Genomic DNA, 243,793 nt, shown 5'->3' with positions numbered 1-243,793 from the left:
TACAGGAAAAGGAGGGCCGAACGCCCCCATTCACATTGACGGGGCTGTAGTGGAGCGGGTCGAGAATTTCAAGTTCCTTGGTGTCCACATCACCAACAAACTATCATGGTCCAAACACACTAAGAAAGTTATGAAGAGGGCATGACAACGCCCTTTCCCTCTCAGGAGAAAGAAAAGATTTGGCATGGGTCCCCAGAACCTCAAAAAGTTCTACAGCTGCACCATCGAGAGCATCCTGATCGTTTGCTTCACCACCTGGTATGGCAACTGCTTGGCATCCGACTGCAAGGCGCTACATTGTGTACAGCCCAGTACATAACTGGGGCCAAGCGTCTTGCCATCCAGGACCTATATACTAGGCGTGTCAGAGGAAGGGCCAAAAAATTGTCAAAGACTCCAGTCACCCAAGTCATAGACTGTTCTCTCTGCTACCGCACGGCAAGATGCACCGGAGTGCCAAGTCTAGGTCCAAAATGCTCTTTAACAGCTTCTACCCCAAGCCATAAGACTGCTGAACAATTGATAAAATGGCCCCCCGGATTATTTATACTGACCCCCCCACACCTTTGTTTTTACACTGCTGCTACTTGCTGTTAATTATCTATGCAGTCACTTTACCTCTACCTACTTGTACAAATTATCTCTTTAGTAAATATTTTGTTAACTATTTCTTGAACTGCATTGTTGGTTAAGAGCTTGTAAGTAAGAATTTCAATGTAAGGTCTACACCGGTTGTATTTGGCACGTGTGACAAAAAACATTTGATTTGAATTCAACACAAATACAACAAACTAGTCAAGTTTTACACATTTTATTTCACCTGTAACAAAACAATGAAAATTTATGTAATTTAGTCAAGTTAAATATACAAACTTTTCTATAACATTCTTTCTTTGGCCAAACAATTCTCATGAATATTAAATATACAGTGTATTGAACACATTCACTAGGTAGAAAAACAATTAATGTACAAGATCTAATAGTTAAGCATAGTTTTGCAATCCATAACGGTTATTGACTTATTTGGTAGGCTCAGAGATTCAGAAAGAGTCTATCTAAGCCTCTAGTTGTTCACAGATTTGACTTCTACATTTCTGTACCTTGCTCCACACTTTGGAGGTTGCCACAGAAAGATCGGACAGTTGCCACCACTACAACCACATGCAAAGAGGTTGATCTTGTCTTGTCAGTAGTTTAAAGCACAGTTGTAAACAATAATATTAGCATAATCTTCAACAAGTAAGAGTTGATCAAACGTAATGTAAATGAGTAAAAACCCTGCTATCATTCATCACACATTAAACTGCCAATAACAACGTAATCTCAAGTGGACCTGAATGAAATATGAAACTGTAAGTCAAGAAACTTTAAACATGTCAAACAACTTTAGTTTTTAAAGAATTCAACATGTAATTAATTGCATTGATGTGCATTGAAGTCTTCAGTGAACAGTATCACAGTGAATGAGTTCCCATCTAATGACGAAATAGCTTATTCTACAGTGTCTTTGAGGCAAGAGTTTATTCTGGGCAGAGGACGAAGGAACGGTGCGGAAAACACTGCATGTGTAACATCACCGCTGTGACAGACTCCCATCTGCCAACAGGGCACCTTCTTGGTGGCCAGGTGTCGACGGGCGTGCTTGGCCAGGTGGTCGCTACGCATGAAACGGCTGTGGCACATGGGGCAGGCGAAACGCTTCTCTCCCGTGTGGGTTCTACGGTGGCGTGATAGCTCATCGGATCGAGCGAAGCGTCTCTCACAGCCGTCCCACCTGCATTTGAAAGGTTTCTCACCTGAGCAGAACACATAGAGGAAAGACTAGTGTTACAGCAGGACACACACACAGTCAGCCATACAGGCTAAGAGGGTGATTACCTGACCTTGTTGTTACGGTATATAAGGAGGTCTTTGAACGTTGTGGCTTTAGTGCAATTACAGCACCAATAAGGTAGCAAGAGGAAGCCAAAGAAAAGAACACCAACTTAAAAAAAAAACCTGAGATAAACTCTGTTGTTATTCCTACAATATGTAATGCTTGTGTTACTTGTAAACAAAAAGGCCACTACCTGAATTTGTAACATTTAAACCACACTCGCCACAAGCCCTGTCTTACCTGTGTGAGTCCTCATGTGAGCCTTGAGGTGGGAGCTCTTAAAGTAGGTCTTGCCACAGTCCTCGTGGGGGCAGATATGGCTGCGGACTCTGGACACCTCAGCAGGCTGCAGGCTGCTCCGCTGGACCACTGAGGTGAAGCCTGGCGCTGGGGCGATGGCTGGCAGCTTGGTGCCACCAGATGTCAGCACTGACGGCTGGATCCCGACAACTGGCCGGGGAACCAAGAAGATGATAGGGCCCTTTGTCACCTGGTCACCCATGAAGAAGAATGAAGGAGGACCAACTGCTGCTGACTGTTGTTGGTGACTGGTTGCCGCCACCATGGTGGTGGTAACCATTGGAATATGACTGTTCGTTGCAATTGGCACAACAGGTAGTATCTGGCAATAAACCGGAACAGGAGAAACCCTACAGTTGACAGGGGACACCGATGTAGGTTGGTGGAATTTACCAACAGAGGCTGGCAGAGTTACAGTAACCGGAGCCTGGATGGCAGCCGGTTCAGCAGAGGAGTCAAGGGGTGTCATGTTCCCTTTGGAGCCCCTGCCAGATAGCCTATCTGCCAGGGGGTTGTTGATGCTGTCTGGGCTTGGCTGGGGCTGGGGAGGCAGGGGTTGGTTTAGTCTCTGCTCCAGGGGGGCGGCTGGACAGATGCTCCAGCTGCAGTGTTGTGCGTCTGCAGTGTGACGGATCACACTGGTGGCCTGTGATCGGGGCTGGCTGACCATCTGTGGCTGTGTCAAGCCTTGCTGTGCTGGCTGTGGGTTATGTCTCTGGCACCAGGAGGTCTGTACTGTCTCTGGAGCAGGATGACTGTGAATGGCCTCAAAGTTTGGCGGGCTGTATGGCGGGGTCATACACTGAGACAGAGGGGGGAAAAAACCTGAAGTGGTTACGAAACGATATAGTCTCTACATTGTGTGAGGTTATATTTATTACATTTCACTTAGTATGGAGGATTATCACAGTGAATGCATGTGACAGAACTTGAGAGAACACACACAAAGTAACACAGGAAATTTACCAGAGACTCACAAACCTCAGCCGGGTCAAATGAGAGATGAGAGTCATCCTCTGAGAAGTCAGGGGAAGGGGTCAGAGGTCGGAACTGTCTATGCTTGAAGCTCCTGGAAGTCCTGGCTTTCCAGTGGGTGTTCATAAACATAAGAGCCTCCACCGCCTCCATGTCTCCCACGGCCATAGGGTGACACTGGGACTCTTCATGGTTCTGACTGCCAGGATAGTACAGCTCATCAACTTCCACAGTGTCACTCTGTTAGCAGATAAAGGAATATACACTGAGTGTACAAAACATTAAGAACACCTGCTCTTTCCATGATATTGACTGATCAGGTGAATCCAAGTGAAAGCTATGATCTCTTATTAATGTCACTTGTTAAATCCACTTCAATCAGTGTAGATGAAGGGGAGGAGACAGGTTAAAGAAGGTTTTTTAAGCCTTGAGATAATTGAGACATGGATTGTTTATACAGTGCCTTGCGAAAGTATTCGGCCCCCTTGAACTTTGCGACCTTTTGCCACATTTCAGGCTTCAAACATAAAGATATAAAACTGTATTTTTTTGTGAAGAATCAACAACAAGTGGGACACAATCATGAAGTGGAACGACATTTATTGGATATTTCAAACTTTTTTAACAAATCAAAAACTGAAAAATTGGGCGTACAAAATTATTCAGCCACTTTACTTTCAGTGCAGCAAACTCTCTCCAGAAGCTCAGTGAGGATCTCTGAATGATCCAATGTTGACCTAAATGACTAATGATGATAAATACAATCCACCTGTGTGTAATCAAGTCTCCGTATAAATGCACCTGCACTGTGATAGTCTCAGAGGTCCGTTAAAAGCGCAGAGAGCATCATGAAGAACAAGGAACACACCAGGCAGGTCCGAGATACTGTTGTGAAGAAGTTAATATAGAAAATATAACATTTGGGAGAGACAATCCTCCTTCCATCTTGGATTTACAGAGGTGTTTTTTACCTATCCTGTGTGTTCTATAATTGAGTCCAGTTGTTTATGAAAGGATTTAGGTATGAATACTGGGATGTTCTGATATAGGTAGAGCAGTTGTGGGAGGAAGACCATTTTAATGGCATTAATTATTCCGAGCAGAGAAATTGGGAGAGTTCTCCAAAGTAGTATGTTTGCTTTGAGTTTTTGTATCAGAGAGGGGAAATTCTCTTTAAATAGTAAGGAGTATTGTTTGGTAACTACAATTCCTAGGTAGGTACATTTTTCTGAAGATAACTTACATGGGAGATGTTCTAGCCAGGAGGTATTTTGCGACCGTATGGGCATTAATTCACTCTTGTTCCAATTTATTCTGTATCCCGAGAAGGTACCAAACAAATTGATCACATCAAGAATAGCTGGGATACTAGCCTGGGGTTCTGTTACATAGAGGAGGATGTCATCTGTGTATAGGGAGATCTTATTTAGAGTATCTTTAGTATTATAGCCGTGTATTGCTGCATGAGATCTAATCGTCTGAGCGAGCGGTTCGATAATTAGGGCGAAGAGCATAGGCGACAGCGCACAACCCTGCCTTGTCCCCCTGTTGAGGTTAAATCGGGGCGACAATGATTGGTTAGTGAGTATTCTGGCACAGGGGTTCCTATATAAAAGCTGGATCCAATTTATGAACCTATCTCCAATATTACATTTCTGTAGGACCTTGAATAGATAGGGCCACTCAACTTGGTCAAAGGCCTTTTCGGCGTCAAGAGATATGACGGCAAGGTCCACGTTGGGTAACCTCTGAGAATACATAATATTGAAGAGGCGCCTGAGATTGAAGAATGAGTTTCTGTTAGGGATAAAGCCGGTCTGATCCGAATGGACCAATTTGCCAAATAAAGTGCTAAGCCTGTTAGCCAGAGTTTTTGCTAAAATCTTTTGGTCTGTATTAAGGAGAGATATTGGTCTGTATGACCCTACCTCTTCTGGATCTTTACCCTTCTTATGTATAACTGTAATGAACGCTTCGTCCAAAGTAGAAGGGAGAGCTCCATCCTCATTGGCCTGAACCAACATTTTGTGCAGATAGGGAGAGAGCATGTTGCTGAATGTTTTATAGAATTCACCAGGGTATCCATCTGGGCCCGGGGTCTTGCCACTCTTTAGAGATTTAATTGTTTCTCGAATTTCATCAAGAGATATTTCCTTATTCAGGAAGTAAGAATCATCCTGGTTCAGGGCAGGAAGATTACAGTCCTCCAAAAATGTTTGCATAATTAAGGGGTTAGGATCCGCTTCAGATGTATATAGAGTCTCATAAAACTGCCGGAATCTGTCATTGATGTCTTTGGGGGAAGAGAGTAATTCCCCAGATGCAGATTTAACCCTGTGAATCATTCGGTCACTCACATTTTTTCGAAGTTGTCTGGCGAGTAATTTGTGTGGTTTGTCACCAAACTCAAAATATTTTTGCTTGGCATAGAGAAAAGATTTAGCAATTTTAGCTGAGAGAATCTGATTATATTCAAATTTTAAAGAGGTAATTTTTGTTATGTTTCTCCATAGATGGGTGGCTAGCATTCTCCCTATCCAGTAAGTGAATTTGTCCCTCCAGTTCTTCCAGTTTTCCTCTGTTTTGCCTACTCCTGGCAGCCTGAAAGGAGATGATACAGCCTCTCAGATAAGCCTTCAGTGTTTCCCACAATAATGCTGGGGAGGTCTCTGTGTTATCGTTGGTATCAAAGAAAAATGTAATTTGGTCTTTAAGATATTCACAGAATGTTGGTTCTGTGAGGAGCTGAGGATTCAACCTCCAGACCCTCTCGTTTGGTACAATGTCACCCAATCTCAGGGAGAAGGTGAGTGGACTGTGGTCCGAGATTATAATATCATGATACCTCACATTACAGCACATATGTCAGAGTCAAGGCCCGCGGGCCACATCCGGCCCGCAAGAAGGTTTTTTACGGCCCCTGGGATGATCTTGATTTATTATTAGAACCGGCCCGCAGCAAGCCGGCAGCCCGCAGATCTTTTACACGCACCAATACTACATTTCCCACAATGCAAAGGTGACGCACCGAGCAGTAGGCTGCTTCATTTCAATATTTATTGGCACAGCAGTCGTCAGCATCACAGTAAAATTAACTTTCAGATACCCATCAAAAATGGCAAAACGGAAGGTGGATACTGAGAACCGGGGGTTTCAAACAAGGTGGGAGTCGGAGTATATGTTCACGAAGGTAGCTGGAAAACCTGTGTGTCTTCTGTGTGGAGAAAGTGTGGCGGTACTGAAAGAGTATAATCTGAGACGACATTATGAAACGAAACACGCGGACAAAAACAAGAATATGGACATGGAACAAAGGCTACAAAAGGCAGAGGAATTAAAACGAGGCCTCAAATCTCGACAGGCTCTGTTCAAAAAAGCCAAATCACAAGGCCAGGCTGCTGTCAAGGCCAGTTTTATTTTGGCAGAAGAGATCGCTAAATCAGCCCGGCCATTTACGGAGGGGGATTTCATCAAAAACTGCATGATTAAAGTTTGTGACGAAGTTTGCCCAGAAAAAAGGCAACTCTTTTTAAATGTGAGTCTGAGCAGAAACACCATTGCCGAGAGAGTAGACCAGTTGTCCATCAATCTAAAAGAGCAGCTTGTGAAAAAGGGAAAAGATTTTATTGCATATTCCTTGGCTGTGGATGAGAGCACCGACATTTCTGACATTGCCCAGTTGTCAATTTTCATCCGCGGAGTGGACTCCAACCTAAGCGTGACAGAGGAGTTTTTGGCTTTACGTCCTATGCATGGCACAACTACGGGGCATGATTTGTATGAAGAGGTGTCAAGATGTGTAAATGAGATGGAGCTGCCTTGGGAAAAACTCGTGGGTTTGACAACCGACGGAGCACCTGCGATGTGTGGACACAGGAGCGGACTGGTGGCGAAGATACGGGAAAAGATGCAAGAGGAAAACGCGACAGGTGAGCTGACAGCTTATCATTGTATCATACACCAGGAAGCGTTGTGCGGTAAAGCCTTGAAAATGGAGCATGTAATGAGCATCATCACGCGCACAGTTAACTTTATCAGAGCCAAAGGTTTGAATCACCGCCAGTTCAAGGCATTTCTGACGGAGTTAGAAACGGAGCATGGTGATTTGCCTTATCACACAGAGGTGCGATGGCTAAGCCAGGGAAAGGTGCTTCAAAGATGTTTCGAGCTTCGTGAGGAGATTTGTCTGTTCTTGGACAGCAAAGGGAAAGACACAACACAACTCCGAGACGAAATGTTTCTGTGTGAAATGGCTTTTCTGTGTGACATTACGAGTCATCTGAATGCAATAAACTTGCAGCTGCAGGGTCGGGATCGTGTCATCTCTGATATGTACAGTACAGTGAAGGCATTTAAAACCAAACTGACTCTGTGGGAGACGCAGATGCGGAAAGAAAATTTGAGCCACTTTCCCAGCTGCCAGACCATGAAAGAGAAGCTCTCTACCAGTGCGTTCCCGAGCACACAGTTGGCTGATAAAATAGGTATGCTTGCCGCTGACTTTCGACGCCGATTTGCTGACTTTGAAGCACAAAAAAGCAGGTTGGAACTGCTCGGTAACCCATTTGCTGTTGACGTGGAAAGCTCACCACCAAACCTCCAAATGGAGTTGATTGACCTCCAATGCAATGATGCACTGAGGGCAAAATATGCGGCAGTGGGTGCTGCGGAGTTCGCCCGTTTCCTCCCCGGCACAATGCCCCAGCTGCGCATCCAGGCTGCTCAAACGTTGTCTATGTTTGGCAGCACATACCTGTGTGAACAACTGTTTTCTTTGATGAACCTGAACAAAACATCACACAGAAGTCGACTTACTGCTGAACACCTCCACTCAATTCTGAGGATTTCTTCAGCTCAGAGCCTTACCCCGAACATTGATGAACTTGTGGAAAAGATGGGACACCACCAAGTATCACCCTCAACCTCAAACAAGTGAACATTACTGTGCAATCACATATTTAGAGTTTTTACTCAGTTCAAGTTTAAAAGTTAAAATTTAATATTTGTTTTCACTGCATGTTACTTCTCCTTAAACAAAGTGTTGTTTTTGATTAATAGATTTTTGCACTTTATTTTTTTGTATTTCAATCCAATTATATTTTAAAAATATTTCAGTTGAGTGGATGATAGAAAATTGCTATTATTGTTTTTTCTTTGAAGTAAATTTAGCCCACTTTTGCTAAAATAGAAAATATAGTCTACTGATGGTGCCTTGAATACCGGTTTCTTTCATTTAATGTTCATGTTATGGGGATATTTATATAAAGGAAATTTGTCTTTTGTGTCTGTTGAAAATTAAAGATTACTGACAGAGCCATAAGAAAATATTGCTTTATTTATCTGATCATATTGTAATATATTTGTTAGGTTTTCAGTAGGTTCAATTAGGTTCACTAGACTATATGCGTCATTTAAAATTTTTTCAATGAACATTCGAACAGTCCGGCCCTCGTCTTGTAGCTGATTTTTTTATTTGGCCCTCCGTCCATTTGACTTTGACACCCCTGCATTACAGGTATAGGGGAGTAGTCTAGCATCCAACAAAAAGTAGTCAATTCGAGTGTAAACCTTGTGAACATGAGAGTAAAAGGAGTATTCCCTACCCGTAGGGTTAGCGATCCTCCATATATCAAATAAGTTTGAATTTTTTATGTAGGTATTCAAGAATTCGCTTGAATAGGAGGTAGGGGTTCGCCGGGTAGAGGATCTATCCAAATATTGGTCTAGCACACAGTTAAGGTCCCCTCCAATGACCAGGTTAGTATGGGAGATATCTGGAATCAGGGCAAGGACTCTTTTGAAAAAAGAGGGGTTGTCAATGTTTGGCCCATAGATATTTAGTAGAGTTACTGAGGTAGAGTGGATTTCTCCTATTGCGATCACATACCGACCCTCTTTATCCGCAATAGTGGTTTTATGTAGAAAGGGAATTCCTTTCCGTACCAGAATCGCTGTGCCTCTCGTTTTGGCAGAGAAGTTAGTGATACACTTGCCCCACCCACCTACACTTAAGTCTGCTATGAGAGTTATTCTTCAGATGGGTTTCTTGCAAAAATATAATATCAGACGAGAGTGCTTTCAAGTGGGCTAGGACCTTGCCCCTCTTAATTGGTTCGTTTAAACCCTTGACATTCCAGGAAGTGAATGTAAGCCCCGCCCTCCTCTCGTTTGTAGTTCCTATGGTGGCCTGCATACCATGTAACTTGATAAAAAGGTAAGAAAGCGCACCAAACCATCACGATCAGCATATGTAGCACCTACACCCGAGCAGTATCCAACCCACCCCTCCCCCCCTGCAAGCACCTTTACTTCCCACCCTGTTCCCCTAATTTCCCCAACATTTACCCCCCCATCAACCCACATTTAACAGGCATGTACAAACAGGAGAGAAAAAAAAGGAAAAATAAAAATAATAAACACATTGTCTGGCCGATGCCAAAAAAGCACGGCGTGACCTCGAACAAGAGGTAAAACAAAAATAAAATCCCAACAATACGTTCACCTCTCACTATCCTAGAACTTCTACTAACATATGAACTGAGGAGGCTCCCGCGAGTTAAGTGTTCAGTTAGCATCTAATAAACCTAAACCGAATAAGTTGCAACTTAAACATATTGCGCATTTAAGCGTCATCCTGGGTCAATCCCAGAGTTAAGCAAGATATAGCCTCAAGATTATATTGCTGAGCACTGCCGGTCAAAACATAAACCATCCGCAACCGACATAGTCAGCCGTACCTTTACATACTATGGGTCAGGAGATCGGAACAAGGATTTGTTAAATTAAACGTTCCCCCCATAAACAAAATATGTTTAATAAAAAATAAATACATATATATACATTTTATATATATATATATATATACAGTGCCTTGCGAAAGTATTCGGCCCCCTTGAACTTTGCGACCTTTTGCCACATTTCAGGCTTCAAACATAAAGATATAAAACTGTATTTTTTTGTGAAGAATAAACAACAAATGGGACACAATCATGAAGTGGAACGACATTTATTGGATATTTCAAACTTTTTTAACAAATCAAAAACTGAAAAATTGGGCGTGCAAAATTATTCAGCCCCTTTACTTTCAGTGCAGCAAACTCTCTCCAGAAGTTCAGTGAGGATCTCTGAATGATCCAATGTTGACCTAAATGACTAATGATGATAAATACAATCCACCTGTGTGTAATCAAGTCTCCGTATAAATGCACCTGCACTGTGATAGTCTCAGAGGTCCGTTAAAAGCGCAGAGAGCATCATGAAGAACAAGGAACACACCAGGCAGGTCCGAGATACTGTTGTGAAGAAATTTAAAGCCGGATTTGGATACAAAAAGATTTCCCAAGCTTTAAACATCCCAAGGAGCACTGTGCAAGCGATAATATTGAAATGGAAGGAGTATCAGACCACTGCAAATCTACCAAGACCTGGCCGTCCCTCTAAACTTTCAGCTCATACAAGGAGAAGACTGATCAGAGATGCAGCCAAGAGGCCCATGATCACTCTGGATGAACTGCAGAGATCTACAGCTGAGGTGGGAGACTCTGTCCATAGGACAACAATCAGTCGTATATTGCACAAATCTGGCCTTTATGGAAGAGTGGCAAGAAGAAAGCCATTTCTTAAAGATATCCATAAAAAGTGTTGTTTAAAGTTTGCCACAAGCCACCTGGGAGACACACCAAACATGTGGAAGAAGGTGCTCTGGTCAGATGAAACCAAAATTGAACTTTTTAGCAACAATGCAAAACGTTATGTTTGGCGTAAAAGCAACACAGCTGAACACACCATCCCCACTGTCAAACATGGTGCATCATGGTTTGGGCCTGCTTTTCTTCAGCAGGGACAGGGAAGATGGTTAAAATTGATGGGAAGATGGATGGAGCCAAATACAGGACCATTCTGGAAGAAAATCTGATGGAGTCTGCAAAAGACCTGAGACTGGGACGGAGATTTGTCTTCCAACAAGACAATGATCCAAAACATAAAGCAACATTTACAATGGAATGGTTCAAAAATAAACATATCCAGGTGTTAGAATGGCCAAGTCAAAGTCCAGACCTGAATCCAATCGAGAATCTGTGGAAAGAACTGAAAACTGCTGTTCACAAATGCTCTCCATCCAACCTCACTGAGCTCGAGCTGTTTTGCAAGGAGGAATGGGAAACAATTTCAGTCTCTCAATGTGCAAAACTGATAGAGACATACCCCAAGCGACTTACAGCTGTAATCGCAGCAAAAGGTGGCGCTACAAAGTATTAACTTAAAGGGGCTGAATCATATTGCACGCCCAATATTTCAGTTTTTGATTTGTTAAAAAAGTTTGAAATATCCAATAAATGTTGTTCCACTTCATGATTGTGTCCCACCTGTTGTTGATTCTTCACAAAAAAATACAGTTTTATATCTTTATGTTTGAAGCCTGAAATGTGGCAAAAGGTCGCAAAGTTCAAGGGGGCCGAATACTTTCGCAAGGCACTGTATATATATATACATACATACACACACACATACACACACATACATACATAAATATATACACATATACATACACATACACACACATACACACATATACACACATACATACATAAATATATACACATATACATACACATATACATACACACATACATACACACATATACACACATATATATATATATATATACACATACACACACATATACATACATATACATGTATGTATACATACCCACACAAAAAAATCATATATAAAAATATATATTTAAAGAATATGTATATACATCCATATGCACATATACACATACAAACATTCATACCCCAGAATAACAATCTACACTGATTTAAAATATACACATACATAATACTAAAATGCTAAGAGAAAATAGTAATAAAGTACAAATAGTAATTATATGTACGCACACCTACACAGACATAAGCACTACAGAGGGCTGGTGGGACTCTAGTCGGGAGAGAGGCCCACGGCCAGACAAAGGCAGAACGGCACAAAACATCAACTTGCTACCAGGTGTCTGCCCCCTCCCAACCATCACCCACAGTCCCCTGCAAGCAATAAATAAATGGTATGGTAGTAAGAATAATGTAAGGATTGTAAAATAAATAACGAAACAAAAACAAAAGTGGGGGAGTATAAGTATATCCGTCCGAAGGTGTCAGTGATCAAACCTGGAAGTAAAAAATATGCATCGCTGGGCACAGCCGGGATGAAAGTGAATGTAACGTTAATTGAGAGCTCTGACCGCCATCCATTGGTCTGCTCAGCGTCTTACATGTTCGGTAGCCCTTCTTGAGCCCGTTTAATACGTTTTCACCCAATATGGTATAGTATGGATTCGAGTCCATGAGCAGACCCTAACACGCAATAACAAGGCACTCTAACCTGTACGGGGGATTGGTGTATATCCCCGGATAAACTTCTCTGCGTCCAAAACCGAGGAGAGCCAAATCTTCTCACCGGAAGGCGGGGTAATTCTTAGTCTTGCAGGGAAGAGTAAGGCTGGGCGAAGATGGAGTTTGTAGAGTTTGGTCATGACATCTCTGTAGTCGGCGCGATGCTTTGCCACATCGGGCGCATAATCCTCATAGACACGGAATGGATGCCCTTTATGTGACAGGTTGCCCATCATTCGAGCTTCACGCAGGATAAGATCCTTGGTCTTGAAACTGTGACAACAGATGATTACTGGGCGAGGACGTTTGCCCGGTCCAGGCACTGGGACAAGGGAGCGATGTGCGCGGTTCAGCTGGGGATCCGAATCCAAAACATCCGATCCCATTGCATCCTTCAATAGCTTGGCGAAGAAGTCGGTGGGGCGAGAGCCCGCCTCTACCCCCTCTGCCAGACCAACAACGCGAAGGTTATTACGTCTGGATCGGCCCTCCAGGTCCACCACTTTCACAGAAAGCCTCTGCACAGTATCCTGCAATGACGTGCATAGCTTCTCTAACTCGTCGATCCTACCAGCGTTGAATTCAGAAGCTTTCTCAAGGTCCACAATACTCTGGCCATGCGAAGCGACCGTTCGAATGATGCTCTCGATTTTGGTGTCCAGTTCAGCAATAGTGGCCTTAAGATCCTCAGCTATAGCAACACGTAGCTCCCCCAAAGCCCGAGTAAGTTCTGTAAGTGTCACATTGTTGCATGTGCCTCCCGCCATGTCTGTCTCGTTGTTTAGTGGGGAGTAGGCCTCCGCTGTGGATTTATTGTCTTTTGGTCGCTTATTACTCGGCATTTTCATATAAAAAGTTACAATCTTGTATTAGAAAGAAACGTTTGTTGTAAAAAGTGCCATAAAGTAGGTTAAATGAGATTATTTCGCAAAAAAGTTGCAGGAGCCTCTCACGCACAGCCGTTCACTCCAACATGCTAGCTCTGCCATCTCCTGCCGGGCCTGCTTTTCTTCAGCAGGAACAGGGAAGATGGTTAAAATTGATGGGAAGATGGATGGAGCCAAATACAGGACCATTCTGGAAGAAAACCTGATGGAGTCTGCAAAAGACCTGAGACTGGGACGGAGATTTGTCTTCCAACAAGACAATGATCCAAAACATAAAGCAAAATCTACAATGAAATGGTTCAAAAATAAACATATCCAGGTGTTAGAATGGCCAAGTCAAAGTCCAGACCTGAATCCAATCGAGAATCTGTGGAAAGAACTGAAAACTGCTGTTCACAAATGCTCTCCATCCAACCTCACTGAGCTCGAGCTGTGTGCAAGGAGGAATGGGAAAAAATGTCAGTCTCTCGATGTGCAAAACTGATAGAGACATACCCCAAGCGACTTACAGCTGTAATCGCAGCAAAAGGTGGCGCTACAAAGTATTAACTTAAGGGGGCTGAATAATTTTGCACGCCCAATTTTTCAGTTTTTGATTTGTTAAAAAAGTTTGAAATATCCAATAAATGTCGTTCCACTTCATGATTGTGTCCCACTTGTTGTTGATTCTTCACAAAAAAAATACAGTTGTATATCTTTATGTTTGAAGCCTGAAATGTGGCAAAAGGTCGCAAAGTTCAAGGGGGGCGAATACTTTCGCAAGGCACTGTATGTGCCATTCAGAGGGTAAGTGGGCAAGACAAAATATTTCAGTGCCTTTGAACAGGGTATGGTAGTAGGAACCAGGCGCACCGGTTTGTGTCAAGAAATGCAACGCTGCTGGGTTTTTCACGCTCAACAGTTTCCCATGTGTATTAAGAATGGTCCACCATCCAATGGACATCCAGCCAACTTGACACAATTGTGGGAAGCATTGGAGGCAACATGGGCCAGCATCCCTGATACAGGACCATTGAGGCCCAGTTTGCTACTTTTGTGGTAAAATTATATATATTTGTTTTATTCTGATTTTTCAGGCGGTGCTGCAGCACCCTCAGCACCCCTACTTACCGCGGCTTTGGTTGTGAGGGGAAAAGGAGGGGTGCAACTCAATATTAGGAAGGTGTTCCTAATGTTTGGTATACTCATGTATGTCATCATAATGTCATGTACCTAGTCCCTGTGATCCATAATTATCCTTTCTCCAAAGACATACAAGCTCATTAGACATTAGTTGAAAGGTGATATTATAAATATCAAAAGTTTAAAGTGAAATATGAAATGATTTTTGTCAATTACTTTTCCGTCCATAAAGAAGCAAAGAAAATTATGATTGGAACAACTCTCATTATTCTTCAGCTGGTTAATAAACACAATGCTCATGCTGTGTCAGTAGCTTTTCTCTATACACTTCAGTAAATCTTTAGATACCTTACATAATTGATTTACTTGTCAACCAATACTAACAGAATATGTAAATCAGGGATTGTCAACTGGCCTATTTGTAGGCTTCAGGATCATGGTAAAATTTCTAAATTTGGTTGTGCATCAGCAGTTTTTCTCTTGATATGTCAGTCACTGACAGTCACTCAATTAGCAATGTCTGCTAACAATTTTTTGAATGCTAATTTAGTCTAGCCAACTATCTAAACATAGTAATCATGGCCGAATACCAACTGGGTACAGAAGGCACGTGCCCTAACCTCCAGGGGGCCCCCATTGATTTTGTTAGTCACTCTCACTCAGAAATCATATAAACATAGCATTAGTCATTGCAAACTGTGTAGAATTGCAGGAAATTCACTTTAAAACTGCTCAAATCTCTCTCCGCCCCATTGAAAAATGAGTAGAATTGCATGAAATTTGTTAGAAAATGTTGACATTTTCTCTCTGCCCTATGAGAAATGTGTTGCAGAAAACTTGCTTTAAAACTGAAACATTTACTCTGTTTTTATTTAACTAGGCAACTCAGTTAAAAACAAATTCTTATTTTACAATGACCGCTGGGCCAATTGTGCACCACCCTATGGGACTGCTGATCACAGCTGGTTGTGATACAGCCCAGGATTGAACCAGGGTCTGGAGTGACGCCTCTAGCACTGAGATAGACCACTGCGCCACTAAGGAGCCCCTTTGTGCAACGGCAAACGGTATAGAATTGCAATAAATTAACTTTAAAACTAAAAAAATGTATCTCTGCTGTCAAGTAAACAAGTAACATGTTTTGCTCGCATAGGGCCCCGAAAAGGCTAGGGCCAGCCCTGGCTACTGGTATAATACATTTACTATAGTGAAGAGAGTTCAGTCATTTAACTTCACAAATGGATTGATTGCTCAAATCAGTTGACTGCATGTGTGGGTATGGATGTGGTTACGCAGAACCGCCAGCCACTGCGGCCCCTCATGAGGAGTTCAGAATTTGTGCCCCCCCTCCAACAAATTCAACTAAATCTCAACATCCACTTATTATTACTAAACAGATCTCAAAAAGTTCTGTTTACATTCTAGACGTATTTCAAAGAGATAGATGCACTTTAAAAAATAAATAAACAACATTTCATCATCTAACATCACCCTAACGTTAGTGATTTCCTAAAAGCCTTCAGTGAGAATGAGGATTGTAGCTACTTACATTGTTGTGGCGCTCGACAAAGGACGACATACATTTTCTCATATTCGAAGACAATGTATCGAATGTAACTTCACTGTGTTAATGAAGTGATGTGTGACAGTCGGACTTGTGGTAAATGTTACAATAGATGTTTCCCTTTTCCTTTTTCTAGTTCCATTCAGCCATCATTTCAAATACAGTGGATACAGAGGGGCCGGTCTCTACTTTCAGCCAATCAGACACAAAGGTGTGCAAGACAGGAACCAATAGGAGAAGAATCAACGCGTGATCAGGGGCTGATGTGGTCCGTGGAAACAGCGTGGTACACAACAGCATCAGCGTGTGAAAATAACGCTGCGAATCCTCCTATCCGGAGTTGAGTGAGGGACATAAAACCCCTAACATGACTAATTGCCGAATTTTGGAAGATCTCAGTTTTTCCAGTCTACTGAACTACATCTGATGATACTTTTGTTGTTATATTATATTACATCCGTTTACACACATTATATTGTTTTTACTTCCTTTTTTTTAAACATTCCTTTTTTTAAAGTCAAGAAGACTTTACTTTTAAAGACTAAATGAAAATCTAGCAACTCAAAGATTGTGTGTTCAAAACCAATGTTGGATCTCTTCAGCATTTTAGCTAATTATCAACTTTGCAACTACCTACTACTTTTTAGCTACTTTGCAACTACTTAGCATGTTAGCTAACCATTCCCCTAACCACAACCCTTTTAGCTAACCCTTTCCCAAACCTTAACCCTTTTAGCTAACTCCTAACCTTAACCCCTAGAGCTAACGTTAGCCAGCTAGCTAACGTTGTCCTTAGTACCCACCTAGCTAACTTTAGCCACAACAAATTGGAATTCGTAACATATCATACTTTAAGCAAATTCCAAACTTTGTACATTTTGCAAATTCGGAACATGTTGTATGAATTGCAGTTCATAACATTACATGTGAAGTGTAATTCATAACATATCGTTTGAAATGGATGATGGACATCCACAAATTAACACATACCATACAAAATATAAGATATCATACTAAATGGATTGTCTCAGATTTACAAACAGATACAGAATAATACTAAATGCTCTGAGACCACATTGCATATACAATATCTGATTTGGATATCTGGTTTCCAACAACAGGAGAGTTGCTGGTTTGAATCCCAGCTGACAGGAACAATCTGGTGGGAGTTCAAGTGTTCCTGTCATTGTCCCCTTGAGCAAGACACTTAACTCTACCTGCTACAGACAAAAGCTCTTTTACATTATTCCCTTTAACCTCAAGGGATTTAAACATGGATAGATAAAGGCTAAATTGTATTTATCTAGGCAAGTCAGTTAAGAAAACATTTTTATTTACAATGACGGCCTACCGGGGAAGGTTAACTGCCTTGTTCAGGGGCAGAACGATATATTTTTACCTTGTCAGCTCAGGGATTTGATTCAGCAACCTTTCGGTTACTGGCCCAGCGCTCTAACCACTAGGCTACCTGCCACCCCAATGTGGCTGTGTACAGAGAGAGACATCACCCTATTAAGTGTCTGCAGTTTTTGGACTGCTGCCCTCAGTAGGTCTGGTAGAGTGTTCTATCTTGCCAACAGAGATGGGGGGGGGGGGGTTATCTGTTCCCTGTATGGATAAGGTAAGTGTCAGATGTCTAGACGTTCCTCCACGGGTCAGAGACTGGGAACAATGGGAGGCTGCAGACAGAGACAATAGTGACACATACACACAGACTGCCTCCCAAAAGGCCCCCTGTTCCCTTAACAATGCACAACTTTTGACCAGGGCCCATAGGCTAGTGCACTATACAGAAAATAGGGAGCTATCTGGTACACAACCACTGCCAGGCTTCACGGCATCTCCAGGCCTCTGGGTGGTGGTACTGTCTATCTGACACTGAATTATACATTTTAACATCTTACCTCCGTTAAAATAACTGACTATAAATCAAATAATAAAATATTTGATTCAGTCCAGTCAGTTGTGACTCACTGAACTATTTCCATCAAGTACAGTGTTCCTTAAAAGAGTTAACTCCATTACAGGTTCACCGTATCACAGTATCATGTAGTGTCAATGCACGGTCTCTAGACGGCCAGCGGTCTCTAGCTCTGGGTGCCAAGCTTATGTACTGTACATCTCTGCCAAATAGTGTGTCCTAGATTCAAGTTGTAATGCATATAGATGGGGACGTATCTGGAGTGTTGGGCTAACTTTGAGGCTTGAGGCAACTGTGCCAGTACAGTATCTTGTGATCAGAACCTTATAGGCTATCTGAGCTGCTGCTGTTCATCTGAGATTATTGCTGGAATGGAGGCGGGGCAAGAGGGCCTGGGCACAGTCCCTGAATGTATCCCTTTTTCTCAGAAGAAGAGACCAGGAAAAGCCCAGCAGCGTCCATCCCTCCCCCTTTCTCACGTATATGCCAGCAGTCACACTACCCTGAACTCTGAAGCTGGGTTGCTTGTGAGATCGTAATGCATGGGGGTAGAGTAGTGAGAGGTGGTTGCATGCCTCTAGACCTAGACAGACCCATACTACTACTAACATTAACACTAGACGCAGACTTATTCCAGTTTATCCCACACTGACCGATCCTAAACTAAATATTTTTTTTAAAGTCCCAGCTAGCAGTACAGATCAGTTATTTTAAAGCCTCACTCCTTAGTGAGCTATCTTATTACTGAGCTGGAAATAACTCATATTTGTGCTGGCCTGAGTGACAAGAGCTGGTGTCGTCACAGCTGATGTGGGCTTGTTTAGTGGTGGTGAAATAGCAGTGGAGAGAGGCTCAGCGTTTGGTCTTCAGAGTGTGCATTGGAGGACTGTAAAATGTAAATATTAAATCCTGGAGACATTGGCACTGTTTACTGATGCCTTCCCCCTGTGTGAATGGGTGAGACCTCGTTTCAAATAGTATTAGTTTTCTTTCAAATACTTTTGAGAATTTCAATTAGTCCACCTGGAATGCCAGATGGGTGACGTTTGTACTTTTGGGGCTATTCTATTGGTTCCATTGTGCAAGGCAAGCTCAATCAAGTGCAGCTAAAGTTGTTGTCTATCATTGTAAACAAATTATTTGAAACCAAGTGTGGTGTGAATTACTTTAAGTAAAGGACACCAGGGTTTTACTCCAAACACTACCCCACACAATATGGCTCTAACTACAGTATTCCTCCACTTCTTTACTGCCCCATCAAATTAAATCAAATCAAAATCAAATCAAATTTATTTATAAGCCCTTCGTACATCAGCTGATATCTCAAAGTGCTGTACAGAAACCCAGCCTAAAACCCCAAACAGCAAGCAATGCAGGTGTAGAAGCTTTTAAGTGGCTAGGTTGTAATCTGATCTAAATTGTATAACCAATGTGAATATGTGAGGTGAAAGTTGAAGGATGTGCACTACATTACTGCATTGTATAATGCAGTGCATCCATTGCAGTGACACAGCAAGTTTCCTGCTGTTTATTTTATTAGCAGTATGTCCATACTGATCCCCATTTTAGGCCATTTGATAACACATTGACCCGTAATCTAAAAATAACAGTGATACTTCTATGTTCTTGTTTGACTTGGCTCTGATAAAGGGTTACATTTAGGATTTTGACTTGGCTCTGATAAAGGGTTACATTTAGGATTAGTGGCAACAGAGTGGTACTGGCATGGAGTTCAACCACCTCAGGATAGGAATACACAGAGGCACACAGTGGATTTCTGGAAGAGCAACATGTTTTGACGACAGTTCCACCAGCTATACAATCTCAGTTAAACTCCTGGAAATTATCCTGCAGGTGATATTTTTAGGAAAATGTCTTGTCCAACAGTTAGCAAGCATAATCTGCAAAACATATACACTACCGTTCAAAAATTTGGGGTCACTTAGAAAATATCCTTGTTTTTGAAAGAAAAGCATGTTTTTTTGTCCATTACAATAACATAAAATTGATTCGAAATGCAGTGTAGACTATCACGGTCGTCGTAATGAGTAGACCAAGGCGCAGCGTGGTATGCGTACATTCTCGTTTAATGAATGCGCATCGAACAACAGAAACACTATACAAACTAGTGCTGACTGTAATGCTCCGGGTATGGAGTCAAATGCAGGAGACAGAGAGTTCAATGCTGCGCGTCTTTTAATCGCACCAACGCACCACATGGTGCTCACAAAAAAGTTACGTTCCCAAAACACAGGGAATCAAAATGTACAATGGGAAACAATCCCAACCGGGCACTAACACGTGCCTATACCACAGAGCCGAAGGTTACATAGAAATAATCCCGCACAACAACCAGGCGGGCCGTCTGTCTAATAAAGACAAACTAATTAAACATCCACAGGTGCTACCACTCAACATACAAGGAGGGGGAGGAAAAACAATCAGTGGCAGCTAATAGGCCGGTGACGACCACCGAGCGCCACCTGCCCGGGAAAGGGAAACACCCTCGGTCGGACTCATGACACTGACTGGCAACTACACATAGTCAAGATCCCACAAACACAAATGAGGAAATGGCTACCTAAATATGATCCCCAGTCAGAGACAAAGACAAACAGCTGCCTCTGATTGGGAACCATATCAGGCCACCATAGAAATACAATTCACTATCACGCTCCAACCAACATAGAAAATAAACAGCTTTCTTTGGTCAGGGCGTGACAGTAGACATTGTTAATTTTGTAAATTACTATTGTAGCTGGAAATGGCAGATTTTTTATGGAATATCTTCATAGGCGTACAGAGGCCCATTATCAGCAACCATCACTCCTGTGTTCCAATGGCACGTTGTGTTAGCTAATCCAAGTTTACCATTTTAAAAGGCTAATTGATCATTAGAAAACCCTTCAGCTGTGCTAACATAATTGCAAAAGTTGTATACAGTTTAGATAATTTTATACCCCGAGAACACAGATGTATCCTTTTCCATTTGTGTTGATTTTTAACACAGAGCATATACTGTATCTTTTCTTTTTGGAGAAATATAGAAATCTTTATTTTCTGTATTAAATGCCTTCATACATAAATTATTCTTCTGATACTGTGATCATTAAAGACAATATTTCTTGAAAAGGTACTATTTTTTAAGAAACAGGCAAATACGTGTTTGCGGTCACTTAGAAATATCCTTGTTTTTGAAAGAAAAGCACATTTTTGTCCATTAAAATAACATCAAATTGATCAGAAATACAGTGTAGACATTGTTAATGTTGTAAATGACTATTGTAGCTGGAACGGCTGATTTCTTATGGAATATCTACATAGGCGTACAGAGGCCCATTATCAGCAACCATCACTCCTGTGTTCCAATGGCACGTTGTGTTAGCTAATCCAAGTTTACCATTTTAAAAGGCTAATTGATCATTAGAAAACCCTTCAGCTGTGCTAACATAATTGCAATAGGGTTTTCTAATGATCAATTAGCCTTTTAAAATTATAAACTTGGATTAGTTAACACAACGTGCCATTGGAACACAGGAGTGATGGTTGCTGATAATGGGCCTCTGTACGCCTATGTAGATATTCCATAAGAAATCAGCCGTTCCAGCTACAATAGTCATTTACAACATTAACAATGTCTACACTGTATTTCTGATCAATTTGATGTTATTTTAATGGACAAAAATGTGCTTTTCTTTCAAAAACAAGGATATTTCTAAGTGACCGCAAACTTTTGAAAGGTAGTGTACATCATCTGAAAAATCAGTGTTTGCCTTTTTTCTGTCATCCAACTATTTTAACAACATCTTAATAATGTATTTAATTATGTAAACTAAGCCCCCATATATAATGTGGCTTGCCACTGACAATTCAGAATACAAAAATGCAGATTACCTGAAGTGAAAGTAAAAAACAAACTGTATATTTGTTATAAACCTGTTATAACCATAGACCATAGAGGTTATAACACAACATAAGAAACTAAAACATGTTCACCTCACATTTACTTTATGTGTACACCTAGTACCAGACCAATGGCCACATGAACCAAATGTGTCCTCATGTTTTTATTTTTTGTAGAAACATTGCGCAATACCGCTGAGAGAATTGTCAACCAGCTGTACCAAATCTAACTTCACTGAAGAAAGCAAGTGAGTGTGAAGCAGATCACAGCAGCTGACTCTCTGGGAATTGTGTAGTTTATGTTGATCCTGAGAGAATGAGAGAGTCTGTCAGATGAAGGAGTCTCTCTCCACTCATTCACCTCAGGGGCAGGCAGAGAGAAGTGGAGCTCTCTATTCCCTTCTTTTACACTCCTATACTCTAAGGGGCTGTACAGTCATGAATTTCAGAGTATTAGTAATTTCCTCAACTGTATATACTGATGATTAAGAAGAAAGTGATGACGAACAGACAAACCTGTAGCATTACCTGTAGCATTACCTATGTGCCTCTCTTTGTCTTTCAAACGAGGTCTCTAGGTTTCTTCCTAGGTTTTGGCCTTTCTAGGGAGTTTTTCCTAGCCACCGTGCTTCTACAACTGCATTGCTTGCTGTTTGGGGTTTTAGGCTGGGTTTCTGTACAGCACTTTGAGATATCAGCTGATGTACGAAGGGCTATATAAATACATTTGATTTGATTTGAAACGAGCAGTTGTATACAGTTTAGATAATTTTATACCCTGAGAACACAGATGTATCCTTTTCCATTTGTGTTGATTTTTAACACAGAGCATATACTGTATCTTTTCTTTTTGGAGAAATATAGAAATCTTTATTTTCTGTATTAAATGCCTTCATAAATAAATTATTCTTCTGATACTGTGTTCATAAAAGACAATATTTCTTGAAAAGGTACTATTTTTTTAAGAAACATGTGTGATTTGACAAAGCGTACTAATCATAAGGGTAGGATTTGGGCCCTGTCTCTGGGATACTCAATCAGCAGCCAACAACACACTTCTCAAAAGGTGAAAAAAATATAAAATAAAAGGTGAAAGACAAAGCCTGTCATCTGCTGGTATAAAAATCTAACTTAAAGACCATAGGTCTATACTGCTGAAGCTGTCAAAGCTGTTTCTAGATGAGTAGGTATATGCAATCAATGCTTCTGCTACATAATAGAGATATCTAAAAAACTACAGCAGGTCTATCAAAATGTTTTAATTATTTTTCTTCAAAAATATGTACTTTAACATATAACAACACTGGAGGCGTAGCGAAAGCCGGTCATCATGTTTTATTACAGTGTGGAAATGTAAAAACAGGCTAAAATAATTATACCATTGGTTCCTGCTGCCATGCTTCTTTTGGGGATTCTGCCATAATTAGGCCAGCACAGCACTCATATCCAGGGAAACATGAATCAAGCGGCACAGGACTGCCTTTTACTGTAGCGAGGCTGGCCTAAGGTTACTCTGCTTTTCTATTGTCAATTTCCCTCATTTCCAATTATTTCAGGAAGAGGAATTGCATTTATAATCTGTATTGTATTTTTAACCCACCATATCCAGTGTCCCTTTGGTTATTCTGGCTCTTTAAAATATTACATTTTCATGTATAGATATTTAAATATTAATAGGGCCGGATTACTGAACAGGAATGCAGGGCTCCGACCCCCAGGGGGCCCCCAACCTCCACAAAAAAAAAAAAAATGGGTAGTGGGCCCCCGTAGGTCGGGGGGGCCACCCAGATAACTTATGATAGCAAAATGTATAGAATTTAGAACATCAAAATTCTCTCTCAACCTCATGGTAAAATGTGAGCAATAGCAGGTTTTTCTCTCTGACCCATATAAAAATGTGGAGACATGCAGGAAATTAGCTTTAAAACTACAGCGTTTTCTCATAACTTCCTGACAAAATGTCTAGAATAGCATTATAAACAGCAAATGTTTTCAATGTGTTTAAATGGAGGAAGTAATAAATAAATAAATGCATTAAAATAGAAAACACTTTTGAAAGAAAATAGGACACGTATGATTTTGACAGTGGTTACTGAAGGTCTATAGACAGGTGCTATATCTGTGGACCTTTTTCATTACACCACTATACGCACTGGGCAAAAACTGGTTAAATCAACATTGTTTCCACATCATTTCAACCCCCAAAAATTATGTGATGACTGAATCAATGTAGAAAACTGATTGGATTTGCAAAAAGTCATCAATATAAGAGAATTTCGTATTTTATTCACACAACTTTTAACTTAAATCCTATGACAGGGTGAAATCAAGCAACATTTCGGGTTGAATTCATGTTAGTTGACAACTCAACCAAATGTAATTCAAAACTAGGCAACTAGGCGTTTAATTGAAGTCTGTGCCCGGTATGTAATTCCTCTCTTGAGCTGTGGGGATGTCAACCAGCAGAGGGAGCATGGGGATTATACATGGCATGGGATACAGTCATTGGTTAATATACACCTCCACAAAATTCATATTGGACAGTGATCCTCAATCTCCATGTTATAGTATCCACATACCAGTTTGCATAACGGAGAATGTTAATTTTTCAGAAAAGTAATGACAGAGTGGAAAGGAAATGTCTGAATGTAAGACATGATTTTGTTTGCTCTATTGACCCAGTTTTGTCATTGTCATAGGAATCAACTACTATCATTGTTTGCTAAATCCCCACAGAGCTCCCAATTTATTATGGATTACCTCAAACATCCTTGGATTTGTTGGCAGCGTTCCTTTGTGTATCCTTATCTTGTACCTGGAGGCATTGTGTATAATCTTCCTTCTTAGGGAGGAGGTCAGAGACCTGGCCGGGTGGTGCCAGAATAACAATTTATCCCTCAACGTAACCAAGACTAAGGAGATGACTGTGGACTACAGGAAAAGGAGGACCAAGCACGACCCCATTCTCATCGATGGGGCTGTAGTGGAGCAGGTTGAGAGCTTCAAGTTCCTTGGTGTCCACATCAGCAACAAACTAGAATGGTCCAAACACACCAGTCGTGAAGAGGGCACAACAAAGCCCATTCCCCCTCAGGAAACTAAAAAGATTTGGCATGGGTCCTCAGATCCTCAAAAGGTTCTACAGCTGCAAGATCGAGAGCATCCTGGTTGCATCACTGCATGGTACGGCAATTGCTCGGCCTCTGACCGCAAGGCACTACAGAGGGTAGTGCGTACGGCCCAGTACATCACTGGGGCTAAGCTGCCTGCCATTGAGGACCTTTACACCAGGCGGCGTCAGAGGAAGACCCTAAAAATGGTCAAAGACCCCAGCCACCCCAGTCATGGACTGTTCTCTCTACTACCGCATGGCAAGCGGTACCAGAGTGCCAAGTCTAGGACAAAAAGGCTTCTCAACAGTTTTTACCCCCAAGCCATAAGACTCCTGAACAGGTAATCAAATGGCTACCCGGACTATTTGCATTGTGTGCTCCCAACCCCTATTTTTCACGCTGCTACTACTCTCTATTTATCATATATGCATAGATACTTTAACTATACATTCATGTACATACTACCTCAATTGGGCCGACCAGACAGTGCTCCCGGACATTGGCTACCTACACCTGTTGTATTCGGCGCACGTGACAAATAAACTTTGATTTGATTCTAGGAGAGGAGATTGCCATAATTATCCTACCTCTTGCATCAGCACCAATATATATATATATATATATTTAAAAAAAAAACAGTAGCAATTTCCTTTAAATTGTAGTCTACTAATCCTAGACATCATATATGAACACATTCTTGTCTATTGATGTTTTGTATTATGTCATTCTGTGTTACGTTTCATGTTTTGTTTGGACCCCCAGGAAGAGTAGTTCCTGCTTTCGCAACAGCTAATGGGGATCCTAATAAAATACCCAAATAATACACACTCAAACTCTGAGTGAACCCTTGGTGTTATTTTATTGTTAATTTTTTATTTAGGGTAGATTTAGAGACCTATAATAGGGAGAGGCTCCAGACAGTGTCCCTGGGGGAACTCTTTTTGTCTTACTTGATAGACTGTTGGCAAAATTGGCAACCAATGTATATAAAGATGTTATAGAGACCATGTCTTTAACAAAACATAGATCATGAAACTATTGCTTTCTATCCAATAGACTTATCACAATCCAATAAAACATTTAAAATAGCACGAGCTAGACGTCTAGAAATGTTCATTTCCTTTCTCTTCATTGCCTTTCTTCTTTAAACCAATCCCGTTCCGTTTAACATATTCCCTGTTTCTGTTCAGGTCCAACCAGCGTCCAGTTTTCGTGTGTGCTAAGGTTAATCAACATACAGAACGAAAAAGCTTGGTAGAGTTAAGATGGCGGCATGTGGGTGAGGAGGCTGTAGTTATTAGCTCGGGATTTTTTTGTCATAAAATATTTACATGAATCCTTACATATACAGATATCGAGAAAATAACATTTCCTACACACTTGACACATTTGTGTGTTAATTTGGATTGGATCCATGACATCCATACACTTCGTGGTTCACCCGTTGCCCGGGACTGAGGACCAGCTCAATGACAGGTATTTGTTGCGGCGTGGAAAATAAGGGTTTAAATCAATATATATGTGTATGGTGTGGTACCCGACGATTATCTATTTGTTTCGAAGCAATATTCATATTGTCATGTGTATTTCAATCAAGCAATTTTCGACCACATTACCGTACTTGAAGCAAGGCCCGGCATCTTGAACAAGCCTCTTCAACGTAGCTAACGACGTTAGCTAGCCTGCTAGGCTAACAAGCTAGTTAGCCATAGCTAGCAGCAGTTAACGGAGCTGTTTCTTTCGTTCTCTGACTCTGCCTGGAATGATTGGCCGATGGTCAAAGTTGAGACGGACAATGCGGGTTGGGGGATGGGGGAAAAAATAAGGAACGTCAGTGATTAAGGCATTGTAATGATCCGTCATTGTTTTTTTTTTTGCATTTGACATTGTATGTCATGTCAACTACCCTTTGGATATCTTATTGTCGACTATCCAGCTGGCTAGCTCAATGGAACCATTGAAGATGTAGCTAGTTAGTTAAGTGGCTAATAAGCTAGCTAATGTATTAGCTAGTCATTGCTAGATAACGTTAGCTAAACTAGCCACACTTGTGCTAATATGTTTGCTTGCTAGTTAGGTACGGTTATCCAGCCAACCAATTGTAAGCTAACATTGGATTGCTTATTTGCTTCGATTTAATAATCTAGCCAACCACCAACGACGTTAGTTAGCTAACTAACGTTAGTCGTCCAACTAATATTGTTCCTCGTGAATAAACATAAACTCGTTTTCAACCTCATATTCTTAATCTACAGTATGAGAAAACAGCGTTTTTCTATGATCTGTGGTTTAAAAGTATAAAGGTCCTAAAAATGCTTCTCTGTGACGATTGCAGGTAAGATTAAAAGTAAAAAATAATGATTTTCAAAACCTGCAACGAGTTTCTAGGCCAAGGGTGTATTTTCTTGGTCCCCATGTCACCTTGAATCACTGATGTCATCGGATAGCTAGAACTTTTTAACTTTATTATTTTATAAGTACAAAACTTAGAAATGCGCCGTTTTCACATATATGCTGGACAAATAAAAAAAGTGGTGGAGTTGGCCTTTAAGTTACAACACATTTTTACAGACGTTAGTTTAAGAGAGGCAAGGACTAGCTATGAACAGTTGACTGTGAATTGTGACCTGCATTTTGCTCTGCAGGTGATTTATAGTAAACCTATTTCTATCATCCATTGAGATTGAACTGATTAATGGGCCATTCTACTTTAAGACATAGATTGGGACGTTGGAAAAGCACATCTTGAATGACCTTGAATTAAAATCCAGGATATGACATTTGAAGCAAGGATTTTGTACTTGTCTAGAGTCCAGGGTCTGTACCGTTGACCACCTGCTTGGGCCTCATTGACCAAGATGGTTCAGTGGACTTGACTGGTTCCTAATACAATCATGTTCACTCATCTTGCGATAGAATTGGCTAATGTGTAATGACAATCAATCCCCAAGTAAGCCATATCTTTTACAAGCTGCTAGCACAGGCAATGGCATGCATTCACATTTGCTATATTGTCACCATGTGCTAATATATCCTCCTACTGCTCAACTGCAGTTGTTTGTCTTACCAAAGAGGTGTTTCTTACCATGGTTGTTAAGAGGCATACTTTTATTCCAAATAAATAAGATATTTGCTTACAAGAGTAGGTTGTGACTCACAATATGCCAGTCTTATGGACTGCTCGTGCCTCGACTGTTTAGGATGTCTTTTCATGACCCGGCTGAGGACACATTCTTCTCTGACCCACATGGCTAGAACAATATTTATTATTTTTGTACAGGTTAGGAGGGGAAATTAGGTTTAGTATACACAAACACATTTCTTGCAGACTAAAGGAGCCCTTCTGTCCTGTTGATGTTGGTTATTAATGGCTCTGGATGGTGTGCCTCATATATCAAGACAGTGTTGCTGGCTCATTGTTTATCTTCTGCAGAGGGACTGGTTACTGTCGCTGGACAACCGGACGGGCCATGCCTTTTAAGTTATTGCCATCCATTGGCTTTTCCACTGGGCTTGCTTGACAGGAAATGTCATTTGGCGTAGGCCTATTACTTACATTTTCACCCCTTACAGCTTGCATGCAACTGTCTGATATCCTTTCCTCCCTTTGCAACAGGTAATATTGCATCTTTGAAAAGATTTGTCCACTTTCTGTGGCATACTTTTTGTATGATAACAGCCTTTGTGTATTGACTTGCTCCCTTGAGTAAATGGATTAATAAAATGTTTGTTCACTTCACCTGTTTCCTGTCAACAACCATTGTTGTATTTAAGCCATTAGAATTAGAATCAATACTTTTAGTAGTGTAGCCTATAGCAGTTGAAGCTCTGTTTAAACAATTGTTGACCCTATTTGACCCGTCATTTCATAGCAGGCAAAACGAGTAAGGCATGCGCCTAGTTCAGTCATTGAGAGAATAGATGCTAGAGCTGAAACAAGAAGTAAAGCTGTCAGCCTGTCATGTTTTACGTGACATGTTTTTTAAACATCGCTACAATCAAAGATTTTGCTGGTCTATGATGGTGACAGTTATGGACTTGGAGTTGTACTAAATACTAACTGCTAACTTGTACTAAAAAGAATGGTCACAATAGTACTGATGTCTCCTCTGTTGGATGTAGCTCCGCACATGCCCTGTTTCTTTGACTGGGGGAATGACCTGCCCACTAGTATCCTCTGCGTGAGTGAAGGCAACAGTCCCAATGCAGTGCATATGGTTTTACACACCATGCTCTAACTGTTTAACTTTATTGTTATTTAATGTGTTTTTTATGCAGCTGGTGAGTCATTTTGATACTGTTGTCATCAGCATTCATGTATTTGAGATTCTCATTGGACTTCTTGTTAACGTCATGTAAGCAGATGCCATGCTCGTTATAGTCTACACAGAGTACAGACTAGTAGAAATGTCCTTATTGGCCATTGATTTCCAGACCATTAATTGCACAAATTCACACCGTGAACGGAAATGAACGATCTCACTGTCAATGTTTTTTTATTTAATTTTTATACTTAACAGACTTCGTGAAGTGTCGGAGAAACTCAACAAATACAACTTTAACAGGTAAGACATTAATATTTTTTAAATTTTAACTGTGGAATTATCAGCAAATGTATTATTCAGCTATGTCTTTCAGCGGGGACCACACTCCACAGATGTATAGCGATCTTATAGCTTTTCTACATGTTAACATTCACTACATTGTCTGTCTCTAATGCAGTCATCCACACCTCAACCTGCTGGAGCAGGCCACCTTAAAACAGTGTGTAGTTGGACCAAACCATGCTGGCTTTCTGCTTGAGGTAACATCGAAGGATTTATGTATATTACAATCAATAACATTTGAGCTGTACTGCCTCTACATTTTTGACGGAGATTGTGACTTCAAATGGCACCCTATTTCCTATACAATGCACTACTTTTGGGGAAAAAAGTCGTTTTCGCTTACATTTTTTTTAATGAATAGGAGCACCATGAATTAATAAATAAATAAATATTTTAGTGCAGTCTTTTGTGTGACATGCCATCACCTTTTCTGTTTTGATAATATGCGGTAATTTCTTTCTTTCCAGGATGGACGTGTGTGTCGGATCAGCTTTGCTGTCCAGCCTGATCGTCTGGAGCTGACCAAACCAGATGGCAACGATGGGTGAGACTGTTTACACTAGGAAAATAGTTTCATCCTAATGGACTTTAAGAGAACTTTCAATACCAGGGGTTGCATTAGCTTTCAGAAATCGGCATTTTCAAAACATATACCATAACAAAATCTGCGTTTTAAACCATTTCACCTGCATTTTTATATTAAAAGTCAAGTGTTTTTTTTGCTTCAGTAGAGTGATAAGGGGTGTGCAACTATGTAGTTTTTCTTCACACAAAATACATTATTGCAACACATTCTGTATAATTTTTTCATCATATGACCACAGAAGTGCAAAGCTATTTGGCTAGTAAATTAGTTTTCAATGAAAAAGCAAGGTATTTCTTTGCAAAACACGATGGGTGGCCATCATATTTGTAAGGTTTGTCATAGAAAGAATGTAGCCAGCTACAATTCCTAATGTTTTGCTTGATGTTAATCTTGCTTTGTAACTTGTTACTGTAAATACTACACTGGAGGAAAGTACCGAACACATCACATCAGTCATAGCGCTGTCTGGCGATCCAATGAGAGAGCAAAGATATTTCATCCGAGTGGAGAAGTGCAACTGAAGCACAAAATGAGTCCTTTTACATTCTTGATTTTGAGCGAACCCTGACTGAAGCCGAGCAGAATTGACAATAAGGAGTGTTTTAGATCTGCGTTTACAAAACACGGCAAGATATTTTGTCTTCCTTGACTCCTGCATGCTGAAGCCTAGCAATGGTGAGTCCTGCGAGTTGAGTTCCACTGAGGTCTTACTAAGTACTTAGGCCTACTAGTAGAACTGTTTCATGATGTTATTACTTGGTCACTTAACACACTATGACAAATGAAAGACCAGAAAGTGTTGACTGTGTTAAGGTGTTTTGCATCATGGGAAATGTATGTTTTATAGATAAGTCATTTGTATTTTATTCCCTTTCTGCAATTTATTGTCCCCCAAAAAACGAGGCAAAACAATGCTCGCAATGGTATCTTAGCATTTAGGAAATCTAGGCCGCGTTCTGAAAGCCAATTGCATTTATGTATCTGCTCTTTGCTTTTCTTTGTTTTATTTTGTATGAGCAAGAATGCCTTTTTAGCTGTTTCTAGGGTTTGTGGTGGTGGCCAGCTTGCATTTGTGAGTTTCATTGATACCATATGTCTTACCAGCAGAACAGCGTCAAACCGTGAACTAGGCCCTCTAGTTGCAAAGCATGCAAGTGATTCAGTCTGAGAAACACTGGTGAATGTGACTGGTTTACTTTAAGATTTTCTGCAGAGCACATGCTTTGTTGCCTGGCACGGTGAAATAAGCTGAACTTTTCAAAAGAAAATGAGATGGTTTCAGATGGTAATAGCTTTGCAGTCAGCTGCATTGTGGGTTACTGGAAAGCCTTACTGTGGAAACGAGCACTGCACATTTTCAATCAGTAACTTTGACAGCTGACTGAACAAAGCTTCCACTCTGAATACTATCCAGTCACACTCCGCACTATGTATTTCAAGTTTTTACAGTGTCATACTTGTGTAATAAATAGTAAACAAATGTACATTTTTACAGGTAATTTATATTTTATTTCTGCAGAAGTCTACACAATTAATTGTTAGGTTTACTATACTCAGTTGCTAAATAAAACACTTCTATATTTTGTGTGTTGCTAAAATGCCTAATAGTAAACTCTATCTGCATTCTTTCATTGGGAAGCAATTCACAATATATTGAGATACTGTGTACAAAAGAGTCATGGGTTTGAATCTCAGACAGGACAATGCTATTATGGTCAGTCTCAGGTGTTGTTCATGATTTGATGGCAAGTATGTAATGCAATTTACTTAATTAAACGTAGACTGCAGCAAATTCATACATCTATGTACAATAGACATCACATTTAACACTACACTCCAATCATATTCTTATTGTAGGAGTTAGCAATTGCAGCCCTAAAAAAACAAAAAACAAGAACCTTTAAAAATGATGTCTTGAAGGCGGAACGAGTTGCAGCCAATTCTGATTCCCGAGGGTGTTGCCCTGCTAGCCTCTATTCCCCTGTTGTTTTAACCTTAAACATAAAAATGTAAAAGCCCTAGACATGGGCCACAACCTGGGATTTCCACTCCCAGGTTGTCTTCTTAATCTTTGGTCCCATGTGGGACTACTAGGTATGTAGTAACTGATCTGATCTCCCGTCTTCCCGTCTTTTGTTTCCAGTTCAAAGTTGAGTGGCAGTGGTTCAGGGACAGGAAGGAGCTCCAGGCCAGGCAGGACTAGTGATCCTCCCTGGTTCCTGTCTGGCTCTGACACACTGGGCAGACTGGCAGGCAACACCCTTGGGTAAGTTCTGGCAGTAAGGGCCCTCAGGAAAAACCTCCCCTAGACACTCTCGGGTAAAGTCGTTATACGGCTTCATGTGCATTAGCGCCACTTAGGCCTAGACAAAGACTGCTGCAGGAGGACAACTGAAGGCATTATTACTATCCAGGATTCAGGTATTGTCCATGTAAAATGAGATGGTGCAGTCAGAATCAGACCTTGTACCACAGAGTTGTCCTGGAAATTGGGACCTTCAAACCAAGGCAGCAGCAGCTCTGAGGTTAAAGGCATAAACATAAAATGCCTATTGAGCTTTGATAGAAATGTGCTGTGGGCTGATTTTGAATGACATTAGGTGAAAGCAATCTACCATCCTCCATTGTTTTTTCCACCTTATTTTTTCTTACTTTACTGGCCCCTTAATTATGAGATTTAATGTGGTCAAATTCATCTCTCAAAAATGACAAAAGACATTTGCTACCAAACTATACTTCCAAATTGCTGTATGCATAAATACCCTAGGACCTCTGCACTCTCTGTGAAAGCCAGCTGTCCCACGGTTAATTGCTAATCCAGTGCGCATGCAGGCAGCCGTGTGTTGATTTGAGAGAGTTTCTGCTGTGTGGCTGACTGCTGTGCCTGACCTTCGCCTTGTGCTATAACAGGAGTCGCTGGAGCTCCGGGGTGAACGGTGGATCAGGTGGAGGAGGAGGAGGAGGAGGAGGTGGTGGTGGTGGCAGCAGCAGCAGTGTAGGAGGTGCAGGGGGAGGAGGTGTAGGAGGAGCTGTCAGTGGAGGTGGTGGTGGAGGCTCCTCTGGGAGGTCGTCTACAGCTGCCAGGGACTCGAGACGTCAGACCAGGGTGATCCGCACAGGGAGGGACCGGGGCTCTGGTCTCCTGGGCAGCCAGCCTCAGCCTGTCATCCCTGCCTCGGTCATCCCAGAGGAACTCATCTCCCAGGTTAGACCCAGTGTCTGTCCTCAACTACATTGATTTAAATTCTGGTAGTGAACCCACCGTATGAGAGTTTCTTATCACTGAATATACCATTTTAAAGAAACACTTAACAAATCAGATTTGACCGATTTTTATTGCTTGACCAGAGCCCCTCGTTAATTATAACAAGGTCCTCAACACATGGCCTTCTCTTCTCTCTGGTGTTCAGTCACCACCGCCACAACATGGTTGATTTCTGGGTGGTGATCATCATGTTGCCTCCCCTCTTCCCCAGGCTCAGGTGGTCCTTCAGGGGAAGTCTAGGAGTGTGATCATCCGGGAGCTCCAGAGGACCAACCTGGATGTCAACCTGGCCGTCAACAACCTACTGAGCAGAGACGATGAGGACGGTGACGATGGCGATGACACAGCCAGCGAGTCCTACCTCCCTGGAGGTACCACTTTATTTCACCCTTGATGTGTATTCTATAGCTTTGTCTCATTTAAGATAATCTCTATTGCAAGAGACTCAGCATGGCAGCTTTGTATGAATGAGCAGAGGGCTCTTAAACAGTTTGGTCTGGTTTAAGGGGGTTATGCGAAAGCTTTATGTAGATGGTATTTGCTACATTTGTGGAACCAATGGAGTTGTCCCAAAAATTCTAAATGCAAAAGTCTCTATTAATCTATGGGTTTGACCCTTGCCTGAATGGACAGTAATAATAGTCATGTCATAAACATCCCTCTCTTTTGTGTTGGACCTTACAGAGGACCTGATGTCCCTGCTGGATGCTGACATCCACTCAGCCCACCCCAGTGTCATCATCGATGCTGACGCCATGTTCTCTGAGGACATCAGCTACTTTGGCTACCCCTCCTTCAGACGCTCCTCCCTGTCCCGTCTGGGCTCCTCGCGAGGTAACTGACCACACGGCACTCAGAGCTGCTGCCTAGGGACCATCATCCTCTTCTGTAGTCAGGAGGTTGAGATTGAAATCACATTTCTCTTCCTATATAATAATAGTTGTAGTAACAAGTTACCTAAATGGAAGTAAGATTACTTTTTACCATATATAGTATATGCTTTTAGTTCTCTGATAGTTGAGGTATATAGTTAAAGCCAATGCTAGTCTTTCCTTTTCAACCTGTCGGCAAAGCCCATGTGGATGTGGTGTTGTGAATGTGTGTGGTGTTGTGAATGTGTGCTGCATGGCCATAATACCTGTTCTTCAGTGAGCCCTCTGAGAAAGGCCCGCTAGACCCTGTCATTACAGGCACCACTTTCTACTGCAGCCGTATGCTGTAGGATAAACCCTCTCCCTTGTAATGCATGTCTATCTCTAATCTATCCTGACCTGTCTTCCTACCTCACATTTTAACATGTGAGTGTGCAGACAGACACCACTATTAACTAACTTTCACCTTTTTACTGCCAAAACCCTCTTATTTGCATAATTCTAAAAATAAATCTCTTTAATTTGTTGACGGGTCTTCCCCAGAGAGTGGCTTACTTTTATCCCACTGGTGTGACCCCATTGCCATACCAGTTCTCCTTCTTCCCTTAGAGCGTGACTCAGAGCTGTTGCGTGAGCGTGAGTCTGTGTTGAGGTTGCGGGAGCGGAGGTGGCTGGATGGGGCCTCGTTTGACACGGAGAGGGGCTCCACCAGTCGCGAGGGGGAGCCCAGCCTGGACAAGAAGAACATCCCCGTCCAGAGCCCTGTCTCTCTGGGCGAGGAGCTGCAGTGGTGGCCTGACAAGGTGGGAGAATAGGGACATTGATCGATTGGTTGATAGAATAATTTGATTAATGGGAAGGTCAACTCTTTTTGGTGTTCATTCAGATGTGATGTCAATAAAGCTTGTTCAGGGAACATGACAGCATTCATTATCACGTTAATGGATTTCCCACTTGGTTTATTTCTATCGATATGTTTTAATAGTTTTCGCTAGGTCTATATGCTCAATATTGTTTTGGGTTAATGTGCACAGATCAGGTTAGCGAATATTTCTAAGTAATGTTTCTGTTGGTGTTTTGGTCCAGGATGGTGTGAAGTTTGTGAGCATCGGGTCCTTGTTCTCTGAGCTGGTGGCAGTGAGCTCTAAGGGGGAACTCTACCAGTGGAAGTGGAGTGAACCAGAACCATACAGAAACACACAGGTAAACAGCAGTACTGTACAACAAGCCAACAGGATTGATTGCATGAAAAATGTGAAGGATTCAGCAGCAGCCTTTATCAAATAAATTCAAATGATTTATCAGAGACCAGTGCTGTACACTAAGAACACTAACTCTCCTCCTGAGGACTACTTAGCAAATAAGTGTTTAAATTCAAACACACGTTTTATTTGCAAACCCACCTTAATGTGTGTGTGTGTGTGTGTGTATATATATATATACACACACACACACTAAGGTGGGTTTGCAAATAAAACGTGTGTTTGAATTTAAACACTTATTTGCTATATATATATATATATATGAGGTTGACCGATTATGATTTTTCAACGCCGACCCTGGTTTTTGGAGGACCAAAAAAAGCAGACACCGATTTGATTTATTTGTAATAATGACAATTACAACAATACTGAATGAACTTATTTTGACTTAATGTAATACATCAATAAAATCAATTTAGCCTCAAATAAATAATTAAACTTGTTCAATTTGGTTTAAATAATGCAAATAACAGTGTTGGAGAAGAAAGTAAAAGTGCAATATGTGCCATGTAAAAAAGCTACCGTTTAAGTTACTTGCTCAGAACATGAGAACATAGGAAAGCTGTTGGTTCCTTTTAACGAGTCTTCAATATTCCCGGGTAAGAAGTTTTAGGTTGTAGTTATTATAAGATTTATAGGACTATTTTATTTCTATACCATTTGTATTTCATATACCTTTCACTATTGGATTTTCTTATAGGCACTTTAGTATTGCCAGTGTAACAGTATAGCTTCCGTCCCTCTCCTCGCCCCTACCTGGGCTCGAACCAGGAACACATCGACAACAGCCACCCTCGAAGCATCGTTACCCATCGCCCCAAAAAAGCCGCGGCCCTTGCAGAGCAAGGGGAACAACTACTTCAAGGTCTCAGAGTGAGTGACGTCTCAGAGCGAGTGACGTCACCGATTGAAACGCTATTAGCGCGCACCCCGCTAACTAGCTAGCCATTTCACACTGGTTGCACCAGCCTAATCTCGGGTGTTGATAGGCTTGAAGTCAAACAGCTCAATGCTTGAAGCACAGCAAAGAGCTGCTGGCAAACGCACGAAAGTGCTGTTTGAATGAATGCTTACGAGCCTGCTGCTGCCTACCACCGCTCAGTCAGACTGCTCTATCAAATCATATACTTAATTATAACATAACACACAGAAATACGAGCCTTAGGTCATTAATATGGTAAAATCTGGAAACTATCATTTCGAAAAAAAACGTTTATTCTTTCAGTGAAATACAGAACCGTTCTGTATTTTATCTAACTGGTGGCATCCCTAAGTCTAAATATTGCTGTTACATTGTACAACCTTCAATGTTATGTCATAATTATGTAAAATTCTGGCAAATTAATTACGGTCTTTGTTAGGAAGAAATGGTCTTCAAACAGTTAGCAACGAGCCAGGCAGCTCAAACTGCTGCATATACCCTGTCTGCTTGCACGGAATGCAAGAGAAGTGACACAATTTCCCTAGTTAAATGTTATGTTACCAGGCAATTTTTTGGGGGGTGAATTTTACCCCTTTTTCTCCCCAATTTCGTGAGGAGTCGCTGGTGCGCAATGAGACAAGAATATCCCTACCGGCCAAGCCTTCCCTAACCCGGACGACGCTAGGCCAATTGTGCGTCTCCCCACGGACCTCCCAGGGTCTCTGGTGGCACAGCTGGCGCTGCAGTACAGCGCCCTTAACCACTGCGCCACCCGGGAGGCCTGTTAGCAGGCAATATTAACTGAATATGCAGGTTTAAAAATATATACACTTGTGTATTGATTTTAACCTCTCTGGGATATGTGGGACGGTAGCGTCCCACTTGGCCAAAAGCCATAGAAAATGCAGAGCGCCAAATTCAAATAAATTCCTATAAATCAAAATTTAATGAAATCACACATGTATCAAACAGTACACATGAAGTGACACTCGTTCAAGATGGCCGTACTTCTTCATTACACAAAGGAATAACCTCAACCAATTTCTAAAGACTGGTGACATCCAGTGGAAGCGGTAGGAACTGCAAGCAAGTCTGGAATCCCAATGAAAACTAATTGAAAAGAGGGTGACCTCAAAATAAAAAAAAATCTGAATGGTTTGTCCTCAGGGTTTTGCCTGCTACATAAGTTATGTTATACTCAGACATGATTCAAACAGTTTTAGAAACTTCCGCGTGTTTTCTACCCAAATCTACTAATAATATGCATATCTTATCTTCTGGGGATGAGTAGCAGGCAGTTGAAATTGGGCATACTTAACCCACCATTCCTAGGCCATCATTGAAAATAAGAATGTGTTCTTAACTGACTTGCCTAGTTAAATAAAGGTAAAAAAAAAAAAAAAAAACGTCCACAATCGCTTTCCAAAAACACCGATTGTTATGAACCTGAAATCGGCCCTGATTAATCGGTCGACCCCTAAAATGTGTATATATATGCATACATACAGTTGAAGTCGGAAGTTTACATACACTTAGGTTGGAGTCATTAACACAAGTTTTTCAACCACTCCACAAATTTCTTGTTAACAAACTATAGTTTTGGCAAGTCGGTTAAGACCTCTACTTTGTGCATGACACAAGTAATTTTTCTAACAATTGTTTACGGGCAGACACTGTATCGCAATTCCAGTGGGTCAGAAGTTTACATACACTAAGTTGACTGTGCCTTTAAACAGCTTGGAAAATTCCAGAAAATGATGTCATGGCTTTAGAAGCTTCTTATAGGCTAATTTACATAATTTGAGTCAATTGGAGGTATACCTGTGGATGTATTTCAAGGCCTACCTTCAAACTCAGTACGTCTTTGATTGACATCATGGGAAAATCAAAAGAAATCAGCCAAGACCTCTTGTAGAAAAATTGTAGACCTCCAAGTCTGGTTCATCCTTGGGAGCAATTTCCAAACACCTGAAGGTACCACGTTCATCTGTTCAAACAATAGTACAGAAGTATAAACACCATGGGACCACGCAGCCGTCATACTGCTCAGGAAGGAGACACGTTTTGTCTCCTCGAGATGAACGTACTTTGGTGCGAAAAGTGCAAATCAATCCCAGAACAACAGCAAAGGACCCTGTGAAGATGCTGGAGAAAACGGGTACAAAAATGTCTATCCACAGTAAAACGTGTCCTATATCGCCAAACCTGAAAGGCCGCTCAGCAAGGAAGAAGCCACTGCTAAAAAAACGCCATAAAAAAGCCAGACTACGGCAGACTACAAAAATCTAACTGTTTGGCCATAATGACCATTGTTATGTTTGGAGGAAAAAGGGGGAGGGTTGCAAGCCAAAGAACACCATCCCAACCTTGAAGCAAGGGGGTGGCAGTATCATGTTGTGGGAGTGCTTTGCTGCAGGAGGGACTGGTGCACGTTACAAAATAGATGGCATTATTAGGAGGGGAAATTGTGGATATATTGAAGCAACATCTCAAGACATCAGTCAGGAAGTTAAAGCTTGGTCGCAAATGGGTCTTTCAAATGGACTATGACCCCAAGCACACTTCCAAAGTTGTGGCAACCAAGTCAAGGCATTGGAGTGGCCATCCACAGAGCCCAGTCCTATAGAAAATTTGTGGACTGAACTGAAAAAGCGTTTGCGAGCAAGGAGGCCTACAAACCTGACTCGGTTACACCAGCTCTGTCAGGAGGAATGGGACAAAATTCACCTAACTTATTTTGGGAAGCTTGTGGAAGGCTACCTGAAACATTTGACCCAGGTTAAACAATTTATAGGCAATGCTACCAAATACTAATTGAGTGTATGTAAACTTCTGACCCACTGGGAATGTGATGAAAGAAATTAAAGCTGAAATAAATAATTCTCTCAACTTATTCTGACATTTCACATTCTTAAAATAATGTGGTGATCCTAACTGACCTAAGACAGGGAATTTTTACTAGGATTAAATGTCAGGAATTGTGAAACTGAGTTTAAATGGATTTGGCTAAGGTGTATGTAACCTTCTGACTTCAACTGTATGTGTGTGTATATTTCTATATCTATTTTTAAATCAACTCTTCCAATCAGAACCCTTCTATCCGCCACCCCCGAGTGTCCTTCCTGGGCCTGACCAATGAGAAGATCACCCTGCTGTCTGCTAACAGCATCAGAGCCACCGTGGCCACAGAGACCAATAAGGTGGCGACCTGGATGGATGACACCTTGAGCAGCGTGGCGTCCAAGCTGGAGCACAGTGCCCAGGCTTACCCTGAGCTGCAGGGGGAGCGCATTGTGTCTTTGCACTGCTGTGCCCTCTACACCTGCGCCCAGTTGGAGAGCAGCCTGTACTGGTGGTGAGTTACAGTAGTTAATCCTCTCCTCTCGGACAATGGCACACCTGGGTTCAAATGGTATTTGTTTTTTGGTATTGTTTTTCCTGAAATAGTTTGCATTTTGATTGAGCTTTCCTGAAGTGCCAGATTGGCTGGATTTGCACTGGGATTGTGCCAAGCAAGCTCAATCAAGTGCAGCTAAAGTATTTGAAAAATAACAATTACTGGTTGAACTCAGGCAGTGGCTGGCCAGAGGCCCTCGCTCTACTCAAATGTCCAGTGCAAATGTAGAACTCAGTCCTTGAGAGATCTATGCGTGCAAGAAGGTTAAGATGGCTGTTAGTGGTTTATGTTTTGAAATGTTTGTGTTTCCTCAGGGGTGTTGTGCCTTTTAGTCAACGGAAAAAGATGCTTGAGAAGGCTAGAGCCAAGAACAAGAAGCCAAAGTCGAGTGCCGGCATCTCCTCAATACCCAACATCACCGTGGGAACGCAGGTGACAAAACATAACATAAAACCAAGACTATGGGAGCATTAGAACCCTGTGTATAAATGTTCCTTTCTTCATCCTGAAATGTTTTTGTTCTCTGCACCTGTGAATCCGGTTGGATGTCTGTTGCGTACACTGCTTTTGAACGAATGTGAACAGGTGTTTGTGTCCTCTCTCCAGGTGTGCCTGAGGAATAACCCCCTCTACCACGCCGGTGCCGTTGCCTTTTCAGTCAACGCTGGGATCCCCAAGGTGGGACTGCTCCTTGAGTCTGTCTGGAACATGAACGACAGCTGCAGGTTCCAGCTGCGATCACCAGAGAGCCTCAAGAACATGGACAAGACCATCAAGACACAGGAGATCAAGTGAGTTAGCTTCCATTTCAGAGAGCAGCTGGTCTCAATTTGCTCCCTGCCCCTTTCCTTTTGCCCTAACCCTTCTATGTTTGCAGATTTGCAAATATCAAAGGGTTAGGCCCAACAGGAAGGGGTAGAGGTCCAGCTGTTCCCTTTTTAAGCCACTACAAATGTAAATGAATGGCCCTCGTCTCCAACACTCATGAACTCAGTCCTACCCATTCTCTCCTTAGAACGGAGAGCAAGCCGGAGTTGGTAAAGACTGAGATGGGCCCCCCTCCTTCCCCGGCCTCCACCTGCAGTGACACCTCCTCCATCGCTAGCAGTGCCTCGCTGCCCTACAGTATGTCACATTACTAGCTATTATACTAACCTCTGTCTTGCTCTAATATTATCATGACTCATTTGCCTTTGAAATGAATGGTGTGGCAATTGCAGGTCTCTTTATATTTATATACTTTTTAAAAATTTATATAAATATATCTTGTTTGTTTGTCTCTAGTTCTCTGATAATGGAATCTGCCATATCGGCTTACGAGACCAGGGTTGAATACTATTTTTAGCTTGCCTGGTACAATGGAACCCCAATAGATTAGTGCTGAAAGTGCAAACCCTGCCCATCTTGCACAGCGGACAAGCTAAATCAAGCACACCAAGTATTTTACATGTTTGTTAACCCAGTTCTGGTCTGCTTGCTGTTGTATAAATATCCTAACGTGTCGTCTGCCCTTACAGAACGAAGACGCTCGACCCCGGCTCCCAAAGAGGAGGAGAAGGTGAACGAGGAGCAGTGGCCTCTTCGGGAAGTGGTGTTTGTGGAGGATGTTAAAAACGTCCCTGTGGGAAAGGTGGGTGTGGCTACAGGAAGGGATCAGACCCTAACACACTCTGGCAGGCTGGGGGATAGACACCATTGTTTTGTATTTATTAACACTGTAAAATATCAAGTTTTATCACATATTTGTTATTTCTTGAATCTTCTAGTCTATATTTTTTAGAGTAATTTAATATTTCTGTTTTCATTGACATGTAAAGAAATGCCTAAGAGCAGAACTCAAAGCTGTAGTAAAATATTTTGTATCCTGTGGATTGTCTGTTCGTTGTGTTATTGTGGCTTCTTCACGACGGCCCTATTTGCAACAGCTCCGTCTTTTAACTTCAGGTGCTGAAAGTGGACGGTGCGTATGTAGCTGTGAAGTTTCCAGGGACGTCCAGCAGCGTGAGCACACAGCCGAGTCAGACTAGTGCTCCAGCTCCCATCACTGACTCTGACCCCTCCTCACTGCTGCAGGACTGTAGGCTGCTCAGAATAGACGAGTTACAGGTACGACTATTGGACGCTCACTTACTCACATACTTGTAACAGTATAGTGTAGTTATTATTACTCCCAAAGAAATGTTTTCATTGATGGTTTAATGTTTGTGCAATTATTTAATGAATCTAAGCACAATTTTATAATAAAAGTATCTGTCATTGTAGTATTACATCTGTTGTATAAATGTTGTTTGTCTAAAAGCTGGTGCCTTTTAATCAACAGGTGGTAAAAACTGGTGGAACTCCAAAAGTTCCAGATTGCTTCCAGCGTACACCTAAAAAACTCTGCATCCCAGAGAAGGCTGAGATTCTGGCTGTGAATGTTGACTCCAAAGGTAAGACATTGGATAACAATACAATGTAGTAATTGATGTTGGTGCCGATAATGTTTAAGTGCGGATATTAATGAATTCTATGTGTATTTCTGACTTGCTGTGTTGTCTGCCCCTTCAGGAGTTCACGCAGTGCTGAAGACTGGTAACTGGGTGAGGTACTGTATCTTTGACCTGGCCACAGGCAAAGCAGAGCAGGAGAATAACTTCCCCACCAGTAACCTGGCCTTCCTGGGGCAGAGTGAACGCAATGTAGCAATCTTCACCGCAGGACAGGTCAGCACCTCTCTGCTACTCAATACAACCTTTTCTAATATAGCCATGCTTCATGTATTGCGAAAAGGTTGTGTAGGCAATTGCATATCCAACAATTTCTCAATTTTTCTAAGCACATTTAGATTTTCATCATTTTATTACCAGGACTCTCCAGTCATCCTTCGGGATGGAAACGGCACAATTTACCCAATGGCCAAAGACTGTATGGGCGGGATCCGAGACCCTGAGTGGTTGGACCTGCCGCCCATCGCCAGCCTGGGCATGGGGGTACACTCCTTGGCCAACCTCCCCACCAATTCAACCATCAAGAAGAAAGCTGCTATTATCATATTAGCTGTGGAGGTTAGAAAAATCATTAATAGGTCAATGGGGATTATTTAGTTGATGGTCAATTTATAACTTTCACAGGTTTCCCTAGATTGAGCTTACTTCTAGAAAAAACACGCTCAATATAGGATCTACATTGAAAGTGCTTTTTAGCCTAGCAAAATACTGTTTTTAACCCAAGAAACTGTCCCTTATTGTGATCTTTTGACAACTAAATGCTTTTGTATTTTGCATGTTTTTATTCCCGCTGTAAAGTGTATTGATACGCTGTGCTGATGCGCTTTAAATAACATTGTTCAACTTGTTTCCAGAAGCAGACGTTGATGCAGCACGTGCTGCGTTGTGACTTTGAGGCCTGTCGTCAGTACCTGGTCAACCTGGAGCAGGCTGTTCTCCTGGAGCAGAGTCCCCACGTTCTCCACTCCTTCCTGGGCCACCGCTGCGACGGCAACCGCAACATCCTCCACGCCTGCGTCTCCGTCTGCTTCCCCGTCAGCAACAAGGAGACCAAGGAGGAGGAAGGTAAACCACGGCTAGAGTGCTGGGTGGTGTATACAGCGAGATGAAACCTTGCAAAGTCAAACAAATGGAGTTCGACCTGAAAGACAATCATATCTGTTCTACACAATATATTCCAATCTGAAAGTTCTGTGCGGTTAACCCAGCGTCAAGACTCCTGAACTCTCCAAAGTCGCAGTGTCAGTTTTGAGCCATCCTCTTATCTTTCCCGTCTCCCGTTTGCCTTCCATTATTTCATCATTCTCTGTCTCCCTGTGTCTGTATATGTGTGGTAACTGTTGGGCTGGTGTTTTCCAGAAGCTGAACGGTCTGAGAGGAATACGTTTGCAGAGAGACTGTCAGCAGTGGAGGCCATCGCCAACGCAATCTCCGTGGTGTCTAGCAACAGCTCTGGGAACAGGACGGGCTCTTCTAGCAGCAGAGGGTGACTAACTTATACAAATCTAAGTGTACTGTTTTTAAGTTGACTATTTTATTTCAGGGTACATGTTCACGATGAGAAACACTAAAGAACTGGATTATATTAACTGATTGTTCCATAATGCACAAGAAGTGAAATAATATTACTGAGCCTATTGGCTTTTTTCCAATTAGAAAATCTGTCAGAATTCCTGTCAGGATGCCATTTACGACACTTGAGACCAAGAACACTATCTCGGTGCCCATTAATGTCTACATGCCAGTCTCATTGTCTTTCCACCACTCATGTAACCTGTTAAGTGTGTTTTGTCTGGCGCAGGCTGCGTCTGAGGGAGATGATGAGGCGCTCTCTGAGAGCAGCGGGGCTTGGCCGTCACGAGTCTGGCCCCTCCTCCAGCGACCACCAGGACCCTGTGTCCCCACCTATCGCCCCTCCCAGCTGGGTGCCTGACCCCCCTCCCATGGACCCAGATGGTGACATAGACTTCATCCTGGCCCCTGCAGTGGGATCTCTCACCACAGCCTCAACAGGGACCAGCCAGGGCCCCAGCACCTCCACTATACCAGGTCAGGTACCTATTTTGATACAACCACATCTAGCTAGCTACTCCACCACTATACCAGGTCAAATACCTAGCCTGTGTGATACTAAATGTCATCTAATTCTCTGTTTCTCCTCCTGCCCCAGGCCCCTCCTCCGAGCCTTCGGTGGTGGAGTCTAAAGACCGCAAGGCCAACGCCCACCTCATCCTCAAACTGATGTGTGACAGCATGGTTCTCAGGCCACACCTCCGCGAGCTGCTATCCGCCAAGTAAAGACACATTATTTTTTTCTTTCTTTAAAAAAATGGAAGTAGCATTCCATTCTTCGTTTGTTTTGTTTATGATAGAGGCAGGTGTGATTTGGATGAGATTGCGAGATAAGGCCAGTGGGTCTGGGCAAGCCTTTTTAATTCTATAACACAGTAATGCCTTGTTTCATTAAAATACTGAACTAAACTATTGCTCTCAAACTCAAAAGATGCTTTCTCTTGTTTGTCCCCCTTCCCCACTTTCTGTTGCTAAACTGTGTGTTTGACAGGGATGCCCGTGGAATGACCCCGTTCATGCTGGCAGTCAGCGGGAGAGCTTACCCAGCTGCCATTACTGTTCTGGAGGCTGCTCAGAAAATGGCCAAGGGTACATCACTACATTGTTCATGTCTTTAGTTGAGGAAGAGGAGACTTTGACTGCACTACTAATGAATATATACGCTGACATGTTGATGTAATGCCATCTGCAGTCATTAATCTATACATGAAGAAGTGATTTATATATGTGCTGTGTTTAAGGAGAGCAGAATTTTTTTTTTTTTTAAATTACGGCGATACTACCAAAATCCAGATTTTAATATTCTGTTGCAAAACCTGTTGTGTAGTGGGAGACCCCGGCATGACTGAGAAGGTGGAAGCAGACTCTGTGTTCATGGAGATGATTTGTCCCACGGGAACCAACCCTGACGACTCTCCTCTCTACGTCCTCTGCTGCAACGACACCTGCAGCTTCACCTGGACAGGAGCTGAACACATCAACCAGGTGAGGGACACACACACCAAGTGGGTCACTTGGGAGGACAATGCAACACGCACAACAAATGAGTCAGCCGTTCACACTGGTTTGCCTTTTCACAGATGGGAATCTTTGCTGAACATTTACTCTCTGTCCCATCTAGGATATCTTTGAGTGCCGGACCTGCGGCCTGTTGGAGTCTCTCTGCTGCTGCACTGAGTGCGCCAGGGTGTGTCACAAAGGACACGACTGCAAGTATGTACTTCACTCTTCATCCTGGTGTTAGTGGATTTTATTACTTACATCCCGGTTTTATACTGTTGTAATGCATCACTGCTTCTGATACAGGGGATTTGCACCAGGCCTTTAATGTCTTTCTCCCCAGACTCAAGAGGACCTCTCCCACTGCGTACTGTGACTGCTGGGAGAAGTGTAAGTGTAAGACGCTGATCGCCGGACAGAAAGCTGCTCGCCTGGACCTGCTGTACAGACTGCTCACCACCACTAACCTGGTCACCAGTCCAAACAGCCGGTAAACACACACACCGACTGACTGACTGTGGGCTGTCTTTTCTGTTCATTGTTAACACGTATTGTTTTTAAATCCAATGTTGGTTCTCTTCATTCAATATGTAAGGTGTTTTTTCGGGGGCTTTAGTAACGTGTTTTTCCTTTCCTCTCTGGCTGGCCAACAGGGGGGAGCATATCCTTCTGTTCCTGGTGCAGACTGTTGCTAGGCAGAGTGTGGAGCACTGCCAGTACCGGCCCCCTCGCATCAGAGAGGACAGGAACCGCAAGGCTGCCAATGCTGAAGGTGGGTGGAGGTTTACTACTGTTGTCAGGCCTGGTTTCACTTCAAGGAACACTGAAAGTCTAGCGTGATGGCTCAATGTTTATTTTCATTCGCATCAATTCTCTATTCTAAGAGACAATTCTAATGGTTTGTTGTCCTCCCTGTGTGTCAGACTCTGACATGCCGGACCATGACCTGGAACCTCCACGCTTCGCCCAGCTAGCCCTGGAGAGGGTGCTGCAGGACTGGAATGCTCTGAAGTCCATGATAATGTTCGGATCCCAGGAGAATAAAGACCCGTGAGTTCTCTAGCCCTGCTTGCCTTGGCCAGCTTAGTGTCACCTCTCAAACTTCTCTGTCCAACCCTCCAACCTCTTTCTTTTTATCCCGCCATCCCTCCAACCTCTGTGTCCAATTTATACTTCCATTACCTTAACTATTTTAGACAGCTGAAGCAAGCACGCACATTTTCTTCAGGAAAGGTACCATATCAGATGAGCAGCTGTTTTACCAGTTACGAGTCCTCTTAGTAGTGTCACCTTTAACTCTGGCGTCCTGGTTGTGTGTTCTAGGTTGAGTGCCAGCAGCCGTATCGCCCATCTCCTTCCGGAGGAGCAGGTGTACCTGAACCAGCAGAGTGGCACCATCCGCCTGGACTGCTTCACACACTGCCTCATTGTCAAGTGTGCCCCTGACATTACAGTAAGTCGGGTCAGTCTATCCCCCCTTAAATTACTCAGAGCTTCAGGAGTCAGTCAACTACAGTTGTAACACCTACAGAAGTCCTCTTCCTGGGTCGGATTCTCACACAGATTAAGCCTAGTCCTGGACTCCACCTATTTCATTCGAGAATTACATTTGTGTCAGAGAAACTTGCCCAGAGGGTAAACCACCACCTATCTATGTGGCAAGTGCAACATTATCCCTCTAGGTGTTCTAACTATGTGGAGTAAACCTGAAGGTGGTCTGTGTGCATTAGTTAACAGTCTCTGAATCTTCTCTGTTGTCTCCTGTAGTTTATTGACACCCTGCTGGGGACCTTGGTGAAGGAGCTGCAGAACAAGTACACTCCTGGCCGGAGAGAGGAGGCCGTCGTCGTCACCAGGAGGTTCCTGCGCTCCGTGGCCAGGGTGTTTGTCATCCTCAGCGTCGAGATGGCTTCGTCCAAAAAGAAAAAGTATGAGTGCCAAATCCAGATTGAGTTCCATTTTCCTGTTGTATAGGGCTAGTCCTTTAGTTTAGGTGGTTTTAAAGGACTGGACTAGCCCTTTAGTGGATTTAAACACATTTTATTTGTATTGTACTGCTCCCCACTCCTAGGTGAATATAAACATAGCGGCAAGGACTGATTTGATACTTCCAGTTGACATCTAATCTCTTTTCTCGTTGTTTCGTCCAGTAACTTCATCCCCCAGCCCATTGGGAAGTGCAGGCGTGTGTTCCAGGCCCTGCTGCCCTATGCGGTGGAGGAGCTGTGCAACGTGGCGGAGTCGCTCATCGTGCCTGTGAGGATGGGGATCGCCCGGCCCACTGCCCCCTTCACCCTGGCCAGCACCAGCATCGACGCCGTGCAGGGCAGCGAGGAACTCTTCTCTGTGGAACCCTTGCCACCGAGACCCTCCCCAGACCAGTCCAGCAAGTGAGTGGTTTTAATCTGCATTCGCACAGACCGACATGCAGACTGTGTTTTCCACCACAGCTCTGTTGATTTGGAGGTCTTTGTGACCTTCCTCTGGGGAAAATGTAATCTAGTGAAACACTTCTGCCGTGTATAAATTGGTTTAAAGTGGCTTGGATTTAAACATTGCATTGTTAACTCAAATGGTCTTGTTTGCCTGTATGTGTCAGTTCTAGTCAGACTGCATCGTCCTACATCATCAGGAACCCCCAGCCTCGCCGCAGCAGCCAGTCCCAGCCGGTCAGAGGGCGAGACGAGGAGCAGGATGACATTGTGTCTGCTGACGTTGAAGAGGTGAAGAGTCTCACTAGAAAAGGAACATATCACTTGGGGGGGGGGGCAGCAAAGATCAAAGTGTTGGGTGTAATCAGGGTTGCTGTCAGTTTAATGTGCTTTCTCTGTACTGATTCCCAGCTGTCTACCTCTTGTCTGTGGCAGGTAGAGGTTGTCGAGGGCGTTGCCGGTGAGGAAGATCACCATGAAGACCAAGAGGAACAGGGAGAGGAGAACGCTGAGGCAGAGGGACAGCATGATGAACATGATGAGGATGGTGAGAACCTAGACTGGACTCCACCTTTTTTTCTACCACGAATGTGGTAGAATATTACAATCTTTCTACAAATGATTAGTAATAATGAGGATGGTGGTTGAAGAGGGGGATGTCCTTTCCTCTCTAGGAAGCGACATGGAGTTGGATCTGCTGGCTGCTGCGGAGACGGAGAGTGACAGCGAGAGTAACCATAGCAACCAGGACAATGCCAGCGGTCGGAGGAGTGTTGTCACCGCAGCAACTGCCGGCTCCGAAGCAGGTATTAATAATTCACACCATTCTTTTGTTTTCACATTTTAGACTAAGTCCTGGTCATTTTAGTTGAATTGAAATCCCTGATTAATTTTCTTCTTTGAGGCCTCTGGCCAGCCACCCGTCTAAATGACCTCATTTAACGATTCTACCTGAGTTCCGGAGACTGCTAAATGGAAATTGCTTTCTGCCTCACCACCCTCTTTAATATTCAGTTGCTGTTCAGGCGAACTTTTTCTGTCACATTATCACCAGTCTTGATTGGTCCTCACACTAGCCAGTAACAGGGAAGAGGCCCTTTTGATAAAAAAAAAAAAAAAAATCATTTTAGGTCACATTGTTCTTACCACTGTTGACAACATGGCTTAAGTCTGCAGACAAACTAGTCTACTACTAGGGCTTATTACTCCACGAGGTATCATTACTCAATACTCAATGTATTTCATTTGCAGGAAGTAGAATGTCCCTGGCTTTTCAAAGTGTTGGTATGGGCTGTTTTTTACTACAATGCATAATATGTCAGGGCTAGAGTGACATTTGAGGTGCACACATAGCTTATCCTAAGGAGTTCTCACAGTATTGCCCTCCTCCATCCTTACACATCACCATGGTTCTCATCAACTAATGATGTCTTACTCCCAAGTCTGTCTTGTTGGTGTGTCCCCCTGAATAACAAACTCATCACTCTCTTTAGTCTTGCTAACTGGTGTGTGGTTCCTCCCTGGTGTCCATCTCCATTTTCCCTTTCATTCTTTGTTTGTGGTTGTAATTGCGTTTGAAATGGCAGGAAATATTTATAATTATGGTGTCTCTTCCCCTCAGACACTAAGATCACTCAGAAATAAGACAAACAATAGAAATAAAACCTATGATGGAACCAATGCCCTGGGCCCAGTGTTTCAGCTTGATCGATCTGGATTTAGCCTATCAGATTGGATTAAGTCCCCATTAAAGTCAATGATTAGTCTCTTCACTTAATTCTATGTGCTTATTCCTGTCCTATAGGTGAAAAACTGCGCCCTGGTGTAACTGGTACTTTAGCCTAATTTGAACAACAAGAAGCAGCGTTGTTTGAGTTGAGCCTCTCAATGTAGCGTGGTAGCTAGCTAGCAGTGGCGATATCTGGTCTTGTGGTGGTATGGAACACTAACCTGCACTCCCGCTACCTGGCAAGGTGAGCAGCCATTCAAAGTGATCTCTCCTCTGTTTCCCCATCCCTCCTCTCCTGTTCCTCTTCCCATCCCTATCCTCCAAGGTGCCAGCAGTGTCCCTGCCTTCTTTTCAGAGGACGACTCCCAGTCCAACGACTCGAGCGACTCGGACAGCAGCAGCAGCCAGAGCGACGACGTGGACCAGGAGACCTTCCTTTTGGACGAGCCCTTGGAGAGGACCACCACCGCCTCGCACGTCAACAGTGCTGCCCAGGCGCCACGCTCCATGCAGTGGGCTGTACGCAACACCCCCAGCCAGAGAGCCACGGGTAGCGCCCCCTCCAGCTCCTCTACCCCCGCTGGTCAGTACTAATACTACTACATGCACAATCTAGGCGGTACTCACAAGCACTTTCATATTGACACATCCAAGATGGACTACATTAGGACAGTCTTGCAATGATTTAAAATGTCCTTTGTTTATCATTCTATCACGAGCTTATTGGACTGACTCAGTGGGATGTTTTTTGGTGTCATGTTCTGCTATGTACAATGTTGGTGAGGTCTGTCTGTGCTGACGCTCATGTCTCTGTGCCCAGCAGCGAGCTCCACCGGTCTGATCTACATCGACCCGTCCAACCTGCGGCGCAGCAGTGCCATCAGCACCAGCGCGGCCGCTGCGGCTGCAGCTCTGGAGGCCTCCAACTCGTCCAGCTACCTGACGTCAGCCTCCAGCTTAGCCCGGGCCTACAGCATCGTCATCAGACAGATCTCTGACCTGATGAGCCTCATCCCCAAGTACAACCATCTGGTCTACTCCCAGTACCCTGCTGCAGTCAAACTCACCTACCAGGATGCTGTCAACCTGCAGGTGACACAGACCCTCACACAGATCAAATTGAGGGGCGGCAGGTAGCCTAGTGGTTAGTGCGTTGGACTAGTAACTGAAAGGTCAGCTCGGGGATTCGATCTTGCAACAAGGTAAAAATCTGTCGTTCTGCCCCTGAACAAGGCAGTTAACCCACTGTTCCTAGGCCGTCATTGTAAATAAGAATTTGTTCTTAACTGACTTGCCTAGTAAACAAACAAAAAAAATGAAATACAAATTTGCGTTGTTACCTACCAATTTTTATTTTACCTTTTTATTTAACTAGGCAAATCAGTTAAGAACAAATTCTTATTTTCAATGAAAATTGAAACATGTTGGTGTCAACAAAGTGGTTCTGGAAGTATTTTATATGGTAATTATTATGTTGTACCTATGGGATAAGAAGCAATACAGACACCTTTCTGAATAAAGTGAATCAAATTGTTTTGATGAGATGCACATTTTCACTATTTCACTACACAAGTGGTATTGACGTTCTGACTGAAACAAGCTGTGTGTTAAACCACCAGAACTTTGTTGAGGAGAAGCTGATCCCTACGTGGAACTGGATGGTGTCCATCATGGACTCTACAGAGGCTCAGCTGCGTTACGGCTCGGCCCTGTCCTCAGCAGGTGACCCCGGACACCCATCCCACCCCCTCCACGCCTCGCAGCACTCCGCCCGCAGGGAGCGTATGACAGCCCGCGAGGAAGCCAGCCTCCGCACCTTGGAGGGACGCAGGTCTGGGTAAAATAAGTGTAACCCAAAATAGGGGAATCGAATGCTTTATTTGCAATCAGCAGTGTTTCATAGGCCGCCACTCGTTTCTAATTGTTTATGGATTATATTTCAAGTCACTATCTGTGTTCACGTGTGTTTCTTCCTCCCAGACGTGCTGCCACTCTGCTGACAGTGCGTCAAGGGATGATGTCAGCACGGGGAGACTTCCTGAACTACGCCCTGTCTCTGATGCGTTCCCATAATGACGAGCACTCTGACGTTCTGCCTGTGCTGGATGTGTGTTCTCTCAAACACGTGGCCTACGTCTTCCAGGCCCTCATCTACTGGATCAAAGCCATGAACCAGCAGACAACTCTGGACACAACACAGATGGACCGCAAGAGGTACTGACTCCCCTGGAATGGATGGACATGTTTACACTGACTCTTTCTCTACTGTCTTTTCTCCATTCCTCACCTCTGACCTTGGCTTCTTCTGCAATGCTTTTTGAGAAGGACGTGAGGAATCAAGGAAAGCCTAATTGAGAAGGAGCCACTGACTCACTTGAGAAAATGACCTGCATGTCAAATATTCAATGTGATTTAACTCTATTCGTTTACCCCACAGGAGCCGAGAGATTCTGGAACTGGGACTGGAAAATGAAGATTCTGAACATGAGAATGATGAGGACACCAATCAAAGTAAGTTATCGAATAATGAAAAAAAATATGCTTTGATATTTGTGTGTTCTGTTTGAAGTGTTCTCATACAGGTGTCTTAACCTATTATTTTTCACCTCAGTTTGATTGATAGCCATTTTAAGAGTGAGTTACTAGTCCATTGACATGTGGAGCACTGTTAGGTTGTTTTCTGGTATTGGAAGGCAGACAAGCCAGAAGAAAGGCAGTTAGGCAGAAACGAGGCAAAAAGAAGAGGGCAGCTCCCAAAGGTACAGTTAAGTTCAGATTAGACAAACAGTGTTGCCCTTTTTGAGTCATTTAAATCTGACAAACGATACTTAAACCGTTTGCTCAATCAGCCACCTTTAGTCACTGTTAGTGAACAGTGCTGTGAAAAAGTATTTGCCCCTTTTATAATTTTCTCAGCTTTTGCATATTTTTTTATATCGAATGTTATCAGATCTTCAACCAAAACCTAATATTAGATAAAGGGTACCTGAGTGAAAAAAATAACACAATTACATATTTTATAAACAAAGTTATGGAAAACCCAATGCCCCTGTGTGTAATTGCCCCTTACACTCAATAACTGTCTGTGCCACCTTTAGTTTCAATGACTCCAACCAAACGCTTCCTGTAGTAGTTGATCAGTCTCTCACGTCACTGTGGAGGAGTTTTGTCACACTCTTCACTCTTCTATCAGAACTGCTTTAACTCAGTGACATTTGTGGGTTTTCAAGCATGAACTGCTTGTTTCAAGTTCTGCCGCAACATCTCAATTGGGATTAGGTCTGGACTTTGACTATTCCAGGTATTCCCAAACTGGGGTATGTGTACCCCCAGGGGTATATGCAATGCTGTCAGGGGTATGCCAAATAAAAGTGATTTCACACCAAAAAATATGAATTCTTCACATTTCCAAACAGTACATTTTATATTTTCCAACGGGGCTATACATCTGGGTGAGGTTTTCTCACCTGAGTAGCCTCGTTTCACTGCCAAAAAAGACTTAAACCATTAAGTGTTCAGTGAAATAACCAAATGTTAAATACAGGTCACCTAGTCAAATAATTAACATCCAATCACATTTACTGTTACTCTCTCGCAGGAAACCTTCACTCTTGCACAGACATTTAGAAATGAAACATGGCAATTTGAACAATAAGCCATGTTTTCTTGAGTGAGAATAAAGACGACTTTCGAGTAGTAAGACAACATATACCATTAATAAGAAGCTAGAAGCGTCTTTTATATGGTGAGCTACTGAGTGGCAAGGACAGGCAAGCACCATCCTATTGTGCAGGACTTCATTCTTCTTGCTGCTGTGGATATGGCTGGGACAATGCTGGGGGAAAAGGCCCCAAAAAACTATACAGACAATGCCTTCATCAAACACTGGTTCACGACGCATCAGTGACATGGCAGGAGATGTTTTGAAACAATTACTCCTTCGTTTACAAGCCAGTGAATTATATGCGTTACAGCTGGAGGAGTCAACAGACGTGGCGGGCCTGGCTCAGCTCCTGGTATTTGTCCGTTACATTTATGGGGGGTCAATTAAGGCAGACATCCTGGTTTCCAGAAGAGGATATCAGGAGAGGATATTTTTAAGGTACTGGACAACTTTGTGACATCAAATGGACTTTGGTGGTCAAGATGTGTTGGTATCTGTACAGATGGCGCAAAAGCTATGACAGGAGTGGAGTGGTAATGCGCGGGCGTTACAGTTGCTCCCGACGCCACTTGGGTACACTGCAGCATCCACCGAGAGGCTCTTGCTACCAAGAGAATGCCTGACAGCTTGAAATATGTTTTGGACACTACAGTGAAAATGGGTAACTTTGTTAAACCAAGGCCCCTGAACTCTCATATTTTCTGCACTATGCAATGATATGGGCAGTGACCATGTAACCCTTTTACAACATACAGAAGTGCGCTGGTTATCAAGGGGCAAAGTATTGACACGTTTTTTGGAAATGAGAGACGAGCTTAGTTTTATTTACTGACCATAATTTTCACTTGTCTGACCACTTGCATGAGGCCAATCGTGTTAGAAACTCGTCATATCTGGGTGATGTTTTTTCTGGCCTGATTGATCAGAATCTAGGATTACAGGGGGACTACTCAACTATATTCAATGTGCGGGACAAAATTGAGGCTATGATTTAGAAGTTGGAGCTCTCTTCTGTCTGCATTAACAAGGACCACACACAGGTCTTTCAATCATTGTTTAAGTTTTGTGTGCAAATGAACTCAAGCTTATGGAAAATGTTGAATATGATGTAGCGAAGCACCTGAGTGAGCTGGGTGCCCAGGTACGCAGGTACTTTCCCGAAACGGATGACTCAAACTGGATTCTTTTCCCTTTCATGGCCTGCCTCCAGTCCACTTAATGATATCTGAACAAGAGAACCTCATCGAAATTGCAACAAGCGATTCTGTGAAAATTGAATTTAATCAGTATCTGAATAGGGCTGCGCTCAGAGTTTCTTGCCTTGGCGAATCGTGCTGTTAAGACACTGATGCTCTTTACAACCATGTACCGCTGAGAGTGGATTCTCGGCCCTCACTAGCTTAAACTAAATACAGGCATAGACTGTGAAATTATATAATACTGACTCTCTCCAATACAATCCAACATTGCAGAGTTATGTGCAACCTTTCAAGCACACCCTTCACATTAACCTGTGGTGAGTTAGTCACAATTTTTTATGAATAAGGTTTTATGTAAGATGGTTAAATAAAGAGCAAAATTATTGATATTATTTGTGCCCTGGTCCTATAAGAGCTCTTTGTCACTTCCCACTAGCCGGGTTGTGACAAACTGACTCATTCTTATATTTAATAAATGTATTGTATAGTGTGTGGCATGCTTACAATGATGGCAAAAACCAACATTTGAGAGTGCCCTGCCCCTGATGCTAGAGGGGGTACATGGCTGGAGGTTGAATGATTGAAGGGGTACGGGACTATAAAAAGTTTGAGAACCACTGGACTAGACTATTCCAAAACTTAAAATGTGTTGCTTTTTTGCCACTTTCATGTAGACATGATTGTTTTGGATCATTATCTTGCTGCGTGACCCAGCTGCGCTTCAGCTCACAGGCGGATGGCCTGACATTCTGCTGTAGAATTCTCTGATGCAGAGCAGAATTCATGGTTCCTTCTATTAAGGCAAGTCGTCTAGGTCCTGAGGCAGCAAAGCATCCCCAAACTATCACACTAACACCACATGCTGTGCTTCTACCCTGCATCCCACTGCGGGCTTGCTTCTGAAGCTAAGCAGGGTTGGTCCTGATCGGTCCCTGGATTGGGAGCCCAGATGCTGCTGGAAGTGGTGTTGGAGGGCCAATAGGAGGCACCATTTCCTCTGGTCTAAAAAAAAAATGTAACATCCCATTGCCCTGTGTAGGGTGCAGTCTTTCGGATGGGATGTTAAACGGGTGTCCTGACACTCTGGTCACTGAAGATCCCATGGCACTTATCGTAAGAGTCCTGGCTAAATTCCAAGTCTGGCCCTCAGAGTTGCTGTATATATAGTCTTCACACAGTTCGCAATGAGCCAGGCGGCCCAAACAGCTGCATATACCCTGACTCTGCTTGCACAGAACGCAAGAGAAGTGACACAATTTCCTTAGTTAATATTCCCTGCTAACATGAATTTATTTTAACTAAATATGCAGGTTTGAAAATATATACTTGTATTGATTTTAGGAAAGGAATTGATGTTTATGGTTAGGTTCATTGGTGCAACGACAGTGCTTCTTTTCAGAAATGCGCTTGTTAAATGATCACCCGTTTGGCGAAGTAGGCTGTGATTCGATGATAAATTAACAGGCACCGCATTGATTATTTGCAACGCAGGACAAGCTAGTTAGACTAGTAATATCATCAACCATGTGTAGTTAACTAGTGATTATGTTAAGAATGTTTTTTTTATATATAAGATATGTTTAATGCTAGCTAGCAACTTACCTTGGCTCCTTGCTGCACTCGCATAACAGGTGGTCAGCCTGCCACAGTCTCCTCGTGGAGTGCAATGTAATCTGCCATAATCGGCGTCCAAAAATGCCGATTACCGATTGTTATAACTTGAAATCGGCCCTAATTAATCTGCCATGCTGGTTTTAATTGATTGACCTCTAATCTAAATATTATATGTGAAATGCTAGATAGTGTATGTGATATAAACAGAGGTCTACTTTCTTGGGGGCCTGAATATTGATTGGTTTTCATCAAGCTGTCTGCTCAAGAGGAAGCTTCTTATTGTAACCAGTGCCTGTAGTCTGGTTCAGGTTATTAATCAACCTACCAGGGTGTTTACAAACACTACAGGAACAAGATCATCCACATGTACCGTTCACATTTTTACTAATGCTGTGGAAATTTGTTCTAAAGCTATATCCGTGCCCATTGAATGCAGTGATATTGTGGCTATATCCAGGAAAGCCAAAGTTCCAACAGCTGGGCCAAAAATAGTGTATAAGAGATCATACAAAATATTTTGCTGTGATTCTTATGTGGATGATGTTAAAACATATTTGTTTTTCTGATGTGATTAATGAGGAGCATCCAGAAGCTGCACTTGATGAATTTATTATATTGCTACTTCCAATTATTGATAAACATGCACCTGTTAAGAAACTGACTGTTAGAACTGTTAAGGCTCCATGAAGAATTGAAAAACTGTATTGATGAAGAATTGAAAAACTGTATGTTTGAAAAGGATGGGGCAAAAGGAGAGGCTAAGTCTGACTGTAGATCTGACTTGCTTACTTACTGCAAATTGTGAAATTGTGACTGAACTTAACAAAGAACTTTATTATGAAGTCAAGATCAATGATATAAAGAATGATGGAAAAAACTTTGGAGTACTTTTAAATGAAATTATGGGCAGAAAGACAAATTAAACTCCCATCTTTCATCGAATCAGATGGCTTATTCATCACAACATTTGATGTTGCCAATTTATTTTAATGATTACGTCATTGGCAAAGTGGACAAACTTAGGCAGGAAATGCCCACATCAAACAGTGAGCAATTATATTCATGCAAAAAACAAAAATGATGAAAGAAAAGCAGTGCAAGTTTGGATTTTGTAAAGTTAGTTTGGGAGAGGTGGAACAATTATTTTTAATGGTCAATAATGACAAACCTCCTGGAATTGACAATTTTAGATGGAAAGCTACTGAGGATGGTAGAAGTGGCTATAGGCAGCTATCAGTCATATTTTTAATCTGAGCCTAGAGGAAAATCTTTGTCTTCGGGCCTGGAGGGAAGCCAACGTAATTACGCCTTTACTTGTTCTAACAGCAGACCTATAAGCTTGCTGCCAGAAATTGTTTGACCAAATAAAATGCTATTTCTCTATAAACAAATTAACAGACTTTCAGCATGCTTTTGGAGGAGGGCACTCAACATGTACTGCATTGCCACTGATTAGTTGAAAGAAATTGATAAGAAGATTGTGGGAGCTGTACTGTACTATTAGATTTCAGTGCAGCCTTTGATATTATTGACCATAACCTGTTGAAAAACTTAAGTGCTATGGCTTTTCAACCTCTGTCATATTGTGGATTCAGAGCTATCTATCTAATAGAACTCAAAGGGTTTTCTTTAATGGAAGCGTCTCTGTCAAACGTGATGTACCGCATGGCAGCTCTCTAGGCCCTCTACTCTTTTCTATTTTTATCAATGACCTGCCACTGGCATTAAACAAATATATGTGTGTCCATGTATGCTGATGATCCAACCATATACGCATCAGCAACCACAGCTAATGAAGTCACTGAAACCCTTAACTTCTTGACGCTACCCATCCCTTTAGCGGGATAATTGTCATCAACAACCGCTGAATTGCGTAGCGCCACATACAAATAAGATTACTAAAAATATTCATATTTGTGAAATCACAAGTGCAATATAGCAAAACACAGCTTAGCCTTTTGTTAATCCACCTGTCGTGTCAGATTTTGAAAATATGCTTTACAGCGAAAGCAATCAAAGCGTTTAAGTTTATCGATCGCTCGACAACATTATGTACACCTAGCATCAAGTAGCTTGGTCACGAATCAGAAAAGCAATCAAATGAATAGTTTACCTTTGATCTTCGGATGTTTTCACTCACGAGACTCCCAGTTACACAAATGTTCCTTTTGTTCCATAAAGATTATTTTTATATCCAAGATAACGCCCCACACAAACGGAGGTATGTTCAGAAATCCACAGGAAAGAGCGGTCACGACTACGCAGACAAATTCTGTTTTTAAAATATATCATTGATAATATAGCAACCGCGACTGTCTTTTGCAGTAGGAGAGGGAAAGGCAACGGCTGCCCAAACTCTGTTGCGCCAAACAAAGCAAAACGCCGCTGGCACCCGGCCATACAATGACACGATGTTGTCTTTCTCGCTCATTTTTCAAAAATCAAAAGCCTGAAACTATGTCTAAAGACTGACACCTTGAGGAAGCGATAGGAAAAGGAATCTAGTTGATATCCCTTTAAATGGATCAAAGGCAGGCTATGGAACATAGAGTTTTCAAAATAGAAGCCACTTCCTGGTTTGATTTTCCTCAGGGTTTCACCTGCAATATCAGTTCTGTTATACTCACCGACAATATTTTGACAGTTTTGGAAACTTTAGTGTTTTCTATCCTAATCTGTCAATTATATGCATATTCTAGCATCTGGTCCTGAGAAATAGGCCGTTTACTTTGGGAACATTATTTTTCCAAACATAAAAATAGTGCCCCCCAGCTTAACAAAGAGATGCAGTCTGTTTTGGAATGGGTGGCCAGTAATAAACTGGTCCTGAACATCTCTAAAACTAAGAGCATTATATTTGGTAAAAATCATTTCTTAAGTGCTATACCTCAGCTGAATCTGGTAATAAATGGTGTGGCTATTGAACAGGTTGAGGAGTGTCGTGGAAATGTCCTTCATTTACCAAATCATGAGAGCAAACCACACACAAGTCAGAGTTAGTTATCACAAAGTCCATCTTTAATTATATGAGCTCTATCACAACCCTGTGACTCTCAGATCAGTTCAGTGTCTATCAATGAATTCTCTGAGAGTCCCTCACACATTGTTACTGAGATCCTTTATAGCAAAGACACACATATCCAGACAGCATAGGCATAATTTATCGTTCAGCTTCGTCTCCTAAACTATGTTATTTTCTCATACTCAGAACCATAAACCAATCCTCCATATCAACAGGCATATATCAAATCCATCCTATCTTGTCAAGATCAGAGACACACTGACTGGCACACAGACATTGTGGAGCCAAGAGATACACGCTTGACCTCTCCCCTCTCTCCGGCCCAAGCAACTTAGTCTTGACATAGAACAGATACTGCAACCCCGCCACAGTATTATACAAAAATAACATTCTGATGAGAAGTAACTTACAAACATATGATGAATATAAAACATCTTACCTATGTTACCAACCAATTCTGATTATTCCCCAACAGGAGACTATATTACTTGGCGTTACATTAGATTGTAAACATTCATGGTCAAAACATATAGATTCAATGGTTGCAAAGATGTGGGGAGGTCGAGCCATAATAAAGAGATGCTCTGCTTTTTTGACACCACACTCCAAAAAGAAAGTTCTGCAGGCTCTAGTTTTGTCTAATCTTGATTATTGTCCAGTTGTGTGGTCCTGTACTGCAAGGAAAGACCTAGTTAAGCTGTAGTTGGCCCAGAACAGAGTTGCACGTCTTGCTCTTCATTGTAATCAGAGGGCTGATGTATAAATACTATGCAGAAATGATGCAGTCAGTCTCTCCTCGACTCGTAGCCAAGAGAGACTGACTGCATCACTTCTTTTTATAAGAAACGTGTTGAAAATCCCAAATTGTTTGCCTAGTCAATTTACACACAGCTCTGACGCGTGCACACACTTACGCCACATGGTCTTTTCATAGTGCCCAAATCCAGGACAAATTCAAGAAAATGTACAGTATTATATAGAGCCCTTATTGCACCGAATGTCCATCTCATATTGCTCAAATAAACAGCAAACCTGGTTTTAAAACCCCAAAAAAGCAACAACTCGCGGCACAACGCCTCTCCCCTATTTGACCAAGAGTTTGTGTGCATTGATATGTGGGATACGTGTGCCTTTTTAAAAACATATTTAGTTCTGTGTAATGTTCTTCTGTATCATGTTTTGTGTGGACCCCAGGAAGAGTTGCTGCTGCTTTTACAACAGCTAATGGGGGATCCTAATAAAATACCAAATACCATCACAGTAACCTAATCATGCCCAGCTTACAATTGGCTCATTCACCCCCCCCCCCCCCCCCCCCCCCCGTAACTATTCCCCAGGTCATTGCTGTAAATGAGAATGTTTTCAGTCAACTTAACTGGTAAGATAAGGGTTAAATAATAAACATGCTTGACCATTGCATACCACAGTAAGACCTTTAACCAGTCTTTGGTTTTCGCCAGGCATAATGGGACCCATGTCGTCCAAAAAGTTTTACTTATCTTTCCATAGAACATTCATTCTTCAGGTGCTTTTTGACAAAATTGAGTCAACTTTTTGGAGGAGATGGGTCCCATTTATGTCTGGTGAAAACAAAACTCTGCATTGCACAGTAAGAAACTCCTACCAACGGTCAAGCATTGTGATGGTTTGGGGATGCTTTGCTGCCTCATGACCTGGATGACTTGCCTTAATAGAAGGAACCATGAATTCTGCTCTGTATCAGAGCATTCTACAGGAGCATGTCAGGCCATCCGTCTGAGCTGAAGCGCAGCTGGGTCAAACGGCAAGAAAATGATCCAAAACACACAATCAATTCTACATGAAAATGGTTAAAAGGCAACAAATTGTACGTTTTGGAATGGCCTAGTCAAAGTCCAGACCTAATCCCAATTGAAATTACATTGTGGCAGGACTTGAAACGAGCAGTTCATGGAGCCACAAATGTTGAGTTAAAGCAGTTCTGCATGCAAGAATTGGCCAAAATTCCTCCACAGGTACGTGAGAGACTTAACAACTACAGGAAACATTTGATTGCAGTCATTGCAGTTCAAGGTGGCAAAACCAGTTATTGAGTGTAAGGGGGCAATTACTTTTTCACACGGCGGAATTGGGTGTTGCATCACTTTGTTAACCAAAATGTGTACTTTAATTATTTGTAAGCACAGGTTCACTTTATCTAATATGTTTTAGTTTAAGATCTGATAACATTCAATAGCAAAAATAGAGAAAATCAGAAAGGGGGCTAATATTTTTTCACGTCACTGTAGGTCATGGCTCTCCAAACCTGTTTACGGAGAGCTACCCTCGTAGGTTTTCACTCCAACCCCAGTTAAGTAACCTGATTCAGATTATCAACCAGTTTATTATTAGAATCCAGTGCGTGTGATTACAGTTGCCGTGAACCTACAGCACGGTTGCTCTCCAGGAACTGGGTTGAAGAGCCCTGATGTAGGTGATAGGTAGTTTGAACTATGTACAGTCATTTTTTTGGTCAGTCTTTCCCAGTGGTCGTTTGCAGTGTGGAGGAAGTAGTGCTGACCTCTCTCCCTCTCAGGCTCCACGCTCCAGGATAAGGAGGATGACACGGTCCCTGCTGAGATGGGACAGAACCACCCGTTCTTCCGACGCTCTGACTCCATGACCTTTTTGGGCTGTATCCCCCCCAACCCCTTCGAGGTCCCCCTGGCTGAGGCCATCCCCCTGGCAGACCAGCCTCACCTCTTGCAGGTTAGCACATTTCTTTCATTTGCACTGACCAGTAAGTAATTGCATGCTTTCATGATCAGTCAACGTCAATTGATTATGTATTTTCAGATTCGTGAGGGTAGCCTATCATTTGGCATATAGCTAGCTAGCTAAGTTTCACTCAAGAGGTTATGCTTTTGAAAGAGCTTGACATCGGCAAGTCCTTGTCATATTGTCATTCGGACTACTGTCTTCGCCTCTATAGATGCCAAGCAAATGAAACGATATAGACTTTTAGTTTATCCTCTGAAAGTTAGCTTAACTAGCCATATTGATGTCATCAGTTATTAGTTTTCCAATTTGACATGGTTCATAAATCATGTTTTGTCAGCAGCAATTGCGATTTAAATACCAAAAAAATGTTAAAGGTTTAATGTTAGCTAACTTCACTAAGTAGGTCTGTGTTGGTTGGAGAAAAAAGTACATTAGCTCTACTTAATACTACGTTTAGCCAACTGTACAAAGTTTCTACCGGTAGCTTGCAAAGTAAGCCATTATCAGTTAACAATGGGCTTACATCGGCAAATGCGCCCTTCTGCTGCTTGACAGGCAGAGCCCACCAAGGATGGTGAAGTGAACCTAAACCACTCATACTAATCAGCTGTAGTTCACTTATAATTCAATTATCAAATTAATGGTGGCCAATATTGAGATATTGTGAGTCTACCTTCACGTATCTGAAAATACAATTGTTTACTGATCATGACAAGCATGCAGTTACTTGCTGTATAACTCTGATGACAGAGCTAAATGTGGAGTAATCTGAACTGTGTAGTTCTGACTATGCTCTTCAAGGTGATGGTATTAAAACCAAATAGTTATAACATTTAACAACCCCTTAACTGTATTTTAGTTGTCAATGGTTTTTAACTGAGCTCAGGGTCTCCTTGCGCCCCAGCAGGCAAATATAACTCTGCATCTTATTGTGACATTTTATTGATAACTACCTATAAGAGAAATTCTATTAACAAAGTGGAATTCAAGTGACATGTGCAGGTGAAGTCCTAACGGGCTCCCAAAACAGCCTGTTCTGTACAATCCTTAATGCAGTGTTCTGACAGTAATTATGTTAAAACACAACTATAGAGCTTCTTTGCCTACTTATAGCTTTATGGAGCAAGCTGTGTAATCTACTCTAGAAGATCTCATTTTTTTTTAGTTTGTTACAATAATATGACACTGCAACTTATTTTAAATTTTTCTACCTCCCAGCCCAATGCAAGGAAGGAGGATCTGTTTGGCCGTCCTAGTCAGGGCCTGTACTCGTCCTCGTACACAGCAAGCAAAGGTCTGGCCGAGGCCGCCCTGGACCGCAGCTGCATGGAGGTTAACATGGGCTCCTCTCAGGTATACATAACACACTGTGTGCCCTGACAACACACCAGCCCTGCTCTAATACTCTTATCATGCATCCTTCCTTTACCCCTCATCCCTTCAATCAACATGCATCCCCCCCCCCCTCCTTTCTTGAAAGAATCCATGGTCTAACATGACTGGATTGGTGAAAGAAATGCAATGGAAACTGGAAAGCTTGCTAACGCCAATCCATGTTAGATCAGTGATTAGCACTTCATGGAAGGAAAAAGAGGAAGGAAAGATGATTCAAATTTTTGGAGCAGGGCCAGTCTTCACAGTACTTTTCCATCCTAGAAAAACATTAATTATAGCACCATTCACTATAACCACAGCTGTGTTCTGTCCCCATGGATCCCACAGATCCTACCCACTAAGATGTCCTACTCAGCCAACTTGAAGAACGTGATGAGTATGGAGACTAGTCAGCGCGGCCGAGAGGACCAGCCCATGGACCAGGAGCTAGTGGCTCCAAAGCCAGGCCCCTCACCCCACGACCTAGCTGCCCAGCTGAAGAGCAGCCTCCTGGCTGAAATAGGTCTCACTGAGAGTGATGGCCCCCCGCTCCCTTCCTTTAGGTATGGTACACATGGCTAGTAAATAACTGAAAATTCCATCTAGGTTTGCTTTCTCAGTTTGATTTGCTTCAGTAAGGAAACAATGAATATAGGTAGATTATATAAATAAATACAAATGTTCCCCACTCAATTCTCGCCCTCTCTTTGCTTATTACAACTGCATATGTAAATGCCCCTTACTCTCCTGTCTTTTGTATTAACAAGGACGTAACATTGTTGTGCCTTCTCCTGTGTTCTCCAGACCCCACTGTAATATTAACCAGGAAGTATATCATCTCTCTGTCCTCTCCAGACCCCACTGTAGTTTCATGGGGATGGTGATCTCCCATGACATGCTGCTGGGCCGCTGGCGTCTGTCTCTGGAGCTGTTCGGGCGCGTCTTCATGGAGGATGTTGGAGCAGAGCCTGGATCGGTATGCACACTCAGAGATTGGTGTTTAAACATTTATATTTACAGTATTTCTCCAACCTCAAACCATTAATACAATGAAATCCACAAAAATATATAGCTAGACACAAAATAAAAAAATACCATTACCAAGATGATGGGCTAGAAAGTTTGAATTTCCTGGCTGGGCTGTTGAACAGCGCATTGATAATTCAAATGGAACTGTTAAAAGGCTTTACCTGTGGATTATCGTGAATAACTAATGGCTATCAACCAATCAGAATCCCGGATCCAAATGTATCTTTTTATTTCAGTAGACGAGTCACTAAGGCACTACAGCTTTCTGTCCCCAGATCTTGACAAACATGTAATGAAGAAAAGTACAATTACCAAGATGAGATCAGGACTAAAAAAACAATCTGTTAAACATTTAAAAACAGTTGAAGATCTAACCAGACATTTAATCCCGTCTGACTGACCCCGTCCCTAGATTCTGACCGAGCTGGGGGGTTTTGAGGTGAAGGAGTCTAAGTTCCGCCGGGAGATGGAGAAACTCCGTAACCTCCAGTCCCGTGACCTGGCCCTGGAGGTGGACCGTGACCGTGACCAGTTGATCCAGCAGACCATGAGGCAGCTCAACACCCACTTTGGACGGCGCTGCACCACCACACCCATGGCTGTGCACCGCGTCAAGGTCACCTTCAAGGACGAACCGGGCGAGGGTAGTGGCGTGGCCCGTAGCTTCTACACGGCCATCGCCCTGGCCTTCCTTTCCAATGACAAGCTGCCCAACCTGGACTGTGTGCAGAGCGTCAGCAAGGGCATGCAGGCCAGCAGTACGTGTCATCACGATTACAACTCAAGTATGACATTGAGTATGAAACTACTAGCGTCAATTTATGAATTACTTAACTCAAATGGCAGTTTAACGTGGTGGTGGTGATAACAACTTACTACTACCACCACTCTGGGGGAAGCAAGAGGATCCATATATATCTATATCTATATCTTTCCTAAAGTCTCCCTCTGTGTGTAGATCTGATGCAGCGGCTGAGGAACAGAGACCGGGAGAGGGAGCGGAGGAGTGGAGGGCTCCGAGCCGGCTCTAGGAGAGACCGAGACAGGTGAGACATACCTCCCTGCCCACCAACCCTGTGGTTGTAGTGTGCTTTGGGCTATTAGGACATGTTGCCTTTCAGAAAACATTTGACCATCTGTTAATGTGTTAGGCTGGAGTTACACAAAGCAACCGTTAAGCAAATTTAGTTGCAGTTAGAGGTCGCAAGTGACATCTCAAGCAACTTTGCTGATACACTAAGTAACTCAAACGTGATTGAAATTGTGTGCAACAGCCAATCAAATTGAAGCTGCATTGTCATATGGTTTGAGAAGTCGTAACTCACCTAATGTCTTCTGCTGCAGTACATCAGGATTTCACTAATTAATTGTTTATCCAACCGCATGGTTATTGTATAAGAATGGATTTGGACAAAATGCTGGCTGTACAATTTAGCTAGATAGTCAAAATGAAAATGTTATTTAGCTAGCTAGCAACGAGCTAACCAAGCTCGCAATGACCTAAGCTAGCTAGTGCAGTTCATGTTGGACATTTTTAGTTGAAACTGGTCTGAGGTCTGGGTTCACTTCAAAAATTACATTTATTGACTACCAAACCATGTACCTTAACCATGACTTCCCATAATGCCAATATTTATTTACAGCTCCCGTTTGGCTAATGTCTCTTCTACCAACCTTGATCGCGGTTCCTGCAGCACTGACAGCTGTGTTGACATGACAACTGGGTCGGAGTTCCGAACCTTCAAATGGATCATGTGCGAAGCATTCATTTTGATTGGCTGTTGCTTGCAACTAGTGCACAAAGTTGAATTTTTTGGAACTTGATGCAACCACGTTGTAGATTAATTACTTATCAGTTGCTGGGGGTATTACACAAAGCAATCCAAATGCAACATAGTTTGAAAGTTGTAACTATAGCCTTATACTTCTCACCACTGAAAAAATAAAAATGTTTACACTACTGAGCTGAGCCGAGCCTAGCTGACCTGGTTACGCATCCACCATAGTTTCTGGCCTGCGCTGCATTGTCTCACGTCGGATAACATGGCGGCCGTCTGCACTGATCTGTCTGATCTCGCGCACACTCATGGGATAGCTAAAAAGAAGTCCGGCTACAATATGCTGTCCTAACATTCAAAAATGTTACCAAGGTGACATCGTTCACTGAACCCGCTTTCATCCTCGAGTCAGTTAATCTTACCAAAAACTATAAACCTGTAGCTAATGTTTTGCAAAAATGTAATGAGTAAGTCTTCACTACCTAATTCTATATCTAGGGAAGGTGTATTGTGGTGGTAGAATCCGTATTTATGAAATTCTATATGTGTACGAACATTTCTAATCAATCCATATGAAAAGACAAGGATTCTGACACCAGTTCACACACTCAATGCTGAATACTCCCTTTAGCTCTAGCAATACACATGAGTTTTCATGATATCTGTTCTGCTGTGATTAGCATGCCGAGTTCTACAGCAGAGCTGACTGCTCTCTACCACGTTATCGCGTTGGCCAAATGTTACAAAGTAGCGAGGCACAATGGCAGCTGTCAATCAGATGCATGCTGATTTCTTAGAACAGTTTATTAACTTTGGTTCTGTACTTCATCAACAAGCTGTTAAACTAGCTACCATATGACCATTCAAACAAGCTTGTACTTGGCTGTTAGCTGGAGCATGGTTTGCTGTAGTAGCCATTCTGTCATAGCTACCGAGAGCGGAGCCATTTTCACAATTAGGAACTACTGTTAGGCGGATGAGCAAAATCCAAATTGTATAGATGAGTTCCACGTCCTACAAGACTGATCGGTTGAGGGACTGGCATTGCGTAGGAGTGATGCGATCTGGCGTAAGACAATGGCCTGCACTGGCCAGTTTGGTTCGGGTCGGCACGATGGTGTAGAATGTTTGAGGGCGCTAGCTAACCTTCCCTTCTGTGTGTGTGTTCCAGGGACTCGAGGAGACAGCTGTCCATTGACACCCGGCCCTTCAGGCCAGCCTCGGAGGGAAACCCCAGTGATGAACCTGACCCCCTGCCTGCCCACAGACAGGCCCTGGGAGAGAGGCTGTACCCCCGCGTCCACGCTATGCAGCCGGTACCTACCAGTTTTACAGTCAAACGAGCGCATAAATTATAGTTAAATGATCTATAATCTGTAAATGCAGTATCCATTCTATATATATATATATATATATATATATATATATATATATATATATATATATATATATATATATATATATATATATATATATATATATATATATATATATATATATATATATATATATATATATATATATATATAGAGCTCAAAAAAAATAAAGGGAACACTTAAACAACGCAATGTAACTCCAAGTCAATCACACTTCTGTGAAATCAAACTGTCCACTTAGGAAGCAACACTGATTGACAATAAATTTCACATGCTGTTGTGCAAATGGAATAGACAACAGGTGGAAATTATAGGCAATTAGCAAGACACCCCCAATAAAGGAGTGGTTCTGCAGGTGGTGACCACAGACCACTTCTCAGTTCCTATGCTTCCTGGCTGATGTTTTGGTCACTTTTGAATGCTGGCGGTGCTTTCACTCTAGTGGTAGCATGAGGCGGAGTCTATAACCCACACAAGTGGCTCAGGTAGTGCAGCTCATCCAGGATGGCACATCAATGCGAGCTGTGGCAAGAAGGTTTGCTGCGTCTGTCAGCGTAGTGTCCAGAGCATGGAGGCGCTACCAGAAGACAGGCCAGTACATCAGGAGACGTGGAGGAGGCCGTAGGAGGGCAACAACCCAGCAGCAGGACCTCTGCCTTTGTGCAAGGAGGAGCAGGAGGAGCACTGCCAGAGCCCTGCAAAATGACTTCCAGCAGGCCACAAATGTGCATGTGTCTGCTCAAACGGTCAGAAACAGACTCCATGAGGGTGGTATGAGGGCCCGACGTCCACAGGTGGGGGTTGTGCTTACAGCCCAACACCGTGTAGGACGTTTGGCATTTGCCAGAGAACACCAAGATTGGCAAATTCGCCACTGGCGCCCTGTGCTCTTCACAGATGAAAGCAGGTTCACACTGCGCACGTGACAGTCTGGAGACGCCGTGGAGAACGTTCTGCTGCCTGCAACATTCTCCAGCATGACCGGTTTGGCGGTGGGTCAGTCATGGTGTGGGGTGGCATTTCTTTGGGGGGCCGCACAGCCCTCCATGTGCTCGCCAGAGGTAGCCTGACTGCCATTAGGTACCGAGATGAGATCCTCAGACCCCTTGTGAGACCATATGCTGGTGCGGTTGGCCCTGGGTTCCTCCTAATGCAAGACAATGCTAGACCTCATGTGGCTGGAGTGTCAGCAGTTCCTGCAAGAGGAAGGCATTGATGCTATGGACTGGCCTGCCCGTTCCCCTGACCTGAATCCAATTGAGCACATCTGGGACATCATGTCTCGCTCCATCCACCAGCGCCACGTTGCACCACAGACTGTCCAGGAGTTGGCGGATGCTTTAGTCCAGGTCTGGAAGGAGAGACCTCAGGAGACCATCCGCCACCTCATCAGGAGCATGCCCAGGCGTTGTAGGGAGGTCATACAGGCACGTAGAGGCCACACACACTTCTGAGCCTCCTTTTGACTTGTTTTAAGGACATTACATCAACGTTGGATTAGCCTGTAGTGTGGTTTTCCACTTTTTAATTTTGAGTGTGACTCCAAATGCAGCGCTCCATGGGTTGATAAGTTTGATTTCCATTGATAATTTTTGTGTGATTTTGTTGTCAGCACATTCCATAATGTGACTGACTGGTGTTGGTTCTTCCTCTCCAGGCGTTTGCCAGTAAGATCACTGGGATGCTGCTGGAGCTCTCCCCAGCCCAGCTGCTGTTGCTCCTGGCCAGTGAGGACTCTCTCAGGGCCAGGGTGGAGGAGGCCATGGAGCTGCTCATTGCACATGGAAGGTATAGTACAGTGTCCTATTCACCACTCTATCATTTTGTTCTCAAAATGGCACCCTACTCACAGTGCACTACTTTTGACCAGTGCCCCAAATGCTATATAGGGGAATACGGTTCCATTTGGGACACTTCGTCAACCTACACAATTTCAAGGATGCCCTCTTGCCCAGGTCTCCCTTGTGAAAGTGTTTTTATTTATTTTTTACCTCCAATAGGACAACCTGGTTTGATTAAAAAATAAAGGATACACTGACTAAAACCCCTCTCCTTCCACAGGGAAAATGGTGCTGACAGCATACTGGACCTGGGTCTCCTGGAGGCTCCTGAGAAAGCACAGGTAAGCTTCAGCTCTCCATCTCCGGTCCCAGCATGCCCCAGCTCTGTGGTCCAGGAACACAAGTCATTAGACATGTCTGAAAGAAAGTTCTATGAAGAATAAAAGGAATGTGGCAATCAGCCTCATGACATTAATTTACTGGTTAGATTTCTCTGAATGTGGCTGTTTTTAGAGGTTTACTATAACATAATACAAATATTCACCTCATGATCATGCACTGATATTATGCTGTAAGAGGGTATATAGGAGACTGTTTAATGTCAACATTTCAGCCTTAGCAACCTTTCTCAAGACCAGTCACTTATATTTTACTGGGTGGCACTGATTTTCATTATTTTACACTGTATTAACAATAGAATTAGTCAATTATTGTCAATTGCAAGTGCCTCATTATCCTGGTTGTAGCAGCAGGAGAACCGTAAGCGTCATGGCTCCACCCGCAGTGTGGTGGACATGGAGCTGGACGACCCTGAAGACGGAGATGACAACGCTCCCCTGTTCTACCAGCCCGGGAAGAGAGGCTTCTACTCTCCCCGACCCGGCAAGAACACGGAGGCCAGGCTCAACTGCTTCAGGAACATCGGCAGGTAAGTCCTAGCATCCCATTCCCTTTATAGTGCAACCAGGACCCATAGGAAACAGGGGGCCATCTGGAGTGCAGACAATATTTACTTGTATTCAGGGATAAAACAACGAAATTACAATTATATGTAGCCTACCTCAATTTCCAAGTATTTAAAAAAAAGATATAATAATAATAATAATAATATATTTTTTTCTTCTCCAGAATACTAGGGCTGTGTCTGCTGCAGAATGAGCTCTGTCCAATTACTTTGAACAGACATGTCATCAAGGTGCTGCTTGGCAGAAAGGTAATGAGTTCCACTGTTATATGGGCACTGTTGTACACTGCTATATGAAAACTGCTAAATCTGGACTTGTACACGGATCGAGTTCTCATCAGTATGTGTGTCTGTGAGCAGGTGAACTGGCATGACTTTGCCTTCTTTGACCCGGTAATGTACGAGAGCCTGCGGCAGTTGATCCGTCACTCTCAGGCTGGAGAGGCAGACGCTGTGTTTGCAGCCATGGACCTGGCCTTTGCCATAGACTTGTGTAAGGAGGAAGGGGCTGGACAGGTAAAGAGAACTCACGGGGAGAATGTTTCACATAGTCAACTCAGGATGTTCAATTGGGATGCATTTTCAGTCCCAATTTTTATTTCCATTTCGTTATATTTTTTAAATTGCCTCTGACTGCATGCTCTGGTTTTAATGTCACAACTGGCATTTCACTGTACTTGTGCATGCGACATTTGAAACTGCGAAGTTTTGCATTTATCAGGAGTTTACTGTTTTTTTTAAAACCCTTCTATTCTGCTGTCTAATTGTGACAGCGAATGTTATGAAGCATCACATTACATTATTAACATGTCTGTTATCCATGGCTATATCAGGTGGAGCTGCTGTCAGGTGGGGTCAACATGCCTGTGACTCCTCTCAACGTTTACGAATATGTGAGAAAGTACGCCGAACACAGGATGCTTGTGGTTGCCGAGCAACCTCTTCATGTGAGTTGTACAGTAATGTCTCATGTGGCACTGTATACAAGTGAATTACCATTTTCTATAATAAGGGGAACCAAAGTGGGACATTCTGTATTGCGTTAGGTCTAAAGTTAGCCGGGTCCCAGATCTGTTTTTAGTTTTGGCATGACATTGGCCATAAGAGTTTCCAAAACAGAAAATTGGACACCAGTCCAGTCTAAAGATGGAGAAGGGATAAACCTAGATGTGTACAGAGACCATTTTGTAGTATGTACATGTATGTACATGTATGTGAGATAAATACCTTGTTCTCTCTCAGCTAATAAGAAAGGGAGGGGTGTGTACTGTAATGTTGACGTTTAATGTTAATACTGTTTTGTGTCTCTCAGGCAATGAGGAAGGGTCTGTTGGATGTCCTTCCTAAGAACGCCCTGGAGGACTTGACAGCTGAGGACTTCAGGCTGCTGGTCAATGGCTGTGGAGAGGTCAACGTGCAGATGCTCATCAGCTTCACTTCCTTCAATGATGAATCTGGTACAAAGACCTTGGCCCGTATTCACAAAGAATCTCAGAGTATGAGTGCTGATGTAGGATCAGTTTTGCCTTTTTGATCACAATGAATAAGATTATATGGACAGGGAGACCTGATCCTAGAACTGTGAAACCTGGATCTTTTTAGTTTTCCTTTGGTTATTGATCCCTCGCCCTTACACTTTTTTCAGCTATGCAGTTGGAAGTCTTGTAACAAAAAGTTTGTACTTTTACATGACTTAAATGTGTTTGAGTTTATGGTTGATGATTGAGTCACTTACTTTTGTTATCCTACTCTGAATCTCAACAGGGGAAAATGCTGATAAGTTGTTGCAGTTCAAACGCTGGTTTTGGTCCATTGTGGAGAAGATGAGCATGACTGAGAGGCAAGATCTGGTAAGAAATTATTTTCACTACCTGATGCAGTCCCAGTTTATTACATGTAATTTTTATCTGTACAATCTGTAATATAAATTCCAATACAATCTGATTCCTCTCCCTCTCTGCAGGTGTACTTCTGGACCTCCAGTCCATCTCTGCCAGCCAGTGAGGAAGGCTTCCAGCCCATGCCCTCCATCACCATCAGGCCTCCGGATGACCAGCACCTGCCCACGGCCAACACCTGCATCTCGCGTCTCTACGTGCCACTCTACTCCTCCAAACAGATTCTAAAACAGAAACTCTTACTAGCCATTAAGACCAAGAACTTTGGTTTTGTGTAGAGGTTGACAAACATGTTTACCTGTTGTGTAATATTTACCTAGTTCCATTTTTGTAGATTTGTTTTTTGTCTATACAATTTTATGGAAATCGAAGAAAATACAAAAATGCTGTCGCTCCCCTGGCGGTTATTTTGTTTGTGTTGTGAACACAGACGGCTTGTTCTTATTTTATTTTATTCTTTTTTTAGTTCTGAAGGTAATATACATTCCTGCATTGGCTTTGTAAAGTTGAAGCCCTCTGCTCTATTGGCTTAAACCTTTTACTTCCCAGGAATTTGGCTCGACAGCAAACTGTGCCGAAGCTCAGCCAAAGAGGACCGCAGTAGAAGTATTTAAAAAGTAAAAGTATAATAAATAAAAAAAAAACACTGTGATTATGATTTTGTTCCTTGCCCTAAACAGAATACTTACTATCACTGACAGTTTGCTGCTGCCTTGGTGGAAAGTTATTATTTTTCTTGTATAAGGGGAGTAGGGAATTTCAAAATAAACTTGGATGCAAATTATCTTTTTAGTCTCTTGATTGTTGTAGAATGTATTTCTGAATATGGTTTAAATCGATGCCCTCACAATAAGTGCTAGGCATGCTGATAACCTGGCTTTGAGAATTTGACTGCAAAGATTTAGAATGTGCAAATACATCCAAGCATACAATACAACAGGCCACAAATTCCACTTTTCCAGGTGGACAGTTATGTTTCAGTTTGGTTCAAGATATGTGATTCACCGTTGAGCATAGCTTTAAATCAAATATACTGATAACTAACCCCAATTAATATTGTTCTAGTCCAGGACCACCATTTTCGTCTGTATGAGGAAAATCGTCATGACTTCAGAGGGACTCCTCCTTCCGTGACTTTGCACCAATCGTAGAGCGGGATGCTGCTAAGCACTGCCTTTTTTTCTGTTGCTCCTTAAAGTCAACCTTGCTTTATCAGTGGGCAAGAAACCGGTACATCAGTCATACGAGCTGGACAAATAGCTAGCTATACGAGGCTAACCCATTTTGACGGACTCAAATGTTACATGAGTGACAGCTAGCTAACGCGTTAGCGGCTAGGTGGCTGACAAGCTAGCGATGATCGTGGTTTTATTGTTTGCCCTGTCAAAACCGTTATTTTTAGCCGGCTAACGTTACCTTTTGCATATTCTGTCAATCATCGAGATCAACTCAAATGGCAGAGAACTGGCAGGACGCGACCTGTCAACAGGTCAAGTTGATAGCAGGTCGCCTGAATGAGCTTCTTTCCACTGGCCTAGACCTCTTGCACTCAGAACTCGGGGTGGATTTTGGAGTGAAGCCCGAGATTCCGCCATGGTTGATCTTCTTAGCAGCGTGCATTGGGCTCGTGCTAATGGTGGCTATGTGGGCCTCCGCATGTCGCAGGCTCTTCAAGAAGCGACCGACCATAGTTGAAATTGAGACCGTTGAAAGCACTAAACCAGCTTCTATCAAGGTGGCAAAAACAGAGGAACCGAAAAAAGCGAAAAGGAAAACTACAGAAAAGGTAACGTTTTCAATGTTTGCTTACTAGCTAATTTTGACAGCTCTATCACAGTAGCTAGCTAGTAGTAGCCGACATTAGCATGATTAGGCTAGCTAGATTAACGTTAACGTGTCACATGAGCCAAACTAATATTTGTTTTTAAATTCAGCCTTGTCTTTTCTTTTGCCCCACAGAAATCACAGCCAAATGGTAGTGTAGTTGCTGAGCTACAAGAGGACGTCAGAGTGACTGAAGACAACCTGCCAGTAGTGCCACATCATTCTCCTCAAATCAAGACAGAAAAGGCTTCTGAGGTAGGCCTAATGTTGCTTGTTGAGGCAAATGCTTGTATGCTATCCTGGGAGACTGTAGTGAAAGTTGAATCTGTATACAAAACAAATTCCTTTGTATGCAAAATAATTTCAGATCTGCTTGGTTATAGCTAGCTACATTATATCCTAACTTCTGCACTAAACATGCCTTGAAGATGAGAACCGGCCTTATGGCGTTTGTAGTGGAGTTTTACTAGTGATGATGTGGCTTTTAGACTAGAGGCCTGCCTCCCTTCGGACGCCTACTGTCCTGTGGCGTGCGGTGTCTGGTTGCCAGATATTAATTTGCAGATGTAGCAAATCCTAAAGGATGGGACAGATGGCTTCCTTACCTAGCTAGTGTCAAATGTGTCTCCTCCATGATCAAATACAGCTCTCAACCCAGTTGACTGTCAGTTAATACTCTTTATAGTTGTTTTTGGCATCAATCTGCTTTGAGGGGCTGACACTTAAAATGTAATACTTTTTATTTGATTTATAGCATTTGAGATTGTAAGGACTGTATAGCCTATAAATTACATGTCAAAAGGCTCTTGGTAGACAGATTTGTGATTTCATATGTATATATTTATTTTAGAACGAGCTTGACAGTGTTGACTTGATTGACTTTAATAACATAAATAACATAATAACATGTTCTAATGGTGCAGGGGGTGATGAGTCTGGTACCACTTTCCCTTTCTTTTGCCTTGTAGCATTAATCCACCATGTTGAATTCTATATGTTTAGGTAAAGAAGACCAAGAAGAAGCAGAAACAGGCAGTAAAGGAGGCTAAGACTGCTTCTTCTCATGGCAAGGAATCAGAGGAAGGTATGCCATAAAGCACCACCACTAATATCACCAAGTGTTTCAATCGTTTGTGCCTAGCAAAGCACAGTGGGGGCTTACATTTACAGATAAATATTACGTCCTTGCAGAGAAATTGAAATTATTCATATTTTAATGTGTTAGATGAAATCAATCATTCATGCATTCATAGACTATTTGACCAGGATTTTCTTTTTTGGGGGGGTGTGCACTGCCCTAGGATCAGCGTTCTCCCTTTCTAAACTTTCCTTAACGTTAGAATTATTCCACAAGACTGAGGATGGATCAGCTCCAAGACAGATCACCTATGGTTACAAATATTGAGGCAGCTTATTCTAACGCTTACCCTATAATAATGCACTAAATTCAGATTGTGCACGTTACACATGAAATATATAGAAACATGTATCGGTAGCTTACAAATAGTGTGAACTCAATTGCATTAACATGAAATTGATTTCCATATCATTAAAATATATACAGTTGAAGTCGGAAGTTTACATACACCTTTGCCAAATTAATTTCAAATCAGTTTTTCACAATTCCTGACATTTAATCCTAGTAAAAAAATCCCTGTTTTAGGTCAGTTAGGATCACCACTTTATTTTAAGAATGTGAAATGTCAGAAAAATAGTAGAATTATTTCAGCTTTTATTTCATCACATTCCCAGTGGGTCAGAGTTTACATGCACTCAATCGGTATTTGGTAGCATTGCCTTTAAATAGTTTAACTTGGGTCAAACATTTCGGGTAGCCTTCCACAAGCTTCCCACAATAAGTTAGGTGGATTTTGGCCCATTCCTTCTGAGAGAGCTGGTGTAACTGAGTCAAGTTTGTAGACCTCCTTACTCGCACACGCTTTTTCAGTTCTGCCCACACATTCTCTATAGGATTGAGGTCAGGGCTTTGTGATGGCCACTCCAATGCCTTGACTTTGTTGTCCTTAACCTGTTGAGTGTAGGGGGCAGTATTTTGATGTTTGGATGAAAAACGTACCCAAATGAAATTGCCTATTTCTCAAGCCCAGAATCTAGAATATGCATATAATTGTCAGATTAGGATAGAAAACACTAAAGTTTCCAAAACGGTCAAAATATTGTCTGTGAGTATAACAGAACTGATATTGCAGGCAAAAACCTGAGGAAAATCCAACCAGGAAGTGCCTAAGAGAAACAAATCTCCCTGTTCCATTGCATGCCTTCTCTCCAGTTAAATGGATATCAACCCGATTCCTGTCCACATGGTGTGAACAGTCTTTAGACATAGTTTCAGGCTTTTATTCTGAAAAATAAGCGAGAACAATCACATGTGTCAGTGGATGGCTGGGTGCCAGCAGAGTTTTGCATGCGCAACAGCTTGGAGCAGACATTGTCTCTCTCTCTCTCCTATTGAAAAAGCTAGGGTCCGGTTGAAATATTATCGATTATTTATTGTAAAAACAACCTGAGGATTGATTATAAAAAACGTTTGACATGTTTCTACGAACTTTACGGATACTATTTGGAATTTTAGTCTGCCTGTCATGACCTGCACGAGCCTGTGGATTTCTGAACAAAACGCGCCAACCAAATGGAGGTTTTTGGATATAAAAATAATCTTTATCGAATAAAAGGAACATTTATTGTGTAACTGGGAGTCTTGTGAGTGCAAACTTCCGAAGATCATCAAAGGTAAGCGATTCATTTTTAGTTGAGATGTTGCTTCAGTATCTCCACATAATTTTCCTCATGATGCCATCTTTTTTTGTGAAGTGCACCAGTCCCTCCTGCAGCAAAGCACCCCCACATCATGATGCTGCCACCCCCTTGCTTCACGGTTGGGATGGTGTTCTTCGGCTTGCAAGCATCCCCTTTTTCCTCCAAACATAACGTTGGTCATTATGGCCAAACAGTTCTGTTTTTGTTTCATCAGACCAGAGAACATTTCTCAAAAAAGTACGATCTTTGTCCCCATGTGCAGTTGCAAACTGTAGTCTGGCTTTTTTATGGTGGTAATTGGAGCAGTGGTTGCTTCCTTGCTGGGCGGCCTTTCAGATTATGACGATTTTGGACTCGTTTTACTGTGGATATAGATACAGTGCCTTGCGAAAGTATTCGACCCTCTTGAACTTTGCGACCTTTTGCCACATTTCAGGCTTCAAACATAAAGATATAAAACTGTATTTTTTTGTGAAGAATCAACAACAAGTGGGACACAATCATGAAGTGGAACAACATTTATTGGATATTTCAAACTTTTTTTAACTAATCAAAAACTGAAATATTGGGCGTGCAAAATTATTCAGCCCCTTTACTTTCAGTGCAGCAAACTCTCTCCAGAAGCTCAGTGAGGATCTCTGAATGATCCAATGTTGACCTAAATGACTAATGATGATAAATACAATCCACCTGTGTGTAATCAAGTCTCCGTATAAATGCACCTGCACTGTGATAGTCTCAGAGGTCCGTTAAAAGCGCAGAGAGCATCATGAAGAACAAGGAACACACCAGGCAGGTCCGAGATACTGTTGTGAAGAAGTTTAAAGCCGTATTTGGATACAAAAAGATTTCCCAGGCGAATACTTTCGCCAGGCACTGTACTTTTTTACCCGTTTCCTCCAGCATCTTCACAAGGTCCTTTGCTGCTGTTCTGGGATTGATTTGCACTTTTCGCACCAAATTATGTTCATCTCTAGGAGACAGAACACGTCTCCTTCCTGAGCGGTATGACGGCTGCGTGGTCCCATGGTGTTTAAACTTGCGTACTATCGTTTGTACAGATGAACGTGGTACCTTCAGGCATTTGGAAATTGCTCCCAATGATGAACCAGACTTGTGGAGGTCTACAATTTTTTTTATGAGATCTTTGCTGATTACTTTTGATTTTCCCATGATGTCAAGCAAAGAGGCACTGAGTTTGAAGGTAGGCCTTGAAATACATCCACATGCACACCTCCAATTGACTCAAATTATGTCAATTAGCCTATCAAAAGTTTCTAAAGCCATGATGTCATTTTCTGGAATTTTCCAAGCTGTTTAAAGGCACAGTCAATTTAGTGTATGTAAACTTCTGACCCACTGGCATTGTGATACACTGAATTATAAGTGAGTGGTCTGAGGCAGTTGTTAAATAACAAGTATTTTCAAGAGCAACTTTAGATATGATGGTTTTGGGAAACAGCTCGGAGATGTAACGGTGTTCCTAAGAAGGATCTAACGATGAACATAGTCTTGATGGTTTTGGGAAACCGGACTCAAAGCCTTGACATTCTCACAGTGGATTTGAACACGAGATGTAGGCCTATTTAACTTCCTCCCACTAACCTTCCATGTCTATCAGTATCAGGCACCTGGGAGACCAAGATCAGTAACAAGGAGAAGCGTGAGCAGCGCCGTAAAGACAAGACCTCCGGTGACGGCTCAGGGAGCCCTGGAGGAGTGGATCCTCTGCCTAGTACTCCTCCCACCGAGTCAACCAAGGCCAGCCCCAAAGCTGCATCCCCTGGGTCTGTCTCTGAGAAGAAGGAAAAGAAGAAGAAAGGTAAAGCTAGCTTGTCTATCTCCTTATGGTATACCTCTCTGCTGGCAAAAGGCTGCAGCTGAGCAGGCCTGAGCTTGGTTAAAGACTCACACACTTTCACAAACTTTCTGTAAACACCCGTGGTGTAAAAAATACTTTAAATTACTACTTAAGTAGTTTTTGGGGGTATCTGTACTTTACTTTACTATTTATATTTTTGACTACTTTTACTTCACTACGTTAAGAAAATATTGTACTTTTTACATTTTCCTTGACACCCAAAAGTACTCGTTACATTTTGAATGCTTAGCAGGACAGGACAATTGTCAAATTCACACACTTATCAACCGAACATCCCTGGTCATCCCTACTGCCTCTGATCTGGCGGACTCACTAAACACGCATGCTTTGTTTGTAACTTATGTCTTAGTGTTGGAGTGTTCCTGGCTTTCTGTAAATAAAAAAAAAACAAGAAAATGGTGCCATCTGGTTTGCTTAATATAAGGAATTTATACTTTCATTTTCACTTAAGTATATTTTAAACCAAATACTTTTAGACGTTTACTCAAGTAGAATTTTACTGGGTGATTTTTACTTGAGTCATTTCTTTTAATTTATCTTTACTTTCACTCAAGTATGGCAGTTGACCAGGTGGACAGCTAAGGTACTTTTTCCACCACTGGTAAACAGACTAATTTGGCATCCAGGGAGACTGCTACTCTGTCTTCTCCTGTTATTGAGTTCTGCTGGTTCCCTGTTGGTCAGACCTTCTGTAAGTACATACCCTGGAGGACTCTGAGCCCAGAGAGAGAGGTGCTGCTTGTCAACTGCTCTGTTAGCCTAGAATCCAAACTGACATGTGTTTTCCCACTGAAACAATAGAGAAACTGAGCATATCAGTTTGGATTCCAGGCTACTGCTCTTTTTGTGTTGACCTGCTCTCCCTTTGCAAATAGGAAATATAAATGTATATGGAAATATAGCTACAGCCTTGCCTTCAAACAACACTTATTTCCCAAGGAGAATCCTCCAAAACCAAAGCTGAGAAAGCAGATGCTGTCGCTGCTGTTGCTGTAGTCAGACCTCAAGGTAAAAAATACACATTCATTAAAATTAGCATCTGATTAAGGGTTAGGAGAGAAGTTCATGAAAGGGAGAAATCAAATCATGTCCCATTTTAAGAAAACAAATTAGCTACATTCTCTTACTTGTACAGTACTTGGTTGGAGTCATTTTCTTTGACAAACTATTTAAAGTGGTGCCAATGTGTGGATGTTCTTGAAGGTTGTTAAATGTGTGTGTGTTGGTGTCAGCTATCAGCAGTGAGGAGGCTCCGGTAGTGACTGAAGAACGGCCTGACCTGGCTGTGACAGCCCAAGAGGCCCCAGCCCTTACCATTTTTCCTGATGAGGGGCACTGGACCACTCCTGAGAGCAACCAAGACACCGCTGTCTGGGGGCAGGAGACTGAAGGTAATGATAGTAGTAATATTTCCCTGGAGTATGCACGGCATATATACAGTTGTGGCCAAAAGTTTTGAGAATGACACAAATATAAATTTCCACAAAGTTTGCTGCTTCAGTGTCTTTAGATATTTTTGTCAGATGTTACTATGGAAAACTGAAGTGTAATTACAAGCATTTCATAAGTGTCAAAGGCTTTTATTGACAATTACATGAAGTTGATGCAAAGACTCAATATTTGCAGTGTTGACCCTTCATTTTCAAGACCTCTGTCAATTAACTTCTGGGCCACATCTTGACTGATGGCAGACCATTCTTGCATAATCAATGCTTGGAGTTTGTCAGAATTTGTGGGTTTTTGTTTGTCCATCCGCTTCTTGAGGATTGACCACAAGTTCTCAATGGGATTAAGGTCTGGGGATTTTCCTGACCATGGACCCAAAATAGCGACGTTTTGTTCCCCGAGCCACTTAGTTATCACTTTTTCCTTATGGCAAGGTGCTCCATCATGCTGGAAAAGGCATTGTTCGTCACCAAAGTTGCTCTCGGAGGATGTGTTGGTACCATTCTTTATTCATGGCTGTGTTCTTAGACAAAATTGTGAGTGAGCCCACTCCCTTGGCTAAGAAGCAACCCCACACATGAATGGTCTCAGGATGCTTTACTGTTGGCATGACACAGGACTGATGGTATTTAATTGCAATTCATCTGATCACTCTTCATAACATTCTGGAGTATATGCAAATTGCCATCATACAAACTGAGGCAGTAGACTTTGTTGAAATTCATATTTGTGTCATTCTCATAACTTTTGTCCACGTCTATACATATAATCAAATCAAACTTTATTAGTCATATGCAGGGGATACAGAAAAGTTTACACAGTACAATTACATTTTTACTGGCAGGAGTTTTTTTCACTGAGGTTTGCTTTTGCGATGTGTTATTAGGAGGATGCACTGTCAATGATGCGGGGATAACATCAGGTAATGGAGTGAATGTTCGTTGTATACTCCTGGTGTAGGATCACCTTTTGGCCTCTAGATGGCATGGTTTACAGTACAGACAAGTATACTGCCCTAAAAAGGCAAAATGCACAAACTATGAATTTGGTCAAAATATTTGATCTGTTGTAATGGCCAGGTATATTATCTGATTAATATGGTATTTAGCTTCCTGACACAAGAACAAGCCAGTTAATCAGAGTATATCATGGAGTATCAGAAATTGCGGTCTGTCTAGACAGAAAAAGACAAGTCAGATTTTGCAGTAAAAAAAATACTTAGTTACTGCTTTTGCCTTTGTAGGGCAGTATAGATATTTAATCAGATTGTATAATATGAAAAAAATGATCTATTAAAACGATTTAAAAAAATCATATGGCAATATTAGTTTGAGTGTATTGATGATAGTCCGCCATGAAGCCAAGTTGATGTGTGCTCGGTCTAAAAACAATTGTGCTTTCACCCATTAGCTGTTAGGTGTTCAAGGAATTAGGTGTTAGGAATTAGCTGTTAGGTGTTCAAAGGTTAGGGGGTGGGATGACCTGAAATTCTGCTTTCACAAAATGTTATGTTTTCAAATTAAACACACTACCTTGCTCTTGTTAAAGCTTTTAGACGTGATTTGTTTTTAGAACCCCAGCTGCTATGTCCCAGCCCGCCTAAGCCCCAAGTGGAAGACGAGTGGTCTGGTCTGAGTAAGTAAAACAACTTTACACTGGCAATAAAAGTCATATAGCAGGGATTATATAACCAATTATGTGCCACGACCTGTTCTATCTTGATCACATAATGAGTAGCTATACGGGTTGCAAGGTGGTCTGTAGATCAGTGATTCTGCACAGTCCAACTGTATTGTTGTCAGGAGACTGCTGTAGGAGTGAAAATCATAATCTCTGTCTGAACCATGTGTTTTAAAGGTTGTGTATTTGTGAAGTGTTATAACTAGAGCTTTCCTCTGGATGTGTTTTCAGATGGTGATGGGTCTGCTGCTGCAGCAGACGGGTACTCTGACTGGAATGCCCCAGCGGAGGGGTGGGAGAACTATGGGGAACTCCCTGCTCCAGTACAGGCTGTCCCCCCTGCCCTCGAGGAGCCCCTGCCAGAGACTGTCAAGGTTAGTCGCCAGTTGTGACATCACTTTTTAGGTGCCCCTCACGAGAGGTTTTTAACATCAAGGGCCTGTTCCTGGTTAAATAAATAACATGCTTTATATTTAAATAGTCTAAATATAATCTAGGGAAGTTGAGGAGAGAAAGAAACCATCTCCAGTGATGTTCCTGGTTAAACAGAACATTTCATCATGGAGAGATGTCAGGGATGTAATTTAAATATTGCATTTAAAAACCTCTAACCTTATGCATATGTGAGGATAGACTGACTGGTAGTGTGCACTACATTGTTGAAATGGGACTAGTTTGACAGGAGTGCAACAGTAGCTTACAAAGAGACCATGCTCTATCCTCTACAAGGTTCTGCACGGAGTAGTAGTAGTAGTGATTTGGGGATTTTCGTTTTAAAAGCCTCTGACGAACAAAACTGCACATTTTACATTTCAGGAGCCTTCTCGTGTATAAAAAATATCTGCTGCTTACTGTACGCACTCCCCTTGTTATTATTTAGACTTTTTAAGCTCAAGTTGGGGAAAGGTTGTCAGGTTAAGTTGATTTGGGTTGAGCAGTCTAGATCTGTCAAATATTTAATTTAGTTTTGTACTTTGAATGTTGTTTCACAGCAGGTATCTGATGAAGAGAGAGAAAAGGCGGAGCCTGCCGCTGATGGGACTGGTAAATTGAAAAAGAAGAAAAAGAAGAAGAAGAAGCAAGCTGAAGATGCTGTAGTTACTGGCCAGGTATCACCGTAGACTAAGCACTAACTGGATTCCGCTAACATTATTACGATGTTACTATAGCAATTAGTCTTATTACACAGGAATAGAGAAACTTAATTTAAACTGTTACCATCACTCATTAGAACTATATTGCTGAGTCCCTCATTGAGTCATTGCTACCTGTGATCTTCCTGATTGGTTCAAATTTGGTCTGTCTGTTATTGACAGGAGTCAGAGGAGCCAAGTAAAAAGGTTGTTACTGAGGCCAAGGTGAAGAAGCAGCCAATCAAGGAGCCTGCTGCTCCTACTGTCCAGGCTGTCAACGCTGCTGCTGTGAAGGTTGGTGACACTGTTCTATTGACCTCAATGTCCGCGTCTCAAATGGCACCCTATTCCCTAATAGTGTACTACTTTTGACTTGGGCTCGTAAGGACAATAAAGGAAATAGGGTGCCATTTAGGACACAATTTCTGTCTGTTTAGTGGATCCCTGTTGGCCCAAGAGCACCCCCAGAGGCAGAGGTTCTTTACAGCCTCTTTAATCCCAAGGTTTCTTCCCGCAGGCAAGAGTGGAGCAACCAGTGGTGGTTCAGAACACAGCCCCCATCGCACAAGTGCCACCCCAACCCGCAGAGACAAAGCCTACTGCCAAGCAGAACAGTCTACCTGCTCCAACACATAGTAAGTGTATCAGAACTAAGTGTGAATCACACTGGAGTCTGGTCTAGTGGTAGTGCTGCAGACCCTGGACTACGTATCTCTGCCAGCAGCTGGGGTCCGATCCCTGCATACATCTTACTTCACTTTATACTTTCCTCTATTCTGTATCTCCACTCATTTCTTGCTATACTATGATCACAATAGAAACACATCATTAATATTAAAGAAGGAATAGCTTTACCTTGCCCTCAAACCATTCAGATCTAGACAAATTAGTGGGCTGCTTGGTGTTGTTCCTGGGCAGGGCTGCCATGTTGTGTGAATGATTGGGCCACCAAGCTGCCTGCTCACCTTCTTCCTAACCAGATGTCGTCCCCTAGTTGTGGCAACATGTAGCTATTCATTTCTGGAGACGTAGAAAGCAGCTAGGCCAGGCTATTACTACCAGATGTCCCCTCCCTCTATTCAGTCTGATTGGCTATCCCAGCTCTGAACTAGTGCATCAGCCCTTTTCTTTAATGTATCATTGCAAAATTTCTGTAAATTTCCCAAAATTCTCAGATTTTCCTGAAATCCTATTTAGAAGATTCCTGGAATTAATTTTGGAATAAGAAGGAAGTCCGGGAATCCTCAGAGGGAAAGTTACTGAAATGTTGCAACCCTAAAAACACAAGGCTGTATACAGGCAGGGCTGCAGTTCTCTCTCAGCCTCCACTCAAACTTCACTACACTGTGCATTGTTTCTCAATCCACTCCCCCACGGGGTTGCACCTTTTTGTTACACTCCAGTTAATATCCAAGCTAGAGGTCGACCGATTAATCGGAATGGACGATTAATTAGGGCCGATTTCGGTATTTTTGGACACCAATTATGGCCGATTGCACTCCACGAGGAGACTGCGTGGCAGGCTGACCACCTGTTACGCGAGTGCAGCAAGGAGCCAAGGTAAGTTGCTAGCTAGCATTAAACTTATCTTATAAAAAACAATCAATCTTAACATAATCACTAGTTAACTACACATGGTTGATATTACTAGTTTATCTAGCTTGTCCTGTGTTGCATATAATCTATGCGGTGCCTGTTAATTTATCATCGAACACCGCCTACTTCGCCAAACGTGGGGTGATTTAACAAGCGCATTCGTGAAATTAAAAGCACTGTCGTTGCACCAATGAACCTAACCATAAACATCAATGCCTTTTTTTTAATCAGTACACAAGTATATATTTTTTAAACTGCATATTTAGTTAATATTGCCTGCTAACATGAATTTCTTTTAACGAGGGAAATTGTCACTTCTCTTGCGTTCTGTGCCAGCAGAGTCGGAGTACATGCAGCAGTTTGGTCCGCCTGGCTCGTTGCGAACTGTGTGAAAACCATTTCTTCCTAACAAAGACCGTAATTAATTTGCCAGAATTGTACATAATTATGACATAACATTGAATGTTGTGCAATGTAACAGCAATTTTAGATTTAGGGATGCCACCCGTTCGATAAAATACGGAACGGTTCCGTATTTCACTGAAAGAATAAACATTTTGTTTTTGAAATGATAGTTTCCGGATTTGGCTTAATGACCTAAAGCTTGTATTTCTGTGCTATTATAATTATATCTGATTTGATAGAGCAGTCTGACTGAGCGGTGGTAGGCAGCAGCAGACTCGTAAACATTCATTCAAACAGCACTTTCCTGCATTTGCCAACAGCTCTTCGCTGTGCTTCAAGCATTGAGCTGTTTATGACTTCAAGCCTATGAACTCCTGTGATTAGGCTGGCAATACTATAGTGCCTATAAGAACATCCAATAGTCAAAGGTATATGAAATACAAATGGTATAGAGAGAAGTCCAATAATTCCTATAACTATAACCTAAAACGTCTTACTTGGGAATATTGAAGACTCATGTTAAAAGGAACCAACAGCTTTCCTATGTTCTCATGTTCTGAGCGAGGAACTTAAACGTTAGCTTTTTTCCATGGCACATATTGCACTTTTATTTTCTTCTCCACTTTTTTGCATTATTTAAACCACATTGAACATGTTTAATTATTTATTTGAGACTAAATAGATTTTATTGATGTATTAAATTAAGTTAAAATAAGTGTTCATTCAGTATTGTTGTAATTGTCATTATTACAAATATATACAGTGCCTTGCGAAAGTATTCGGCCCCCTTGAACTTTGTGACCTTTTGCCACATTTCAGGCTTCAAACATAAAGATATAAAACTGTATTTTTTTGTGAAGAATCAACAAGTGGGACACAATCATGAAGTGGAACGACATTTTGGATATTTCAAACTTTTTTAACAAATCAAAAACTGAAAAATTGGGCGTGTAAAATTATTCAGCCCCCTTAAGTTAATACTTTGTAGCGCCACCTTTTGCTGCGATTACAGCTGTAAGTCGCTTGGGGTATGTCTCTATCAGTTTTGCACATCGAGAGACTGAAAGTTTTTCTCATTCCTCCTTGCAAAACAGCTTGAGCTCAGTGAGGTTGGATGGAGAGCATTTGTGAACAGCAGTTTTCAGTTCTTTCCACAGATTCTCGATTGGATTCAGGTCTGGACTTTGACTTGGCCATTCTAACACCTGGATATGTTTATTTTTGAACCATTCCATTGTAGATTTTGCTTTATGTTTTGGATCATTGTCTTGTTGGAAGACAAATCTCCGTCCCAGTCTCAGGTCTTTTGCAGACTACATCAGGTTTTCTTCCAGAATGGTCCTGTATTTGGCTCCATCCATCTTCCCATCAATTTTAACCATCTTCCCTGTCCCTGCTGAAGAAAAGCAGGCCCAAGCCATGATGCTGCCACCACCATGTTTGACAGTGGGGATGGTGTGTTCAGCTGTGTTGCTTTTACGCCAAACATAATGTTTTGCATTGTTGCCAAAAAGTTCAATTTTGGTTTCATCTGACCAGAGCACCTTCTTCCACATGTTTGGTGTGTCTCCCAGGTGGCTTGTGGCAAACTTTAAACAACACTTTTTATGGATATCTTTAAGAAATGGCTTTCTTCCATAAAGGCCAGATTTGTGCAATATACGACTGATTGTTGTCCTATGGACAGAGTCTCCCACCTCAGCTGTAGATCTCTGCAGTTCATCCAGAGTGATCATGGGCCTCTTGGCTGCATCTCTGATCAGTCTTCTCCTTGTATGAGCTGAAAGTTTAGAGGGACGGCCAGGTCTTGGTAGATTTGCAGTGGTCTGATACTCCTTCCATTTCAATATTATTGCTTGCACAGTGCTCCTTGGGATGTTTAAAGCTTGGGAAATCTTTTTGTATCCAAATCCGGCTTTAAACTTCTTCACAACAGTATCTCGGACCTGCCTGGTGTGTTCCTTGTTCTTCATGATGCTCTCTGCGCTTTTAACAGACCTCTGAGACTATCACAGTGCAGGTGCATTTATACGGAGACTTGATTACACACAGGTGGATTGTATTTATCATCATTAGTCATTTAGGTCAACATTGGATCATTCAGAGATCCTCACTGAGCTTCTGGAGAGAGTTTGCTGCACTGAAAGTAAAGGGGCTGAATAATTTTGCACGCCCAATTTTTCAGTTTTTGATTTGTTAAAAAAGTTTGAAATATCCAATAAATGTCGTTCCACTTCATGATTGTGTCCCACTTGTTGTTGATTCTTCACAAAAAAATAGTTTATATCTTTATGTTTGAAGCCTGAAATGTGGCAAAAGGTCGCAAAGTTCAAGGGGGCCGAATACTTTCGCAAGGCACTGTATAATAAATAAATAAAATTGGCCGATTTAATCGCTATCGGCAGTATTTGGTATCGGCGTTAAAAAATCATAATCGGTCGACCTCTAATCCAAGCCCTTGATTGGATGATTTAGGTGGTAGTACTGGGCTGGAACAAAAATGTTCACTCTGGTGATCCTTTTGGAATGGATTCTACACACTTCCTTGTTCTAAAGTCTTATTTGTTTCTTTTATTTTATACAACCTGTGTCTTGTCTTAGGAGTCCTGTATTGTAAGACTTATCTCCCTGTGTTTTTCCCCATAGAAGAGAGCCAGCCTTCCAAACCAGTGATGAAGAAGAAACGGGCAAGAAGAGAAACATGAATTGTAGTCATGAACATGAAGTGTTATGCAAAATACTTTGGATAAAACAGCTGTTCATCCTGTTTGTGCAACATTTAAATACTTGCCCTTTTAAAAAAAAAAATGAAATATCAAACTTCTAAGTTCTGACCGGCCAGCTTCATGTCCAAAATGCAGCCTGGTCAAGCAGACTGGATCTAGATTAACTGCAAAGCTAAATTCTGCGATTCTGATCAATATCGTAGTGTGGACACACACATATGAAAACTGTTTTCCAATTCCAATGAATCTTTCGAACGATCATGTTTGATGATTAGACATCTAGAAAATGACTAATAAATCCTGATTTAATAGGGATTGGGATGTTGTGGCTTTGAGATTAATATTATAGAGGAAGGTTCAGCTGAGTCACGTTAACATTACTGGCCTTTATTCTGCAGTCTTTGTTTGCTGTTTATATCGTTAACCATATTGGTGCAGTGACTCATGCTCAAAAGGTCAAGTCCAACACTATAGGGTCGTGTTCAATAGGACACATGGCAGCAAACCGTTTTGAAAGGGAAAAACTAAATAAGCGATTGCTATCTGACAAGTTCAGGTAGTCCTCCCCGTTTCAGTCCATGTTGTACTGTTTGGTGCCTAATGAACACGACCCAAGGGAATCATGTTTAGCATTTGGATGCAGGTGGTGTTAGTGGTATCTGCTGTACATGGAAAAGAGACATACTTTCAGTTACTTGCTGTTATTTTGACCATCAGTGTTGTGCTCAGATGTGTAGTTGCTTCTACCATTGATGGCTGTGTTGTCCTGTCCACCCGTGGTTGATGATTCAAAAGTCCTTTACCTTTTGTAACCTCTTTGTAATAAAAACGCTTCAAGCCATATGTAAAAAATAATACAAAATAAAGGCCCTTTTCTATATTTGATTTGTCCATTTTGTATTTCTGTTTTTCCTATTAATCAGTTAACTATTTTTCAGTTTTTTTTTTTTAGCAACTGACTGGTGTGTAGTGAAAAGTAATGTTTAGTTCTGCTGTAGACGAGATGGTTTCAAACTGCTTTAATCAATGATGTACTTGTAATGATGCAGTAATCAGGAATACAATTTGATGCCTTAATTGGTTGGGTAATGTAGGCATGTGCTCTACCAACAGTTTTGATGTATTGTCTTATGTTGGACCATGTTTATTCTGCACACACACTGAACCTTTCTCCACTTGTCTGTCTTCCTCTGGAAATGTGAATTGCTTCCATTTCTCCTGATTGGGGACAGTAATGTCTGAATTATTTAAATTGTGTTTGATACTTGTCCTTTACCTCTGTCTTTATTGTCAGAATGTTCCAAATGCAATAGATTCAAATATGCCCTTTCTGTTAATTTCTACCATAAAGATCCTAAAGAAAGGCATTATTGTGACGTGTAAATATTATCAATCAACATAGCAGGCAGCTACAGCATAACTATTTAAATTTCCCGGTTTTGGTGAGGGATGATGGGAACATTATTCTCGAAACAACTAGTTACATCACCGGCTCTTGATCCTATCCAGCTCAGGTCACATGCTCCAATGTTTGCTACTTGCCTGAGTTGATCGCTAGAGCCGGCGTGAGAGTGTTATCGCTAATTGCAGACGACACCGCGCTTGCCGGAGAAGAAATTCACTTCGATCTATTTGGATTGTTTATCATTAACAGTTAGATATAGATATCTGTGAAGTGCCTCATCCTTGGATTGTAAAATATGATTTCCCCGTGGGACCGATGGCATTCCACCAGATGCTGCCTGTGCTGTCATGTCCGCACGGGCACTGTTATCCTGGGGGTTTGGTATATGGTGAGCATTCACAGTCGCTATTATTCACAACACTATTTAGATTGGCTCAACAACCAACAAAAACAGTTATTATTTGTAGGACATTTTTCCATGTTCAATGTTCATTTTTATCCAGCAGAAAGTGGTCTCATTGTGCTTGGCTGCAAGTGATAACATTTATTTAATGGATTGTTTTAATTATGGACGAATAAGTTATTCCGCTAAGGATTCCAAGAAGGGGTTAACGTAACCAAACACCAGTGGGGGAAAAACGTTAATGAATTGTTCAGTACACTCAGCCCTTCAGGACAGGTTACAGGTCTTGTGTCAGGTCTTGTCAGGACGCCTTTAGGCTATGGCAATAATGAATTTTCCATTGTGCACTTATATAGAGTTAATTCAAAAGTTAATGCACCATTGCTATCCTTGTGGACTCGTTCCATCATGTTGACATTAAATTGAATGTCAGCCTACACTGCTGAGTTAGAGGTGGTTCACTCAAATTATAGAATGACTGTTTCCTTACCTGGAACACAGCCAAATAGTTCCTAAGTAATGAATCCTATGATGAAGTAATTTGGGTGAGCAAGTTATCCCTTTATAATAAAGGCTGAGCTATTATGTATCTGTATCCTCCTGTCAGTCAGACTGGTCCTGATGTCTTTGTGTTTAGCTGATCAATGCCATCAAATGCTTGTGGAGCCTTTCCTTCATGTTGAAGTTGAAATGTCTAAATGTATCCTATTCCTATCGTGTTTGTCAGTCTAAATGTCCTTATGTCTTAATGTCCTTTAGCTGATCAATGCGGTGGTGTTACTCATCCTCGTCACGGCCCTGGGTGATCCTGACCAGTACCATCTGACCAGCGCTGAGCTGGCTAACGACTTAGATGACATGGATGACGCCAGTAAGTAGCCTATGGCTTTATGCTGGGATAGATGTGTGTGACGTTGCATAGGCCTGCCCACGCCTCCTTAGTAGCCTGACGGGCCAGTGTGTTTGTGCTCTAGCCAACTCCTCTATCTGTTGTGTATGTGATGACAACGATGGAAACTACTATGGCGTTACGCATCATTGCCAAAACTACTGGCTTTATAAATCACTTGATATCATTGAAAGCAGTCAATAGTCAGTATTTCTCTCACTTCACAATAAAGCCGATCAAATCTCTCAGTCCGTGGGCACGCATGTCTAATGTTCAGTTGTGTTGGGTATTTTCACAAACTTGCTAAATCAGCTAGGTCTTGCCCAGGTTGGAAGTGAACTGTAGCAGCATATGCTGGCCAAATTGACATGTCTGCCTTTGGTTGTCTGTACAGTAGTGTCTGATTGAAACTGACTGAGTTGACCCAGTTCCGGTCAGATTAAGCGGTCCTGTGATCTCTTTTGCCATTGGTCCAACTGGCCCTGCATTAGGCAGGCCATAGAAATATAATTACTAGAACGGCCATCCCTGTTCAAATCAATGTGCCATGATAGGTGGAACTGCAAATTTCTATGAGGTAGGCAGTGATTCAGTTCAGGCTAGTTACAGAACTAAAGCAGACTGGCTTTTGTTCTGTTCTGTTGGAGCAGACTACTGTGTTCTCTGGGCTGTGCACAGATGGACAGGATTACTGTGACGCTGACAGTCAGTGACATAGTATTTTTGTTTTCTGTGAAATCCACTCAATGTCATGGTATCAAGATCAGGTTACATCTACTCAGAGCAAGTTGGGTCATTTTCACATAATCAGTGTCAAACTAGGAATGAGCTGAGTTTATTATAAGCTTATAAATTACTGTGAGATTAATTCAATCACCACCCAAGGGTAAACACAAAGTGATTTTCCCATCATTTGCTACAGTTGTTAATTTATTTGAATGCAGACCTTGTATACAGTATGATTCCCTTCTATTCCAGACATGTGTATTGCTTCAGCGATCTCGTTGCTGATGATACTAATTTCTGGGATGGCGACCTACGGTGCGTATAAGGTAAGCAAATGTCACATCAATAGCGTTCTGCTGTTGCTCGTACTGGTATACTACGTCTGCTCTCGTAAGAATGAATAGAGATGAAGACACTAGGAGAATCGTCCAAATATAGTTTAAACGTTATTGTCCAAATGTAGTTTAAAACCAAACTTTCAAATCAAGATTTACAGACATGGTCTTGAATGGCTGGGTCCCACTGGAGTAAGTTTACCAAACCTCCCACCAGAAACACATTGATTTACGTTTAATGCATCGTTCAGAAGGTTTTGTTTGAATCATATTTTTTTCAGATAGATATAGTAGTCTTTCCTGCCGCTGCAGCTCTTCAGATGCTATTCCCTCGTGGCTAACATAAAACTGTTTTTCCTGTTTCAGCAACATGCTGCTTGGATCATCCCATTCTTCTGCTACCAAGTCTTTGACTGTGCACTGAACACCCTGGTGGCTGTTAGTATTGTGGTCTACCCCAACACCATACAAGATTACCTCCAACAGCTGGTAAGAAGGACTCCAAAGTCAAACTCTTATTCTAATAAAGTCCCTGAAATGACACTCTATTGCCTGTATAATGCACTAGATAGTGCACCATATAAGGAATTGGGTGCCATTTTGGATGTAGCCACCACACTCTTTACCCCCAATCTCACTGCAGCTGATTTTGTCTATCTATCTGGTGTCACCCTCACAGCCTGAGAACTTCCCCTACAAAGAGGACATCATGGCCATGAGCAATGTGTGCTTGGTCTTCATCGTGCTCCTCTTCATCGGATGCATTCTCACCTTCAAGGTAACTGCTACTGAACTGACACACGCACATTTCCCTACCACAGATTCCTAACACATTGTATAAGTTTTGTTACTTACTGTATCAGTGACAAAACAGTGCTTATGCTGTGTGAGAGGAAAATGGTGTTCATCTGGGGAAGTTGTTCAGGTTATTTTTATGGCAGAAACCTTTGCCGGATGGACAGAGGATTCTGCAGAGGTTCAAACGTCTGGCAGGAGCCGTTTCACAAGGCTGTTTTCATAACACCATAATGGGAGCCATTGAGGTAGTGCCCTCGTCAGTGTTGCTCTTGGCCCATCCAAGTTAGAAAGCTTTCACATTAGCTCTGACAAACTGTCAGATGATGCCAATTGCCAACGTCCCACCACACTATACAACTCTGTTTTATGGCATTGCAAAAGCCCCTCTAAATGGCCTGCTAGCTCTATTAGGCTGCTGCTACAGAGCTCCTGTGTCGTACAAAGACCATCCAGATGGAGGGAAACAGATTGAGAGAAAGAGGATGTGTTTTATTTTTTATAGACTTCAGTAAGGCTCTGTGTCACCATGTAAAACTGTGGAGATACCTTACTGAGAGCATCTTAATGCAAACATGCTATAATAATGAGGATGACCACACGTTTCTATTACTTCTGGTCCAATCCAAAAGTAAGGGTCGATACGTAGCTCAGCTGTCAGTGAGTGATAATTGTTCTGTATAGATGTTGCTACCTCTACCAGCATATCATCCACAGAGGATTGACGATTGTATGTGAGTTTAGCATGTTGAGGAATGTCTTTTGGAATTTCTTACAGAATGTCTATAGACAGTATATACCATATGGAGGTCTACAGTTTTTACTGCACATTGTTGAAGAGACCGTAAAATTGACAATTCAGGTGTCAATTCATTTAAGTGGTGTGTGCAGTGGGATATATATATAGAGCATTCGGAAAGTATTCCGACCCCTTCACTATATCCACATTTTATTCTAAAATTGATTTAATAAAACAGTTTCTTAAGCAATCTACACACAATACCCCATAATTGCAAAGCGAAAACAGGTTTTTAGAAATGTTTGCACATTTTATTAAAAATAAAAAACAGATACCTTATTTACATAAGTATTCAGACCCTTTGCTATGAGACTCTAAATTGAGCTGAGGTGCATCCTGTTCCCATTGATCATCCTTGAGATGTTTATACTATTTGATTGGAGTCCACCTGTGGTCAATTCAATTGAATGGCCATGATTTGGAAAGGCACACCTGTCTATAAAAGGTCCCACAGTTGACAGTGCTTGTCAGAGCAAAAACCAAGCCATGAGGTTCAAGTAATTGTCCATAGAGCTCCGAGACAGGATTGTGTCGAGGCACAGGTCTGGGGAAGGGTTCCAAACATTTCTGTAGTATTGAAGGTTCCCAAGAACACAGTGGCCTCCACCATTCTCAATTGGAAGAAGTTTGGAACCACCAAGACTCTTCCTAGAGCTGGCCGCCCGGCCAAACTGAGCAATCGGGGGAGAAGGGCCTTGGTCAGGGAGGTGACCAAGAACCCAATGGTCACTTTGACAGCGCTCCAGAGTTTCTCTGTGGAGATGGGACAACCTTCCAGAAGGAGAACCATCTCTGCAGCACTCCACCAATTAGGCCTTTATGGTAGAGTGGCTAGACGGAAACCACTCCTCAGTAAAAGGCACATAACAGCCCACTTGGAGTTTGCCAAAAGGCACCTAATGAACTCTAACCATGAGAAACAAGATTCTCAGGTCTGATCAAACCAAGATTGAATTATATGGCCTGAATGCCAAGCGTCACGTCTGGAGGAAACCTGGCATGGTGGTGGCAGCATCATGCTGTGGGGATGTTTTTCAGTGGCGGGGACTGGGAGACTAGTCAGGATTGAGGAAAAGATGAATGGAGCCAAGTACAGAGATCCTTGATGAAAACCTGCTCCAGAGCGCTCAGGGGCGAAGGTTCACCTTCCAACAGGACAATGACCCTAAGCACACAGTCAAGACAATGCGGGAATGGCTTTGGGAAAGTCTCTGAATGTCATTGAGTGGCCCAGCCAGAACCCGGACTTGAACCCGACCTGAAAATAGCTAAGCAGCGACGCTGCCTATCCAACTTGAGAGAGCTTGAGAGAATCTGCAGAGAAGAATGGGAGAAACTCCCCAAATGTAGGTGTGCCAAGCTTGTAGCGCCATACCCAAGAAGACTCAAGGCTTTAATCGCTGCTAAAGGTGCTTCAACAAAGTACTCAGTAATGGGTCTGAAAACATTTGTAAATGTTATATATAGAAATGTGCAAATTCTAAAAACCTGTTTTGGCTCTGTCATTATGGGGTATTGTGTGTAGATTGATGGGGAGGGGGCAATTTAATCCATTTTGGAATAAGGCTGTAACGTAACAAAATGTGGAACAAGTCAAGGGGTTTGAATACTTTCCGAATGCACTCTGTATACATACAGCTGAGCTCAGTCCTAGACTGTTTTATAGTTGCCTACTGCTTTACCAGATGATGATGTTTGCCTGGACAGGACAGAACCACAGAAAGCTACCTGAGCTTGTTTTTGTGCCACCCTCCTGAATGAGCTGTACTATACTATACCTTTCTGCAATGGACTGGACATTGAGTCTTGTAATTTTGTGAATGAATGACACCCCTCTGCATTGGGCTGGAGATTGAATCTGAATGCTTTCTGAATGAATTATACAGTATCCCTTTGGATTAAGATGAATATTTAGCCTTTGACAGATACTGTACCTTATCTTTATCAGCAGCTGACATTTCTTTTATTTGATGTCTTTGATAATGGTTTTCCCTTTGCAGGCGTACCTGATAGCGTGTGTGTGGAACTGCTACCGGTATGTGCGTGCAAGAAGCACCACAGAAGTCCTGATATACGTCACTACTAATGACACCACGGTAAGTCACAGGACACAAGCATCTATTTCAATTGCTGTGCAGTACATAAATTACAATTCCTACATTATGACATGGTGGGTTTGTTTTTTTTATTTTCTACCAGTCTGCTGTAGTTACTACAGGGTAATACAATGTAGTATATTTCCTCTGTTCAGTTAGTTGGGTTTGAAAGAAACTGATATATACTCAAGACAAACCACCTCTGTGAATGCTAACCACCTTTTTGACAGTTATATTTTTCCGCAAATATCGACATTGCATTTACTCCTACAATAATATGTTGTAATTTCCAACTCAAACAGCAGCTGAAAAAATATACTGTTTCTGTTATTCACTCTAACCCTTTGCTTGCAGAGTTGAAAACAATCTAGATGTTTACCAGTGCTGTATTATCATATATCTCATCTACTCTATAATTACCCTCCCTTCCTCATAAACTCCCTCTGCTTTGTGCTTTTCATTCTGGAGAAATCTTTAGATAAATGTTTTTTTATGATAGATTTCTCGGTGTGATGCTATTGTGTGTTTACAAAGAAAACATAGAAACCTCACATCCAATGGAAAAAAGATGAACTTATTCCAGGTCACGGATCAGGTTCCTATTATGCGTAGGTTAGGTTCCCTTCAAGACGGTGAGGGAGAGCGCATTTCAACAGTTAAGCCATCATGTCAGTATAGGAAGGAAGTATAAAGTTGTAGTAAGTTGGGCTGTAGTAAGGGGCTTTGCGTGGATGAGGCTCCAGTCCACACTGGAAAACTCATTAATATGGCTACAGTACATTGGCCACCTACTCATTGAAAAGATCTCGGTCTGTCTCTCTCTTTCTCCTACTGGTATCATGTAGCCCAAGCTTGGCCACCTGGCTGCTTATCCTCTGCTTCCGCTGCAGATATTACAACACGTTATCCACTGTTGAACCAGGGGAGGGGAGAAATACAGCCTGAAAACATGGCAAGGATCTAGTTTAGTGATCAGACCGTTGCAGCACTGCTCATCCAGCTAGCCTGGGGGAAGAGGATTACTGTGTGATGTCACAATGCAGGTGTAGGAGAGGAGAGGGAGGAGTTGTCAGAACAGTGTTTGTACCTCAACGATGAGAGTCAGAACAATACCATTATCAGGACTTTTTGTTCTACCAGTAGAATGTGTCACTATATAATGTTGTAATTGACAAGAGTTTGATATCTAAAAGGGATGGAGTAGGCTTATGTAAATTCGATTTTTATTTGTCCCCAGAATATAAACCTTAAATTCCAAGCCACTACGAATGGTTCATGATGCTCATGGTTTGTTTTGAACATGGAGAGCACGGGCCGGCTATAGATGGCCCGCAAGTTTTTAATGTTTCAGTTTAAAATGGACATGTGTAATACAATCTCTCTTTGGGCTTAGTTGTGGTCAATTTACAGCGTACAAACTATTTTTATGTACCGGCCCCCAGACCATCCCCTCCGACCAAAAATCAAAATCTAGTTTTTGTACCATGTTGTGTTGCTACTGTGTTGTTGTGTTGCTACCATGCTGTGTTGTCATGTTGCTGCCATGTTGTGTTGTTGTCTTAGGTATCTATTTATGTAGTAGTGTCTCTTGTCATGATGTGTGTTTTGTCCTACATTATTATTATTTTTATCCCAGCCCCCGTCCCCGCAGGAGGCCTTTTGCCTCTTGGTAGGCCGTCATTGTAAATAAGTATTTGTTCTTAATTGACTTGCCTATTTAAAGAAAAAATAATTGCCTACCCCTGATGTAGAGGAATGACGTGATGTTTTGGTGTAAAACACCTTAGCTATGAAGGGACTGGACGAGACTGCTCTTTTTAACCATTCAAATCATTAGTCAAATGTGCTAGAAAAACAACATACTGCCTGCCATGCTTTCCGTAGGTCTAGGCTTTTCAATTAAGGCTTCCAGTGGGCAAGTGGTCAGACAATATTCTGGTAGACCACCAGTCTATGGGAGTGTTCTGATTCCCTACTTCTCTCCTGAAGTGTGCACTCCCTTACTCCCCTCCTGAACTTAAATGCTGTTGATTGAGGGATTTAGAGGAAGTTTCCTACACCAGTCCATTCCTTTTAAATCTATCGTGGGGATTGACCGACTGCACACTTCATGTGTAAAGGTAGACTGCAGCCATCTGTGTATTATTGACAGGTTATTATAATCAGGGATACTGCATTGCCTTCCGACAGGTGGCGTCACTCCTACACGACGCTAAGCCCTCGAACAGAGCAGATGGAGTCGCGCTATCTGACGTAAGACAATATTGGGGATAGCCTACTGTAGATGTGATGTCTTCCACATTTCTGAAAGTCGGTATGTCTGGACTGAGCGGAGCCACCGAGGGGGCGGTTTTCCAGACACACGTTGCTTTTTAGTCCAGGACTCGACCTAATCTGTGTCCGGGAAACCACCCCGTGAATGAAGTATAGCTTCAGGACATCAAGCACAATGTGTAGTGTTAAATCACTGGTCTGAGATCAGAAAGGTCCACCATGACATGGACTCCAGTCTGGACTGTAATGCCATTATGCCCCTAACCAGTGCCTTACTGTTGTGTGTGAGGATGACAATGGCATTCTCTAACCATATTTTACAGTATCCTCTGACGGTGTTGTCCATCGAAAATGCATTGAATCATAGATGTTGCTTACAGTATGTCTCTGTGTCAGTAGGGAAACCAGGATGGGTTACATACATCTGAGACACACACACACGGCCAGCCATTTCCCATGATAGTATTTGGTTGGTTCCCCAGAGAGAGAGTGTAGTAGTCTGAAGAGAGGACATCTGAGACGGAGTTCTACTTTACCTCGTCAAAGACATAGAGGAACTGGCTGACTGAACCTGACTCATGTCAGTCAAATAGGATGTGAATGTGGTCTACAGTGGACTTGACTTGCTGTCTGAGAACCACAGTCACAGCCTGGAATCCAAACTGAGTATCACTCTGTTTCACTTCACTGATTTCAGTCTGGACCCGCTCCAGTAGTTTTGGACCACATTCATTCATGACCCCCTCTATAGATTTGGACCACATTCATGACCCTCTCTATAGATTTGGACCACATTCATTCATGACCCTCTCTATAGATTTGGACCACATTCATTCATGACCCTCTCTATAGATTTGGACCACATTCATGACCCTCTCTATAGATTTGGACCACATTCATTCATGACCCTCTCTATAGATTTGGACCACATTCATGACCCTCTCTATAGATTTGGACCACATTCATTCATGACCCTCTCTATAGATTTGGACCACATTCATTCATGACCCTCTCTATAGATTTGGACCACATTCATTCATGACCCTCTCTATAGATTTGGACCACATTCATTCATGACCCTCTCTATAGATTTGGACCACATTCATGACCCTCTCTATAGATTTGGACCACATTCATTCATGACCCTCTCTATAGATTTGGACCACATTCATGACCCTCTCTATAGATTTGGACCACATTCATTCATGACCCTCTCTATAGATTTGGACCACATTCATTCATGACCCTCTCTATAGATTTGGACCACATTCATTCATGACCCTCTCTATAGATTTGAACCACATTCATTCATGACCCTCTCTATAGATTTGGACCACATTCATTCATGACCCTCTCTATAGATTTGGACCACATTCATTCATGACCCTCTCTATAGATTTGGACCACATTCATTCATGACCCTCTCTATAGATTTGGACCACATTCATTCATGACCCTCTCTATAGATTTGAACCACATTCATTCATGACCCTCTCTATAGATTTGGACCACATTCATGACCCTCTCTATAGATTTGGACCACATTCATTCATGACCCTCTCTATAGATTTGGACCACATTCATTCATGACCCTCTCTATAGATTTGGACCACATTCATTCATGACCCTCTCTATAGATTTGGACCACATTCATTCATGACCCTCTCTATAGATTTGGACCACATTCATTCATGACCCTCTCTATAGATTTGGACCACATTCATTCATGACCCTCTCTATAGATTTGGACCACATTCATGACCCTCTCTATAGATTTGGACCACATTCATTCATGACCCTCTCTATAGATTTGGACCACATTCATTCATGACCCTCTCTATAGATTTGGACCACATTCATTCATGACCCTCTCTATAGATTTGGACCACATTCATTCATGACCCTCTCTATAGATTTGGACCACATTCATTCATTACCCTCTCTATAGATTTGGACCACATTCATTCATGACCCTCTCTATAGATTTGGACCACATTCATTCATGACCCTCTCTATAGATTTGGACCACATTCATTCATGACCCTCTCTATAGATTTGGACCACATTCATTCATGACCCTCTCTATAGATTTGGACCACATTCATGACCCTCTCTATAGATTTGGACCACATTCATTCATGACCCTCTCTATAGATTTGGACCACATTCATGACCCTCTCTATAGATTTGGACCACATTCATTCATGACCCTCTCTATAGATTTGGACCACATTCATTCATGACCCCCTCTATAGATTTGGCCTCTCAATAAACTTGTACCATATTCATTCACGGTCTCCCTTTCTCTCTCTTCGTCTTCTCTCATTTCTCTCGGTTCTCCCATCCAGACTATTATATAATCATTACAGATCTGTTTTGAAATCCTCTGTCATCCTCTCTATATATGACCATCGTGTCACTTCTGGGAGCTCACACTATTTTCACTTTATCCTCAAGAGTATATTTGACCAATTGCTGTTTGACCCACTACCAATATTACTGCTTGTAGTCTTTGCCAGTGACTAAATATATTCTAACCATGTCAAACAGTTTTGAACACTTTGTGTTCTGTTGTCAGTCACACGTTAGAAGAGACTGATCTTGATCACCCTTTATTCTGTATTCCCAGGTACTGTTACCCCCATATGATGACACCATGTCTATTCCATCCAAGAACGCTCCTCCCCCCTATGGGGCACCCTACATAGCATGAAGAACCTGGGCCGCTGTTCTGCTGACCAACTGGACCCCTTGTTACTACAGCAACCTGACATTCCAACCAGACCTGGGTCAACAAATAATATTTGTTTTCTTTCCAATACACTATGCATTTTATAGTTGGCATTTGATAACTGTCACACTGGGTGTGTGGTGTTAGCAGTAGTTTAATAAAGTTTACAAATATATATACTTTGACCCAGGCCCCAATACCACTGATTATTTCCAAAACATTTAACCTGCACACATTGACTTACTTACCTGTTACTGTGATACTGTTTAACATTATACTGTTTATTTGGAGTTATTTATTTTCACTGATCTACAGTTGAAACATCGAGCAGGAAAGAGTTCAAATATGAGCGCGCTAGTAGTGTGTGTAATAGAAGATATATATTTTCTTGCTTGTACTAAACTGTACTTCTACTTGTTCTCTACTGTCAGTCCTAGTCCAAAGGCCACCCACCAGAAACGGGTTTCCATGGTCTATGAAGCGAGTACTTGTGAGAGACCTACACAAATCAAATCAGGCACTGATTATATATAAAAAATATATATATTGCCCATGATTTAGGCTGGTCCCAGATCTGTATGTGCATTGTCATGTATGGCATGACGATTACAGTCAGAGAAGTTGGCTAAAGCACACACAGATCTGGAAACAGGCAAGTGGGGATTGTATCCTCGACTCAAAATATTTATTTGTTCTGCCCATGATCACTGTTCGTTGTTGGATTTCCTTTACAAACAACTTCCTTTCTGATTAGGGTGCACTGAGAGATGTATGAAGTGTTGCTATGCGCGGAAGGATCCCAAAGATTTAAAGCACCTGCCTGTAATCTAACAGATGATCGAAGAGCAGAAGTCATATCACCAAGTTACTCGTACGTTATTGTTTAGTGTGTGTAGAAAACTGTCATTATCCTGAATTATTACAACAGGACAGTGTTGAGTTTACCTTTATTTTAAAGGTGGAGTTTTAGGACTTGTACATTTGATCTTATATCTGTGTTGATTCCAATAAAGTAAAAAGTGGTGGTCCTGTTTTTTGAATTAAGCCAATGTAAGCGGACTGGTCTGCTCTGCTGGATGCAGTTATTGGCAAGCTGTTCCCCAGACGGGGGATGTCCTCTGAGGACTCCGTCACATTTAACCGTCTGCTGCTGCAGCATAAAAATACAATATTTATTTGTCCATTAAAAACACATTTAATTGACGGACAGATCTTGTTTTTATTTTGGGTTCTTAAGTGTCGTGCTGTGTGTTGTATTTACTGTGCATTTCATTTTAATATGTTGTACACTTTATCAGTTCTAGGGCAGGGGCTACGGTTCTGTTTTTTAAAAGTGGTTTGAGACAAATCCACCATAGTATTATTGTGTTACATTACATCACTGCTTGTTAGGCCTATGAGATGACAACCACAGGGAAAAGTCTAGGAATAAAAGGCCTAGTTCTTTCTTCGATTGGCACTAATTCTGTGATCCTTTCCTCATAAACCTGAATAACGGAAATACTCTAGGAAACTTGGAAACTATTTGGCTATTGACTTTAAGAGCTGTTAGGGCCATAATGTTGTCGTTGTAAGACAGGTAGTCTATTTTCAGGATGATTGACGTTAAGAGCACTGAAAGCGCTGCTTCAGACCCCTTTTCCATAAACTGCTGCCTTACTGTTTCCTTCTGTTCAATGTGGAGTTCATCCAGATGTCTTCCAGGTACAGTAACCTCCTTACACTGTAGCTTGGACCCCCAATGGACCAGGACAGTAGTTGGCAAAACCAATACGCTTGTCATTTACTTCGAAAAATGTACAGTTGAGTTGTAGACACACTTATCGCCTTTTCACATTGCTGTTTGTCAGATGTAAGAACAATAGATGGGATATCTGTTTGATTATTGGTCACTATTTCTGATCAAAGAAGATCATGTGGTTACCAAAATGCTTGGTCGGCCCCGTTGAAGATGTCTTGACTGTGATTCACAAACTGAAATGATAGTTTAAACTGATAACCTACTGTATGAAAACATGAAGATTTGATCCATACACATTTTTTTTCTCCAAATAATGTCTCCAATAGGAGGCTTCCCTCCCCAGGTTAGAGCCAGACTGAGGTAAGGCAGCTAAGAGTAAATACAGAATCAGTCAGTCCCAGAGGAGAGGGGGCAAGTCTAATGCATAGAGAGAGCGAGAAAGCTAAAGAACATCTGCATATTCTCTGACTGACTGCACGACCACAAGTCACCAGCTTGACTCACTCGCCCAGGTGGATTCCCTTTTCCTGCTTTACTTATTTTTCACAACATTTAATTTAGATTTACTGACAGATCTTTTCACAAAACTTTATTTTGATATTAAGGTAAGGAGACTTTTGATATTTTGATGTTATTTTCAATAGTTAGTGTTGTCACACTGCAGCATGAAACCCCATGACAGATGTCGTGTTTACCACACAGAATCTAAGCTCGAAGATGACAATTTAATTTTTTAATCGAAGTAAACATGATTCAGATTCCACATTAGACTGTGTTTGATTGAGATTCAACATAAGATGACAAGATACAATATGGCCATGACAAAATGTTTTTTTTTAAATACTGTAGTTTGTAATTATGTTTTTGTATATGGTCCATCTTCATTTTCAATTACAGACTGAATGAGTAATAGTAACAACTGTTGTATCCATCTCTGGCATGTGCTGGCTCTGGTTTTCACTTGTTTTTCACTTACCTAATGTTTGTGCAGCTGTGGTAGTTGAACAGGATGTTCCATGAGTGTGACCCTGCTTGCTTCTGGTCACTGACAGTCATAAACATGTCTGGTACACCTATGCAGCTCAAACCTGTGAACAGACTAAGGAACAACTCAGTATAATCAGCTTGTCACTCAGGCTCCCGAGTGGCACAGCGGTCTAAGGCACTGCATCTCAGGCCCTAAGGCATCACTACAGATACCCTGGTTCGAATCCAGGTTGTATCACAACCGGTTGTGATTGGGAGTCCCATAGGGAGGTGCACAATTGTCCCAGCGTCATCTGGGTTTGGCCAGGTGTAGCCCGTCATTGTAAATAAGAATTTGTTCCTAACTGACTTAGTTAAATGGAACAACGTGTTCTAGCATGGCTATGTCTCTTAAAGCCATGGAACACAACTACTGTATGTCTGTCAGAATGGCCCGTACAGTCAACAGCTGCCTGAGTGTTGTGTGTAGCAGCAGTATGAAGCGGTCTAAATGGGAGCAATAACAGATTGCTGACAAAGGAACAGTCTGCTGTGTATTATAGACCATTTTAAATCATTGCAAACCACCTGTAACATCTCAACTCAGAGTGGAGTTTTGTTCCATGTATTAATAACTCTATGGGAAGACACTCAGTTACATTTCAGTTCATAAACTGAATGTTTTTATATTAGATTGTGGACCTCCCTCACCGGTAGCTTGGGTCTGGAATGTGTTGTATACATTGTAGCTCTAGGCTGCGTCTTTAATGGCACCGTTTTCCCTATAAAGTGCACTACTTTTGACCATTATAGACAATAGAGGGCCATTTGGGACACAGCGCTAATCGTACTGTACGGCTGTGACATGGCAACCATTCTGGGTTAATGAGGTGAAATCTGAAGCTGTGGTTTCAGGCAGGCAGGAGGTGAAAGTGGTTCCTATTTATAATTCCTCTAGAGTCTGACTGACATCCCATCCCCAGTCTCCCTGTCAGTGACTTGTGTTTGTTGATGTGCACTCATCCTCAGGACTGGAGGTTGTTGTTTTACCAGCTGCTGTCTGTCTGTCCACCCTTTTGTCCGTGTGTCCCCCTGGTCAAGGATGAGGACTCTGGCCTTCGCGCTCTTTTGCCTGCTCTGCTGCGATGCAGTCAGAGTGGACCACAGAGACAGACCCCGTCCCAGACCATCCGTCCTGTCCAGAGGACGCAACGACTCGGCCGTCCAGTCCAACTCAGTGGGTAAGACCAGCAGAGATTACTGGTACTAAAGGAAATGTGGTGCTGGCTAAATACTGTGGTTTGTGTCACAATCAACACTATCAACAAGGCAGGTCCTACAGGTTCTAATTTTGTCACACCTGGACTACTGTTCAGTTGTGTGGCCAGGTGCCACAAAGAGGGACCTCAGAAAATTACAATTGTCTCAGAACAGGGCAGCACGGCTGGCCCTTAAATGTACACTGGGTGCTAACATTAACAATATGCATGTACATCTCTCATGGCTCAAAGTGGAGGAGAGATTGACTTCATCACTACTTGTTTTTGTAAGAAGTGTTGACAAGCTGAATGTACGAGCTGTCTGTTTAAACTACTAGCAAACAGCTCGGACACCCATGCATACCCCACAAGACATGCCACCAGAGGTCTCTTCACAATCCCCAAGTCCAGAACAGACTATTGGAGGAGCACAGTACTACATAGAGCCATGACTACATGGGAGTCTATCCACATCAGGTAACTGATGCAAGCTGTAGAATCAGATTTAAAAAACAGATAAAAATAAACTGTGAACAGACACGCACAGGCATAGACACACATACACATGATAAGACATGCACTCTACACACATGTACACATGGATGTTGTATTGTAAATATGTGATAGAGGAGTAGTGGCCCGAGGGAACGCACGAAATGTATTGGGTAAAGAGTTATGTAATGTCTTGTAATATTTTTAATTGTATATAACTGCCTTCATGTTGCTGGACCCGAGGAAGAGTATTAAATACAATTACAAATACAATGGAATATAGTGGAATGCATGGAATATAATGAAAAATACAGTACAATATAATGGGACATATAGTGCAATATAATGGGACATACAGTACAATATAATGGCACATATAGTAAAATATAATGGGACATACAGTACAATATAATGGGACATATAGCACAATATAATGGGACATATAGTACAATATAATGGAATATACAGTACAATATAATGGGACATATAGTACAATATAATGCGACATATAGCACAATATAATGGGACATATAGTACAATATAATGGAATATACAGTACAATATAATGGAATATACAGTACAATATAATGGAATATACAGTACAATATAATGGGACATACGGTACAATATAATGGGATATACGGTACAATATAATGGGATATACAGTACAATATAATGGGATATAAAGTACAATATAATGGAATATATATTACAATATAATGGGACATATAGTACAATATAATGGAATATACAGTAAATCAAATCAAATTATATTTGTCACATACACATGGTTAGCAGATGTTAATGCGAGTGTAGCGAAATGCTTGTGCTTCTAGTTCCGACAATGCAGTAATAACAAGTAATCTAACTAACAATTCCAAAACTACTGTCTTGTACACAGTGTAAGGGGATAAAGAATATGTACATAAGGATATATGAATGAGTGATGGTACAGAGCAGCATAGGCAAGATACAGTAGATGGTATCGAGTACAGTATGTACAAATGAGATGAGTATGTAAACAAAGTGGCATAGTATAAAGTGGCTAGTGATACATGTATTACATAAGGATACCGTCGATGATATAGAGTACAGTATATACGTATGCATATGAGATGAATAATGTAGGGTAAGTAACATTTATATAAGGTAGCATTGTTTAAAGTGGCTAGTGATATATTTACATCATTTCCCATCAATTCCCATTATTAAAGTGGCTGGAGTTGAGTCAGTGTCAGTGTGTTGGCAGCAGCCACTCAGTGTTAGTGGTGGCTGTTTAACAGTCTGATGGCCTTGAGATAGAAGCTGTTTTTCAGTCTCTCGGTCCCAGCTTTGATGCACCTGTACTGACCTCGCCTTCTGGATGATAGCGGGGTGAACAGGCAGTGGCTCGGGTGGTTGATGTCCTTGATGATCTTTATGGCCTTCCTGTGACATCGGGTGGTGTAGGTGTCCTGGAGGGCAGGTAGTTTGCCCCCGGTGATGCGTTGTGCAGACCTCACTACCCTCTGGAGAGCCTTACGGTTGAGGGCGGTGCAGTTGCCATACCAGGCGGTGATACAGCCCGCCAGGATGCTCTCGATTGTGCATCTGTAGAGGTTTGTGAGTGCTTTTGGTGACAAGCCGAATTTCTTCAGCCTCCTGAGGTTGAAGAGGCGCTGCTGCGCCTTCTTCACGATGCTGTCTGTGTGAGTGGACCAATTCAGTTTGTCTGTGATGTGTATGCCGAGGAACTTAAAACTTGCTACCCTCTCCACTACTGTTCCATCGATGTGGATTACAATATAATGGGACATATAGCGCAAAATAATGGGACATATAGTACAATATAATGGGACATACAATATAATGGGACATACAGCACAATATAATGGAATATACAGTACAATATGATGGAATATACAGTACAATATAATGGAATATACAGTACAATATAATGGAATATACATTACAATATAAAGGGATATACAGTACAATATAATGGAACATACAGTACAATATGATGGAATATACAGTACAATATAATGGGACATATAGTACAATATAATGGGACATATAGTACAATATAATGGGACATATAGTGCAAGATAATGGAATATACAGTACAATATAATGGGATATACAGTACAATATAATGGAACATACAGTACAATATGATGGAATATACAGTACATGGAATATAGAGTACAATATAATGGAATATACATTACAATATATTGGGATATACAGTACAATATAATGGAATATACAGTACAATATAATGGAATATAGATTACAATATAATTGAATATACAGTACAATATAATGGGATATACAGTACAATATAATGGAACAGACAGTACAATATGATGGAATATACAGTACAATATAATGGGATATACAGTACAATATAATGGGATATACAGTACAATATAATGGAATATACAGTACAATATAATGGAATATACAGTACAATATAATGGAATATACAGTACAATATAATGGAATATACAGTACAAGATAATGGAACATACAGTACAATATAATGGAATATAGAGTACATTATAATTGAATATACAGTACAATATAATGGAATATAGAGTACAATATAATGGGAAATATAGTACAATATAATGGGACATATAGTACAATATAATGGAATATACAGTACAATATAATGGGATATACAGTACAATATAATGGAACATACAGTACAATATGATGGAATATACAGTACAATATAATGGAATATAGAGTACAATATAATGGAATATACATTACAATATATTGGGATATACAGTACAATATAATGGGATATACATTACAATATAATTGAATATGCAGTACAATATAATGGAATATAGAGTACAATATAATGGGACATATAGTACAATATAATGGGACATATAGTACAATATAATGGAATATACAGTACAATATAATGGGACATATAGTACAATATAATGGAATATACAGTACAATATAATGGGACATATAGCGCAAAATAATGGGACATATAGTACAATATAATGGGACATACAATATAATGGGACATACAGCACAATATAATGGAATATACAGTACAATATAATGGAATATACAGTACAATATAATGGAATATACGGTACATTATAATGGAATATACGGTACAATATAATGGGACATACGGTACAATATAATGGAATATACGGTACAATATAATGGAATATAGAGTACAATATGATGGAATATACAGTACAATATGATGGGATATACAGTACAATATAATGGGATATACGGTACAATATAATGGAATATACGGTACAATATAATGGAATATAGAGTACAATATGATGGGATATACAGTACAATATAATGGGATATACAGTACAATATAATGGGATATACAGTACAATATAATGGAATATACAGTACAATATAATGGAATATACGGTACAATATAATGGAATATACGGTACAATATAATGGAATATAGAGTACAATATGATGGAATATACAGTACAATATGATGGGATATACAGTACAATATAATGGGATATACAGTACAATATAATGGGATATACAGTACAATATAATGGGATATACAGTACAATATAATGGAACATACAGTACAATATGATGGAATATACAGTACAATATAATGGGACATATAGTACAATATAATGGGACATATAGTACAATATAATGGGACATATAGTGCAATATAATGGAATATACAGTACAATATAATGGGATATACAGTACAATATAATGGAACATACAGTACAATATGATGGAATATACAGTACATGGAATATAGAGTACAATATAATGGAATATACATTACAATATATTGGGATATACAGTACAATATAATGGAATATACAGTACAATATAATGGAATATAGATTACAATATAATTGAATATACAGTACAATATAATGGGATATATAGTACAATATAATGGAACAGACAGTACAATATGATGGAATATACAGTACAATATAATGGGATATACAGTACAATATAATGGGATATACAGTACAATATAATGGAATATACAGTACAATATAATGGAATATACAGTACAATATAATGGAATATACAGTACAATATAATGGAATATACAGTACAATATAATGGAATATACAGTACAAGATAATGGAACATACAGTACAATATAATGGAATATAGAGTACAATTTAATTGAATATACAGTACAATATAATGGGATATACAGTACAATATAATGGGATATACAGTACAATATAATGGAATATACGGTACAATATAATGGAATATACGGTACAATATAATGGGACATACGGTACAATATAATGGAATATACGGTACAATATAATGGAATATAGAGTACAATATGATGGAATATACAGTACAATATGATGGGATATACAGTACAATATAATGGGATATACGGTACAATATAATGGAATATAGAGTACAATATGATGGAATATACAGTACAATATGATGGGATATACAGTACAATATAATGGGATATACGGTACAATATAATGGAATATACGGTACAATATAATGGAATATAGAGTACAATATGATGGGATATACAGTACAATATAATGGGATATACAGTGCAATATAATGGGATATACAGTACAATATAATGGAATATACAGTACAATATAATGGGACATATAGTACAATATAATGGAATATACAGTACAACATAATGGGACATATAGCGCAAAATAATGGGACATATAGTACAATATAATGGGACATACAATATAATGGGACATACAGCACAATATAATGGAATATACAGTACAATATAATGGAATATACAGTACAATATAATGGAATATACAGTACAATATAATGGAATATACGATACAATATAATGGGACATACGGTACAATATAATGGAATATACGGTACAATATAATGGAATATAGAGTACAATATGATGGAATATACAGTACAATATGATGGGATATACAGTACAATATAATGGGATATACGGTACAATATAATGGAATATACGGTACAATATAATGGAATATAGAGTACAATATGATGGGATATACAGTACAATATAATGGGATATACAGTACAATATAATGGGATATACAGTACAATATAATGGAATATACAGTACAATATCATGGAATAGACGGTACAATATAATGGGACATACGGTACAATATAATGGAATATACGGTACAATATAATGGAATATACAGTACAATATGATGGAATATACAGTACAATATGATGGGATATACAGTACAATATAATGGGATATACAGTACAATATAATGGGATATACAGTACAATATAATGGGATATACAGTACAATATAATGGAATATACAGTACAATATAATGGAATATACAGTACAATATAATGGAATATAGAGTACAATATAATGGAATATACAGTACAATATAATGGAATATACAGTACAATATAATGGAATATACAGTACAATATAATGGAATATACAGTACAAGATAATGGAACATACAGTACAATATAATGGAATATAGAGTACAATATAATTGAATATACAGTACAATATAATGGAATATAGAGTACAATATAATGGGACATATAGTACAATATAATGGGACATATAGTACAATATAATGGAATATACAGTACAATATAATGGGATATACAGTACAATATAATGGAACATACAGTACAATATGATGGAATATACAGTACAATATAATGGAATATAGAGTACAATATAATGGAATATACATTACAATATATTGGGATATACAGTACAATATAATGGGATATACATTACAATATAATTGAATATGCAGTACAATATAATGGAATATAGAGTACAATATAATGGGACATATAGTACAATATAATGGGACATATAGTACAATATAATGGAATATACAGTACAATATAATGGGACATATAGTACAATATAATGGAATATACAGTACAATATAATGGGACATATAGCGCAAAATAATGGGACATATAGTACAATATAATGGGACATACAATATAATGGGACATACAGCACAATATAATGGAATATACAGTACAATATAATGGAATATACAGTACAATATAATGGAATATACGATACAATATAATGGGACATACGGTACAATATAATCAAATCAAATCAAATTTATTTTATATAGCCCTTCGTACATCAGCTGATATCTCAAAGTGCTGTACAGAAACCCAGCCTAAAACCCCAAACAGCAAGCAATGCAGGTGAAGAAGCACGGTGGCTAGGAAAAACTCCCTAGAAAGGCCAAAACCTAGGAAGAAACCTAGAGAGGAACCAGGCTATGTGGGGTGGCCAGTCCTCTTCTGGCTGTGCCGGGTGGAGATTATAACAAAACATGGTCAAGATGTTCAAATGTTCATAAATGACCAGCATGGTCGAATAATAATAAGGCAGAATAGTTGAAACTGGAGCAGCAGCACAGTCAGGTGGACTGGGGACAGCAAGGAGTCATCATGTCAGGTATTCCTGGGGCATGGTCCTAGGGCTCAGGTCAGTTGAAACTGGAATATACGGTACAATATAATGGAATATAGAGTACAATATGATGGGATATACAGTACAATATAATGGGATATACAGTACAATATAATGGGATATACAGTACAATATAATGGAATATACAGTACAATATAATGGAATATACGGTACAATATAATGGGACATACGGTACAATATAATGGAATATACGGTACAATATAATGGAATATAGAGTACAATATGATGGGATATACAGTACAATATAATGGGATATACAGTACAATATAATGGGATATACAGTACAATATAATGGGATATACAGTACAATATAATGGGATATACAGTACAATATAATGGAATATACAGTACAATATAATGGAATATAGAGTACAATATAATGGAATATACAGTACAATATAATGGAATATAGAGTACAATATAATGGAATATTCAGTACAATATAATTGAATATACAGTACAATATAATGGGATATACAGTACAATATAATGGAACATACAGTACAATATGATGGAATATACAGACCATATGTGTGTGCACAAGTACAGTATGTATATTCATAATTGGTCTGTATTTCCCCTTACAGTAAAGATCAAGTAAAATCAATGTCTGACCAGGGGAACTGGTCTTCTCTAGAGGGATATATGGAGCATGTAGAAGTTTTTCTTCTTGTCTTTTCCCAGGCTTAGTTTAGTGTTGATTGATTTACAGATGATTACTGGAGACTAGAGAACTCAGAATCTTTCCCCTGCTCTCAGGCTGACTAACTGAGCACACAAAGTAATAATCACTGTCCAAACTCAAAAATAAAGAATCAACCAGACAGTGTCAGAATTATGTACTACAGTACTTTAAGTAAGACCCAGTCTGTACCCAGAAACTTTTGGTTTCTTCATACAGAGAGCCCATGTAAATATCAGTTATATACCGTATAGTAAGACTACTTCCAGTCAGATTACTGTATGTTCCTCAGAGAGCCCCTGTAAATACTATATTAGAGTTACAGTAAGCCTATATACAGTACAATACTTCCATTAAGGCTTTCTTTGTGTTCTCCCTCTGTAAATACTATATTAGAGTTACAGTAAGCCTATATACAGTACAATACTTCCATTAAGGCTTTCTTTGTGTTCTCCCCCTGTAAATACTATATTAGAGTTACAGTAAGCCTATATACAGTACAATACTTCCATTAAGGCTTTCTTTGTGTTCTCCCCCAGAGAGCCTGTGTAATTATCACATATAGTATGCCTGGCCTACTGTACCTCCAGTAATGCCTGTGTAATTATCACATATAGTATGCCTGGCCTACTGTACCTCCAGTAATGCCTGTGTAATTATCACATATAGTATGCCTAGCCTACTGTACCTCCAGTAATGCCTGTGTCTTCCCCCAGAGAGCCTGTGTAACTATCACATATAGTATGCCTAGCCTACTGTACCTCCAGTAATGCCTGTGTCTTCCCCCAGAGAGCCTGTGTAACTATCACATATAGTATGCCTGGCCTACTCTACCTCCAGTAATGTCTGTGTCTTTCCCCATAGAGCCTGTGTAACTATCACATATAGTATGCCTGGCCTACTGTACCTCCAGTAATGTCTGTGTCTTCCCCCAGAGAGCCTGTGTAACTATCACATATAGCATGCCTGGCCTACTGTACCTCCAGTAATGTCTGTGTCTTTCCCCAGAGAGCCTGTGTAACTGTCACATATAGTATGCCTGGCCTATTGTACCTCCAGTAATGTCTGTGTCTTTCCCCAGAGAGCCTGTGTAACTATCACATATAGTATGCCTGGCCTACTGTACCTCCAGTAATGCCTGTGTCTTCCCCCAGAGAGCCTGTGTAATTATCACATATGGTAGGCCTGGCCTACTGTACCTCCAGTAATGCCTGTGTAATTATCACATATAGTATGCCTGGCCTACTGTACCTCCAGTAATGCCTGTGTCTTTCCCCAGAGAGCCTGTGTAAAGGGAAGCCCCTGGATTTTGTGTTCATCATCGATAGCTCCCGCAGCGTGCGTCCCAGCGACTACGAAAAGGTCAAGATCTTCATCACCAACATCCTGGCCTTCCTGGACGTGGGGCCGGAGGCGACGCGCGTCGGGCTGCTGCAGTACGGCAGCGTGGTGCAGAACGAGTTCTCCCTCAACACCTACAGCAGCAAGGTACATTCTTAGAAAACAAGGTGCTATCTGGAACCCAAAAGGGTTCTTCAGCTGTTCCCATAGAAGAAGCCTTTGAAGAACCCTTTCTCCACAAACTACACTCTTAGAAGAAAAGGGTTCCAAAAGGGTTCTACGGCTGTCCCTTTTTGGTTCCAGGTAAAACCCTTTTTGGCTCCAAGTAGAAAAATTTTGGGTTCCATATAAAACCCTTTCCACAGAGGGTTCTACATGGAACCCAAAATGGTTCTACATTGAGACAAAAATAGTTTTTTACTTGGAACCAAAAAGGGTTCTCATATGGGGACAGCTGAAGAACCCTTCTGAAACCATTTTTTCCCCCCCTAAGAATATAGTTTGGGTAACAAGTTCTGTCTCGACACCAACAGCAACAAGGTAGCCTAGAGAACAGGTTCTCTCTCTCGATGCACTTAGCTGAATAGTCGTTGTGCCCTTGAGCAAAGTACTTCTACCCACAGGGATGTTGCAATGTGGCTGAACTTCCTTCCTCCCAAATGTGTGCCGTGTGGTGAGACTGGGAGCAGAAGAAACAGATGGACTATTCAGTACTGTTCTATTCTTTTTACAATATGTTTATTTGGTTTTCCAAGTACAGTTGCTCAGAAACAGTCTGTAACAAGAATCCCCAAAAAACTAACCCACCCACATTAACAAACACAGAACTGTTGTATTCAAGGCAGATGTGGAGCGGGCGGTGAAGGCCATGGACCACCTGGCCACCGGCACCATGACCGGCCTGGCTATCCAGTACACCATGGAGACAGCCTTCACCGAGCCAGAGGGCGCCCGACCCGCCGACCTGCACATCCCCCGCATCGCCATGATCATAACGGACGGGCGCCCCCAGGACACGGTGGAAGAGGTGGCGGCACAGGCCCGGCAGGCAGGCATCCAGATATTCGCCATCGGAGTGGGCAGGGTGGATATGAACACGCTGCGGGTCATCGGGAGTGAGCCCCACTCGGAGCATGTGTACCTCGTGGCCAACTTCAGCCAGATAGAGACCCTCACCTCCGTCTTCCAGTCCAATCTGTGTGGAGGTGTTTTCTCTCTGTTCATCTCTCAACACACTCATGTGCTTTATTCATTATATTGATGGAGATTCTAAGGATGTATTATTTGTATGTATGTGTGTATGTGTGTGTATGTATTAGGTATAACAGATCTGTGCTCTGTGATGGACCATCCGTGTGATCACCTCTGTGTGAGCACCCCAGCCTCCTACATGTGCCGGTGTAGAAAGGGTTACACCCTTAACTCTGATGGCAAGACCTGCCACGGTGAGTGAGCAACTTAGTCGACAGTGCTCAACTCTATTATAACAGGCTTGACCACATCATTTGACTAAGAACACGGAAAATATGTTGCTTTTGGACAGACACATTCACTAGAGGGGAACAAGGAAAAAAGTCAGTGGTGTAAATCAGAATCAGTGGGGCCTAGCTGGCTGGGTTAGGGTTTGCCTGTGGGACGGTGCAGTGCTAGGGCTGGTGGGATAGCAGCAGCAGAGGCATAGGGTAAGGGTTAGCTACAGCAGTAGCATTAAATCCTGTCTTTGCCTATGTTGTGGTCCTCCTGGTTCTGTAGCGGAAGACCCGTGTGATGTGGTGGACCATGGCTGTGCCCACATCTGTGCCAAGGTGCCAGGGGTACTTGGCTACGAGTGTCACTGCCGGCTTGGGTATGAACTCAACGAGGACGAGAGGACGTGCCGAAGTGAGATTCTTAGTTTTTCCTCTTTCGTTCGTTCATTTATTTATTTTTTTGTGGTTATGACTAAAGTTAGCATAGAAAAAACTATGAATTTACTCTGAAAAAATGTAATTTATCTGCTTGTGAAGGTTAACCTGAATTCCAGATTTCCATCTGTCCTTTCATTGCTCAAATCTGATGGTCTATTATACTGAAAACAATCAATCATTTGTTTTGGGTTACATTTCAGTCCATGGACTGGCTCAGTGATGCAACTATGCTTGACTATTGTAGTGTTCACAATCAGTTCTTTAAGCAGTTGAAGGGATGAATGTCCCAGATCAGTCCAACTCTAATACAGTATTTGGTCTATCCTGTTGCCAGACGGAGGTCCAAGTCCACCCACATTTGGACGTGCCCCTAGTTCTCTAGTGGAACTTCAGACTTCAGAGTAGCATAGGGGAGATCTCCAAGAGGAAGTGTGCTTTTTGAATCATCTCACTGGCTGCTGAAATATGGGGGAGTGTGTCCAGGGTGTTAGAATACAAAGAGATCATAACACAGCCAGGGTTCCATCTGGTTTGATCTGTGGAAAGGTTTCTACATGGAACCCAAAAGGGGTTCTTCAAAGGGTTCTCCTATGGGGCAGCCGAACAACCCTTTCTGGTTCTAGATAGCACCTTTTTTTCTAAGAGTGTATGTTCCGATGCAAATTGCACAATAAACATTTTAGTTAACTTCAGAAAGCACCCTGTGGGTTAATCAAAACGTTAAGTGCTTAAAAGAAATAGGCAGAAACAACTGGTGTTACAGGAAAAAAATAAAATTCAAAATTAAAGGCACCTATTCCCTCCTTTATCTCTTGTTAACATCCTGAGAATAATGTATGAATTCAAGCCAATCTATGTGTGTCTCTACCTTTCCCCCCAGGAATAGATTACTGTGACCTGGGGAACCATGGCTGTCAGCATGACTGTGTCAGCTCTCCTGAGTCCTACGTCTGTAGATGCACGAGGGGCTATGTTCTCAACCGCGATGGCAAGACCTGCAGCAGTAAGTTCATCACTCCTCTGGTTGTATGAACTGTGTTACTGTGCTATTAACAACACTGTACTCAACCTCCCCCTCCTGAGATGGCAGTGCCAGTACACCTCTAAAAATGGTTTAAAATATATAAAATCTAACAAGTAAAGCAATAGTAAACTGTTCATTCAAAATATCAGTCACTGGAGGACTCAGCAACAGAGTGCTGTGCTCACTGCGTGGGCAGTGTTGAGGAAAACATTTGTAATGTATTTATCTGTTGAATGTAGTGAATATGTGAGTCACTGTTATATTTCTATATAACAGTGTAGAAGTGTTACTTCCCTGAAAGAATATTAGCATGCGTTGTCCCTTTCGCTCTCCTGCCTTGTTTCTATCTCTGTACCCGATGTGACTAACACCTCTCAGAGATTGACCACTGTGCTCTTGGCGACCACGGCTGTGAACATGAGTGTGTGAACACTGAAGATGTATTTTTCTGTAAATGCAATGAAGGCTACATACTCAGACCTGATAATAAAGCCTGCAAAAGTAAGTCTCGCCTGCTTCACACTAGAATAGTGTATGCTCTCAGTCTCACCTAATACACAGAAATATAACTTGTATTCAACTTTTTACTTAGATTTCAACATACTAGCAGGTCTTGCTTATTGACCTCAACAACTGGGTCTGATCACTTTTACTCACGGCAGAGCTTGATCCCTGTTCCCTTGGTAACCATGGGTGTGAGCATGACTGTGTGAACACTGAAGATTCATTTGTGTGTAGATGTCGAGAAGGCTACAAACTCAGACCTGATCACAGAACCTGCCAGAGTAAGTCCATGGCCTGCTTCCATGTCTTACTATCAGCTGTGTGGTAACAGATATTTTGGACATTGCACAGTAATAAGAGGATCTTCTCTATGCATCATGCTGTTTTGGCCCAATGGATTCACATCCCTTTGAATTGGTATGTTAGAATGAATGTTACGCATTAATGCTTATGTGACTGAGGGAAGTTGGACTGCCTTCAAATATACACCTAATTGCCTCTTTTGTAATGGGCTGACTGTGACTGAGTGTTTTTCCATCCTGGTATTTATATGTTACATAATTTGGATGAGTGTGATTATGAGGTCATGGTTAATCCTGATGCTCCCTCTAGTCCAGGGTGTTATTTTCCTGGATTAAGAGGAATATTCCATACCGTTTGACAGTGACAGGCACATGTTGTGAAGGAAGAAAGAGTAGTTCTCGATAGGTAGATAGATGGATATTCATGCACATTATTACCCAATGTTGCATTGAAATGACTGTCTTTGGAACCATGAAGCCTGGAGTAGAGAACACACATTTCCATTATTGAAGAGAATTATCCTTATACTATTTCAATATGACCTGCACCAGGGGCGCAACTTTCACTGGGGAATGGGGGGACATGTCCCCCCCACATTCTGAAATTGCATTTTTGTCCCCACCCCCAGTTTTGTCATTGGAATGTGATACAAAACGAGGCAACTGTGTGCTTTAGGACCATGCTGACGCCTCCGAGCGGTCGGGTAGGCTGTTGGGAGTGTTTATCGGAATGGATAAAAAAATGTCCCCGCCACTTCTAAAACCAAAGTTGCGCCCCTGACCTGCACACAGGTCTTCATAATGTTGGGCCATTATTGTAGAATGAGCCAGTTATTAGCCTATCAGCGACCTCATTTAAGTAATGTAGGCTAGTACTTTCTGCTGCTGTCTTGCCATGGTATAGTTGATTTGGGGAGTCATGACTTGACTCAACACTATTTGTCTCTACTATGGCAGAGGCAGTGTGTGGAGATGGAGTGATGGATCTGGTATTTGTAATTGACGGCTCTAAGAGCCTGGGACCGGCCAACTTTGAGCTGGTCAAGCAGTTTGTGAACGGCATCGTGGACTCTCTGGACGTGTCCGGCACGGGCACCCACGTGGGGCTGCTGCAGTACTCCAGTAAGGTCCGCACAGAGTTCATCCTGGGTCAGTATACCTCAGGCCGGGACATCAACAGGGCCGTATTACAGATGCAGTACATGGGCAGAGGATCCATGACGGGTGCTGCCCTGCGTCACATGTTTGAGTACAGCTTCTCTGCCAAGGAGGGGGCCAGGCCCGACATACCACGGGTCAGCATCGTGTTCACCGACGGACGATCCCAGGATGATGTGTCGAAATGGGCCTCTAAGGCAAAGGATGCTGGTACGGTTTCTTTACGTTGTGTTTGCTTAACTTGATCTGATTGCAGAGCCATTTAAAGAGCCTTTAATAGAGTTCCATATTCTCTTAAAGGAGTCATTCATCCACTTCCTTCTGACCTTTGACCTGCTTCACTGTCCCCAGGTATCACGATATATGCACTTGGTGTTGGTAAAGCCATCGAAGAGGAGCTCAGGGAAATTGCTTCCGAGCCAGATGATAAGCATTTGTACTATGCTGAAGATTTTAGCAACATGGGAGAAATTACAGACAAATTGAAGTCACGGATGTGTAAAGGTACCCAATAAATAAAACACACTCTAAAATAACTTTCTTATTAAAGATCCATCACAGCTACACATTATTCATTATTTCTCACACTTTCCTGCACAGTGCACAAATCCTCTCATCTTGAATAAAATTTGAATTCTATAAATACAAATACTGAATCAAAAATGCCCCAAAACCCATCTAAAGTCTTAAAACTAATCAGATTGTTTATGAAGGTGGTGCTTAGACTTCCATATCATGATTTATACTTAAGCAATAAGGTCTGGGGGGGTGTGGTACATGGCTAATATACCACGGCTAAGGGCTGTTATTTTGCACGGGGCAACGCAGAGTGCCTGTGTACAGCCCTAGGCTGGGGTATATTGGCAAAAAACCATAAACCCCCGAGGTGCCTTATTGCTATTATCACACGACTGTCAGCCAATCAGTATTCAGGGCTCGTACCACCCAGTTTATAATGTGTGTTAGATCGATTTTCTCTCATGCACTGCATTTCAGGAAATATTTATTGAAGAGCGGGTAAGGACTTTATGTTCAGGGGGAAAATGCTGTACATCTCTGCCACCTGCAGGTGTTTTTATGAAGTACAACAGAAACCATACCATTGGAGGCCTATCATTGTACAGTATATTGTGAGGCTCTGGGAATGAATAATTGTATTGCACTTGATCTGTGTCAGTCTATTCCTAAAAGACAATCCATACTGTGTCTGTCTGTGAACAGAGAAACCCTCCCCTCAAGATATGTGTAAGTGTGAGAACGTGATGCTCTTCCAGAGGCAGGTCAACGAACAGCTTAGGAGACTGACCCAGAATAATATCCTTTACAGCCCTGTGGTGGTGTACATACTTTAGATAAGATCTTTAATATTGCCATGACATTGAATGCTTTCCAAATGGTACCCTTTTACCTGTATAGTGTGCTACTTTTGACTAGAGGCCTATCAGCCCTGGTCAAACGTAGTTCACTATAAAGGAAATAGGCTGCCATTTAGGATGCACAGAGTATCTTTAAAAATGTGTTTAGTTTAAAATAATAACTTCCTTAATGTGTAAATACTTGAGGTTGTGTCAGAAAGGATGGAGACCCTTGAGAATCAGCTTGGACACAAATGAAGGACAAAGACATTGTTTTCATCTGTTCGTCCTCAACTGGCCTGCGGTGCAAGAGCATTACTAAACTTCAAGGGATATCTTTAAGCTATTTCAACAAGCTACACTGAAATATAATATGGAATATTTTCTACAGTAACTGCTATTTATATTCTGAACAAAACTATGCATTTATGCATGTGGCTGTGGACTGGAGTAAGTGAAGCCAAAAATACTGTATATCTTTGCTACATTCAGGTATCAAAATGTGTTTATTTTTAAAAGTAAAATGTTATTTGGCAGATAACTGCAATTTATAGATACAAATATAACTCGTATAAGATACAGTACATTTTATAATGACAAATCAAAGTAAAATTACTTGTATTTCAAGCTAAATACTTTCTATTGCTGTTGTGAATAAAATCCCTGTTGATCTTGCTTGTATTGTACTTTGTGGAACACCAAAATGTGTCACAACGTTTTCAAAGATCGGAAGATCAAATCATCTGTTAGATTTGGATTGAACCCAACAAGGTTTTTGTATAAAACATTAGAAACAAACATAGTGGTCTTACTGCTGCAATTTCCAACCACACCCCCAAGACTGAGCCGAACAATAGCACACACACAGAGATAGTGAGAATAACAAGAAGAGGATTCTCTATCCAGCCCACTACAGTTGGGAGTTCTCTTTCTCCAGTTAATAGACTAGGTCATACAGACCTATCTATAAATTCATCAAGGGACCTCAATACCACACAACTCTCTACCAACTACAGTAGATGCCCCACTACTTTATCCGTCTCTGATAACTATTTGCAGGCCAGAGGAAGAATTCTCCATCTGTCCTGCTGTTCCAATAAATGTACAATGCCGATGGTGTGTTCTTTTTCAACCAGGGTAGGAGATTCATGTGAATTCTGAATAATCTAACAATGAAACGTTCTGTGTTTGTCCTGCTGCATAGATCTAGGCTAGAGTCAGTCGCTCCTTTTCCCCTCCCTGATAGATCAAGCTTCACTATGGTGTGAACCTGGCTGGCAGGTCTCTGGATAACACACCACCAGGGGTACATCCCAAATGGCACCCTATTCCCTACATAGTGGGCCCTGGTCAAAGGTAGTGCACTAAATAGGGAGCCATTTTGGATGCAGCCCGCCTGGCCTTTTGTCTTCCTCTGCCGTCCCTTTACAACGGTCATGTGTTTCCTGGACAAACACTAGGCTTTGGTGTTGCTTACAGATACAGTGATCAGAATATCAAACCAGGGTGTGAGATGAATTCAGAGAGGGTTGGAACCTGTCTGTTGAAGTAGGTACACTACACTGCACCAAGTGGACCTGTACAGGGCAGGAGCAGCGGGTGCATGGTATTAGCAAGTGGTGAGGTACACTACATGACCAAAAGTATGTGGACACCTGCTCGTCAAACATCTCATTCAAAAATCATCGACATTAATATGGAATTGGTCCCCCCTTTGCTGCTATAACAGCCTCCTCTCTTCTGGGAAGGGTTTCACTAGATGTTGGAACATTGCTGCGGGACTTGCTTCCATTCAGCCACAAGAGCATTAGTGAGGTTGGGCGAATAGCCCTGGCTCGCAGTCAGCATTCCAATTCCTCCCAAAGGTGTTTGATGGTGTTGAGGTCAGGGCTCTGTGCAGGCCAGTCAAGTTATTCCACACTGATCGACAAACCATTTCTGTATGGACTTCGCCTTGTGCACGGGGGTATTGTCATGCTGAAACAGGAAATGGTCTTCCCCAAACTGATCGAAGGCTTGTGTGCCGCTGCTCAGCCATGGAAACCCATTTAATGAAGCTCCCAACTAACAGTTATTGCGCTGACATTGCTTCCAGAGGCAGCTTGGAACTCAGTAGTGAGTGTTGCAACCTAGGACAGAGGATTTTTACACACTTCAGTGGTCCCGTTCCGTGAGCTTGTGTGGCCTACCACTTCGTGGCTGAGCCGCTGTTGCTCCTATACGTTTCCACTTCACAATAACAGCACCTATAGTTGACCTGGGCAGCTCTAGCAGGGTAGATATTTGATCAACTGACTTGTTGGAAAGGTGGCATCCTATGACAGTGCCACGTTAAGTCACTGAGCTGTTCAGTAAGGCGATTCTACTGACAATGTTCGTCTATGGAGAACGCATGGCTGTGTGCCCGATTTTATACACCTGTCAGCAACTGTTGTGTCTGAAATCCACACATTTTAAGGGATGTCCACATAGTTGTTTATATAGTGTAGAGTTGTCACATGAGAAATATCAGGGTACAAAAATACATTGTGACCAGATTTGATGCATGACGTCGCTAGTTGTGTTGGCATGTGATCAGCTCGCCTTTTGCTTTCAAACAAAAACAATACTTCCAATCAACATTGAGTTGATGAATACACACATTTTATTTAAAATCACATACCATGTAAAAGATTACAAACCAAAAATCGTTACAGAAAGTAAAGGTTATTATAATGATAGTAAAATTGAGCTCAACAGATGACAATGACAGTCAGCTGGTAAGAAATATAAAAACAATAACATTTAAAACTTCAAATGTTTTGCAGGAGACAGCCAGCAAGCCACCTAGCAACCATGTCTCTTCTCTTACTGTCTTAGTAATCACACAATAGAATTTACAACCATAGGAAAACAAAGAAAAAACTGTTAAACTAAAATCCAGAACATCAGTCCTCTTCACCAGTAGTGTTTAAGAATCCAACCCCTCGCTTAAAACACATGCACATATTATGAAACAGACTAGCATTTCAGATGAATAATCAGCAACTGAACACTATGAACATGCTTCGCTTTTGAAACACAAATGAAAATGTTGTCTACTAACCTTTTTGATCAGAGGTCATGGAGCATGGTGTTAATCACTTTGGAGCAGCCTAGAACTCAACACACAAAGCTGCTGCAGAGAGAGGAAAACTACCACTGATCTGATCAAAACAACTGTTGTTTAGCTGATAAGAGGCTGCTACCTGATTCAGTTAAATGCATGTCTCTGAAAATAATAAGTCTCCATCTTTCAACACGGCTGCATCACATACTGTCTGCAGGCATGAAGACGTTCAAACATCCCAACAACTTACACGAAACAACAATTCAAAGCTCAACTAACAAGTTGTATGGGGAAAGACTGCTCCTAAGGCCCACCAGTAAATTTTGACTATAACTAATTTTCAGGGGGTAATTTTCATCTTTAAAAGTCTAATATAATGGGAGTGTCTCCTTGCCTTGAGACAGTTGTTTGCAGGGGTTGGTTTTAATCTGTTTCAGAGTCCTATGTTAGCTGAGAATGTTAGCTACAGTGCAGAGGTTCATGATGAGTTGAGCTCACACTTCAGTACACTGGCCGTCAGGCCTTCGCGACCTCACACTGCTGCTGGAGGCCTCAGCCCCAGGGGGGGACCTGTCCTCTGGGCTCTCCCCCAAATGCAGTCTCTGCTCCCGGGGCTCCACTGCCTCCCCATCCCCCTCGTCGTCATCGCTCCAGTCCCCAGACCCATCCACAGAGGTGTTAGGACCAGATGACATGGAGGGTGTGGCGGTGGCCTCCTCTTCCCCCTCCTCTCCCTCCCCGACTTCAGCCCTCTCTGGCGCATCTGTGGGGCTGATGTGGAGCAGGGCCAGGGTGTCTTCCAGGGAGGGGCTGGTGGGGCTGCCAGGCTGGCCCCCCAGAGAGGTGGGAGGCCTGGCAGGAGCAGACAGAACTGTGGAGGTAGCTGGAGATGCTGCAGCCTGCTGCACTGAGGCTGCTGAAGTATCAGCCCCGTCTGCAGAGTTCCCTCTCCCTGCCGCAGCGGACCCCTGCGTGCCACCCTCGGTGTCCAGACGGAGGCCAGCCACCCCTTTCTTGGGGATGTCCACAACGTCCCGTTTTATCTTGCGGCGGCGGCCGTGCTCATTGCGCCGGTACTGCACCATGTTCTCCAGGTCGGCCACGTACAGGAACCCGGCTATCAGCATCTCAGCTGTCTTCTTGCCCTTGGAGAAAGCGTCCTCCAGCTCACGGCTGGTCCTCTCGTCATACTGCCACCAGCCGTTTCTCCCCTCATAGTACCAGGCGTTGTCCCCTGCGGCGGCCCGCCCTCCGGTCTTAAGCTCTTCGGGGGACAGCAGAGTGGGGTGCTCCAGGAAGTCCTCGGGAACCTCCTGTCTACAGAGAGCACAGCGCTTGCTCTGCCAGGACGCCCCTTTCACACATAGGAAACAGAAGACGTGGCGGCAGGGTAGCTGGACAGGGTGGACACAGCTCTGCAGGCAGATGGCACACTCTGGGACAGGCAGGGCAGGTGATGAGCCACTGGAACCAGAGCAGGCAGAGTCACCACTCCCCTTCTTACTGGATGGGAGCGAGCTCACAGAGTGGTCAACCTCACCGCAGCTAGCCATCCTTAGGAAGTACTTTGGGGGGGGGTGGGTTGACACAAAAGGATGTTAATGTGAACTACTAGCATCACAGTTGTCAAATTAAAATCAACCAATACACTGAACAATTTAAAGCAGTTTATTTAGATACACACAGGACAGGCAGAGATTCTGTAGTAGCTACTTACTGTAATATCTGCTAATGTTGCCGCTGTAGCATTAGGCTTATTGGTGGTTCTTCAAATGTCTCACTGCCAAAAGGAAACAAAGGTTATAGCACAGATTTGATGTTTTTTTTAATTGATAGATGAACTTCCGATTCCGGGAAACACAGTAAACAACACGGGAATGATGATATCAATAGTCAACTATCCAAAAACAGTTGAAACACTATTTTCAACTAAACCATGAAAAGAAGACTGGAACAGGGTCCCGATACCCTAGCTAGTTAACAATGACATGGGGCAAGCTTAGCTAGATAAAATGAAAAATGTGGGTATATGCTCCTAAAAACCAATGAGGAGATGGGAGATGCAGGACTTCAATAAATATAACCAATTATTATATTTTAGCACCTGTCCACGCAGACCTGCGCGAGCAGTGTGGATGAAATTATTTAATTTTTTATTTTACAACACGAGCAGTGTGGTCAGTATGTGAGCTAGCGACCTGACAATACCTGTATCGCGATACTCGTTAGTATCGTACAAGGAAACAAAAAGAAGGAACTTTCACTTATTTTGGAAAACAGCCCTAATGTTGAAAACAAAACATTGTCATCCAGTGACACATTTATTTATTATCCAGTGTAATATTTATTTTCTAAGCTACAGCTAACTATTTTATATACAGCTTGTTAGTAAAGGACCAAGAAGTTGAGTTTACTTCATGTTAATTTTTCACATAGAAAAAATATCGTGATCTAGTCCTACCAAAAACGAAGATAGCTAGCGAACAGTAGGTGTTTTGTTCTTCGATGGTAAGCCATCGTCAGCAAGGTAGCTAGCTAACGTTGGCTAATCTCCGAGCTAGAAAACTCGACAGCATTCTCCTTTTACATAACATTAACGTAGCTAGCTACGGCCATTATATTTTGATATATTCGGTGTTATTCGCATTGAAACGGAGACAAACTGACGTTAGCTAGTCTGCTAACTTTGATTTGAACTAACGTTACCCACCCCCAGGAGGAATCAAAACAATGAGACCTGTTGTATCCAAGTTTCTAGGATTGACAACATAGCTAGCTAACGTTAGCCTGCCGTCTCAGTCGAGAAAGAAAGACAGCGCTAGTCACTTCTCTCTCTTAGCCGATACTGTCATTTCGCATGTTAGATTTATCGGTCATTGTGTGGCTCTTGTATTGTTAAATATTACATTGATTATAAATCACACACATGTAACTAAATTAGCTGCATGGCGAGAAATGTTATGTTAAACTCACCGTCTGATTTCCTCCACAAAAAACAACGTAGTAAGTTTAGCCTGTTAACGTATGATGACTACGTTTATTGAACGTAATCACGCACAGCACACGCACATTACGATGTTCTCGAATCAGCGGAGAAGTGCAAAATGAAGAAATTGCAGACCGCAATTCGGGGCGTTTCTTAATGTGGGCTTTCCTTGATATTAGAAAACGCCCATTGGTGTAAAACATTGGTCAGTCTACATATTTTTTAAAAACCTTTATTTAACTAGGCAAGTCAGTTAAGAACAAATTCTTATCTATAATGACAGCCTACCCCAGCCAAAATGGTGGTCACACCAGATGCTGGCTGGTTTTCTGATCCACTCCCCAACTTAAAAAAAGGTACCTGTGAACAACAGATGCAGATCTGTATTTCCAGTCATGTGAAATCAATAGATTAGGGCCTAATTAATTTATTTCAATTGATTGATTTCCTTATATGAACTGTAAAGAATCTTTGAAATTGGTGCATTTATATTTTTGTACAGTGTAGTTACACACACAGCACTTTTACCATACAATGTTTTCAACTTGCATATTTGATACACGTTGACTTACATGATCAGACTGTGCATGTTAATTTACGTATACCTGATGATCCAAAATGTCCTCACCTGGGATTTGAACTCACAACTTCTTGGTTCATAATATTCAGATTTTCCAGCTATGCAACCATGTCTGTGTCAATTATCATCAATTAATCTGATTGATTTGATTTACTTATTTAAGCAATTTTAGATTTTTCTGTGTCTAATGTTGTTGGTGCTATGGCTCCCAAGTGGCGCAGCAAAATAAAACACAGAGCAACACATCAATAAGTATTTTTAGCGGCAAGAAGCCATTGGTTCATTGTCTTCTTTAGCTCCATGAATGCGAGAAGTTGAATGCTCCATATAAATTACATTCAAAAAAGTGAGGATCGATTGACGGATAGAGAGTGAGTGTGGAGGCTTCCATCGTGCTGCAATCATTTTTTTTGCAGGCGTTAGGCCAGCGAGAAGAATGCACTTCTGACATAGAGATAAATGAAAAACAGATACATCATTTCAAAGTAAAACAAAATGAGATGTAGGAATATGTTCTGACAACAGTGGCCAAATTCAAAGCTATTTAATCCAAGAATATAGATACCAGACGGCATTCCCAAACCATGTGTATAAAGGCACCATGTTCATTAAGATGGCACAATGTACAGGAAGCATCATTAAAATGTTTTATATGATACAGTTTACGAGGAGTTTGATAAATGCTGTGTACAAAATTATAATGGATCCGTTGGTGATCAGGATACCGAGACGATTGTTGAATATTAGACTACACCGGGTCCCAAATAAAACATTGATCCAAACCCGGAAGGTCTCTATTCCACTGAGTATAGAGAGGAAGAGGTTTATAAGAAGTTGACAGTAAATAAATTACACATTTTGGCAACCCTTTGTTTCGATCTTAAACAAAAAAAAAATGGCATAGGATGTAGCGTCAAAGCTGACTGCCAAGGAACACCATGAGCCCTAACGGCAGACCTACATTGTAGATAAAAGAAAAATGATGAGCCAGATAGATTAAAATTATCTTTAGGATCTTGGAATGAACAAAGGCAGTCATCGCCTAAAATACAGTCGAATCCGTTAACGACACAGACATGGTGTCGTGGCAGGAAGTTTGGAATGCTATGAACCAAGAGGTTGTGAGTTCAAATCCCAGGTGAATACTGATTACTGTAGAAATTAACATGCACAATGCAATCATGTATGTCAAATATGTTATTGACACAGATGTGGTGGCATAGCAGGAGAATTGGTATGCTGTGAATCAAGAGGTTGTGAGTTTGAATACCAATGACTGTTTAAATGAACATGCACAATGTAATCAGCTGTCAGATATATACATTAAAAACACTGTGCCTGTAGTTATTTCCACAGCCTCTTTCTGTTGGTAAAATAATACTTTTCTAGTTCACACATATGAGACAAAATTGAGGAAACACATTATAAGTTGACTGAATTTTTGCCTAAGTTTTCTCATGTTGGAAAATGAAAAATGAAAAGTTGAGTAAATCAACAAACAAAAAAAGGCTGTGGAACCAGTTACTTAACAATATTTCGTTACAGTGTACCCAGCCCTTGAGTTCTCAATTGAATGTATGGACAACAGCTGGATCAATGACTACAATCCCAACACTCTGTTTTAATGTTTAGAAACGTTATTAATCCTTCTAGCAATACGGTTTTATAAACCTTTGGAACTTAATTTTCATGTAAGCGAAAAATATTATTTCAATTTTATTATTATTAAATACAAAAGATACACTTACTGTGAACAGTTTTGCAAAGTTGCAACTGGCTGTTTTCACACCACCTCCGCTACCACACATCCTCTCACCTTGCGCTCTCATTTCCATTGGTCCATTCCATTCCACATTTCCGACGGATCGCATGTATTTCTCAAAATACAACTGGGTGCAACTGTCCTAAACTGCGTACAGTAAGTGTATCTTTTGGATATAATAAAATATTTCTCTATTATATGAAAATTAAATTCCAAATTTCCGAATGACCGTTTCCGAAACGGTATTTGCGTTTAGACAGAGCATTTGTCCAGGTTCGGAGCGTCGGGCCATTCCCCACACAAGGCTAAACGGAACATACTAATGGCTCAGTGTAATGTAATGGAATTGGAGTGGTGAATAAGGGTAAGTAAGGTTGTGGTGTGTTTGATTCAGCATGTCACTGACAGTTCTTTGACTGTCTATGACCATCTATTTAATGCAATTTATGTGAAGGCCTATATAAACGTACGAACAACTGTGTTGAGGATGGATATATTTTCAAAAGACTTGCAAAAACTAAGCAACAGTGAATCTGAAATTTAAAGGCAGGTCCACGGAGAGTGTTTATTGAGTAGTTGACAAATAATAAAGGCGCGATTTCATGCCAGCGTGTCCCGAAAATATTTTGGTTATCTCCGATTGTTCTAGCTTCATATGGGAGTAAAGATGTTTGATATGTTTTTTAGATTTGTAATCACAGACAATTTTGGGGGGATGAAAGTGGCCAATTCGTCCCTTTTAGACCTATAGATGTCCCCTGTAAGACCCTATGATCCATTAACTGTACATGATAAAGACAACATCGTGGTGTCATTATACTCCTTATCGAGTGCTCTAAAATATGGAGTATGTCTTGATTCTGAAATATATATATATTTTTAGAAATTGTCAAATTTTATAATGATTTACCCCCAAATGGTTTCTGATACAAATTAAACAATTTGAGAATTGCCAGAACAATCTGAGATACCAAAAATATTGCCCAAAGATAACAAATGAAAAACAAAGACAAGTACAAACCCATTATAGTTTATTTGACATACAGATGCTTTTGATTTCTGCTCAGGTGGCTTTAGTGAAAGCACAAATCCCGCTTACACAGATAGGCAAACTAGCACTTTGTCCAGGACGCTTCTGAACAAACATGACCAATAATAAGTTGTGAGGAAAACACTGAGGTCCGTCCTCATTCTGTCACAAAATCAATTCAGTCGGTTTGTCTCATGTTTACTATACATCTGGATGCAGTAACCACATCTGACTGTCTGTCTTTCTGTTACTGATATCCCATGATAATTTACTCAGCAAAAAACAACAAACAAAAACAAAAATACATTTAAACAACAACAACAATTCTACATAATGTCACAAATTAAACCTACATTGAAACCAAGACACAAAGTTTGTTTTTAACTGGGTGGGAGCCTTTTAAATAACCGATTCAACAAGCATTTACATTGTCCCGACTCCCAATGACAAACACATCATCATCCCCATACTGTCACATTTCAATGTCTCACTGCTCTCCTCTCTGTACAGTCCCATCTAATCACAAGAGCAGTTTTGTACATTCCCGTCCAATCAACAGCAGTCTTGGTTCTCTCTGGTCTGGTGAAACTAGAGGACAGGACAGGAAGGGGGAGGCGGCCTCTCAGTGGTGTGTGGTGGAGGAGGGTAGGTAGGTAGGTATGTAGGGGAGAAGTCCTTAGAGTCTGTAGTGGCCCGATCGAGTGACCCCATCTCTCTTGTGCATATACAGTATATATTTAAATAATACAGGTAGCAGCAGAACCCCATCAGCAAGGAGTTGAGGGGGCGAGGGTGACAAAGAGGGGGTGGAGTGAGAGGGCTCCTCCAGGCTCTGTTACTGTTCAGGACCTCCTCCCTCAGGTGAGACAACAGGGTCTCTGTTTTGGCCTCTCCGGCGTCTTTGCTCTGTCTTGTTCCTGTTCTCAGAGTCCTCCCGGTCACCTGCCTCCCCCCTCTCCCTCTCTCTGTCCTTCTTCCTCTCCCGCCGGCCTTCCCCCTGGCTGTCCTTGTCCCGGCGGTTGTCCCGATTTCTCCTTTCGCCCCGCCGCTCACCCTTCCTCCCCTTGCCTTGCCCTAGAGATGGAAAAAAAACACAGAACAGAAAACACTTGTTAGTCAACAGCTCAATCACTCTTTATAATGATTTCTGTTGTATTTTCAAGTGATCTACATGACTTTACACAGAGAGCTGGTTGAGGGTCATGGCAGGAGCTGCACTTTCAGATGAGGATATACAGAATAAGATGAATATGAAGAGAGAATGGGTGTGACGATGATGTTGATGATGATGACGATGTCTCTTTTGCATACCAATTTATCAGTGTGCTCTAGTCTTGGTCATATACCTGCTGGCTGTCCAGGGAGCAACTGTAATATGGCACAGTACAAACATGTTCCCCCTAGTCACCACTAGAGGTCAGCCTTGCATCACAGACAGTGGCCACACCCTGTGAGCAAGGTTTACTTCAGCTGTTGCAATTCTCCTCTGATAGGCTTTGTCAAAAATAGAAAGCCTTTAAATAAACTTCAGTTTATCTGCTCTTTCGCCATCTCATAAACAAATAGATTTCATGGAATGTTGTAGAGTTTACCACTGGAAGCCCCACATCATTAATATCAAACATCCCCCAGAGAGCAAGAGAGAGAGAGAGAGAGAGAGAGAGAGAGAGAGAGAGAGAGAGAGAGAGAGAGAGAGAGAGAGAGAGAGAGAGAGAGAGAGAGAGAGAGAGAGAGAGAGAGAGAGAGAGAGAGAGAGAGAGAGAGAGAGAGAGAGAGAGAGAGAGAGAGAGAGAGAGAGAGAGAGAGAGAGAGAGAGAGAGAGAGAGAGAGAGAGAGAGAGAGAGAAGACAGATCGACAGATTGAAACTGGCCCTATTCGTGTTGTGCTGTCGATGTGTAAGCAGCAGGATTGCGAAACTGCTGAGGTAGGCACGGAGCCTCTCTCTCCCCCTGGCCCCCCTTCAGCCTGTGACCATTAATCAGCCCAGCCGTGCTCTGACCTCCGCTCCATCCTGACCAGGCAGAGGAGGGCTCGCAGCGCACGCCAGCCCAACGCTGACCCACACATTCCTGGGGTCCAGCCAGTGCGATATAGGACCCTACCATCCTACTCTGTTTAGTCTTCCCTGGCTCTGGTCGGCAGGAATAATGAAAGCCCACCAGCCTCAAGGGTGAGACAAAACTGGTGCTGGCACTGGTGCTAGCTCTCCCCAGTCGTAATTTGTATCTGAACTATCTGAGCTCAGGGCAGGAGAGGAGGAGAGGCCCATACATCCCACAAGGCCAGGCAGATTGTAGGGTGTGTGAGAGAGGGTGACAGAGATACTCAGAGAGACAGGGTAATAGAGAGAGACACCCAGAGAGACAGGGAGACAGAGACACTCAGAGAGACAGGGAGATGGAGTTAGACACACACACAGAGAGAATCAACTATTAAAGACTACCAGAACCCACTGGATTCTCCAATTACCTTGAATGAGCTACAGGACAAAATACAAATCCTCCAACCCAAAAAGGCATGTGGTGTTGATGGTATCCTCAATGAAATGATCAAATATACAGACAACAAATTCCAATTGGCTATACTAAAACTCTTTAACATCATTCTTAGCTCTGGCATCTTCCCCAATATTTGGAACCAAGGACTGATCACCCCAATTCACAAAAGTGGAGACAAAGTTGACCCCAATAACTATCGTGGGATATGCGTCAACAGCAACCTTGGGAAAATCCTCTGCATTACTATTAACAGCAGACTCGTACATTTCCTCAGTGAGCAAATGTCAAATTGTTTTTTTTACCAAATTACCGTACAACAGACCATGTATTCACCCTGCATACCCTAATTGACAAACAAACAAACCAAAACAAAGGCAAAGTCTTCTCATGCTTTGTTGATTTCAAAAAAGCCTTCGACTCAATTTGGCATGAGGGTCTGCTATACAAATTGATGGAAAGTGGTGTTGGGAGGTAAAACATACAGTATTATAAAATCCATGTACACAAACAACAAGTGTGTGGTTAAAATAGGCAAAAAACACACACATTTCTTCCCACAAGCCCATGGGGTCAGACAGGGATGCAGCTTAAGCCCCACCCTCTTCAACATATATATCAACGAATTGGTGCGGGCACTAGAAAAGTCTGCAGCACCCGGCCTCACCCTACTAGAATCTGAAGTCAAATGTCTACTGTTTGCTGATGCTCTGATGCTTCTGTCACCAACCAAGGAGGGCCTACAGCAGCACCTAGATATTCTGCACAGATTCTGACAGACCTGGGCCCTGACAGTACATCTCAGTAAGACCAAAATAATGGTGTTCCAAAAAAGGTCCAGTTGCCAGGACCACAAATACAAATTCCATTTAGACACCGTTGCCCTAGAGCACACAAAAACTATACATACCTTGGCCTAAACGATCTGAGAGACAAGGCAAGATTGGCATTCTATGCCATCAAAAGGAACATAAAATTCAACATACCAATTAGGATCTGGCTAAAAATACTTGAATCAGTCATAGAACCCATTGCCCTTTATGGTTGTGAGGTCTGGGGTCCGCTCACCAACCAAGAATTCACAAAATGGGACAAACACCAAATTGAGACTCTGCATGCAGAATTCTGCAAAAAATATCCTCTGTGAACAACGTAGAACACCAAATAATGCATGCAGAGCAGAATTAGGCCGATACCCGCTAATTATCAAAATCAAGAAAAGAGCTGTTAAATTCTACAACCACTTAAAAGGAAGCTATTCCCAAACCTTCCTTAACAAAGCCATCACCTACAGAGAGATTAACCTGGAGAAGAGTCCTCTAAGCAAGCTGGTCCTGGGGCTCTGTTCACAAACACAAAAACACCCCACAAAGCCCCAGGACAGCAGCACAATTAGACCCAACCAAATCATGAGAAAACAAATAGATATTTACTGGACACATTGGAAAGAATTAACAAAAAAACAGAGCAAACTAGAATGCTATTTGGCCCTAAACAGAGAGTACACAGTGGCAGAATACCTGACCACTGTGACTGACCCAAACTTAAGGACAGCTTTGACTATGTACAGACTCAGTGAGCCTGTACATAGGCCGCCGTAGTCAGACTTGGCTCTCAAGAGAAGACAGGCTATGTGCACACTGCCCACAAAATGAGGTGGAAACTAAGCTGCACTTCCTAGCCTCCTGCCCAATGTATGACCATATTAGAGACACATATTTCCCTCAGATTACACAGATCCACAAATAATTTGAAAACAAACCCAATTTTGATAAACTCCCATAACTACTGGGTGAAATTCCACAGTGTGCCATCACAGCAGCAAGATTTGTGACCTCTTGCCACAAGAAAAGGGAAACCAGTGAAGAACAAACACCATTGTAAATACAACCCATATTTATGCTTATTTGTTTCCCCTTGTTTACTTTAACCATTTGTACATCGTTAACAACACTATATATGAAATTTCTGTAGGTGTAATGTTTACTGTTAATTTGTATTGTTTATTTCACTTTTGTATATTATCTACCACACTTGCTTTGGCAATGTTAACACGTTTCCCATGCCAATAAATCCCCTTGAATTGAATTGAATTGAGAGGGAGACAGAGAGAGACACAGAGAGATAGTGAGATAGATAGAACACCAAGGAGAGAGAGAGAGACAGGGAGACAGGGAGATAGAGAGAGATACACACACAGAGATAGAGGGAGACAGAGAGAGAGACACATAGAAACAGTGAGATAGATAGAGAAACAAGGAGAGAGAGAGAGAGAGAGAGAGGGATACAGGGAGATAGAGAGAGACACACCCAGAGAGACAGGGAGAAAGAGAAAATGTCAGGGAGACAGAGACACTCAGAGAGACAGGGAGATAGAGAGAGATAAACACACAGAGATAGAGGGAGACAGAGAGAGAGAGACACAGAGAAACAGTGAGATAGAGAGAGAAACAAGGAGAGAGAGAGAGAGAGAGAGAGAGAGAGAGGGAGACAGGGAGATAGAGAGAGACACACCCAGAGAGACAGGGAGAAAAAGAAAATGACAGGGAGACAGAGACACTCAGAGAGACAGGGAGATAGAGACACACAGAGAGATAGAGATGGAGACAGAGAGACAGTGAGATAGATAGAGAAAAAAGGAGAGACAGGGAGATAGAGAGAGACACACCCATAGAGACAGGGAGATATAGAGAGATACAAGGAGATAGGGAGACAGAGAGAGATACTCAGAGAGACAGAGAGACACACAGAGAGAGACAGGCATATACAGTGCCTTGCGAAAGTATTCGGCCCCCTTGAACTTTGCGACCTTTTGCCACATTTCAGGCTTCAAACATAAAGATATAAAACTGTATTTTTTTGTGAAGAATCAACAACAAGTGGGACACAATCATGAAGTGGAACGACATTTATTGGATATTTCAAACTTTTTGAACAAATCAAAAACTGAAAAATTGGGCGTGCAAAATTATTCAGCCCCTTTACTTTCAGTGCAGCAAACTCTCTCCAGAAGTTCAGTGAGGATCTCTGAATGATCCAATGTTGACCTAAATGACTAATGATGATAATGATGATAAATACAATCCACCTGTGTGAAATGTGGCAAAAGGTCGCAAAGTTCAAGGGGGCCGAATACTTTCGCAAGGCACTGTATATATATATATATATATATATATATATATATATATATATATATATATATATATATATATATATATATATATATATATATATATTATATATAGATATAGAGAGAGAAACAAAATGTAAAAAATATAAAACAATTAGAGAGTGCCATTTCCCCAAATTTGAAACCCTTATTCAAGGTTTTAAAGACCTCTTTGATGAGAGTAGGCTACCCGTCCTGTTTGGGGAGGACGCAGAGAGCTGTGGGTTGGCAGCGCACTACATTGCTGCCTGCAATAAGATGAGGGAGTGTCTGACAGACCAATCAACCTGCACATGTCCTCTACTGTATGCTTATTGTTATTGTTCAATGTATGGTTATTCTGACCCTTGGTTATTGTTGTTACTGTTGTCCCGTTGACAATTTACAGTCAGAGAGACAGGGAGTTAGAGAGAGACACACACAGAAGACAAAGAGATATATATAGAGACACACACACACACACACACACACACACACACACACACACACACACACACACACACACACACACACACACACACACACACACACACACACACACACACACACACACACACACACACACACACACAAACAGAGGCACACAGAGAGACAGTGAGATAGAGAAACAAGGATAGAGAGAGGGAGACAGAGAGAGACAGTGAGATAGATAGAGAAACAAGGTGTGTGAGAGAGAGACAGGGAGACAGAGAGAGACACTCAGAGAAACAGAGAGACACACAGAGAGAGACAGGGAGATAGAGAGAGATACACAGAGAGAGAGAGAGGGAGACAGAGAGACACAGAGAGACGGTGAGATAGATAGAGAAACAAGGAGAGAGAGAGAGAGAGACACACCCTGAGAGACATGGAGAAAGAGAGAGAGACAAGGAGACAGAGACACTCAGAGAGACAGGGAGCTAGAGAGAGACACACACACAGAGAGAGAGGGAGACAGAGAGAGACACAGAGAGACGGTGAGATAGATAGAGAAACAAGGAGAGAGAGAGAGAGAGACAGGGAGACAGAGAGAGACACTCAGAGAGACAGAGAGACACACAGAGAGAGACAGGGAGATAGAGAGAGATACACACAGAGAGACAGGGATATAGAGAGAGACACACAGAGAGAGACAAGGAGACAGAGACACACACAGAGAGACAGTGATATATATATACAGTTGAAGTCGGACGTTTACATACACCTTAGCAAAATACATTTAAACTCAGTTTTTCACAATTCCTGACATTTAATCTGAGTAAAAATCCCCTGTCTTAGGTCAATTAGGATCACCACTTTATTTTAAGAATGTGAAATGTCAGAATAATAGTAGAGAGAATTATTTATTTCAGCTTTTATTTTGTTCATCACATTCCCGGTGGGTCAGAAGTTTACATACACTCAATTAGTATTTGGTAGCATTGCCTTTAAATTGTTTTACTTGGGTCAAACGCTTCGGGTAGCCTTCCACAAGCTTCCCACAAGAAGTTGGGTGAATTTTGGCCCATTCCTCCTGACAGAGCTGGTGTAACTGAGTCAGGTTTGTAGGCCTCCTTGCCCGCACACGCTTTATCAGTTCTGGCCACAAATTGTCTATAGGATTGAGGTCAAGGCTTTGTGATGGCCACTCCATTACCTTGACTTTGTTGTCCTTAAGCCATTTTGCCACAACTTTGGAAGTATGCTTGGGATCATTGTCCATTTGGAAGACCCATTTGCGACCAAGACTGATGTCTTGAGATGTTTCTTCAATATATCCACATATACCCCCACATCCTGCAGCAAAGCACCCCCACATCATGACCCCCACATCTGCAGCAAAGCACACCCACATCATGATGCTGCCAACCCCGTTCTTCACGGTTGGGATGGTGTTCTTTGGCTTGCAAGCCTCCCCCTTCTTCCTCCAAACATAACTATGGTCATTATGGCCAAACAGTTCTATTTTTGTTTTATCAGACCAGAGGACATTTCTCCAAAAAGTACGATCTTTGTCCCCATGTGCAATTGCAAACCTTAGTCTGGCTTTTTTTATGGCAGTTTTGGAGAAATGGCTTCTTCCTTGCTGAGTGGCCTTTCAGGTTATGTCGATATAGGACTCGTTTTACTGTGGATATAGATACTTTTGTACCTGTTTCCTCCAGCATCTTCACAAGGTCCTTTGCTGCTGTTCTGGGATTGATTTGCACTTTTCACACCAAATTATGTTAGTCTCTAGGAGACAGAACGTGTCTCCTTCCTGAGCAGTATGACGGCTGCCTGGTCCCATGGTGTTTATACTTCTGTACTATTGTTTGTACAGATGAACGTGGTACCTTCAGGTGTTTGGAAATTGCTCCCAAGGATGAACCAGACTTGTGGAGGTCTAAACATTTTTTTCTGAGGTCTTGGCTGATTTCTTTTGATTTTCCCATGATGTCAAGCAAAGAGGCACTGAGTTTGAAGGTATGCCTTGAAATACATCCACAGGTACACCTCCAATTGACTCAAATTATGTCAATTAGCCTATCAGAAGCCTCTAAAGCCATGACATAATTTTCTGTGATTTTCCAAGCTGTTTAAAGTCACAGTCAACTTAGTGTATGTAAACGTCTGACCCACTGGAATTGTGATACAGTGAATTATAAGTGAAATAATCTGTCTGTCAACAATTGTTGGAAAAATTACTTGTCATGCACAAAGTAGATGTCCTAACCATGTCCTAACCGACTTGCCAAAACTATAGTTTGTTAAGAAGAAATTTCTGGTGGTTGAAAAACAAGTTTTAATGACTCCAACATAATTGTATGTAAACTTCCGACTTCAATTGTAAAAAAAAAAATATATATATATATATATATATATATATATATATATAGAGAGAGAGAGAGAGAGAGGGAGATAGAGAGAGACACAGAGAGGGACACAGAGAGAGACAGGTAAATAGCGAGAGAGACACAGAGAGAGACAGGAAGATAGAGAGACAGAGAGAGACAGGGAGCTAGAGAGAGAGACACACACAGACAGAGAATGAGAGAGAGAGAATGAGAGAGAGAATGAGAGAGGATTATTTACAGAGAGAATGACAGAGAGAGAAAGAGATGAGCAGCATTCTGAATCTGACTCTGCCCCTCATCTCACCCCACCTCTGGCTCTTTCAACACAGGAAGTCCCCTCTACACACATTGTTTTGTTTGTCATAACCATTTAAAGATAAGCGGCTTAGTCATAATCTCTGGGTTTCCTAAAACCCAAGGCACAACTTCATCTGGGCTCGTGTTGAGGTGATTACTGGGTATGTTTATCAGAGAAGGCTTTTGTCTGTCTGAACTGTGTCTATGAATTCTATAAACTGTCCAGCGATGCAGTGGACCCGAAGGAGACACTTGAATTAAAACACAGAGATTTAGCACATTCTTACCAGCATGGTCATTACCGCTACACTGCAGTGGATGACTTGCTGTGTTTTTTGGGATGGTTTGTGTGTGTGTGTGTGTGTGTGTGTGTGTGTGTGTGTGTGTGTGTGTGTGTGTGTGTGTGTGTGTGTGTGTGTGTGTGTGTGTGTGTGTGTGTGTGTGTGTGTATGGGGGTGCGGCTATTGTAAAACTAATATTTTGATGAGACGTGTGTCCACATTAAGTATGATCAGGTTCAGGCATGTGGTTTATATAAACTGTAAAATAGAACTGTGAAAAATGACTGTAAAAGTAATATCAACAGAGCTGGATTATAAGATTACTGTAACTAAGGACAGCTTTCAAAAGTGTTGCAACTTCACAAGAGTTTATGCAAGTGAACTGTCATCTGACATTGATTATTTACAATTTTAACATAGAGTTAGTGTGAAAAGGGGAGAGATAGACAGAGAAAGAAAAGGAAAGAGAGAGAGGTGAGTGTAAGAAAACAGCTGGAATTGTCTCTCGGATCACCCTCCAACACACAATCCTATGCAGTGCATTTACACTGATAATGCTACAGTGCATTGGTTGCATAAAGTACTAGACATCATGCTGCTCAGTGCTCAGCACTCTTCACTGGAGTGTTAGGGTGCCTGTGTGTGCATGCAGGGAAACAGTTTGGCCCGCTGTCAGAGAGGGGATGTGCAGGAGCATAATTAGTCTAATGACGCAGAGGGGCAACATCCTCCATGGCAGGCACACTGTCGTCCAGGGGGCTTTTGGTGGGAGCCAGGCTGGGATTAAAGGCTCTGGGCTGTCCCACAGGAGAAATGCCCGGAGCTTTGAAGGCTACGGGACGCATGTCCCGCTCCCCCTCGCTGGGGGACGGGAGGGGGCTACCTTCTAGCTGGGTTAGATAGATAGGGGAACGGTGGTTTGGAGGACAAATTAGCCAACATTGTTAACACAAAGGAGACAGCAGGCAGGTGGGCAAGGACATGTATGTAAACATTTACGACCGCCAAGCCTGTTGAAGGAGGGGGGAGGACACTGTACACTGAAATGACATGACGCCTTTGGCTACTGTAGCTCAACAGAGCTTACTAGATATGAAATGACCAAATCAGAGTTGTGTTAAAGAGGAAGAGTGAAAGTGAGGGTTCTTGCCCCCTGATTCATTCAGTGACATTCCATATTTCTCTATGTACTGGACCTGTTTAAAGTCCAGCTCCTGTTGTCATTTTTGTGGATAAGGAGCGTAAACCTCCTTGATTCATATTGAGAGTTCCTGCTCTCTGATTCATAAGGAGGGGGAGGACTGGGGGTGACATGGAGGTTACAACGTTATGTTTAAAAACACAAAAGACAGATGGAGAGAGCCAAAAGAGAAGAAGTTAGAAAACAACAGCCATTAGGGAGAGCTGGAGGGAGTGGGGAAGAGAAAGAGGCAGGGGGAGAAAAGAGGCAGGGGGAGAAAAGAGGCAGGGGGAGAAAAGAGGCAAGGGGAGAAAAGAGAAAGGGGGAGAAAAGAAGCAGGTGAGAAAAGAGGAAGGTGAGAAAAGAGGCAGGTGAGAAAAGAGGAGGGGGGAGAAAAGAAGCAGGGGGAGAAAAGAGGAAGGTGAGAAAAGAGGAAGATGGAGAAAAGAGGCAGGGGGAGAAAAGAGGCAGGGGGAGAAAAGAGGAAGGGGGAGAAAAGAGGCAGGTGAGAAAAGAGGAAGGTGAGAAAAGAGGAAGGGGGAGAAAAGAGGAAGGGGGAGAAAAGAGGAAGGTGGGAAAAGAGGCAGGGGAGAAAAGAGGAAGGTGAGAAAAGAGGCAGGGGGAGAAAATAAGCAGGTGAGAAAAGAGGAAGGGGGAGAAAAGAGGAAGGTGAGAAAAGAGGCAGGGGGAGAAAAGAGGCAGGTGAGAAAAGATGAAGGTGAGAAAAGAGGCAGGTGAGAAAAGAGGCAGGTGAGAAAAGAGGATGGGGAAGAAAAGAGGCAGGGGGAGAAAAGAGGCAGGTGAGAAAAGAGGAGGGGGGAGAAAAGAAGCAGGGGGAGAAAAGAGGAAGGTGAGAAAAGAGGAAGATGGAGAAAAGAGGCAGGGGGAGAAAAGAGGCAGGGGGAGAAAAGAGGAAGGGGGAGAAAAGAGGCAGGTGAGAAAAGAGGAAGGTGAGAAAAGAGGAAGGGGGAGAAAAGAGGAAGGGGGAGAAAAGAGGAAGGTGGGAAAAGAGGCAGGGGAGAAAAGAGGAAGGTGAGAAAAGAGGCAGGGGGAGAAAATAAGCAGGTGAGAAAAGAGGAAGGGGGAGAAAAGAGGAAGGTGAGAAAAGAGGCAGGGGGAGAAAAGAGGCAGGTGAGAAAAGATGAAGGTGAGAAAAGAGGCAGGTGAGAAAAGAGGCAGGTGAGAAAAGAGGATGGGGAAGAAAAGAGGCAGGGGGAGAAAAGAGGCAGGTGAGAAAAGAGGCAAGGGGAGAAAAGAGGAAGGTGAGAAAAGAGGCAGGGGGAGAAAAGAGGAAGGTGAAAAAAGAGGCAGGGGGAGAAAAGAGGAAGGGGGAGAAAATAGGCAGGGGGAGAAAAGAAACAGGTGAGAAAAGAGACAGGGGAAGAAAAGAGGAAGGGGGAGAAAAGAGGAAGGGGGAGAAAAGAAGCAGGTGAGAAAAGAGGAAGGGGGAGAAAAGAGGCAGGGGGAGAAAAGAGGCAGGTGAGAAAAGAGGAAGATGAGAAAAGAGGCAGGGGGAGAAAAGAGGAAGGGAGAGAAAAGAAGCAGGTGAGAAAAGAGGCAGATGAGAAAAGAGGAAGGGGGAGAAAAGAAGCAGGTGAGAAAAGAGACAGGTGAGAAAAGAGGCCGGGGGAGAAAAGAGACAGGTGAGAAAAGAGGATGGGGAAGAAAAGAGGTAGGGGGAGAAAAGAGGAAAGGGGAGAAAAGAGGAAGGTGAGAAAAGAGGCAGGGGGTGAAAAGAGGCAGGTGAGAAAAGAGGAAGGTGAGAAAAGAGGCAGGTGAGAAAAGAGGCAGGGGGAGAAAAGAGGAAGGTGGAGAAAAGAAGCAGGTGAGAAAAGAGACAGGTGAGAAAAGAGGATGGGGAAGAAAAGAGGCAGGGGGAGAAAATAGGAAGGGGGAGAAAAGAGGAAGGTGAGAAAAGAGGCAGGGAGAGAAAAGAGGCAGGTGAGAAAAGAGGAAGGTGAGAAAAGAGGCAGGTGAGAAAAGAGGCAGGTGAGAAAAGAGGATGGGGAAGAAAAGAGGCAGGGGGAGAAAAGAGGCAGGTGAGAAAAGAGGCAAGGGGAGAAAAGAGGCAGGGGGAGAAAAGAGGCAGGGGGAGAAAAGAGGAAGGTGAGAAAAGAGGCAGGGGGAGAAAATAGGAAGTGGGAGAAAATAGGCAGGGGGAGAAAAGAAACAGGTGAGAAAAGAGACAGTGGAAGAAAATAGGAAGGGGGAGAAAAGAAGCAGGTGAGAAAAGAGGCAGGTGAGAAAAGAGGCAGGTGAAAAAAGAGGAAGGGGGAGAAAAAAAGCAGGTGAGAAAAGAGGCAGGTGAGAAAAGAGGAAGGTGAGAAAAGAGGCAGGTGAGAAAAGAGGAAGGGGGAGAAAAGAAGCAGTTGAGAAAAGAGGCAGGTGAGAAAAGAGGAAGGGGGAGAAAAGAGGCAGGTGAGAAAAGAGACAGGTGAGAAAAGAGGCAAGGGGAGAAATGAGGAAGGTGATAAAAGAGACAGGTGAGAAAAGAGACAAGGGGAGAAAAGAGGCAGGGGGAGAAATGAGGCAGGGGGAGAAAAGAGACAGGTGAGAAAAGAGGAAGGGGGAGAAAAGAAACAGGTGAGAAAAGAGACAGTGGAAGAAAATAGGAAGGGGGAGAAAAGAAGCAGGTGAGAAAAGAGGCAGGTGAGAAAAAAGGCAGGTGAAAAAAGAGGAAGGGGGAGAAAAAAAGCAGGTGAGAAAAGAGGCAGGTGAGAAAAGAGGAAGGTGAGAAAAGAGGCAGGTGAGAAAAGAGGAAGGGGGAGAAAAGAAGCAGTTGAGAAAAGAGGCAGGTGAGAAAAGAGGAAGGGGGAGAAAAGAGGCAGGTGAGAAAAGAGACAGGTGAGAAAAGAGGCAAGGGAAGAAATGAGGAAGGTGATAAAAGAGACAGGTGAGAAAAGAGACAAGGGGAGAAAAGAGGCAGGGGGAGAAATGAGGCAGGGGGAGAAAAGAGACAGGTGAGAAAAGAGGAAGGGGGAGAAAAGAGGCAGGTGAGAAAAGAGACAGGTGAGAAAAGAGACAGGTGAGAAAAGAGACAAGGGGAGAAAAGAGGCAGGTGAGAAAAGAGGAAGGGGGAGAAAAGAGGCAGGTGAGAAAAGAGACAGGTGAGAAAAGAGGCAGGAGGAGAAATGAGGCAGGGGGAGAAAAGAGACAGGTGAGAAAAGAGACAAGGGGAGAAAAGAGGCAGGTGAGAAAAGAGGAAGGGGGAGAAAAGAGGCAGGTGAGAAAAGAGACAGGTGAGAAAAGAGGCAGGAGGAGAAATGAGGCAGGGGGAGAAAAGAGACAGGTGAGAAAAGAGGAAGGGGGAGAAAAGAGGCAGGTGAGAAAAGAGACAGGTGAGAAAAGAGGCAGGTGAGAAAAGAGGAAGGGGGAGAAAAGAGGCAGGTGAGAAAAGAGACAGGTGAGAAAAGAGGCAAGGGGAGAAATGAGGAAGGTTAAAAAAGAGACAGGTGAGAAAAGAGACAAGGGGAGAAAAGAGGCAGGGGGAGAAATGAGGCAGGGGGAGAAAAGAAGAGAGAGAAAAAGAGTGAGAGCTCTTTCTAGAGAAAGACGAAAATTAGCTGGAGAAATAACAAATAAACCTGGTTTGGGGATGGACGGAGGCCCTTGGGGAGCAATGGAGGGAAGATGGAGGGGTGAAGGGATAGAGGGAGGAGGATGTATCAGTGTCTGAGGGGCTGGTGGGGATTAGTGCGAGCTGGCGGAGGTCAGACCAGTGACCCCGTGGCGTATGCGGAACGTAAACACGGAGCGGAGGGGACGCGCCAGAGCAGATAATTAGCTCTGCTCACTGGATGTTCCAGGAGCCGGCAGGCCGACCCGGGGGAAGCAGCTGGGTAATCACACGCAGGGCAAGGTCGATAACCGTGTGTGTGTGTGTGTGTGTGTGTGTGTGTGTGTGTGTGTGATAACCAGGCCTCGGCCTGCAGTGTGTAACACGCACCCACCCACCTACCCACCCACAGCTCTGACCTGCCTCCACCCCGCTCAGGCCCGCCAGGCGGATCAACACAGCCCCGACTCCACACTAAGCCCCCCACTCCACCACGGGACAGTGGAACAGGAGCCCCATTCAGGGGGAAGGAGGGGTGGTGTGTTTTCTTTGGGTGTGCAAGAGAGAGTATCAGCAGGTTGGAGAAAAAGGGGAGAAAGAGAGAAAGACGACAGACTGGGGGAGGAGCAGAGGCCACATTTCACAGCCTAAATGACAGATTCAACCCAACCAGGACTCTTTACAAATTACCGCCTATGGTTTTTAAAGGGACCAGTTGATGTGGGTGTGTATTCAGATCTGTGTGTGTGTTGGCAGCTGCTGTTATTAGTCTAAACTAATGCTGATTCCCCTCGTCGCCTCATGGCTCCCCAAGGGAGGATGTTTGAGGAGTCTGTGTGTTTCTGCTTCACAGTAAACTTTTCTGCTGAATCACTACTGAGGGGTTGTGTTTGTGCTGTAAGTAAGCCTGCATGGAGAGCCTGGGGCGCTGGGGCGCAGGGGCCTGGTGGGCTGAGGAGCCGAGGGCCTGGGGAGCTCTGGGGCTGATTTCATTAGAAATCATCAGATCAATGTTTACGTGGAAAATCAAGTGTTTTGACATATTTTTATAATCCGTAAAGTCTGGATTCGAAGAGTTAGAGCAACAAAACACAGGCATTTCACCATTATCCACTAACCACAATGCATATCCTTAAAGTCAACAATTCAGGTCCCTTAAGGAGAGGAGAGGAGTGGCAGATGACTGACCAGTCATTTCAGATTATGGTGTAGGGACAAAGTTGGTTCTGGAACTCTAGCCTACAACTGTACTAACAATGGAGATAGTGACCTGTCCTACTACTGATGATCCCCGGTATAGTTATTATAGTATTTACCTGGACATCGCCTCCTCTTGAGGACACACTCTTTCTTTTCCCAGATGGGGGGACAGAGTTTTCCGTAGGCGGAAGGGAACTGGACAACTTCCCGGGTCCTCGTCTCCTCACCCCATTTAAATCCACAGGTTTTCCCTGACCGGGAGCAGGGGCTCCACTCGCCCCACTCACCCACCGCGCAGTGCACTGCACAAATAATTAAGAAAGAGGGGGAGACACAAGAGGCAGAGTCCAAATATATTCACAACCAAAATTCACGTATAGAAGGGCAAAGACACTGTAAAGCATTTGAAGTTAACACCAGTGGAGTCTAGTGCCACTTTAAATCAGAGGTTGGGCTTATTGTTTTGGCTGGATACTGAACACACCATGTGTTTGATGTGTTCCATATCTTTCCATTCCGGCCCAATGAGCCCATCCTCAGATTTCCTCACCAGCCTCCACTGGTAAACTCTCTCTCCTACTTGTTCTGGAGCTCACCTTGAAGGGAACACTCCATGAGTTTGTCATTTGGTTCAAACTCGTCTGGACAGACGTGGTGACACTTCCCCAGCAGCAAGTACAGGCCTGGTCTGCACCTTGTACATGTGTCATTGATCAGACAGGCATCACAGTCCGCAGGACACTCTGAAACACCAACACATACATAATATTACACCTGCACTGGAGTCAAATCACATCAACACACACAACAAAGACCTTTACAATTACATTTAACTGCATTCTTCCATTCTAAGAAAACCAAATGCAATACGATATGCTATTTTAACTCCACATTTTACATCATGTGATTGAGACATAGAAACAAACATGTAACGATAATACACTACACTAGCCCTCTCTTTGTAACGTGTCTAACACCAACACCGTCAGGACTTGATAATAACGTAACAGTCTAATATTCTACTCACTGGGAACACATTCCCTTTGTGTGTCGCTGCAGACCAGGCTCTCTGGGCAGCTCTCCTGGCACTTGCCCAGGTGGAGATAGTACCCCGCTCGGCACCGCATGCAAAGGTTCTTATTGAAGCAAGAATCACACTCCGGCCTGCACTCTGAAACACCCAGTCAGTTGGTCAACAGCCTGCACATTTATGTTGCTCTTGAAGTGATTTATTGAACATGCAGTATGTTAGAATGAGCAGCACTCTAAAACAGGAAAATTGTCTGCACATCGATGCACATCCCTTTATGAGATTTTAATGTACAAAATAATAGAAGATCATGTATTTGGAGTGACTGGCATGCAGTGATACCAAATGGACTTAATACATACACTAAAACACAGATTAAGCCTAGTCCTGGACTAAAAAGCACGTTCAATGGAGATTCTCAGTTGAAATAGTGTTTAAGTCTAGGTCTAGGCTTAATCTGTCTATGTAAACAGGCCCTGTAAACCACCCCTTAGTGTAAAAGTAGAGGTAGGCTATAAACGTCTTTGGTAATAGCCATGCAACTTACTTGTGCATGTGTTTCTGTCTGGTGAGCGGGTGCCGTAGAAACCACTGGGGCAGGAGGGCAGACACACCCCCATCTGCCTCATCCCATTTCTCTCCAGGAAGATAAAGAGGCGGGGCTTACAGGACAGACAGCCATTGTAATCAGAGCAGGTCAGACAGCCTCCCTGGCACCCTGAGCTTACCCCTTGGTTCTCTGCAGGTAAGACGGAGGGAGATGATGTGGCACAGAAGGACAAAAGTCAGTTTAGTCATTTTACTTCGTATGTGTCTCAAATGGCATAACTACTGCAGAAGTAGTGCAGTAGTATAGTATAGGGAATAGGTTGCCATTTGGGACACAACCATACAATCAGTTAGCACAGGGGCTTTCAACCTGTTTCGGTTACTGTACCCCCCCAATCACATTTTGATCTGCCTGAAGTATCCCCTCCTCCTGTAAAACTGATCGTTAGGAATATGGGTCCTTTCCAAGTACCCTGTGTACAGGCCAGGTTGACAGGTACCCTCACAGGGTACTGCTACCCAAAGATGAGAAGCATTGATTAAGCAAAGACTCTTACCCAGAGTGCCTTATAATAACATAAGTGTATTGAACTAAAGTAACTGAGACAACAACATGATCATTGCAAAAGGCATTGTCTTGTGGCCTCACTCCTACGTGATGCTTGTCCCTAAACTGACACGGTACTGTATCTGACTTTAACAATATGCAAAAGATGCATCATCACCCAGCCACACTAAACCAACCAACAACGGTGGAACAGAGGAACATCCCTCAACATGTTGTTACACTATCATTTACATTCAATATAGAACTAATGTGGAAATGGAGATATCCTACGTTTTTAAAAGAATCGACAATGCAAATCCAAGTTATAGTTTTAACATATTACTGCAGCAGTGAGACAGATGGTGTTAACCAACACTACAAGTCAACATATCCTCTCTCTCTCTCTCTCTCTCTCTCTCTCTCTCTCTCTCTATGCTAATTAAATAAAGAGGAACTACTGCTTACATTTAAACAAATACAGCTCTTAAGACTGTATGAACTGTTTGTAGTCTTCTGAATTGTGTGCATTAAGTTGTGTAGAATTGTATTAAAGTAATGACTTCTATCCAACTACTGCAACGAGGATACCAAATAGCCAACAAAGCGTTTGGATGGTGACAAAATGCTACAGATTTACATATTTTTCTGGGAACAATGACCATAGAAGAACTCAATAATAAACATGACAGGCAACAAGCAGGCCTGTGGACTCTCTTGGCTGGAAAAAATAATCAAATGAGACGTCAAGCATGCAAAGGTTTGCACGAGACGCCAGAAGCTGCGCACTTCTTATTCTCGGAGTACAGTTTATTCATTGTACGAAGGACGAAACAATTTGGCAAAATGTTCAATATTCAGATAGACCTCCAGCAAACTGTTTGCCATAACAATGCAAACACAGCCAAATGAGTAAGATGAGTAATCGGCACTGGCACAACTTTGCAACATGTCTCAAATTCATCTTCATTATGCTTCGTGTTGAAGATAAGCCTATCTGTCGACCCACATCGTTCACAGGGTCGACTGTGTTAGAAACAGGGAAAGGCTGAGCTTTCATTCTTTTTATTTTTTTTATTTCACCTTTATTAAACGAGGTAGGCCAGTTGAGAACAAGTTCTCATTTACAACTGCGACCTGGCCAAGATAAAGCAAAGCAGTGCGACAAAAACAACAATGTTACACATGGGATAAACAAACGTACAGTCAATAACACAATAGAAAAATCTGTATACAGTGTGTGCAAATGAAGTAAGGAGATAAGGCAATAAATAGGCCAATAGTTGTGAAGTAATTACAATTTAGCAATGTACACTGGAGTGATATGTGTGTAGATGAGGATGTGCAAGTAGAAATACTGGTGTGCAAAAGAGCAGAAAAACTAAAACAAACATGGGGATGAGGTAGGTAGTTGGTTGGATGGGCTATTTACAGATGGGCTGTGTACAGCTGCAGCGATCGGTAAGCTGCTCTGACAGCTGACGCTTAAAGTTAGTGAGGGAGATATAAGTCTCCAACTTCAGTTATTTTTGCAATTCGTTCCAGTCATTGTTGGCTTTGGGGATGACCAGTGAGATACAGTGCCTTGCGAAAGTATTCGGCCCCCTTGAACTTTGCGACCTTTTGCCACATTTCAGGCTTCAAACATAAAGATATAAAACTGTATTTTTTTGTGAAGAATCAACAACAAGTGGGACACAATCATGAATTGGAACGACATTTATTGGATATTTCAAACTTTTTTAACAAATCAAAAACTGAAAAATTGGGCGTGCAAAATTATTCAGCCCCCTTAAGTTAATACTTTGTAGCGCCACCTTTTTCTGCGATTACAGCTGTAAGTCGCTTGGGGTATGTCTCTATCAGTTTTGCACATCGAGAGACTGACATTTTTTCCCATTCCTCCTTGCAAAACAGCTCGAGCTCAGTGAGGTTGGATGGAGAGTATTTGTGAACAGCAGTTTTCAGTTCTTTCCACAGATTCTCGATTGGATTCAGGTCTGGACTTTGACTTGGCCATTCTAACACCTGGATATGTTTATTTTTTAACCATTCCATTGTAGATTTTGCTTTATGTTTTGGATCATTGTCTTGTTGGAAGACAAATCTCCGTCCCAGTCTCAGGTCTTTTGCAGACTCCATCAGGTTTTCTTCCAGAATGGTCCTGTATTTGGCTCCATCCATCTTCCCATCAATTTTAACCATCTTCCCTGTCCCTGCTGAAGAAAAGCAGGCCCAAACCATGATGCTGCCACCACCATGTTTGACAGTGGGGATGGTGTGTTCAGGGTGATGAGCTGTGTTGCTTTTACGCCAAACATAACGTTTTGCATTGTTGCCAAAAAGTTCAATTTTGGTTTCATCTGACCAGAGCACCTTCTTCCACATGTTTGGTGTGTCTCCCAGGTGGCTTGTGGCAAACTTTAAACAACACTTTTTATGGATATCTTTAAGAAATGGCTTTCTTCTTGCCACTCTTCCAAAAAGGCCAGATTTGTGCAATATACGACTGATTGTTGTCCTATGGACAGAGTCTCCCACCTCAGCTGTAGATCTCTGCAGTTCATCCAGAGTGATCATGGGCCTCTTGGCTGCATCTCTGATCAGTCTTCTCCTTGTATGAGCTGAAAGTTTAGCGGGACGGCCAGGTCTTGGTAGACCTTCCATTTCAATATTATCGCTTGCACAGTGCTCCTTGGGATGTTTAAAGCTTGGGAAATCTTTTTGTATCCAAATCCGGCTTTAAACTTCTTCACAACAGTATCTCGGACCTGCCTGGTGTGTTCCTTGTTCTTCATGATGCTCTCTGCGCTTTTGACGGACCTCTGAGACTATCACAGTGCAGGTGCATTTATACGGAGACTTGATTACACACAGGTGGATTGTATTTATCATCATTAGTCATTTAGGCCAACATTGGATCATTCAGAGATCCTCACTGAACTTCTGGAGAGAGTTTGCTGCACTGAAAGTAAAGGGGCTGAATAAATTTGCACGCCCAATTTTTCAGTTTTTGATTTGTTAAAAAAGTTTGAAATATCCAATAAATGTCGTTCCACTTCATGATTGTGTCCCACTTGTTGTTGATTCTTCACAAAAAAATACAGTTTTATGTCTTTATGTTTGAAGCCTGAAATGTGGCAAAAGGTCGCAAAGTTCAAGGGGGCCGAATACTTTCGCAAGGCACTGCAAATGGGGCTTTGGTGACAAAACTGAGAGCACTGTGATAGACTGCATCCAATTTGCTGAGTAGAGTGGAGGCTATTTTGTAAATGACATCGCCGAACTCAAGCATCTGTGGGATAGTCAGTTTTACGAGGGTATGTTTGACAGCATGAGTGAAGGAGGCTTTGTTGCGAAATAGGAAGCCGAGTCTAGATTTAACTTTGGATTGGAGATGCTTAATATGAGTCTGGAAGGAGAGTTTACAGTCTAGCCAGACACCTAGGTATTTATAGTTGTCCTCATATTCTAAGTCAGAACCGTCCAGAGTAGTGATGATAGTCGGGCGGGCGGGTGCGAGCTGCGATTGGTTGAAGAGCATGCATTTAGTTTTACTTGCATTTAAGAGCAGTTGGAGGCCACGGAAGGAGTGTTGTATGACATTGAAGCTTGTTTGGCGGTTAGTTAAAACAGTGTCCAAAGATGATGTTGTCTGCGTAGAGGTGGATCAAAGAATCACCCGCAGCAAGAGCGACATCATTGATATGTACAGAGAAAAGAGTCGTCCCGAAAATGTAACCCTGTGGCACCCCCATAGAGACTGCCAGAGGTCTGGACAACAGGCCCCCTGATTTGACACACTGAACTCTATCTGAGAAGTAGTTAGTGAACCAGGCGAGGCAGTCATTAGAGAAACCAAGGCTGTTGAGTCTGCCGATAAGAACACAGTGATTGGGCCAGTTGCTGGGGGGGTGGAGGGCTGTTGGCCGGGGTTGGGGTAGCCAGGTGGAAAGCATGGCAAGACGTAGAGAAATGCTTATTGAAATTCTCGATTATCGTGGGAAAAATCAGTGGTGACAGTGTTTCTTAGTCTCAGTGCAGTGGGCAGCTGGGAGGAGGTACTCTTATTCCCCATGGACTTTACAGTGTCCCAAAACTTTTTGGAATTAGTGCTGCAGGATGCAAATTTCTGTTTGAAAAAAATAGCCTTTGCTTTCCTAACTGACTGTGTGTATTGGTTCCTAACTTCCCTGAAAGGTTGCATATCGCGGGGGCTATTCGATGCTAATGCAGTACGCCACCGGATGTTTTCGTGCTGGTCAAGGACAGTCAGGTCTGGACTGACTTCCCTGAAAAGTTGCATGTTATGACTGATGGTAGGATTAGAAAGGGATTGCAAAACTGCCTGGCTGTAGGCCTACACATCCTACTCAGATAGCAAGCCTTGTGTCAGAGATATTTACAAAGCCCTGCCAGAATGTGAATAACATCCAATTTCTCTGTTGGTTGGTGTGGAGGTTGGCTCAGGTTGATTAACATTTTATGTACGCAGAATGTTTACAGGAAAGTGTTATTACTCAGACTTCTCCAAAATGTTGGTCTCCAGGTTAAAGTCCTGCATACATGTGTCCAGTCTCTGCTATAAGGAGGCTATAAAAGGCCCAGGGTAGGACAGTGTCTTTGAAGGAGGGATAGTGTCATCACAGTATGTGAGAAGTCTACAGACAATCGGGGAACTGAGCAGCGCTCCATTACCATAAACTGCCATCTTGGACTGGGCACAAGTGAAACCTCATGCGTCCTGACTGCTGCTGCTGCTGCTGATTTAAGCCATGTGTGACTGACTTGTAGGGCAGCATGTCAAGTGGCTTAACTCTCAACTCTTGTTGAATTACAGAGCTTGACCTCAGAGGACAGTGGAGATGAGGACAGACTGGTTGAGAGGAGAAGAGGTTGGGTATATTCTAGGACTACCAGCAGGAGCTGCAAGTGAGTACCTGACTGAGGAAATATGTTACCATGTTACCATGTCATTTCAACAACAAAAAAATCAATGTGATGATGTTGAATTAACATGGAAAACCGATTGCAAAAAGTCATCATCGCAAGTGAATTTTGACTTTATTTTACACCCATTTTTACCGAAATCCAACTATGTTGTGATTTTTGTTGTTGTGGTTGATTTCACGTTGAATTCACGTTAGCTGGCATCTCAACCAAATGTAAATCAAAACTAGACGTTGAAATGACTTCTCTGCCCAGTGGGCAGATGTATTCAGTTTTTTACCATTGTAGCATAGAAACTGCAACCAAGTTTCTATGTTCATAAGGCTAATGACTTTAATGTGTGCAGGTTTTTGGGGACCCTAAGCCCCCCAACTCGCAGGCAAAACATTTTAGTGGCCCACCTCTTGGCGGTAGAGAGAAATATTTGCAGCTTTAAAGTTAATGGCCCTTTGCCATGGGGGGGGGGGGGGGAGAAAATGCTGCAGTTTTAAAGCAGATTTTCAGCAATTCTACAAATGTTTCCATGGGGCAGAGAGGAAATGTTGCAGTTTTTTTCTATGCTACAATGGTAAAAAATGTAATACATCTGTCCACTCAAGAGCTGGGTCAAAGGCCAGGGAATGGCATGCATGGTACCTGATGCAATGACAGGGAGCACCTCTCTGAGTCAGATATTTTGAGCTCATTTAGTACAGATTGGATTGCTACTGCTAGAGCTAGACACTGGTCTATGGTCAGTTTGTAATGATTTCCCTTGATGGTTAAGGTAAGGGTTTGGGGATCCTATATCAGTTCTTAGGGGGAATATCTCAGGGGCAACTTCTGGGATTGCGACACATGGTAAGAGCTAGTCTCAGTATTCACCACTGCAGAGCTACGCAAGGAGCATTTCAGTGTGTGCAGTAGGTGTTTTATCCTCCTAGTTCTCTGGCATATCGTGCCGTGGGTGAGTTGTTGGTCTTTTCTCCCTCCTTCACTTCATGGTTAGCTGCCAGATTGCAATAGATCACAGAGATTGTGTTTGACATATCTTAGCAATCTTTACAACTGCTGTCCATTTGCCCTCATGTGTTCCTGCCAAGGCCCCCTAATTCACAGAACCCTTAACACAGAGGAATTTTGCCTTACCTACAGTAGCTCGCACTGACACAACAGGGCAACCCCATGGTAACAGAATTATGCTAATACTCCGATTTCTATCTTTAAAATGAATTGTCAAACAAAAACCATTGATTTCAAAGTTTAACAAAGATATAACTCTATGCATAATGATTTCTTTTAACAATTTACATTGGACATTTTAAAAATATACATTTTCTGGAAAAACTGTGCAGATGCAAAGTTTGGTAGCAGAATTACGGTAAAATCTCAACTTTACATCTGCACAGTTCTTACAGGAAATGGTAGTCCTTGTAGATATGATCTGTACCGTGAGGTCTACACCGTGAGGTCTGTACCGTGAAGGCTGTACCGCGAGGTCTGTACCGTGAGGTCTGTACCATGAAGGCTGTACCGTGAGGTCTGTACCGCGAAGGCTGTACCGTGAGTCCTGTACCGTGAGGTCTGTACCGTGAAGGCTGTACCGTGAGGTCTGTACCGTGAGGTCTGTACCGTGAGGTCTGTACCGCGAAGGCTGTACCGTGAGGTCTGTACCGTGAGGTCTATACCGTGAAGGCTGTACCGTGAGATCTGTACCGCGAAGGCTGTACCGCGAGGTCTGTACCGTGAAGGCTGTACCGTGAGGTCTACACCGTGAAGGCTGTACCATGAAGGCTGTACCGTGAGGTCTGTACCGTGAGGTCTGTACCGTGAGGTCTATACCGTGAAGGCTGTACCGTGAGATCTGTACCGCAAAGGCTGTACCGCGAGGTCTGTACCGTGAAGGCTGTACCGTGAAGGCTGTACCGTGAGGTCTACACCGTGAAGGCTGTACCATGAAGGCTGTACCGTGAGGTCTACACCGTGAAGGCTGTACCGTGAAGGCTGTACCGTGAGGTCTGTACTGTGAGGTCTACACCGTGAAGGCTGTACCGTGAGGTCTACACCGTGAAGGCTGTACCGTGAAGGCTGTACCGTGAAGGCTGTACCGTGAGGTCTACACCGTGAAGGCTGTACCGTGAAGGCTGTACCGTGAGGTCTGTACCGTGAGGTCTACACCGTGAAGGCTGTACCGTGAGGTCTGTACCGTGAGGTCTACACCGTGAAGGCTGTACCGTGAAGGCTGTACCGTGAGGTCTACACCGTGAAGGCTGTACCGTGAAGGCTGTACCGTGAGGTCTATACCGTGAAGGCTGTAAAAAGACGTTTGCTTTTCCAAGATGTTTTCTTCATCAAACACTGTGGTGTTGAACCTCTGCATATCTCCCCCTCCTTTAATTTCATTATCTGTCCTTCTTTCCCTTTATTAGGAATCCAATCTGTTATTCACACCTAGAGTCTATTTTAAACATGTATAGACACGCTAGAAATCATTCTGGCCTCTATTCTAGAACACCTAGAAATCAATCTGGCCTCTATTCTAAAACACCTAGAAATCATTATGGCCTCTATTCTAAAACACATAGAAATCATTATGGACTCTATTCTAGAACACCTAGAAATCATTCTGGCCTCTATTCTAGAACACGTAGAAATCATTCTGGCCTCTATTCTAAAACACCTAGAAATCATTCTGGACTCTATTCTAGAACACACATAAATCCTTCTGGCATATATTCTAGAACACCTAGAAATCATTCTGGCCTCTATTCTAAAACACCTAGAAATCATTCTGGCCTCTACTCTAGAACACCTAGAAATCCTTCTGGCCTCTATTCTAGAACACACAGAAATCATTCTGGTATCTACATTCTAGACAACATAGAAATCATTCTGGCCTCTTTTCTAGAAATCATTCTGCTATCTTGTGTTTGCTCTCAGGCATTCATATCTCTCATTTGTGGATACATCAAGGGCAGAAGGAAGTGGACTGTTTTTGGCCAGTTGATTGCATGGTCACGGTCCCTGACTGAGAGCTCATTCACCCTGCTCTCTCTGTCTGGCTATCACAGATAGTCATATGTCAGGTCGGACTCCTTCAATTAGCACCAGCTAAGTAGGCTGCCATGCACGAGGTGAGGTCCACAGTTTGCCTATCTGGAATGCACCCACAAACCAATGTGGACCCACAATTTCTACGTAGGCATGTAGGGTTTAGGTAAGAAGATGATATATCATGTTGAAGTGGTTCTTAAGATGTTAAACATGCACCCCAAAACACTGCTATTGTTTGTTACTAGCCTACCTTTCCAGATAACAATCCACCTGGCAACAGGTGATGCATGCAACACTCAACCATTCTACTAAGGCAGAAGAGCACATCTGGAAGCTCATCTGGAACTTCAATATAGTGCAGAGAGAGAATAATAAAGCAAGCTCCATGGTACTACTGACAAGATACAGGGTGAGACCTGTGGAGTTACTTGACACAGAACATGATATCTATTAGGCTTAAAGAAAGGTGCTGAACGGATACCTTCATGCAGAGTTCTCCAACTCTGGTCCTGGAGAACTACTGGAAGTGCTGGCTTTTGTTCCAGCCCAGCACTAATACACAGGACCGGGGTTGGAGAACCCTGCCATGGTCAATGCTGCTGATACTCTGAACATCTAGGGAGCAAAAACAAAATTAAAGTGTCTACTGATTTACCAGAGCTTCTTTGTTTTGTTTTGGATATGATGATAGTTTTGCTTCAGAGCTTTGAAATACTGTAAATAATTTAATGCAAAATACTACCTCTGAATTTCTAACTGAAAAATGTTTGAATTGCCTACTAAATATGAACAGTTCCCTCTTCCATTTTTTCAACACCACAAAATATTATCGCCACAGAAAGTCACAGTTATGGTAAGCAAACAAAGAACGCCCTTTGAAGATGGAAATGGCCAGGCTTTCATGTATTTTCATATTAGATGCACAATCTTATATTCTACATGTATTACAATCAAGAAGATAACTGTATCAGCATCCTCTAACAGCGGTTAGATGGCACGCGCTGCCACATGCTCAAAGCTCCTACTCAGTGTTGCACGGAGTTTGTCAAGGAAGCACAAGCACTGCAGACATTCCATAACATCAGTGAAATGCAAATATAATACACTTCACGTGAACTTTGTATGTAATGAATCATTTAGATCAGAAAGTTATAACAATCTTTTGTCGGCAGACATGCCGCGTAAAAAGTTCTCTGCTTCTGGCCGCTAGAGAGCGATGGGAACTAGGGGACGCAGCGCGCACTGCGGACGGAGCTTTGTGGAATACACTTCTAAGAAAACTGTCAGGGAACAGTGACTGGTTGAATTTTATCAGTAGAAAATGACAACACTGAGGGTCATGTAATGTTGAACACCATGCAGTCCAATTATTGACTGCGGTGTGGTTGAGGACGAAATGTGCGTAAAATTGGCCGCTGCAGAGAGTAAAGTGCGCCTATTGCTTTTGTAGACACAATATAGTGAGTTCCACAGAGGCACCCAGTCTCGCCTAGTGATTAAAATACAAGTTTATTCATTTAAATTACATATTGATCTGATAACAACACATGTTTAGATTGATCGAGTTGCCCTCGATTATAAATAAATGCAGGCTTTACTTAAAAAACTATATCATATTATAAATTATAGGCTACCCACCCTATCAACATTGTTTATATAAATTAATTTATGGGAAGTTTCATTTTTTGTAATAGAGATTGAACCACAGGACTATGTTATTACATCTCCACCTCAACCAAAAAGCATTCCACCCCAAGTAGGCATATTTCCTAAAGCCATGCTATGATCTTTCATTGCACATGTCATTGTCAAGTATGAGATGTTCAGTACCCATATTGTTATGTTATTTATATATCTACATGAATGTCATATGGCATGATAGGCACTACAACACTAAAGTAGGGTTGAATGGAACAGAGACCAGGAGCATGTGTGTGCGCGCGAGCAACTCACTGCATGCGCCGTCGCTCTTTACTCACGTTTATTTTGCCGATGCCTAGAGGGGTGCTGCTGACAATCAGTGTATTCCATGCAGTGCAAGATCAAAACAAAGTAGATCAGTTGTAATTGCATAGTAACCCGGAGATGATGACTTGAATAGCCAATGTCAATGTCCTCCAGAAAAGTGCAGCTTTGATTCCACTTTTTTGAGAGGGAATGTGTTGTCTTATTCCTGGAAAGAGCAGAATCCCCTGCTCTGCGCAGAGAGTGATGTCTGTTTTACGATGGCCCAATGACACCTGGGCCGTTTAGACAGTAACATCCTTAATAGAATCTTCATGTGTGCCACAAAGCGAGACCAAATCAGGTATCCGTAGTGAGCATATTCCCACAATCAAACCGTTAGATTATCACCCACCGCGGGAAAAGTAAAATACTAAAAGAAAGAAAGCGTAGATCATATAATCGAGGCTGGCATATTGATACAGTTTCAGTTGTCTTCCTGTATCCTCCACTGATACTCTCTCGAAGTTCGCCGCACGTCCAGGTGTGAGGGCTACTTTATTGTGCCCTGCGTGTAGGAGGAGGTCATCGCGTCATCCCCATCATCTAATCGATTAGACCAAAACTGGGAGCCGCGCGCGTCACTGGCAGCAGCAGCACCTAACTGTAATAAAGTAACACGTTTCGATGAGGTGAGAATGTGTTGGTTCTCTTGATTGTCGCGCACCTCTCATTGGTCGACAGTTAAAGCAAAAATAATATGCGCAGTTTCAGCTCTTTTCAGTTTTGCGTGCAATACTCATTCCCCCACTCCAACTCACTCTCTTATGACTTCAGCCCTCTGCCGTCTCCCTCGAAAGTTTATTTAGAGGGCAAGCCCCCCACGTCAGATTTCCTTTGCTTTTGACCCCTCGGTTGAGAAGACTTTTACTTTGCATGGTGTTGATAATGTGTCATTTGGGAAATTGCGCTGGTTTACGCACGTAGTATTTCTATGAAATTTCAGATATGCACTGTTTATGGCCAAATAGTCCTTTTAATTTCGAATTTATGATACACTTTTATTATGTTTGATTACTGTTATTTCTGGCTACAGAGAAACACACTTTAAACGTTTTAATTGTTTGTAGATGGCACTAATTGCAATCATCAAGAACACAAAAAAGGAGTGCACTTGTGCAAGAAAGCATTATTGCATGCCGTGCTGTTTAGTTTGTGTTGTTTTTGATGTACAATCACTTTAAACCTCAAGAGACAAGTCTCCCATTCTCTGCTTATATATAACACGCTAGCTTGGTCTAGTGCGCAGCGAGCGGAACCTCTGATGGGCCTGCGGTCGAGTAACTCTCACAAAGAGAGAGTGAGAGGGAGTGAGAGGGAGGGAGAGAGAGACATTTCATAGTATAGCCTAATCTGGTTTGAGGGGACCTGTCAAGTAAAGTGTGGTATGCAATTAACCCAAAGCCAGGCTCCTCCTTAACTCGCGTCTTTTGAAGATACTGAATCTATTCCATTTTAGTCTGACATAATTCTCCACGGCAATTATGGCTCTTGAGTTTGTTTATGAATTTGTGCACTTGTCAAGTATGAGAAGACGATCAGTAAGCAGCTCGAGGGAGTCAGCATGGGACCCTCTAAAATAATCTCTGTATTGCATATATATGCTGTCATTACGCGCCGTAACCAGTTGGGTATGCAGAACGGAGCGCGCATGTTTATGTAACAAAGCACTATGGACAATGGCATATTTTTTTCTGTAACCTATTTGTTATTGTATGGTGTTCTTGTTAGTGGAGGCCTCCAACAAGGGGAGCTTAACTGAACATCTGTAGGTAGGCAGTAGGCTTTCTCATTGCCGTACGGTGAGGAGAGGAGAGGAAAGGAGAGAAGCCGTTTGTCCCATCGCCTCTAGAGGGAGTCAGTGCCATAAAAGCGTCTGTCTGCAGTGATTCATATCAATGGAACAGGTTTTGGTGGCAGCGTTGTTTAGGAAAACCTTGAGAGACCCTCTTCCATTCTGTGTGGGGAAGGTCACACTAAGACAAATATATGTACTTGTATGTTCTATCCCAACAACACCACCAGCGATAGGAGAGATGATATAGGGAGAGAGCGTTATATGTATTTATTTTCACATCATTACAACACTGTACATAGCCATAATTTGACATTTGAAATGTCTCTATTCCTTTGAAACTTTTGTGAGTGTAATGTTTACTGTTAATGTCTGATAATTTATTTCACTTGTGTTTATTATCTACAGTATTTAACTTGCTTTGGCATTGTAAACATGTTTCCCATGCCAATAAAGCCCTTTGAATTGAATTGAATAGAGTGGTTCCTCTGCTGCTTGTTTCATTCCTAGAGAAGGGGTTATTTACATGTCTGGCACTATTAGCAGAGTGGATGTCTCTCTCTAACCAGCTCTAACTGTTGATGTTTAGAATAATATAATGCAGACCAATACTTCCCTCCATTGTGGCTGCTACACCAATCACACTGAAGTGCAATGTAATGTAAGCATTGTGTTGGTTGTTTTTACTGTAGGAGGGTGAACTAAAGTCTCCATTGTCAACTGCACCTACATAGAACTAGGCCATGCAGTAGTATTACAGATGGATTTGTATGATGTTGATTCATTTCTCCTCTTGTCTGAATATCAAATACTTTAACCACAGCTAAGATGCAAAGGGCCGACCTCAACCATGATATGTCCAATTGTATTTGTCACTGATAGTGTGCGGACATTGTACTCAAAATCCATGGAATGAAGGTTATAGCTAGGTCCCCAAGATGTTGAACATAAGGGAGGGTTAGAAACAAGCCCCTCTTTGTACCCCAGCCCCCCTCATAGTGTTGTCCCATACAGAGGGGTGCTGCCTGGGAGGGCAGAAGAGGGGGTGGGAGGGGGAAGGTCGCTTGGTCACTCCCTGTGACCGCCTGCGAGAGGATCCATCAACAACCTTAAATGAAGTCTGCCAGGTGCACGAATCAACCACAGAACAGTGGGCTCCAGCTGACAATGGGGTAGTAGGGAAAATCAAACTCCGAGCCAGGGAACTGGGAGGAATTATCATGTTTTATTGGATATTTCTATTTGTCTGCCCTAGTCTGCACGTCTGTTGTCATCCCATCCATTGTGATCTCTGCATGAGTGATTATTTGGACGGTAACTAAGGTTGCCCCAAATGGCACCCTATGGGCCTTGGTCAAAAGTAGTGCACTATGTATGGAATAGGATGCCTTTTAGGAGGCAGCCACTGACATTCTCCCCAATGATGATGCCCATGTGCAGTAGTTCATCTTCATTGTCTTACCATTACGATTCAGTTACCCTGGATGGCAATGGAGATGGAGATTCAAAGTGGGCCGTGATGGTGAGCCATGGAGAGCCTGTGAAAACACACAGCACCCTCTCTGTCCTTATAAGCATGTTTTCTAAGGCGGCAGCAGCGTTCCATTTTAGCAGCCTGTGTCCTGATGATAATCCCAGGTTCACACTGATCCAGGACATTCTCCGAACATGAAGTAACCAGAGTGTGCATGGATGGGATGAGGAGAGGGAGAGGAGTGGGTATGGTGTCAGCCATATTGAATGTGCCCATGAGGGCACTGTGAAGCGCTATGCCCACATTCTTATCTTGGTACATTCAGATTACCATGGTCTGAAGGGCTTTGTCTGTTATTGTAGTTCTATTTCTATGATGTCACCCTCACAGTCAGAGCCTCCAAATAAATGGATGTTACTTCATGAGATTGTCCTATCTGGAGGCAGAGGGCTTAGATCAAACCACTGCGGCATGCATGACACAGATGCTTGTATCGAGGTTGGTGGGGGGGATCATGTCTGAGTAAAGGGGATTCAGGACAGGACAGATAATCAAGGATCAGTTCAGCTGCCTGCCATGCAGAGTGAAAACACAGCTAGGTGAGGAGAGGACAGAGAGAGCCACGTCATGTGTCATTGATAGAAACACACAGAGACGCACGCACACACACACACACACGCGCGCACGCACGCACGCACGCACGCACGCACGCACGCAGGCACGCACGCACGCATACACACACACAGGGGCGTTCGGCCCTGGATTGAGCCTCCCTGCACCTGCTGCTCCTCCAAAAAAAACTCTGTTGCAGCATTGGGATCGTTTCACAAGCGTTCCCCAGGCGTTGGTCAGACGTTTTTACAGGCACTGAGCTCCGGTCGTTTTCATGATGAAATCAACCCTGGAGAAATCCCTCGGCAGGCCTAACTAATTTGAGCGTGATTGTGGCATTTAGTGCGCATTCCTTCTAAGGCGCGCCTCTTGTAGGTTGGACCAAAGTGTTTAAATAAATTGAACCTAAGATGAAAAGAAACTGGGGTCTGTGGCTGGCAGGACCTCAATTTATGTATTTCCTCCGTTTCCTCTCAGTGCATGACTGCTGCCTGTGTGACTGTCTGTCAGTTTAGACACATCATGAAATCTATCCCAACCCCCCAAAAAAGTGTTCTGAGAATTATCAGAGAAATCTGGGAAAACAAAGACAGCTACAACTGAGACGAGTTCCCACCTAATACGTTCTTCATTCTCATCATGGTTTTTCTGAAGGGATAACAACAACAACACTCCTGCACCGAGGGGTCAAACCCCCTGACCCCAGGAGATTTAATCATAAGAGTTCCAACACCTTATTCTCATCAGTTGTTGCCAGGCAATGTGTGCGGCAGCCCCATGCAGGCGTTCTGGAGGGAGCGGAGGGATCTGAGTCTGTAAAGAACCATGGGTTTGTATTCATCTGCATGGGGGTCATGGAGATTCCTTCACTTTGATTAAGCTTTTTTTTTTCTTTCTTAACAGGTGGCCTGTGCTTTCTGCCCCAACCTTTGTGTCACAGTAACCACTCTGCTCTACAGAGACAGGAGTCAGGGAGCAGGGAGGGAATAGCTCTTCAGTTTGTGTGCATGTGTGAGAGGGAGAGGGAGAGAGCGAGAGAGAGAGAGAGAGAGAGTCTGTGTGTCTGCATGCATGTACTGTATGTGTATTCTTGTGTTTTGGATGGCAGTTTCTCTACTACCGTTGTTAAAAGGTAAACATTGTGTCGTGTGATAGTTTATTTGCACCTGTTCACTAATTACAGCAGGTCTTTTATGAAGCCACACGTCATTTTATTCCCACTCTTAAAAGGTTGGAGTGAGGGTGACAAGGGACACGTGGAGACACTTACATTCTGGCAGTTCACCTTCAATGACAAGATAAATAGTTTAATCCAGACTGATGGACTGGTAGAATGTTTCAGTAGAACATTTGGGCACTGCTTCTGACCAGCATAGATGTTTTATATCCTCCCTAAGTTAGGCGATACTCTGTGCTTGAAAGTCAAACTGTAGGTCAAGCTGTGGGTCCAGTTGGTGCAGTAAAGATAGCATTATTTTACAACTGAACATTTGGTGAGAAACTGGGATTAGATCATGCTGGATGGCCAGTAGGCATTGTTCCGATGAAGTCACAATATCATTCTTCAGGATAAGATGTCATGCAGATTTAAACAGTGTACAAGTATCTAAGACCCTCGTGCTCATGTTGTTTCATACACTACTTATTCCCAAACAACTCTTTCTTTGTTTGCACACTAATTTAAAGGATGCATACAGCTAAATACAAAGCCTATACTCTTTACACAGTGATATAGGATAGTCTGAGATGGTTCTTCTACTCGCTATCAAACCAAGATGGGAGTGCTTGAAGTAAATTCAACACAAGGCAGATGTAGGGAGCTTTATTTTTGTAGTGAACAATTTCCTTTCAATCTAGGGGCTTCTAATGGAAAGTTCTTGAATTAAAACACTTGTGAAAGCACAATTTACCTTTTGGTTTCTGTTGAGGCAGAACTACTTCGGGTGCACTGCGATGAAGTAAAAAATAACCTTTATAACGCAAATTAATTCAGACTTTTTCCATTCTATAAAACTAGCCCCTTGCCCCCTCCAAACATGGCTGGTGTAAGGCACATCTGTTCTTCTGAAGTTAGTGGTGGGCAACGCACCCCTCTGAATGAAGACTGTTGAACTCTAACAGATTCAGACAGACATAACCACTCTGATCAAACCTGATTATCCTCAACACAATTTTCTTTAATCAAAAAGTCTACATTTAAATCCTGAGTGTGGAACATCTCTTTAGGAAGCCAACCAGTGATTATCAACAAATTCCAATGGAAGCATTAGCCTATGTCGTCCAAACACTGAGCTTTGGTGAATGCTTGGCATGTTCAATTAGATTCCTCTCCTTTAAAGTTAGTCCACTATAGCTACTTATTTAAAAAACACATCTAATACCTGCTTACTCACAGCAGTGAGATAAAACTTCAATGGGTTTTATTCCAGCCAAGTTAGTCATATCTAACAAAGAAATGGAATTCTGCCATCGCCACTGAGAGGCACCACTAAAACTAACTGGTGTTGATTAGACTACAAACATCCATTTAACGTTGTTTAAAAAACCCAGTCACATAAAAAAGACTCAGGACCCATAAAACAGTATGATTCAGGTGTGCGTTTAGTTTAAAGCCAAAGCTTTTCCCTGCTAATGACCACTGGAGTGGTCTCGTTGGTTGGTGTGGACCCATCTATAACAGTAAGCCAGTCTGGGCCAGAGCAGAGCTGATCGTCACAAAATAAATAGCACATGTGTTTAGCGTGTGTTTAGCACATGAAGCCTGTAAAACATACATGATTCTGCGTTGGAGCTGACTGAGAGCGTGGGGCGACTCTTGGCTGTTTATAGCGAGTGATAATGGCCCCTGTATAAAACCAACCTTGGTCTAATTGTGCCTATGGTTTTGTGACACTGTTTTAGCAGCCTGCAGTTCTATTGGACTAGAAGGCTGTAGCTGAGTAGCCCCCATAAATCTCAGAAAAATGAGGTAGCGATGGCTAGTACTGTGACACCCGAGTGTGACCAGCGTCAGGTCAATGGCAAGAAAAAAAGCCTCTATAGTCCTCACCGGAGAGACTGAGGGGAACTGATTTTTAAAAAACGGTTTCCATCTCAGTCTCCATCAAAAATCCCCCTTCCTTTTGCACCCTAGCCAGTTGGCCCTGAGCATGTCTGTCCTGTCCACATTTTAGACACGCTCCGCCATTAGAGCTTATTGGGTTTCCTTTGTTTTCATTGTTCTAATTAGAGGTAGGACAAGACGGAGCAGAAGCACGCTATCCTGTGGATCCTACATTCATCCATCCCAGCAATACAGGCTCTCTCTCTGGTTTTCTAAACCCTAGCCTGGTCCCCAATCTGTTTGTGCTGTCTTGCCAACCCCTATGCTCCTACAGATGTAGGATCTTAACTTGATCACCCTGTTGCAGGATAACATTTCTGCAATGCATGAAATGTAAAACTTGTAGTGTATTTGAGGTTTAAAAAGGGCTTCTGAAGTTTGTGATTTCCACTTTGAAATTTCAGACTTGATTTTCCCTTATGAAAAATGTATCAACCCCTACACAAATATCGATGAATTATAATAACTTACAACAGTGTTTCTTATCCTCGGGGTGATGATGCCAAAATAGTACATAATGCTAAAAGGTGCCTCAGTTTTGGATCTTTGCTATTTTTCACGTGTGCGTGCTGGTTCCCTTCTTTCTAATAATTCCTATTTTTGATACCTACACACCTGGAGCTGACACTATTTTTGATACCTACACACCTGGAGCTGACACTATTTGTTAAAAAGGACCTTTAAAGAGCACAGACGGCCTCTCATCATTTCATTAATTATAATCCACATAATAATTCACATTTCCTGCGGCTGCAGGATTATTTTCCTGCTGTAGAAAACTGGCTCAAATTAAGATCCTACATCTGTATGGTCATAATGACCATAGGAGTTGGCAAGGCAGCATAAGTAGATCTGGCACCAGGCTGCTAGGCCAAACCCTTAACTGGCCCTGGTCGCAAACAGCCATGAGACACCGGCAACATACATCCAGGGTTGTAGTTGGAGTGGGTTGTGAAGGGAAGGCTAATGCAGGGTGGTAGTTGGAGTGGGTTGTGAAGGAAAGGCTAATGCAGGGTTGTAGTTGGAGTGGGTTGTGAAGGGAAGGCTAATGCAGGGTGGTAGTTGGAGTGGGCTGTGAAGGAAAGGCTAATGCAGTGTTGTAGTTGGAGTGGATTGTGAAGGGAAGGCTAATGCAGGGTGGTAGTTGGAGTGGGTTGTGAAGGAAAGGCTAATGCAGTGTTGTAGTTGGAGTGGATTGTGAAGGGAAGGCTAATGCAGTTTTGTAGTTGGAGTGGATTGTGAAGGGAAGGCTAATGCAGGGTTGTAGTTGGAGTGGGTTGTGAAGGGAAGGCTAATGCAGGGTGGTAGTTGGAGTGGATTGTGAAGGGAAGGCTAATGCAGGGTTGTAGTTGGAGTGGGTTGTGAAGGGAAGGCTAATGCAGGGTTGTAGTTTGGAGTGGGTTGTGAAGGGAAGGCTAATGCAGTTTTGTAGTTGGAGTGGATTGTGAAGGGAAGGCTAATGCAGGGTGGTAGTTGGAGTGGGTTGTGAAGGAAAGGCTAATGCAGGGTTGTAGTTGGAGTGGGTTGTGAAGGGAAGGCTAATGCAGGGTTGTAGTTGGAGTGGGTTGTGAAGGAAAGGCTAATGCAGGGTTGTAGTTGGAGTGGGTTGTGAAGGGAAGGCTAATGCAGGGTTGTAGTTGGAGTGGGTTGTGAAGGAAAGGCTAATGCAGTGTTGTAGTTGGAGTGGGTTGTGAAGGAAAGGCTAATGCAGGGTTGTAGTTGGAGTGGGTTGTGAAGGGAAGGCTAATGCAGGGTTGTAGTTGGAGTGGGTTGTGAAGGGAAGGCTAATGCAGGGTTGTAGTTGGAGTGGGTTGTGAAGGGAAGGCTAATGCAGGGTTGTAGTTGGAGTGGGTTGTGAAGGGAAGGCTAATGCAGGGTTGTAGTTGGAGTGGGTTGTGAAGGGAAGGCAGTATATATCCAAAGTGCTGAGGGATCCCACTCTGATATTTTGTAAGCAGATTTATTACATTTGGATCCTATGTTTTCTGACATAGACATTCTTCACATCCTTGCCTTGCCTTTAATAGCTGCAGTTGGATTGCTGTAGTTATAGACAACCATTTCACATCAACAAGGTCTACTCCCTTGGCTTTGTTACTCACCTGGTATACAGTTTTTATTTTATTTTATTTTTTTTTACCTTTATTTAACTAGGCAAGTCAGTTAAGAACAAATTCTTATTTTCAATGACGGCCTAGGAACAGTGGGTTAAATGCCTGTTCAGGGGCAGAACGACAGATTTGTACCTTGTCAGCTCGGGGGTTTGAACTTGCAACCTTCCGGTTACTAGTCCAACGCTCTAACCACTAGGCTACATGCCGCCAAAAGTTTTAAGAATGACACAAATATATATTTTCACTTTGCATATACTCCAGAATGTTATGAAGAGTGATCAGATGAATTGCAATTAATTGCAAAGTCCCTCTTTGCCATGCAAATGAACTGAATCCCCCCCAAAAACATGTCCACTGTATTTCAGCCCTGCCACAAAAGGACCAGCTGACATCATGTCAGTGATTCTCTCGTTAACACAGGTGTGAGTGTTGACGAGGACAAGGCTGGAGATCACTCTGTCATGCTGATTGAGTTTGAAAACAGACTGGAAGCTTCAAAAGGAGGGTGGTGCTTGGAATCATTGTTCTTCCTCTGCCAACCATGGTTACCTGCAAGGAAACGTGCCGTCATCATCGCTTTGCGCAAAAAGGGCTTCACAGGCAAGGATATTGCTACCAGTAAGATTGCACCTAAATCAACTATTTATCAGATCATCAAGAACTTCAAGGAGAGCGGTTCAATTGTTGTGAAGAAGGCTTCATGGTGCCCTAGGAAGTCCAGCAAGCGCCAGGACCGTCTCCTAAAGTTGATTCAGCTGTGGGATCGGGGCACCACCAGTACCGAGCTTGCTAAGGAATGGCAGCAGGCAGGTGTGAGTGCATCTGCACACACAGTGAGGCGAAGACTTTTGGAGGATGGCCTGGTGTCAAGAAGGGCAGCAAAGAAGCTACTTCTCTCCAGGAAAAACATCAGGGACAGACTGATATTCTGGGGTAAGGTAATTTTCTCTGATGAATCCCCTTTCCGATTCTTCGGGGCATCCGGAAAAAAAACTTGTCCGGAGAAGACAAGGTGAGCGCTACCATCAGTCCTGTGTCATACCAACAGTAAAGCATCCTGAGACCATTCATGTGTGGGGTTGCTTCTCAGCCTAGGGAGTGGGCTCACTCACAATTTTGTGAGAACACAGCCATGAATAAAGAATGGTACCAACACATCCTCCGAGAGCAACTTCTCCCAACTATTCAGGAACAGTTTGGTGACGAACAATGCCTTTTCCAGCATGATGGAGCACCTTGCCATAAGGCTCGGGGAACAAAACATTGATATTTTGGGTCCATGGCCAGGAAACTCCCCAGACCTTAATCTTGACCTTGTGGTCAATCCTCAAGAGGCGGGTGGACAAACAAAAACCCACAAATTCTGACAAACTCCAAGCATTGATTATGCAAGAATGGGCTGCCATCAGTCAGGATGTGGCCCAGAAGTTAATTGACAGCATGCCAAGGCAGACTGCAGAGGTCATGAAAAGAAGGGTCAAGACTGCAAATATTGACTCATTGCATCAATAAAGGCCTTTGACACTTATGAAATGCTTGTAATTATACTTTAGTAAGCTGTAGTAACATCTGACAAAAAATATCTGAAGACACTGAAGCAGCAAACTTTGTGGAAATTAATATTTGTGTCATTTTCAAAACTTTTGGCCACGACTGTACAATCCTACTGATACTCTTAGCACAGCTGCAATTTTACACTTAACCACAAATCTCTTGTACACTTCCGGGACTTCCAAACACAAAATGTAGTAGGCATACATACACCCTCACCCACTCTAAACGGAATACAATGCAATGTTATTTGACAGTGGAAAAAATTGAATTGGGGTTTTGGACTGAACAGAAAGGCCACCAGGGAGGAAGCACTTCAGATGGTTAAAACACCTTTGAAGGAGAGAGAGTGAGGGAGAGGGAGAGAGAGTGAGGGAGAGGGAGTGAGGGAGAGGGAGAGAGAGTGAGGGAGAGGGAGAGAGAGTGAGGGAGAGGGAGAGAGAGTGAGGGAGAGGGAGAGAGAGTAAGGGAGAGGGAGAGAGAGTGAGGGAGAGGGAGAGGGAGAGAGAGTGAGGGAGAGGGAGAGAGAGTGAGGGAGAGAGAGTGAGGGAGAGGGAGAGAGAGGGGAGAGGGAGAGGGAGAGAGAGGGGAGAGGGGAGGGAGAGAGAGCGGGAGAAAGATACCTTTTACTAACAAGCCAGAAATCAGCCACCTCCATAATAGATGAGTAGTATTTCTCTTGTTCCTGGAACTTTACTGGATTTTCTAATCACCAACAAGTGGCAAACAGACAGAGAAAGAGGAACCAAAGGACTCAGCAGCAAAATGGCAGAAAACACAAATGTGGCAACACTCTACCATCATGGTAAACATTCTCCATGATTGCACGTGTGTGTGTGTTTGTGCGTGTGTTTGTGTGAGTGGTGTGTGTGTGTGTTTGTGGTGTGTGTGTTTAGGGATTCTGTCTACAGGGCATTTCCTCTGTGGCTTGGGCGAGCCCTCTGAACTGTGCTATGATCGGAAACACTGCGACCCCCAAAACACAGATCACTCTCCCCACACACGCTGTGGCGGCTGGAAACGCTCACACGCCACTATAACATTACAGACAGGCATAACACTGTTTGTGATAACATATCATAAGATAACATTGCATAACATAACATAGGCCTAACATAACCCAGGGGGTAACTACTGACATCAAACCAGTGGGGAAACAAACAAACCCCAAAAGTAGATCTATCTTGACAATTGAGCACATTATACCAGTTTGCACTTCACACATGAGATGCTTCACAGTTCAGTTTTGCAACCTTGCAGTAGTAGTTTCTCCATAGCCAACAACAGCTCCCTCCCTCCCAGGGTCTCTGGTCACTGTAGTTTAACTACTGTAGTGTTCTGTCAACAAATGATAGGTCGTTTTCCCCTCTCCACCTATCAGCCTAACACTGGAACAATAAGTGCTAAGCCCAGCCTGTACAAGCCTTCCAATCCTGACAGAGTGATACTTTGCTGTGTAACTATTTATCACTTTACGAAAACAAATTGCTGAAGTAGGCTTCTAGGCTTTCCAAAGGATTCTTGCGGAAAGCGTATTGGTTGACTCATGTGTTTGTTATTAGAGTTAAGTCAAAGTTATTACAGTATAATCATTTTACAAGTCAGGACAGAATAGCTGTTTCACTCTACTGACTCAAGTCTGATGTCTAACTGAGGGAGTTTATGGTCTCTGCATCGCAGGTTATTCATCTTGTTTGAGTTTTTACATCGTTACTCCTACACACAGAAAGGGTTTACAGATTGGTATTTTAAAACACACTAACTGTTTTGTTTATAAGTGCGATCCAGCCAATGTATCATCATTGGATTCACTTTATACTGTCAAACAACTGGATGTACACTAGACAACTTGTAGCAGTTGAATAAACTTCATTCTGTGTGACATTCTCACCAAGCTCTCTGTAATGGAGAAGAGAGGACCCATGACTGAGCTGCCTGCCTTCCACCCCACAGGCTATAGAATAAAACCACAGCAACAAAACACCCACAATATTCTTAAAGTAAGATCAACTTAAGTAGGTAAAAATAGATACAAGGGAAATACTGTGTCTTTATACCAATATACTATCAATGAAGTCATAAATTACTAATAGGTTGGACAATTAAAAGCACTGAATCAAATGTTCATTGCTTAAAAAAATCCCAGCCAGGTGATGAGAAGGAAATGTTCTTCATTTTGTGTTAGATCCCCAGAAAGCCTTCACAGATCTCACTAACACCCCAGATAAAAGCTGGGCCGGCCATGAAGACTTATTTTCACATTCTAACATCAATAATGTAGTCATCTTCCAACTATTTAAACTGGGACATTTTAATGTAGGTAGTTATAGGGTAGATTTACAGTTGTATAGTGAAGTGTTGCATGAGAACGGAAAAACACAGACTCACTGAACCCCTCACTGTCTCCCTCTCCTCCTCAAACTGACCAGCGGTCTCCCCTCGCTCTCTCTTAATCCCCTTCTCTGTCAGTTCCTTCTTTATTTATCTACTCACCCCCCCTCTCTTTCTCTCTCTCTATCTCTCTCTCTCTCTCTCTCTCTCTCGCCCTCACTCCCCCCCTCTCGCTCTCTCGCCCTCACTCTCTCTCTGTGTCTCTCTCTCTCTCACTCTCACTCTCCCCCCCTCTCTCTCTCTCTCTCACTCGCTTTCTCTTTCTCTCTCTCTCTCTCGCTTGCTCTCTCTCTTTCTCTCTCACCCTCACTCTCTCTCTTTCTCTCTCTCTCTCCCCCCTCTCTCTCTCCTCTCTCTCTCTCTCTCTCTCTCTCGCCCTCACTCTCTCTCTCTCACTCTCTCTTGCCCGCTCTTTCTCTCTCTTTACATCTCTCTCTCCACTCTTTTTACTGCAGAACCAAACTACTTCAAGAAGGAATATTAGCCCATCCATCCACCTTTCCCAAGGAAACCCATCTGCCCCTTTAGAAAGCCCTCATAAGCAGCTTCACCCTAGCTGACTGACACATCTCTGCTTTGGAAAAACCAGGGAACATAAATAAGTCTGAGGCCGTTTTTGTAATGACACGACCGCTCACTGTTTATATCAGCAACAGAGTAAACAAATACACAATCTATTTCACTGGGAACGGGTGCTCCCCTAACAAAACACCACAAACTACATCTGCACACACACACACACACGCACGCACACACGCACGCACACACGCACACACACACATATGCTGTCTTTGAAACCCAACCCGATAAACATTATGTATAAGGGAGTGGAGGACGTGTGTGCGTTCGGGCACGCTCGTGTGTGTGTGTGTTTGCGTGTGGGTGCGCTCGTGTGTGTATGTGTGTGTGTGTGTAGTGGAATACCCCTGGGGTGCAATGGGAAGCTCTCCACACAGGGACCCATAAACACCTCAGCATGTGAGGAGTGTCGCGAGCAGCCAAGCCCAGCAGACTCTGTTTACTCACCAGCAGCATAGGCCAGGGACCCTCCCCCCCGTGTGTCTGTCTGTGTCTGTCTGCCTCACGGCTGTTGCAGGGATTTTACTCACACACTTTAAGAGCTTTCTCTGAAAGCAAATAAACACACACCACAATCCCGCAGAGCATTTATTCAACACACTCATGCGCGTGCGTACACAGACATACACCCACACACGCACGCACACACACACACACACATACACACGTTGCAGTGCCACAAGGACAACTACAGTGTCTGAGTGACAAATGAGTGGTGTTGTAAATGCAGCAAAAAGAGGAAGAATGAATGAGAGTAAAAGAAAGTGAGACATTTAAAGAGAGGTGTGATAAAGAGAGAGAAAGAGGGAGAGAGACTTGTTGTTGATGACGATGAGCGTAGAGATGATATCATTCTAGTGATTCTATTTATTATGTGATGATGATGATTAGGCTGATTATCATCATGACAACAATTTTTGACCATAAAGTCATAGACATCCATGTTGACATCACTGTTGACGGTGACAATGGCTCTGTTATAAGTTGATGACGACTGACTGAGACTCCAGACAGATCTCGACAGTGAAAAGCCTCTTCTCTTCTTTTCCCTTCAGACGGGACAGGGGCTGCACGCTGCAGCTAACAGGCAGGTTATGTTCTCCATGGTGATTGAACATAGTGTACATTTCTCCTCACTGGAGAGGGAGGTGAGGTCAGGCAGACCTGGCTTCAAATAGTATTCGCAATCTTTCAAATACGCTTGAGTGTTTACTCTAGCCTGCCTGGAGTGCTAGGTGGGAGGGGTTTGCCCTTTTGAGACTTTTCTATTGGTTACTTGCAACAGGCAAGCTCAATCAAGCACAGATTAAACACAGAATTTAGAAATGATTTCAAATAGTATTTGAACTCAGGTCTGAGGCTGGGCTGTTGCTCTGTGGTTTAGCTCTGCGGCCGATAAGAACGGAGCGAGCGACGGAACAGTGACATCGATTGTGTACTTAAAGCCTGTGGGTTGAGTGAGGAGTCATGCAGGTATGCAAACAGCCGTCAAAACTATGAAAACAAACAACTTTTGGATGTGGTTTGGTTTTATCTCCCTCTCCTGGAGCTCTTTGACTTGACAACCTGAGTGCTTCTCTAAAGACATCAGATGCGTTACTTTGTTTTAATCCTACAGTTCTGTTCTGGATAGCCTCCTCTCTCTGCTTTACTGCTCATCACACTCAGTCTATACTAACATCTCAGACCAAACAACACAGAGAAATACATGTCAGTCTAGAGAAGAATGTTGTATATTATTATACATGTTCTCTGTGTATTAGTTTATGTATTTTATAACTGTCAATTGTAATTGACAGTGATTCCTGCCTCAGTTGAGTTTAAAACCAGTTTGAATATATCTGCAGAGGGAGATGGACCCCTGTGGTTGTGTTAAGAAGACATCTACTTGACTATTGTACTGTACGCTCCCCATGTACACATTCCACAGAGAGACAGCAATCTCTGAGTACCTTATCTGTCCAACCACTTAACCTAGGGGATGAGAGAACAGTCGCTGGGTCTGTCTCTGTGTAAATCTTCAAGAGATAAACCTCAACTGCTTCCCTTTGTGTGAAGACGAGACACCTCACCATGGGGGAGATAGAGATGAGAGATTCCCTTTCAACACAAAACAGAAACAAACAGACAGATGGCTTCCAGTTCCACGATCCTGCTACGTGCTCTCTGGGTTTCGCCATGAGGGATTCCTCTAAACTTTGAGTCAACCATTGATTGACTCTTTGGGGTTTAGGGGCAGGGTAAGTGTAAAGCCCTATGTGATAACTGCTGATGAAAAAAAGGCCTTTGATTTTGAATTTGATTGACTGAACTGTGCTTCAGTTCAGACCAGAGATAGGCAGGAACCTGAGCATTAAAATAACCTCTGCTAAATCAGTGGTGATGCGTCACGTGGGGCAGGTGGGACCAAGCCTTCCAATATCCAGGAGATTTGCATGCAATTCTGTTATTTCATGTCACAACAATGTAGCACATCAGTTAGCAAAAATGTTATTTTATTTAAACAATTGCTTGATAAAAAATAAGCATATGTGGTCGCTTTCCCATTGTATTGTTGTTTTGGTAAATTTTTATTGAGTAAGGCAGCTCCAAAATGCAGTTGTTTTAGCTTCACTCTGCTTTCTGTGGTGGAGGGGCAGACAGAGAAAGCACAGAGCGCATGCGTTGTTGATCTTCTCTGGCTGCACGTGATTGGCTCAGGGTGCTGTCACTCATGGGGACACTATGTCACCCCAGCATCTGCTAGCCAGCAAAAGCCCCTATTCTGTGCTCCATTGATTTACAGTAGAAGAGACTGCCCAAGAAGGCTCATTGTCATTGGCCACAGATAAATCAACGTCTTATGCTTTGATTGGACTGATGTGTCAACTTTATAGCTAGCTAGTTGTTTACCACACGCTGTTTCTATGTCTTCAAACTAGGTGGCTAGCTTAGCTATCTCCTAGCAAATAATTGTCAAACTTTGCATTATGAAGGAAATGTAGCTGTCACGTTCTGACCTCTATTTCCTTTGTTTTGTATGTAGTTTGTATGGTCAGGGCGTGAGTTGGGTGGGCAGTCTATGTTTGTTTTTCTATGTTTTGGGGCATTTCTATGTTTTCGGCCTAGTATGGTTCTCAATCAGAGGCAGGTGTCATTGGTTTTCTCTGATTGAGAATCATACTTAGGTAGGCTGGTTTCACTGTGTGTTTGTGGGTGATTGTTCCTGTCTCTGTGTTTGTTGTCACAGGATAGGCTGTATAGGTTTTCACTTTCCGTTTGTTGTTTTGTAGATTTGAGTTATTTCATGTATCGTTTAGTTTTCCATTAAAGAACATGAGTAACCACCACGCTGCTTTTTGGTCCGCTTCTCCTCCTACAGACGAACGTCGTTACAGTAGTGATAAAATGTCTCGCTGCTCATTAGCCACCTACACTTTAAAATATGGCCAACCATTAAAATAAAGCAAGCTGTGAAAGAAGATTCAAGTCAAATAGTTGGTGGTGGATCATGGAGCAGTGGCTAGCATCTGTTTGGAGGTAGGCTAACTATAATGTCTTATAGGCTATATGTCTTATTTTTGATGTTTAATGGCAGACAGTAATACCCATGGAACCACATGTAGAAGAAGGTTTAGTTATAAATATATTTGATGGAATTGTAACTGTGCAATAGATGAAGCAAAGGTATGATGTTATAAACATTTCATATTGTTAACCATGTCCTTCGTAACAGGCAGGCCAACACACGAAGTCTCACAATATTGCAGACTGATTCCGAGCTAGTTTTCTCTATAAAAGTATGCTAGACTACCCCTGGTCTTCTGTACAATAACAGCTAAAGTTATGGGAAGTAGCCATAAACTGATCGATACCCAAATGTTATAACGTCAAAACTCATTTATCGGATTGGCTATTAGTGCATTTAATGTGTAGCCAGTGTAGTCTACTGGTTTCGATGCATATGAGCTTTGATGATTAAGTTTCCTCCACCAATACTTCCATTTTATAATCGCCATTGTGTTCAATGTAATCATCTGAACCTGATGGCTGCTGCCCGCCGCCCCTCCAGACAGCTCTAGGAAAGTTACTGTAAGTCAAGGGAGCGGGAGGGCAGAAGTATGTTTTCAATTATATCAGCCTCTTACTCATTGTCCTCATTCATCAAAATGCATCTGTAGAACAGGTCTGTTACCTGTGTTTATAACTGTTACCTGTGTCTATAACTGTTACCTGTGTTTATAACTGTTACCTGTGTCTATCTATAACTGTTACCTGTGTTTATAACTGTTACCTGTGTTTATAACTGTTACCTGTGCTTATAACTGTTACCTGTGTTTATAACTGTTACCTGTGTTTATAACTGTTACCTGTGTTTATAACTGTTACCTGTGTTTATAACTGTTACCTGTGTTTATAACTGTTACCTGTGTCTATAACTGTTACCTGTGTTTATAACTGTTACCTGTGTCTATAACTGTTACCTGTGTTTATAACTGTTACCTGTGTTTATAACTGGCAGTGGAGAGAAACTGGACGGACGGCACCAAACATCGCTACTCTCCTAAGCTGTTTAGGGGAGGAGGGCAACGAGCGTTTTGGGATAAAGACAGAGGTTTGATGGGGGTGTCATAATCCGCTTCATTCCTTTAGTGGTGCGTGAGTGGCCCCCTGAACCACCCCCCTGTCCACCACGTCCCGCCAAACAGTCCACAGCTGCGTGAGCCACGTACCCCTAGACTGGGACGCTTCACTGGGGTCAGACTCTGGATGTGTCAGTAATGGAACCCTATTCCCTTTATAGAGCACTACGTTTTACCAGGGCCCTGCACTATATAGAGATTAGGGTGCTATTTGGGACACATGCTCTGTCTGGACTCTCACCATGTTCACAGCAGTGGAACAGCCAGGGGATTTCTATGGATAAGCAACACTGTTGTACAATGCCTCAAATAGTGTACCTGTGGAAGGGTATTGCGATGCAAAAATGCAGAAGTTTTTGAACATCATGTTGATGTACAGTGCCTTCAGAAACTATTCATACCGCTTGACTTATTCGTCATTGTGTTGTGTTACAGCCTGAATTCAAAACGGATTCAATATTTTGTTTTCTCATCCATCTACACACAATATCCCATAACGACAAATTGAAACATGTTTTTAGAAATTTTAGCAAATTTATTGAAAATGAAATATAGAAATTCCACACCTGGATTGTGCAACATTTGGCCATGATTTTTTTTTTTATTCTTCAAGTTCTCTCAAAGTTGTTGTTGATCTTTGCTAGACAACCATTTTCAGGTCTTGCCATAGATTTCCAAGTAGATTTAAGTCAAAGCTGTAACTCGGCCACTCAGGAACATTCAATGTCTCCTTGGTAAGCAACTCCAGTGTAGATTTGCCCTTGTGTTTTAGGTTATTGTCCTGCTGAAAGGTGAATTCATCTCCCAGTGTCTGAACCAGATTTCCCTCTAGAATTTTGGCTGTGCTTAGCTCCATTCTGTTTATGTTTTATCTTCAAAAACTCTCCAGTCCTTATCGATTACAAGTGTACCCATAACATGATGCAGCCACCACTATGCTTGAAAATATGAAGAATGGTACTCAGTAATGTGTTTTATTGGATTTGGCCCAAACTTAACACTTTGTATTCGGGACAGTATTACTTTAGTGCCTTGTTTGCAAACAGGATGCATGGTTTGGAATATTTTTTATTCTATACAGGCTTTCTTCTTTTCACTCTGTCAATCAGGCTAGTATTGTGGAGTAACTACAGTGTTCTCCCATCACAGCCATTAAACTCTGTAACTGGTTCTCAATAAATTCCTCTCTGACAAATGAATTAGGAAGGACACCTGTATCTTTGTAGTGACTGGGTGTATTGATACACCATCCAAAGTGTAATGAATAAATTAATAACTTAACCATGCTCAACGGAATATTCAATGTCTGTTTTTTTGTTTGTTTTTTACCCATATACCAATAGGTGCCCTTCGTGGTGATGTATTGTAAAATCTCCCTGGTCTTTGTGGTTGAATCTGTGTTTGAAATTCACTGCTCAACTAAAGGACCTTACAGATAATTGTATGTGGGCGGTACAGAGTTGAGGTAGTCGTTCAAAAATCATGTTAAACACTATTATTGCGCACAGAGTGAGTCCATTGTTTCACTTGTTAAGCACTTTTTCTCTCCTGAACTTACAGTATTTAGGCTAACCATGGGGTTGAATACTTATTGTCTTTTTATTTGAATTTTTTACAGCTTTTCATTTTTAATTCACTTTTTTGGGGGGTTTGTATTTAAACATAATTCCACTTTGACATTATGGGGATATTGTGTTTAGGCCATAAAAAAGTCAAGGGGTTTGAACACTTTCTGAAGGCACTGTATATGTTTTTTTGGAGAGCTGTCTGTTTGAGTGTTCTAGCTTGTACTATTGATAGGTTTGATCTCAGGTCAGTCTGTCTTGTATTGTTGCTGTGATGCGTTCCTCTCAGACATTCTTGCTCTGTTTTCCCGCATCAGATTCATTCTTTGCTCTATGACTCACTCATTCAGAGTGCAGGCAAGGTGTCTGCTGTGTGTTGGTTATAACATGGGGTGGGGAAGTACAAGGGATGAGATGAAAGTGACAGAGTCACTCCAGAAGGGTCTCTTTGCTTAGAAACGCACACTGCCCCATTCATAAAGAGCTTCACTTCAAAGATCAAACACAGGCATCTCCGGCATGAACAGAGGAAACGAGGAGCCTTGTTTCTCTTTCTTGGGCTGTTTGTCCTAAATGGCTCCCTATTCACTATACAGTGCATTACTTTTGACCAGGGCCCATATGGATCTGGTTAAAAGTAGTGCACTCTATAGGGATTAAGGTGCTATTTGGGACTCAGACTTGGTCTTCGATCCTCAATGGATCTCCTCTATTCATTCACAAACACACACAAACTCTCCACGCAACACTGAATTACTGAGTGATCCACCAGATCTGGAAGGTTCAACTCTCCCACTATTGACCACTGCTGATTATACCCCAAAATATATAATTACAGAGGAAAAGGCTATTAGCTGAATCATCAAACCTACTCACGTCACATCAAACCTACTCTATAATTCGCGTTCCACTGCAATTATCCCATTGGTAACAATATTTGTGTGTTAAATATAAAAGAAGGAAAAAACAATTCGGATTGGATTAACCCTGATCTACCCCTCCCACTGACTACAGACTTTCTCCCTCTCTTTGTTGATTCAGAACCCTGACATGTCCTATCCTCCTGGACCTACAGCGAGGGAAAAAAGTATTTGCTCCCCTGCTGATTTTGTACATTTGCCCACTGACAAAGAAATTATCAGTCTATAATTTTAATGGTAGGTTTATTTGAACAATGAGAGATGTTAAAAAAATGTATAAATTGATTTGCATTTTATTGAGGGAAATACAGTAAGTATTTGACTCCTCTGCAAAACATGACTTAGTACCTGGTGGCAAAACCCTTGTTGGCAATCACAGAGGTCAGACGTTTCTCGTAGTTGGACATCAGGTTTGCACACATCTCAGGAGGGATTTTGTCCCACTCCTCTTTGCAGATCTTCTCCAAGTCATTAAGGATTCGAGGCTGATGTTTGGCAACTCGAACCTTCAGGTTCCTCCACAGATTTTCTATGGGATTAAGGTCTGGAGACTGGCTAGGCCACTCCAGGACCTTAATGTGCTTCTTCTTGAGCCACTCCTTTGTTGCCTTGGCCGTTTGTTTTGGGTCATTGTCATGCTGGAATACCCATCCATGACCCATTTTCAATGCCCTGGCTGAGGGAAGGAGGTTCTCACCCAAGATTTGACGGTACATGGCCCCGTCCATCGTCCCTTTGATGCGGTGAAGTTGTCCTGTCCCCCAGAGCATAATGTTTCCACCTCCATGTTTGACGGTGGGGATGGTGTTCTTGGGGTCATAGGCAGCATTCCTCCTCCTCCAAACACGGCGAGTCGAGTTGATCAATTTTGGTCTCATCTGACCACAACACTTTCACCCAGTTGTCCTCTGAATCATTCAGATGTTTATTGGCAAACTTCAGACTGAGATTCACACTGAGATTAGGAGCACTCCCTTTAAGAGTGTGCTCCTAATATCAGCTCGTTACCTGTATAAAAGACACCTGGGGGCCAGAAATCTTTCTAATTGAGAGGGGGTCAAATACTTATTTCCCTCATTAAAATGCAAATCAATTTATAACATTTTTGACATGCGTTTTTCTGGATTTTTTTGTTGTTATTCTGTCTCTCACTGTTCAAATAAACCTAACATTAAAATTATAGACGGATCATTTCTTTGTCAGTGGGCAAACATACAAAATCAGCAGGGGATCAAATACTTTTTCCCTCACTGTACATGTCCTCTGCATTATCTCCCACATTATCTCCTCAGGCTGATTGGCACTTCTCTATGGCCATTATCAGATGGCTCAGCCAACCGGCATGCATGTGATCTCCTGCCCGCTGCTCATCCATGGTGATGATTCCGGAATGATCCATGGCATGATTCCGGAAATGGAGGCAGAATAAGTTGGTGCTGGTGGCGTCTTAGTTGTGGTACAACTCTTCCTTCTTCTTGTGTCTAGTCTCACTAAACCCAACCCAAACCACCAGTCAGCCACCCAAACTAATCTCCAATATGAAAGCACACACTGGAGACCTTCCTCACTCTATGGGAGACAGTAGGCCCTTCACCCCTATTGTAGAATGAAGAGGAACAGTCCAAGTGGGGGCAGTTACTGTAAATTTCATTTGACCTGCATTTGAAACATTTGATTCCAAGTCCAGTTCAATTTCTCCACTGAGCGGAATCCTACATTTTTTTTTACCTCTTCAGGGGTCTCAGTAGTCACCATTCACCAGACCAGTAACAGAACAGCCTTTCTCTCTCTCCCCCCTCTCTCTCTCTCTCCCTCTCTCTGTCTCTCTGTCTCTCTCTCTCTAATCTAATCTAATGTTTTGCTTTTCTTTCCCAAAGAACATGTCTTAATGGCTGACGTTGATGAATGCATGTAAGAGATCTGCTGCAGGTAGGATAGGGTTACAGGCTGAGCTAGGAGAGGGGGGGATGGGGAGGTGAAGGGGAGGGGTGTTTGTGTTGTAGGGGCAGGGGGCAGGATGTTTGTTTTCCAATGAGGCGTAACCCTGGGAGAAAGAGGCGGGGCCGCAGAGGGTTAGAGCATCCTCACAGAGAGATCCTCAGAGCAGGTGAGGAACAAACAGGACTTTGAGGTGGTCCAGGGGGTGTACTTGTACATAAAATCAATCAAATTGTATTTGTCACATGCTTCGTAAACAACAGGTGTAGACTAACAGTGACATGCTTATTTTTACAGCCCTTTCTTACAATGGAGAGTGAAAAGTATAGTCAAAAATAAACTCATCAAAAAAATAAACGTCCTTTCACCTCAACTGCATTTATTTTCAGCAAACTTAACATGTGTAAATATTTGTATGAACATAACAAGATTCAACAACTGAGACATAAACTGAACAAGTTCCACAGACATGTGACTAACAAAAATTGAATAATGTGTCCCTGAACAAAAGGGGGGGGGGGGGGGGGTCAAAATCAAAAGTAACAGTCAGTATCTGATGTGGCCACCACCTTCATTAAGTACTGCAGTGCATCTCCTCCTCATGGACTGCACCAGATTTGCCGGTTCTTGCTGTGAGATGTTACCCCACTCTTCCACCAAGGCACCTGCAAGTTCCCGGACATTTCTGGGGGGAATGGCCCAAGGCTACACCCTCCGATCCAACAGGTCCCAGACGTGCTCAATGGGATTGTGATCCGGGCTCTTCGCTGGCCATGGCAGAACACTGCCATTCCTGTCTTGCAGGAAATCACACACAGAACAAGCAGTATGGCTGGTGGCATTGTCATGTTGGATGGTCATGTCAGGATGAGCCTGCAGGAAGGGTACCACATGAGGGAGGAGGATGTCTTCCCTGTAACGCACAGCGTTGAGATTGCCTGCAATGACAACAAGCTCAGTCCGATGATGCTGTGACACACCGCCCCAGACCATGACGGACCCTCCACCTCCAAATCGATCCTGCTCCAGAGAACAGGCCTCGGTGTAACACTAATTTCTTTGACGATAAACCCAAACCCGACCATCACCTCTGGTGAGACAAAACCGCGCTTGGTCAGGGAAGAGCACTTTTTGCCAGTCCTGCCTGGTCCAGCGACAGTTGGTTTGTGCCCATAAGCGACGTTGTTGCCGGTGATGTCTGGTGAGGACCTGCCATACAACAGGCCTACAAGCTCGCAGTCCAGCCTCTCAGCCTATTGCGGACAGTCTAAGCACTGATGGAGGGATTGTGCATTCCTGGTGTAACTCTGGCAGTTGTTGTTTCCATCCTGTACCTGTCCCGCAGGTGTGATGTTCAGATGTACTGATCCTGTGCAGGTGTTGTTACACGTGGTCTGCCACTGCGAGGATGATCAGCTGTCCATCCTGTCTCCCTGTAGCACTGTCTTAGTCGTCTCACAGTATGGACATTGCAATTTTTTTCCCTGCCCACTTCTGCAGTTCTCATGCCTCCTTGCAGCATGCCTAATGCACGTTCACGCAGATGAACAGGAACCCTGGGCATCTTTCTTTTGGTGTTTTTCAGAGTCAGTAGAAAGGCCTCTTTATTGTCCTAATTTTTCCTAACTGTTTTCATAACCTTAATTGGCTACCGTCTGTAGTAAGCTGTTAGTGTTTTCATGACCGTTCCACAGGTGCATGTTCATTAATTGTTTATGATTCATTGAACAAGCATGTGAAACAGTGTTTAAACCCTTTACAATGAAGATCTGTGAAGTTATTTGGATTTTTAAGATTTATATTTGAAAGACAGGATCCTGAAAAAGGGACGTGGAATAAATACACAATGAGTAACGTTAACTTGGCTATATACAGGGGGTACCAGTACTGAGTCAATGTGCAGGTGTACAAGTTTATTGAGGTAGATAGGTACATATAGGTAGGGGTAAAGTGACTAGGCAATAGGATAGAAATAAACACAAGTGTGTGATGAGTCAAAAGAGTTAGTGAAAAGAGCAGATAGTCTGTGTAGCTATTTGGTTGACTATTTAGTAGTCTTATGGCTTGGGGGTAGAAGCTGTTCAGGGTTGGTTCTAGACTTGGTGAATCGGTACCGCTTGCAGTGCGGAAAGCAGAGAGAACAGTCTGTGATTGGGTGGCTGGAGTCTTTGACGATCTTCAAATAAAATCAAATCAAACCAAATTTTATTTGTCACATGCACGTGGTTAGCAGATGTTAATGCGAGTGTAGCGAAATGCTTGTGCTTCTAGTTCCGACAATGCAGTAATAACCAACAAGTAATCTAAGTAACAATTCCAAAACTACTGTCTTATACACAGTGTAAGGGGATAAAGAATATGTACAAAGATATATGGATGAGTGATGGTACAGAGCAGCATAAGCAAGATACAGTAGATGGTATAGAGTACAGTATATACATATGAGATGAGTATGTAAACAAAGTGGCATAGTTAAAGTGGCTAGTGATACTGTATTACATAAGGATGCAGTAGATGATATAGAGTACAGTATATACATATGAGATGAATAATGTAGGGTATGTAAACATTATATTAGGTAGCATTGTTTAAAGTGGCTAGTGATATATTTTACATAATTTCCCATCAATTCCCATTATTAAAGTGGCTGGAGTTGAGTCAGTGTGTTGGCAGCAGCCACTCAATGTTAGTGGTGGCTGTTTAACAGTCTGATGGCCTTGAGATAGAAGCTGTTTTTCAGTCTCTCGGACCCAGCTTTGATGCACCTGTACTGACCTCGCCTTCTGGATGATAGCGGGGTGAACAGGCAGTGGCTCGGGTGGTTGTTGTCCTTGATGATCTTTATGGCCTTCCTGTAACATCGGGTGGTGTAGGTGTCCTGGAGGGCAGGTAGTTTGCCCCCGGTGATGTGTTGTGCAGACCTCACTACCCTCTGGAGAGCCTTACGGTTGTGGGCGGAGCAGTTGCCGTACCAGGCGGTGATACAGCCCGCCAGGATGCTCTCGATTGTGCATCTGTAGAAGTTTGTGAGTGCTTTTGGTGATAAGCCGAATTTCTTCAGCCTCCTGAGGTTGAAGAGGCGCTGCTGCGCCTTCTTCACGATGCTGTCTGTGTGAGTGGACCAATTCAGTTTGTCTGTGATGTGTATGCCGAGGAACTTAAAACTTACTACCCTCTCCACTACTGTTTCATCGATGTGGATAGGGGGGTGTTCCCTCTGCTGTTTCCTGAAGTCCACAATCATCTCCTTAGTTTTGTTGACGTTGAGTGTGAGGTTATTTTCCTGACACCACACTCCGAGGGCCCTCACCTCCTCCCTGTAGGCCGTCTCGTCGTTGTTGGTAATCAAGCCTACCACTGTTGTGTCGTCCGCAAACTTGATGATTGAGTTGGAGGCGTGCGTGGCCACGCAGTCATGGGTGAACAGGGAGTACAGGAGAGGGCTCAGAACGCACCCTTGTGGGGCCCCAGTGTTGAGGATCAGCGGGGTGGAGATGTTGTTGCCTACCCTCACCACCTGGGGGCGGCCCGTCAGGAAGTCCAGTACCCAGTTGCACAGGGCGGGGTCGAGACCCAGGGTCTCGAGCTTGATGACGAGTTTGGAGGGTACTATGGTGTTGAATGCCAAGCTGTAGTCGATGAACAGCATTCTCACATAGTTATTCCTCTTGTCCAGATGGGTTAGGGCAGTGTGCAGTGTGGTTGAGATTGCATCGTCTGTGGACCTATTTGGGCGGTAAGCAAATTGGAGTGGGTCTAGGGTGTCAGGTAGGGTGGAGGTGATATGGTCCTTGACTAGTCTCTCAAAGCACTTCATGATGACGGAAGTGAGTGCTACGGGGCGGTAGTCGTTTAGCTCAGTTACCTTAGCTTTCTTGGGAACAGGAACAATGGTGGCCCTCTTGAAGCATGTGGGAACAGCAGACTGGTATAGGGATTGATTGAATATGTCCGTAAACACACCGGCCAGCTGGTCTGCGCATGCTCTGAGGGCGCGGCTGGGGATGCCGTCTGGGCCTGCAGCCTTGCTAGGGTTAACACGTTTAAATGTTTTACTCACCTCGGCTGCAGTGAAGGAGAGTCCGCATGTTTTCGTTGCAGACCGTGTCAGTGGCACTGTATTGTCCTCAAAGCGGGCAAAAAAAGTTATTTAGTCTGCCTGGGAGCAAGACATCCTGGTCCGTGACTGGGCTGGTTTTCTTCTTGTAGTCCGTGATTGACTGTAGACCCTGCCACATACCTCTTGTGTCTGAGCCGTTGAATTGAGATTCTACTTTGTCTCTATACTGACGCTTAGCTTGTTTGATTGCCTTGCGGAGGGAATAGCTGCACTGTTTGTATTCGGTCATGTTACCAGTCACCTTGCCCTGATTAAAAGCAGTGGTTCGCGCTTTCAGTTTCACGCGAATGCTGCCATCAATCCACGGTTTCTGGTTTGGGAATGTTTTAATCGTTGCTATGGGAACGACATCTTCAACGCACATTCTAATGAACTCGCACACCCAATCAGCGTATTCGTCAATGTTGTTATCTGACGCAATACGAAACATATCCCAGTCCACGTGATGGAAGCAGTCTCGGAGTGTGGAATCAGCTTGGTCGGACCAGCGTTGGACAGACCTCAGCGTGGGAGCTTCTTGTTTTAGTTTCTGTCTGTAGGCAGGGATCAGCAAAATGTAGTCGTGGTCAGCTTTTCCGAAAGGAGGGCGGGGCAGGGCCTTATATGCGTCGCGGAAGTTAGAATAACAATGATCCAAGGTTTTTCCACCCCTGGTTGCGCAATCGATTCAATTTAGGTTTTGTTTTGTTTTCAGATTAGCCTTGTTAAAATCCCCAGCTACAATGAATGTAGCTTCAGGATGTATGGATTCTAGTTTGCAAAGAGTCAAATATAGTTTGTTCAGAGCCATCGATGTGTCTGCTTGGGGGGGAATATATACGGCTGTGATTATAATCGAAGAGAATTCTCTTGGTAGATAATGCGGTCGACATTTGGTTGTGAGGAATTCTAAATCAGGTGAACAGAAGGATTTGAGTTCCTGTATGTTTCTGTGATCACACCACGTCTCGTTAGCCATAAGGCATACGCCCCCGCCCCTCTTCTTACCAGAAAGATGTTTGTTTCTGTTGGCGCGATGCGTGGAGATCCATTCCGTTGTCCTGGTTGAAAGGCAGAACACAGGATCCGCTTTGTGAAAATCATATTCTTGGTTGTACTGATGGTGAGTTGACGCTGATCTTATATTCAGTAGTTCTTCTCGACTGTATGTAATGAAACCTAAGATGACCTGGGGTACTAATGTAAGAAATAACACGTAAAAAAACAAAAAACTGCATAGTTTCCTAGGAACACGAAGCGAGGCGGCCATCTCTGTCGGCGCCAATCTTTAGGGCCTTCCTCTGACACCGCCTGGTATGGAGGTCCTGGATGGCAGGGAGCTCGGCCCCAGTGATGTACTGCGCCATACACACTACTCTCTGTAGCGTCTTGCGTCGGTTGCCAAGCGGTTGCCATACGATGCGGTGATGCAGCAGTCCAGATGCTCTCAATGATGCAGCTATAGAACTTTTTGAGGATCTGAAGGCCCATTAAGGTGCATCACGGTACAGGAACAGGCTCCTATCCTATGGGTCATTCTGGCTTGGACAAGGTTTACATATGATCATTAGTACTGATAATTACATTGTTCTAGAGAATTTCATTGTTTACATTGACTTGTTCTTTTGCGAGCGTATATGGAGGGGTGATCTCCATTTCCTCTTGGGTGGAGATACAGTGTGACATTACAATACAGTTCTTCTTTCAGTCATAGACAGTCATAAGACAAAGTGCTTTGTGTCTAAACCACATGAAAAGAGAGAGAGAGAGATGTCCACAGGACATCAGGACACAAGACAATAGAGAGGATCCCTATAGTTATTAGGAACATTCCCTGGATAAAGGAGAGCAGGAGACAGAAACAGAGGCATAATGTGCTTTGATATTCCCTGGATTTGGGCACAGAATCAACATGTAGCTGAACACAGAGCGAGCAGGGGTCGTCTTTGTGGTTGGATGGTTTGCATCAAACTCAAAACAGGCACTGACTTTAGACAGTACAAATAAGCAACTGCAAAATGTGTGTGGCTGGGAAAAATTGTTAGGAAAATCAAAACTGATCCCCTAGAAAGAACTAAAATTACCAAAATTAGACAAAAATACTCTCAAAGTACAGAGGTATGCAGTTTCCTTTGTGGTCTGTTGATAACTTAAAAGGATAAGGTTATGGTTCAGGTTTTTTGTAGATAGAGGTGATGGTAAATTTAATTTGTTGTTTTACTGTAATACTACACAGGCCTCTCCAATTTAAATTAATGTGGATGAATTGATGAATAGATGACTGACTGAAATTTTTCACACACATTTCATATCTCGTGTCCCATAACTGTTCCAATCCTTCCTTCCTGGAACTGTGAAGTCCACTACCCTGAAGCAGTCGACCCCCATCCCACAGACGCACCAATTTAGCCGTACATGGGTCAGCTGAACCTCTAAGAGGGGGAGATTGAAAAGTAATTCTTCACATTTCCCCTTTAAAGTAGCCTCTGTCGCTCCATGGTCCTCTGGCAACGTTACAAAAATGTCCACACATGGCCCACTCCAGAGGGGCTGGCGTTTATATGGGCTTTATATTGGATTTATCTGAAAAATGATGCGGAGTGGCTGTGCCAGCCAAGCCCAAGAACTGGAGTTTTCTGTTTCCAAAATTGCAAGCAGGTGTTCCTTCCTTCCTCCATCCATCTCTCTCTCCTCTTCCTGTACCGATCCATGTCCCCCTGGCCTGTGTAATTGCGGAGCATAAGTTCACAATGTACCAAAACCTTTTAAAATGTTTACTATTTATAATCTAAACATAGGTATGTTGTTTCTGATATGCATGTGATGTGCACACCAACAGGTGGTAGTAAATTCGATTATTCTCTCTCTCTCTCTCTCTCTCTCTCTCTCTCTCTCTCTCTCTCTTCTGTTTCTTGCTATGCTTGGAAGGAAAAAACCTGGGGGAGAAATGTGAGTGGACGATGTGGCATTTAACGGCTATCCAGGCAGGGATGCAGGAGATTTACAACCAAAGTGAAGGGGTATAAGAGGAAAGCATTCCACAGGCTTTACTACACTTCAGAGGAGAGTGGAGGGAGGGGGAACCCACCCACAACACAGCCTAGACCAGCCTAGAACTCCTCTCATTGAGGCTGCAGTAGCAGTAAGAGAGAGAAACACACAGAGAGAGGGAAACACAGTGAGAGAAAGAGACACAGAGAAAGAGAGAGACACAGAGAGAGAGAGAGAGAGACACACACATAGAGAGAGAGAGAGACCCAGAGAGAGAGCGATAGAGAGACAGAGAGAGAGACACACAGAGAGACAAACAGAGAGACACAGAGAGAGACATGGAGAGAGAGAGACACAGAGAGAGACATACAGAGAGAGAGAGAGAGACAGAGAGAGAGAGACACACAGAGAGACAAACAGAGACACAGAGAGAGACATATGGAGAGAGAGAGACACAGAGAGAGACATACAGAGAGAGAGAGAGAGAGAGACAGAGAGAGAGAGATAGAGAAACACAGCGAGAGAGAGACATGGAGATTGATATTGAATTGATAGGCAGAGAGTGAAAGAGATTGACAGAGTCTGTGTAGTGTAGGAGTTTCCCTGTCGAGTAAGAGAAAGAGGTGAGATGTGTGAGTCTCCTCTTTAGTATGCCCTGGGGGTACAGCTGTAATGACCTGCTGGGTTACCTGGTCTTTGTGTAAACAACATGCTGACAATACAGCCCATCAAAGCCTGCACAAAGCCTGTGTTGTTGTATTCAAACTAACCAAGCTGACAGACACACTTAACCTGCCTTATTTCACTTTCTCTAGCCCTTCTGATCCCTCTGTCTATCTCAGTTTGTTTTCCAGTCATTTTCTATATCTGTCTCCAATACTTTTTCACATTTTCTGCCGCTCATTCTGCAAGGTCATTTTATCTTCTTCAAAACTGTGAATCCAACATTTTCAGAAAAGGAAGACTATCATCTCCTGTCTTTCTTTCTTTCCCTCTGTCCTCCTTTTTAAAATCTCCATCCCTCTGTAAACCGTGTGTCTCTCTGGAGCTCTCAACTCCACCGTGTATAACTGGTTTCTCTCCTTGTCTACTACCCTCTCATGGCCCTGAGGAACTCAAACAACCTCTTTGCTCCTAGATAACCACCCCTCTCTCTCTCTTTCTCCCTCTCTCTCCCGCTCTCTCTCTCTCTTTCTACTGCTCCCCCCTTTCCTACCTACCTCGCTCCCTCCATTCCTCTCAATTTGTCTTCACATTTCTGGGTAAAGCTCTCCAAAAAGCACTTCCCAGATCCCAAGGATTTGGAAAGCTCTGGTCTTCTTCCACCCCTGTACCGTGAGATTGATGGGCTGCCTAAGTGCTCTGATTTCCTCCAGTTATTAAACACATTCATCACACGTCTTCCTCTCAATTATTAAGATGAGAGACAGAAAGGTATAGAGTTGATAAGTCAGTAAGTGCTGTGCTGTATGGCAGGGCTGCTGCTGAAGCTCGCCCGGCCTCGCTCGCAGTGATTCAATAGCATTTAAGAGGGCCATGCAGGCTTCCTCTCATTCTTCTCCTGTTGCCCTGGCCTGGGATGGGAATGTGATGCTGCATTTCACATGAAGGAGAAGCTATCATCAGGATGTTTATGTATCTTAACGTCAGGTCCAACTTCAGACGTAGTACATAATTGTATCGGGCCCGGCCACTAATTCAACCTGTGATTAATTGCTGGGTTGATTGAGTGTGTGTGTGAGTGTGCTGGGTTGATTGAGCCTGTAAGGAGAGTTTGCTGTCTGCCTCATTTCCTTTAGACTACCAAGGCACAGTGTTATTTTTTCATTAACACCAGCCAGACCTGGGTTCAAATATTATTTGAAATGAATAAAAATACTTAAGCTGTGCCTGATTGAGTTTGCCTGGCACAATGAAACCAATAGAATAGTGCCAAAACCCACCCAATGGGCACTCCAGGCAGACTGAAGCAATAGCTGAAAGTATTTGAAAGATTTCAAATGGTATTTGAACCCAGGTCTGAGACAAGCATGGGTACATTATTGGGTTTTAATGAGATGCTGAACTAGACTAGTGCCTTAAATAGATTATGTAGTGACATTTTAAACAAGTGACATATGCTGGACGCAATTAATACTATGTTTTTCCAAATGCTTCAACTGCCATTCATGTAAATGGTGGATATTTTAAAAGAGCTGGTTCAGAAGGTCATCTGAACATTAATATATCAAAATATTTTTTTTAAGGGCAGCTACAACTACAGTATTTTCTGCAGGAACCGTTGGTCCACTTTATGAAGCTTATTTACATTTAGCATCAAGTTAAATCAAATCAAATTGTATTAGTCACACGCGGCGATGCTTACTTACGAGCCACTAACCGACAGTGCAGTTTCAAAAAACATGGATAAGAATAAGAGACAAATGTAACAAGTAATTAAAGAGCAGAAGTAAAAAATAACAATATATACAGGGGGGTTCCGGTACAGAGTCAATGTGCGGGGCACCGGTTAGTTGAGGTAGTATGGACATGTAGGTAGAGTTAAAGTGACTATGCATAGATAGCAACAGATGCAACAGACAGTGGCAGTGGTGTGGAGAGGGGAGGGGGTGAGCAATGCGAATAGTCTGGGTAGCCATTTGACTAGATGTTCAGGAGTCTTATGGCTTGGGGTAGAAGCTGTTTAGAAGCCTATTGGAGGTCGGAGGCCGAGCAGTTGCCATACCAGGCAGTGATGTAACCAGTCAGGAAGCTCTCGCTGGTGCAACTGTAAAACCTTTTGAGGATCTGAGGACCCATGCCAAATATTTTCAGTCTCCTGAGGGGGAATAGGTTTTGTCGTGCCCGCTTCACGACTGTCATGGTGTGCTTGGACCATGATAGTTTTTTGGTGATGTGCAAACCAAGGAACTTGAAGCTCTCAACCTGCTCCACTGCAGCCCCGTCGATGAGAATGGGGCGTGCTCGGTCCTCTTTTTACTGTAGTCCACAATCATCTCCTTTGTCTTGATCACGTCGAGGGGGAGGTTGTTGTCTTGGCACCACACGGCCAGGTCTCTGACATCCTCCCTATAGGCTGTCTCGTTGTTGTAGGTGATCAGGCCTACCACTGTTGTGTCATCTGCAAATGCAATGATGGTGTTGGAGTCGTGCCTGGCCGTGCAGTCATGAGTGTACAGGAGGGGACTGAGCACGCACCCCTGAGGGGCCCCTGTGTTTAGGATCAGAATGGCGTATGTGTTGTTACCTACCCTTACCACCTGGGGGCGGCCCGTCAGGAAGTCCAGGATCCAGTTGCAGAAGGAGGCATTTAGTCCCAGGGTCCTTAGATTAGTGATGAGCTTCGAGGGTACTATGGTGTTGAACGCTGAGCTGTAGTCAATGAATAGCATTCTCACATAGGTGCTCCTTTTGTCCAGGTGGGAAAGGGCAGTGTTGAGTGCAATAGCGATGGCATCGTCTGTGGATCTGTTGGGGCGGTATGCATATTGGAGTGGGTCTAGGGTTTCTGGGATGATGGTGTTGATGTGAGCCATGGCCAGCCTTTCAAAGCACTTCATGGCTACAGACATGAGTGCTACGGGTCGGTAGTCATTTAGGCAGGTTACCTTAGTGTTCTTGGGCACAGGAACTATGGTGGTCTTCTTAAAACATGTTGGTATTACAGACTCGGACAGGGAGAGGTTGAAAATGTCAGTGAAGAAACTTGCTAGTTGGTCAGCACGTGCTCGCAGTACACGTCCTGGTAATCCGTCTGGCCCTGCGGCCTTGTGAATGTTGACCTGTCTAAAGGTCTTACACTCATCGGCTGAGGAGAGAGTGGTCACACAGTCTTCCGGTACAGTTGTTGCTCTCATACATGTTTCAGTGTTATTTGCCTTGAAGCGAGCATAGAAGTAGTTTAGCTCGTCCGGTAGGCTCATGTCACTGGACAGCTCTCGGCTGTGCTTCCCTTTGTAGACTGTAATGGTTTACAGGCCCTGCCACATCCGACGAGCGTCAGAGCTGGTGTAGTACGACTCGATCTTAGTCCTGTATTGACGCTTTGCCTGTTTGGTGGTTCGTCAGAGGGCATAACGGGATTTCCTATAAGCTTCCGGGTTATTGCCCCGCTACTTGAAAGCGGCAGCTCTAGCCTTAAGCTCAGTGCGGATGCTGCCTGTAACCCCTGGCTTCCGGATGGGGTATGTACGTACGGTCACTGTGGTGACAACGTCATCAACGCACTTATTGATGAAGCCAATGACAGATGTGGTGTACTCCACAATGCCATTGGAGGAATACCGGAACATATTCCAGTCTGTGCTAGCAAAACAGTTCTGTAGCTTAGCATCTGCTTCCTCTGACCACTTTTTTATTGATCTAGTCACTGGTGCTTCCTGCTTTGATTTTTGCTTGTAAGCAGGAATCAGGAGGATGGAATTATGAGCAATAGAGGATGGCTTTCATTTAAAATCCATTGCTCACATTCTATTATAATCAGAGTTATATTACTGGAACAACATTTACAGCATATTAATGGTTGAGTAACTCCCCTTATGGCAATCTCTCTCGCTCTCTCTCTCTCACACCCTTTCTCACCTTCTCTCGCTCTCTTTGTCTCTCTCTCTGTCAGTGATTTTCATTTGCTCTCTGTGGCCTGTTTGCCATACATTCTGCAGCCTTCCATGAGTGCAATTTATAGATTTTATTACATTTCTTAAGACTTATGCCTTTGGCACTGTCAGATCAGGTTTGTTAAACGCAGGAGAACGCACGCACACACACGTGAATTTTGTCTTGCTGCTTTTTGTTCTATGTTGCTATGTCTGTATGCTACGTCTTGCTTGTCCTATGTTGCTATTATCTATATTGTAATTGTTTTTAATAACCTGCCCAGGGACTGCGGTTGAAAATTAGCCGGCTGGCTAAAACCGGCACTTTTACTGAAACGTTGATTAATGTGCACTGTCCCTGTAAAAATAAAATAAACTCAACTCACGCACGCACGCACACGCACACACACACACACACACACACACACACACACACACACACACACACACACACACACACACACACACACACACACACACACACACACACACACACACACACACACACACACACGTATCAGTTCCATCTGACTGTTCAATTCAGGGCCAAGGGGGCCAGATGCAGCCTGGTCTAATTGAAGTCTAGGCCCTCAGTTTGATGGAAGGTAATGATACGTAGTATCTACTGCTTCTTTGATCCAATCAGGAAACTCAGCGGGACATGTCCCTTCCAACCACTGCCAGAAAGAATGTCTGCTTCTCATACTTTTGAAAATACACCAGATTGGTTCTGTTTTTTGATTAACACATGTTTAACAGTTTCTCTTGGACTGCCTACTAGCGTTGCCTGCCTCTCACTACAAAGTTCTCCTCTTGCAACAAATGACTCTGTTTCAGCTCTCAACATGCCAACACCTGCTCCTGCCTCCGCTGCAACCAGTCAACCTCCATGGCGATCTCTCTCTGCTTTCTCCTTTCTCTCTCCCTTTCTCTCTGTCTACCACTCTGTCTGTCTCTAACCCTCACACACACTCTCTCTCTCTCTCTCTCTCTCTCTCTCTCTCTCTCTCTCTCCCTCTCTCTCTCTCTCTTGCTTTCCCTCTCTTGCTACTTATGTCTGCCACTCAAGCAGAGCCTCGTATAGTTATCACCTCCCTACATAAAGCTCTGGGTGGTCAAACAGAGCAAGTAGGGGGAATCTGGAGCATCAGAGAAAAAGAGAGAGAAAGAGGGAGAGAGACGAAGAGGGGAGACTACTGGGTGTATGTGTGAGAGAGAAATTGAGAGAGCTGGTGAGGGAGATGGAGAGAAATATGAATGGATAGAGTGAGAGATAGAGGCCACAGAGAGGGTGTTGAGTCAGAAAGCATCCTGTTGTCTCAAGCTATGGGAACGTGAATGTCTGTCTGTGTGTGAGTCCCTGGAACCTGCAGATGACCTGGTGTGTTAATGTAGCCGACTCTGGAGAAGATTGATTTCGTTCAGCAGGCCATTATACACTGTCCACGAGAACATGCTCTCACACAAACACAGGTGGCCCCAAACCCACCTCAAGCCACCGTCACCATCGCAATGCCTTCTGAACTCTTTGATCTTCATTTGCCGTGAGGGTGACACATAAAGCATAAAGCGCCCAGGGTGGTACTAAAGACTGGAGAGGGAGTGGCCTGTCCCATCCAACCACAGAGCACCTGTTTCATAAAAGACATCCATAAAGTCTTCATGGTCCCCACATGCTTAGTACACCACATCATCATGACAACCAAAACAGGTGGTAAATGTTTTACTACTGAAATAAACCTGGATTGGGAGTTCTGGAGATATAAATAATGAATGGGTGAAATTAAAAAAAAAGTATTTCTGGGTAAGTCTCTAAGATCTTTCCACACCTGGATTGTGAAACATTTGCCAATTATTGTTTTTCAAAATTCATTGCTAGACAACCATTTTCAGGTCTCAACATAGATTTTCAAGTACATTTAAATCAAAACTGTAACTCGGCCACACAAGAAAACTCACTGTCAGTGTAGATTTGGCCTTGTTTTAGGTTATTATCCTACTGAATGGTGAATTTGTCTCCCAGTGTCTGGTGGAAAGCAGACTAAACCAGGTTTTCCTCTAGGATTTTGCCTGTGCTTAGCTCTATTCTGTTTTTTTATCCTGAAAAACTCCCCAGTCCTTAACGATTACAAGCACACCCATAACATGATGCAGCCACAATTATGCTTGAAAAGGCCAGTATCCCGGAGTCGCCTCTTCACTGTTGATGTTGAGACTGGTGTTTTGCAGGTACTATTTAATCCAGTTGATGACTTGTGAGGCATATTTTTCTCAAACTAGACACTCTGATGTACTTGTCCTCTTGCTTAGTTGAACGCCCGGGCCTCCCACTCCTCTTTCTATTCTGGTTAGAGACAGTTTGCGCTGTTCTGTGAATGGAGTAGTACACAGCGTTGTATCACATCTTCCGTTCCGTGGCAATTTCTTGCATGGAAAAGCCTTCATTTCTCAGAACAAGAATAGACTGATGAGTTACAGAAGAAAGTGCTTTGTTTCTGGCCATTTGGAGCATGTAATTGAACCCACAAATGCTGATTTTAATTAACTTAACAAGTTCTCATTTACAACTGCGACCTGGCCAAGATAAAGCAAAGTAGTGGGACAAAAAACAACAACACAGAGTTACACATGGGATGAACAAAAGTACAGTCAATAACAATTGAAAAATCTACATACAGTGTGTGCAAATGGCGTAGGGAGGTAAGGCAATAAATAGGACATAGTTGCTAAGTAATTACAATTCAGCAAATTAACACTGGAGTGATAAATGTGCAGATGATGATGTGCAAGTACAAATACTGGTGTGCAAAAGAGCAAAAAAGTCAATAAAAACAATATGGGAATGAGGTAGGTAGTTGGATAGGCTATTTACAGATGGTCTGTACAGCTGCAGTAATCGGTGAGCTGCTCAGATAGCTGATGCTTAAAGTTAGTGAGGGAGTTATAAGTCTCCAACTTCAGCCATTTTTGCAATTCGTTCCAGTCATTGGCAGCAGAGAACTGTAAGGAAAGGCGGCCAAAGGAGGTGTTGGCTTTGGGGATGACCAGTGAGATATACCTGCTGGAGCACGTGCTACGGGTGGGTGTTGTTATGGTGACCAGTGAGCTGAGATAAAGCGGAGCTTTACCTAGCAAAGACTTATAGATGACCTGGAGCCAGTGAGTCTGGCGACGAATATGTAGCGAGGGCCAGCTGACGAGAGCATACAGGTCGCAGTGGTGGGTGGTATATGGGGCTTTGGTGACAAAACGGATGGAACTGTGATAGACTGCATCCAAATTGCTGAGTAGAGTGTTGGAGGCTATTTTGTAAATTACATCGCCGAAGTCGAGGATCAGTAGGATATTTAGTTTTACGAGGGTATGTTTGGCAGCGAGAGTGAAGGAGGCTTTGCTGCGAAATAGGAAGCAGATTCTAGATTTAAGTTTGGATTGGAGATGCTTAATATGAGTCTGTATTTGTAGTTGTCCACATATTCAGAACCGTTCAGAGTAGTGATGCTAGTTTTACTAGTGTTTAAGAGCAGTTGGAGGCCATGGAAGGAGTGTTGTATGGTATTGAAGCTCATTTGGAGGTTTTTAAAACCTCAATGGGCTTGATGTCCCGCTAGCGTGCCACTACGGCAACATCCGGTGAAATTGCAGTGAGCGAAATTCCAAATACAAAAAATCGTAATATTAAACCTTCATGAAAATACACTTGTCATACATCATTCTTTAGCTTAGAATCTTGGTAATCGAACAGCTTTGTCCGATTTACAATAGGCTTCACGGCGAAAGCATAGCATATGATTGTCTGAGGACAGCGCCCCAATCTTGGTCCTTTCTGGTTGGAAAGTCAAAAGGCCAACAGGAATGGCCTGGGAGCTCAAAAAAAATAATTTCCGGATGGATTTTCCTCAGGTTTTACCCTGCCATATCAGTTATGTTATACACACAGACATTGTTTTAACAGTTTTAGAAACTTCAGAGTGTTTTCTATCCAATTATACTAATTATATGCATAGCCTAGCTTCTTGACCTGAGTAACCGACAGTTTACATTGGGCACGTCAGACAGATGAAATTCAGGATACTGCCCCCTAGCCCAGAGAGGTTAAACACAGTGTCCAAAGAAGGGAAAGATGTATACAGAGTGGGGTCGTCTGCGTAGAGGTGGATCAAGGAATCACCCGCAGCAAGAGCGACATCATTGATATATACAGAGTAAAGAGCCGGCCCGAGAATTTAACCCTGTGGTACCCCCATAGAGACTGCCAGAGGTCCGGACAACAGGCCCTCCGATTTGACACACTGAACTCTATCTGAGAAGTAGTTAGTGAACCAGGTGAAGCAGTCATTTGAGAAACCAAGGCTGTTGAGTCTGCCGATAAGAATATGGTGAATACGGGATCTACTTCCGGCACCGACAGAGATGGCCGCCTCGCTTCGCGTTCCTGGGAAACTATGCAGTTTTTTGTTTTTTTTACGTGTTATTTCTTACATTGGTACCCCAGGTCATCTTAGGTTTCATTACATACAGTCGAGAAGAACTACTGAACATAAGAGCAGCGTCAACTCACCATCAGTACGACCAAGAATATGACTTTCGCGAAGCGGACCCTGTGTTCTGCCTTTCACCCAGGACAACGGAATGGATCCCAGCCAGCGACCCCAAAAAACGACTTTGAAAAAGGGGAAAACGAAGCGGTCTTCTGGTCAGACTCCGGAGACGGGCACATCGTGCACCACTCCCTAGCATTCTCCTCGCCAATGTCCAGTCTCTTGACAACAAGGTTGATGAAATCCGAGAAAGGGTAGCATTCCAGAGGGACATCAGAGACTGTAACGTTCTTTGCTTCACGGAAACATGGCTCACTGGAGAGACGCTATCGGAGGCGGTGCAGCCAGCGGGTTTCTCCACGCATCGCGCCGACAGAAACAAACATCTTTCTGGTAAGAAGAGGGGCGGGGGCGTATGCTTTATGGTTAACGTGACGTGGTGTGGCCAAAACAACATACAGGAACTCAAGTCCTTCTGTTCAACTGATTTAGAATTCCTCACAATCAAATGTAGACTGCATTATCTACCAAGGGAATTCTCTTCTCTAAAACAAGAAGCTCCCGCGCTGAGGTCTGTTCAACGCTGGTCCGCCCAATCTGATTCCACACTCCAAGACTGCTTCCATCACGTGGACTGGGATATGTTCCGTATTGCGTCAGATGACAACATTGACGAATACCCTGATTCGGTGTGCGAGTTCATTAGAACGTGTGTTGAAGATGTCGTTCCCATAGCAACGATTAAAACATTCCCAAACCAGAAACCGTGGATTGATGGCAGCATTCGCGTGAAACTGAAACCGCGAACCACTGCTTTTAATCAGGGCAAGGTGACTGGAAACATGACCGAATACAAACAGTGTAACTATTCCCTCCGCAAGGCAATCAAACAAGCTAAGCGTCAGTATAGAGACAAAGTAGAATCTCAATTCAACGGCTCAGACACAAGAGGTATGTGGCAGGGTCTACAGTCAATCACGGATTACAAAAAGAGAACCAGCACCGTCACGGACCAGGATGTCTTGCTCCCAGGCAGACTAAATAACTGTTTTGCCCGCTTTGAGGACAATACAGTGCCACTGACACTGCCCGCAACTAAAACATGCAGACTCTCCTTCACTGCAGCCGACTTGAGGAAAACATTTAAACGTGTCAACCCTCGCAAGGCTGCAGGCCCAGACGGCATCCCCAGCCGCGGCTGGTGTGTTTACGGACATATTCAATCAATCCCTATCCCAGTCTGTTGTTCCCACATGCTTCAAGAGGGCCACCATTGTTCCTGTTCCCAAGAAAGCTAAGGTAACTGAGCTAAACGACTACCGCCCGTAGCACTCACTTCCGTCATCATGAAGTGCTTTGAGAGACTAGTCAAGGACCATATCACCTCCACCCTACCTGACACCCTAGACCCACTCCAATTTGCTTACCGCCCAAATAGGTCCACAGACGACGCAATCTCAACCACACTGCACACTGCCCTAACCCATCTGGACAAGAGGAATACCTATGTGAAAATGCTGTTCATCGACTACAGCTCGGCATTTAACACCATAGTGCCCTCCAAGCTCGTCATCAAGCTCGAGACCCTGGGTCTCGACCCCGCCCTGTGCAACTGGGTACTGGACTTCCTGACGGGCCGCCCCCAGGTGGTGAGGGTAGGCAACAACATCTCCACCCCGCTGATCCTCAACACTGGGGCCCCACAAGTGTGCGTTCTGAGCCCTCTCCTGTACTCCCTGTTCACCCACGACTGCGTGGCCACGCACGCCTCCAACTTAATCATCAAGTTTGCGGACGACACAACAGTGGTAGGCTTGATTACCAACGACGACGAGACGGCCTACAGGGAGGAGGTGAGGGCCCTCGGAGTGTGGTGTCAGGAAAATAACCTCACTCTCAACGTCAACAAAACTAAGGAGATGATTGTGGACTTCAGGAAACAGCAGAGGGAACACCCCCCTATCCACATCGATGGAACAGTAGTGGAGAGGGTAGTAAGTTTTAAGTTCCTCGGCGTACACATCACAGACAAACTGAATTGGTCCACCCACACAGACAGCATCGTGAAGAAGGCGCAGCAGCGCCTCTTCAACCTCAGGAGGCTGAAGAAATTCGGCTTATCACCAAAAGCACTCATAAACTTCTACAGATGCACAATCGAGAGCATCCTGTCGGACAACAACAACAGGTAAAATGGCAATGAATGGGCGGACAGGGTCTGAGTTCGACACTGATAAACAAAATGGAGTACCGTGATTAATGAACAGTCCAACAGGCATCAGCTATGTAGCCAGGTGATCATAGGGTCCAGTGAACAGCAATAGATGAAACAGGGAAGCCGTTAGGTAGTCGTTACTACGCTAGCTAGCGGGAGACACAGCGTTCGTAAAGATAGCAGGCCGGGGCTAGCAGAAGCGTCTTCTCCGACGTCCGGCAAAGGGCGGTTGAGGGCACAACGGACGGAATTATGTCGGCAGACCAGTCGTGATGGATCGGCGGGGCTCCATGTCGACAAGTACTCAACCAGTCTTAAAAGGCCCTTTTTATTGCTTCTTTAATCAGGACAACAGTTTTCAGCTGTGCTAACATAATTGCAAAAGGGTTTTCTAATGATGAATTAACCTTTTAAAATGATAAACTTGGATTAGCTAACACAACGTGCCATTGGAACACAAGAGTGATGGTTGCTGATAATGGGCCTCTGTACGCCTATGTAGATATTCCATAAAAAATCTGCCATTTCCATCTACAATAGTCATTTACAACATTAACAATGTCTACACTGCATTTCTGATCAATTTATGTTATTTTAATGGACAAAAATGTGCTTTTCTTTAAAAAACATGGACATTTCTAAGTGACCGCAAACTGTCCTCGTGCTCCTAGACCTTAGTGCTGCTTTTGATACCATCGATCACCACATTCTTTTGGAGAGATTGGAAACCCAAATTGGTCTACAGGGACAAGTTCTGGCCTGGTTTAGATCTTATCTGTCGGAAAGATATCAGTTTGTCTCTGTGAATGGCTTGTCCTCTGACAAATCAACTGTACATTTCGTTGTTCCTCAAGGTTCTGTTTTAGGACCACTATTGTTTCCACTATATATTTTACCTCTTGGGGATGTCATTCGAAAATATAATGTTAACTTTCACTGCTATGCGGATGACACACATCTGTACATTTCAATGAAACACGGTGAAGCCCCAAAATTGCCCTCGCTAGAAGCCTGTGTTTCAGACATAAGGAAGTGGATGGCTGCAAACTTTCTACTTTTAAACTCGGACAAAACAGAGATGCTTGTTCTAGGTCCCAAGAAACAAAGAGATCTTCTGTTGAATCTGACAATTAATCTTAATGGTTGTACAGTCGTCTCAAATAAAACTGTGAAGGACCTTGGCGTTACTCTGGACCCTGATCTCTCTTTTGACGAACATATCAAGACTGTTTCAAGGACAGCTTTTTTCCATCTACGTAACATTGCACAAATCTGAAACTTTCTGTCCAAAAATGATGCAGAAAAATGTATCCGTGCTTTTGTTACTTCTAGGTTAGACTACTGCAATGCTCTACTTTCCGGCTACCCAGATAAAGCACAAAATAAACTTTAGTTAGTGCTAAATATGGCTGCTAGAATCCTGACTAGAACCAAAAAATGTGATCATATTACTCCAGTGCTAGCCTCCCTACACTGGCTTCCTGTCAAAGCAAGGGCTGATTTCAAGGTTTTACTGCTAACCTACAAAGCATTACATGGGCTTGCTCCTACCTATCTCTCTGATTTGGTCCTGCCGTACATACCTACACGCACGCTACGGTCACAAGATGCAGGCCTCCTAATTGTCCTTAGAATTTCTAAGCAAACAGCTGGAGGCAGGGCTTTCTCCTATAGAGCTCCATTTTTATGGAATGGTCTGCCTACCCATGTGAGAGACGCAAACTCGGTCTCAACCTTTAAGTCTTTACTGAAGACTCATCTCTTCAGTGGGTCATATGATTGAGTGTAGTCTGGCCCCGGAGTGTGAAGGTGAATGGAAAGGCTCTGGAGCAACGAACCGACCTTGCTGTCTCTGCCTGGCCGGTTCCCCTCTTTCCACTGGGATTCTCTGCCTCTAACCTTATTACAGGGGCGGATTCACTGGCTTACTGATGCTCTTTCATGCCGTCCCTAGGAGGGGTGCGTCACTTGAGTGGGTTGAGTCACTAATGTGATCTTCCTGTCTGGGTTGGTGCCCCCCCCTTGGGTTGTGCCGTGGCGGAGATCTTTGTGGGCTATACTTGGCCTTGTCTCAGGATGGTAAGTTGGTGGTTGAAGGTATCCCTCTAGTGGTGTGGGGGCTGTGCTTTGGCAAAGTGGGTGGGGTTATATCCTTCCTGTTTGGCCCTGTCCGGGGGTATCATCGGATGGGGCCACAGTGTCTCCTGACCCCTCCTGTCTCAGCCTCCAGTATTTTTGCTGCAGTAGTTTATGTGTCGGGGGCTAGGGTCAGTTTGTTATTTCTGGAGTACTTCTCCTGTCTTATCCGGTGTCCTGTGTGAATTTAAGTATATTCTCTCTAATTCTCTCTTTCTCTCTTTCTTTCTCTCACTCAGAGGACCTGAGCCCTAGGATCATGCCTCAGGACTACCTGACATGATGACTCCTTGCTGTCCCCAGTACACCTGGCCATGCTGCTGCTCCAGTTTCAACTGTTCTGCCTGCGGCCATGGAATCCTGACCTGTTCACCGGACGTGCTACCTGTCCCAGACCTATTATTTGACCATGCTGGTCATTTATGAACATTTGAACATCTTGGCCATGTTCTGTTATAATCTCCACCCGGCACAGCCAGAAGAGGACTGGCCACCCCTCATAGCCTGGTTCTTCTCTAGGTTTCTTCCTAGGTTTTGGCCTTTCTAGGGAGTTTTTCTTAGCCAAAGTGCTTCAACACCTGCATTTCTTGCTGTTTGGGGTTTTAGGCTGGGTTTCTGTACAGTACTTTGAGACATCAGCTGATGTACAAAGGGCTATATAAATACATTTGATTTGATTTGATTTTGAACGGTAGTGTATATACATGTGTGAATAACTAGCTTACTAACAATTACAAATGTGGTAGTAATGATTAATACATGCGGAGCAAACGATTTGTAAATGGCTGGTTTTGCTTGTAAATACCTTTTTAATTTTATTACAAACATTTTAATATTTTTCTAGTTTTAATGGTTTATTATGGACCCTTAAAATAAAGTGTTACCATAGGATGTTGCTGGGCCCAGCACAGGCAGTGTGGTCCCCTCTTATACTGGTCCCAGTGATACTAGGCTTACAGTGCATTCGGAAAGTATTCAGACCCCTTGAATTTTCAACATTTTGTTTCGTTACAGACAAATGTATTAAATTGTTTTTTTCCCCCCTCATCAATATACAAGCAATACCCCATAATGACAAAGCAAAAACAGGTTTTTAGATTGTTTTGCAAAAAAATAAAAAATAAATAACTGACATATCACATTTACATGCAGTTGAAGTCAGAAGTTTACATACACTTAGGTTGAAGTCATTAAAACCCGTTTTTCCACTACTCCACAAATTTCTTGTTAACACACTATAGTTTTGGCAAGTCGGTTAGGACAACTTCTTTGTGCATGACACAAGTAATTGTTCCAAAAGAAATGTACTTTAGTAAATATTTTCTTAACTCTATTTCTTGAACTGGAATGTTGGTTAAGGGCTTGTATTCATTGTATTCGGCGCATGTGACAAAAACAATTTGATTTGATTTGATTTGCACAGCTATTTCATGTCTCTCCAGAGATGCTCGATTGGGTTCAAGTCCGGGCTCTGGCTGGGCCACTCAAGGACATTCAGAGACTTGTCCCGGTGCCACTTCTGTGTTGTCTTGGCTGTGTGCTTACGGTCATTGTCCTGTTGGAAGGTGAACCTTCGCCCCAGTCGGAGGTCCTGAGTGCTCTGGAACAGGTTTTCATCAACGATCTCTCTGTACTTTTCTCCGTTCATTTTTCCCTCGATCCGGACTGGTCTCCCAGTCCCTGCCACTGAAAAACATCCCCACAGTATGATGCTGCCTCCACCATGCTTCACCGTAGAACCGTAAAAATATGACTTTCTATTTTTTCATCAAAAGTAACTCACGGGACCTTTACTAGCCCTGTATTAGCTGACTGATATTGCCATCTGTAGCACGGGCAAAAACAATTATTCTGTGACCCCCCTTTCCGCGGCTATGCTTGGGAGTAACAGACAGACAGATTGACAGACAGACTGACAGACATACAGGCAGAGTGTGCACACAGTGATATGGGTTTGTGTGGCTGAAATGCCAAGGCTGCATTTTTGTCTGCCCCTGATGCACTGGACCAAAACAGAGTCATTTCCTTTCCATGAGAAACATACTATTTAAATATATCAGTGGACCAAGCCGACCAAATAAGAGTATTTTCCACTTGGACTACAATATGTAAATAGATACACATACTTCCCCCTCTCCAGAATGTTCTCTCCCCTGCAGGGCATGTCAAATAGCATAGCATAGGATGACAGGGCGACATTGCTGAGAGTTTGTTCAGCACAGGCCTTCTCCTAGTTCAACCACAATCACTGACACATGTAAAGGTTTAGATGCATAAACCTCACTGTGCAGCGCTAGCTCCCACAGATCTAAGGTACACCCAGTGCCCAAAAGGGCTCTGTTCAAAAGTAGTGCACTATACAGGGAATAAGCTGCCATTTGGGACCAAGCGCCAGTGAGAGTGAAGGCTACTGTCTGTAGTATCAGCTGGTTCTACAGGGCTGTGGAGATCTAAGGTTGAACTGGTGTACTATAGACCAGGGTTGGGGTCAATTCCATTTCAATTCAGTAATTAAGTTTTGTCATTGTAATTGAATTGACACCACCCCTGTGATAGAATGCGTACCTATAGCCAAAAGGAAATGCGCACAGCTAAATTACATTTTTTTTTTTGTACCTTTATTTAACTAGGCAAGTCAGTTAAGAACAAATTCTTACCTTCAATGACAGCCTAGGAACAGTGGGTTAACTGCCTTGTTCAGGGGCAGAACGACAGACTTTTACCTTGTCAGCTTATTATACCATAATTTGCAAATAAATAAATAAAAAATCCTACAATGTGATTTTCTGGAATTTTTTTTCTAATTTTGTCTGTCATAGTTGAAGTGTACCTATGATGAAAATTACAGGCCTCTCTCATCTTTTTAAGTGGGAGAACTTGCACAATTGGTGGCTGACTAAATACTTTTTTGCCCCACTGTATAGACAGGTGTGTGCCTTTCCAAATCATGTCCAATCAATTGAATTTCCCACAGGTGGACTCCCATCATGTTGTAGAAACATCTCAAGGATGATCAATGGAAACAGGATGCACCTGAGCTCAATTTTGATTATTTCCGTTTTTTATTTTTACTGCATTTGCAAAAATGTCTTAAAACCTGTTTTCACTATGTTATTATTGGGCATTGTGTGTAGATTGATGGGGGAAAACATTTATTCAATCGATTTTAAAAATGGCTGTAACGTAACAAAATGTATAAAAATTTAAGGGGTCTGAATACTTTCCGAATGCACTGTAACTAAATATAGGGTGTCTCATAATTTGGAGTTCTGGTAAAATGAGGTGGGAAGGTGACCTGTGTCTACAGAGAATGTGTAATTGTTGTTAAATGGGTAATTCTATACATCAGTGTGTCCAGAGCCAGGCCACAACAGTAACCACATGTTTGTGCCTGGCCCTGTTCCCCTCTTTGTTTAACTTAGTGGCAAAAATTCCTGGGGCTTTCCTTGCTTTCCATAACCCATGCAAGCTGACTGCTCTTGGACAATATATATTTTTTACCACTTTGTGTTCTTTATGTATTTACGTATCCTATTTTAAATATATTCAACTCTGCAGATCTGGTCTCTAACAAGCCATTTTTGCTTTTCATATTTGATGTTATAGCCCATTTTATATTCAAGTTTGTATTACGGGCCTTCTGTGCTGAGGTATAGCATTAAGACCATATGAAGGAGCATGGATGGATTAGGAATTAGACCCTGAGGGGTAGATGGAGTCGGGATACAGAAGTTACTGAGGATCGACTGGTGTACAGAACTCAATTGCAGCATACTGGTTTCTCCCTATCTCTCTCTCTCTCTCTCTCTCTCTCTCTCTCTCTCTCTCTCTCTCTCTCTCTCTCTCTCTCTCTCTCTCACACACTCTATGTTACATCTAAAAGTACAAGTTCAGTACACTTGAAGTTTTGGTGTCTAGGAATTTGACAAATATTTGTACCAAAACAAACACTTTCCATCTGTTCTGGCTGGTTGTTTGAAGGCAAACATTTAGGTAATGACAGTAATCGTGACTGAAATGAATCTGTTGGTTTTGTGCTCAGTTTTATGACAGCTTTATAGAATATTTTTGTAATGATTAGTATCATACTGAGAATAATACAAATGATTTAATATGTTATTCAACTTCAATGAAAAAGTTACATTTTTTTCCTAAACTGAGTATATCTGTTTCCCATCAGTTGTAATTCAAACAAACGGGAATGGTTTCCTTTCCTCACTGCGGAGAAAACTAAACCTCTAAGTGTGGAAGGTTGCCAAAAAAACTTGCCCTTGGTGTTTTGGCCCTGGCGTTTTCTCTCAAGAGGTATTCATTTCATTTGTGTGAAAATGTGATCAATTCAATAACATCAGTCACAATCAGTGAATAACAATGGGAAGATTGTTGTTGAATACAACAATGAATAGATTGTTATCCAGTATAGGCTCAAACTTGACCACACCACTTCCATCACTCAGTCAAATGTGTAAGAGTGCATGTTTTAGTGTGTAACTTATGTGTATAACTTCTGAAGCATCCCAAATGGCACCCTATTCCCTACATAGTGCACTACCCTACTGTTCAAAATTTGGGGTCACTTAGAAATGTTCTTGTTTTTCAAAGAAAAGCACATTGTTGGTCCATTAAAATAACATCAAATTGATCAGAAATACAGTGTAGACATTTCTAAGTGACCCCAAACTTTTGAACGGTAGTGTACGTTTGACCTTATGGGTATGCCCTTTGGGCCCTGCTCGAAAGTTGTGCACTAGGGAACCGTGTGACATCTGGGACACAGGCTGTGTATTTGCCTGTGGCCTATATATGTGTGTTCTGTCATGTCCCCAGCCACCCCGTGTCTGGCTACGAGAAAAGGAGAGATGGTTGCGTGATTCTGTTCAACTTTAGAAGAAGATTGTCATGTCTGTTTTGTTCTTAGTGTTCCCAACGGGAGCCTTTGAGTCATTACAAAATGTCCAGGTAGTAAAACTCCATTTCACTTTTCTTCTCTGGAATTGCAACCAGATTGCACATAGACTCACGGTCATTTTGTTGTCAGATGCATCACTACTCTTTCATGTGCTATGTTTGATTTGTGTGGGATCCCAGTACTAGCTGCATCAGAATTATGAGTTAAACATTGTTATGTTCATCTGATGGCACGCTATCTGTATCTGGTGGGAAAGCTCTAGTGCAGTATCATGCTGAGTGTTTACAGAAAACACTGTCGTGTTTTGTACATTTCATTGACTAGTTAATAGGCTGCAACAGTATCTTTGATTAGCGTCCATTGATATTAGCAGTATATTGTTGGTGTATTTCTAACAGCAGTCTGGGTGTTATATTGACCCCTGCTCCTGCCTCCATCTCTCTTTCTGCCTCAGTCTCTGCCTCTGCCTCCGTCTCTCCCTCTGTCTCAGTCTCTGTCTCTGCCCCGTCATCTGTCTTAGTCTCCGCCTCTACCTCTGTCTCCCCTGACATGTTGAGCTGCCGGGCTGCTCCGTTAGTTCAGGTGAGGACGAGGCAGCCACAGTGGCTGTACAAACACACACGCCAGACCCATGTTACTGTGAACAAAGCCATACTAAGTGGTTAAACCACGTGCCTAAAATTAGAGCTCCATACGCTTATTATTGCTTTTATTCAGCTTAAGAAGTAAAAAGTGCCTGGAAAATAGCGTTGGGGAGGAGTGTTGAGAAGTTACTAGCCCAATAATATTTATTAGATCAGAATACGTACTGATTTAAATGTTTATTCTATTCCTCGGAGCCATTTACTTTATGTTCCTATTCTTTCTTTTCTTATTTGTTATTATTGTTGTGTTGTCGAGAATGAACCTAAGCATTTCATTGGACGGTGTATATTATGTGTATCCTGTACAAATGACTAATAAAACTTGAAACTTTAATGTGAACATTATGATTTAAGGATAAACACAGACCTATAGCTCAGAGGCTGGAGCAGTCTCCTGTTCCTAACTGTTCTAAACCTCAGGCTAACTGAGAAGACTGAGGAGGCATGTCGTCCACACAGCAACCACTTTAAATCAACCCCTCCAACTAAAGATTACTAAAGGTTGTTTAGTTTACACTAAATGGCATGAAATTAACAATAGGTTTTCTGTGATGTATTCAAATCAAACAACATGTCAGTCAATACAGGATATCACTGGTCTGATTACCTACCAAGACTACCATCTTCACAGTGGCTGTGTAACCCACATTACAAAATATCTTTCAAAGGATAACTCAAGTCACGAAAAGTGCTATCAGCTTGGAGGTTAAGTGAGAATGGGACCCTCTCCAACAGCAGACCAGGGTTATCACCATCAGCAGCACCCATCCATGCAGTCTGGCCTGCCATATCGTAGTGTATCTACCATTCGGTCCTCTACGGAAGATCCCAGGCATGTCCGGATCTGGGGCTGATGTGCTAATTGAAGAACAATGGGCATCTTGTTTAGTGTGAGGACCATGAAAACCCATTCCCAGTTCTTCCAACTAAACCACTCCAAAAGCACACAGGCTTGGCTCCATTGGGCTTCTCAAAGCTTGGATTCTGAGATTGCAGTCATATGTAAGAAAAACATGATTCTGCAAGGAGCCATGGATTCCTGGCATTCCTCAGAATCTGTGAGAAGGACGTAGGAGAGGTTTCTGGGGGAGAGAGAGAAGGAGAGACAGAGGTAGAATTGGAGGAGGTGGAGTATGCGAGAGAGTGTTGGATGACTAAGAGGAGGAGAGAAAGAATTAGGGGTGTTGTAGGAGAAGGAGTTGAGGTGTGTGTGAGAGAGAGAGAGAGAAGGAAGGGGAGGGAGGAAGCTGGGTCCTCTCAAAACCGACCATGCTCTCCCCACACCCCACACCCCACAACCCTCACTCCACACCCCACACCTATGCCCTGGGACAGGAAGGGTGTTGCCCCGCCCGGTGGGTCACCTCACAGGTCACCCCTGTTACTAAGACGACCATTAATGCACTGCACCAACTCTAGGAAACAGTAAGTTGTTTCTTCACTATGGCTGCGTCTAAAATGGCACCATATTCCCTATTTATTCCCATAAGGCTCCGGTCAAACGTGGTGCACTCCATAGGAAAAAGGGTGCCATTTCGGACACATCCTATGTGTCAGACCCAGCATCAACACTTCCTCATCACTCTCAACATCATGGCAGCGATTTTATGATTTATTGTTATAGGGGCAGGTCTGAATGTCAGCAGTGTAATTACTGTCTACTGCTCCTCTCAAACAACAACAGCTGTGGCCAGGAGCTCCACGGTCCACCCTGCTGAACTCACAGTCAAAAGTTCACTTCTGCTCCATAGAAAATCAGACCTGAAGGAACCATAGGGCTCTGGTCAAAAGTAGTGCACTTTATCAGGAATAAGGTTCCATTTGGGACTGACAGCCTTTCTGTATTCCAAAACCCTACATCACTACTGTACTATACTGTACTGAACTGTACTGTACATTACAGTGAATGGGTATTGGATGGAACCTGAAACAAGTAGGAAATAGTTCAGCTAGCCAATAAGAGGTCAGTATAGAAATGATGGAGGAGGATCAAACCAAAAGCAAATCCCACTTTTTTCGTCACATGCTTCGTGAACGAGCGAAATGCTTACATACGACTGGGCCTTCCCAACAATAGAGAAATAATACGAAAGTAAAACAAATATACAAGGTAATTGAAGTAAATGTACAAATGTACATATAACTAGGAATAAAGTGACAGATAAGAAACAGTGGCAGCAGCATATGTGATGAGTAAAAACAAAGTTCCAAAAAGGGTCAATGCAGATAGCTATTTGGTTAACTATTTAACTAACTATTTCTAACTAACTAACTAACTAACTAACTATTTCTAACTATTTCTAACTAACTAACTAACTAACTAACTAGTCTTGTGGCTTGGTGGTAAAAGCTGTTTAGGGTCCTGTTGGCCCCAGACTTGCTGCATTGGTACCACTTGCAATGTGGTAGGAGAGAGAACAGTCTATGACTTGGGTGGCTGGAGTCTTTGATAATTTTAAGGGCCTTCCTCTGACACCACCTGGTATAGAGGTCCTGGATGGCAGGGAGCTCGGCCCGTGTTGTACTGGGCTATATGCACTACCCTCTGTTGCAAGCCTTGCGGTCAGATGCCAAGCAGTTGCCATACCAAGCAGTAATGAAGCCAGTCAAGATGCTCTCAATTGTGCAGCTGTAGAACTTTTTGAGGATCGGAAGGCCCATGCCAAATCTTTTGAGCCTCCTGAGGGAGAAGAGGCATTGTTGTGACCTCTTTGAATGCTGAGCTGTAGTCAATGAACAGAATTCTCACATAGGTGTTCCTCTTGTCCAGGTGGGAAAGGGCAGAGTGGAGTGCAAGATTGCGTCACCTGTGGATCTGTTGGGGCGGTATGCCCCAGGGTGTCTGGGATAATGGTGTTGATTGTGAGCCATAACCAGCATTTCAAAGCATTTCATGGCTACAGATGTGACGGCTACGGGGAGATAGTCATTTAGACAGGTTACCTTGCCGTTCTTGGGCACAGGGACTATGGTGGTTTGCTTGAAACATGTAGGTATTACAGACTGGGTCAGGGAGAGGTTGAAAATGTCAGAGAAGACACTTGCCAGCTGGTCAGCGCATGCTCTGAGTACGCGTATTGGTAATCCATCTGGCCCTGCAGCCTTGTGATTGTTAACCTGTTGAAAGGGCTTACATCGGCTACAGAGAGCGTGATCACACAGTCATCCAGAACAGCTGGTGCTCTCATGCATGGTTCAGTGTTACTTGCCTCGAAGCGAATTTATCTTGTCTGGTAGTCTCAATTCTGAGTTTCCCTTTGTAACCCATAATAGTTTGCAAGCCCTGCTACATCCGCCGTGTATCAGAGCCGGTTTAATAGGATTCGATCTTAGTCCAGTATTGACACTTTGCCTGTTTGATGGTTTGTCAGAGGGCGTTGTGGGATTTCTTACAAGTGTCCGGCAGCTATAGCCTTTAGCGCAGTGCGGATGTTGCCTGTAATTTATGGCTTCTGGTTGGGATATGTACTGTACATACAGTCAATGGGTATTGTATGGAACCTGAAACAAGTAGGAAATAGTTGAGCTAGCCAATAAGAGGTCAGTATAGAGATGATGGAGGAGGATCAAACCAAAAGCACTTATTAATGAAGCCGGTGACTTATGTGGTATATTCCTCAATGCCATCGGATGAATCCCGGAAAATATTCCAGTTTGTGCTAGAGAAACAGTCCTGTAGCTTAGCATCCACTTCATCGGACCTTCCGTATTGAGCGCATCATTGGTACTTCCTGTTTGAGGTTTTCTTGTAAGCAGGAATGCTGAGTTCGGTGGGATAACAACGCTTCATCTGTTCCTGGCATCCTGATCGGCGCTGCAGAGCACAGATGATTTGTAATGTGGATGGTGGGTTTGGGGGGAGGGAGGGAGAGAGGGAGTGAAGGAGGGAGGGTTTAACAGCAGGCAGGAGGCCATTGTCACCAGGAATGACTTACAAGAAGAGTAAAAAAGTGCTTTGGCTCTGCTCTCTCTTGCCCATAATGTGCTGGGTACAGCCGGATCTGTAAACCTCAATGGATTCCATTCGTGTAGAACAAGGCGTGGACCTGAGGGTCTTGTCTTCCCGCTCACAGAGAAACTCTCTCTCTCTGCCTCTCTCTGACTCTCAGTCTGTCTGTCTGTCCCAGATCAGCACCCCGTCAAGCAAACCAGGAGAAAACCAGTGTAATTATTTTTAGTGAAGCCCACTATTTTCTGCTCTGCTTTTTTTCATATTTTATCCGCAAAACAAGAAGTAAAAGCAGATGTTTAGTTTGTTTTAGACATGCAAAGCATCCAGGGATGGGATGGGATGTGTGTGATGTCCCAGGAGGGGCCCGTGGGGCTGCTATATTCCTCTAACCACTAAACTACTACAACACTTCATTTTCCAGATAAGCCCAAATGTGAAACACCGACTTTTAACGGACAGTACTTAGCTGGCTACTCCCAGTACATCCGTGTGTGCACGAGTGTGTGAGTGTGTATTTATTGTTTATTTGATTTTTATTTCTCCGTTATTTTACCAGGTAAGTTGACTGAGAACACTCATTTACAGCAACGACCTGGGGAATAGTTACAGGGGAGAGGAGGGGGATGAATGAGTCAATTGTGTGAGAAGGACGCATTCTCTCCAGTCTACATCAGCCCGCTGATGAGACAGTCCAGACACTGTTACATTACTGTAAGTTATGTATTGATGACTCAGTGTATTCTGGGATTGTGTGTGATGGTCGAACACACGTCACTGTTGTCTACTCTGTGCCCTCTGTCACCCAGCCCACTGGCAGAAGCCCTCCCTCCCATTACTAGTGGAAAAGTCAGGCCCCATCACACCTTGTCTCCATTTCTACTGTTTGAAGATTAATGAGTGTATTCCAGATTTGACATCCATCCATTTGACTGTCATTACAGCCAATTAGCAATTTATCAGTTGTAAATATATCATTTAAATGAGGAGTTTGCTGTATAGTGAGTAATGACAGGCTGAACCATGGGCGTTACTGTGGATCAGTAATAAGTTAGGAATGTTGGGCAAGAAAATAGACCCACAGACTCCTTCAGTTTTACTGACTTCTCAAACACTGCAAAGTCAGACATTTGACGCCCAATATATCACTTCTCAAGTTACAAGTTTTGGCCACCCTTAAATAAACTCAATAAACTGCAAAATACCACATTCAGCCAGTTAACAATATTTGAATTACAAACACTATTTATCAAAACCCAAAGAAATCAACAAACTGAAAGGTTTTGTATGCTGTCCAAATTAACCAATTATTTTACAATTTGGACCACAATTCCTTAGAAATCTGAAGATGTTTTTGAGAAACTTCAAATAATACAGCATTTTGTCAATACATCATGTCATGAAACAAGAACAAGAAGCATCCAAAAAGGTAAAAAATTGTGATTCTGAATTCCTGGCCTCCTAGTCAGTCATTCCGGGTCTCTTTCCACACACGAAGCAGGATGGATGAGCTTCTGTCATCTGGTTTCAATGATTAGGAGGCGCTCTGCTTGGTGAACTTGTTGAAGGGATCTCCAGCATAAACTTTTCTCTATCTCCATACCTCTCTAGCATAAACCTTCTCTATATCCATACCTCTCTAGCATAAACCTTTCTCTATCTCCTTTACCCCTCTAGCATAAACCTTTCTCTATCTCCATACCTCTCTAGCATAAACCTTTCTCTATCTCCTTTACCCCTCTAGCATAAACCTTTCTCTATCTCCATACCTCTCTAGCATAAACCTTCTCTATATCCATACCTCTCTAGCATAAACCTTTCTCTATCTCCATACCTCTCTAGCATAAACCTTTCTCTATCTCCATACCTCTCTAGCATAAACCTTTCTCTATCTCCATACCTCTCTAGCATAAACCTTCTCTATATCCATACCTCTCTAGCATAAACCTTTCTCTATCTCCATACCTCTCTAGCATAAACCTTTCTCTATCTCCTTTACCCCTCTAGCATAAACCTTTCTCTATCTCCATACCTCTCTAGCATAAACCTTCTCTATATCCATACCTCTCAAGCATAAACCTTTTTCTATCTCCTTTACCCCTCTAGCATAAACCTTTCTCTATCTCCATACCTCTCTAGCATAAACCTTCTCTATATCCATACCTCTCAAGCATAAACCTTTCTCTATCTCCATACCTCTCTAGCATAAACCTTTCTCTATCTCCATACCTCTCTAGCATAAACCTTTCTCTATCTCCATACCTCTCTAGCATAAACCTTCTCTATATCCATACCTCTCTAGCATAAACCTTTTTCTATCTCCTTTACCCCTCTAGCATAAACCTTTCTCTATCTCCATACCTCTCTAGCATAAACCTTCTCTATATCCATACCTCTCAAGCATAAACCTTTCTCTATCTCCATACCTCTCTAGCATAAACCTTTCTCTATCTCCATACCTCTCTAGCATAAACCTTTCTCTATCTCCATACCTCTCTAGCATAAACCTTCTCTATATCCATACCTCTCTAGCATAAACCTTTCTCTATCTCCATACCTCTCTAGCATAAACCTTTCTCTATCGCCGTACCTCTCTAGCATAAACCTTTCTCTATATCTATACCTTTCTAGCATAAACCTTTCTCTATCTCCGTACCTCTCTAGCATAAACCTTTCTCTATCTCCGTACCTCTCTAGCATAAACCTTTCTCTATCTCTCTCTTCCTGTCTCTCTGACACGCTCTCCGTATCTCCCTCCCTCTCAGTATCTTTCTCTCACTTTTGTCTCTCTCTCTCGTCCATCTTTCTCATTCTCTCCTCCCCTCTATTTCTCTCTCTCTCTCGTCCATCTATTTTTCTCCGTCCCTCTCGCCCTGTCAATTCCTCTCACGTCTATCCCTCTCTTTCTCTTTCTCTCTCCCCATCCCCCTTTCTCTCTCTCTCTCTCTCTTGCTTTCTCCTCTCTCTTCCCTTAACTAAATAAACAGGAAAGAGAGCCTTGTAACCAGAGCTTCACATACAGGGCCAGTAAGGCTGGAACTGTGGCAGGCCATGGGTTCAAGCAGCATACACATATTCACTGCTCCTCCATCCTCCATCCCACCATCCTACCATGCTACTCCTGCCACAGAGCACGTCTGTAAGCAGGTTTGCATGTCTGTGAGCAGGTCGCTGACAGTATTTTTCTTCATGACGTCTTTCTAAACCTTAAACTCACTTAGTAAAGCTGACTGACTGACAGCCCCAAAGATTAAGAAGTAAGGACTGACTGACTGATGTGCTGACTGCATAACGTACAACATAATTATTCTGAATAGAAAGAAACATGCATGAAGCACCACTGAGCAAAATCCACATATGAGATTGATTATAATAAATATTATTTTACACTCAACAGTAGTGTCCTCTAGTGCTAGCTCAGCTTCTGGTTAGCACTGTACTGACTTGTGATTGGATAGCTGGGGGTTCTTGTGGAGTTGCCCTCGGATGATCAGAACCTGTTGGGCTAAATGCCACGATGGTTCTCTGTAGGATCTGGGAAAGGGTGTGTGTGTGTGTGTGTGTGTGTGTGTGTTTGGGGAAGTGTGTGGAGTGGAGTAGAGGGGAGGGGAAACTGAATCATGTATGGTTTCTGGACAATGAAGTTACTGTTGTAATCTCTCCAAAACCATATGAGGGCACTCTTTCTTTTTTCCATGTCTAAACAGGGTCTGTCCTGTCATCACCTTATCCATGGCCGCTGCAACAGGCTTAATCGAAAGAAATTCCACCAGAAGCATTAGTTTTCTATGGACTCGCAAGGCTGCAGGCACAGACGGCATCCCCAGCCACGTCCTCAGAGCATGCGCAGACCAGCTGGCTGGTGTGTTTACGGACATATTCAATCAATCCTTATCCCAGTCTGCTGTTCCCACATGCTTCAAGAGGGCCACCATTGTTCCTGTTCCCAAGAAAGCTAAGGTAACTGAGCTAAATGACTACCGCCCCGTAGCACTCACTTCCGTCATCATGAAGTGCTTTGAGAGACTAGTCAAGGACCATATCACCTCCACCCTACCTGACACCCTAGACCCACTCCAATTTGCTTACCGCCCCAAAAGGTACACAGACGACGCAATCGCAACCACACTGCACACTGCCCTAACCCATCTGGACAAGAGGAATACGTATGTGAGAATGCTGTTCATCGACTACAGCTCAGCATTTCACACCATAGTACCCTCCAAACTCGTCATCAAGCTCAAGACCCTGGGTCTCGAACCCGCCCTGTGCAACTGGGTACTGGACTTCCTGACGGGCTGCCCCAGGTGGTGAGGGTAGGTAACAACATCTCCACCCCGCTGATCCTCAACACTGGGGCCCCACAAGGTGCGTTCTGAGCCCTCTCCTGTATTCCCTGTTCACCCACGACTACGTGGCCATGCACGCCTCCAACTTAATCATCAAGTTTGCGGATGACACTACAGTGGTAGGCTTGATTACCAACAACGACGAGACGGCCTACAGGGAGGAGGTGAGGGCCCTTGGAGTGTGGTGTCAGGAAAATAACCTCACTCTCAACGTCAACAAAACTAAGGAGATGATTGTGGACTTCACAGGAAACAGCAGAGGGAGCACCCCCCTATCCACATCGACGGGACAGTAGTGGAGAGGGTAGTAAGTTTTAAGTTCCTCGGCGTACACATCACGGACAAACTGAATTGGTCCACCCACACAGACAGAGTTGTGAAGAAGGCGCAGCAGCGCCTCTTCAACCTCAGGAGGCTGAAGAAACTTGGCTTGTCACCAAAAGCACTCACAAACTTCTACAGATGCACAATCGAGAGCATCCTGTCGGGCTGTATCACCGCCTGGTACGGCAACTGCTCCGCCCACAACCGTAAGGCTCTCCAGAGGGTAGTGAGGTCTGCACAACGCATCACCGGGGGCAAACTACCTGCCCTCCAGGACACCTACACCACCCGATGTCACAGGAAGGCCATAAAGATCATCAAGGACAACAACCACCCGAGCCACTGCCTGTTCACCCCGCTATCATCCAGAAGGCGAGGTCAGTACAGGTGCATCAAAGCAGGGACCGAGAGACTGAAAAACAGCTTCTATCTCAAGGCCACCAGACTGTTAAACAGCCAGCACTAACATTGAGTGGCTGCTGCCAACACACTGACTCAACTCCAGCCACTTTAATAATGGAAATTGATGGAAATCGATGTATAAAATGTATCACTAGCCACTTTAAACAATGCCACTTAATATAATGTTTACATACTCTACATTACTCATCTCATATGTATATCTATATACTGTACTCTATATCATCTACTGCTTCTTGCCATCTTTATGTAATACATGTATCACTAGCCACTTTAAACTATGCCACTTTATGTTTATATACCCTACATTACTCATCTCATATGTATATACTGTACTCTATACCATCTACTGCATCTTGCCTGTGCCGTTCTGTACCATCATTCATTCATATATCTTTATGTACATGTTCTTTATCCCTTTACACTTGTGTGTATAAGGTAGTTGTTGTGAAATTGTTAGGTTAAATTACTCGTTGGTTATTACTGCATTGTCGGAACTAGAAGCACAAGCATTTCGCTACACTCACATTAACATCTGCTAACCATGTGTATGTGACAAATAAAATGTGATTTGATTTGACTCAAGGAATCTGTTGCTGGAAAACCCCCAAAAAATCATTAATTTAGAGAGAATAATACATGATCTGTAATGCTCTTAATGCATTGTGGTTCAGGATCAATTTACTGGTTGTCTGTACTTAAACCCTACAAATTCAAGTCACCCCCAGGCCCCATATTAAACCTTTTGGTTTTCGTCTTGTTTTTTCTTGGCTCATAGAAAATCTCTTTCAGTTCTGAGAATGATGGAGGGGTGGATGAGAGAGAAATAAAGAGATAAATAGATACAGAGAGAGAAAGGGAGGGAGAGAGAGGCATGGAGGGTTCCCAGCTGTGCTCTACCCCATATGTGGGGTGTGTGGGTGTGCATACGTCCCCCTCACAGACAATAACAGAGGCTTTGTGTGCTCATGCCAGGTCATGGGTCAAGGTGGCTGAGGCAGAGAGGCAGACATATTTATATGGTGGTATGGAGGGGAGGAAGGCTAAGGCTGAGAGACTGATTGGAGGGCCAGTGTGTGTCTGTGTGTGTGTCTGTGTGTGTGTGTGTGTGTGTGTGTGTGTGTGTGTGTGTGTGTGTGTGTGTGTGTGTGTGTGTGTGTGTGTGTGTGTGTTGAGAGATTGGATGAGTTTGCATTCTGACATTCTGGGACCACTAAGGCTAATGGGGGCAAACTCCTTGACCCACCTACACCTTTCTTCTTCTGCCTTTATTACCATCCTCTGTCTATAGGCTACATTCCATCCATCCATCCACACTACCTCTGCCACCCTTCACTGTATCCCATCGTCATTCCACTGCCTGTTTCCCATCCATTCTGCTCTCTCTCCCTGGTCCTTACTCTCCAATCCTGCATCCCTCTCTCCCTGCGCTCACTGCTCTCTTCTTATCGGTGTCGTCTGCAACCCTCCTGGTGAGACTAATTTGCTGTCTGTCAGTGGCTGTGTGTGCTTCTGTGTGTGTGTGTCTGTAAATGGCTGCGTAACTGGAGACGTTTAGGAGGTCATCTCATCCAGGTGGGCGGGGGACGGAATGTGTGACGGACCAGGAACCCTAGCTTCCCACGCCTGTACCACCCCAGAGCCATGTCGGAATCATCTAATCTCATAGTATATAAAGGGGCATACGTAACCTGGTGAAATCTTAGGCATTAGGCATATGCTACACTAAAATTAGAACACCTACTCATTCAAGGGTTTTTCTTTATTTTTTAAACTATTTTCTACCTTGTAGAATAATAGTGAAGACATCAAAACTATGAAATAACACACATGGAATCATGTAGTAACCAAAAAAGTGTTTAACAAATCAAAATATATTTTATTCTTCAAAGTAGCCACCCTTGATGACAGCTTTACACACTCTTGGCATTCTCTCAACCAGCTTCACCTGGAATGCTTTTCCAACAGTCTTGAAAGAGCTTCCAGATATGCTGAGCACTTGTTGGCTCTGCGGTCCGACTCATACCAAACCATCTCAATTGGTGTAGGTCGGGGGATTGTGGAGGCCAGGTCATCTGATGCAGCACTCCATCACTCTACTTCTTGGTAAAATAGCCTTTACACAGCCTGGAGGTGTGTTGGGTCATTGTCCTGTTGAAAAACAAATGATAGTCCCTCTAAGCCCAAACCAGATGGGATGGTGTATCGCTGCAGAATGCTGTGGTAGCCATGCTTGTTAAGTGTACCTTGAATTCTAAACAAATCACTGACAGTGTCATCAGCAAAGCACCCCCACACATAACACCTGCTCCTCCATGCTTTATGGTGGGAAATACACATGCAGAGACAATCCGTTCACCCACACCGCATCTCACAAAGACACGGCGGTTGGAAATCTCCAATTTGGACTCCAGACTAAAGGACACACATTTCCACCGGTCTAATGGCCATTACTTGTGTTTCTTGGCCCAAGCTTATTATTGGTGTCCTACAGTAGTGGTTTCTTTGCAGCTATTCTACCATGAAGGCCTGTTTCACAGTCTCCTCTGAACAGTTGACGTTGAGATGTGTCTGAACTCTGTGAAGCATTTATTTGGGCTGCATATTCTGAGTCTGGTAACTCTAATGAACTTATCCTCTGCAGTAGAGGGAATCCTGGGTCTTCCTTTCCTGTGACGGTCCTCATGGGAGCCAGTTTCATCATAGAGCTTGATGATTTTTGCGTCTGCACTTATGAAATAATATTAAATAAACTTTCCAGATTGACTGACCTTCATGTCTTAAAGTTATGATGGACTGTAATTTCTATTTTCTTATTTCAGCTGTTCTTGCCATAATATGGACTTTTACCAAATAGGGCTATCTTCTGTATATCAACCTTACCTTGTCACAACACAACTGATTGGCTCAAACTAATTAAGAAGGAAAGAAATTCCACAAATTAACTTTTATGAAGGCACACCTGTTAAAACTGAAATGCATTCCAGGTGACTACCTCATGAAGCTGGTTGAGAGAATGCCAAGAGTGTGCAAAGCTGTCCTCAAGGCAAATGGGAGCTATTTGAAGAATCTCAAATATAAAATATATTTGTTTAACACTTTTTTTGATTACTACATGATTCCATATGTGTTATTTCACAGTTTGGATGTCTTCACTATTCTACAATGTAGAAAATAGTAAAAAATTAAGAAAAACCCTTGAATAAGTAGGTGATCTAAAACGTTTGACCGGTAGTGTACACAACCTCCATAGTGAATTATGATCATTATTACTTATTAACAACCTAGTTCTATTTTATACAGACCACGTAAGGAGTCATGTCATGTTATTATAAAACTCACACATCTTAGGTTGGACTTAAGAATAGATTTAGGAGGTCACTAATAATAATACAGTGTATAATGTAAGTCCATCCAATAAACATCTGTCATGATCTCTGTCAAACCTTTATAATTAGATTCATTCACTTCATGATAAATCCCGACATGACTTGACATGGTTATCTTGATGGAGATTCGTTAATATCTATGAGAATTGTCAGCTTTGAGTGGCCAGGACTCCCCCACTTTGTTTTTGTGTTCAGAACGTGTGTTGTGTTGGGTTTCAGATGAGCTTTGCGATAGCAGTTTTCACAGATGTAATTGCTAAGGCTTGGGAGAGTCTTACCCTTGAGTTGCATGCGTTGTGTCAGATGTAATTACTGGGATGGGGTTTACCTCGTATAGCATCTCATGTTGCTGTGGAAAATAGCAGAGAACGGAAGACAATGTAAATCGACAACAGACAGCAACATGAGGTACACTTGATTACATTTGTGAAACTGCTGTGCAAAATAACTATCAGAATCTCCCAAAAGCTATTGTTAGCTAAGTGGCAATCTGAAATGGCACCATAAAGTGCTTTTACTCAGGCCAAAAGTTGTCGGAGGGAGGGAGGGAGGGAGGGAGGGAGGGAGGGAGGGAGGGAGGGAGGGAGGGAGAGAAATAACTACCTGTTGTGTGTGAGTGAATGGAGAGAGTCATGAGAGCAGAGCAGAGGCGACATAACAATGGAGGTTTGTTGTTCTGTCTGCGCTGGGTTCACAGAGAGGGGTCACGGAAACCAGCCGTGCTTTTGGAAATAAATAATGTATCACCTGGTGATTCCCTGGGGTAGAGTTACTAGTGAAAGAGGGAGATGGAGGGAGAGAGAAAAATATCATAGATGATAAGGGAGGAAGCGAGAGATGGGGAGAGAGAGAAAGAGAGAACGTAAAGACTGAGACAAGTTTAATTGAAACATATACAGTACTGTATTTTCTGTTAAAAGATAAAGTTGCAAACATGGTACATTGTGGAGTAATGTCTTTAAAAGATAATAATTTGTACCTCCCTGTACAATACCCTGATGGAGGTCGACTGAAACTGTAACGTTGGATAAAAGATCCATTACATTTTTGGAAGCATCAAGATTGGAACGAATACCGTAAAATAAAGAAATGATTTGAGGAACTGAATCAGAACCGGGAACAAAAGTGATCTATACTGTTCCGGAACAGAAGCATGGGAACCGGTTAGCAACAGTCTTTTACGTTCCGGCCATTTTTTTCCAGTCCCACAAATAAACGCAACAAAGCACCTATGCAAAACCCTCACTCTGTCTCAGAAACGTATTCCAGTGTCTGCCCGTCAGCTGAAAATCTTTGCCAGTGTGTGTGCATGTAGGCTACCTGGCCCTCCCCTCCAAAGCATACTAGCCTACTGATGTTACAAGCAGGATTCAGAAATTAGGGAGAGACTTTTTTTATTTGAGAAGAATAGATTAAATTTTTCAAGACTAGTTAATGATATTACAGTTATTATGTTTCAAATTGGATTTATTAATTACACAAAGGTGAGATGTGTTTTTATTTTAATTCTGTTGCTGCTTTGCACACACAAGCTTGTTAGTTAGCACTAGCTAGCTCTGGTCTAATGTTAAGCCTATTCTTGGATGTTCAAAGACAGATCCACTCCTCCGTAGGTATAATTCTGTGGGCCTAATTCAGATATTACATATCATCATAACAAGATGCCTAGCGCTTTAACCCAAGCCTCCTCCTCCACCCTCTCTCACTTGCTTCCCACCTGCAATAAATTCTAATTTGGATTCTACATGGTGTCAAAAGAGTTCCACAGGGATGCTGGCCCATGTTGACTCCAATGCTTCCCACAGATGTGTCACGTTGGCTGGATGCCCTTTGGGTGGTGGACCATTCTTGATACACACGGAAAACTGTTGCAGTTCTTGACAGTTCACCTACTACCATACCCCGTTCAAAAGCACTTTTGTCTTGCCCATTCACACATATACAATCCACGTTATTGTCTCAAGGCTTAAAATTCCGTATTTAAACTGTCTCCTCCCCATCATCTACACTGAATGAAGTGGATTTAACAAGTGACATCAATAAGGGATCATTGCTTTCATTTGGATTCACCTGGTCACTCTATGTCATGGAAAGAGCAGGTGTTCTTAATGTTTTGTACACTACATATTTCAGTGACATAATGCTTTAGATGTTAAAACTATGTTTTTATTGGTCTATCTCAGGCAAAAGCATTAGACAACCCTAGTCCTAACCCTAGCTTCATGTCCAGCTCCCAGTTCAACCATAACCCAGGCATGGTTTTATTCTAAGTGACACGGTATGCTAGTTAGCTGTGCACATTGGAACAAAGGATATGTTTTTGGACTGGTGGTCTCAACATGTACAGTGGGGCAAAACAAGTATTTAGTCAGCCACCAATTGTGCAAGTTCTCCCACTTAAAAAGATGAAAGAAGCCTGTAATTTTCATCATAGGTACACTTCAACTATGACAGACAAAATGAGAAAAAAAATCCAGAAAAACACATTGTAGGATTTTTAATGAATTTATTTGTAAATTATGGTGGAAAATAAGTATTTGGTCACCTACAAACAAGCAAGATTTCTGGCTCTCACAGACCTGTAACTTCTTCTTTAAGAGGCTCCTCTGTCCTCCACTCGTTACCTGTATTAATGGCACCTGTTTGAAATTGTTATCAGTGTAAAAGACACCTGTCCACAACCTCAAACAGTCACACTCCAAACTCCACTATGGCCAAGACCAAAGAGCTGTCAAAGGACACCAGAAACTAAATTGTAGACGTGCACCAGGCTGGGAAGACTGAATCTGCAATAGGTAAGCAGCTTGGTTTGAAGAAATCAACTGTGGGAGCAATTATTAGGAAATGGAAGACATACAAGACCACTGATAATCTCCCTCGATCTGGGGCTCCACGCAAGATCTCACCCCGTGGGATCAAAATGATCACAAGAACGGTGAGCAAAAATCCCAGAACCACACTGGGGGACCTAGTGAATGACCTGCAGAGAGCTGGGACCAAATTAACAAAGCCTACCATCAGTAACACACTACGCCGCCAGGGACTCAAATCCTGCAGTGCCAGACGTGTCCCCCTGCTTAAGCCAGTACATGTCCAGGCCCATCTGAAGTTTGCTAGAGAGCATTTGGATGATCCAGAAGAAGATTGGGAGAATGTCATATGGTCAGATGAAACCAAAATATAACTTTTTGGTAAAAACTCAACTTGTCGTGTTTGGAGGACAAAGAATGCTGAGTTGCATCCAAAGAACACCATACCTACTGTGAAGCATGGGGGTGGAAACATCATGCTTTGGGGCTGTTTTTCTGCAAAGGGACCAGGACGACTGATCCGTGTAAAGGAAAGAATGAATGGGGCCATGTATCGTGAGATTTTGAGTGAAAACCTCCTTCCATCAGCAAGGGCATTGAAGATGAAACGTGGCTGGGTCTTTCAGCACGACAATGATCCCAAACACACCGCCCGGGCAACGAAGGAGTGGCTTCGTAAGAAGCATTTCAAGGTCCTGGAGTGGCCTAGCCAGTCTCCAGATCTCAACCCCATAGAAAATCTTTGGAGGGAGTTGAAAGTCTGTGTTGCCCAGCAACAGCCCCAAAACATCACTGCTCTAGAGGAGATCTGCATGGAGGAATGGGCCAAAATACCAGCAACAGTGTGTGAAGACTTACAGAAAACGTTTGACCTCTGTCATTGCCAACAAAGGGTATATAACAAAGTATTGAGATAAACTTTTGTTATTGACCAAATACTTATTTTCCACCATAATTTGCAAATAAATTCATTAAAAATCCTACAACGTGATTTTCTGGATTTGTTTTCTAATTTTGTCTGTCATAGTTGAAGTGTACCTATGATGAAAATTACAGGCCTCTCTCATCTTTTTAAGTGGGAGAACTTGCACAATTGGTGGCTGACTAAATACTTTTTTGCCCCACTGTAAGATGGTGAAGGCCTGACCACAACTCCCACCCTACATCAACCCGAAGGGATACTCCCATTGCATCAAGTTCAGATGTCAGTGAAAGGGGGGAGGGGGGGCATGGACATGCTTACTCATGCGTTCCCTGCCCGTCCCGTGTGTCATGTCCACGAGGGTGATGACAGGGGTGTTAGGAGGTCTGGTGGGTTAGGGGGGCTGGAGTCCGCTCCCTGGGTTGAGGCGGTTCTCTCTGAAGTGTCCTAGTAAAAGTAACTAGATCCCATGTAAGGCTGTCTAGCCGATCAGTGAGCAACGAGCAGCTACCTGTTAGAATCATCAACATGACCTCTAACAGAGAAAGAGACACAGAGAGAGAGAGCCTGTTACTGTGCGCTGACCATGGAGACTGGAGTTCACTTACAGGGGGTGGTTGTAAGTGACCACCCACCTCCCCACTGACAGTGCTGATCACAGAGCCCATCTCTAACTAACTTCTCTCTCTCTCTTCCCTCTCTCTCTGTATCTCTCTTTCTCTCACTCCTCTCTCTCATAGGGCACTTATTGAAAAGAAAAATGTCTGTAGCAATTAGAAACAACAACTGCAACAGCAGTGCTGTCGTACTATGTCCTGCTGGTCAATGTCTCTCCCTCTCTCGGCCTCCTCAGAGAGTGTTGCATCATGGGCTGTAACCCCCTGTGTGTTGCTTGTGAGCTATTTTCCCCATCCACAGGGCAGTTTATTCTGCTCCTGCCCTGCTGGCCCAGACCTGCTCTTAAATTCCAGCACTCGGCAGTATTGGATTACGAGCTTGTAGTGGGAAAAGTAAATACCTGCTTTATTGCGACTCATCCATTTGGTTTATGTCTTATTAAATTATGGAGCAGGAAGGCCAGTAACAGGTATGTCAGACATGTCCCCCCCTCCAAGTTTATGTTGTCTTCATTTCAATATGCTGGGAGGACTTGTTTTCACTAAGTGTGTATGTTGTTTTCCCCTGAGGACCAACACTAGGTAGGTCAGTAAACTACAGGGAGAGTACCTAGACACTCTCAAACCCGAACGACCTCACATCTAGAAGCCTCTTCACCAAATAAAAGAAGATGGTCTGTGTGTGTGGGGGGACATTCTACTTTTCTGAAATGAGTTAATACTTTCTTTGCTTATTCGTGTGATTTTTCAGCCTTTTCACTTTCTATCATTTGAAAATGACAAATGAATACACAAGTGTCAAATTGTCAGACTCCCTTGAGGCTTAATAATATTGGAAATACAACCTCAAACATCTTTTGGGTACAATTTGTGCACATAGCTGTCTAATAATTTACCCTTGCAAACATGTTAAGCTGAAACAAATATGAACACGCTGAACTGCAGAATAAGTCAGAAGTGAATTTCTAAAAATCAATCCAAAATAACTTGACGCCACAATGAATGTTCCTGTGTTTCCTCTTCACGCTAAAGGTGCTAGGTCTGATGTTGAGATAAACAGATATATAGGTCATGACGGCTGTCTGCCCTGCATGGGACGTTTAACCAAACACCTTATCTATGGACAGCCGGCTGATATCTGTGGTGATATCTGATGGTTTGCTGCTCTTACCTGTACACTCACTGGAGAGCTGAGGGCTCTGTAGGCTACTACAACAGCAAATGAAGGGTTTATTTCCAAAACGAAGTATATACATTTTCAGAAATGTTGGTAAATGAGCTTTTATTGTTTAAAGATCTTATGAAAGAGGTTAATGTGTTTTTTCACTATCTTATCATGGCATGGGCTTGTTCAATGACAGACACGTGTTTGTTTGAACTCTACTTGCTGGTTTCATTTCAGAGAGACAAATAATCTTGTGTATTTAGCAAAACACTACATACACTCTCAGAGAAATAAGTGGTACTGCTAGGTTTTTACACAGTCAAATGTAACAAATAACTCATTTTTTTAAATAAAGAAATGTACAAATGATACATTTGTGACAATAAATGTTTATTAGTATATTAATATGAGTATTACATTTGAGTCATTTAGCAGATGCGCTTATCCAGAGCAACTTACAGTTACTGCTTTCATCTTGACATAGCAAAGTAAGACAAATCCATATCACAGTCAAATATGCAGTATATGGGGAGCAAAAGAAAAGAGAGTATCGATAGAGTCATATTTCGTCCACATGCTTCCACAGGTCTGACCTCAATGTATCAATGTTGTAATTAAAACTACATTTCATGTCTCAGTGGCTTTCTCCATAATATTTACTCTTGTGTTGCTGCAGTTCAAGAGAATTCTCCCCGTATATGATATCAGGACAGGGAGAATTCAAATAAACATGCAGTTGGAGGTAACAAGTTTAAGATGTCACAATCAGACACACATCCATCATGGCCGCCGCCAATAGGCCAGCGTGTCGCTGTGGGTTACCAATAACAGGAAACCAGGAAGGGGGATACATCAGTGAAATTACACCACGTGTACACAGGCTGCATCGCTCCTCACTCAGACATGGGAATAATTAGCCAAACAGTAAATATAGTGAAATAAAATAATATACAAACGGTAACACTGAGACAGATGTACATCAAGACAGTTGCAGTTGCTGGTAGGTTTGGGAGAGAAGTGGAGAGTACTATAGGCCTAGTTTCCCCTGCTGCTGTTGAATTACAGGACTATACAGTCTGGCTGTGTCCCAAATGGCACTCTATTCCGTATATAGCGTACTACTGTATGTTTCAACAGAACCGTATGGTCCCTGGTCAACAGCTGAGCACCATGTAGGGAATATGGTGCCATTTGGATTGCAAACTATGTATCAGCTAGCTACTGAGCCCCTTCACTACTACTATCCCCTGGGAGTTAGATAGGAATTATCAGATAAGGTCACGAAGTCTGTTGCTCTTCTCTTCCTGTGAGTCATATTTTTACAGTTTGAATTATCTGACTGAATAAAAGTCTCCAAATCTCCTCAGACGTTTTTATCTGCAGTCCATTGGGAGTGAGGAGAACCTAATGTGGTGAGTAGTTCCTCCTCCTACCCCTCCTCCTCCTCCTCCTCCTCCTCCTCCACCTCTCTCTCTAATGGCTGTATGTCCCACAGAGTATAAACATGTCAGGCCAGAGGCCAGCAGAGCAGCAGACACCCCCTGCCTCTTATCACACCAGGAGTGATATTATCATGTCACCGTGACCACAGCAACAGCCATTGCTCTTCGGGAACAGAGAGGGAGGAGAGGAGGAGAGGCGGGGAGAGGAGAGGAGAGGCGGGAGAGGAGAGGCGGGGAGAGGAGAGGAGAGGCGGGGAGAGGAGAGGCGGGGAGAGACGGGGAGGAGAAGAGAGGCGGGGAGGAGAGACGGGGAGGAGAGGAGAGATGGGGAGGAGAGGAAAGGAGGAGAGGCGGGGAGAGGAGAGGAGAGGCGGGGAGAGGAGAGGAGAGATGGGGAGAGGAGAGGCGGGGAGAGGAGAGGCGGGGAGAGGAGAGGCGGAGAGAGGAGAGGAGAGGCGGGGAGAGGAGAGGAGAGGCGGGGAGAGGAGAGACGGGGAGAGGAGAGGAGAGGCGGGGAGAGGAGAGGAGAGGCGGGGAGAGGAGAGACAGGGGGATGGGAGAGGAGGAGAGGCGGGGAGAGGAGAGGAGAGACAGGGAGAGGAGAGGAGAGGCGGGGAGAGGAGAGGAGAGACGGGGAGAGGAGAGGAGAGACGGGGAGGAGAGAGTAGGAGGCGGGGAGACGAGAGGAGAGACGGGGAGAGGAGAGGAGAGACGGGGAGAGGAGAGGAGAGACGGGGAGAGGAGAGGCGGGGAGAGGAGAGAGAGGGGGATGGGAGAGGAGGAGAGGCGGGGAGAGGAGAGGAGAGACAGGGAGAGGAGAGGAGAGGTGGGGAGAGGAGAGGAGAGACGGGGGATGGGAGGAGAGGAGAGGCGGGGAGGAGAGGAGAGACGGGGAGAGGAGAGGCGAGGAGAGGAGAGGAGAGGCGGGGAGAGGAGAGGCGGGGAGAGGAGAGGAGAGACAGGGAGAGGAGAGGCAGGGAGAGGAGAGGAGAGACGGGGAGGAGAGAGGAGAGGCGGGGAGGAGAGAGTAGGAGGCGGGGAGAGGAGAGGCGGGGAGAGGTGAGGAGAGACGGGGAGGAGAGAGTAGGAGGCGGGGAGAGGAGAGGAGAGACGGGGAGGAGAGAGTAGGAGGCGGGGAGAGGAGAGGAGAGGCGGGGAGAGGAGAGGAGAGGAGAGGCAGGGAGAGGAGAGGAGAGACGGGGAGAGGAGAGGAGAGACGGGGAGGAGAGAGTAGGAGGCGGGGAGACGAGAGGAGAGACGGGGAAGAGAGAGGAGAGACGGGGAGAGGAGAGGAGAGACGGGGAGAGGAGAGGAGAGACGGGGAGAGGAGAGGAGAGGCGGGGAGAGGAGAGGAGAGGCGGGGAGAGGAGAGACGGGGAGAGGAGAGGAGAGGAGAGACGGGGAGGAGAGAGGAGAGACGGGGAGAGGAGAGGAGAGACAGGGAGAGGAGAGGAGAGACGGGGAGAGGAGACGAGAGGCGGGGAGAGGAGAGACGGGGAGAGGAGAGGAGAGACGGGGAGAGGAGAGGAGAGGCGGGGAGAGGAGAGACGGGGAGAGGAGAGGAGAGAAGGGGAGGAGAGAGTAGGAGGCGGAGGTCTCGTCTAGTAGGGGACCAAGGAGAAATAGGAGCGATAACACTGACTAACTTTTATTGACCTTCAGAGATTCTTGTGGAAAGAATATGCTCTGAAAGTGACTTAGAACTTAGAACAGTGAACAATATGACACTGTCTGCGGGAACACCTGCTAAAACATTGGAACATGTATCTTATTCCAAGAAACTTGTCCGAACCAGACAACTTGATATTGATAAGTTTGGTTGACTGCTTCGGAAATGTTCAACACAAAACAAAGCTAAAATGGCAATAACCATCATCACTATTTATCCTACTAGATGTCCCAAAATACACTAAGTTCTCTGTACTACGTTTGGCCAGAGCCTTATGGGCCCTAGTCCAAAGTTGTGCACCATTAAGGGAAAAAGGTGCCATATGGGATACAGGCACTGTAGTCGGTAGAGAAAAGGGGCACTGTGTCAGATGATGTATAGCTGACCGACGGAAAACCAACAAACCTTCAAAACATTTCCATTATGTCAAAGTTTTCTGACGGCCTAGGGCAACCAAAATAGATCTCCACAAAAAAAGGAAAATTGTTGCTATGACAGCCTTTCCCCGGCCTGCTCACCCAACGTATAAATCCACATGATTATGTCTGGCCAGAGAAGCTCTGTGTGTTTCCCCTCGGCCCATTTGACCAATAAGTTATCTGGATATAGTGGAGGCGGGTGCACCTCAGGCCCAATACATCCAACCACATGTCTCAGGCATGTCCCGCTGCACACGGCTCACACACGGCTCACTCGCACACGGCTGGCCCACACACGGGCTTGGTCCTTAGCAGTGACCGCGGGGGACGGCAGGGATAATCGCAGCCACATGCTCCAGACAGTTTTTACTGTAAATACACTTTCAAACAGAAAACAGTGTGAGAACTTTTTCACCAGCACGTCTCAGGCACCCATTCTCTCTCTCTCTCTTTCTCCCCCCCCCCCCCCCCCCCTTGTCGCCCCTTTCTCTCACCCAGACCCCCCCACCTTTCAAATCAAGTCAAATGTATTTATATAGCCCTTCGTACATCAGCTGATATCTCAAAGTGCTGTACAGAAACCCAGCGTAAAACCCCAAACAGCAGGTGTTGAAGCACGTTGGCTAGGAAATACTCCCTAGAAAGGCCAAGACCTAGGAAGAAACCTAGAGAGGAACCAGGCTATAAGGGGTGGACAGTCTTCTTCTGGCTGTGCCGGGTGGAGATTATAACAGAACATGGCCAAGATGTTCAAATGTTCATAAATGACTGGCATGGTCAAATAATAGGTCTGGGACAGGTAGCACGTCCGGTGAACAGGTCAGGATTCAATTGCCGCAGGCAGAACAGTTGAAACTGGAGCAGCAGCATGGCCAGGTGTACTGGGGACAGCAAGGAGTCATCATGTCAGGTAGTCCTGGGGCATGGTCCTAGGGCTCAGGTCCTCCAAGAGAGAGAAAGAAAGAGAGAAAGAGAGAATTAGAGAGAGCATACTTAAATTCACACAGGACACCGGATAAGACAGGAGAAGTACTCCAGATATAACAAACTGACCCTAGCCCCCCAACACATAAACTACTGCAGCATAAATACTGGAGGCTGAGACAGGAGGGGTCAGGAGACACTGTGGCCCCATCCGATGATACCCCCGGACAGGGCCAAACAGGAAGGATATATCCCTACCCACTTTGCCAAAGCACAGCCCCCACACCACTAGATTGATAACTTCAACCACCAACTTACCATCCTGAGACAAGGCCAAGTATAGCCCACAAAGAGCTCCTCCACGGCCTAACCCAAGGGGGGGGGGGCGCCAACCCAAACAGGGAGATCACATCAGTGACTCAACCCACTCAAGTGACGCACCCCTCCTAGGGACGGCATGTAAGAGCACCAGTAAGCCAGTGACTCAGCCCCTGTAATAGGGTTAGAGGCAGAGAATCCCAGTGGAAAGAGGAGAACCGGCCAGGCAGAGAAAGCAAGGGCGGTTCGTTGCTCCAGAGCCTTTCCGTTCACCTTCACACTCCGGGGCCAGACTACACTCAATCATATGACCCCCTGAAGAGATGAGTCTTCAGTAAAGACTTAAAGGTTGAGACTGAGTTTGTGTCTCTCACATGGGTAGGCAGACCATTCCATAAAAATGGAGCTCTATAGGAGAAAACCCTGCCTCCAGCTGTTTGCTTAGAAATTCTAGGGACAATTAGGAGGCCTGCGTCTTGTGTATGTGTAGGTATGTACGGCAGGACCAAATCAGAGAGGTAGGTAGGAGCAAGCCCATGTAATGCTTTGTAGGTTAGCAGTAAAACCTTGAAATCAGTGTAGGGAGGCTAGCACTGGAGTAATATGATATTTTTTGGGGGTTCTAGTCGTATTTAACACTAACTGAAGTTTATTTAGTGCTTTATCCGGGTAGCCGGAAAGTAGAGCATTGCAGTAGTCTAACCTAGAAGTGACAAAAGCATGGATTAATTTTTCTGCATCATTTTTGGACAGAAAGTTTCTGTTTTTGCAGTGTTACGTAGATGGAAAAAAGCTGTCCTTGAAACAATCTTGATATGTTCGTCAAAAGAGAGATCAGGGTCCAGAGTAACTCCGAGGTCCTTCACAGTTTAATTTGAGACGACTTTCTGAGACGCCTTTCTCTCCTCCCCCTCCCTCCTTCTCCCCCCTCCCTTCTTCACCCCCCTCCCTCCTTCTCCCCCCTCATAGCTGCTCACCATATGTGTAGGTTTGTGTCCTGTAACTATTGGACCAGCTCAGGTCAGAGACCTATCTACTTACCTAGAACCATGGAATCACGCCTAGCTAGTCCTGGGAATTCTGGAAGCATGCAGCCTGCATGCAGCCTCAGATAGTAAAGAGCCTGGTGAACAGGTCCTGCCCTGCACATCGTACCATTACATGGGCAGCACAAAAACTAGACAAACAGAAGGTGTAATGGGTCATAAAGCTCACTTAATCTTTAACATTTTTTTCTATTATTTTCAGTGCATCAGGGATAACATCCAAAAATCTGCATCAGGGATAACATCCAAAAATCTGCATCAGGGATAACATCCAAAAATCTGCATCAGGGATAACATCCAAAAATCTGCATCAGGGATAACATCCAAAAATCTGCATCAGGGATAACATCCAAAAATCTGCATCAGGGATAACATCCAAAAATCTGCATCAGGGATCGCGTACAAACATATTTTAGAGTGCGGACCCATTACACTGAGAATCATCAATCCCATCTGTCAATGCCTCAGCTCCTATCAGCTTCCTGTCAACAGCTGCCATGCGGAGCTCTCCTCTCCTCTCTCCGCTGAGCCTGGACAGTCCCTTCCAAATAACATCATTAAGTATTTTTATTAACAATGTTAGTCACACAGACATACACATCACCACGCACACACGACCACCACCTTCACTCGGCTGATATGACTTTTGACCTTAGGGACGTGTTGGAGAGAAGTCGGGGTGAGGGCCTGTCACGGCCAGCCGAAGCTTGCAGGGCAGGGGGGTTATGGGTAATGAGGGAGACGAGGGGAATTGTAGCTCATTTAGAGTGACCTGCTCATTTATCACTGGTGACAAAGTGTAAAAGTCAGCTGGGGGGATATAATTTACACTCAGGTCGTAAATCAAAACATGGCAGGGCCTCCAACACTCTCGCTCTGCTCACTCCCCCTTCTCTCCCTCCCTCTAAACTGCTCCGTCTCTCTCTCTATCCCATTGGTAAGGAGGAATCTAAACAGATGCTACTCAACAACAGCTTGGTTTTTGCAATTTCCTACATGAAGGAAGGTTGAAGAAGGTTGGGTTGAGAGGGAGTAAGGCTGAGATGTCCAAGTGCTCAATGACCTCTGTGGGGGTCAGTAAGCATCCAGACACATGTGAGCACAACAACCACAACAAAGCAAACACCTCCTCAACCACCTTAACAAACATGCACAGCAACCCCTTTCCTCCCCAACACATATCAACCTCTTTCCCCACCTAACCTTCTCCCCTAACCAACACACATCAACATCCTTCCCTACCCAACCTCCTCCCCTACCCCAAAAACACCAAACTCCTCCCCTCTCCAACACACACCAACCTCCTTCCCTACCCAATACACAGCAACCCCATTCCCTCCCCAACACCAGGGCTCTGATATTTTAATTAGGAGCACCAGTACGCCTAGAAAAAAAATCACCCAAATAATCATTGTTATAATTAACATTTGAGTCATTTAGCATATCCAAAGTGACTTACAGTTAGTGCATTCATCTTAAGATAGCTAGGTGAGACAACCACATATCACAGTCGTAGTGAGTACATTTTCCCTCAATACAGAAGTTATCAGCAAAGTCAGCGCTAGTTCTGATTAGGCTTCGCTGTACCCTTGTTTCCAAGTGCCCTAGAGGAAAAAAATCTAGCACATTCTCGCTAGCATCATAGTTGTACCATTACTACAAAAATCGTCTTGTTTCTAGCCTCAACAGTTCAGAAGACATGACCCATATTACCGGTGCAGCGTTTTCTTTCTTACTATGTTGGACATTCATAAACTGTTCTAAAAAACTACTTGTGGGTCATTTGTTTACACCTTGTTCAGCCATGGTACCTCATTACCTAGCTAAAAACCTGGTGGGTTTATTGCAACCATCGACGGCCACCGATTATCGCCACCTGATCCCTCGTTAAACCATCAATACGCATTAAATTCACAACTGATCTCAATTGCAACCATTTTTTGGTCACCTCATTACCGCTCCCTAAAAGCTGAGTGTTACCTTAGTCCTGCTTGCTACCAAAGTCTTTCAAGATATGCTCACCATATCATCGGAACAATTTAGACACACTTTTGGAGCAGACTAAGGGCGATTTATCTATATGACAATCATTCCATACAACTGAAATAAAGTATTTATTCTTTTACCATGGCAAATCTTCTGTGGCAATTTACCGACACGTTGTATGAATGGAAAACTAATGTTGTACCCCACTGTTATTTTTGTACAGTGCCTTGCGAAAGTATTCGGCCCCCTTGAACTTTGCAACCTTTTGCCACATTTCAGGCTTCAAACATAAAGATATAAAACTGTATTTTTTTGTGAAGAATCAACAACAACTGGGACACAATCATGAAGTGGAACGACATTTATTGGATATTTCAAACTTTTTTAACAAATCAAAAACTGAAAAATTGGGCGTGCAGTTTTATATCTTTATGTTTGAAGCCTGAAATGTGGCAAAAGGTCGCAAAGTTCAAGGGGGCAGAATACTTTCGCAAGGCACTGTATTTGTTTCCAGTGTATGCAACCCATTAAATACAACTGTCTTTAAAATACATGTGTCTGGTGTAGTTATTTTTTTAAATCAAGATCAGGGGTAAAATATTTTTAAATGTGTTACTAAATCCAGTAAATCGTGATTGAGTTATATAATCTAAATCCCTGGTTTATTCTTGTGGATTTTTCGTTGCAATCAAGTTTATTTTAGCACACAAGTTCATGGAATCTCCTGTTCGTGTTGTTTTAACCTCTTGAGTGTAGGGGGCAGTATTTTGATGTTTGGATGAAAAACGTTCCCAAATGAAACTGCCTATTTCTCAGGCCCAGAATCTAGAATATGCATATAATTAGTAATATAATTATAATTAGTATAATTGGATAGAAAACACTCTAAAGTTTCCAAAACTGTCAAAATATTGTCTGTGAGTATAACAGAACTGATATTGCAGGCAAAAACCTGAGGAAAATCCAACCCGGAAGTGCTGTTTTGCCTGAAAGCTCTCTGTTCCATTGCCTGCCTTTGCTCCATTTAAAGGGATATCAACCAGATTCCTTTTCATATGGCTTCCCCATGGTGTGAACAGTCTTTAGACATAGTTTCAGGCTTTTATTTTGAAAAATGAGCGAGAAAGATCACATTGCGTCATTGTATGGCTGGGTGTCAGCAGCGTTTTGCATGCGCAACAGCTTGGAGCAGACATTTTCTCTCTCTCTCCTATTGAAGAAGCTACAGTCCTGGTTGAAATATTATTGATTATTCATTGTAAAAACAACCTGAGGATTGATTATAAAAAACGTTTGACATGTTTCTACGAAATTTACGGATACTATTTGGAATTTTCATCTGCATGGTCGTGACCGCTCGAGCCTGTGGATTTCTGAACATAACGCGCCAACCAAATTGAGGTATTTTGGATATAAAAATAATCTTTATGGAACAAAAGGAACATTTATTGTGTAACTGGGAGTGCAAACATCCAAAGATCATCAAAGGTAAGCGATTCATTTTATTGATTTTCTGACTTTCGTTACCAATCTACGTGGCTGCTAGCTGTTTGTAATGTTTTGTCTGCTGAGAGGGATGTCCTTACATAAACGCTTGGTATGCTTTCGCCGAAAAGCTTTTTGGAAATCTGACACGCCAGGTGGATTAACAACAAGCTAAGCTGTGTTTTGTTATATTGCACTTGTGATTTCATGTAAATTAAATATTTTTAGTAATTTAATTTGAATTTGGCGCTCTGCAATTCAGCAGATGTTGACGAAAATGATCCCGGTAATGGGATGGGTGCATCAAGAAGTTTAAGAAAACCGGCTCTAACACGATGCTCCAGTTTTGCGTCATTGTTTCAACCCACCTGGCAACTTTACTACTAGGCTATTAGCTGAACATTTGGGGACACAGAAGAAAGAAAGGAATAGGGATAGCTTCTTGAAAAGATCAATGATCATAGCAATGAATACATTGGTGCATTCCTCTGCACAGGCGTTGATGGCACATGCCAGCACCTACAATGCCTGGATAGCTATTTTATGTACCAGCTAAGCACATCATGTTATAGTAATCAGGTGCCCAGCGGCACAGTCGATGACGTGGCATGCAACCATTGGTTGATTCATGCAACATCTGAGCAGGGGAACACGATCAATGACTGATCTCTTGCATGTCATCGCTCACAAGATGTTCTTAAAGAGGCCGTGTACAATTTTCAATGTAATGCATTTTAATAGGAAAATAGTGCTTTTACACAGCGTAGAAACCTAATATTGTTAGTTTAAATTTGTGATGCTGTTCTTGTCCATTAGTGTTTTTTGTCATGTTTTCTGTTTTGTGCGTACCACAGGAAGAATAACTGCTGCTTCTTTAACAGCTAATGGGGATCCAAATAAAAATCAACAATCATATTCCATAAATGGCTTTGTATACTGAACAAAATATAAACGCAACATGTGAAGTGTTGGTCCCACGTTTCATTAGCTGAAATAAAAGATCCCAGATATTTCCCATATGCACAAAAAGCTTTTTTCTCTCAAATTTTGTGTACAAATTTGATTACATCCCTGTAAGTGAGCACTTCTCCTTTGCCAAGATAACCCATCCACCTGACATTTGTGGCATATCAAGAAGCTGATTAAACAGCATGATCATTACACAGGTGCACCTTGTGATGGGGACAATAAAAGGCCACTCTAAAATGTGCAGTTTTGTCAAATAACACAATGCCACAGTCTTAAGGGAATGTGCAATTGGCATTCTGAATGCAGGAATGGCCACCAGAGCTTTTGCCAGATAATTGAATGCACATTTTTCTACCATTCCAATGTCATTTCAGAGAATTTGGCAGAATGTCCAATTTTATGTTGTGCACCTAACTTTTATAAGTTGGGAGCACCAGTGCTACCAATCAAATTGTTTAATTTAGAGCCCTGCCCAACACACATTCACATTGCACGCCTCTCCCCAAACCACATGCAGAGCAACCACCTCCCCTCCCCAACACAAATGGTTGCATCCCAAATGGCACCCTATTCTCTATGAAATAGGGTGCCATTTGGGAGGAAAACCTCCCCTCCCCAACATACATGCAGAGCAGAGCCAACGGAAGGATGGATGAAGCCAGCAGGTGAGGCGGCAGGGCAAGTCAGGGGTGGCAGGTCAAGAGATTACTAAAGATCCCCTGTGAGGTGTCATTTTATCCATCTGAAGGCCTGTGAGGGAGGGAGGAATGGAGAGAGGGAGGGAGAAAGGGGTGGAGGAAGGGAGAGAGAGTGCGAGAGAGAAGCAGATAGGGTAGAGGTTTCATGAGGTCTGCCTAGCAGGCGAGCTGGCTGGCTGGGAGAAAAGGAAACTATACATCTCCTTCTCACTCAGCGTCCTCTTGACTTCTGCCAACTGGAAATAGCCCAACAGGAGGGCAGCTTTAGTGAAGTGGCCCAACAGGGGGTTGGAGGGGAGATAAGTGGTCCCTCTTTTTTCCTCATCTTTCCCCTCTCCTTCTATTTTTATCTTTCAATCTTCTCCTCTCTTTCCATGCCCCTCTCTTACTCTCTCTCTCTCTCTCTGTATCTTGTGGACTGGTTTAGTCTATATGATTTACTCAGTGAGAAGCATACTTAGTGATTATACTGGTATCTGGATTCAGCAGGTCTTCAGTGGGAATTAGGTCAATGCAGTAGGTTTATCCATAGTTTGAGTGGCACTCAAACACCCGCCAAAATAATTGATCTTTCATAGTGTATCTTTCCACCTAGAGCTTGAAGGGTAGAAAATGACACATACACAGGTACAGAGCACAACATTGTAAGGCCGATGGTGATCTTTCTGGATACAGCAAAGAACAATAACACACAAATGATGTAAAGGAGAGAACACAGAGGCATTTGGGGTTAGGGTCCACAGTCCCAATTGAATGACATTTTATCACTCCTCGACACATATCTGGTGGTCAAAACATTCACACCTTCCTTACATAATGACAAAACCTTACACTGACTGTATGGTCAAATGAAAGTGAACAAATAAATAATTAGCCAAAATAATAAGTCACACAATCCAAGTCAATAACGGATTACAATGAATATTTGGATAATAAGATTAAGATAGTCACAACATCCCCCCCCCCCCCCCCCACACCATTTTTTTTTGCCAAAAAGGAATAACTTTTTAAAATGTGTCTAGTTTTGGAGGACTTCTCAGTCAGAGAGCAGCACTATATCCCACCTGACACAACATTATCGTTTGTTTAAAACAATCAAATCTAATTTCATTTGTCACATGCGCCGACAAATAATTAAAGAGCAGCACTAAATAACAATAGCTGGGCTATATACAGGGGGTACTAGTACAGAGTCAATGTGTGGGGGTACCAGTGTCGAGGTAATTGAGGTAATATGTACATGTAGGTAGAGTTATTAAAGTGACCATGCATAGATAATAACAGAGAGTAGCAACAGCGTAGAAAAGTGTCCTCCTTATATCATTCCTACCTCATTTAGGATCCTTTTGAATAACAGAACAGACCAAAAATGGTATGTTCTAAGAATGTGAGGATGTGAAATGAATTTGATTGCGTCATCAGAACAGTACATCAAACTTTTTATTTTGACAATGAGTCACATTCCTGATCATAGCAATGGGAAAAAATGCATCATAATATGCCTAAATGTTATTCTGCTCTGTATCTCCCACGTACACTCATCCTTTCTGTCAGGAAACATGCTGAGTTTATTTACTCTATCCAAGAACACTGTCTGGGGCTCACTTTCTCCACCTCTCTCTCTTGCTCTCTCGCTCTCTCTCGTTCCCTCCTCTCTCTAACCAACCAAGAGGAAATTAGGCTTACTGTATAAAGAATTGCATTTGTGTTGAATTCAGGTCCCAAATCTTAAGCTTTAGTAAAAAATGTAACCTCCTTCAGTAACCTACTCCAGTGTTGTAACCTACTACAGTGTTGAAATGAGAGAGAGCAAGAGAGGGAGAGAGAGAAAGAAAGAGAGAGAGATAATCATTTTGAGTTCAAGTAGCCACTATTGACTTCCCATAGTGGAGTATCAAGTGTTTGTACCTCCATCTGCCTCCAGGACCAGGCCAGACACTGGGGTGCTGACCCGACCCAAGCCAGGAGGAGAGAGGCCCAGGCTGGGTTCAGAGGGAGATGCACCCCCTCGGTCTACCCACCCAGTGATGAATTAATGAATACTTTATTTTTTATATAGTGACATTTTACATACATAGATGCTCAGACAGACGTATACACTGAGTTTACAAAACATTAAGAACACCTGCTCTTTCCATGACGTAGACTGACAAGGCCTTGTTGATGTCACTTAAATCCACTTCAATATTGAACGGGGTATGGTAGTAGGAGGCGCATTGGTTTGTGACAAGAACTGCAACGCTGCAGGGTTTTTCACACTCAACAGTTTCCTGTGTGTATCAAGAATGGTCCACCACACAAACTGTGGGAAGCATTGGAGCCAACATGGGCCAGCATCCCTGTGGAATGCTTTTGACACCTTGTAGAGTCCATACCTCGACAAATTGAGGCTGTTCTGAGGGCAACTCAATATTAGGAAGGTGTTCCTAATGTTTGGTATACTCAGTGTGTAGGTATACTGTGGGTGGTGGGTTAAGGTTTATAGTCCTGTGTTGGTTGGCATGAATTATTTGCGTGCCTGGAGACTTCCTCCAGTGAGTAGATGTTGTACAATACAGTAGGCTAACTCTTTCTCCAGTATTACCTGTTTACGGTGTTCATTTCAGGACAGCCTAACTCAGCCTAACATTTCAGGACAGCCTAATTTCAGGACAGCCTAATTTCAGGACAGCCTAACTAAGTGTGGATGTCTCGGTAAAAAGGAGTGAAACAACAAACAAGCTAAAACCAAGCATTAACATATCGCCTATCACAAGAAAGGCCTGGAATTCACCTCAAAACTGGTCAATCTTTATTGTCCCCCAACAGAGTGAACGGTCGAGATAGGACTAAGGGGCCCAACTAGAAATGTCTTCAGTTGGCCACGTCCCAACAGTCACAATAGTTTGGAGACGTATGTTTCTATTCAGGTCTGTTCTTGTTCAAACACAAAATGATGTTTAAGCTGAACTTTTATTGTGTTGCTTAAGATTACTCTCACTGGTCATCACTCATAAACAATGATCTTTCTCTCTTGCGGGAAAGTAAAGGACTCATAAGCAGATTGTCTTTCACGGAGTCATTTAGGGCGAGCAGGGAGCTTCAGGGCTGAATTTGTGAGAGGTCAAACCCGTCAGACAGAAACACAAATCAGATTGGTAGCTACTGTGTAATAACAAAAACAAATGACTAACATTCCGGAGGGTGAGTCATTACGTAACTATGATCACATTTCAAATGGTCTTCTCCATTGAAACATCCTCTTCCTGAGTATTATCTTAGTCACACCAACCACATGCCCTCAGTGCCAACCAGATGCCCTTATCTCATCCAGACTGACCTATATCTGCCCTGCAAGATAAAAAAAAAGGAATGCTAGTGAATAGCAGAAGCTAAGTCGTTTGATTTCTGTGGTGACCCAACCCAAACACGAGGGTGGGATTCCTCAGTTATATGATGATGATGACCTTACAGAGTCTGGCATTGGACTTGATTGGCTGAACTATCCTGTTCTCTTAGGGTGCATCTGAGATGACATCCTATTCCCGTTATAGTGCACTACTTTTGACCAGGGCCCACAGGACTCTATAGGTAATAGGGTGCCATTTGGACACGTACTTTTAATAATTTACCAGCTGGACAGGTCAACGGTTAAAGATGAACTTCACAAGACGGGGTCAGGGCAGATGATGGCCAGATCAGGATAGCCACTTAAAGACTCTCTGACCTCTGTATCAAAGTGTTATGGGTCAGCCAAGCAGCCTCACTCTCCTCGCCACAGCTAGGAGTATAGCCTGGTCCCGACAGTCAGTCGCTGGGTTGCCTTAGCCTCAGTTTGTATTGTTTCTCTCTCCTCCTCCTCCTCCTTCTCCTCTCTATTCCTAGGTGTTGTGGATCCGAAGGAGCTGTAAAAAGGGCAATTCAAAGCTCTCAGCCATAACAGTAATAGATCCTGAGTGTAATGTTACGCAGCCATTAGGCTAATGGGCCCTACTCTAACGGCCCTCTTTGGGTTTCAGTTGCAGGGTGAAGGGCCCCTGTACTTCATATTGATATAAACACGGTGCAATGAGTCACGTTTATAAAGCATTAAATAGACCTGGATGGCCGCTCTCAGGTAAACAGAATTAAACCCAGGTGTCGGTTGATATATACCTCCCAAGACAAGTTGTAAACCCTTTTCTGATCCTGATTCCATGCCATCTGAAAAGGATAGGTACAGTATGCTAATAGTTTGTCCACTACTCTAACTTGAACCCTAACTGTTCTAAACACTAGGTCTGCAGTCAGTCTTCTCTCAGAGACACATAGCCTACAGTGCAGGTCTCAGTTACAGCCTCCTGCCCTTCTCGTGAGAACAGGAAGCCAGGCACAGCTTTTACAGTCAGAACCATTTACTGTGTTTTATCCCTGGTTAGCAGGGCAGCACGCACACACATACCTACTTCAGGTGGAGGGAGGGAGAGTGGGAGAGGGGTAGGGAGGGAGTGCACCTCTCTCTCTCTCTGCTCTGTTTGTTTTTACCAGAGAGCGAATGATAGCGTCCTCAATTAGAGGGGAAGTGCTTTTTTATGGGGCCTTCTCTGGTGGTGCAGTCCCAAAAACCCTAACGCCCAAAACCCTAAACCTTACCCTAACCCCAGAACCCTAAACCAAACCCTTAAGCTTAAAATAACATTTGAAAAAACTCAGGACATGAAAAAAGTCCTGACGTTTCAAAAAAGTAATTGTTTTCAGGACATTTTTTTTAAACCTTTATTTAAATAGGCAAGTCAGTTAAGAACAAATTCTTATTTTCAATAATGGCCTAGGAACAGTGGGTTAATAGATTTGTACCTTATCAGCTCAGGGATTTGAACACTCTAACCACTAGGCTACTCTGCTGCCACAAGTTGACATTTTAGGATATTGGCGTCCTAATAATGTAGGAAAACAAGTGTACACACACACACACACACACACACACACACACACACACACACACACACACACACACACACACACACACACACACACACACACACGCTGTGGGGTTGAGGAGAAGGGAATTTGAGCTGCAACTAATGCTCTTGTTACTTGTTACCTACAGCAAATTGAGTTAGAGCTCACCTATGGAAAGTTTGACTTTTGTCCATGTAATGTCCCGACATACTCCCTCTGGGTTAATCCCAAATGGCACCCTATTCTCTGGTCAAATGTAGTGCACTATATAGGGAATATGGTGCAATTTGGGACTGAGACTCTCTCTGCAATTCAAAGGAATACTCTGGGGATGTGGAAGCAACAAGCCTCATACACACAGTAAGTAGTGTGTTTTCAATACATGGCTGCACACTGTCACAATGCTTCTACATCAGCCACAACAGGCTGAGCGGGAATCAACCTGTGAAGGCACTCCTTATGTAAAGACGTGCACACACAGGCACGTATACACACACTGAAAATCTGCACAGGAACAAATGCTAAGAGTGCCGATAGATAGATACATAGATAGATAGATAGATAGATAGATAGATAGATAGATAGATAGATAGATAGATAGATAGATAGATAGATAGATACCAAACCACACAACTAACAACATTGGACACTTGATGGAACACAAAGCCTTCACCATCACCATCACATCCTGGAATATACAAGGCCTGAGGTCATCTGACTTTGGCCTAAAGAGCAGGAACCTGGACATCACCGAATACAGAAATTGTCATCCTACAGGAAACATGGTATAGAGGAGATGGTTGCCCTCTAGGTTACAGAGAGCTGGTAGTCCCACCCACTTCCACCCCTATCAGATCACAGATCACAGTCTACTTGAACAGAGCAATACTCAATCATGAGGCATCAAAGCCAAAGGAACTGAATAATAATAAGAAACGCTATAGATGGAAGGAAAGTAGTGTGGAAACCTTAAAAAAAACTAATATTCAATAATCCATAGACTCTAACCACTTCTGGGAAAATTGGATAACCCTAAACAAACATAAACACGAAGAGTTATCTATCCAAAACTGAGATGTATGGATAAACCACTTCTCCAATTTTTTTGGACCTATAACAAAGAACAAAGAGCAAAAACATATAGATGATCAAATACAAATCTTAGAATCAACTATTAAAAACTACCAGAACTCTCTGGACTCTCAAATTACATTGAATTAACTACAGGACAAAATACAAACCCTCCAACTCAAAAAGGCCTGTGGTGTTGATGGTATCCTACATGAAATGATAAAATATACAGACAACAAATTCCAATTGGCTATACTTAAACTCTTTAACATCATCCTTAGCTCTGGCATCTTTCCCAATATTTGGAAACAAGGACTGATCACCCCAGTCCACAAAAGTGGAGACAAATTTGATGGGTATGCGTCAACAGCAACCTTGGGAAAATCCTCTGCATTATCATTAACAGCAGACTCGTACATTTCCTCAGTGAAAACAATGTACTGAGCAAATATCAAATTGTCTTTTTACCAAATTACCGTACGACAGACCACATATTTATCTTGCACACTCTAATTGACAAAGACACAAACCAAAACAAAGGCAAAGTCTGTTCATGCTTTGTTGATTTTCAAAAAAGCTTTTGACTCAATTTGGCATGAGGGTCTGCTATAGTCAAATGTCTTCCTTTTGCTGATGATCTAGTGCCAACCCAGGAGGGCTTACAGCAGCAACTAGATATTCTGCACAGATTCACAGACCTGGGCCCTGACAGGAAATATTAGTAAGACATAAATAATGGTGTTCCAAAAAAGGTCCAGTTGCCAGGACACATATGCAAATTCCATCTAGACACCGTTGCCCTTGAGCACACAAAAAGCTATACATACCTCGGCATAAACATCAGCACCACAAGTAACTTCCTCAAAGATGTGAACGATCTGAGAGACAAGGCAAGAAGGGTCTTCTATGCCATCAAAAGGAACATAACATTTGACATACCAATTAGGATCTGGCAAAAAAATACTTTAATCACTTAAAGAACGTATTGCTCTTTATGGTTGTGAGGCCAACCAAGAATTTACTAAATGGGACAAACACCAAATTGAGACTGCATGTAGAATTCTGCAAAAATATCCTCTGTGTACAATGTAAAACACCAAATAATGGATGCAGAGCAGAATTAGGCTGATACCCGCTAATTATCAAAATCTAAAAAAGATCCGCTAAATTTTACAACCACCTTAAAGGAAGCGATTCCCAAACCTTCCATAACAAAGTCATCACCTACAGAGAGCTGGTCCTGGACAATAGTCCCCTATGCAAGCTGGACAGCAACACAATTAGACCCAACCAAATAATGACAAAACAAAAGATCATTACTTGACACATTGGAAAGAATTAACAAAAAACAGAGCACTAGAAGGCTATGTGCTCACTGCCCACAAAATGAGGTGGAAACTGAGCTGCACTTCCTGACCTCCTGACAAATGTATGACCATATTAGAGACACATATTTCCATCAGATTACACAGATGCACAAAGAATTCGAAAAATATACCCAATTTGATAAACTCCCATATCTATTGGGTGAAATACCACAGTGTGCCATCACAGAAGCAAGATGTGTGACCTGTTGCCACAAGAAAAGGGCAACCAGTGAAGAACAAACACCATTGTAAATACAACCCATTGTCAGCGATTAGGTGAATGGATGAGGCGGAGTCAGGCGCAGGACACAGGTATGAGTAATAATCAGAATTTACTCAATAATATAGGCAATGTTCCAACAAGGAAAAAACACAAAATCCAGAGCACAAAGAATGACCTCACATGACAATGACAATCACGCACAAAACAGAAAGGGAAGCCAGAGGGTTAAATAAGGAACATTAATTATGGAATGGAAACCAGGTGTGTATAATGAAGACAAAACAAAAAACGAAAATGAAACATGGATCGGTGGTGACTAGAAAGCCGGTGACGTCGACCGCCGAACGCCGCCCGAACAAGGAGAGGGACCAACTTCGGCGGCAGTCGTGACACCCATATTTATTCATTTTCCCTTTTGTACTTTAACTATTTGTACATAATATGACATTTTAAATGTCTTTCTTCCTTTGGAACCTTTGTGAGTGTAATGTTTACTGTATTTCTTTCTTCTATTGTTTTTTTCTCACTTTTCTTTATTATCTACTTCACTTGCTTTGGCAATGTAAACATATGTTTCCCATGCCAATAAAGCCCTTAAATTGAAATTGAATTTAGAGAGAAAGAGATGGGAAATGAGAAATGAGTTTCCCATCAGCGTGCTGTGCTCCGTCTCTCCAGTCAGTTGGACCCCTGAGTGGAGACTCCTAAAGCCCATGGAATAAATCCCAGAGACATGGGAAACCAGTTTCATCAAACTCTCTGTGTGTTCCATAGAGTCTGGGTGGACCCCTGCTCCCCTTCTTCACTCCTCCATCCTCGCCCAATAACAATGAGGGGGATGTGTGAGAAAAGAACCAAGAAGTGTGGTTCTCCCTCCCCTCTCCGTCAGGCCAGGGGTGTAAATTCCAGCCCCACCCAGGGGTTCAGGATGAAGGGTTGGCTAAGACCTGTGTGCCCCCTCCTCTCCCCAGCAGGAGCCCCAGAAAATAATGAAGGCTGGGGCGGCAAGGCGGCTGGGGACCATTGGGGGGGCGGTCGGGGCTGGCGGGTTAGAGGATTCCAGCCTGATGGTGTGGAGAGGGTCTTTCTGTAACTCTCTGCAGGTAGCCAGGAGTATAGCCCTGAGGCAGGGATTCCTGGGCCTGCTCCCCTCGTCACCTCTGACGACCGGGGTCTTAATCACACTGTTCACACACTCACACCTCACCCTGCATTTCCTCGCCCTATCTTACTCACTCCGTTCTGTCTCCCACCCGCTCTCTCTGCTCTGTCCCCCTGCTCTGACTCCCCACAACACTCTGTCCCCCACCCGCACTTTCTGCTCTGTCCCCCTTCTCTGTCTCCCCACAACACTCTGTCTCCCACCCGCTCTCTCTGCTCTGTCCCCCTTCTCTGTCTCCCCACAACACTCTGTCTCCCTTCTGCACTCTTTCTTTACTCTTTCTTTATCAACCTCTTTTCCCATCCACAGCAGCTAAAATCCTTCTCAGTCTGTCTTGCTCTCTTCTCCCATACTGTAACCAACTATAATATAGTGTAACCAACTATAATATAGTGTAACCAACTATAATATACTGTAACCAACTATAATATAGAGTAACCAACTATAATATACTGTAACCAACTATAATATAGTGTAACCAACTATAATATAGTGTAACCAACTATAATATACTGTAACCAACTATAATATAGTGTAACCAACTATAATATAGTGTAACCAACTATAATATAGTGTAACCAACTATAATATAGTGTAACCAACTATAATATAGTGTAACCAACTATAATATAGTGTAACCAACTATAATATAGTGTAACCAACTATAATATAGTGTAACCAACTATAATATAGTGTAACCAACTATAATATAGTGTAACCAACTATAATATACTGTAACCAACTATAATATAGTGTAACCAACTATAATATAGTGTAACCAACTATAATATACTGTAACCAACTATAATATAGTGTAACCAACTATAATATAGTGTAACCAACTATAATATACTGTAACCAACTATAATATAGTGTAACCAACTATAATATAGTGTAACCAACTATAATATACTGTAACCAACTATAATATAGTGTAACCAACTATAATATACTGTAACCAACTATAATATACTGTAACCAACCATAATATACTGTAACCAACTATAATATACTGTAACCAATTATAATATACTATAACCAACTATACTATATTGTAACCAACTATAATATACTGTAACCAACTATAATATACTGTAACCAACCATAATATACAGTAACCAACTATAATATAATGTAACCAACCATAATATACAGTAACTAACTATAATATAATGTAACCAACTATAATATACTGTAACCAACTATGATATAATGTAACCAACTATAATATAATGTAACCAACTATAATATACAGTAACCAACTATAATATACTGGAACCAACTATAATATACCGGAACCAACTATAATATACAGTAACCAACTATAATATACAGTAACCAACTATAATATACTGGAACCAACTATTATATACTATAAGTAACTATAATATACTGGAACCAACTGTAAATTACTGTAACCAACTATAATATGCAGTAACCAACTATAATATATTGTAACCAACTATAATATACTGTAACCAACTATAATATAATGTAACCAACTACAATATAATGTAACCAACTATAATATACAGTAACCAACTATAATATAATGTAAC

The 243,793-nt window shown here is 42.8% G+C and overlaps 7 protein-coding genes across 40 annotated transcripts; 4 read left to right on the top strand and 3 right to left on the bottom strand.

Moving 5' to 3' along the window:
* Window positions 1–802: 802 nt before the first annotated feature.
* LOC110485466 (Krueppel-like factor 10) lies at window positions 803–16,275 on the bottom strand. Of its 2 annotated transcripts, none has more exons than XM_021556549.2 (4): window positions 16,103–16,275; window positions 3,143–3,391; window positions 2,117–2,978; window positions 803–1,796 (listed from the first exon to the last, which is right to left on the bottom strand). In XM_021556549.2, the coding sequence occupies exons 1-4, from the start codon at window positions 16,142–16,144 to the stop codon at window positions 1,492–1,494; spliced, it is 1,458 nt and encodes a 485-aa protein (XP_021412224.2). In that variant the 5' UTR covers window positions 16,145–16,275; the 3' UTR covers window positions 803–1,491. The 2 variants fall into 2 exon arrangements, with proteins under 2 accessions (XP_021412224.2, XP_021412230.2); XM_021556555.2 differs by having other exon boundaries at window positions 3,158–3,391.
* A 10,013-nt stretch (window positions 16,276–26,288) lies between these two features.
* Window positions 26,289–72,909, top strand: LOC110485245 (E3 ubiquitin-protein ligase UBR5). 23 transcript variants are annotated; one of them, XM_036943910.1, is made up of 57 exons: window positions 26,289–26,530; window positions 29,575–29,619; window positions 29,777–29,858; window positions 30,129–30,205; window positions 32,391–32,513; window positions 33,158–33,452; window positions 33,724–33,883; window positions 34,197–34,346; window positions 34,976–35,187; window positions 35,471–35,587; window positions 39,658–39,923; window positions 40,280–40,397; window positions 40,551–40,756; window positions 40,981–41,090; window positions 41,483–41,595; window positions 41,910–42,071; window positions 42,286–42,397; window positions 42,516–42,670; window positions 42,815–43,012; window positions 43,309–43,519; window positions 43,814–43,940; window positions 44,256–44,503; window positions 44,625–44,748; window positions 45,018–45,115; window positions 45,354–45,511; window positions 45,648–45,739; window positions 45,870–46,016; window positions 46,180–46,298; window positions 46,450–46,576; window positions 46,850–46,988; window positions 47,294–47,454; window positions 47,677–47,916; window positions 48,126–48,249; window positions 48,394–48,505; window positions 48,609–48,764; window positions 50,013–50,270; window positions 50,508–50,779; window positions 51,307–51,524; window positions 51,668–51,901; window positions 52,125–52,198; window positions 61,741–61,913; window positions 63,144–63,278; window positions 63,648–63,862; window positions 64,155–64,275; window positions 64,741–65,125; window positions 65,287–65,374; window positions 65,972–66,082; window positions 67,278–67,422; window positions 69,140–69,270; window positions 69,544–69,604; window positions 70,013–70,191; window positions 70,392–70,476; window positions 70,588–70,743; window positions 71,061–71,174; window positions 71,540–71,723; window positions 71,992–72,077; window positions 72,191–72,618. In XM_036943910.1, exons 1-57 carry the CDS (start codon window positions 26,469–26,471, stop codon window positions 72,401–72,403), a joined length of 8,784 nt encoding a protein of 2,927 aa, XP_036799805.1. In that variant the 5' UTR covers window positions 26,289–26,468; the 3' UTR covers window positions 72,404–72,618. The 23 variants fall into 23 exon arrangements, with proteins under 23 accessions (XP_036799805.1, XP_036799791.1, XP_036799825.1 ...); XM_036943896.1 differs by having other exon boundaries at window positions 26,290–26,530; window positions 70,010–70,191; window positions 72,191–72,909; XM_036943930.1 differs by having other exon boundaries at window positions 26,290–26,530; window positions 34,994–35,187; window positions 70,010–70,191.
* Window positions 72,910–73,318: 409 nt separating this feature from the next.
* Window positions 73,319–88,475, top strand: LOC110485403 (protein LYRIC). 9 transcript variants are annotated; one of them, XM_021556483.2, is made up of 13 exons: window positions 73,319–73,911; window positions 74,085–74,204; window positions 74,952–75,033; window positions 78,349–78,549; window positions 79,549–79,617; window positions 79,842–80,000; window positions 80,942–80,977; window positions 81,604–81,690; window positions 81,967–82,109; window positions 82,731–82,844; window positions 83,052–83,162; window positions 83,386–83,503; window positions 87,516–88,475. In XM_021556483.2, the coding sequence occupies exons 1-13, from the start codon at window positions 73,579–73,581 to the stop codon at window positions 87,572–87,574; spliced, it is 1,632 nt and encodes a 543-aa protein (XP_021412158.2). In that variant the 5' UTR covers window positions 73,319–73,578; the 3' UTR covers window positions 87,575–88,475. The 9 variants fall into 9 exon arrangements, with proteins under 9 accessions (XP_021412158.2, XP_021412166.2, XP_021412154.2 ...); XM_021556491.2 differs by having other exon boundaries at window positions 73,320–73,911; window positions 81,628–81,690; XM_021556479.2 differs by having other exon boundaries at window positions 73,321–73,911; window positions 82,728–82,844.
* Window positions 88,476–89,044: 569 nt separating this feature from the next.
* LOC110485460 (lysosomal-associated transmembrane protein 4B) lies at window positions 89,045–101,257 on the top strand. Of its 2 annotated transcripts, XM_021556532.2 has the most exons (8): window positions 89,045–89,388; window positions 90,163–90,274; window positions 91,271–91,344; window positions 91,720–91,842; window positions 92,033–92,131; window positions 94,948–95,043; window positions 97,234–97,296; window positions 99,947–101,257. In XM_021556532.2, exons 1-8 carry the CDS (start codon window positions 89,296–89,298, stop codon window positions 100,028–100,030), a joined length of 744 nt encoding a protein of 247 aa, XP_021412207.1. In that variant the 5' UTR covers window positions 89,045–89,295; the 3' UTR covers window positions 100,031–101,257. The 2 variants fall into 2 exon arrangements, with proteins under 2 accessions (XP_021412207.1, XP_021412211.1); XM_021556536.2 differs by lacking the exon at window positions 97,234–97,296.
* Window positions 101,258–102,193: 936 nt separating this feature from the next.
* Window positions 102,194–119,937, top strand: LOC110485234 (matrilin-2). The gene is made up of 13 exons (XM_021556296.2): window positions 102,194–102,394; window positions 103,857–103,996; window positions 112,955–113,163; window positions 113,858–114,221; window positions 114,336–114,461; window positions 114,769–114,897; window positions 115,804–115,926; window positions 116,326–116,448; window positions 116,610–116,732; window positions 117,711–118,121; window positions 118,263–118,415; window positions 119,133–119,225; window positions 119,469–119,937. The coding sequence occupies exons 2-13, from the start codon at window positions 103,858–103,860 to the stop codon at window positions 119,522–119,524; spliced, it is 2,049 nt and encodes a 682-aa protein (XP_021411971.2). The 5' UTR covers window positions 102,194–102,394; window position 103,857; the 3' UTR covers window positions 119,525–119,937.
* Window positions 119,938–121,887: 1,950 nt separating this feature from the next.
* LOC110485224 (E3 ubiquitin-protein ligase rnf146) lies at window positions 121,888–125,460 on the bottom strand. 2 transcript variants are annotated; one of them, XM_021556285.2, is made up of 3 exons: window positions 125,328–125,460; window positions 124,072–124,134; window positions 121,888–123,919 (listed from the first exon to the last, which is right to left on the bottom strand). In XM_021556285.2, the coding sequence occupies exon 3, from the start codon at window positions 123,905–123,907 to the stop codon at window positions 122,849–122,851; it is 1,059 nt and encodes a 352-aa protein (XP_021411960.1). In that variant the 5' UTR covers window positions 123,908–123,919; window positions 124,072–124,134; window positions 125,328–125,460; the 3' UTR covers window positions 121,888–122,848. The 2 variants fall into 2 exon arrangements, with proteins under 2 accessions (XP_021411960.1, XP_036799718.1); XM_036943823.1 differs by lacking the exon at window positions 125,328–125,460 and adding an exon at window positions 124,816–124,839.
* A 3,239-nt stretch (window positions 125,461–128,699) lies between these two features.
* Window positions 128,700–156,567, bottom strand: LOC110485212 (R-spondin-3). The gene is made up of 6 exons (XM_021556276.2): window positions 155,772–156,567; window positions 145,264–145,455; window positions 144,714–144,857; window positions 144,283–144,429; window positions 143,803–143,988; window positions 128,700–129,786 (listed from the first exon to the last, which is right to left on the bottom strand). The coding sequence occupies exons 1-6, from the start codon at window positions 155,863–155,865 to the stop codon at window positions 129,548–129,550; spliced, it is 1,002 nt and encodes a 333-aa protein (XP_021411951.2). The 5' UTR covers window positions 155,866–156,567; the 3' UTR covers window positions 128,700–129,547.
* Between the last annotated feature and the right edge of the window lie 87,226 nt (window positions 156,568–243,793).

Source organism: Oncorhynchus mykiss, chromosome 2, assembly GCF_013265735.2.
Source record: "Oncorhynchus mykiss isolate Arlee chromosome 2, USDA_OmykA_1.1, whole genome shotgun sequence".
Classification (NCBI taxonomy): Eukaryota; Metazoa; Chordata; class Actinopteri; order Salmoniformes; family Salmonidae; genus Oncorhynchus; species Oncorhynchus mykiss.
Note: the sequence above shows the minus strand (reverse complement) of the source record. Positions and strands in the feature narration are given on the sequence as shown.

Excerpts from the sequence above, each read along its gene's own strand:
- LOC110485466 (XM_021556549.2), bottom strand. The coding sequence starts at position 16,144 with ATGAGAAAATGTATGTCGTCCTTTGTCGAGCGCCACAACAAT. Across the intron at positions 2,979-3,142 it reads CTGAGGTTTGTGAGTCTCTG|TGTATGACCCCGCCATACAG; the intron begins GTAAATTTCCTG and ends CCTCTGTCTCAG. Across the intron at positions 1,797-2,116 it reads TCACATGAGGACTCACACAG|GTGAGAAACCTTTCAAATGC; the intron begins GTAAGACAGGGC and ends TGTTCTGCTCAG.
- LOC110485245 (XM_036943896.1), top strand. The coding sequence starts at position 26,469 with ATGACATCCATACACTTCGTGGTTCACCCGTTGCCCGGGACTGAGGAC. Across the intron at positions 46,299-46,449 it reads CAAGGCTGCCAATGCTGAAG|ACTCTGACATGCCGGACCAT; the intron begins GTGGGTGGAGGT and ends CCTGTGTGTCAG. Across the intron at positions 72,078-72,190 it reads TGACTGAGAGGCAAGATCTG|GTGTACTTCTGGACCTCCAG; the intron begins GTAAGAAATTAT and ends CCCTCTCTGCAG.
- LOC110485403 (XM_021556479.2), top strand. The coding sequence starts at position 73,579 with ATGGCAGAGAACTGGCAGGACGCGACCTGTCAACAGGTCAAGTTGATA. Across the intron at positions 82,845-83,051 it reads ATGCTGTAGTTACTGGCCAG|GAGTCAGAGGAGCCAAGTAA; the intron begins GTATCACCGTAG and ends TGTTATTGACAG. Across the intron at positions 83,163-83,385 it reads TCAACGCTGCTGCTGTGAAG|GCAAGAGTGGAGCAACCAGT; the intron begins GTTGGTGACACT and ends TTCTTCCCGCAG.
- LOC110485460 (XM_021556532.2), top strand. The coding sequence starts at position 89,296 with ATGATTTCCCCGTGGGACCGATGGCATTCCACCAGATGCTGCCTGTGC. Across the intron at positions 91,345-91,719 it reads CGACCTACGGTGCGTATAAG|CAACATGCTGCTTGGATCAT; the intron begins GTAAGCAAATGT and ends TTCCTGTTTCAG. Across the intron at positions 97,297-99,946 it reads ATGGAGTCGCGCTATCTGAC|GTACTGTTACCCCCATATGA; the intron begins GTAAGACAATAT and ends CTGTATTCCCAG.
- LOC110485234 (XM_021556296.2), top strand. The coding sequence starts at position 103,858 with ATGAGGACTCTGGCCTTCGCGCTCTTTTGCCTGCTCTGCTGCGATGCA. Across the intron at positions 114,898-115,803 it reads GGACGAGAGGACGTGCCGAA|GAATAGATTACTGTGACCTG; the intron begins GTGAGATTCTTA and ends CTTTCCCCCCAG. Across the intron at positions 115,927-116,325 it reads CGATGGCAAGACCTGCAGCA|AGATTGACCACTGTGCTCTT; the intron begins GTAAGTTCATCA and ends AACACCTCTCAG.
- LOC110485224 (XM_021556285.2), bottom strand. The coding sequence starts at position 123,907 with ATGGCTAGCTGCGGTGAGGTTGACCACTCTGTGAGCTCGCTCCCATCC.
- LOC110485212 (XM_021556276.2), bottom strand. The coding sequence starts at position 155,865 with ATGCAATTACAACTGATCTACTTTGTTTTGATCTTGCACTGCATGGAA. Across the intron at positions 144,858-145,263 it reads AGACAGAAACACATGCACAA|AGTGCAGGCCGGAGTGTGAT; the intron begins GTAAGTTGCATG and ends TGGGTGTTTCAG. Across the intron at positions 144,430-144,713 it reads ACAAAGGGAATGTGTTCCCA|AGTGTCCTGCGGACTGTGAT; the intron begins GTGAGTAGAATA and ends TTGGTGTTTCAG.